Raw genomic sequence first — 288,358 nt, 5'->3', positions numbered from 1 at the left:
GTCGCAGGTTTGACTCCTGCCTCGGGCATGGATGTCTGTGATGTCTTTAGGTTAGGTTTAAGTAGTTCTAAGTTCTAGGGGACTGATGACCTCAGAAGTCAAGTCACATAGTGCTCAGAGCCATTTGAACCATTTGAACCTCCGCCAGTAGGAGACGAGGTACTGGCGGACGTAAAACACTGAGGACAGGTCGTGATTGGTGCTTGGATAGCTCAGTTGGTAGAGCACTTGCCCGCGAAAGGCAAAGGTCCCGAGTTCGAGTCTCGGTCCGGCACACAGTTTTAAGGGGGGTAGGACGTCAAACGGGCCGACTTGCAGCAGGAGAGGCATCACAGGACATTTTAATTTCCACTGTCTATACTTTTACAAATAAATTTATAAAACTTTGTCAGCGTCACCAGGAAGGATTCAGGATTCACACTGATTGCAGTGGAAGATCGAAAACATAACAAAATAAATTTTTTTACGTGTGAAATTTCATCATTCTTTCACTTACTAATGGCTGCATTTGTTGCTATAGGTACACTTTTCTTCATAAGTTAGAGGGATTCTTCGATGAATTTTGCACAGCATACAACCCATACTTAAGGTGTATGAAACTCTAGAATTTATTTAATTTATGAAAAAACGAATGAGCTGTTATATTTTAGACTTCATGTTTAGAAAAAGCACAAATTTTCTAATTAATTACCACAGTTTTTACCACAGATTTTAATAGATTTGTAAAATTCTAGAGTTTCATACACCTTTGAGTATGGTTTGTATGCTGTGCAAAATTCATCGAAGAATCTCTCTTACTTATGAAGAAAAGTGTACCTATAGCAACAAATGCTGCCATTAGTAAGTGAAAAACATGATGAAATTTCACATGTAAAAAAATTATTTTGTTATGTTTTCGAACGTCCACTGCTGTGAGTGTAAATTCTGAATCCTTCCTGGTCATGCTGACAAAGTTTTATGAATTTATTTGTAAAAGTATAGACAGTGGAAATTAAAATGTCCTGTGATGCCTCTCCTGCTGCAAGTCGGTCCGTTTGACGTCCTACCCGCCTTGATCTGCCGGGAAGTTTCAACGACTGCACTGTTTTCCGCGTCCCCCATAACACTTCTTATAGCCGCCACTGATAGTGCTGCCACCTGCTGTCTGTGATTAGTTATTGCACGCTGACGTCGGATATAAGCAGTAGTCACATTAATGTGCCTGGACTGTGTACAAGGTCAGACGCACACGGAACATCGAGTGTTTGCAAAGATCATTTCGTAGGTGCAAAGGCTAGTGTGACGGGTAAGCGTGTGAAACAAAAATGTCTGAATAATTCTAATTCGTAGGCACTTAACAAAGGAACCGTATACGTCTTGCGAGAACCTTCTTGAAAAACTATAAGAACCATCTTCCAGGGAAGGAATTACGCCGGCCGCTGTGACTGAGCGGTTCTAGGCGCTTCAGTCCGGAACCACGCTGCTGCTACGGTCGCAGGTTCGAATCCAGCCTCGGGCATGGATGTGTGTGAGGTCCTTAGGTTAGTTAGGTTTAACTAGTTCTAAGTCTAGGGGACTGATGACCACAGATGTTAAGTCCCATAGTGCTTAGAGCCATTTGAACCATTTGAAGGAACTACGACTATCCTTCAGCTTCCATGTAACAATCCTGTAGAGATTGTACAAATTGTAACATATCATTCCTGGCCGCTTGTGAGGGCTTGGCCTCTTGCGTGTTGTGGATGCTTGAGTCCGTTTCTAGTATATGGGGGACGGTGGCGTTGTCCAGCCTGAAGTTACTGGTTTGGCTATTTTATGAGTTATGGTTGAAGGCCACTCTGATGACTTAAAGGTTAAAGAATTCCCCATGATAGAGGTGTATTCCAGCACCTGTTAGGAAGAAAATTTTGTAAAGTCTGGCTGAACGCATCACTTTGCAAAGCAGTGTTATTAACAGAATATATCCACTGAAAATTGCTGCATTCTGCTTCTGAGACTGACTGGCTGAAACGCCTGAGTGTGAAACAATACCGTGGAGCTGCTTGGGGATCACGAAATGGCAGAATCAGCTGGCACCGATAGGCTGATGGGTATAGGAGGCGAGTCATGGAGCCGTGGGGTGGATATATACCGTCTATCCTAAAACGTTCCGACAGTGATTTTGTTCCTGGCGTATGAGAGACGTCAACGCAATAACTACGGGCTGGCAGCTTGAGCTAACAAATGTAAGCAACAGATGTGCATTCGACCAGTCAGGTGTGTGCAGGTAGTGTTTAGTGGACGTTCGGCCATAGTGTGTCAACGTTCTCGTGTCAGAAATCGCAATAGAGCAACATCTGTAAATCAACTGTTCAAGACATTCTCCACAACGTTTTGAAGAAGAGAAAAGTGCATGCGAAGTTGTTCCCACACATCTTGACTCCCGAACAAAAACAGCGATGCAATGAACCCGACTTGACTGAAATGCAAAATGCGGACAATACTTCTCTGGAAAAAAATAATGAAGGGGGATGAGACTTGGTGAAAGTAATACGCCTACCACAAAACGACCAAGTGCATGAAGGGTCAACGCTTTGACGACATAACTGACATTCGAGACAATGTGACTCGCGGGGTAAGCAACATCCGAAAGAAGGACTTTTCTGGCTGTTTCACACGATTGTATGAACGTTCTGTGCGTTGTAATCAAGTGAGGGAGACTATATAAAACACCTGGAGCATGAAAACCACCAACTTAACTTTTATCTATTTTTAATAGCCAAGTCTAGAAACTCTTTTGACAGATGGGAAATTGTTCTAAAAATGATACCTATATCAAATCAGGAGAGAGGTATCCTTCATGATACGTAACGTTATTTTTTCACCACAAAAGGTTAAAAGCATTCACAAGCGCGTTCTCGTGCTCAGGGTTCCACGTACCTGGGCAAGTGTTGCGCTTTAGTCAGTTCTCCACAGGGAGTGGCCTCGTAGCAGACAGTATTTAGCTGGAGATGGTGATTAACGAAAGAGCTGAACTTTACGAGGTCTATAAATTCCATTTATTCCCGTGGAAACTTTAGGTATGGTGTGTTTGTGGGACCTTTTTCTCTATTCACTTCGAACTGATACCTAGTTTTTCTGTGGTAGAGATTATAGGTGGGAGCTACTAGCAGTCGGCTGGTGGCGGTTTATGAAATCTTAGTGGGGTACATTTTCCAGCCACATGGACGGATCTCGAAGGAGTTATATTGTTACAGGACCTTTTATTAGTGATACAGAAGTACTGACAATTTAACTCTTTCTCGCGGGTCAAAACGAGGGTGGCGACCCTTCTTTAGACTGGTTTTAATAGTGTAACAGTATAGGGAATTATGGGGTCCGCCAATTAATATTTTCGTATAAGACTGCGGAGTAGTACTTTGTCTCGTGCGCTGCACAGCATATATTAAATTTTAGCGATTTTGTCTGTTTTAATAAAAGCTTTGAAAGGCGCACATCACAGATACCGCAAACGTGTTGGGCTTCACGTCAGAGTAAAATGTGATTCGCGAGAGAATGATGCCCTTTGTAAGTGTGATTTAATCTCGTCTCAACACCAATAAACTGCTACGGTTTTTCGTGAAATGGGCCACATTTATGTAAATTGCCCTTTCACTACACATGTAAGGGTTTCTGTTGAAGATTACTTGAGTTATCCTCCAGTAGCCGTGTTCCGTTATTGTTCTCACTTTAACAAGCTTAATGGATTTGCAAATAATATAGAAATAATTAAATTCACACATATAACCGTAACTTCTCAAATATGTTAGTATTTGATTGATGGCTCAGGTCTAGACGATCAGTCCGAGGCGAACGGAAACGTTCTGGAAGGCGACGACTATTATACGCGTGAAATTGAGAGTGAAAAACGTACTGTGCATACAAGAACCACACTCTGTAAAGTGCATTCAAAAACAAAATGATGGCCGCTGAAGACACGAAACTGCCACTTTCTACGGAAGAAGATGTGGTCCCTAAAAGAGCGTTGAGCCTCCAAACCCGCCGGTAGATGGAAGTGGGCGCACACCTACTTAACGACAGAGCGAGCACATGAAATCATCGACCGTCCATCGCACTCTGCGCTGCTGAAAACGGAGAAATGGAGGCTTTCAAGAAGAGGAAAGGGTTGTAATGCGTTTATTTACAGCGGAGCGATTCCAGGGAACGGAAGTTAATCGAATAATGGCGTACAGCACAGCACATCCGTCGCAATTCCGAAGCTAAATTCGGCCTCTGGGATACTGACTGCCACCGTAACACGTCGGTCTTTAATAACGAGAGCATCCACATGCCGGAAAATGGCATAGGTCATGCGCTGTGGCGTTCGAGATAGTGCGTCATCAGCAATTAATGTAGAGTAAAGACACTTTGGGAATACATTTGTTTAGGTAACATATTTAAATGGTCGACATTCCAAGGTCACAGGTTAATGTAAGCGCGAGATAAACCATTGCAAAGGTGAAATTCTGTTACATTAATAACCGATGTAACCGCTAGAATGTTGCATGAAAATATGCAAAGGTGCATGATTTTGTTGCACAGGTGCCCGATGTCAGTTTGCAGATGGAGTTCAATGACTTTTGCACTAGGACGATCAATACAGGGACGGTTAATGCTGTTGCGGAAGACGCTGGATTTGTCGTCCGGTAATGTCCCATACTGCTCGACTGGAGACAGATCTGGTGATCGAACAGGCCAAAGCAACATGTCGCATTCTGTAGAGCACGTTGGGTTACAATAGCGTTATGTGGGCGAGTGTTGTCCTGGAAAAACAATCCCTGGAATGCTGTTCATGAATGACAGGACAACAGGTCCAATCATCTACATCTATATCTACATCTACATCTACATCCATACTCCGCAAGCCACCTGACAGTGTGTGGTGGAGGGTACCTTGAGTACCTCTATCGTTTCTCCTTTCTATTCCAGTCTCGTATTGTTCGTGGAAAGAAGGATTGTCGGTATGCTTCTGTGTGGGCTCTAATCTCTCTGATTTTATCCTCATGGTCTCTTCGCGAGATATACGTAGGAGGGAGCAATATACTGCTTGACTCCTCGGTGAAGGTATCTTCTCGAAACTTCAACAAAAGCCCGTACCGAGCTACTGAGTTTCTCTCCTGCAGAGTCTTCCACTGGAGTTTATCTATCATCTCCGTAATGCTTTCGCGATTACTAACTGCTCTTGTAACGAAGCGCGCTGCTCTCCGTTGGATCTTCTCTCTCTCTTCTATCAACCCTATCTGGTACGGATCCTACACTGCTGAGCAGTATTCGAGCAGTGGGCGAACAAGCGTACTGTAACCTACTTCCTTTGTTTTCGGATTGCATTTCCTTAGGATTCTTCCAATGAATCTCAGTCTGGCATCTGCTTTACCGACGATCAACTTTATATGATCATTCCATTTTAAATCACTCCTAATGCGTACTCCCAGATAATTTATGGAATTAACTGCTTCCAGTTGCTGACCTGCTATACTGTAGCTAAATGATAAGGGATCTTTCTTTCTATGTATTCGCAGCACATTACACTTGTCTACATTGAGATTCAATTGCCATTCCCTGCACCATGCGTCAATTCGCTGCAGATCCTCCTGCATTTCAGTACAATTTTTCATTGTTACAACCTCTCGATATACCACAGCATCATCCGCAAAAAGCCTCAGTGAAATTCCGATGTCATCCACAAGATCATTTATGTATAATGTGAATAGCAACGGTCCTACGACGCTCCCCTGCGGCACACCTGAAATCACTCTTACTTCGGAAGACTTCTCTCCATTGAGAATGACATGCTGCGTTCCGTTATCTAGGAACTGTTCAATCCAATCACATAATTGGTCTGATAGTCCATATGCTCTTACTTTGTTCATTAAACGACTGTGGGGAACTGTATCGAACGCCTTGCGGAAGTCAAGAAACACGGCATCTAGCTGGGAACCCGTGTCTATGACCCTCTGAGTCTCGTGGACGAATAGCGCGAGCTGGGTTTCACACGATCGTCTTTTTCGAAACCCATGCTGAACCCTACAGAGTAGATTTCTAGTCTCCATAAAAGTCATTATACTCGAACATAATACGTGTTCCAGAATTCTACAACTGATAGACGTTAGAGATATAGTTCTGCACATCTGTTCACCAGAATGACTCACAATTTTGCAGTCATGGTGCGTGAGATATTCACGAGAGTGCTCCTGCTTCCATACAAATTCGTATCCCAGATCATAACTCCGGGTGTAGGCCCAGTTTGTCTAGCAAGCAGACAGGTTGGTTGTAGGTCCTCAACTGGCCTCCCTCTAACCAACACCAGCTTTCATCGGACAACACAACAGACCTTCACCCTCCACTCCAATGAGCTCTCGCATGACGCCAGTGATGTCGCAAATGGCAGTGGTTTGGGGTCAGGGGAATGGACGCTACAGGGTGTCTGGCTCGGAGATGTAACGGTTAGTTGTGTAATTGTGGTGCCAACGGCTGCTCAAATTGCCGCTGCAGATGCATTACGATGCGCCAGAGCCATACGCCGAACACTGTGGCACATCCTCTTGGCAGTGCCATGTGGCTGACCGGAGCCTGGTCTTCTTGCGACCGTACATTCTCGTGACCACCGCTGCCAGCAATCATGTAGAGTGCCTACATTCCTTGTTGTTGTTGTTGTCTTCAGTCCTGAGACTGGTTTGGTGCAGCTCTCCATGCTACTCTATCCTGTGCAAGCTTCTTCATCTCCCAGCACCTACTGCAGCCTACATCCTTCTGAATCTGCGTAGTGTATTCATCTCTTGGTCTCCCCCTACGATTTTTACCCTCCATGCTGCCCTCCAGTACTAAATTGGTGATCCCTTGATGCCTCAGAACATGTCCTACCAACCGAGCCCTTCTTCTAGTCTAGTTGGGCCACAAACTCCTCTTCTCCCCAATTCTATTCAATACCTCATCATTAGTTATGTGATCTACCCATTTAATCTTCAGCATTTTTCTGTTAGCACCACATTTCGAAAGCTTCTATTCTCTTCTTGTCTAAGCTATTTATTGTCCATGTTTCACTTCCATACATGGCTACACTCCATACAAATACTTTCAGAAACGACTTCCTGACACTTAAATCAATACTCGATGTTAACAAATTTCTCTTCTTCAGAAACGCTTTCCTTGCCATTGCCAGTCAACATTTTATATCCTCTCTACTTCGACCATCATCAGTTATTTAGCTCCCCAAATAGCAAACCTCCTTTACTACTTTAAGTGTCTCATTTCCTAATCTAACTCCCACAGCATCACCCAACTTAATTCGACGACATTCCATTATCCTCGTTTTGCTTTTGTTGATGTTCATCTTATACCCTCCTTTCAAGACACCGTCCATTCCGTTCAACTGTTCTTCCGAGTCCTTTGCTGTCTCTGACAGAATTACAATGTCATCGGCGAACCTCAAAGTTTTTATTTCTTCTCCATGGATTTTAATACCTACTCCGAATTTTTATTTTGTTTCCTTTACTGCTTGCTCAATATACAGATTGAATAACATCGGGGAGAGGCTACAACCCTGTCTCACTCCCTTCCCAACCACTGCTTCCCTTACGTGCCCCTGGACTTTTATAACTGCCATCTGGTTTCTGTACAATTTGTAAACAGACTTTCGGTCCCTGTATTTTACCCCTGCCACCTTCAGAATTCGAAAGAGAGTATTCCGGTCAACATTGTCAAAAGCTTTTTCTAAGTATACAAATGCTAGAAACGTAGGTTTGCCTTTCCTTCATCTATTTTCGAAGGTAAGTCGTAGGGTCAGTATTGCCTCACGTGTTCCAACATTTCTACGGAATCCAAACTGATCTTCCCCGAGGTCGGCTTCTACCAGTTTTTCCATTCGTCTGTAAAGAATTCGCGTTAGTATTTTGCAGCTGTGACTTATTAAACTGATAGTTCGGTAATTTTCACATCTGTCAACACCTGCTTTCTTTGGGATTGGAATTATTATATTCTTCTTGAAGTCTGAGGGAATTTCGCCTGTCTCATACATCTTGCTCACATTCCTACCATGTCTTTTTGTAATATCGCAGAAGAAACACCCAACTTTTCGTAGGCCTATTACACGACCTCTTTCAAACTCAGTGAGGTGTTGATAATGGCGTCTTTGTCGCCTTGAAGACATTTGTGACTAACATCGACTCACCACGTCCAATCTCAAAGGTAACTGACGCTCACGGCCGTTACGGCATGTATTGAAAGCAAACCTGATTTGCATCCTCATATTGGCGTTACTAGCATCATTCTTATGCGACTGGCGCAAATTCTGAATCCACATCATCTTTCAGATGTAGAAACACGCCATCAAAATGGTTCAAATGGCTCTAAGCACTATGGGACTTAACATCGGACTTAGAACTACTTAAACCTAACTAACCTAAGGACATCACACAGCCGGCCTGAGTGCCCGAGTGCGGCTCTAGGCGCTGCAGTCCGGAACCGCGGGACTGCTGCGGTCGCAGGTTGGAATCCTGCCTCGGGCATGGATGTGTGTGATGTCCTTAGGTTAGTTAGGTTTAAGTAGTTCTAAGTCTAGGAGACTAATGACCTCAGAAGTTAAGTCCCATATTACTCAGAGCCATGTTTGACATCACACACATCCATGCCCGAGGCAGGATTCGAACCTGCGACCGTAGCAGCAGCGCGGTTGCAGACTGAAGCGCCTAGAACTACTCGGCCACAGCGGCCGGTCCACCCCTATCAACTTTCGTTTATGTCACACAAGTGTTTCCTGGTATTGCGATATTTTTTTTCTGTCAGTGTATATGCACGTACTTAAACAAGACATGTGAACGTGGAAGCCGATAAATCCTCAAAAGTCTTACAAGTGTTTTAGATAATTTACAATAAAACTGTACGGTGCAGTCAATTTACTCTTGATCCTGATCAGAAACTGGTCGTCAATAATCATACTTCCTTGAGTTGAATATTCGCGTACGTTGCCAAATAACACCAGTGCTTCGGAAATACATCTACATCTACATCTACATTTATACTCCGTAAGCCACCCAACGATGTGTGGGGGAGGGCACTTTACGTGCTACTGTCATTACTTCCTTTCCTGTTCCAGTCGCGTATGGTTCACGGGAAGAACGACTGCCGGAAAGCCTCCGTGCGCGCTCGAATCTCTCTAATTTTGCATTCGTGATCTCCTCGGGACGTATAAGTAGGGGGAAGCAAGATATTCGATACCTCATCCAGAAACGCACCCTCTCGAAACCTGGACAGCAAGCTACACCGCGATGCAGAGCGCCTCTCTTGCAGAGTCTGCCACTTGGGTTTGCTAAACATCTCCGTAACACTATCACGCTTACCAAATAAGCCTGTGACGAAACGCGCCGCTCTTCTTTGGATCTTCTCTATCTCCTCTGTCAACCCGACCTGGTACGGATCCCACACTGATGAGCAATACTCAAGTATAGGTCGAACGAGTGTTTTGTAAGCCACCTCCTTTGTTGATGGACTACATTTTCTAAGGACTCTCCCAATGAATCTCAACCCGGTACCCGCCTTACCAACAATTAATTTTATATGATCATTCCACTTCAAATCGTTCCGCACGCATACTCCCAGATATTTTACAGAAGTAACTGCTACCAGTGTTTGTTCCGCTATCATATAATCATACAATAAAGGATCCTTCTTTCTATGTATTCGCAATACATTACATTTGTCTATGTTAAGGGTCAGTTGCCACTCCCTGCACCAAGTGCCTATCCGCTGCAGATCTTCCTGCATTTCGCTACAATTTTCTAATGCTGCAACTTCTCTGTATACTATAGCATCATCCGCGAAAAGCCGCATGGAACTTCCGACACTATCTACTAGGTCATTTATATATATTGTGAAAAGCAATGGTCCCATAACACTCCCCTGTGGCACGCCAGAGGTTACTTTAATGTCTGTAGACGTCTCTCCGTTGATAACAACATGCTGTGTTCTGTTTGCTAAAAACTCTTCAATCCAGCCACACAGCTGGTCTGATATTCCGTAGGCTCTTACTTTGTTTATCAGGCGACAGTGCGGAACTGTATCGAACGCCTTCCGGAAGTCAAGAAAAATAGCATCTACCTGGGAGCCTGTATCTAATATTTTCTTGGTCTCATGAACAAATAAAGCGAGTTGGGTTTCACACAATCGCTGTTTCCCGAATCCATGTTGATTCCTACATAGTAGATTCTGAGTTTCCAAAAACGACATGATACTCGAGCAAAACACATGTTCTAAAATTCTACAACAGATCGACGTCAGAGATATAGGTCTATAGTTTTGCGCATCATAACGGAAGGAACCAATTGAGTGATGTGTGGGCTCTGCTCGTTGATTGGTTTTCTGTTGGTAGTTGGTCCCTTGACGACACAGCCATGTCCTATGCACATATTTCTCTACAGTAACCACTGGGAATAGGCTTAACCATAGGTACTGCACAGATCTGAAGTAGAAGTGAGCGTCTAAATTAAAATATTATTGGGGGCAAGAAAATAAGTGTTCGGTATCGGTGACACTTTCATTTGTGTAGGCACCCAGGGCGATACATGTGACTTGCAAAATTACCATGGCTTAGCCTCATTCTTATTAAGCTGGAGTTGCCTCTTCTGTTGCAGTTCGTCTTAGGGAGTCGACGTCTCTTATCTTGAACTACTGCACAGTAGCTGCCCTTTAACTGCCTCAAAAAGATCCAGTTGCCAAAGGAATTTAAAGTGAGATTTGACGATGCTATAAAATTGTGTGAGTTAATTTTCTATTTAAAGAAGCATTCCTCCTAATATTATTTCTTAAGTTCAATACACGTACTAGGTCGTTGTATCCGGCCTTGCAGTGCACTCAGTTATTTTATTTTCTCGTTGCTGTTATACTGAATGCGCTAATGTATTACATTAATCGTACCAATGTCTAAAGTTCTTTGTTGTCGTTAACGTTAATACAGACGTTACACTCAGGAGTTATCAGAATTTTGTTTGGAGCTATGTCCATAGCCTACTTCAGTGCTTCAAGAATAGCGATTGATTCCGCAATAGCCGCGCGGGATTAGCCGAGCGGTCTTAGGCGCTGCAGTCATGGACTGTACGGCTGGTCCCGGCGGAGTTTCGAGTCCTCCCTCGGGCATGGGTGTGTGTGTTTGTCCTTAGGATAATTTAGGTTAAGTAGTGTGTAAGCTTAGGGACTGATGACCTTAGCAGTTAAGTCCCATAAGATTTCACACACATTTTTGAACATTCCGCAATAAAATGTGAGGCCACCTCCGGGAACTGTTATTTTCTGGAACCTTCTGACTTTGGGCAGTACAAGGTGAATCCTAGATGTATATTTACAGTTCGCTTCGATCCATCCACTTAGGCGAAGTAGTAATCTCTTCATTTATTGTGGATGTGCTAGTATCACAAACACAGTGTATAACATGGAGAGGACTGAGAGGTTAAATGGTATCACAAAGACGGGAACGCGAACAGGGTATTTTTGTCCCAAAATAACCAAACCGCTCCTCTTATTTAAAGCGAAGAAATCGATAACGTATATCAATTCTTGATGCACAAAACTCTAACGGCTTTCGTGGTCACTTGTTCACCTATTGCTTGTTGGCTTTCGTTCGAGATATTCTGCCGACTTTTGTTAAATGATTCGGATGTTTCTACAGCACGAGTGTCTCGCGTTGTCAACGGTTCACAATGGAAGTATGAAAAAAAGACTGACCTATCTCTTAAGCCACTACTCGCATACCAATTGGTGATGTTTATATCATTGCTATTTAAACTGTTTTCAGGGAGCATGAGAGATGAGTCCGACAATGCCAGACAGTGGTGCTGGCGAAACGTCAGGTACATAAACTATGTCTCGTAGCACTTACTGGTAGGTTTACGCGCCACGTCTTAAACTCAGCTGCTCTCTTGTTGACAGTTTACTAGTTCGTGCACTTGCATGTTTGCTTGAGAATAGAACTCTTAGAGATAGGTAGCAGCCACGGAAATCGGGATAGTGCGAGCACTTGTGCAGCCTCACCTTCTTAAATTCTAACTCACATAATCCATTCAACCAGCTTTCAACAACTGAAAATCGAGTTCTCTACATCCTATGAATTGCTTTCTAATATTTTAGAGGGCGCGCACACAGTAACAGCATACAAGGACCCACACCTATCGATAAAGTGGATTCGAATCTGTGAGCTTCACTGTAAAAGGCATTGAATAGCAATAGTTAGTTTCCAATAAATGGCAGTTGCATGAAATTTCTCTAACGAATCCAGTCTGTGTGTTGAAAGATCTGGGAACATGGTGTTTCCATAGAGATGACTGTGCAGAATTTGTATACGCGCGTAGCCTGAAGAGTTTGGTGTAACAATGTTCGAATTTTCAGGAAAATGCACAAGTTTAAGATTTGTTAACACATAATCACTTCCAAGGGGAAGTCCTTATCGGCAGAGTCATTTACAACACAGTATAAATGCGCAAAGATAAATAATAATACAAAACAGTTTACCGACAAAGCTAAAAAAGAAAGGAGAGAATACGAAACGACAAGCCCGCCAGGGAATACTGCCATACCCCTCCTCCATTTTTTTATCTCTTCCACCCCTCTTGCACAAACACATACGTCAATTTTTTTCAGTAATTATATTTGTATACATAGCATTCATCAGGTGAATCATTCACAACAAATGCTCAAAGTAGCACCACCCACCAATTTTATTTGTTTATTTTTATTTTATTTTAAACAGCATTGGTAAATTAACTATGCAACCAAATACAGTTTTCAAAAAACGCGAAAATTTTTAAACTTAATATCCGTATACTTTGTTAGCGTGAAGCTAAACACTTCGAAAAATGTGTCGTTCAAAACAAGCTTTTTACTGTAAAATAATCATGTTAAACAAATTAACAGCACTTCGTCATCAGGCCAAAAGTGGCCCATCGGGACCAACCGACCGCCGTGTCATCCTCAGAGCTGAGGATGCGGATAGGAGGGTCGGGTGGTCAGCACACCGCTCTCCCGGTCGTTCGTTTTCTTTGACTGGAGCCGCTACTATTCGGTCGAGTAACTCCTCAATTGCCATCACGAGGCTGAGTGCACCCCGAAAAATTGAAACAGTGCACGGCAGCCCAGATGGTCACCCGTCCAAGTGCCGGCCACGCCCGGCAGCGCTTAACTTCGGTGATCTGACGGGAACCGGTGTATCCACTGTGGCATGGCCGCTGCCAAACAAATAAACAGGCAAAAACCAAAATTTTAAATTAACATTAAAGATTCCTTTTACAAACGCATCTTCTTTTTCTTTTGCCTTTGTCCCCCATCGGCGCAGGATCGGAATGGTAATGAACGGATAACAGGGTTAATTTAAGGGGTTGCCGTATGCTCATCCTGTTGCCGCCCCACAAACCCCTGGAACGGAATGTGTGTACTTCAACTGTCTACGAGTAGTGTTACTCATATGAAAGCGGACCAAAGTTTTCGAAATATTTGCTAATCGTATAACTGAAGCGGGGTATCACGTCAGTGTTCACCTAGTGGGATGTAAAAAACACATCCAGGCTGGACAGCACACAGATCCTCGTCGTTAATCCGCCGGGGGTTTCTATTCGTGGCCGGTCCACCTCCCCAGCCCGGAAACGGCACTTTAATACACACGGATAACCAGCGAGTATCCCTTTTGCAAATGCTAATGCATTTAAAATACTTTTACAGGCTTGAATTTTCAAAGAAATTCGAAATAACTGGAGTGAGAAGTTTCCTTGTCGGAACGTTGTACAGTTTCCAAGGCAGTGAAAAACCAACAAAATAGAAACAATCTTCGGAGTGTTGCAAGTCACTTCTATTTTGCAAGTTAGTGGCGTTCGTCCATGTACAGCAGGCTGTACTTTAGTAAACTACACTACTGGCCACTAAAATTGCTACACCAAGAAGAAATGCAGATGATAAATGGGTATTCATTCGACAAATATATTATACTAGAACTGACACGTGATTACATTTTCACGCAATTTGGGTGCATAGATCCTGAGAAATCAGTACCCAGAACAACCACCTCAGGCCGTAATAACGGCCTCGATACGCCCGTACAGGACCTGCGACATGCGGTCGTGCATTATCCTGCTGAAATGTAGGGTTTCGCAGGGATTGAATGAAGGGTAGAGCCACGGGTCGTAGCACATCTGAAATGTAATGTCCACTGTTCAAAGGGCCGTCATTGCGAACAAGAGGTGACCGAGACGTGTAACCAATGGCACCCCATACCATCACGTGGGGTGATACGCCAGTATGCCGATAACGAATATACGCTACCAATGTGCATTAACCGCGATGTCGCCAAACACGGATGCGGCAATCATGATGCTGTAAACAGAACCTGGATTCATCCGAAAAAATGACGTTTTGCCATTCGTGCACCCAGGATCGTCGTTGAGTACACCATCGCAGGCGCCCCTGTCTGTGATGCAGCGTCAAGGGTAACCGCTGCCATGGTCTCCGAGCTGATAGCCCATGCTGCTGCAAACGTCGTCGAAGTGTTCGTGCAGATGGTTGTTGTCTTTCAAACGTCCCCATGTGTTGACTCAGGGATCGACTGCTAGTGATACGAGGCCGTTGGGATCCAGCACGGCGTTCCGTATTACCCTCCTGAACCCACCGATTCCATATTCTGCTGACAGTCATTGGATCTCGACCAACGCGAGCAGCAGTGTCACGATACGATAAACCGCAATCGCGATAGGTTACAATCCGACCTTTATCAAAGTCGAAAGCGTGATGGTACGCATTTGTCCTCCTTACACGAGGCATCACAACAACGTTTCACCAGGCAACGCCGGTCAACTGCTGTTTGTGTATGAGAAATCGGTTGGAAACTTTCCTCATGTCAGCACGTAAAGGTGTCGCCACGGGCGCCAGCCTTGCATGAATGATCTGAAAAGCTAATCGTTTGTATATCACAGCATCTTCTTCGTGTCGGTTAAATTTTGCGTCTGTAGCACGTCATCTTCGTGGTGTAGCAATTTTAATGGCCAGTAGTGTACATCTCGTGTCCCACAAGTGCAACCGAGCTAGAATTTTTTTACAGAGGTAGTGCCAGACTAGCAATTTCAGTCGAGTGCTCGCTCGCTTCAACGACGACAGCGAATTGCAGAGATCCTTATTCTACTGACGGTCTGGTGCCAAATTTTATCTGTTGAAAAATTGCGAGACTGAAAATCAGACACCAAAAATCTGTTTGGAAGGTCCCTGATCTGGTCTGAACACCAGACGTGATAAGAGTTACATTGCGCCCTACATCCAAAACTGTAGTATTCGTATCAAACAAGGCGACACTGGAACTGTAGTGTTGAGGCACGGAGTTCTATTCGCTGAGATGAGATTCCGTAGCTTACTTGCAACTCTACACTCGAACAATTTTATTCACCTTCGTTGTCCACATGCAGTACTGGACAGTCTCCACTGAAAGCGATGTCTATTAAACCTCAACCATCTTGACTCTTTCGGCTGTGGACATAAGCCAGGCCTCATTGCCCCCTGCGCCGAGAATGAGAGTGCACGAGACGCAGTTCGCTGTGCATTGCACACAAAGAGGACACGTGAAGAGTCATCGCGCGCGATACTAACCAAGGCGGGTCCCAGATGGCCGCTCTGCGGCAGTGAATAAGGACGCTTGTGTTCGCCGACGTTTCCGGGAACAGCGCAGAGACGGAGCGGCCCTCGACTATGTCCAGCATTCAGCTCGCTCAAATGGTCACTCAGCTCTAAAATCCGTGTTCTGAGTATACAAGCCTATAGGAGAAATGGACCTGCGTCGGGCTTTTTCCCTGGTGATGTAAACTTTCAGGAAAGGGTAAATGTACGCTGGTGTGTTGAAAATTCACGCCTCCGAATTTTTTATTCTGTTCTCAAGATCGATTGACGTATTACGTGTCACGCATAATACTCGGTCGACTTTACTGCTTCGCTAATGCAAGTTACAGCCCTCTGTCGCTAGAGGGCTCCAAATTGTAGCGTGTTACAGTGTGGTGTGTGACGTAACTATGTCGGTCTACGGTGAGACCCTCAGAAAACGGAAAGCAGAAATTCGAAGATTTCGTACACACATGGAACACCTTCTCCTTCAGCCTGACGACGGCAGATCACACACAAGAGCTACGACTTCTGCAACAATCCGATGCCTTGCGACCACTGTCATTGATCATCCTCCATACTGTCCCGACTTGACCCCATCCGATTTTCATCTGTTTCCGAAACTTAAAGGACCCCTTCGAGGACCTCACTTCGATAGTGAAGAAGCGGTGCAAGCAGAGGTGAGGTTAATGTTCCGCCAACAATTAATACATTCTACTCTGACGGTATCAACAAACTGGTCACTCGTTGGGAGAAATGTGTTCATCGTCAGGGTGATTATGCTGAGAAATAAATGTGTAGTCATCAGGAATAAAAATGTAGAATGTTAACAAAAAATGGTTCAAATGGCTCTGAGCACTATGAGACTTAACATCTGTGGTCACCAGTCACCTAGAACTTAGAACTACTTAAACCTAACTAACCTAAGGACATCACACACATCCATGCCCGAGGCAGGATTCGAACCTGCGATCGTAGCGGTCGCGCGGTTCCAGACTGAAGCGCCTAGAACCGCACGGCCACGCCGGCCGGCGAATGTTAACAAAGTCTGTTTCAACTAAAAAGGTTTAATAGTTTTCACATAAAAATCGGAGGTACTTCTATTCAGCACGCCCTTGTATTAATTTGATTTAAGGAACAGTGACACTGAAATGAGTGAGTCGAAAATTACGTGGCCCAACGTGTGTGGGTTCACTTTGTCAACGATATTCTAGAAAGTAAGGCTTCCACGATGTAATAATTTGGTTTATTATGTGCATAGTTGCTAATATTGTATGGTTGAAAACCGGATCGTCATCTAGGCTTGGTGATAGAAAACTTCATTAATCCACTGCACATGGCCAGTCTTGATGTAAAGGTCTGTGAGATAGCAGACTACGGAATTGTACAGTCAACTAACACTAGTGAAATGACGCTGTATCCGATTAAGGAATTAGCAGGCACGACTTTCGTGTATGCACGAGGAAATGGAAATTTAGAGAAGTTGAAATGTTGCGTAAAGCCTTGTACCCACGTAGCAGACAATGCACGCACATCACATTTCCGAGACTGTTCCAGCGGTTGAGGGAACCGCAATACAACGGCCGAATCAGAAAACGATCTTGGAAGAAGCAGTGCTTCCTCATGAGGATGAAGCATTCAATCACGCCTCGACCAGTTAGCCGAAAAATTGGAGTCACGCGTTGTACTGTTTAAATATTAATACATGAACTGCAACTAAACCCCTTCCATTCACAGAAAATGCAGGTTCCAACTACTGCTAACTTTAGGCGTCATATGTTGAGCCAATGGGTGCAGAAGGGCTCTATGGTCGACTCTCACTTACTTTCACATTTACTTTCATATGATGAAGCCTGTTTCACCAGCGACAGAGTGCTTAATAATGACTATAGTTTTGTATAAGCGGTTAACTATCACCACGCTGCAGTTGTGAGGATCCATCAATGCGCATTTGCAGTAAACACGAATGATTGGTTAATAGGTCTGTATCTGTTCTCTCCAACATTAACTCCACGTGTGTACACAGTGTTTCCGAGGGACATAAAGTGCACCTTGTTGAAGATATCCCATGTACCCCATTTAGTGTATGTGCAAGTGTATAGTTCTCACACGATGAAGCTCGAGCTCACTTTGCACATCTCGGTCATCAATACGCGCGGCAAACGTTCCTGAATGGTTGACTGGAGGAAGATGCCCTGTTTCATGATCATCTCGTTCAACCCATTTGACTCTGTTGCGGAGATATTGGTTGGTTGGTTTGGGGAAGGAGACCAGACAGCGTGGTCATCGGTCTCATCGGATTAGGGAAGGATTGGGAAGGAAGTCGGCCGTGCCCTTTCAGAGGAACCATCCCGGCATTTGCCTGGAGTGATTTAGGGAAATCACGGAAAACCTAAATCAGGATGGCCGGACGCGGGATTGAACCGTCGTCCTTCCGAATGCGAGTCCAGTGTCTAACCACTGCGCCACCCCGCTCGGTGCGGAGATATGCAAAACATATTTTATAGGAGACAGCTCCCGGGACTGGAGAGAATCTCCATGCGAGAATTCGTGCAGCTTGTGATATTATTCGAAGACAATGGGCTTGTCTGAAGGGTACGAATGAACTTAGTCCGATGACGTCATATCTGGATAGAAGCTGGGGGACAAGTAGGCGCGAGCGGACCTACATGTGTCTTCTAGCTGCTAGCGATCGCAGTACTAATGAAACCTTAGTGTTCCAGAGAATAATATTAGCACCGCCAATTCCAGGATGTGAAGCAATTAAATGAAGGTGATGGAGCCTTCCCCGGTCGATACCGGAGAAGTGGTAGCGGCTTCAATCAGCGCCTGCTATGCCGTCTTCGGAAGGAACACGCTATTAGCCATGGTGCTAAAGGCTTATAACAGGTAGAATACCTGCTGCGGCTGGCTATGTAACAGCATTCAGCGCTGCATCGGATTCAGATGCAACGACAGCAGGCTCAACAACTTCAAAATGTCAACATCTGCACCAGTGTCAGTGGCTGTAGCAAGTCACCTAATGTCAGCTGCAAACACAGAAACAGTCAGGTCCACAGGAGTTGCAAATAGAGACGAGCGAGTGGCTGCCGCAGCACCAATGGCAACGGTACGAGGCAGACAACCATCCAAAAGAACAGCGGTAAAAGTGTATTTAATTGCAGCTACAGAAGACTTGCACTATGAATGAAAATGTATGCGAGAGTTATTCTGTTGAATCAGATGACACCCAATAACGGAAATATTGTACTGTACTTTCAGAAGTTGCTCTTAAGTGCATATAGGCCTACATATGGAGCTAGCAACGCGATTCATTTTCTAGATGTTTGTTTTGGTGGTAAAATGTCGCTTCTTCCGCGAGCTAATGGTGGCAGTGCGAATAATGTGGCCAAAAGTAACCGTTATTCTACTTCTGATGATGTCCCTATACTTTTTATATTGAGGCAAACCCACAGCATTAGCAAATACACAGTCTGGAACCGCGCGACCGCTACGGTCGCTGGTTCGAATCCTGCCTCGGTCATGGATGTGTGTGATATCCTTAGGTTAGTTAGGTTTAAGTAGTTCTAAGTTCTAGGGGACTGATGATCTCAGAAGTTAAGTCCCACAGTGCTCAGAGCCATTTGAACCATTAGCAAATAACATCTGTAACTCTAGGTGTGATTCTGGTACAAAGAGGGCAAAATATGGAAAAATAAAATTTTAGAAATCATGTTAACGGAAAGAAAGAGAATTTCAGTTAAACTTAAATTTCTCAGAGCTGATAATACACAGTACTTACTACATCACCTTTGCTTAAAGCACAGAACTTGGAATGCTGTGTCTCTCTCACATGATACAAAAATGTGGAGTTATACGTAACATTGAAATAGATGCAAAGGATGAAGATATCTTAACATATTTGCAATGAGGACATGTTTTTTTTTTTTTTGTGGTCTTCAGTCGTAAGATTCGTTTGATGCAGCTCTCCATGCTCCTCTATCGCGTTCAAGCCTCTTCATCTCCGAGTAACTATTGCAACCCACATCCTTCTGAAACTCCTTACTCTATTAATTTCTTGGTCTTCCTCTACGAGTTTTATCCCCCACGCTTCCCTCCAATACCAAATTGCTGATCCCTTGATACCTCAGAACGTGTCCTATCAACCGATCCCTTCCTCTAGTAAGGTTGTGCCACAAATTTCTCTTGCCCCAGTTCTATTCGGCACCTCTTCATTAGTTCCATGATCTACCTATCCAATCTGCAGCACTCTTCTGTAGCACTACATTTCAAAAGCTTCTATTCTCTTCTTGTCTAAACTGTTTATTGTCCATGTTTCACTGACACACATGCCTACACTCCATACAAATACTTTCAGAAACGACTTCCTGACACTTAAATCTATACTCGATGTTAGCAAATTCTCTTCTTCAGAAACGCTTTTCTTGCCAGTCTGCATTTTATATCCTCCCTATTTCGACCATCATCAGTTATTTTGCTTCCCAAACAGTAAAACTCATTTCCTAATCTAATTCCTTCAGCATCACTTGATTTAATTCGACTACATTCCATTATCCTTGTTTTGCTTTCGTTGATGTTCATCTTACATCCCCCTTTCAAGACACTGTGTATTCCGTTCAGCTGCTCTTCCAAGTCCTTTGCTGTCTCTGATAGAATTACGTCATCGGCAAAATTTAAAGATTTATTTCTTCTCCCTCGACTGTAATTCCTACTCCAAATTTTTCTGGTTTTCTCTTTACTGTTTGCTCAATATACAGATTGAATAACATCTCCGATAGGCTACAACCCTGTCTCACTTCGTTCTCAACCACTGATTTTCAGATCCCAACGTCTCCCAGATTATGCCTCTGTTTACAGTCTAAGATAAGCGGTTATGCCTTACGTGCCAACCATAAGACAATGTTGTAATTCTCTTTGTTTCTGTCAGAGTGGAACCCGATGAGCCAAATGTGCGAATGAGCATTATTTGAAACAATGCACATCTCCAGACACACCTACTTATTTTCATTGCTCTGAAAGGGACTGTTTTGCAGTCCCCACGTGTTCACTGTATCCCGAATTAAGACAAGACTCATTTCAGTGAATGGCTGTTGAGTCATGAATTTCTTCACTTTCTACACTATTGTATTCCGAAGTGGCAGTTGCTGTACCTAAGACGATTAACTCATTGCCGCCTACAGGTCAATACGCAGCAATTAATGCAGCTGTCTCGAACGGTGTAACCCTTTCAACGAAGTCGTTCATGCCTAAACACGTAATCCAGAGAGTTTCAAGACCCGGAAGCTTTCAGAACAGACAGGCACCGGTATTATACAATCCCAAATGTGTCTGACAAGCTCTATGTGTATAAAGGACCTGTAGTCTCGATTGATACTGTCGCAGGTTCGAATCCTGCCTCGGGCATGGATGTGTGTGATGTCCTTAGGTTAGTTAGGTTTAAGTAGTTCTAAGTTCTAGGGGACTGGAGACCTCAGAAGTTACGTCCCATAGTGCTCAGAGCCATTAGAACCATTTTGTAGTCTCGATTAGACGGAATACCTACCCTGCAGGATCAACAGTCAGTGAATAAACTATAAATGTCACCGACATGTCAGATTATAATACAAGTAATTCAACGCATCGACTAAAACCTAGCTGGTTGAATTTCTCAGTTGGGTAGAACAGCGTTAATAGAGGGCGCAGATGAGACAGATTATGTTCTACGAAAGTTCAACTGTGGGAAGCACCTAAAGATGAGGAGCAAAAAATGCTTCAAATGGCTCTGAGCACTATGCGACTTAACTTCTGAGGTCATCAGTCGCCTAGAACCTATAACTAATTAAACCCAACTAACCTAAGGACATCACACACATCCATGTCCGAGGCACGATTCGAACCTGTGACCGTAGCGGTCACTCGGCTCCAGACTGTAGCGCCTAGAACCGCACGGCCACTCCGGCCGGCGATGAGGAGCAACTGTTTCTTTCAAATATTATGCTGTTTTCACGTCACCTTCCCACGCGACATCAAAAAACCTTTCAACCCATTAAAATCATTGCTTTTTGTTTCACAACTATCTCTTATACACAGGGTGATTTATATTAACGTTTAAAGCCTCGAAGCGTCGTAGATGACGCTGAGACAAATAATTTAATATAAGACACATGGGACCGGAAATGTCAGGAAGTACCCCAAAAGTGGATGACAGATGTTGAACATATGACGTTACCAGATGATGTACGTCGCCGCACCTGCAGCGTTTAGGCCTGTCGATTCTACCCTCGCCGGTGTTTATAGACGTTACTCAGTAAAGAAAACATACGTCGTTTACTGGTAGTGACGTAGTTCGCAAGCTTACTCATTTACTTGTGTCACAACACGATAGGTTTTTGTTGTACTGTACTTTTCAATAAACCAGCGGAGACCGCAACATTAGTGAATAAAATAATAAATCTTACCTCAATGTCAACACAACATCGTCTAACAAAATGGAAAGAAAATACTGCTTGCCAGACGCAAGACTCGAATCTTGCGTCTAGCGCTGAAGTCGCGCACGTACCGGTAGGCCCGGAGCCACACCGACGTTAATACTTTTACTTGGGTTGGGATGATCAGGTGTCATAGACAGGTAGGCTGAACCGCTGCATGTGCGGCAAAGTACGTCACCTGGTGACGTCACATGTTCAACATCTGTCATCCACTTTTGGGGTGTTTCCCTACATTTACAGCCTCGTGTGTCTTAAAAATATTGCCTCAACGTCATCTACATCGTATCGGTTTTTTTTTTAAATCGATAGTACGAACCAACCTGTGCATTACTTTTGCTTGGACTGGAAATATATGTAATATTCTTTATACTAACATGTCTCTTGATATTAACAGTACAGGGACTGAGATCGATAACTGTTGTTTCAGGCGTCTCGTTTTCCTTAGGAACGCTTTCAACGTGGAATTACGGTGTATATGGCCAAAGAAAACGCGGATTAGGTTTTCCATAAGAATGAAAAGTACTTCCCATACACGGGAAAGCGGGTGAAAGAATACAACACTGGAATGCAGTCATTGTAAGAACGATTCATGTAAGTTTGTAAGGAACATTCTTGTCCTCACAAGTCGCAAGGAGCGAAGGGGATTTGCTAACAGAAAAACAAATAACACATGATTAGGCATTAAATGCAGAAAAATCTGAAGGAAGACTGGCGTGCGACTACTGTAATTACGGTCAATAAACAGTTGCAAGCAACACATTTCCATCATAATAGTTATCATCACATAACGTAAGAAGCGAACAAAACGTGCTATCTTTGGGAGATATTGTGATAACTTGCATAGGAATTTGCTAGTAGATTTCCACATTGGCTTCTGAGAGAAGTATTCCGTACCTGAATTGGTAGAAACGGAAATCTTATAGAATCACTTTGTTGTCTGTCTGTCTCTCTGTTCGACAGTTGAAACGAACGGGTAAAAGTATCAAGTTAGAATTTATGTCATGAACTAAGGTCTATGGTCGCCCTGCGGTGTAAAAGTTTTGAACTTCTAAGTCAATGAAATCAGAAGGTACGAGTATCTACGTCACTTATTTTGATACTCGCAAACTCGCTCATGAAAGTTTACAGTGCACTTCCCATTGACCTTGGATCAGTAAATTTGGGAAGGAGCAAGTTTTCACAGTACAAGTAAAGAAAAAATCCAAAAAATATGTAATGCGTAGTTATATAACATAAAAATATTTTTTAGCCATTACAAGGTTACATTTCATTCGTAATCTATCAAGAACTATTGAATGGATTTTGATCTGGTTTTCAATAACAGGTACAGTGGTTCACGAGGAAGCTAACTGTTTGTAATTTACATGTATTTCGTGCTAATTCTTTGAGCTATGACGAAATGAAGTCACCTGGCATTGTGAAAACGATACCCTTTCCATCTAGCTGCGATAGACCTAAGGCTCCCGAATACCGCGCTGACAGTTTATGCCTACTACACGACAGCATCTGTAATGTTTAAAAACAAAGTAATGCTGGTAACTGATGCAGGGTTGCACTTACACCTTTCAGGATGAAGTTCCAAATATAAAATATCCACTGAGGTGTTCCACAGAACAATTCGACGCTTTCGTAACGACAATAGCCCTATGGCCGGCAGTGCCGTTTTTTCCTCTGGATACTTCCGTCAAATCTGACAAATAATCGCAACAGGGACAAAAGCAAACGAATTCAACGGATCAGCAATTAGCATAACACGTTAATAGAACACCGAAATTAATAAAATAAATGAACAATTGCAATAGCGAATGCGAATTCACACAAAAAATTTAAACTTAAGGTTAAAATATTCTCGAAGCTCTTCGTATTCCTGGGACCAATATCATTCCAGTATCGATATGGATAACAGGCAAAAATTGTCCAAATTCTTAATTCCTGGGATGAAAGAACTATTTACACTACTGGCCATTAAAATTGCTACACCACGAAGATGACGTGCGACCGACGCGAAATTTAACCGACACGAAGAAGATGCTGTGATATGCAAATGATTAGCTTTTCAGAGCATTCACACAAGGTTGGCGCCCGTGGCGACACCTACAACGTGCTGACACCGATTTCTCATACACATACAGCAGTTGACCGGCGTTGCCTGGTGAAACGTTCTTGTGATGTCTCGTGTAAGGAGGAGAAATGCGTACCATAATGTTTCCGACTTTGATAAAGGTCGGATTGTAGCCTATCGCGATTGCGGTTTATCGTATCGCGACATTGCTGATCGCGTTGGTCGAGATCCATTGACTGTTAGCAGAATATGGAATCGGTGGGTTCAGGAAGGTAATACGGAACGCCGTGCTGGATCCCAACGGCTTCTTATCACTAGCAGTCGAGATGGAAGGCATCTTATCCGCATGGCTGTAACGGATCATGCAGCCACGTCTCGATCCCTGAGTCAACAGATAGAGACGTTTGCAAGACAACAACCATCTGCACGAACAGTCCGACGACGATTTGCAGCAGCATGGACTATCAGCTCGGAGACCATACTTGAGGTTACCCTTGACGCTGCGTCACAGACAGGAGCGCCTGCGATGGTGTACTCAACGACGAACCTGGGTGTACGAATGGCAAAACGTCATTTTTTCGGATGAATCCAGGTTCCGTTTACAGCATCATGATGGTCGCATCCGTGTTTGATTACATCGCGGTTAACGCACATTGGAAGCGTATATTCGTTATCGGCATACTGGCGTATCACCCGGCGTGATGGTATGGGGTGCCATTGGTTACACGTCTCGGTCACCTCTTGTTCGCATTGACGGCACTTTGAACAGTGGACGTTACATTTCAGTGGCGTTACGACCTGTGGCTCTACCCTTCATTCGATCCCTGCGAAACCCTACATTTCAGAAGGATAATGCACGGCCGCATGTTGTAGGTCCTGTACGGGCCTTTCTGGATACACAAAATGTTCGACTGCTGCCCTGGCCAGCACATTCTCCAGATCTCTCACCAATTGAAAACATCTGGTCAATGGTGGCCGAGCAACTGGCTCGTCACAATACGCCAGTCACTACTCTTGATGAACAGTGGTATCGTGTTGAAGCTGCATGGGCAGCTGTACCTGTACATGGCATCCAAGCTCTGTTCGACTCAATGCCCAGGCGTATCAAGGCCGTTATTACGGCCAGAGGTGGTTGTTCTGGGTACTGATTTCTCAGGATCTATGCACCCAAATTGCGTGAAAATGTAATCACGAGTCAGTTCTAGTATAATAGATTTGTCGAATGAATACCCGTTTATCATCTGCATTTCTTCTTGGTGTAGCAATTTTAATGGCCAGTAGTGTAATTAATCAGTTGTTTTCTCAAATTAAATTTTAGACAATGTTTTACCGCTTGTTCCTATAACATGCTCAGCTGTTTTTTGTGCATCAGAGACGTATCCGGAGATTAGATCTATGTCCTCCATAGACAATATAATTACAGAGCTTCGAGTTTAGGTCCTAGGCGGTGTGTTGGTGTGCCGGCCGCGGTGGTCTCGCGGTTCTATGCGCTCAGTCCGGAACTGCGCGACTGCTACGGTCGCAGGTTCGAATCCTGCCCCGGGCATGGATGTGTGTGGTGTCCCAAGGTTAGTGAGGTTTAAGTAGTTCTAAGTTCTAGGGGACTGATGACCATAGATGTTAAGTCCCATAGTGCACAGAGCCATTTGAACCATTTTTTTGTGTTGGTGCACTTGTTTTTTTCCATTCTCTTGCAATTTTTTTACCTGTTTTTACCCGTTTAACCTGTTTTAATTTATTTATTCAGTTCTCATAAATATAACTTTTTAATTTGTCTCTGCTTGTCTTTCCTTTATTATATTTGTTGCCTTTTGCTGGTATTCCGAATGAATTTTTCATATTAGCGGACTTTGAATATTTCGAAGTCGACAAAAGAGTATACCCGTCGGCGAGAAATGTGTATAGCCAATCCTGTGCCGCTACTACTAGGTGTGTATCGAGAGAGAATAAATTAAACCTCTGCCAGCAGCTGGGCGAGTGCGGCTGGCGCGCTGCTGCGACGCGGGGAGCGCCGTGGGTGTGCGAGCAATCTAGCGCGTCCGGCTGCCCCGGGCCCTCAAAGCGAGTTCTTTATGAGCAAAGGGAGCGGGCAGCCCTAGCCCGCCTGCGGTTTCACGCGCCAGATAAGCCCCTATCGCTCTGTAATAACGTGTCTGACCTATGTCAGCCCTTTCGTAGCTTTGGGACGACGTGAAATGTCCAACACAGAACGAAAGAAACTCATATCTTGGCAGCAGTGCCTCTTCAGGCGCAAATTGCAATTACGAACAAAGTTTGATGACTTTCTGCTTGTTAATACGAGGCACATCCCGACAGTACAGAGCGAAGAAGGAAACAACGAAGGATGAAAGACCACGATTTGACGTCCGTCGACTACGAGGATGAGCTCATATTGAGAGATGAGATCTCGTCAAAGAACCCATCCCGTAACTTGCCGCGAAAGCACGGAAAACCGAATGCGAGTCCAGTGTCACAACCCTGTGCGACCTCAGTCCGTGCCCAACACAATGTACATCCAGTTAACGCCGAGGAAACAAGTATGTTTCTCCATTAAAGATAAAAACCGCTAACCGAACTAAGCATGACTCCTGGGAATAAATCCGTATTGAAGTTCGTACCAACCGCCCTAGTTAGATATACAATTTTGTCGAGAAGTGCAGCGTTATCAGAGCGAATTTTCACTCTGCAGGGGACTCTGCAGTCGAAGTTAGCTGATGGAGGAACTGGAGTAAGTAAAGCTGTGAGGACCGTTCGCGAATTGTGCTTAGGGAGGGCTGTTGCCATGTAAAGTTCCCGAGTTCGAGTCTCCGTCCGGCACACAGTTTTACTCTGCCAGGAAGTTTCATACTCTTCGAGGCATGCTGCCACGGGATGGTAGGTCCGCAACTTTACAGCACTGAGAAAATTGTATAATTTTTTGTTTCGTTCCTTTCAATTGCATTGATATAAAATTCAGCTATAGTGGTTACTTTGCTATAAACAGTAATTATTCATACAATATGGTGACAAAAGGTGCTATCAGCTTCTTTACAGCAAAGTATACAGTGGGGAAAAGTACCCGAATTGTTCTTAGAGAGCCGGCCGCGGTGGAAGAGCGGTTCTAGGCGCTTCGGTCTGGAACCGTGTGACTGTTACGGTCGCAGGTTCGAATCCTGCCTCGGGAATAGATGTGTGTGATGTCCTTACGTTAGTTAGGTTTAAGTAGTTCTAAGTTCTAGGGGACTAACGACCTCCGATGTTAAGTCCCATACTGCTCGGAGCCATTTGAACCATTTTTTGTTCTTAGGGTAAGGTCAATGAGGGTACTGTTTGCCCACTGTTTTTTTTTTTTTTTTGCTGTGAAGAAGCTGCTAGCACCATTTGTCACCATATTGTATGAATAATTACGGTCAACAGCAAGGTGTGTGGTTTGAGAATGTGCGTATCGGCCCAAAAACGAAATCAGTACAGCAGAATTTTATGTTAATTCAACTGAGACGGCCGCGCGGAGTGGCCGCACGATTTGAGGAGCCATGTCACGGACTGCGCGGCCCCTCCCGCCGGAGGTTCGAGTCCTCCCTCGGGCATGGGTGTGTGTGTTGTTATTAGCATACGTTAGTTTAAGTAGTGTATCAGTCTAGGGACCGATGACCTCAGCAGTTTGGTCCCTTAGGAATTCGCACGCATTTGAACATTTTCAACTGAGACGGACGAAATAATAATTTAAAAAATTATCCAATTTCCTCAGGAAGTTTCATGCCGAGTTATTGTTTTGTACATTTTGAAAACAGCACGATGGCCATCTGTAGTCGCAAAGAAACCACCGAACTGCAGTACTGCGCTAGACCAACGAGCAAATTAATTGCACGGGAAACGAGGAGAACAATCCCACGATAATACGAGTAATAATTGCGAATGTGGTTCGGGATGTCGTCGTTATGGTCATCACGCTAATACCACGTAACACTGTCTCGAGGCTTGATTATGGCATCAGTCCTGCGACGAAGGGATGTGACGGTCCAATCCAGATCACTTCTTTAGCCTTCTAGACTGGCCTGACGGCGATGCAACATTTCTGCTGCTGACGAAAACAAATTTCCGCACGATACTCCATTGTATCAACGTGCTACGTCTTTCTGTTTAGACTCCTCTAGCGGCATGCTATGGCGTGGGTATATCAATGTGCGCCAGAAGTGCAGACACGTACCTGCAAAAAAACATAAAAAAAAGTAACTTTACTTTTTCGAGATAATAGTTAAATCCACCTCTCGTTTTTTGTCGCACCCGTTTCTTCCTTCAAAGAAGACAGATTTCTCAGTAAGTTCACTATTCTAGGTACAAATGTTGGAACTGGTTGCACCTCTGACGTTTGAACACAATAATCCTTCCGCTGAAATGTAGATTGCCCGACCGACATTAACAATGAGACGAATGTGGGTGGCTTCTGAAATATGTACAGTTCATTCGCATCCAGTTATGATATTTCTCTTGTAATCGTGACCATCTGTATTTTCTTTTACTCTAAGAAGGTTACGCATCCACAACTGCTTATTGTGCACGCAAATGGCCGCTGAGCATCTCTTTCTATGTTTCAGTTGATCGGATATCCCGCGTGTTGTCCATTGCGTTGACACGTGGGCCAACGCATCGGGTAGGTGGTGAATAGGCAAAGCCGAATATGTTTCACAGTTCCAGTAATGCACTGCAGGGATTGACACCTTCTCTAATCATCCTTTCTGGCGTGTTTTATTTTTATTTTTATTTATTATTTATTTTGTAATGAGGAAGACATTCTGAGAAAGACTCCTGTTGCTATTTGGCAATCTCCCTTGAGCTGATCCTCTTGGTAAGCTACAACTTCTACGTTGAGCAGAAGGCACATCCATACGTTTTGGAGTGGAGAGGATTTGTGAATTAAGCCTCATTTTGCTCCCACAAACAGCTAGGTAAATAAACGTCGGTGCAGACACGGTCTTTCTTGTTTGAAAAATCGGATTACAACTGAAATGTGTCAGGTACCTCAGAGGCTGGTCACTAACGACATGTCGTTGGTCGGTAGCACACCCTGATGAAGACTGTTATTCATAGAGGTTCTTGCAGGGGAGTCAATTTTTCCGTTCTCAGTTTACTGTGACGTACAACAGTACACCTTCTCGACGCACTGTGGTTGCTAAAGTATGGCATGAATTTACGGTAGTAAATTACCAGTCCCCTGTCTAACTTGCTTTTACCCAGACAGAATTGCCAGACTTCCCACACGTGGTCGAATGCTACAGACACGGTGAGCAGCACCTCCACCCGTATATGTACAGAGGAAAAAAATATGACGTATAATACAAATTCGCTTAGAAGCTGCAATGTAATCCAAAGCTGTGGAAATCCTATGTCAGACGCGTGGAGGGAGTTCAAAAAGTCGAACAAGTGCAGTAAGTCTTATCACTGACTAGTAAAGCCAACAGCAAAAGTACTTTGTGCCTCAAGGAGTGAACGTTGGAAAACAGTTGGCATTTCTCTCTCGTAATGATCATGGTCAGGTTCCAGGGGCCGTTATTGCAGTTTCACTTTGACGGAGGTTTTATTTGTTCCGCTAATAAAAGCGCTCTTAAAACGTGCAAGCTATAAATCATTGCAGCTATACTCCTCTTACGCACACTTCACGGAAAGTGGGTTAGCACGTTCTGGGCCTGTTTGCGAGATACAGAATGAGTCATTTTCGATCCTCTCAATTAAAGACTGGGCAAGGCGTGATATTAAGTGCTTTCCGCCACTTACTAAACTGTGTCAGTAGAGTTCGTGCGAAGTTTTAAGACGTCTCTGGGAAGTGGTGAATGCACAGCTCTATCTCTCGCTTCTCAAACTGTTCTCCGCACCATACGAGTTATGTATTAGCTGGTCTTCAGTTTAACGTCGGCCCACTGAAACATTAATTTTGATAATACGATCAACATTACAACAAAGTACACAAGCGATATCGCAAAAGCGATTGTCATTCTCAAAAAAAAAGTTAATGTTAGTTTTATTCGACCCCTAAAGACTGTAATATTGATTTGACTTCTAATTCAGCGGGAAAATTTCGCCGATGTACTTAATAAAGTAAATATACAATATTTTTACTTACGTCTTGTAACAAAAAAAAAATGGTTCAAATGGCTCTGAGCACTATGGGACTTAACATCTGTGGTCATCAGTCCCCTCGAACTTAGAACTACTTAAACCTAACTAACTTAAGGACATCACACACATCCATGCCCGAGGCAGGATTCGAACCTTTGACCGTAGCGGTCGCGCGGTTCCAGACTGCAGTGCCTAGAACCGCTCGGCCACGCTGGCCGGCCGTCTTGTAACAGATTACGAAATCAAAGAAATACATTTTGTATGCTACAAGGGAAAATTTAAATGAGAAGAAGACGCAATTGCCGGCCGGAGTGGCCGAGTGGTTCTAGGCGCTTCAGCCTGGAACCGCGCGACCGCTACGGTCGCAGGATCGAATCCTGTGATGTGTATGATGTTCTTAGACTAGTTAGGTTTAAGTAGTTTTAAGTTCTAGGGGACTGATAACCTCAGATGTTAAGTCCCATAGTGCTCAGAGTCATTTGAACCTTTGAAGACGCAATTCAGTTTGATGGCGGACATACTCTGAGCTGAAATTGTTTGATGTATGCGGCTATCTACTGTAATCAGGAAACTGAATGTAGTCTGTTCGCGTCAGACACTATATATGCCTCTGACATCGCTTCTACTGCACCACGGTGTCTCGTACATGTCACTGCCACCGCACTATGAACACACGCGAGAATACACACGCTCTATAACTTTGGATGATGAAATGTAGAATTTCTGGTGCTGTTGCAACAACGACACAGAGAATTTCATCATAAAAGGGCAGCCAAAACGGGGAAAGGGTCACTAATTCATGCTTTAGTCTAGTGTAATATTTTTCTTAAGAGGTTTAGAAAAGAATTGCAAAATTATTTAAATGGATAGGAAGGCCTTATTCATAAGTCCATCGTCAAGTGTAAGAGACTGACAGTTTTAAGGTAGACCACTAGATGTCCTTTAATTCGAAAATAATAATTGTGTTGAAGACAATGAAGGATTGAAGGAATAGTTTTAAAGAAAGGAAAAAAAGAAACTGACTACAATTAGCGGTCCGTTCGCGTTAAGATAATAAGAGACGATACTCAAGATACAGTGGCCGAAAGTGGCCACCCTTCGGCATTCGCTTAAAAGTAACAACTATATGTCCTGCCATTCCAGGACACTGGTAATTTCCCAGCTACAAAATATTCCACTGGAACACGTTTTGTCAACACTGCATTACCTACAATCGCAAATCTTCGTGATTTGATTGTTGGTAGTTTATGCCTTACGAAACATGTGACTGCATGACAGCGGCAATTAACAGAAAAGCTCAACTAACAATAAAGAGTAAACTAAAGTTAACACTTAAGACATAAACCTTGTCAAGCAAAATATTAAGAAGAACTAACTGCCTGGAAAAACTGAGGCTACACATTTATTAGAAAATAGTTCAGTGCTATGAACCAGTTTGTTTTAAGGAATACCAACTGAGGTGGTAGGTGGTAATGCAATACACTCGCATTCGGGAAAATGGTGGTTCAAATCGCCGTCCGCCTATCCAGGATTTTATGTTCCGTGGTTTCTCTAAATAGCTTAACGCAAATGCAGGGATGTTTCCTTTGAATAACGAAACCAACTACTTCCTTCCCCAGCTACTCCCAACCAAGCCAACACTCAGTCAATATTCCTTTGTGTTAATGAATTCAGTGGAGGCAGAGACAGTTCTGTACGAGGAGGAAGTCTTTTTTCGCCATAAATCACCGCTGAAGCCAGTGCGAAACAGGTAAGACTATTCATAAACAAATGAATCAACCGTCTTTTGAGCGGAATATGTGAATAAAGCCCAGTTTAATATTACATTCTCGTGGCTAATATGGGATCTGAGGCAAAGTATGTGGTTATTTTATCGCAAAATGTCAACTTTATTCAGTTAATACGCCAATCGGCTCCAACATAATCATTCAGTACACGAGATAAATTTCTTGTAAACACAATTAAAGGAGAACTAGACTAATGACGTATCTGCCTCAGGTTAAAATGTACCTAACAGGCAACCATTGACATGTAGCGAAAACCGAAGTAGTAGAGTTATTTTCATTATGTGAGCAGCGCTGATAACGATAGCATCAGACACATAGTCGAACTAAGAAACGACAATGGCGGAAAAGAAGCCATGAAGGAAGCATCAGTGTTCTGCTGGCATGGTGTGAGTAACGACAGTGATAAAAGTAGAGTGACCGGATTCTTAAAGATGAAACTAAACTACATGCATTGGGAGGTTATGTCATGCCACTTCAGTAAATACATAATTGATTTAAATTTGCAAGTAAGTTGACAGCATGAGCCCACTTATCAGTAAGACCTTGCACCCACTCTGCCCAGAAAGCTTACACTGTTTGGATTGAGAAGGGTGACATAAAGCCGTTGTATCATTTCCTGAGGCAAGCGAGCCCATAGCTGTTGTAAGCGGTCCTCGATTTCCTCGACACCAGGACTGAGATTACGTCCGAGCTGGTTCCACACATGATCTATAGGAAACAGAATTGGAGGCATTGCTGGCCACGGGAGAACATCAACATCAAGCACACAGTTCGTAGAGACACGTGCCATGTGTGGATGAGCATTTCCCTGTTGAAAAACCACACAACAATACAGTCGCACACGAGGACACAGGATGTCTGCGACTTACTATTGTGCCATCAAAGTTCCCTTATCACTACCAGCAATGACATGAAGTCGTGCCTGATGGCTCTCCACGCTATAAAGCCAGGAGTATCATAGCCTTTCCAAAGTATTAGAAGAATGGGAGGTCTCCCCAAGTTGCCTGATCGTCTGGGACATGCAAAATAATAATACGACGCCATTCATCAGCATGCTATGCTTCCCTGTCATGGCATCATTCCGAAGGCGCCGCTTGCGTTTGCTTGTTGATGGCAGCCTAAGCATGGGACGGTAATTCCCTATTCAAGCAACACTGGTCTCCGACTAATGGTGCTAGATGACACAGAATATTGCATGTAGTCCATTACTTCTTCTTGGATAGCATGAGCAGATGTGAAGGGATAGCAATGTGCTTGGTGCACAATACAGTTGTCGTCCATTTTAGTGGTCATGTATGGTCAGTCAGAATCTTGACAACGACTAAGCCTGCCCTCACGTTCCCATGCAGTCCCAAATTGGGCCCATCATCATATCCGAATGCTTCACAATCTGGATATTCCACGATTCGACCAGCCGGTCAAATGGAGGCCCACAATGGGGCCGCTTCCAAACTCTGTAAGCTGCTGATACGTTGTCTGACAGGAGTGCACCTTCGTGTCCTTAACATCTGACGCTGTTCACGTTCCTTATATATCCTACAAGGCCTGGTAACAACACCAAACACGAACAACACTAATGCACTCTGGCGGCTGTTCTGCCTGTCAAAGAGAACTGCAACCGTACTTTGTTTCACACCCGTCGGCGGTGTGTGCGTGTACTAAGTTACATTGACATCTGACCGCTTCTTTCTGGTGCATTTATTTTTTCAGGCAGTGTAAGTGTATACAGGGTGCGGCGCTTAAATCAGGACAAACATTTTTAAAGCAAAATTATTTAAAAAAATAATTTTTTTTTACATATAAGTAGTGGTATTGTTCAAGAGTAACATTGCTCGATGTAACCCCTTCAGCCGCAATGACCGCCTCCGATCTTGTCCTGAATCGATGGCACGCACTCTTCAGAATAGCGCTGTCCATATTCGCGAATGCTGCTTCGATAGCGGTGAGTGGAGATGCAACATTAGGGAGCTCCGTCCTACTGGTAACTCTTTCGACTACGCTTCAAACATAATAGTCGAGGGGGTTCAAATCCGGGCTATTCGGGGGGCCAGAACTCCTTTGACCAGAACATGTCAACGTTATCCGAGAACCAGTTTTGGACTAAATGGCTCGTATGATGTCCTACTCTGCCATTCGACGCATTGTTGTTCGCTGACATTCAATACGGACGCCAATTTTCCTCAGTGACTGGCCTGGTCCCTCCGAAATCAGCGCCTAAACCTTTTCGATGACTGCTCCAGTTTGTGACACGCGTTTCATCGAATGAGGTTTCCTCGCCAGGTTAGCCGAAGCTTCCCCAGACTTCTCTCTCAGAATCATTATACTTGACCACAATATCGTAAACAATTGAACTCGGGTACCAGAAAAATCGAACTATTTCACTGGGCGAAGTTTTTCGATAATCGCGGCTCTTCGGTTGTACTCCGCACCTGTCCGTAACATCTCGGCCATTTTGAGGTTCTGACTGTTTAATAGATACCTATGGCTTTCAAGAACGCCAATCGCGACCCGCGGAAGAACTAATATATGGCGGGAAATTCAAATTGAAATTTTTCCGGATTTAAGCGCCGCACCCTACAGTAGTCAGTGACCAAGGGCTGCTGATGAGTAAATGGTGGAAAGTCACGGTCTGTGTAGTAAAGTGATGACATACTGTACAAACAACGCCCTTCCGTAGCCGAGGTCCCTGACTGACGCATGTGCGGTGCCGTCCTCATTCTAAGGTGGCCGGTTCGAATCCTGGTGGAGGAAGAAGTTTTCACAGCCAGCATTTGGCCGCCAAGGGAAGAAGAGGTGGGAGCATGAAGCTTCTCACCCCCAGACTGTGTGCCAACGTCCTGAATTACGATCCAAACCTCTCAGTAACGCTGTTGACGGTTATCTGTCGGCCTGATGGAGCGTTAAGTTCGTCGGTCCTCTTGTTGGTATTCGACAGGAGTGGACTACTTGCCGGCTCCCTGTTTCATCCTCTCCCTTCTCTCATCACCGCAAAACACAAACACACAAACATGAGATACACAGATACATTCCAGTCACCTACACAGATATGCCACACAAACGCATGCCCGCGCGCGCGCACACACACGCACATCTTGAGGAAAGGGATCGCTGTGCCTGCTGGAAGAAAACCCTTTTTTGTTAACAGTCTCAACAAGCCGTGTAGGCCAGCATTGCCATAAGATCCTTTCTTTCGTTTTACTGTATGAAGAGACGTTGGACGTACAACTTCTATCCCCCGTACGTAAGTGTACGTAAAAAAAAATTCTGCTTGTTATTTCGCAAAGGAATGACTGACGAAACTTTTTGCCATCTCGATCAGAGTTCATTGTGTAGGCTACCACTTAGAGAGAAAAAATCTACAACCAGATTTTTTGAAACAATTAGCGACTATAAGAAAGAAACAGTATTCCTCGAGCATCCGGGATTTGCATTGCAGCAGTTCCTTGAAACTGAGCTCCACAGAAAAGTGTGACTGCCCCTTACAGGGAAGATCTCGACAAAAATCCTCGACGCTGACACGGCTCTCAAGAATCCAGCAGCAACAGCATTAACTCGCGCTCCCGGCTCGCGGCTCGCGGCGCAAGATACCATATGAGCAGAAACCGGTTCCCCCCACACCAAAAATGGATTGTAGCTTCCCGAAAGACGCGTTCGCTTCGGGCAAACGAATTGCTGGCGAACTCAGATAGCTGATCTCTCCGTAGAACAAGGTGCAAACGGCGTCGGATGAGGGATCACACAAACGTCTCTCTCGTCACGTCATTCTGACCCGCAACGGGCGTTTTCTGGCCTGGCCTCCAAATACGATGTAACGTTGCTTTCATAATCAAATAAAAAATTGCTAATGATTCGAAGAACATGTAATCTCGCAAGATAAAACACAAGTTTCAGCGTCACTTGGCCTTTAATCTCGCTTCAAACACGGTATATTCCTTGAAGTGGAAAAAAGTCGTCGATATGTATTTGTGTTCTTTCAAATTGTCATTCGTTGCGCGTTACAAAAATGGCTCTGAGCACTATGGGACTTAACTTCCGAGGTCATCAGTCCCCTAGAACATAGAACTACTTAAACCTAACTAACCTAAGGACATCACACACATCCATGCTCGAGGCAGGATTCGAACCTGCGACCGTAGCAGCAGCGCGGTTCCGGACTGAAGCGCCTAGAACCGCTCGGCCACAACGGCCGGCTTTACGGCATTCGGCGCCCCATATATTGTATACTATGTAATCTTTATAATGGCTAGTAATGGTACCCAATGGTGATCAAAGCATGAGGCTACGGAGCGTTGTTGAACTGCTTACTCGACGAGTCTCATAACAGTGCTACAGCGCTCGGGTGTTTATACGAAGCAGAGCAATGGCAATGATAAAAAACGCAAACGTTGCATTATATCTAAAACAACAATTGCCAAAGTTGACATTTCGTCACAAAGAAACCCAAGGAATTTCGCAGCGTGTGAAAGGAGTGGCAGATGAAATATTAGCGTTTCTGCAAGATGAGTCAGCGGAATGTGCGGTCTCGTTTAAGCTCGACTGTGCGGACAAAGTAGTTTAGGAGTACAATGACGACAATACGTATGCGCTTCACAAGTGAAAGTGATATTAAAACAGATGTCGAACCATGGAATTCATCATCCTTGTCGGACAGGGAGTCACAAATTCCGCCTCCAGTGAAACAAAGAAATGGACAAAAATGGTTCAAATGGCTCTGAGTACTATGGGACTTAACATCTGAGGTCATCAGTCCCCTATAACTTAGAACTACTTAAACCTAACTAACCTAAGGACATCACACACATCCATGCCCGAGGCAGGATTCAAACTTGCTACCGTAGCAGTCGCGCGGTTCCGGACTGAAGCGCCTAGAACCGCACTTCCACCGCGGCCGGCAATAAATGGACGAGGAGCGGGTACTAAACATAATAATTTCGTACATGGAAGATCACCCGCAGTATAGCAAAAAACAATTATGGATAGATTTCGAATAAGTCCGCATCAATATGATCGTGTGGTGCATAAGCGTCAATTTGACGATGCACAGCAAACTGCGGAATTGGTCCGAAAATTTGTAGATGAGATGAATAAACTTATCCTATCTTTCAGTAAAGAATTTGTTTTCAACTCTCACCATCGCGATTTGAAGACGAAATGCGTATGAAAGGAACCCTGGAACTTAGAGGTGCCAAGAGAGTTGTATCAAAATCAACTAACATCAATGCCTTAACGCATGCGTATACAATTACGCCGACTGTTAATCTGAATGGTAAATTGGCTGGAAAGTTCTTTACTATGCTGCGAGAAGTTAGAGGTGCTCTGCCTGCGACGATTCTTTCTCGCGTGCGTGATCTTTCAAGGGCAGCAGGGAATATATACATTATAGCAAGCAAGAAAGGGAAACGGGCGTACGATAACTACAACTATGGTATGAGCGTGTTTTTGGGCAATAACTGGTCAAAATAACTTGCTTTTGCTTGATTTATGGTCTGCGTGTAAAAATAATACTCCTTTAGAGCAAAGTGTCCCGCCTGAAAAGTTTGCTCCAGCCTCAGTGACCGAGCGGTTCTAGGCGCTTCAGTCTGGAACCGCGTGACCGCTACGGTCGCAGGTTCGAATCCTGCCTCGGGCATTGATGTGTGTGATGTCTTTAGGTTAGTTAGGTTTAAGTAGTTCTAAGTTCTAGGGGACTGATGACCACAGATGTTAAGTCCCATAGTGCTCAGAGCCATTTGAACCATTTTTTTGAAAAGTTTGCTCCGGTCGCAGTGGCCGAGAGGTTCTAGGCGCTACAGTCTGGAACCGCACGACCGCTACGGTCGCAGGTTCGAATCCTGCCTCGGGCATGGATGTGTGTGATGTCCTTAGGTTAGTTAGGTTTAAGTAGTTCTAGGTTCTAGGGGACTGATGACCTCAGATGTTAAGTCCCATAGTGCTCAGAGCCATTTGAACCATTTTTTTCTGTTACTTTAAAATAAACAAATAGAATGACACGTTTTTGTACCCTCTCCACTCGTCTAATGCAGGGTGCCTAGGAAGCTGTTTTCTCGGAACGCTAGACAACAATTCAAGCAAATCGTATTAATGGAAAATGGCTCAAATGGCTCTGAGCACTATGGGACTTAACATCTATGGTCATCAGTCCCCTAGAACTTAGAACTACTTAAACCGAACTAACCTAAGGACAGCACACAACACCCAGCCATCACGAGGCAGAGAAAATCCCTGACCCAGCCGTATTAATGGAGTTTATTACAGTAAGTTAAATTGCCAATACATAACTTTGCGTATTCACAAAGGTGTGTCGCAAGCAAATGGCGACATGCAAATAATAAATGTCCTTTGGTATATACAATTTCAATGCAAGCAAAACAACACAGTTCATAAGTCACTGCTGTAGCGTTTGTATGACGGCTAGTCTTCCACGCTGGCCGCGGCAAGGCGGCGTGGCGCTAATATTCTCTTCGTGTAGATGCCTCTCCTGGCTTGGTGTCTTAGTCAGCGTACTATTGGCTATCGTCTCACAGCCCTCCCTGCTCTTCCGTTCTGCATCGTCGAGTCGGCGATTGTCGTTACGCCGGAATAGACACAATTTCAGAGACTTTGCTAGTCTCATACAGACATGATTTTATGTATATAAACTGAGTGAAAGTTTGTGCCAATTTTAATGCTGAGGTGCTATTACACAACACAACATCAATCGGCAATTCTGTTGATGTGTAAGGGCGAACCTAAAGTAGACTCGGGTGACAGTGAGAATTTGGATCGAGGAGGAAGACGTGCAAGGGTGTTCCTGCGTGACAGCTGTGTCAAGGTGGTTTAGTACCTAACACACTTGCATAGTAAACAGGAGATCTGGGTTCGATTTCCAACAAATTTTCACTCGCTGTTTCAATTTAAATACATAAGCTCATATCTGTATGAGACCAGAAAAGTCTCTGAAATTGTGTTACTTCGTTTTTATAAATACGTGCACCTGGGTTTCAGACTGGACCCCCCATTCACGTTCGATGCTGAGGTGCTATTGCACAACATGGACAGCCTCGGCAATTCTGTTTATGTGTAAGGGGGAAATTAAAGTAGACTGCGGTGGCAGTGAGAGTTTGGATTGAGGAGGAAGGCGTAACAGGGTTATCGGTAAATGGAAATGAGCATTTGGCGTCATTGGCCGGGAGGCCCCTTGCGGGGCAGGTCCGGCCGCCTTGGTGCAGGTCTTGTTACATTCGACGCCACATTGGTCGACGTGCGCGCCGGATGGGGATGAAATGAGGATGAAGACAGCACAAGACCCAGTCCCTGAGCGGAGAAAATCCCCGACCTAGCCGGGAATCGAACCCGAGCCCGTAGGACGGCAATCCGTCACGCTGACCACTCAGTTATCCGGGCGGACAGGGTTATCGGCGCAGTTGTATGAACTGCTGTGCCACTGTCGCTTACTGGCTAATGCAACTGCCTAGTAAACAGGAGACATGGGTTCGATTCCCGGGATTGTTACAAATTTTCACTCGCTGCTTCAGTCTATATACACAAAAAAATAAAAAAAAGTAATATTTATAGCAGAATGAAGCTGTCAACATTCAATTCAGGTTTTATTCGAATATTGTTTATTTGTAACGTGAAACACAGGGATGTTGTAATACAAATAAAAAAGTAATACATATTTATCATACTGCGCTAGAAAACGCAATTTTTAAGACAAAAAGTAAAAACAAAAAACTCAAAAACGTATCTAACAGATCATCATACGCCGTCGAGCTTACATAAAACATATTTCTGATATTCATAAACAACTTTCACACTTTCGATAATAATAGGAAACTCTTTCCTTTGATGGTTATGAAGAAGATTCAACTGAGTAGAAAAACGAACAAAAATAATATAGATTTTTTGTTTGTGCGTGTATACCGTACTTGCATCAAAAGCAACTGCTTTGGTGACATAAAAGCGCAAAAGTTACGCGATCAACTTATTTCTATTATTTATAAAATATAATCTATGTTTTGTAGGTATGTAGAATACACACTGGACTAACACTAATCGATGTGCGGTTCTAATCATGTGCAAAGCAAACAAACAAACAAACAAAAAAAAAGAGAAGTCGTCGGCTACCAGTTTCTCTCCCACAGTTTCCCTACCAGTGCTTCCACTACCGGCAATCCTACCATTTACTACGTCATTTATGTATTGTATCAGACCGACAGCGACCAAACCGTAGTTTTGGTAGAGAGCAACTCTGATGGACATACGATGTTACACGCCACATCATCATTACCTAACGAGTCAAAGCTGACGTCCGGCATGGGTAAGTTATAATGTCACTACTGTCGAAGCTACACGGTACTTCTCTGGGTTTATGAGCAGTAACGCGGCAGTGCAACGATACGACCTTTTTACGTCAGAGGAATGAGAATCAAACGGCAGCAACAAGAGAGCTGCAGCTGGCTGGCTTTTCGCAGCACCCCGCGCTGCAACCCGACGCTGCCGCCCGCTCAAACAAGGATCACATTTCTTCGGATGGCGTGTGTGTACACGCCCCACACCGCCTGCTACAAACGGACGCTGCAGCCGCCGCGCCCAAGGCACAAAACCACAAAATATGAGCCCTCAAATTCTGAAATTCTGGAGATGACACGTAGGAAGCCACCGGTTATCTGCAGTGTGTACAAAAATCACTCAGCAGTTATACATTAAGGTAAATAAAGTCGTGGGATACCACTTAATATCGTGTCGGACTTCCTTTTGCCCGGCGTAATGCACCAGCTCGACGTGACATGGACACAATAAATCGCTGGAAGTCCTCTTCATAAATATTAATCCACGCTGCCTCTTTAGCCGTCCAAAATTGCGAAAGTGTTGCTGGTGCAAGATTTTGCGCAAGAACTGATCTCTCGGTTATTACCCAGAAATGTTCCTTGGGTTTCATTCCTGGCGATCTGAGAAGCCAAATTATTCGTTCGAATTTTCCGAAATGTGCATGATATACAACGGGCTCTAGACACCGGCTCCCAGGTTGATGCCATATTTCTCGATTTTCGAAAGGCGTTCGATTCAGTTCCGCACTGTCGCTTGCTCCAAAAAGTGCGCGCTTACGGTCTATCCGATTACATATGCGGTTGGATAGAAAGTTTTCTAACAGACAAGTAGCAGTATGTCGTCCTGAACGGGGTGACTTCAACAGACAAGCGTAACTTCGGGTGTGCCCCAGGGCAGCGTAATAAGTCCGCTGCTTTTTACGATTTACATAAACGATCTGGTTGATGATATTGACAGCGGCATTAGACTGTTTGCCGATGATGCTGTAGTCTACAGGAAAGTAGCAGCACACGAAAGTTGGGAACAAATCAATGAGCATTTGCAGAAAATAAATGCGTGGTGTAATGACTGGCAGTTATCTCTCAATATTAGTAAGTGTAACCTACTGCGAATAACAAGGCGAAAATCTCCATTAATGTACGAGCACAAAATAAATGCCCAGTCTTTGGAAGCGGTAACATCTGTCATGTATCTGGGTGTGACTATTCAAAATGATCTAAAAGTAAATGGAATGATCATATTACACAAGTAACTGGCAAGGCGAACCCCAGATTGCGGTTTAGTGGTAGAATCCTGAAGCGATGCAGTCCTTCATCAAAGGAAATAGCTTACTATGCGTTAGCTCGTCCAGTCTTAGAGTATTGTTCGTCTGTATGGGACCCTTACCAGTTGGGAAGGTGCTGTGATATGCAAATGATTAGCTTTTCAGAGCATTCACACAAGGTTGGCGCCGGTTACGACACCTAAAACGTGCTGACATGAGGAAAGTTTCCAACCGATTTCTCATACACAAACAGCAGTTGAACGGCGTTGCCTGGTGATACGTTGTTGTGATGCCTCGTGTAAGGAGGAGAAATGCTTACCAGAAATGGCTCTGAGCACTATGGCACTTAACTTCTGAGATCATCAGTCCCCTAGAACTTAGAACTACTAGAACCTAACTAACCTAAGGACATCACACACATCCATGCCCGAGGCAGGATTCGAACCTGCTATCGTAGCGGTCCTGCGGTTCCAGACTGTAGCGCCTAGGACCGCACGGCCACCCCGTCCGGCTGAGAAATGCTTACCATCACGTTCCCGACTTTGATAAAGGTCGGATTGTAGCCTATCGCGACTGTGGTTTATCGTAGCGCAACATTGCTGCTCGCGTTGGTCGAGATACAATGACTGTTAGCAGAATATGGAATCGGTGGGTTCAGGAGGGTAATACAGAACGCCGTGCTGGATCCCAACGGCCTCGTATCACTAACAGTCGAGATGACAGGCATCTTATCTGCATGGCTGTAACGGATCATGCAGCCACGTCTCGATCCCTGAGTCAACAGATGGGGACGTTTGCAAGACAACAACCATCTGCACGAACAGTTCGACGACGTTTGCAGCAGCATGGACTATCAGCTCGGAGACCCATGCCTGCGGTTACCCTTGACACTGCATCACAGACAGGAGCGCCTGCGATGGAGTACTCAACGACGAACCTGGGTGCACGAATGGCAAAACGTCATTTTTTGGATGAATCCAGGTTCTGTTTACAGCATCATGATAGTCGCATCCGTGTTTGGCGAGATCGCGGTGAACGCACATTGGAAGCGTGTATTCGTCATCGCCGTATTGGCGTATCACCCGGCGTGATGGTATGGAGTGCCATTGTTTACACGTCTCGGTCACCTCTTGTTCGCATTGTCGGCACTTTGAACAGTGGACGTTACATTTCAGATGTGTTATGACCCGTGGCTCTGCCCTTCATTCGATCCCTGCGAAACCCTACATTTCGGCAGCATAATGCACGGCCGCACGTTGCAGGTCCTGTACGGGCCTTTCTGGATACACAAAATGTTCGCCTGCTGCCCTGGTCAGCACATTCTCCAGATCTCTCACCAACTGAAAACGTCTGGTCAATGGTGGCCGAGCAACTGGCTCGTCACAATACGCCAGTCACTACTCTTGATGAACTGTAGTATCGTGTTAAAGCTGCATGGGCAGCTATACTTGTACACGGCATCCAAGCTCTGTTTGACTCAATGCCCAGGCGTATCAAGGCCGTTATTACGGCCAGTGGTGGTTGTTGTGGGTACTGATTTCTCAGGATCTATGCACCCAAATTGCTTGAAAATGTAATCACATGTCAGTTCTAGTATAGTATATTTGTCCAATGAATACCCGTTTATCATCTGCATTTCTTCTTGGTGTAGCAATTTTAATGGCCAGTAGTGTAACATTCTTTATGAGTTGTACCTCGCGTTAGTTATTTGGACCCTAGGAAACAAAATGGCGGCCATTTGAAAGAAATAGGTTTTTTTCATCGATTTTTCGATTTCGTCGCCCAAGTAAAAATATTTATAGTTGATGGATCGGAATAAAAGTGGTACAACTCCTAGACAATTTAGTTAGCTTCGTCGGAAACAAAGAATCATGCCAATCGGTTCAGTAGATTTGAAGTTACCATACCGCGCGTTAAAAAAAAAGTCATTTCGAGAAAAACGCGTTTGAAGCTTTGACTGCATATAAATGCAATATTATGCAACTTACGTTCAATCTGCTATTCCGGGTCCATAAACTAGTCCTTCCTCTTCCTCACAGAGGGCGTTCTGCTGGAGGTGGTCCCTCCCGCGCTGCTCCAGAGCCGTTCGTAGAGCCAGTGTCAAGCGGATTTCGGCCGCTTGAATCCGGTGGTCAACCGAATGCTTGGCGAACGGCGTCGAATAAAGTCCCAGGGTGACGTCCATCGTTGTCATGGTCTTCAGAATTGCTGAATACCCTTCGTAGAAGCTGCTCACTGCCAAGAAAGTCGCAGTTCCACAGTCTTCGCACCAGAATGCAAATTCTTGGGGGCTAACTTCCGAACACACGTGTTGAAAGTTTCATTTGAATTTTGCTTGTCCTCCCAAGCACCGGTACAATAACTCGTCCTCTGAAAGGGCCTCGTAGATCGGATGAATCACTTTTTGAACTTCTTTGGAGAGCGGCTGGTCGTGTTGATATTAGTCCAGATGTTCGGTTGCCTCTGCAATGCGCCACTTGCACCAGCTAGTTTCCCCAACCGGACAATTTTGGTGTTGTGGGTGGTCATCCGTCGAACACTTGTGGAAATACGTTGCCCAAATTGCCTTCTTCATCTGCTCCACCGAATTGGAATGCCGTCGGATTGCCTAGCCGTAGTACGTCGTAAGCTCCTTGATCACTTTATCAGTTTTAGTCATGGGCAAGGACAGAGAATAATTTTTCGCGGCTACAAAGTCGAAATTCCTGAAAAAAAACTGGTGCGTGAAAAAGACGATTTCAGGCAGGTGCATCTTTTTTTGTTCAACCGCGAATAACAAATATTTCCGTTCCGTTTTCGGAAAAACAGTTTCAGGGGTGGATTCTAAACACTTTTATCGATCCAAAATTGCAATTTAAAAAAATTGATTTTTGAACCAAAAGATAGTAAACCTCTCCTTAAAGCTATTCACAAAAATAGTGACTGATTGCTGTATTTCTTTGAGTAATTCAATTCACATCCATGAAGCTCAACCACCATTAACATGGATAAGTTAAAGCTACAAGACTTTGAGATTTGCCGGTCACATTGTAATTCTTTCAGAGACGGAAAAGTACTTTGAAGATTAGTTGATCGAAACGGACAGTATCTGAAATGAGGCGATGAGATGCTCAAACAAGGATAATGGCAAGTAGTCGAACAAAACTAGGTAATGTTGAGGAATTAAGTTAGGAAATGGGACGCTGAAAGTAGTGGACGATTTTTGCTATTTTGAAAGCAAATTAATCGAAGATGGTAGAAGTAAAGCGGATATAAAATGCAGACTAGACATAGACAATGTAACCGTTTTCAAAAGGAGAAATATGTTACGATCTAATATAAATTTGAATTTGAGTAGACAAAATTGCGGAAGCTGTGGAAAGACATGCACAGGTTACGCTAGCAAGGAGAGTTACTACAAAACGAGCTTTAGACTGAAGACCTCAAAACGACATATGGTGCCTTATTCCATTTATATATCAATAATTCTGTCCGCAGCTAACATTAAACCAATTACTGTGGTCATTTCGAAAAAGAATAAAAATTCGAGGAGCGTTATAGTTTAGTATATCCAGAACTGAATGTATAAACTAAAACGTGTTAAGAAATTAAGATTTTGCTTAAATGATAACTTCCCCAGGCTGCTGTGACTTCGCTACATACTTTTATTTCTGACCGTGAAGATGTTTCAGCCCAAAGTGCATTTCAAGCTATCGTCCGATACGACAGCAACGAAAACAATGCGGGTATAACCATAATAAAGCATCTATATTCGTATTATAGAAGGAAAGGCAATGGCAGAAACTTACGTGATAATGAGGTGTGTGATTTTAAATTACCGTGGTGATCACATATCGCAAATAGTGAAATCTAGAAACAATTGCACGACTTACATAACATATTTCATTAGGAAATACTGGGAGGCTGTAATTAAAGATCATAGAGATCCAGTGTGGCCTGTAATTATCGTATCGAAGCGAAACTTAGTAGGTATTCTAACGCGTTAATGAGAACCGATTTACACTTGAAAAAATTAATTGCAATTTTGGCCACCAGGTGCAAATTTGGAGCTTTATGGGATGTCGTCAACGTCTCCGGTACTCATATTGAACAAACTGTGTAAGCTGCAGTCAATAATAACATCAACATTATGACTTTCCTAGTTGTTTGACGTTTTCTGTCCACGTCCCGCTCCTAATCCATTGCATATAAAATCATTTCTATACGTCTTTCTTGCATTCATGGCACCATCTTTGCACCTGGTGACCAAAAATTGGAACTAATTTTTTTCATGCGTATATCGGTTTAGCATTAACGCGTTAGAATATCTACCAAGTTTCACTGCCATCTGATAATTACAGCTCACACTGGACCTCTGTGAGTAGCTGCACTTTAATTATAACCATCCGGAACTAAGCTACCGACTTAAACTTCAGTGTGTACGTCGTATAAGAAATTATTCAACCCGTGAATTACGTAAGGAAAGGCTTCATATTTGTCACTATAGATGGTTCAAATGGCTCTGAGCAGTACGGGACTTAACATCTCAGGTCATCAGTCCCCTAGAACTTAGAACTACTTAAACCTAACCAACCTAAGGACATCACACACATCCATGCCCGAGGCAGGATTCGAACCTGCGACCGTAGCGGTCGCGAGGTTCCAGACTGAAGCGCCTAGAACTGCTCGGCCACATTGCCGGCATTTGTCACTATAGAGTTCAAATGGACCAAGGAGCAGTAGTCGAGGTAATAATCCAACGAAGCATGAACGAAAACAAAAATACCTCACCTCATGTGAACAGCTCACAAAAAATTTAATAGACTACAGTTTGCGTCTACAGATGAAACAGTTGTTTCGAAGATCGTCATGCAGTGCAAAGACCTTAAACCAGTCGATATCGAAAAATTAAGATACTTTCTTTTCACACAGATAATTTTACTGGCCAAGAGCCTCGTTCGAGCTTAATTTCGTGACATGCCATCTAAAAACCTTACAACGGTATATGTTAACAGTTCTCAAAAAACGTATTACAGATTTCCAGAAGTAAAATAAAAAATGAGGGTGATTATTAGTTTCACATCATGGACACATTAGAAGGAAAAGATTCCATTTTCATGTAATCAGGAAAGTTCGCAAAGGAACACCCAAAAGTGAAAGCATGTAAAAGTGACACTATTTTTAGGTATGGAATGCCTTAAACATTGGACGACTGAACAGTGGAAAAACTTTGTGTGGAGTGACGAATCACGGTACACTATGTGGCAATCCGATTGCCGGGTACGGGTATGGCGAAAGTGCCAGCGTGTGTAGTGCCAACAGTAAAATTCGGAGCCGATGGTGTTATGGCGTGGTCGTGTTTTTCATGGAGGGGGCCTGCGCCCCTTGTTGTTTTGCGTGGCACTATCACAGCACAGACCTACATTGATGTTTTAAACACAGTCTTGCTTCCCACTGTTGAAGAGCAATTCGGGGAATGCGAGTGCATCTTTCAACACGATCGAGCACTGTTCATATGCAGGGCCTGTGGCGGAGTGGTTACATGACAATAACATCCCCGTGATGGACTGGGCTGCACAGAGTCCTGACCTAAATCCTATAGAATACCTTTGGGACGTTTTGGAACGCCGACTTCGTGCCAGGCCTCACCGACCGATATCGATACCTCTCCTCACTGCACCACTCCGTGAAGAATGGGCTGCCATTCGCCAAGAAAACTTCCAGAACCTGATTTAACGTATGCCTGCGAGAGTGGAAGCTGTCATCAAGGCTAAGGGTGGGACAACACCATACTGAATTCCAGTATTACCGATGGAGGGCGCCACGAACTTGTAAGTCATTTTCAGACAGGTGTCCGGAGACTTTTGATCACACAGCGTATGTAGATGCAGGCAGGTTGAATTTTGACGTTTTTTCGTTGCGCTACTATGGCTGCTTGCATAGTACATAAACATAAACACACACACACACACACACACACACACACACACACAATTGAACAGGTCCAGGGAGTGGGGGAGGACATGGGCAGGACATGCAGGAATGTAGTCATCTGAAGAGAACCTTTTTTATAAACGAGTTAAGAGTTAACTCCGTTTATTCCTTAGGCGGAATACATTTGGGCGTACTCAAGTAGACCCGTGAGGCCATTAGTCAGTAAAGGTTGTCACGAAAAGATGTTACTTCTAGTGTCGGAACAAAGTCCGAGAAATAAGGAGAGTAGGAAATGGATCACGTTATTGGTAGCTGAAAGCCGGTGCCACAGAGAGCGTCCAGTATGGATTCGACACTCCAGGTGACAGAAGTCAACCAGCACGTGATTTCTCTCCCACATTTCCTACCGCCTATCCACAGCGATTTACAGTCTCTTGTTTCTCAGCACGTTACACAGGAACAAACAGCCTTCGATGAGGCGATGACCCTTCTCGACACGTAGGCCACAACGAACTGTACTGGAACATTGTATGAGGATATTTAAGTGAAAATTTAGGAAGAAAATAAAAATTTGAAATACCAATTTGACTGGTTAGGTGACCTGCACACGCTAATGCCCTCTGTCTCGCGAGTCCACAACTGAGCGATACTAGTTCTTAACAGCAGAATTATTTCGAAATGCGTAAAATTCTGTCACCATTTCATTATCAGTGTCACTCGGAAAAGGAATACGCGTCGTACAACGTCTGTTAGCCCTATCATTGTCATGATGAACACAGCAAACATAATATATAACACTGTGTTGTCAGCATATAGCCTAAGCATCCGTCACTCTGCAGATGTGGACGTAGCTAATATTTCCAGTCAAGCACCTGCAGAAGGTCTACAAAAACAGGCTGAATAAATTCGTCTTTTCTACAATGTCTGTATGAATTTACAAACCGAAAGGGTAACGAGACAGATAGAAGCAGGCAGAAAGAAAGAAAGAGAGAGAGAGAGAGAGAGAGAGAGAGAGAGAGAACTAAAGTGGGCGCTATTGCAGTTTGTTCCATAGGCAGCCATCTTGAGTCTCGGCGGTGGAAAACATTTCATCATCAGTATTTGGTCGGAAATGGGAGGGAGGTGGTAGAATACAGTTCCAGATTGCTTCCCAGAGCTTAATGGATAGCGAAAATGTAAACGGTGCTGTGTCCTTGCGATGTGGACAATAAGCTCTCTACCCCGTTTTTTCTATTCGCGTACACGAAGAAGAAAGGTAGATTGTAGTTTAATACTCCGTCGACGATGTCGTAATCAAAGGCGGGGCACAAGCTGGAATTTCGAAGGTACTGCCCCGGCATTCGCCTTAAGCGGTTTGGAGAAATCACGGAATATCTAAATCTCTATGCCCGGACCTGGATTTGAACCAGCGACCTCCAGAATACGAATCCACTAACTTACTACTGTTCTTGCAGCCATTAAGGGGACAGGGTGCAACTAGCGACAGATTGTGGTGCATTCTGAAAGTCTCGATCTGACAGCGCAGGCTATATGCCAGCACCGTTCATGATCCTCTGCCTTAGACTTCAATAATCAGAAAAAAAACATAAACCGTTAAACAGCTCAGGCATTCATCGTAGTCATCGGCACGACACGTTTTGTACTCTGCGTTGAGTAATGCACCGAGAACACCCATAAGAGCTAGTCAAAGCTTTCGGGTTCGTACTAATAATCGTGCATATGCAACATCACAGTTGCTGGGTTTTTATTGACATATAAACACCCAATGATTGACCTGGATTAGAATTTTTTACTTATGTTTTGAGAAAAACGCTCCCCCAGTTTAGCCACCGGAGCAGAAAACATCAACTGGCTACCATATTTCTTCTTCTGTATTAACTATCACGCTTGCTACCACACGGTAACAATAATAATAGTAATAATAAAAGTAATAATAACCGCATTTGCTCCCCTACTACTTCTGAGAGACTAACACACCTGAATGAAAGATGTTGTTGAATGAATGTCTTAACCACAACGTAGATGGAGAAACAGAAATGATTACCAATCTACAGGGCTTGAAATCAGTGGCAAATAAAAATACTGCAAAGACTCGGACATGTAAATTTCGACCTGATGTTTCGATTCAGTCCGTCCAGTGCGATGGGGTGGTTCCATAAGGACAACAGTCAATATCCGAAAACGCGTACTCCCCGAGTATAATTTTGATTGGCACGAAAACAACTGGTATACTACTTGCTGCAAACTCTATATTAATTAGAAGACAATTTGAAAAGATTCAAATGGCTCTGAGCACTATGGGACTTAACATCTTAGGTCAACAGTCCCCTAGAACTTAGAACAGAACTACTTAAACCTAACTAACTTAAGGACATCACACACATCCATGCCCGAGGCAGGATTCGAACCTGCGACCGTAGCAGTCCCGCGGTTCCGGACTGCAGCGCCTAGAACCACACGGCCACCGCGGCCGGCCCTTTGAAAAGATATGTAGGTCACTATATGCGGCATTTAAGTGCAAATATTAACACGGTATCACCTTGAAAAGATGTTCGACCGCATATGTTCTGGCATGACATTTCCTTCGTGCACCAAAGAATCGAACTCATGCCATTTATGAGAATATTACGAGGGGCATTCAATAAGTAATGCTACACATTTTTTTTCTCAAAGCTGGTTGATTTTATTCAGTGTTCTAATATATCATATTATTCCCTCTCTTATGGTTACAAAATCTTATTTTTCGATATAATCTCCGTCCAATGCGACAGCCTTACCACCACCTTAGTGGGAGGGCTGTATGCCCGCAAGGTACCACTATTCTGGTCGCGTCTTGCTGCATCAATAACATCCCCATCATCGTCGTACTGCTTTCCACGGAATGCATCCTTCACTGGGACAAACAGATGGAAGGCGGAAGGTGTGAGATCCGGGCTGTAGGGTGGATGAGGAAGAACATTCCAATGGAGACTTGGGAGCTCCTCTCGTGCGCAAAGACTTGTGTGAGGCCTTATTGCTGGAAATGTATGCGGAATACTACGGTTAAAAGAGGGGCTAATTCAGTTAAAATTCTCTATAGAACCTAATAGGAATTCTACCAGGCCATGAGGTTTTGTTCAATTTTCGCTATTTCAGCGGCTGCTCAACGCTACTGATACTAATCTCTACATTGATCGTCTTTACGGTGGCGCGACAATTAAACTAGGAAGTGTTCCTGGATCTTACTTTGTAAAGGAATGTTTGGAAGCGGAATTAAGCATTTTTGCTTTTACTTTTCTAACGTTAATTTCAGTGCCCGTGTCATAAAAATGGTTCAAATGGCCCTGAGCACTATGGGACTTAAAATCTGAGGTCATCAGTCCCCTAGAACTTAGAACTACTTAAACCCAACTAACGTAAGGACATCACACACACCCACGCCCGAGGCAGGAGTCGAACCTGCGACCGTAGCGGCCGCGCGGTTCCAGACTGTAGCGCCTAGAACCGCTCGGCCATCCCGGCCGGCGACCGTGTCATCCAATAGTTTTCCGACACTTGGGTCCCAGTAACAGCCTTTACATGTGACCAGACATTTTGGCGGTTTGTAACAGGCATTCCGATAAGATACTATAAAAGTAGTCTTTGAAGGCTTCAAACTTGTCCCTTTTGATACGCAAAGGCCTTCCATTTAGAATTTCCCTTTCTACAGCCCTTCGCTTAGCGTTAAACATGATGTGCAGTCGCTCTTTTCCCTGAGTTTCCTTACAAAGATTGTATATCATGCAGTGTCTGGCCAATTGTTCTTCGCAACTTGAGTCACAATTATTCTACATGCTCCTGCTCAGAGCAAAGAGCTTTGTTTTCCTCCTTGACACATAACACTACTGTGTCTTTATCTAATTCACGGAACATACAAATTTAGGTATTTTTTTTAGCTGCCCTTTCTTCTTTGGTGATCATCGTTGCTACAGCTAGCCCCAGGGTCACTGATATCAGTTTCTGTGACGATATGCTCAAAGATGTCGGATCAATTTGTTCCCATTAAATAAAAAACATTTCCATCATGAGTCGACTTCCTTCTTATCTTATTGAGTAAATCTCAGAGAAATAATTTAGCACAGTTTCACAGGATATCTTATTACGCCTATCACTTACAAAACTGTAACTCTCTCGATCGATTTTTGAGTTATCAACGTCTCCTCCAATGATAATTGTATGATTGGGAAATATATACCGTATAATAGAGAGTTGAGGTTTTCTTTACAGTTTTCGGATACATTGAGGGTTGAGTCTGGTGGTTGCTGGAAGGACTCAATTATACGTCTATACCTGTCTTTGAGACTCAGACTTGCTCAAACGATCTTGCACGTAGCTTCAGTTTGTATCTTGGTTGATTTGAGTTTCTTGTCAACTGCTGCAAATACAAGTCTTTGATTTCCCATTAGCCTCGCCTTGTGATAAACACGTTTAACGCAAAAATCTCACTGCTGCCAGGCTCAGGTTTGAGCACGACTTCTGTACCTAATATTTGGTGAACTTTCCACATTCTTAAAAGTGCATGAAGCTCTGCCACTTTGTTGTGAATTCTTCGGTAGATCATCATTACCTATACTGGATGAGCAGTCACCCCTCTTGTGTGCGCTCCACACACAGTCAGCTAACTGGGTAGCAACATATGGTGGTTAGCACGCCCTTGAGCCATTTTCGGGCACCTACACTTCTAAAGAACGTTGCAGCCTAACTTGATGCAGAACCATTTATGTATCTGGTTCAAACCTTGCACTCAGCTCAGAGCCAGGGACGAAAAGTTTTGGGGATAGTGCAGCAGAACGCAAGCATCGTTGAAATTCCGTGAGCAAGGAATTATGTTCTCAAATTTGTCTGCCAGTCGTTGGAATCATCAAAGTATGACCTCGTAACCCATACGACAGGCCTCATTCGTTCCAACGTGAGCCACACTCTGTCGCTGGTTGCACCCTGTCCGTCAATGGTAGCAATGCTGAATGAGGCCCCCAGGCATATAATCCAAGTGTACAAGACGGTCTTTCTTACCCCTTGCCGCCATTTTGGAAAAGGGACCATTATTAACTGTACATTCTAACTGCCGACGATGGCTTCCTATGGATACTTTATTGAAGTTTCACTTATGTTTGAGTGGGAGACAGCACATTAGGCTTGTTGGTTAGAGGGGATGAGCGGGGCACCCTGAGTTATCTCTCGTTCCTACCTTCCCTTTACAGGGCCACTATACCTATCACTGACACGCCACTCACAACTAATTAAAAAAGTATTAAAAATGATTAATGGAGTCAAACTGATTTAGTCAATAAACAAAACTGATGTGACAATTGACACATAAACATTCGTCGTCGTCGCCATCATCATCATCATTTTCCTTTGAAGGACCGTCTTTTTCGAGGCCAACATCTCTTTTGCCATCCGGCTTCCAGTTCAGGAATTTCTGGGGAATTCTGCGAATTGGCATTCTTATGAGATGATATCTCCAGTCCTCACGATATTCTTCGATATTTTCATACTGAAAACATTTAATTCTCTTCTAATAGCTTCATTTCTTATCATGTCTCTTCTTGTTCAATCCTTCGTCTCCCTTAGATTCCTTGTCTCTGATGTAAGTAATCTAGCTTTCGCTTCCACAGGAGAACAAAGGAATCACCATCACTTTATAAAATTTAATGATGGTCTCTCTTAGTACTTTATGGCCCAATATTCTGCTAATGGTATCACAGAGAGCTTGGACTTTGTGTATTTTATTTTAAGTTACATAATCAAATTCAAGACTTATAGCACAGCCTTGATAAGAGGTTTGAGAGACTTTTCTAAAACTGAACTATCCAAAACAATGTTTGATATGACTGGATATTTTCCTCGGAACGTCATCATTTTCGTTTTATTCCTAGAAATTTTAAAGTTTTATTTATTGCATATTTTATTCGGCTGATATACTGATGTATGGGGTCATCTTTATTCTTTTGAATAATAACGATATCATCTGCGAACAGTAGCACATTCAGGTATTCTTCATTCGTTATCTTCATTCCTTCATTTACTTTACATTTCCATATACGAAGAATGAAGTCATTGTGATATTAAAAAGGGTAGGTGATAGTCCACACCCTTGTCTTACACCTTGGTTAATAATTATTTCTTCTAATCGATTCCCACCTGTTTTTATTACAATGTGTGTACTTTTGTTAAGAATTTCCACTACTTATTGGTGATAGCGATATCAACATTCAGACACAATCTTCGACAGACTATCGCGGCTCACACGGCCAAAAGCCTTCTCAAGGTCGATAAGGGCAATATAGTTTTCATATAAACATTTACAGTCAAACTTTGTTAGCTCACGGACACTCTACGCCAACAACATAGCAAATATGAAAGAACCACAATTAAGTCGATTAATGGTGATAGTTGAGGAGGAGACAGTATGCAAGGGGGCGATAGTACTTGAGGTAGCTTTGATATCTGTGTTATGTTTCTCTCAGTAAAATGTTGAACACATGTGCAGTCGCAGCAGCTTCCAATCTCTCGCCAGCAGTCAGAGCAGTTTCCAACTACTTACGAAAAGCAACTAACTCAAAGCACGTCCGGCCAGTCGCTATGGCCAAACGGTTCTAGGCGCTTCAGTCCGGAACTACGCGGCTGCTACGGTTGCAGGTTCGAATCCTGCCTCGGGCATGGATGTGTGTGATGTCCTTAGGTTCGTTAGGTTTACGTAGTTCTAAGTCTAGGGGACTGGTGACCTCAGATAATAAGTCACATAGTGCTTAGAGTCATTTGAACCATCTGAAAGCATGTCCGAAAGCCGAAACAACCACTGTGGGACTCCACTGTGACTAGTGCAAAGTTTCATTTGTGATCAGTAAACAAATAATTTTAAACAAAGCTTGCTGATTCTTTTTTAATTTCTGCATCTGTTAAGCTAAAAGTTCACTTTTAAGAGCTAAAGCGATTACAACTGAAGAAAAAGATTTTCAGGTAGAATAAGTGAAAAACCGGGCTAATATTCATTGGTCATCTGAGAGCGCTGTCCTCGCACTGGGAGTACACGAAAAAACCAATGTGTGTAGCACTGGGACTCGAATCTTACATTTCCCGGGCAATGTTGTTAACGACTGAGCTATCCAAGCAGGACTCACCACCCGCTCTCAAAGCAGTACTTCGGCCACTAAGTCAATCCTACCTCTCAAACTACACAGAAGTTATCTAACATATAATCCACCAGTAGCACTCCTGGAACAACGAATATATTGGAGAAAATAGCTTAGCCACAGCCTAGAGGATTGCTTCTAGAAGCAATATTTCACTCTGTTATGGAGTGTACGCTGTTTTGAAACTTCCTGGCAGATTAGAAGTGTGTGCCAAATCGAACTCTTTCCTGGAACATTACCTTGTTAGCTCAGACGGTAAGAGAATTGCTCTCGTAAGGCAAGGTTTCGGCGTCGAGTCCCGATATGACACACAGCTTTAACCAATTAGCAAGTATCAAAAGAGCGTACATCCTTCTGCAGAGTGAAAGATTCATTTTTGTAACCAAATACATGTTTACATTTACTGCCCACAATAAAAATGTTCAGGTTAACTTACATCTGAATTATTAGCATTTTAAAGTCTTATCTCGTCCGATATTGTCTAATCAAATATACTGCTGAGCAAGAATTGCGGTTCCACATCGATGCAGAATATTGGCGTCTTATATTCACAAAGTGCTGAGAATGGTATTAATGTGATTGTTACGGATACGTAAGAGCGGTGAACGACTGTCAAGTGTAATTGTATTAATAATTAAAACTGAACAAGGGAGATAACTAACGTGGTGCATTCCCGAGAAGCATCAAGTATACTAACAGGCTTACGAGTTCCCATCTAGGGGACACCTCACTTCGTAAGGCTTTAACCAACGATATGGGAATTTAACTAGGAAAATGGTGCATAATCTGGTGTTCAATGATTCATATCTAAACTCTAGCCAGCCAAAAAGGGACTTCACGCAATGAACTGCCATTATGGATTTTTTTTTTTTTTAGTTATCCGAATTTTTCGTAAATAACTTCGATACGTAGCAAGTTGGAGCCGACAGACTTATCTTAAAACTCCTACCTTACTATAAACAATATTACAATATACAAAAAATTACTTGTTCGCTGTAAACTCCACTTGCGAAGTCCGTTCTTTCAATCCCACTACTCTCCAAATTAGTATAACAGTCTTCGGTAGTTCGTTAGGGTTTTTCAGTACAAACTTTACCAATTTATTCACTAATTTCGTAAGCTATCATCAGATGAAAAATAAAGGTACATCTTTAACATATGTGCTGTAATTTTTAGTTTCACGCGACTTTTAAAATTTAATCAATCGTAATGTAAATAAAATATAAATATGCTCTTACAAATGTTAATCCATTCTGATACATTAACTGTGCAAAAGAAGTAATTACACTCGAGCAATATTTCGTTGAACTTGTTAGCAATAACAACTATATAATAACAGTGGAATTACCTAAGAGTAGCCGGCCGGAGTGGCCGTGCGGTTCTAGGCTCTACAGTCTGGAACCGGGCGACCGCTACGGTCGCAGCTTCGAATCCTGCCTCGGGCATAGATGTGTGTGATGTCCTTAGGTTAGTTAGGTTTAATTAGTTCTAAGTTCTAGGGGACTGATGACCTCAGAAGTTAAGTCCCATCACGCTCAGTGTCATTGGAACAATTTGAACCACGTTACTGCAAGCAAACTTAAAAGAAAAGAAAATACACTCGTGATGCCATGCACAGCAAACAGCATTTCTGGGATTGAAACTAACACATGAATAAAAATCAAAATGCTGATTTCTTCACGTTAAATGTAAAGCGGACTCCATCAATAGAAACTACTAACAAAAGTTACAGCAGGTAAAAACCAGTGATTATTTAGTGGAACTGTGCTGAGAACAGGTTCAGCAACCACCCAGTCGAAAAACTGTGAAATATTGAGACACATTTTTTAAAAAGAACTATGTCATATTGCCAAAAATAGTACTGTGCAACTGCGTCATAGTCTACTCTATCACCTTAATCAATGAACGAACCCTGCTGGGAATAATAAACTATAACTTACTTTTAGAATCCACCTCCTATTGATTTTGGTCTTCTGAAAATGTGACGTACCTGTAACAAAAATTAAGACACAATGTGTAGTGAAACTGGTAAGAATTTTTGAAGTCAGTAATTATCTGTCAGATCAAGATAAAAAAAATTCTACTAGAGCATCAGAAATGTTTATACTGTCATGCTTGCATGATAAGGACTCCAAACACAGGGGCAGTACGCCGGAACTGATCGCACACTGATCTTGAATACAATTTCTTTTAGAGATGCACTTGCAAATTTCCCAACTTTATTCCAACAAATATATGTCTTACATTCGCATTACCAATTACATATTGTAAGTGTTCATCCATTTCATGTCGCTTCTCAGTACTATCCTAAATAATTAAACGATGTAACGCGTTCCATACGTTCGCCATTAACCTTGTAATCGTGTAGTAACCGGCTTCTTTATATTCGCTGTGAGAACTATCTTCCATTTGTCCACATTTATATAAAGCTGTCACACATTACACCAAATGGAAATGTTGTCCAATTCTTCCTGAATTTGCGAACAATCGTACAGCGATGATACTTAACTGTGGCCAATAACATATTGAACGAACTATCTGTTACTGCCGCTAAACTTATAGGGGAAATCGCTTCTAAAGAATGTCTTGGAACTCTAGTGTGTAAAAGTAGGATGAAGCAAACAGCTTGGTGGAATGACACAGTCAAGGCAGCCTGTAAAAGGAAAAAGAAGGCTTATCAAAAATGGCTACATACTAGAACTCAGGTAGACAGAGAAAGTTATGTTGAAGAAAGAAACAAAGCCAAACAGATAATTGCAGCATCCAAGAAGAAATCTTGGGAAGACTTTGGAAACAGGTTGGAGACTATGGGTCAAGCTGCTGGAAAACCATTCTGGAGTGTAATTAGCAGTCTTTGAAAGGGAGGTAAGAAGGAAATGACAAGTATTTTGGACAGGTCAGGAAAACTGCTGGTGAATCCTGTGGATGCCTTGGGCAGATAGAGGGAATATTTTGAAGAGTAGCTCAATGTAGGTGAAAATACGATCAGTAATGTTTCAGATTTCGAGGTAGAATGGGATAGGAATGATGATGGAAATAGGATCACATTTGAGGAAGTGGAGAAAATGGTCAATAGATTGCAGTGCAATAAAGCAGCTGGGGTGGATGAAATTAAGTCGGAACTCATCAAATACAGTGGAATGTCAGGTCTTAAATGGCTACACAGGATAATTGAAATGGCCTGGGAGTCGGGACAGGTTCCATCAGACTGGACAAAAGCAGTAATCACAGCAATCTTTAAACATGGAAACAGAAAAGATTGTAACAACTACAGAGGTATCTCTTTAATCAGCGTTGTGGGTAAAATCTTCTCAGGTATTGTTGAAAGGAAAGTGCGAGTATTAGTTGAGGACCAATTGGATGAAAATCAGTGTGGGTTTAGGCCTCTTAGAGGTTGTCAGGACCAGATCTTTAGCTTACGGCAAATAATGGAGAAGTTTTATGAGTGGAACAGGGAATTGTATCTATGCTTTATAGACCTAGAAAAGGCATATGACCGGGTTCCTAGGAGGAAGTTACTGTCTGTTCTACGAGATTATGGAATAGGAGGCAAACTTTTGCAAGCAATTAAATGTCTTTACATGGATAGTCAGGCAGCAGTTAGAGTTGACGGTAAGCTGAGTTCATGGTTCAGAGTAGTTTCAGGGGTAAGACAAGGCTGCAACCTGTCTCCACTGTTGTTCATATTATTTATGGATCATATGTTGCAAATAGTAGACTGGCTGGGTGAGATTAAGATATGTGAACACAAAATTCCTCAGTCTCCGATGGATGCCTACCGGTGTTTCTCCTTCCGCAACCAAGAAACGAATAAACAGCATGTTGTTGTTTGTATGAATTTGGTAATAGGCGCTACAGTTCACCTTTACGCATTTACCCCACGCACGTCGGGAAGACAGGAATTACACACTAATCCCGTGCCTACATTTTGGCGGTTATACATTCGCATAGGAATCGCGCTACGTTGTATATACACTGCAGCAACCCGCCCAAACGGGAACTTTTTGGTCGCCCCCTTATTCCTGTTCACCTGTATCTACTGTTTGCAACGTGTCATTCAGGAACAAAGAAAGCTGTGTTTCTCACGTCTGGTTTTTCTTGAATCTGTGCTAATATTCTAGAGAAACTTCGTTCAGAACCTCATAATGCTCGTGTTAAAATATACTCTAAGATTCTGTAACAGACAATCATCAGCGATATTGGTCTGTAATTCTGTGCCTCCATCTCTTATCCTTTCTGTAAACAAAGATAAATTGCGTTATTTCCCAGTCACATGGTTCAAATGGCTCTGAGCACTATGGGACTTAACCTCTGTGCTCATCAGTCCCCTAGAACTTAGAACTACTTAAACCTAACTAACCTAAGGACATCATACACATCCATGCCCGAGGCAGGATTCGAACCTGCGACGGTAGCGGTCACGCGGTTCCAGACTGAAGCGCCTAGAACCGCACGGCCACACCGGCCGGCTCCCCAGTCACATGTAACTATTTGCTACGCAAGAAAGTGTTGATAAATATGATCGAAGAAAGACCCTCGGCATATTCAGAGTGAAGTCTGTTTGGAATACCGCAGGCCCCAGTGCTTTTTAAGTTTCGATTAGTCTCAGTTTTGTTTTTTTTTTCTTTTTGTTTTATACAGCGGTGCTTATATCACTATTTCTTTTTTTTAAGTCTATATTCGGTCAGTTACTGCGGAGAAAGGGGCTAGTCAGTGCAACATTAGAACAGCAAGGAATTATCAGTATTTCTACTCTGCTATCATCTCCATAACAGCTATGATCATCACAGTGAGAGCTCTCTATAAATTGATTGCGTCCACTTCGTTCAGAGCTGAAATGCTGGGAAGTTTTGTGTGTGGCCGGCATGCCAGCAGCCGAAAAGTTGGAGCGCCGGGGAGGTCGGCCATGGCCTTCCGCTTCCCCGTCTCGCTGCAGCTGAGACAGCGACATTCACATCTGTTTCCCATCGCGCGGCCTCCCCACGAGGTCGGAGTCGTCCTTCCAACGCCGAGGTCTGTAAGAGCTTCCTAACAAATCTCACGAATACTTCGGACGCTCAGAGGCGAGTCCCGTGAAACACTAATAGGTCTCAGTCGGAAAGGACTTCACTTCACAGAATTGCTGACAGGCATATTCGTCGCTGTTGTCGCAGAGGTAAGGACGTTGCACTCACATTCAAGAGGACTTGAAATCAAATCCCTGCCTGGCCACCCAGCTTTAGGTTTTCCGCAAACGAATGTCGAACGCCAGAATGGTTCCTTCAAGAAAGCTACAACCAGATGCTTCTCCCATCGTTATGGAAGACGGGAAGCAATCCGTCTTGTGTGATCTAGATAAGGAGGAGTCAAGTCTAATTTTAATTCGTCGTCTATTCACTGAAGTTTTGCAGGTGTGAAGGTGCAGTGTGGGTAAATTATCCACAAAGAATAGAACTAACATCCATATGAAACGCAATATCTGTCAAGTTATAATTACATAACGTTTGATGACTGGGTGTTGTGTGATGTCCTTAGGTTAGTTAGGTTTAAGTAGTTCTAAGTTCTAGGGGACTGATGACCGTAGATGTTAAGTCCCACAGTGCTCAGAGTCATTTGAACCATTTTTGAACTTAACGTTTGCCGTTGTGGCGCACAGCGCTATTCCATGGGTAGCGCCTATGCTGAGGGAATTTTGCGCAGTATAGCATCACATATCTGTACAATTGGTAACGTAACGTGTAAAAAGTAATTTATTAGCAATAGAATGATTGCTATTAAATAGAATGTATTGACTATGAAGACTTGTATTATGAAGAGATTTGCGTCTCATCAAGGGAAGATCAGCGCTAGTTGAGATAGCGGCGGCATTGTCACAGGCAGTTGTACATAAGCAGAGAGGCTCAAAAATGGTTCAAATGGCTCTGAGCACTATGGGACTTAACTTCTGAGATCAGCAGTCCCCTAGAACTTAGAACTACTTAAACCTAACTAACATAAGGACATCACAAACATCCATGCCCGAGGCAGGATTCGAACCTGCACCGTAGCGGTCGCGCGGTTCCAGACTGTAGTGCCTAGAACCGACGGCCACCACGGCCGGCATAAGCAGAGAGGTCCATGGAGAATGCCGCCTACGGCGGAAAGCGGTCTCAGTAGGTGGAGCTCGCCGTGACTATCGTTTCTGCTTGCGTGTACACGTAGCTCTCACTGGTTACGACTGTGATGACAATTCATTAATTTTGGCGAACATGATTTAGAATTTCACCAGCTCGGTAGGCTACTGAAATTACCCACAGTCAGAGTTGCTTTTGTGTTCGTAAATTTCGAATAGGGTATTTGACTGATTTCCACGTGTAACGTGCAACCGACGCCACTTAGGAAAGAGAGTTTCTTGAAAATGAGCTAAGTAATGACAAATATTTATTTCTGAGTAGTAACTAGAAATGCTATCTGTGGCCAAAAACAGACCTGATAATGCGTTGACGAGTATGAGCCGGCCGCTGTGGCCGAGCGGTTCTAGGCGCTTCCGTTCGGAACCGCTGCTGCTGCTACAGTCGCAGGTTCGAATCCTGCCTCGGGCATGGATGTGTGTGATGTCCTTAGCTTAGTTAGGTTTAAGTAGTTTTAAGTCCAGGGGACTGATGACCTCAAATGTTATGTTCCATAGTGCTTAGAGCCATTTGAACCACTTTGAACGAGTATGAGTCGATCATCAAAAACTGAATACTGTGATAAAAAGAAAACTACGCTGGGAAACGATGATTCATTGTTTTTCCGTATCACCTCAGACGAAAGGAGAAGAATCGTTCTTACAGAAGGGCCACGAACAGAACAAATGTTCTCTCAGTTCTCATGATGTTGCGGATACGTTATATTATGAACGAAAAGAAAAAATGAAGGCAAGCGTTTAGTGACTCTTCCTCGACGAGGTCCCGAGAGACGGAGCACTATTTCGGATTGGACGGGAATGAAACAGAAAAGTCAGCGATGGATCTTTCGGAGGAATCCCATTCGTATTTATCTTCAGCGATTTAGTGAAATCACGCAAAAGCTGGATGGGGAGGAGTCAGGAAGGGGGAGGAGGTGTACTTCAACTACAACCGTATAACTTTCTACTCCTTATGTACTTAAGTTAGCTGCTCTCGTCAGTGTATTATCAAATCCCCTGTTGACCACTCGTGTTCTACTGAAACATACACCGATCAGCCAGAACGTCATGGCCACCTCCTAACAGCCGGATATCCACCTCTGTCACGGATAACAGGGGCGACGCGTCGTGGCATGGAAGCAATGAGGCCAGGGTAAGTCGCTGGAGAGAGTTGGCACCACATCTGCACACACAAGTCACCTATTTCTCCTAAATTCCGGGAAGGGGGACGATGAGCTCTGACGCCACGTTCAGTGACATCCCAGATGTTTTCGATAGGATTCAGATATGACGAGTTGGGGGACCAATACTTCGCTTGGAACTTGGCACTGTGTTCCTCAAACCACTCCATTACAAACCTAGCTTGTGACATAGCGCATTACCTTGTTGAAAAATGCCACTGCCGTCGGGAAACATGTACGTCACGAAGGGGTGTACGTGGTGTACAACCAGTGCACGATACTCATTGCCCGTCATGGTGGCTTGCACGAGCTCCATTGGACCCATGGATGCCCATGTGAATGTCCGCCAGAGCATACTGACGTCAAGGAGCTGTTCCGCTGGAAGACGACGGATTCGAGCCCTCCCATCGGCATGATGAAGGAGGTATCAGAATTCATCTGACCACGCAACGCTCTGCCACTGCGCCAAGGTCCAATGCCGATGGTAATATGCCAATTTAAGTCGTAGTTTTCTATGTCGTGGCAGTAACATCGGCAAATGCGTGGGTCGTCGGATGCAGCGCCCATCGTTAGGAGTGCTCAGTGCACTGTGTATTCAGACACACTTGTACTCTGCTCACAAGGGAACCTCCCCATCGCACCCCCCTCAGATTTAGTTATAAGTTGGCACAGTAGATAGGCCTTGAAAAACTGAACACAGATCAATCGAGAAAACAGGAAGAAGTTGTGTGGAACTATGAAAAAATAAGCAAAATATACAAATTGAGTAGTCCATGCGCAACATAAGCAACATCAAAGATACTACGAGCTCATGAGCGCCGTGGTCTCGTAGTTAGCGGGAGCAGTTGAGAAACGAGAGGTCATTGGTTCAAGTCTTCCCTCGAGTAAAAATTTTACTTTCTTTATTTTCGCAAAGTTATGATATGTCCGTTCGTTCATTGACGTCTCTGTTCACTGTAATAAGTTTAGTGTCTGTGTTTTGCGACCGCACCGCAAAACCGTGCGATTAGTAGACGAAAGGACGTGCCTCTCCAATGGGAACCGAAAACATTTGATCGCAAGGTCATAGGTCAACCGATTCCTCCACAGGAAAACACGTCTGATATATTCTATACGACACTGGTGACGGCATGTGCGTCACATGACAGGAATATGTTGTCGACCCACCTAACTTGTACACTTGGCGAATGGGTAAAAAGATTCTTCTACCTTGCCCGATTTAGGTTTTCTTGTGGATGTGATAATCACACCCAAAAAAGTGATGAAAACATAAGAGTTTGTCACATAAACTGCAACAAATGAATGCAACAGTTTCCCAGTCGCACAGTTTTCCCTGTGCTCTGTCAAAACATATGTTTTTAACGTTTTCAAATTTTTACGTTTGTAGACCGTCAAATCCTGTATATGCCCAAGCAAATCTGAACATGTCCTGGAATTTTGGAGAGCGAAGATGATTGTGTGAGTGTCTGAACTTTGATAATTGTCTGAAAAAAAAAATTAAACTTTTCGTTCGAGGGAAGAGTAGAACCAAGGACCTCTCGTTCCGCAGCTGCTCACGCTAACCACGAGACCACGGCACTCTTTAGCTCACAATTTCCTTGATGTTGCTTATTTTGCGGATGGACTACTCAGTTTGTATATTTTTTCTTATTTTTTTTCATAGTTCCACACAACTTCTTCCTGTTTTCTCGATTGATCTGTGTTCAGTTTTTCAAGGCCTATCCACTGTGCCAACTTATAACTAAATCTGAGGGGGGTGTGATGGGGAGGTTCCCCTGTCAGTATTAATGTCTGTTGTAAGTTCCGCCACAGATCACCACCTGTCCTATTTTACCAGTCTGCCCAACATGCGACGTCCGACATCTGTAATAAGGAGTGGTCGCTCAAACTCACGACGTCCGGAAGTGGTTTGACCACGTGGTGAAGGCACTCACCACACCGCTCCGCTAACATCCGACAAGTCGTGCAGTTTCCGAAGTGCTCGTGCTGAGCTTCCGGGCCATCACAATCTGCCATCGGTCAAACTCAAACAGATTGCGCGCCTTCCCCAACCTACTCACCGATATCACTCTCACTGATACTGCATGCACCGTGCGTGTCTCTGACTAGCAGTCATTCCTCATCAGCCCTGGACGGAGTTATATCGATACTAGGTCAATGGTCATAATGTTCTGGCTGATCAGTGTATAATACTATTAAAAGTTTGAGTTAACTTCCATCGTCAAAAGGGTTCCTCAACTCTCGTTCTCCCTACCTTGATAGACAACCTAGCCAAGTCTCTTTCCTGTAATAAACTCTATCATTTAAATGTTGTTCTGTAAATAGATGTGAAGATGACTATTGGTTTGATAAAGCTTTCCACCCTAGCCTAATCTGTGCAAATTTTTCCGTCTCTTCATGACTACTGCAACATACATCCATTTGAAACTGCTTATTGTATTCAAGCCTTGGTCTCCCTCTAAAATTGTTACCTTGCGCAGTTTCGTCAGTTACCAAATCAAATTTTCTTTGATGAATTAGGATATTTCTTATCTATCTATCCCTTCTTTTAGTAATGTTGTGCCATAAATTTCTTTTTAACTATGATATGTTTCAGTAACCATTCATTAGTTACTCCATCTACTCATCTAAGCTTCAACACTCTTCTGCAGAATCACATTACAAAAGCTTCTATTCTCGTCTTGTCTGTACTGTTTATCATCCACATCTCACATTTATATGATTCTACACTTCAAAAAACGCTTTAAGAAAAGTCTTACTAACATTTAAATTTACATTCGACATTATCCTCTTCATGCAAAATTTCCTTATTGGGGGAAGCATCCACATTATTTACACCGTCATCAGTTTTTTTCTGCCCAAATGGCAAAACTCGTCTACTGTTTTCAGCAACTCATTTCCTAACGTAATTTTGTCAGAATCACCTGATTTATTTCGACTACCTTCGATTGTTCATTTTTTTTAAAAATTAAATGGTTCAAATGGCTCTGAGCACTATGGGACTCAACTGCTGAGGTCATTAGTCCCCTAGAACTTAGAACTAGTTAAACCTAACTAACCTAAGGACATCACAAATATCCATGCCCGAAGCAGGATTCGAACCTGCGACCGTAGCGGTCTTGCGGTTCCAGACTGCAGCGCCTTTAACCGCACGGCCACTTCGGCCGGCTTTTAAAAATTACGTTCAACTTACAATCTTTTTCGAAGACTCTATTCATTCCGGTGAACTGAACTTCCAAGACCTTCGCCATCGCTTACAAAATCGCAGTGTCATAGGCAATCTATTTTTTTTCTCTACAACTTTAAGAAATAGCTCTAATGTTTTTCGATGACATTGTAAAGCTATCAGAGACGGTATGGGACTCGAAAGATCAGTTGAGCGGAATTCATAGAGTCTTAAAAGGAAGCTATAAGGCGAAACAAGGAGTGTATTCGAATGAAGTCAGGTGGTGCTAAGGGATTTAGATAAAAGTATTTCTGGTGTTTGATTTTCTCTGAAAATTCGAAGAACAGGGTGAAATATGATGACGATTGCGCGTAACCTATAGTATAGAAAACATGTGCCAGAATTTCGCAACGTGCAGTTCACTGGCGCTGACGGAACCTGTTTAGTTGTTCTCGGAAGAATCAGGCATACGTGCCGCCCTGGCAGGGTCTTTTGGGAAACGTGACGTAGAAAATGACGTAAATTCCTATTCATGCCGATGACTGAAGGATTTAGGGCGCTCCAGATCTCTGTCATCAGCGTCCATACAGGACAAACGCAGGCAACGAGGAATTTAAAAACGATAACGCCTTAAAATTTCCCCCTCTTATTTAGTATACAGTACAGTATGGTGAAAGATGAACAAAAGGAGCACATGGGAGGAAGACTGGTTTAAACCATGGGATCATAGTATTTGTATTGCTGAGCAACTCCTCAAACCGACAAGCGCAATCACTCCGATACAAAAGACAACTTATTAAACACACGAAACCCCAAAAATTCGTAGTGTGGCACTGGGGCACGCTTAAAAACTTATCCTCCCATTACTATATCGCCTTCTGCTGCGACAACGAAACTGCATTCCGTAGATACACAGTATAATACTCAGCTGTGTTAGCCCCTACAGGCGTTTTCCGGCGGGAAGCCAACTTGCACAGCTCTCTTTATTGCCATGTTCCTAATGCACACCAGAAATCAGCCTTTTCTTTCATGTTAATTTAACTCAACAAGATGGTTCTGTAAGTTCTAAAACATTTTTTCAGCTGACTGAATGAATGAGTACGAACATATTAGAAGATTCTTCCCACTGTCCTAATAAGCGGCTTCCATGCTTTCAAGATCGCGTAGCATTGTAGACTATGAAGGCATCTGGTACGCAGGTCTTGAAGATATTCTCAAGCAAAACAATGAGCAATCAACAGAGTTTCCCAGTGATGAGCAGTTAAATTGTGGCACTCATCTGCTATGTTATAAAACAAAAAATCTAAAAACAAATCGCATCTGAAGCTTTTTCTTTCCTGACTTTCACTAGATCTGAAATAATTCTGGGGCTCTTGAGAAGCGAAGGTGGCGATTTACTACATCCCTGGCTTACGACACTATTATCCTTTTTCTCAGCTATGAAAGATACCTTTTTGCAATCCTGAAGGTCGCACTAAACGCGGACTATTAAAAAAGCATTCCATGCACTGATGAACAGCGTGTGATGTACAACCGCTTGGAATGCGGAATACTTTTTGCATGTTTGTCTCACCTTGAGGAGATGCCGCCTAATATGAAGTCGTAGCGCTCCGACCTCGGCGCAGTGGCAGGAAATGGAACTGGTCCAAAAATGTGTGAAATCTTATGGGACTTAACTGCTAAGGTCATCAGTCACTAAGCTTACACACAACTTAACCCAAATTATCCTAAGGACAAACACACACACCCATACCCGACGGAGGACTCGAACCTCCGCCGGGACCAGCCGCACAGTCCATGACTGCAGCGCGCTAGACTGCTCGGCTAATCACGCGCGGCGGAACTGGTGCCAAATACCAAGTGATCACGTGGAGGGCGGCATCCACTGCCTTTAGATATGATAATCTGACGAATCCCTACGGCGGGTCCGTACAGATCTGTATAGATCACTGATCGGAGTTCTTTCCCGTACGCGCAATACTATCTATAGCCATAGTAACATCGTCACACTTGAAACTGCTGCAGACGAGACTGGCGAACACCTTGAGCACCACGCCACATCGTACGTATATAGGGGTAATACTAAAAAGCCATAAAAATGGACGATCATATAAAATGGATATATGCGATGTAACGGGTATAAGCGCAGATATTTCTATTGGTGACTGAGGACGGTGTACTGAAAAACATTGCATCAGTATTTATGTCATCTGCAGACTAATAATTATAGCTATTACAAGTCATATTGTTTTAGGTTGGGTAGTACCTCCAGGTACATGTGGCAAGAGCAAGGTATTAACGCTCATTTTCCCTTGGGCAGTGAGTCAGGTGCTGAAGTGTGAGCAAGTGCGCGTAAAACGGTTAGTGAGCGAGGTGGCGCAGTGGTTAGACACTGCACTCGCATTCGGGAGGACGACGGTTCAATCCCGCGTCCGGCCATCCTGATTTGGGTTTTCCGTGATTTCCCTAAATCGCTCCAGGCAAATGCCGGGATGGTTCCTTTCAAAGGGCACGGCCGATTTCCTTCCCCGTCCTTCCCTAATCCGATGAGACCGATGACCTCGCTGTCTGGTCTCCTTCCCCAAAACAACCAACCAACCAAAACGGTTAGTCTATACTGGCAGACGTTGTCTACTTAGTGATGCAGTTACGACCGTGCTGAAAATATCAGGTCGTAGAGTTTGTGACTTTTTGTGGGAAGACAGTTCGACGCAAAGAAAAAACACCCGACTCACTCATGTGTGTACATATTAAGGTACCACATAGAAAAGTATCTGCACTTATACCCGTTACACCACGTATATGAGAGAAGATAAATGAGAACTTTGGATTTGTCGGAAGGGTTCTGGGAAGTCAGGGCATCTGTAATGGAAAATGAGCTCATGGCGCTTGAGCACTGTTAAAATGTTTCGATTTCTTATCAAGTAGGCATCACAACAGACATCGAATGAATTCAGAGACGCACTGGCAGCATCGTTAACGAAACGATGTACTCCATACGAAAGTGTAACAGAGGTACTCGGGAAATTTAAATGAGAACCCCTAGAAGAAAGACGACGTAGTCCTCGCAAACCCCTCTCCATAAATTTAGAGAACCTGTGATCGAAGAAGACTGATCGACCATTCTCCTGCCACCATACTACATCTCGTGTAAGAATCATGAGAATAAGCTAAGAGCGATTAGTGGAAGCACAGAGGCATGTATACAGTCATTTTTCCTTCGCTCAGTACATGACTGGAACAAGATAAAAAAATCGTTATACTGTTACGACGTACTCTCCGCCATGTAGTATGCAGTGGCTTGCGGAGTGTATATGCAGATGTAGATGGCATGGTCCCCGTGTCCTATTTGGGTCTGCAATAAAGCATTAAGCGCTTTTGAGGACCAAGTTTTCAGCTCCTTCAGATGTGGTAGCCAAGTTAAATCCTGGACACGAAAAAATTACAAGAACAGTTAAAAAGATGCAAAGATATTTCTAACTCGATTTTGTTTCTGTTCTCTTCTTGAATTTCGTAAGTGTCATCTCTAGCTGATTTTTTTTTTTTTATGACACACTGTAAATCAAAGTCCCATCGTCTATACGACGATCCAGACCTTATGGTGGAAAGTAAGTAGACGCTTGGGATCACTTTATTATGAATAGACTTCTGGGTTCAACTTCTTAGAGCCTGTATATCGGTCCGTAAGATACCGCCAATTGGTGGAATGGGTTAGGATGTCATAGTACCGAGGAACATGGTACCTTATACCGATGCCATGGGAGGGGTATTGCCCTGCCCAGAGTTCTTATGTCGTACACCGAATGACGACAATTGACGGGTGTCCGGACGTTAACGGCGAAGTGGGCTGGAGCACCATCATGTAGCACCCACATAACCTTTCGAATCATCAATGGCACTTCTTCCAGCAGGGGAGGCAAAATCACCAGCAAGAAACGCTGATGGTTCCGGCCTGTTAGGTGACGTGGAAGGAAGACTGGTCCCAAAACACGGTCGCCAGTTGTCCCGGCCCACACAACCCGGCTACACCGACGCTGATGATTCGCTGTCACCATACCATAGAGGTTCTGCATACTATCCCACAGATGACTGTTATGAAAGCTGAAGATACCACTCCGCGTAAAGGTGGTCCCATCTTTTAATAGGATGGATGACACAAATCCCGTAATCGTGGTTGCCTGGTGAAGAAATTAGTGACAAAACTGCCCCCGATGTGGAAAGTCTGTCGCTAGTGAGCCCTGTACACGCTGTAAGTGATAAAGCTAGTAACAATTGTCATGGAGAATGTTCCACACGGTCGTCTGGCTTACCTGGTACTGACACGGCGCTCGCCTTCCACAGTGTTAATCACATTTTCCTCCAAATCTGGTGTCCGAACATTTCGGTAAGTCCTTCATGATTTGCTGCTTCCTGAAACGACCCTGTCTCAGACAAACGGCGAAACACTTTTGAAAACGTTGAATGCTGTGGTTTGTGTCGGCGGGGTTAGGTCTCCTGATACAACCTTGCTGCACGCCGCCAGTTGCGGCGTTAAGTAAACAACATGTCGGCAAGCTCTCGATTAGAATACGGAATCGTTGTGTAGAACGTTCTATCACATCCCCTACAAGGTGAGTCATTAAGAAAAGTGAATCGGAGACAACTTTACAAGTTACTATGGCAGGAGAAGGCGCTAAGGCATGACGTATGGATGACAGTACCCCCCTCTAGGAGGAATACAGTAACTGTGGCTGCATGGTACAGCGCGTATTCGACCGCAGTCTCTGTAACAAAGTATGATTGAATAAATGTTCTCTAGCATGGAAACCATGCGTTTCCGGACCTAAGTTCATTGAACCTTGTTTGTTCCGTATCCTCTCATCGATCAGTTCCTAGAGTTTGTACACGGTGTAAAAATCACCCTACAGATAACTGATCGGAGTTCTTTACTGTGGGCCGGCCGCTGTGGCTTTTAGAACTACTTAAACCTAACTAACCTAAGGGCAGCACACAGCACCCAGTCATCACGAGGCAGAGAAAATCCCTGACCCCTCCAGGAATCGAACCCGGGATCCCGGACGCAGGAAGCGAGAACGCTACCGCACGACCACAAGCTGCGGACCGGCCGCTGTGGCCGAGCGGTTCTAGGCGCTTCAGTTCGGAACCGCGCTGCTGCTACGGTAGCAGGTTCGAATCCTGCCTCGGCCATGGATTTGTGTGATGTCCTTAGGTTAGTTACGTTTAAGTAGTTCTAAGTTTAGGGAACTGATGACCTCAGATGTTAAGTCCCATAGTGCTTAGAGCCATTTGAACCGTTTGAACTTTACTGTGGGCGCAGTACTATCTATAACCACAGCAACATCGTCACACTTGAAATACTACCTTGGATGAAGCCGTTCTTTTGTATAACAAGATATAATAGGACAGCGTACATACCCGGCGAAGTATCGCTGTCTAGACCAGAAGTGTAATGTGCGCACATTTTTCACACGCAACGACGTCCTTTGGCGCTTGATGACTGTAAAGAACAGTTTTCCTAAGACACCCACCTTTTCATCGTAACGAATACATTATTTACCACTCATAACACTTTCTGCAGTTTAGAATACTTCTCAGGAGGAACAGTAGCTCGAAGTCTCTTGACTGTCTGAATGTGAATGATGTTCAACTGACTACCTAAATCGATGACAGACCTTTGTTCTTATTTCATACTCGACCTGAAAGTGTTTTTAAAGTATGTGTCGAGAATAGTGTTCTGTTCGTCTTGTTGATAAGAAAAGTAAGAGTACGTAAATCTGTCCTGGTAAAAAGCCAAAACCTTTAGGAAGCACCAGGTGTACCACCGAGCTTAGCATCCTCAACCAACGGACGGGTTATCAGTAATGTGAGATGGCCTGTGTAGATGTTTACATTTTACTGAAGGACACTGTAATGGTTCCACCCCGGCTGATGTTTATACGTATTTACTTTATTTAACTTCGCACAGTTCGCACCAGTTTCGGCCTTACAAGTCATTCTCGAATGCTGTAGGTGCCAAAACGTCATAATATTTCCGATTACGTAGCAGCGGACATGGCAATTCATAAAGCGGGCACATGTACGTTCAACTTTAAAATTTAAAACAGAATGTTTCCTGAATACATTAATAGTCATCGTTGTGCACTGTAGCATTCTTGGACACTATATGTGCTCACTTTCGTCGTTAGAAGCCAACCGTCAATTCTGTCCGCGTGGGGCACAAACCTTCAGTCTTGAACAGAGCGACTGCTACGGTCGCACGTTCGAATCCTTCCTCGGGCATGGATGTGTGTGATGTCCTTAGGTTAGTTAGGTTTAAGTAGTTCTAAGTTCTAGGGGACTGATGACCTCAGATGTTAAGTCCCATAGTGCTCAGAGCAATTTGATTTTTTTTTAGGACACAAACCAAGCAAGGATGCAGTATTTTACAGCGCTATGTTCATCTATTACGAAATGTTGGGATCTATAGCACCTGAGAATGGCCTTCAAGGCCGAAAGTGGCCAAGCGTGCGAAATGAAATAAGTTTAAAACGTGTTAAAAAGAGCCGAGGTGGAACCATTGAAATACACGGCTATGATATCCTACACGAAGAAAACGGTATACAGTTGTGCCTTCTTCCTCCGTCACTACCAAAACTGTCTTCGTATTTAAATACAAATTGTGGTAATTTCGCCCACCATTGGAATTCTCACAAGCTCCCTGGGAGCACAGCACCTATTGTTGACCTCGGTTGAAGAGGCTTGTGAAGTCATGGAGAAACTACGAAAAGCACGAATTTGGGTGAATGACCGACATTTATAATTCGCGTTCAGACGCAAACGTGATGGGTAGTAACGTGAACTAAAACAATGCAAGGAACGTACTTCGAATCTATGTCCGGCAAACAATCTTTCCATTTTGATAAGCCATTCTCATGTGCACTAGATGAATAGCTCAGTGGATCGTTAGGAAAAGTCATTATTGTTCTTATTCTGAAATTTTGACAAAACTTAGTACATGCTCTGACTCAAGTCCCGTTAACAGAACACGGCAAATTGATGAAAATTTCGGTAGTAAGGGATATGGGAACACATAGGTACTGAGACCGGACTTAGTGACGCTTTTGAGTGTTTGTGCGAGAAGCAGGCGTTTCCGTCTATGAGAGGTTCGTGGAGCAGCCACAGGATGGAGCCACGCGTGGCTGCTCGCCGTGACGGCTTTTCCTCCATCTGCGCCAGTAATTTTCTTTGCCAGCTCAGCACGCCGCAACACAATAGGCCAACACCGACCTTTCCTAATTCATTCTTCGAGTACAAGAGCTTGCTAACAAAACTTCAACATTTTATTAGGTCTAAAACTTCAAGGTTTTTATTGTGCAAAACTTACAAACAGCTTACGATTCAAGGTATTGGTCATCGCTGGCACTTATTTCTCCCATCTTTCGGGCAGCAGAGAAATCCCGCAGCGGAAGAACTGGGCGTCTTTTGAGTAGATACATGAAACGATCCAATTTTGCACATGTTCATATGACCGGGTGTGCTATCCAGTCAGGTCGCGTACCACTGATCGAAAAAGGCAATAGTCAAGGGGGCAGCGGCGGGCGAGGTAGGACTTCCAGTTTCAACGTTTCCAAGTATGCTGTGACGGGTTCTGCGACATGAAGTCGGGTATTCTCTTGCTACAAAATCACCTATTCATGTCTATCGCTGTATTGTAGCCATTTGTCTTTCAGGGTTCGGCTCTAACGCATCAATTGCTTTCGATAACGATCTCCTGTGATTGTTTCCGTCGGTTTCAGTAGCTTCGAAAACTGTATCTTTTCCACCGCCATGCCAGAGTTCGACTACAAAATCACCATTCTTGAAGCGATGAACCGTTGGTTACATGTTCTTTCATTAGTAGGTGCCTCGCCATGTGTCTTGAAGTCCCAGCTGCAGATGTTAAAGCATGTTCATTTAAAGCAGAAAATTAAAGCCTTCCACAAATGACGACAGCTGGGCTCTTAAGATGACATCTTCAATTGAGAATAACTTTATAATGTAATCACAAATCGATTAACATTTTTATGGCGTTATGTTTACAAATGCTTAAGTTTATTGCATGACCTTTAGGACCTACCATCTGCACCACCGCTTGCCGCTACTGCCATCTATTGCAAAACGACGGAAGGAAAGTTGTCGACGTAATACTTCCTCGCAATATGTCTGAAAAATTAAATACGTCATTCGAATGCCTCACAGACAGAAGTGGCGGCAAGAACTAATGGAGAAAGGTCTTTAGAATATACCGTCACAAATGAAATGTTTTCCCAGGTCAGAACTCGAACCATTGTCTTATGCTTATCATGAGCAATTGATATGACCGTTAACCTATCAGAACATGCTACCAAATGCGAGGTAAACGTTTATTGTGACTGATGTTCCTCCAGTTATTATCAGAGGTTTATCACAGGACATGTAAGAACAGAACAATGCGGAGAACGGATTTCGTGGTGAACCAGGGTTTACCCTATTATAGGGACATAGACCAGTGGCATTAAATTAACTCCACCAACTCCGTTCCCTCGGTGATGCTGTTCGAATACAGCCGGCTGCGGTGGTCTAGCGGTTCTAGGCGCCCAGTCCGGAACCGCGCGGCTGCTACGGTCGCAGGTTCGAATCCTCCCTCGGGCATGGATGTGTGTTATGTCCTTAGGTTAGTTAGGTTTAAGTAGTTCTAAGTCTAGAGGACTGATGAGCTCAGATGTTAAGTCCCATAGTGCTTAGAGCCATTACCAGCATAACGTTCCATAACATTAGACGTGGTTGCATGCACTGATTCGCTTGGGAAGGATGTCATCAAGCTGTTTAACCCTCTCCTGAGGCAAGCTGGCCCATAAATGTTGTAACTAGTCATTGACATCCAATACATTGGCACAGGGAGGAATTGACGTCCGAGTTACTAAGACACATGCTCCGTCGGGGACAGCTTTGTTAGTCGCGGGAGTACCTCAACATCACGTTTATAGAGACACATGCCATGAGTGAACGAACATTTTCCTCTTGAAAAATGGTCCCATGATATTGTCGTGTGAGAGGTAACACATGTGGACATAGAGGTTCCATGACGTACCGTGACGCCAAAGCCCCATTAGTCACTACCAGCCGTGTCGAGAAGTACTCAGATCATTGTGACTCAGTGTAGAACAGGGAATCAGTTGCAGCATCATTGAATGCTGTTGTAAACACATGGTCCAGTCACATTAATGTGGCGACTGCCTTCGTGTGATGTTCACGTGCGTTAACGAGTCACAGACGCCTAGTGACACCACCAGCAGTGGAGGGTATACGAAGCGGGTCGGGGAAGGGGGGGGGGGTGGACATGGCACAGTGCAGTCATTGTCGTAAAGTGAGAACGGAGCGATTTATCTGACGTCCAAAAGGGCATTTCGCATATCTCCGTGGTTAAAGTATACCGTGCATGACAAAATGACGCTTTCCAAATCCAGCCCCGAGGCAACTGTGGTGCATCACGGGCCATACATGGCAGGGATGAACGACGGCTGCGGAGATGTGTACGGGTGAACAGAAGTGCAGCTGTTGAGCAACTGACCGCTTAGCGTCTACCAACAGTGTCTGCTCAACGATCGTTCAGCGAACGTTGCTGCGTATGGGCCTCCGCAGCAGGCGCCAGGTATATGCACCCATGCTGACCGTTGATCATCGGCGACGAAGCCTGGACTTTGCACTTCAGTACCTCAGCTGGACGTCCACTGATTTGCGGTAAGTGCTCTTTCCAGATGAATCACGTTTTGTGGTCCATCGGAGAGGTGGGAGACACACTGCAAGAATGGTTGGAAGGGTCGAGACCGGAGGAGGAAGCGTTATGGTGTGGACAACGTTTTCGTGAAATTTCCTGAGTATTCCTGTTATTCTGTAAGGTGCAAACGATAAACAAAAGTATCTATCTATCCTTGGAAACCATGTCCACCCTTACATACAGTGTGTCTTCCCTCAGCACTACGGCTTCTACTAGCAGGGCAATGCAACGTGTCACACAGCCCGCAGTGTATATGCGTTGTTGTAAGAGCACCAGTATGAGTTTACCGTACTCCACTAGCCACCAAACTCCCCGAATTTAAACCCAATCGAGAATCTGTGGGATCAACTCGATCGGGCTGTTCAGGCCATGGATCCTCAGCCAAGAAACCTTGCGCAGCTGACCACGGTGCTGGAGTCAGCATGGCTCCACATCCCTATGGACATTTCAGAACCTTACTGACTCTCTTCCTGCACGTCCCGCAGCGGTCTGCGCTGCAAAAGGTGTTTGTTCAGTCTTTTGACAGGTGGTCACGTGAAGCGTTCAACGAATTCGAAAGTAAAATTGTATCTACCAACTTGATAGAGGTGTGACACCTGGGGGAATCCGCAGCAGTTACGCCGGGCTGAGAGTTCCAAAGAGTAATTCTATATGCTAGGAAAAATGAATCTGGTTACCACTATGAAAGAACTTTATATGCATATCCGTTAAGGTCTAGCATCATTGGAAAGGGAAAAAGAGCTGTTCCTTTATTGTTTAATGAAACTGGAAGTTGCCTTTTATCTGTCGTTCAGAACTGACGCATGTTCAGAAAGAAACCGCCTTTTATTGGTACTGCAATAAAGTACAGCCAGCAACACGGCCCTTTCTCACCTAAGTTGATAGCTTCTGATTTGTTAATTTGCGAAGGAATGTCATGTAGCTTTGGGATGGGAACAGAGTAGCTAGATCGCGGCTAAAACGGGTAAAATGAAATGTTTTCTTGGCACCTTCGAATAGAAAATATTTTTTTATTCCTTTATAGGGAATACTCGCAGTCAAGAATGTAGATGAAGTGAAAATAAATTTTACTTCAACTTAAGAATTCTGGACTCAGTACGAGTGATGTAAGCGATATTTGCAATCAATTATACATTTATTTGAAAGAAAATTTTGTGTTATTGGTCTCTATAAAAATGTTTACGTGTTATATTGAGATAAAAATTTCAGTCTGAGCTTGAATATGCGAGAACTGTAATAGTTAAACTTTCAGTTTGTAGGTGGAGGAGGCTATTAACCAGTTTAACCGATAGTAAAGCTGTCTCCCAACATCAGATTCAATTGTACTACGAATAATAGACATTTTTCATAATATTCTACGTTCAAAATTCTGCTAAAAGTGCTATTTTGCTATCAGACTCTGGAGTGATACGTACTTGATGCGCAACACCAACCCAACAACATTCCGGAGGATCAGTGGTTTATATGAGTATTTCTCCTACTGGAAGCAGCCAGCCATCTGCCCTACGTTTCATTTCACAACATACACACAAAACAAAAACTGTTCTGAGATAGTACCAGGTACAGAAATACAGTGCCTTGTAGGCCAAAAAGCATTACCAGCCTACATAGCGCTATATGGTACAAATGTGTGTAACGCCTTACAGTTTGCTTTTTGCTACAACTTCACGTATGCAGCTTTGTTATTGTTTGTAGTATGTGTCTTCAGTGTCACATTACGATATCAGGTGAAACATAATAACTTGTCTGTAGTGAAATGAAACGTAAGTCAGGTAACTCATCACACGAAAGGTCCACGTACTCCACCAGCAAACAAGGTGGCCATGACTGCAACTGCGAGATGAGGGGCTATAACTGGGGCCTTGTTATACTTGGCTTAAGAGCGCCGCTTAACAGCATCGTGACGAGCCTTCCGGACCGAATAACAAATCCGTGTAGGAACAGCTGTGGCACGTCAGGCCTCACCAATCGATAACACTAACAGGTACGGGCACGGGCCAGTGGGCCAGTATCGAATTCTATGGCACTGATCAAATTTCACTAGTTGCACACCGCTCCACTTCCTTTCTTTTCGTCTGAAATCGATTTATGCATACAAAATTAGGTCGTACGAATCCTAGTCGTAGCACGTGATGGAAACGTAAATAGCTGGTAAGGAACGAAAAATGGTTCGTCGACGACGAGTTCATTAACCTGGTAGTACAACTTCGGATTGAGCGTGAGTGGGAAAGGAAATCGGCGGTGTTCTTTCCAAGGAACCATCCTGGCATTCATTTTCAGTAAATTAAAGGACACTAAAACAGACATCCAGTTTCTTGGCGAAAATAGCTCAGTGTGTCGATCTAATGGAAAGGAATAATCAGAAATAAAGACGGTCTGATGTGCCTCAAGGTAGAGCGATAGGGCCTCTACTGTTCACGATGAATATCAATAACCTGGCGGATAGAGTTTGTAGCCCTATTAGGCTGGTTGTAGGCGACGCAGGTGTTTACATGGAAGTGATATCGTTAAAGACTTGTTGTGAAATGCAGACAGACGAGTGGATTTATCTAGGCCTGATGCAAAGTTTGAAAGGTGGTCCTCAACATAAGTGAATGTAAAGTAATGTTCATAAATAGACAAAAGGTTCCGACATTTTCTGATTACTCGATCGGCCATTGGTCACTGGAATCAACCACAACACTGAAATATCTAAGATATTCTATTCGTATTGGTTTAAGGTGGAGTGACTACATAAATCTAGCCCGTTTGAACGCTAATGGCAGATTAACGATTTATTGTAAAAGTCCTGAGGAAGCGTAATTTTACACACGATAAAGTCTCTTAAAAATCCTAATTCGACCAGTTCTTCAGTTTTTTCAGTCGGTCATGGACCCTTATAATGTTGGACTAACTGATAAAACAAAAAATATTAAAACAAAATTCTAAGAACCCATGTTCCAGAAAGAACCAAGAAACAAATTATTTTCCCAATGTATATCTCGTATAGCCACTACGACGCTAAAACTGTTGAAGTTCTGGCTCATTGAAAAGACTACCGACTATTTGGTCTTCGAGCATCATCGGAAGGTCAAAAACGCTCAAGGGCAGAGACGATAGTTGTACCTGAAGTATCTTTACACCGCACCACAAGGTAGCTTATGGAACTGAGATATACATGCAAACACAGGTTGATTCAGAGCCCAGAAGAATAACTTGACCGTGTATCGTATAGCTTAAGGCTTTAGAGGGACAACACAAAGCGAATGAACTCCTACCCAGTCAAGACTAGTCCCTGTAACCTTACATGCTCGCCAACTCGCCCGACCAGGCGAATTACAGTCGCGAACGGTGTACAGGAAGACCGGCTGTTACTAAGGATGTGTGAGAGCGGATGTCTCTATTTTTTGAGTCTCTAATTTTACCTTAATGTCCTTTCGCGGAAATAACACGTTGCTTTACTGATCTGGAAGCGTACGCAATCGAAACTTTAACAGTTAACAACATCGCGATACACGGTGTTTCTTTTGCCTACCACTGAATTTCGATGAGTATCTCGGTGACGCTTATGCGCATACTAAACGAACCAGTGGCGAAACGCGCTCCTCTTCTTTGTATATTTTCCATTTCCTCTACGATCCCTCTCGGTAAGGATCCCACCCTGAGGAGCAATAGTCAATTATCGGTCGAACAGTTCCTCAAGACTCTGCCTATGAACCTCAGACCGTTACCTGCATTTCCTATGATTAGTTTTAAGTTATCGTTCCACTGTAAATCCGCACCCATACTCTCAAGATATTTTGTAGGTGTGACTATTTCCAGGGGTTTTAGGGAAATCGTCAGATCAAAAACTTACGGGTATTACTGCCCGTTTACGCACAATTCGCTACATTTGACTACATTGAAGGTCACAGTCAATCCCTGCTCGAAGAGTTGATCACCTGCGTTTCGGTACAACTTCCTAGTGTTAAGACTTCTCTCAGAGTGTCATTTGTAATTGTGGAATTACAAGCACTTTTAAGTTCGCAAGGTTTGCTCATTAACCTAGCAAAAGATGAATAACACGGGGAAAGTTCAAAAGCAGAAGTTATCGAATGACTAACGGAATTGCCGGCCGCGGTGGTCTCGCGGTTCTAGGCGGAACCGCGCGACTGCTACGGTCACAGGTTCGAATCCTGCCTCGGGCATGGATGTGTGTGATGTCCTTAGGTTAGTTAGGTTTAAGTAGTTCTAAGTTGTAGGGGACTGATGACCACAGCTGTTAAGTCCCATAGTGCTCAGAGCCATTTTTGACTAACGGAATTGAAATTGCTATACTTCAGCACATTTGCCCACACTGCCCTCTGTGTTTATGCAGCAACAACACAAAAAATTGTTTCAAGATCGAAATCATCTAAATGGAAAGATGCAACAGTGTTTGGCGACACCTACCTATTTCGCGTCCAGTTGTGTAGAACAACAAACGCCCGTGAAGGTGTGACAGACAGTAATCGTCAGATTCGAAGTAGCCTATTTTCCAGTTTTTGATAAATTTCCACAAAATGTACGTTTTAGAGCTTAAAAACGAACAGAGAACACTTGAGTGGATTTCTCGGCCTCAGATACGCGTTTCGGGTATGCACACTGCTGTGAGTCAGACGCGCAACTTGCTCGCACTTCAGAAGTTGCGACACTGGTGCGAGAGGCTATGAACACGAACACAGACATCAGATTTCCATGTGCTACCGCTACCGCTACCACTACCACCCACCGAGAGAAGCGGAGGCGAGCAAAAAGATTGCGGCACTCGGCACTCGCCGCTCGTGGCTAAAGACAATGATCAAAGGCCGCCGTCTGATGCCGCCGCTGGTGATAAGGCGTCCAGCAGTCTGACGTCTTCCGCATCCTCTCCGAGACTCTCGGCTTTGAGGGCACGCCGCCGTGCAAGGATGCATTTCTAGTCTTTCGGTTTTGCGTATCCACACTTCCCTGCAGAGAGCTGGTTCTCATACACGCAACAGTTCTACGATTAGTCATAGCATAGGCCAAAGTTCTCTTCACACAGCTCCATCTTCCGATTTCAGATTGGAAATAAACTTGCGAAACGTCCTGGTAGGAAGTAGTACGTTATACAAGAGTTCTATTAGCGGCAGAACGTAATGATCTCCGAGAATGTCTGTGTTCTATTCCTGAGATATTATTGACTGAAAAACCTGAATGTTAAAAAATTCGGGAATTGCTCGTAGATTGCAAAGTCGAGGAGCCGACCTGTAGCCCTCTTTGGTGTAAGAAGCAGGTCGTATGGTTCAAATGGTTCAAATTGCTCTGAGCACTATGGGACTTAACTTCTGAGGTTATCAGTCCCCTAGAACTTAGAACTACTTAAACCTAACTAACTTAAGGACATCACACACATCCATGCCTGAGGCAGGATTCGAACCTGGGACCGTAGCGGTCGCGCGGTTCCAGACTGAAGCGCCTAGAACCGCTCGGCCACCTCGGCCGGCGCAGGTTGTATGACTTATGAACTGGGCAGTTAGTGATCCGCAGCGCTCGTTAAAGTTATTCTCTCACTTCATGAAGCTTAGAACAGTTCGCAGCTACGTCCCTGTGTGAGGACGCGAAATTCTAATCAGTCACTTTTCATTTTCCTTTGGCGTGTCCTGCGGTTTACTGAGTATGCAAGGGATCCACAGAATGACGCCTCGTACCGGTTTGCTAAAGGTTGTGTCTGATAAAGGGACACACTTTGCGAGATATAGTTGATGCCTATAACTGCATTTTTTCCAAGAAAACTTGAAGTGTTGTTTTTTGTATGACTTTTGAAATACTGAAATTGAACTGTTACCATGTTTTGTCTTTTTTGGAGCTTATGAATAGAAGCCACAAAGAACCAGTTCGTCGTGATGTGTTGACTGTTAGTGGAGTGCATTTGCCGGGCCAGTGGTCGGATCTCTCGATCTTTCTGATTTTAGTTACAGAGCTACACGGCATTTAATTGGTTATGATCTAGTGCCAGTTTTACAGTGTCTAATGAATAGTAGCGAGGATGACGACCCTTACTGTAACTATTTCGTAAGTATAATAGCAGTGGAGGAAGCTGATCCCCGTCCGTCGATTAAGGTTCCCTAGAAAAACAATGGAGCGATACGTTGCGTAATTTGTCTCATGCACCGCACAATGCTAAAGCGATCCTCATACAAAACGTGAAAGTGAACATGGATGTAGAGCTAAACGAGTTTTATGACGTCACAATGTGGGATTTCACGTCTGGGGAGCATTCCCAAATGTTAAAGGCGGAATCAAACACGTCAGATGTATGCAGCGTGGAGAGTATGGTCGCTAGAGAGACGCAAGCGTACAGAATCACGCTATATGTAGCTGAAACCTGTATTTAATAGGTTTTATTCTGGGTGAGCGAAATAAAACTAGTCCGGAACACATTTCATGACCTTTCAGATAGGCAGTCCAACTTCCGAGTACATAATCCATAGCTGGGTGCAGATAATGTAAGCTCGGATGCCTCTGTTAAGGTGTGTGAAATATTTTTCCCATCCTTTATTACAACTCACACTTACGAAAATATACCGTTTCAGTTTCCTGGTGCATTAAAGATTTACCAATACCTGCTACGATTTGACATAATTAAATTCCAGATAATGGTTTAAAACGGTTAAAGCCTTTACAAAATCACAAGCAAAGAAATAGATTGCAATAACATCTGTCAGTTGTAGTCTTAGGGGATAGAATCACTAACAATGAGTAAAAGGGTTGCTGCAAATATTTTTTATTCACGTTCATGGTTTCTGAAAGTTTTTGGGTCTTTCGTATTAACTGAATAGAACTATGATTCGAAATATTCTATGTTATACTTAAATAAGAGCGCTCTCCGTTCAGGTGCGAGTTTCTTCGCATTTGTGAACATGAAACAATGAATTGCAAGATTTCTGTCAATGCCACTGGTTGACTATTTTCGAATTCAGTACAGTGTATATAAAAGACAGAGCAACGTGGCTAAAATGCTGCCAAATGAGCGTGTTCACAAAAATGTAACAATTACTAGAATAATTACTGCTGTGCCGACACGCTTTCACGGATATTTAAAAAAGTAAAATGCGTTAGGCGGGAGTTAATGACTCCAGGGTACAAATTTTTAAAAATACGTAACACGTTTACCGTTGAAAGCCATAGCCGACAAATGCCGCTGGAGATGGATGCGGTCATAACTCACGACGAGGAGCATGTTCTGTGTGATGTACCAGTTCCTTTCTGAGCAGGCATCACGCACGGTAGAAATCACGTTTGGCATGTTTCACGACGAGAAACACGTCCCGTGTGAGGACGGCGGAGGACTGCGCGGATTCCGGTCTCGGCAGCAGTGCCCATGCTCCTCTGAGGACGAGACGAAGGAATGTTTCAGGGCCTCTTGCCAGATTTAAGACAAGCGATCACCAATAATGCTCACATGGAGGAATCAGCAGTCATCTCTTTTGTGGTTAGTGTATGGAGAAGCTTCAACCTAAAGGAAGGCAGCAATTCTTCCATTAGTCATAGTTGGCCAAAATTCAGAAGACTGGTACGGCATCTCCGGTACTACCAGTGACAGTGGTAAGGACCACTTTAACGGCTGTGGTGCTATGATGTGTAAAGAAACCGGAAACCGCTGTATTATGTTGTCCTGGTATATGTACTTCTCTCCTAAAATTATCACAATGGCTTCCTGTTGGCTAAAATATCCGGAGGTAAAATAATCCACCATTCAGATGCCAGGGCGAAGACTACTCGGGAGCAGCAATCAGAAAAAAGAAGAATGCTAGTTAAGGTGGGTAGGAGGAATGGTAAAAGTCTAAGGGGGTGAGAATATAAGGCAGATGGGCGATGATGTGTGATGCAGTAATGTTGAATACTCGCAAAGTAATGGGAATTGAGACTTGTTTCACACCAAAAGAAGGTTGACGACCGAGAAAATAACAACTTCTGGGTTCAACTACCTATCTGCTCACCCACACTTACTTTTGCTGTCGATTCCATAAGTCACAACATACAGATGCCGTGAGCGTCCGTGCAATAAGTTCATGACCGATTTTCGTCACCTCATTTATCAAATTGTGGTGATGATATCTCTGAAGATGTGACGATACAGTCAAACCCTTATTTATTACGACCTAGATGATGACAAAGTGTTTTTGTGGGCTCAAATATTTGTTTCTGGATCGATTAAAATCAAGAGAAAATTATTGCAACTTTGCAAATCAACGAGAATAACTCAGGAAGAGCAAATTAATTAGAATGTGCAGTATGTGGTCTCTCTCTCTCTCTCTCTCTCTCTCTCTCTCTCTGTGTGTGTGTGTGTGTGTGTGTGTGTGTGTGTGTGTGTGTGTGTGCGTGTGTGTGTGTGTGTGTGTGTGTGAAGGTAGGAAAACACTGAGAGGAAGAATGAACCAACAGATCTGTTGAAACAACAGTGTTCATCGAGAAGCATGGAACATCATTTTCGTTGTCATGCTACTGTCAGTCTGTCACTGTCTGCAAGCGCCGGTTGGACAAATTATGCGGTAACTGAAACGTCAAGGAGCGAAGGAAATCGTAAAGGATCATAATGATTTCAGTAGTGAACTCTACGAAGGGCAATTCAGCAGAAATGTAATATCAGTGAAGAGACCTAGGAGTTTCATGTTCGTAGTGAATTCAGTAAGAGCGACGCTGATAGACATGGAGGTCATTTTTAATTACTGAATTAATTAAAATGTGCCAACGAGCGTGCCAAGATAACCCAAATGGGTAAATGTTATTCTTTTGCGCTCATCGTAAGGGATACACATGTATCAAACCATTTTTCACTGTCAAGCTGATCCCGCCCAACTGAAAAATGAACTTTATATTCTTGTATCGGATTCCACGTTTATCAGTACAGGAAATTTAAGAATGAATAATCCATGAAAAATTAAATCGCAATTCGAATATGAGAACTGGCTCTGGAAATAGCGGCGAGCCTGCGCCTGGATCCGGTCTTATTGTGGTGGCTTCAAAAGACCAATCCGTATCAAATGTCTTCATCAGAGCGACCAGAAGGGAAGCGCGGAACAGCGTCTCAGTATCACATCTAAGCCAGGAGCCTTGGAGTCTTCAGCAAGGTGATGTTTCCATGTGATGTTTCGTTTCCTCCAAAATACAACGAACCTCTCCACGGGTGTATCTCGTTCTAATAGACGAATGCGTCTAGTGGTTCCACCAGCTCGCACCTTCCATACACAATAAGTGATATCTTTAATTCGTCACTTTTGGTGATATCTGCATAATATACGTAAGTTTTTTTGTGCATTTCAGATCCGTGTTACCTCTGATAATCTGTGCGTACGTCCGTTAGTGAAAAGTGAAATGTTTCAACGTAAATACGATTAGGAGAAGGAGACCGTAATCAGTGAAAGGCACTTACACAAGGTGTCCCAGAAATACTGCGACAAGCTTCATTGGGTTGTAGAGGGTGTCTTGAAGAACGAATCGAAGATAGGAACCTGTGTCCGAAAACGTCATTCAACGACAAACCGTAGTCAGTGATAGGTATTTATACAGGGTGTCTCAGAAATGTTGCGATAATCTTCGAGGGATCGTAGAGGGTGTCTTGAGGAACAGATCAAGAATAAAAACCCCTGTCCCGAAACGTCATCCAATGACGCTACAGAATGTCGAAGTTACAAGCGCCAGCGCCTGTCACTAGGCCACCCCTTCGACAGTAAAAGTGATTCTGTATGCTGACGGACTGTAGACGGAACGTCTCGAAATGATGTTTGTTATTCAGTTATCGCGACTGATTGCCAAGATCGCCAGTGGAGAGGACGGAGATAAATGCTACGCAGAAAGGTCTTGTCTCTTATCAATGTGCTTGTTTGTTACTTCAGTGGATGACGGCTTCGAATATGAATTTCCATACTCAGTTCATTTTTTCTCCTGGAACCCTCTATGACCTTCATTGTTATTCGGTGCACAACAGATATATAAACTGCAGATGTAAACCCATGTATGCAACCGTCATCCACTAAGGCAACAGAGAATTGCATTCATAGGAGACAAGGCCTGTCTACGTAGTAACTAGCTCTATCTTTTCCATTGGCGATCGTGGCAATCAGTAGCGATCACTGACCAACAAACAACGTTGCGAGAAGTTTCGCCTACGTATCGCAGAGCAGAAAGTCACGTTTGCTACCGAAGAGGTGGCCTAACGGCAGGCGCCGGCGCCTATAGCTTCGATGCTGGATAGCGTCGTTGGATGACGTGTACGGACACAGTTGCCTATTATCGATTTGTTCCTTAAGACATCCTCTACAACACCTCGAAGTTTGTTGCAACATTTTTGGGGCACCCAACATTGCTAGTTAGCGATGCAATGAAACGACCCACATAGCTAGCTATGAATTTTCGGATTCGAGGGCTAATAGGACTTCGTCTTACTGTTTTAGTATATATACGTGGTTTCTGTTCTTTTGGTCATGTCTGAAAGAACATACAGAATTTGGATCCAGCAGCCTTTATGAATTAAGACACAAAGGAGTTACGAGCATTGGCTGTAAGTGTGAATTGAGTTAAATTAATGAGGAAAGTTGAAAATTTGTGCCAGACAGGAATTCGAACGCAGGTCTCCTGCTTACTAGACAGATGCGCTAACCACTACTCCTTCCAGAAACACTGGTCATCGCAGCTGTACGGACTACCCTAGCACGCTTCTCGTCCCAGCCAAAGTTTCAGCTTATACACACACTACTAATAGTGTCCAGTGCCCCTTGCCCATTATCCTCATTACTCGCGGTATTTCGACGGTTCCCGTAAGAATTTGAGCTCGGTGTGCATATGTACTGAAGATATCATTGGTCACCTCACCATATATATATATATATATATATATATATATATATATATATATATTCTTTCGGACATGTCTGGCACAAATTTTCATCTTTCCCCTTGATTAAAATCAACGTCCGCTCGCAACCAATGTCTGTAATTCCTTTCTGTCTTAAACTGTTTTAGGTTAATGTTAAATAAACTTTTGTTATGATTCAGAAGTAATCCACTGAAATGTGTACTGAAAACACAAACAAAATGGTTGATGCAGTTATTTGTGTATTTCAGTGCATAGTTCTTTCTCCAGGACCAGTCTGCGAAATCAGTAATTTGGATGATAACCAGTCATTACCATCGAGGTGCAGGAAAATCTGATTTAATTCCGCCCTGTACCTTTATGTTAATAAACATGATCTGTGTATGAAGTCGTGTTTCATTACTATCATTAATTGCAAAGAACACATAGTATCAATACGAGGCTAGATGGGCGGATCTCTTGACCTTGTGGGTGTGCCACTCATTAATGCCTCCACGAATATATGGCACTTATAATCTTTTACGCTTGAGTACTATGTCTGAAATAACTGAAAAGTAAAATTATTAGAAAACTGAGCACAATCGAAGAGCAGTATTAACGGCTTTAGATTGCTGACAATACTATTCAATTAACTGACTGCGAAAATGAATTAAAAACTCTTGCAACAATATTAAGAAAGTCTACCAAAGAGACGGATCTTCAGATGAAAAGAGACAAACGAATATACTCAACCTTAACTCGCCATTCAACAAGTAATAACGCACTGCAAATTAATAACACAACTTTTACAAAAATCAGTGAATTTTATTATCTATGAGCCCTACTAATCTCTGACAATTCCACAGAGGCCGAAATTAAATCACGAATTCATAAAATTAGCAGGCGTTAATATGGCCTTGTGACAGTTTTCGAAAGCAAGATACGTTTTAGAAAAGCCAGATTGCGCATTTACAAATAATTAATTTTAACAAGATACGTAGTACGTATCGCAAACCGTAACTTGCACAAAAAATAAGAAAGCAATACGAGAATATTTGAATGCAAATTCGTGAGAACAAGAATTGTACCCATACGAGACACTGATATTAATGATTGGTTATTACATAATGATGAAGTTTATAATTTATCCAAAAACAGATGAGATTTTAAAACAAAAGCCAAAAGATTGCAATGGATAGGGAAACCCATTAGAGGGTCAACAAACACGACCATCAAGAGAGTTCTAGAACAGCTTTCTAATGGACGACAACCTCTTGAGCGTCCACGTAAAAGACACCTCGACAATATTCAAAATAATTAGAGAGAATCAAAACAGAAGACTTATTCGTGAAGACAGAGTAAAGTAACTCAGTGTTGTTCTTTCTGCAGCGAAGAGCTTTCATAGCTTCTAAAGCTTAATAATAACTTGCTAACAGACGTTAATTAAGACATGAAACAAATAGGCATTCGTGAAGAAATCATGCGACATTGAACAAAAATTTTGGATTATAATTCACAAAGATAAATGTTCTGTGAAACCTACTCGTCAAAGTTCAGGCTGACAGAAGAATGTAAAAAGAACACAGTGAACGAATGAAGAGACACTGGGAGAAAAAGAAGAAAAGTGTGTAAAATTCAAATGCGCTTCTCAGTCGTGTACAACGAATAAAAAGAAATAGTCAATGCCTCGAGTAGCTAGGGAATTGACAGAGAAGTCCCGTACATCTGGACAGGTATTACACAGCTGGAAAAAAAACCGTGCCCCCTTTGATACCATCGTGACGCATTGAAGAATGCCTAGAGCTTACGGCTATTTATTTATTTGTTTATTCATAAACCCAATAAAATACATTATGGACAGAAGAACGTAAAAGAAACACATTTGACGAATGGTGCAATACAGGAAGAAAAGAAGAAATAAAATTGCTAAATAAGTTCAAACGCACTTCTGATTAAACGAAAGAAATAAAAACTTAATTTATCCCATGATCGTCTAGGGAATAGCTTGATGAAATTTCACGTATCTGAGCAGGCATTACACGGCAGGAAGAAAATTCCTGGTCCCTGTGATACCATCGCGGCCAAGTGAAGAGTGCCCACAGCTTATGATTGTAGATGAATGCCAGACTCACCAGCGTCCAGCTCTTGAACCTGAAGTGCTCCAACCGAGACTACGCGAGTTCCGTGAGGTAGAACTACCCACGGAAGTGGCGAGTATTTCCCCCCGGCCACAATGGCTCGGGAAGAACTGCATACCCGCAGATAATGAATCTTGTTGAGTGCATTCTATTTCGCTTGCGGTCACGGTCTCGCTATAGGTTATTACCATAAAAACTCGACCGTGCGTGCTGCACAACCACCAGAAGAAGATGACTAGTTGTAAAACTCTCCGGTAGGCAACTTCCAGTACCCCAGTGTCAGACGGGAACACCACAGCTCAAGAGGGCTGACAAGACACAAGCACGAGAATCCTAGCTGCATATCAACAGTGCACGTACAATAAAACAATCAAAATGTTGTATCCACCTTACTGATAGGTGATGTTCCCCCTTTTAAGACTATTAGTACATCAGACTACAAGCCAATGTATCAAGCGACGATGTCGGTAATGAAATTGGTCAGGATTTTCCGGCTAATAAGAATCGGTGACTTGGTGTCTATATGCGAAGTGTCAGTCAAAAATTCCACAGGTTCCGAACTGTCTTGGGACTTTCCTGGCAACACTTTTTTGGCGTGAACATTTGTGTGTACCGTGGTTTCGATTGCACTTAGAACACTAGGCTACATTAAAAGTGAGTCATTTAACAGGTCGTATGAGGGAAAGAGCATTCCAGAATATTACCGCTGTGTCATAAAAGCATTCGTATTGATGACGGAAGGAAGGGCTTATCAGAGTTTAACGTCTCGTCGACAGCGCGGTCATAAGGGACGGAGCACAAGCTCGAATTACGAAGGGATGGGGGAGGAAACCGGCCGTGCACTTTTCAAAGGAACCATCCCGACATTTGCTTGGAGTGGTCACAGAAGATCTAAGTCTGGATGGCCGAAAGGAGATTTGAACCATCGTCTTCCGAATGAGAGTCCAGAGTGCTAACCACTGCCCCATCTCGCTCGGTATTCGTATTTTTTAGTGTTTTATTTTTAACAATTGAAGTGATTTTGGCTTTAAGGCAGCTTCATAGATGAAAAACAAAGGGTAGAGAAGTATATCAATCCCGGACTGTCCGCGATGAATAACAGTTTTGGTATGAATTCAGGCAATATGCTGTTTTCTACGGCCATGGTCATTACAAGGGCAAGTAGGAAGGGTAAATATGTTTCTTGACTTGTCTTTCATTTAACGGCGCTCAGCAGAAATACGTGACTGTTTCTACGAAACTCTCACCTCTGCTCACTAAATTAATGGCGAATCGCACAGCTCTTGGAATTTCCTTTATCTCTTTAGTTGGAGAAGATCTCAGTCTTTCGAATGAGACTTGAGAATTCGACGGACGAAAGTTTTTTAACAATCTTTCGTGGACTGACACCTCCTTACCATTGCTTCAACAAATCTCACCCTGATATCCGTCTTCCTATAACTAGTTTTGTGTTCATTCCATCTTAAGTCGCTCCTGAGGAACAACCCTTGATATTATGCGACCGATTCCTTCCTTCATTCAGCGGTATATAATCAAACACCATTGGTTCTTTTCCACAAATTACGCGTGTTACATTATTTGTAACGGTTCTTAGGAGCACTACGCTAGTTGCTTCCGATTATTTATATCAGGAACGTTTATTTCAAGTAAAGGACCGTCAGTCATGTTTCACAACACTATTTTACATTGTGAACTGCATTACTGTATGACATGTTTAAATGAAAATGAAGTCGTATCCACATAGCAGTTACTTTTCTGCCTGTGTTTGAAACACTCCTTCCGTCATTTACTTTGAGGGGTCATAGAGTCGTGCAAGGCTCACTGGCGGCCGTGGTGCTCTTGGTGAGTGAGACTAGTTAGCTACGTACTTCCCCACAGATTTACTCGTAAATGTTTATTATTTGAGCTGGATTAATTCTGTACTCTGTTATGCTAGTAAATCAGTCCAAATAAAGTTTGCAAGTCTCGCTTTGTTCCACGAGACAGCGTTAAAATTATCACACATCCAAAACCACTAATAGATGCCACGTGGCAATATACTTCCAGAAAAGTTCCGAGATCGGACGAAGTACACCGTCTATAGCTGGCGCCTAGTAATTTCTGTCGATAATCTCTACAAAATAAAACAAGAATACAGTTTAAATTCAGCTAATTCCAAGGCACACAAGAATGCGACACTTCAAGTTTGCGCGGAAACAAATGGGAGTAATGGCATCAATTGGACCTTGCGAAGTCCACCTCGTTCATTAAGCACTGCCTCAGGCTACCTGATAGCTTCACGATCTAATATGAGGCTTCTGCCTGCCAAACCCGTCCAAGCACACTAAACCGCAATACTCGCCTACATAACCAGAAAACGAGAACTCACTGTCCACACACGGAACAAACGCTTGCAAAATCTCTTAAGCTCTCTGTATGTAAAAAAAAACCACCCACTTTCGACCTGGTAAGTGCAACACTCTTAAAACGACACCTCGCCGGCCGGGGTGGCCGAGCGGTTCTAGGCGCTACAGTCTGGAACCGCGCGACTGCTACGGTCGCAGGTTCGAATCCTGCTTCGGGTATGGATGTGCGTGATGTCCTTAGGTTAGTTAGGTTTAAATAGTTCTAAGTTCTAGGGAACTGATGACCTTAGAAGTTAAGTCCAATAGTGCTCAGAGCCATTTGAACCATTTGAAAACGACACCTCCACTCACAGAGGCCATCAACTCGCCTCCTACATCTGCGGAGGTTGTCGGACGACACTCTGATTTCGCGGGCTCCCAGCCGCTCCACGAAATTGTTTCAACATCCAGCCCTTTCGGCTAATCAGCCTCCAGAGCAAAATGTAGGCGCATTCGCTGGATACTTTTTGCTCCCTCCAACAGCACTTCCCTGAAAAGTGCTGCCTGCTACGAGGACATTTCAACAGTTTATTTCCAACAGGTGCTGGAAAAACGCGTACTGTACTGCAGAAGTCAGTAGCCCTTAAACCACCATCATAGGCTCCAACCGGAACACATTTAGAAGTATTACAGGAGAATTCACCCATCATCTCTAGACTGGACAAAGGCCCCTTCCCTCAGATTACGTAATCTTGCTCTGACGTTTACAATAGCCTAGATACCACGCGCGAGCAGAAATGTTATGTCCCATACTGGCTAATTTTTCGTGGTATTAAGGTTTGTAATGATGTAGCCCATCGACTGTATCGTAAGATATAGAGGAACGATGTACTGTTTTTGAAGACGGCACAGAGGGGAGTTCTGCGTCGTTGTGGGTGATTATGCTAACACCAATTTAGAAATATGAGATAGCAGCATGAAGCCTGAGATAGCAGAGATACTAGAAAACGCCTTTATGAAATATTTCATATCGTTGAGGAAAGATTGCTGATCCATCTCGGGGATTGGTCCACCTTATATCCAGTCATGTCCCGTACCCAACGTACTTGAACGTCATGTATGATTTGACAGCACAGATACTTAACGGGGGAAGAAAGGCGCATGTTGAGGGAGAAACTCATACGTGACATAGTCAAGCGTAGAATATTGTGTGAGGAATTGATCAAGTCAGAAAGTACCATCACACAAGCAAGAATTCTGTATGTCAGGTAGACGTGAAAATTTACGAGATGGAACCCAGAGGACGTTGCAGAGAGAGCGACGAGAGGAAAAAATAAGGCACACACCAGAGGGGGTAGAAATAGAGATGAATATCAAAGAAACGAGGAGGGACCACAAAAGAGTATAGAAAACTAGCATTAGAACAACAATAGCCTCTGAAGGATTCTGTGGGCGTATGTAGGAAGTACCATGAAAAGAGGACAAAAGGACTATAGTGATGTTCCGTAAAAGAGTAAAAGTAACTATCCATAAGGAAACATCTTAGAATAAACAACCAAAAAGTACATTAATGTACTAAACGATTTTAATCAGTAACGAAATCTGTTAAGGCATCTCTGAGATGTGGATAAACACTGTGTTTCTCTAGTCTGACATTCTACACATTCCCTAAAAAACTAACTCATGTCTTAATCTTCTGTTCTGCAAAGTCGACTGAAAAATAATTCCACATAGCATCACACCGATGAAATACCACGTAGAGAATGGAGTGGCCTTACAAGGTCCTCTAGGTAAACACGTTTCTTGCCCAGATGCGGTGCCGAACTGCTCAGACAAATAATAAACTGGATAAGAACTTTTTCTGCCTTAACGATCAGGATACATAAGTGATGTATCGTTGGAGAATAACATTTATAAAAGGACTGACAGATCAGAATATGAGATAAAATGTATGATCATTATTTGTTTTGGAATTTTTGCACGCGAAGGAAACAATGGCAGACGATTAACTGGAGTAATACAGCTGTGATTGCTCTGGACGTACGCATCTGGGTCTGCTGATACCAACAGGCATTATAGATAAGAATTGCAAAAAAAAAAAAAATAAAATAAAAATAAAAATAAAAATAAAAGTGGGACTTAACTGCTAAGGTCATCAGTTTACACACTACTTAACGTAAATTATCCTAAGGACAAACACACACACCCATGCCCGAGGGGGGACTCGAACCTCCGCCGGGAACAACCGCACAGTCCATGACATAAGAATTGCAATAAGTAATTAAAATTAGATGCAGTTTAAATCAAATTCATTATGAACAATTTATAATGCGTATCCTGAAGTAGATATTATAATGCAATTTATGCTACAATAGAGACTGTATTCTGGAATTAAAGTAAACCTGCCTTTTTTCTGTACTAGCTAGCATGGTTTGGCATAACCACTAGGCGGAAAACTTAACATATGATGCCAAATAAATAAATTTATATGTCCATTTCTTAGCCAAATTGACAGATTTTACCAGTACACACAAATATAAGAAAAGAGACAAACAATAAATATGTGAATGCGTGGCGTCTATTCTTTCGGACAGGCAGTCCCGATGCAGCTGACATCATGAGTAGCTTCCACTTCCTTCCTCTCTTCCCCCACCGGCCTTCAATTAACATAATATGTATCATAGCTGCGGATTCCACGTGGTGTCTGTTCTTTCAGACACATTCGAGAGAACAGATACCACGTACTCATATAATCGATTCGCCTCGATGAGCAGTGAATCCACAACCTTCTGTGCAAATGCGCAATCATGTTTGACCTTCCGCAGGAATCTAAAAGTTGCGAGCATGGAAAACACGGACAGGGACTGACGACAGGTAGCGCTAGATGGGAATGTGGGTCGACTGAGGGACGTACCGAAATAGTTTGCACCATTGCAATCAACACTGTGTTCTGGGGTGCAGTGGTTAATCCAAGTGTCTACTAAGCAGGAGATCCCGGTTTCGAATCCCAGTTCAGCACACAATTTCAGCTGCGCGGAGTGGCCGCGCGGTTTGAGGCGCCATGTCATAGATTGCGCGGCAGTTCCCACCGGAGGTTCGAGGCCTTCCTCGGGCATGTGTGTGTGTTGTTCTTAGCATACGTTCACGTTAATTTAAGTAGTGTGTAAGTCTAGGGATCGATGACCTAAGCAGTTTGGTCCTTGAGGAATTCACATACATTTGAATATTTTTTCAAATGGCTCTGAGCACTATGGAACTCAACTGCTGTGGTCATAAGTCCCCTAGAACTTAGAACTACTTAAACCTAACTAACCTAAGGACATCACACACATCCTTGCCCGAGGCAGGATTCGAACCTGCGATCGTAGCGGTCGTGCGGTTTCAGACTGTAGCGCCTTTAACCGCTCGGCCACTCCGGCCGGCGAATGTTTTTTCACTCGGCGCCGCTGACTCCACATAAAAATCCTGATGAAGGTGACATCATGAATTTCTTGCCTTTCCTTTCCTTTCTCTCTCCTTCAGTCTTCAATTTAAACAATAAATACATAAGCAATCACAGCAAACTAATTACAAAGGAGATTAAAAATACAAGCAAAATACCACGGATCAGTAGTGGGGTGTTTTGACGACATAAAGTGTTAACGCAAATAAACAGAAACAACCATCAGTCACCTGATAACTTTGCTGCTTCTGCAGTGGTGAAGGAATTGGGGACGCCAGCTGCTAAATTTCTAATTATGGAAAATAAAGACTATTGATTCTCTCATTATTTTATCTTAAATTAGCTGTGTAGATAGGCTTTTTTCCACTTTGTGACAGATTTCTACGCACTAAAGCAATCATCTTCAGGCAGGTTAGTTTGTTAATCGATGTCCTACATCTCGGAAATGTATCGAGTTATTGCGAGCCACCAGTTACCAGAGGACGATTTCTCATACAACTTCTTTCTAGTAAATATAACTGTAAAAGATACCTGTGAAACCGAATATAAGATTTAGCTCGTACAAGTAATAGAAATCCCCGTCGTTATGGAGCAGGGAATTGTCCCGCACATAAACAAACCAGCCACAGCCGAAGCCTGTGGGAACGGAGCCGGCCGCGAGCGCACATTTGCGCTGACCCTGCCGCTCTCGTCATCCGGGCCAGCAATTACAGCTGTCCCGCTGCTCAGGGTCAGCTATTTACCGGCCGTAAAAATGTAGAAAGCTGGAGACTGATCTCGAAAATAGTTGCTTGTACCGCACAATATTAGCTCCTGCAAAGGAGTTGAAGAAACCTGTGGCCTCTTAACTGCTTTTCACCTCCATCGGTGAGTCGACACAATAGTCTAATTTCTTATTAATTTACAGTAACTAATCACGTAACTGTATAATGTTATTTTAGCTGTATCTAGGGTACACATTAGGAGTGTGATCTTGTATATTGGTGCATGGTTAAGCTGAGTATTACTTAACCCAGGTCATTTCTTGTTCCTCTCGTAACTTGTAAATCTAGATGGACACGAAATGAAATGATCGTATTACATTACTGTTCAGGAAACTCCGTGTGGGGCTGTTCCGCCGCCTGATGCATGTCACTGTGCTTATCGCCACTCCGGCGACTTGCGCATCTTTGTGCTGAAGATGAGATGAAATGATAAGGAAACACAGACACCTAGTTCCCGAGAGAAGAAAATCTCATCCCGTCCGAGAATCTAACTCAGGATGTTGCGATCTATAGGCAGCGACGCTAAAGACTAGACCACGAGCTGCGGACTGGATATGAATGATAATGATAATCATCATGAGCGGCATCATGTAGCTCTGTCAAGCGTCAAATGTAGAAAGTATTTCACCAATCAAATGAAAAAGCTAAATGTCTAATGAAATTAAGATGACATAAACCATACGGCGTTAATACTAGGAAGAATGGCTTGAATGTCATGTAAGTGACATCAGAAAGTAGATGTGAAAACTGATCCAATCTAACAACAAAATGATGCTCTTTTGTTGTGAAACTGCTTTTTACTGTAACTTACTGAAGTTAATAAATTGTTTAAAAAATTTCCATAATTTGTCAAAGTATCAAGGGTGTGAAATATATAGGGGGGCCACAAATAATGTAACTCAACGACGAACGGTGTTCGCGTATGTCAGATATTTTAGACTGAGATGGCAGGAAACAACTCAGTTGTTAAAGTATATTGATGGGAAATCTCTCAGTGCCAATGAATGAAAATGAAACCATTTTAATCACACGTCATAGTTAAGCACACTAGATGATGCACAAAATGCTCCATTATCCATAAGGTCAACAAGATGGAAACTAAGTCTAGTGTTATCCTTTGGCACGGCCTTATAGTTTCTTTGAAAGCCTCATTACGGAATATAAAACACTGGTCCATTTCCATCCACTGTAAACAAACATAATGAACAAACAGTAAAACAAAAACTTGCGAAGTGTCGTAATGTAATTAGTATGAAAACTTATGCAGCCATATTTCCAAAAAATGTGAGTGCTAAGGCTAGAAACGTGAAGGAAATACTTGAACCTAAAATTTCATCTTAGACCAACAATCGCCGGCCGCTGTGGCCAAGCGGTTCTAGGCGCTTCAGTCCGGAACCGTGCGACTACTACGGTCGCAGGTTCGAATCCTGCTTCGGGCATGGATGTGTGTGATGTCCTTAGGTTGGTTAGGTTTAAGTAGTTCTAAGTTCTGGGGGACTGATGACCTCGGATGTTAAGTCCCATAGTGCTCAGAGCCATTTGAACCATTTTTGCGACCAAGAATCAAATGAAACAGACCTGGACAGCTGTCTAAAGATGTCATTGAGAGATTCAAGATATTTGATGTAGATGACCTGCAGTTGATATTCTTCATTATAATCGCTACATCTTGCACCCGGTGAGTTTCTACGATTATCTCTCTAACAGAAGCACTATTAAAGGAAAAGATCCACTCCGATAACGTATCCGTGGGCTACAGACGTACTTAGTAATGTTGCCAGACTACATTAGCAAATTTATCTCCTCTTGTGGTTTGTACCGAATAAGTTACGCAAATGTAATTCAAGCCTAACGGCCTACTACACTGGTTGACCAAATCTATCTGAATGCCTGTTGGTGTTCATTAATATGGGATGGGTCCGCCCTTCACCTTTAGGACGGCGTCAGCCCTGTTAGGACTATTTCAATGGTGCCTGAATGTCCTTGGAGAAACGACAGTCTATTCTTGCTCAAAAGCGGAAACCAGAGAAGGTAGTGACGCTGGACGCTTGAATCTGGAAGAAAGTCGATGTTCTAACTCATCCCGCATGTGTTCCATTTGGTTGGGGTAGGCACTCTGGGCTGACCACTGCATTTTCGCTGTTTTATGACTGTGTACATTTTCATACTGATAACCAGCTCCGAAATGCTCCTCTGCTGCACGCAGTACGTAATAATGTACAGTTTGTTCATATCCTTCCGCGTTTATCGTTGACTCAAGTGCAATTATGATGATGATGATTGGTTTGTGGGGCGCTCAACTACACGGTCATCAGCGCCCGTAAAAAGTCCCAATGTTTCAAATGGCTCTAAGCACTATGGGACTTAACATCTGAGGTCATCAGTCCCCTAGACTTAGAACTACTTAAACATAACTAACCTAAGGACATCACATACATCCATGCCCCAAGCAGGATTCGAACCTGCGACCGGAACAGGCGCGCGGCTCCGGACTGAAGGGCCTAGAACCGCTCGACCACAGCGATCGGCCCCAATTTTTCCACAGTCTACATCTACATTTATACTCCGCAAGCCACCCAACGGTGTGTGGCGGAGGGCACTTTACGTGCCACTGTCATTACCTCCCTTTTCTGTTCCAGTCGCGTATGGTTCGCGGGAAGAACGACTGTCTGAAAGCCTCCGTGCGCGCTCGAATCTCTCTAATTTTACATTCGTGATCTCCTCGGGAGGTATAAGTAGGGGGAAGCAATATATTCGATACCTCATCCAGAAACGCACCCTCTCGAAACCTGGCGAGCAAGCTACACCGCGATGCAGAGCGCCTCTCTTGCAGAGTCTGCCACTTGAGTTTGCTAAACATCTCCGTAACGCTATCACGGTTACCAAATAACCCTGTGACGAAACGCGCCGCTCTTCTTTGGATCTTCTCTATCTCCTCCGTCAACCCGATCTGGTACGGATCCCACACTGATGAGCAATACTCAAGTATAGGTCGAACGAGTGTTTTGTAAGCCAATTTTTTTCACAGTCCAATCTAGCCGCTGTGACGAATGATGATTATGATGATGATGAAATGATGACGACAACACGAACACCTAGTCCCTGGGTAGAGAAAATCCCCAACCCGGCCGGGAATAGAAGCCGGGACCCTGTGATCCAGAGGCAGCAACGCTAGCCACTAGTCCACGAGCTGCGGACTAAGTGCAATGAAGGGACCACACCATAACCATGAGAAACACCATCGTACCGCAACGCCGCCTCCTCTGTAAACTACTGGCACTGTACATGATGGCAGGTATTGTTCTCCAGGTATTCAACAAACCCAAACTTTTCTATCGAATTATCACAAGGTATAGCGTGAGTCATCAGTTCAAATCACTCGTTTCCTGTCATCCACTATCCTGTGACGCCGTTGTTTACAGCACCTCAATCGCCGCTTAGCACTGACTTCAGAAATGTGTAGTTCATGCGCAGCTGCTCTATCAACGTACACTATTCTTTTTAATTACCTAGGCACATTTATTTTACTAGCTAGATTTTGGTAGCACTTTGGGAACTCACGAGTGATTCCTTTCGTTGCTTTCATGCGATATTTTGCAAGTACTCTTCGCACTACTCGACGGTCCATGTCCATCAGCATATGAGGTCAATGGTTGTTCTTTCGCGTAACCACATCACCAAGAGTCGATTTGGGCAGCTTTAGACGGGTTGAAGCGTCCCTGTTGGATGTGTTACTCACATGACATCCATTGACTAGGGCACATGCAAAGTTACTGACCTCTCCTGACCGATCCGTTCTGCTGTTACTGGTTCTCTACTGAAAACACAATACACCTCGCCTCCTTTTACATTGCCGGGTCCTCCTCTAATGACATCTTGTGGTCAATTCCGCGTTACACGGGGGTGTCCGGATACTTCTGATCAGATGGTGCACATATCCACATTCATCCTTTAAGTATTCTACGAGTTTATGTCCTAAACAAGAAATAAAAACTTTGGCAAAGTTCTTCGCAGTCCGTGGATGATTCAAAAGACATTCCCAAATCTTTCATTCAATAAAAGTCGGCTTTCACTTAACATAAATAAATTGTAATCAAGGACTATGTCTCTGACATATAAATATATCAACAATATGACAACTGCACAGTAACTATGTAAATATGGCAAAGCTGAACAGTCGTAATTCATAAATAACGCTAAAGTCTCCTTAAATACTCGTACAAGTAAATACGACAAAAGAATGTATATTTGTAGAGGAGAGTACCCAAAACCAGGCCCCCATTTTGTTTCCGATTTTGAAAAGATAGAAAACAGTAAAAACTGTGTTTTAAAAGCAAGTAATGTTTATTTTATAATTTTTTGTACCACTTACATTTCGCTCATATAAAATATAAAGAAAAATCAGTGGAAAAGCCATTATTTTCAAAAACTTTACACTTAACAAGTCTGATAAGTGGCTGTCAAAATCAGACCCCCTGTAAAAACAATCAAAATGACACTCAACAAAATTAGAAAAAGGTATTAAATAAGATAAAACATATTCTAGTTTCAAACCAGGTATAAAATAACGTGTTCCAGAGGGTTACAGAATTTATCTGCCCTTTTCCTCAGAACCCAAAAGCCCTGCTATACTATATTCCTGTACGCTTTCTTTCTAACAGTTTGGTTTTGTAGTGCTTAAGAAAAAGACTAACCCACTTTTTCCCAGCAGTTTCTTCTTTGAATGTGTTCTTAATGTTATTTCTCACTGCCAACTGTATGGTCATTTTTCACAGGTCACTACAAGTAAGCCGAAAGAACAAAGCTTCCGCACGAAGATAATGGTAAAACCGGTCATCTTCAAGATCTTTACCCTAAATTGAAGTTCAGCCCATTTTTCTTTTTGCTGCTTCCTCAGGCGCATTGTACTTCATGCTGGACAACCTCAGAAGTAATGGTTTTGGAACATTAAACTGCTTACTGGACCTCTTCCAACTCAACTTCTTCTTTTTCTGAAATTCATCAATTGCTTTAATCATCTTAGGGGGACTTTCATCAACCTTCCTCATTGTCCTCTACAGCCTACGTTTCGTTAACCCATTAAACTCCATACCAAACATGTAAGTGAAAGGGTTTAATCAGAAACATTAACCTTAAATCTTACTGCTAAGAAAACATATCCGGTCACGAAAACTGACGACGGCTGGGAGAGCGGTGTGCTGACCACATGCCCCTCCATATCCTCATCCTGTCGGTTGAGGATGACAAGGCGGTCGGTCGATACCGATGGATCTTCCAAGGTCTGTTCGGACGGATAAGAGAGGAAGAGCACATATAAGCTGAAAGGCGCACCTGTCAATATCTAGAAGAAATAACGAAAACTGCAGCAAAATATAAAAACTATTTCAGTGTCAAAACATGTAATGGCGCACTGATGAGTTACAAGTGAAGCGATCGGCAGGTGTGCTCCGCTACAGAGCAATAGAAGCCTTAACTAATATTTACACTTGGTCCCACTAGACTTCAGGAGAATGCAGAGCCAAGAAACAAGAGTAGGCGAAGCGGAGTCCAGTTCAGGGCACTTTCCTCTACGCACGTGTGTTTACGACTTGATTTTATGCAGCTGTCGCCTGTGAATGAGCCAGGCTAGGAAGTAGGCATAGAATAGTAAGTTAACGCGACAAAGAATAACTTGCAGCTCTAGCGGAATACACATCTACAGGGTTATTACAAATGATTGAAGCGATTTCACAGCTCTACAGTAACTTTATTATTTGAGATATTTTCAAAATGCTTTGCACACACATACAAAAACTCAAAAAGTTTTTTTAGGCATTCACAAATGTTCGATATGTGCCCCTTTAGTGATACGGCAGACATCAAGCCGATAATCAAGTTCCTCCCACACTCGGCGCATCATGTCCCCATCAATGAGTTCGAAAGCATCGTTGATGCGAGCTCGCAGTTCTGGCACGTTTCTTGGTAGAGGAGGTTTAAACACTGAATCTTTCACATAACCCCACAGAAAGAAATAGCATGGGGTTAAGTCGAGAGAGCGTGGAGGCCATGACATGAATTGCTGATCATGATCTCCACCACGACCGATCCATCGGTTTTCCAATCTCCTGTTTAAGAAATGCCGAACATCATGATGGAAGTGCGGTGGAGCGCCATCCTGTTGAAAGATGAAGTCGGCGCTGTCGGTCTCCAGTTGTGGCATGAGCCAATTTTCCACGGGCTACGCGTGAAACTTGCCCGCACGCGTTCAACCGTTTCTTCGCTCACTGCAGGCCGACCCGTTGATTTCACCTTACAGAGGCATCCAGAAGCTTTAAACTGCACCACCATCGCCGAATGGAGTTAGCAGTTGGTGGATCTTTGTTGAACTTCGTCCTGTAGTGTCGTTGCACTGTTATGACTGACTGATGTGAGTGCATTTCAAGCACGACATACGCTTTCTCGGCTCCTGTCGCCATTTTGTCTCACTGCGCTCTCGAGCGCTCTGACGGCAGAAACCTGAAGTGCGGCTTCAGCCGAACAAAACTTTATGAGTTTTTCTACGTATCTGTAGTGTGTCGTGACCATATGTCAATGAATGGAGCTACAGTGAATTTATGAAATCGCTTCAATCATTTGTAATAGCCCTGTATATACAACGCCTACTGAGCGCCGTATACAAACCACCACCATAAAAAAATGTAGCACATACAATCTAATTAAAACTGTATGGAATTTCTTGAGGTCAGCGACTTTCTTATAATTATATGAAATAATTTTTCTGCTTTAGTCATTTTTTACTAATATTTTTCAACATGACTTGTTTCGGCAGCTGCTATCATCAGGTGCATTAATCCGCTATGTAAAGAACAGCCGTGGGTGAGGTCATCAAAGATGTACAGTTACTTTCATTTTCACAGTGTCTGGAGGAAACAACTACAGATTTTTGGTCAAAGGGACTGTCTCAGCTCTCTCTTAGTGTAAATAAGACAACGATGAACCCGCGCTGTTATGAATGCAGTAGTTTCAGATGCCATTAGTATGCTTAAGATATTAAAGAAGAGATAAGATTGGTAAGTTGCTGCTTTCTGTACCCTTCACGCGCTAGCTGCTTTATTTTTCTGCTACTCTTTCAGAGCTTTTTCTCTTTTTACAGAGTAAGGTGACGCCGTAGTTAAGGTTCCGGAATCGCATTCGTGAGGATGGGATTAGATTCCTGTTCGACTCTTCATTTCTAGTTTCTGTGATTCCACTAAGTCGCTAAAAGTAAGGACGGGGTGGTTTATGTGAAAAGGACACGACCGATTTACTTTCCAATCAGTCTCGAAATGAGGCTTGTGCTGTCTGTACACATACAAAACTGCATAGAAATCGAAGTTTTTTTCTATGCAGTATTTTACGATTTCACTACTATTATGCGAAATTAGTTGGTCTCTTCATTGCGCATTTGGGGTATGTCAGGAGAAAACTGGTATCTTCTCTTTTTTCAGTTCTAATTGCTTTCCTGGTGGTTAGTGGATTTAAACAAAACCTGTCTTCTCTTCATAAGAGCAGTATACGATCGCTAAGAAAATTGCCCATATCTTTTTTCATGGCGCTGGCCTTTTTTCACAATTAGATCAAATCTGTTTATTTCTCTATGTACGCTGTTTATATTATAGCTAAAACCATGTATTTTCCAGCGAGAATACACATTAACATTTCACCGTCTGTGACATCTCGACTCCCCGGCGTGTGGGGGTTGTGTGGTTTCTGATTGCGGTTCTCCTTCATTAAATTTATTGTCTCTCACGAGAACGGAAACCAATCTAGTCCCGCATTGTCGCCTTTCTACACATTCTAGCGTAGATACATGAATTTGTTTTGGTTTCCTCTCGGTGTATTTCCCTATGTCACGATATTTTGTGCGTTCGGTGGCTTATAAGTTTTTCATATCCTGACCAGGAAGAAGGAAGGAGGATTAGGTTTTAACAAAATGGTTCAAATGGTTCTGAGCACTATGCGACTAAACTGCTGAGGTCATCAGTCGCCTAGAACTTAGAACTAATTAAACCTAACTAACCTAAGGACATCACACACAACCATGCCCGAGGCAGGATTCGAACCTGCGACCGTAGCGGTCACGCGGTTCCAGACTGAAGCGTCTAATAGGTTTTAACATCTCGTCGATATCGAGGTCATTAGAGACGGAGTACAACCTCGGAATGTTTGAAAGATGGGAAAGGAAATCGACCGTGTTCTTTCGAAGGAGCCATCCCGGCATAGCCTGGAGCGATTCAGAGAAATCACGAAGACTTACACCTCGATGGCCGCACGCGGATTTGAACCATCGCCCTCCCGAAGGAGAATATAGAGTGGTAACAACTGCGCCGATCCGTGCTGTTTGAACTAAGTTGTTTCTCTTTCATTGCCTGTTTCGACGCCCGAGCTTCGAGATGAGACTGGTCGATTGCCAAATAAAAGAATAGCAGCAGCACGTGGTGGGTTGCTTAATACTGGGTAACAAACCTGTCTTATACGATGGGAGAAACGCAGAGAACCCAAATCGCTTAAGTCTTTGAAAGGTATGTTTACCTTTAACAGCCGTACTTCAATAGCATTGTCTTCTATTTTAGTTTTCATTTCACTAATCATTCTTCGACGTGTAACAGTATAATAAAGCTTCTCAAACATTAGTAAGGATCACCTGAGATACTCTCAAGTAGACTGCCAAGAACTATCTGGTAGTTCCGTTGATTGGTCGGGGGCTGGGGGTGGAGGGGGGGATAAAATACTGATTCCAGAAACGATGGCTAGCACTTTCGGTAAATGATCAACGTTTAAAATGAATAATATCAACTTCTTCCTTCCTTGTTTTTCCTCTTCATTTTTACTAGTAAGTCCGAAGGGCAGCACGATAGCCTTTCAGATGCTTTATCTACAATGCCACTTTCTCGATTTCAAACTATGCTCGTTCTTCTTTTATGACATTCATAAACTAATGTCGGGGTTTTTCTCTTGTTCTACTTCCTTTAATTTTCGTCTAAATAATGTTAGTGTACCAGCTAGAGTAGTGCAAAAAATGATCAACAAATATATGTTTTCTTTTTTCTTTATCCTTTCCTCGGGGCTTCTTTCTTTCACTCTTTACAAAATCTCTTTATTTGTCACCACGTCCCTCCATTGTATTCGTAGTACTCGCCGCCTTAATTTCATTTCTTAAGCTTCCAATTTAGTTGATTGATTTTTCCTTAAGGTCTATGCTTCTGAGCATTTGGCTGAATTTTGACGGTTATTGGGAGGGGGAAGATTCCATTATAACTATTTACATCTGATTTGTGAAGAGGATGGATTACTACGGATGTATCTTCTTCTGCTTCCCAAATATGCACTCTGATAGTCATAAAAAGAGCTGCACACAGAAGGACCCGACAAATCCACTGTAAACTTGGTTGCACGCTATCAGCTATGCCTTTTGTACGGTCGGCCGCGTACACAGGGAGCGTGGGTGGGGGCTTGACGCCTATCGGTTGATATGAGAGGGCCCCAACGGTCGTTCCGTGAAGTGCGTCAACTGGTAGCATTATTAGAGCATCACCTGGACATGCACTATGGCCAAGCCGGCCGCGGTGGTCTAGCGGTTCTGGCGCTGCAGTCCGGAACCGCGGGACTGCTACGGTCGCAGGTTCGAATCCTGCCTCGGGCAAGGGTGTGTGTGATGTCCTTAGGTTAGTTAGGTTTAAGTAGTTCTAAGTTCTAGGGGACTTATGACCTAAGATGTTGAGTCCCATAGTGCTCAGAGCCATTTGAGCCACTATGGCCAGGCGACACGTTCGATAGCACGTTGCGCACCTATACGAACTCGAGAGACGCCACATCATCGGGCTGGGGGAGGATAGGTGGTCGTCAAACTGCGCACCACTCTGGTCGTATGACCATTGCCCGTTGCTGGCTACAATGGCCACAGGAGAGAACGCATGCACGACTAGAATCTGGACGTCCGACACGCACCACAAGCAGGGAGGGCAGACGGATTGTCTGCCACGAGCGAACATATCCAACGGGAACGGTAGGCTGCATTCATTGGTAGGTGGTTGCATGACGTGCGGCTCGCCGCGCGCCAACCACTACGCCGCCTTCCGTTCCACTCCCTGCAGCGTCGCCCGTGAGTCGCTTTTTGTGAGGAACGATGGGCAAAGGGCCCTGCAGACTGCCAGCCGGTCATCTTTAGTGATGACTCCTACTTCTGCCTTGCAGGCGACGAACACCAGATCCGTGTCTAGAGGCGTAGTGGAGAGCGTCGTCTCCCGCCAGCCTGATGTGATGGTGAGGGAAGCGAAATCCTATGCTTCCCGTTCACCGGTAGTGTTGTAATGGGCTCCGTGACAGCCGCACGCTATGCAGAGAGGGCCGGCAGCCTATAGCTCTGCCATTCGTATGTGACTCCACCCATACCCAATTTCAACAGGACAACCGTCGTCCTCATATCACTGCCATCTCCCGAGCAAGCCTTGCAGCTGTGGATAATCTGCTGCGGCCAGCCGCACCGTGCGATCTGTCCCTGATCGGGAATAGTTCAGGTGCCATTAAGCGTATCATCAAGAATCCACCTCCACTTACTAATCTGCGGAAACTGTGGGCTCAGGACCACATCCTAGACCTGAACAACTCCATACCGCGACGTCTGGACGCTTGTATTCGCAAACATGGGCGCCTGAATCCATACTAACGTATATGATTTGTGTCTGTGTAGCTCAGTAATTGTTGATTCTTCAAAGTTGAAAGTGCAATAATTTTTTATGTGTGGTACCATGTAGCTGCATGCCCACCTTAGCCTTCCGGTCGCAGCTCTTTTTATGACGATAAGTGTAGAATTAGGTTACGTAGCGCCTTCTTTTAAAAACTTTGTACCAGCTAGTTTCCACACTTCTCGTTGTATTCCACCTAAATTTCTCCTAGTATTCCATCTTCTCCAAATGCCTTGTGATTTTTTAAGTTTCAGATTATAGTTTGGTTTTCTTCAAAATGAGTGGGTGAGGAGGATTTGTTTCCAGATTGTTGCAAGACTGATGTTTCTCTTGCCTCATCACAGTAAGATGAAACTCTTTAAACAATTAGTAGTCACTTTTGTAGGGGTAGTGGAAAAAATGTTAAATAAATCTAAAATCGATAGTAGAAACCGCCGGCCAATGTGGCCGAGCGGTTCTCGGCGCTTCAGTCTGGAATCGCGCGACCGCTACGATCGCAGGTTCGAATCCTGCCTCGGGCATGGACGTGTATGATGTCCTTAGGTTAGTTAGGTTTAAGTACTTCTAAGTTCTAGGGGACTGGTGACCTCTGAAGTTAAGTCAGATAGTGCTCAGAGCCATTCGAACCATTAGTAGAAGCCGACAGAGAAGACGCGTTATCGCACAAACGGTTTGCGGCGTTGTCACGGAGTGTCCTAGACCGCGATACTTCAAAGAAAAATTTTCGCAGTCTCCGCCACGCATGCAGACCATCAACCGCTGCCGATATCTCGCCTGCGTCTGACTCATCGCGTCAGCAAAAGTAGATGAGAACCCCAAAAAAATGAGTTCCTTTTGTAAGCCAGTGTCTCCACACACTATTCGCTGAACTTTGTAATAAGTTAAGATATCTAATATCCTGCTAATTGTTTAACTTGCAGAGATTAATGACCTATTATATGCTGAAAACTAAGTTGAACAACTGCTAACTGTTGAGTTAAAGAGATTAATGAACCATTGTATACTGAAGACTGCATTGAACACATTTCCGAGTCAGTTTTGAAGTAATTCTTGCGTGTGTTCAGTCTGTGTTTTAATATAAATTCCTGTTAAAGAACAGGTAAATTTGCAACATAAAAGTGCGGAAGTGTGAAGTTAAACGAACTACGGTAGTTATTTTCTATAATACAGTAAAGCTTAAGATTCGTGTATATGCAAAGATAATTTGTGAATTCTGATTTCATTTATCAGAAGAACTTCAAAATTCCATACGAAAACAGTCTTCAACTACAGGAAACGTATTGGCCACTGCGAATGTGGACCACCATCGGCTGTATATTGGAATGATGACAATCGAAATTTCTGCCAGATGGGCTCGAACCCGGATTTCCCGCTTACCTGAGCGGTCGTCTTAACCGCTTCGGCTATCCGTGCACGAATCACGGTCAACCCCAAATTTTCATATGTCAGTCAAATGGTTCAAATGGCTCTGAGTACTACGAGACTTTACTGCTGTGGTCATCAGTCCCCTAACTAACCGAAGGACATCACACACATCCATGCCTGAGACAGGATTCGAACCTGCGACCGTAGCGGTCACGCGGTTCCAGACTGTAGCGCCTAGAACCGCTCGATCACACCGGCCGGCATATGTGAGTCCATGTGTCAGAACATGGACTTGTATGCTATGTATTTTCCGTCCAAGAAGGTCATATTTATTGAAATTGGATGTTGTGGTATTGTCGAATTAATACGAAATAGCAGTGTCTGTGTTATTAAGAAGTAAGAGGATACGGTCCTGCGGGCATGCATAACTGTCCGAGGGAAAAGTGCATCGCACTTCTTAATAACACAGGCACTACTATTTCTTAGTGTCCAACTACATCAGTTCCAACTACATCCGTTCCAGCAGTAAATCAGTGTCCAAATGAAAAATGGCAGACGGCACACAACGACAACGGTGTGCAAAATTTAATGACGAAAGTGACTTTCGCATATGACACTGCCAAGTAACATAGCCCGATGAAACCTGGACCATACATCGAAAAAACTGCTGCGGTATAAGGCAAGTGAAAGCAATACGCTATTGAGGAATAGAAATGACAGGCCGGCCGCTGTGGCCGAGCGGTTCTAGGCGCTTCAGTCTGGAACCACGCGACCGCTACGGTCGCAGGTTCGAATTCTGCCTCGGGCATGGATGTGTGTGATGTCCTTAGGTTAGTTAGGTTTAAGTAGTTCTAAGTTCTAGGGAACTGATGACCTCAGATGTTAGGTCCCGCTGGCCGCGGTGGTCTAGCGGTTCTAGGCGCTCAGTCCGGAACCGCGCGACTGCTACGGTCGCAGGTTCGAATCCTCCCTCGGGCATGGATGTGTGTGATGTCCTTAGGTTAGTTAGGTTTAAGTAGTTCTAAGTTCTAGGGGACTGATGACCACAGATGTTAAGTCCCATAGTGCTCAGAGCCATTTGAATAGAAATGACACATTTATTCGAATACCATAATTAGGCCGAAGTCACTGCGTTTAATGATGGTCACCAGGATATTATAAAAGGCTAGACATGGTTCTTAATAGGGTATGTGATCACTACAGACACTAGTGCAAGCTCTGCGATGTGCTCCCATGCTGGCCACAAGGTCGGTAAGGAGTTCTTGTGGTAGAGCGATACATTCCTCCACCAGCGTAGTTCACAACTAGTGGATGGCCGTTGGGGCATGTGGAAATGCTGCAATAAGTCTCCCCAACGGATCACAGTCGTACTCAATGGGACTTAAATCGAAGTAACGGGCAGGACTGTCCATATGCCGAATACCCTCTCGTTCCTTGAGCTCCTGCACTTCCGCTGTTCGATGCGGTCGCACACTGCCATCCATAAAAATGAAGTCAGGTTCGAATCTACATCTACATCTACATCTACATGGTTACTCTGAAATTCACACTTAAGTGCCTGGCAGAGGATTCATCGAACCATTTTCATACATTCTCTAGCATTCCACTCTCGAATGGCGCGTGGGAAAAAGGAACACCTAAATCTTTCCGTTCGAACTCTGATTTCTCTTATTTTATTATGATAATCATTTCTCCCTACGTAGGTGGGTGTCAACCAAAATTTTATGCATTCGGAAGAGAAAGTTGGTGATTGAAATTTAGTAAATAGATCTCGCCACAAAGAAAACCGCCTTTGTTTCAGTGACTGCCACCCCAACTCAGGTATCATATCAGTGACACTCTCGCCCATATTGCGCTACAACACGAAACGAGCTGCCCTTCTTCGCACTTTTTCGATGTCCTCCATCAATTCTACCTCGTAAGGGTCCCGTACTGCGCAGCAATATTCCAGAAGAGGACGGATAAGTGTGATGTAGGCTGTCTCTTTAGTGGGTTTGTCGCATCTTCTAAGTGTTCTGCCAACAAAGCGCAGTCTTTGTTTCGCCTTCCCCACAGTATTATCTATGTGGTCTTTCCAATTTAAGATGCTCGTAATTGTAATTCCTAGGTATTTAGTCGAATTGACAGCCCTTAGATTTGTGCGATTTATAGTGGACCCAAAATTTATCGGATTTCTGTTAGTACCCATGTGGGTGACCTCGCAATTTTCTTTGTTTAGTGCAAATTGCCACTTTTCGCACAATACAGAAATTCTCTCTAGATCATTTTGTAATTGGAATTGATCGTCTGATGATTTTACTAGACGGTAAATTACAGCGTCATCTGCAAACACTACAAAGGGGCTGCTCAAATCATCACCTAGATCATTTATGTAAATCAGGAACAGCAGATGGCCTATGACACTACCTTGCGGAACGCCAGATATCACTTCTGTTCTACTCGATGAATTACCGTCTATCACTACGAACAGTGACCTCTCTGAGAGTAAATCACGAATGCAGTCATACGACTGAGACGATACTCCATATGCACGCAATTTGATTAAGAGTCGCTTGTAAGGAACGGTATCAAAAGCCTTCCGGAAATCTAAAAATATGGAATCGATCTGAAATCCCTTGTCGACAGCACTCATCACTTCATGGGAATAAAGAGGAGCTGTGTTGCAGAAGAACGATGTTTTCTGAATCCGTGTTGGTTATGTATCAATAAGTCATTTTCTTCAAGGTGATTCATAATTTTCGAGTACAGTATATGCTCCAAAATCATACTGCAAGTTGAGGTCAGTGATGCGGGTCTGTAATTCAATGGGTTACTCCTATTTCCTTTCTTGAATATTGGTGTGACCTGTGCTATTTTCCAGTCTTTAGGAATAGACCATTCGTCAAGTGAGCGGTTGTATGTGAATGCTAAGAAAGGCGCACCATTGAAAACATGCTTATGGAGTTGTTCAGTGTTACAATAATGTCGACCTGTAAGCTTATTCTGTTCGAAGACTTGGAGGTCGCCGCGCGGGATAACCCGCGGTCTGGGCACCTTGTCACGGTTCACGCGGCTCCGGCTTCCCCCGTCGGAGGTTCGAGTCCTCCCTCGGGCATGCGCGCGCGAGCGTGTGTGTGTGTGTGTGTGTGTGTGTGTGTGTGTGTGTGTGCGTGTATTTTTTTTCCTTAGCGTAAGTTAGTTTTCGTTAGCTTAAGTAGTTTGTATGTCTAAGGACCGATGGCTTCAGCAGTTTGGTCCCATAAGAACTTACAACAAATTTCCAAAAAAAAAGTTGGAGGTCAGTACGCACATGCAACATTATGCCTCCCAACACTATACCACCTGCATCAAAAATGCGATCATGTTCGACGATGGTGGACGTACCCTCATATGATGAGAGATGTGAACAAGTAACGCACCTAGGAACGTAGCAGAACATGATCGTTTTGGTGGTCTAGATGTAACGGTGTGGGGAGGAATAACGTTTCATAGGAGTACTGGCCTCCAAATTTTTGGACACGGTACACTCACGGATCAACGTTATTATGACACTGTATTCCTTCGCCATGTATTTTCGTAGACAGATTGGGCCCTGACTTCATTTTTATGGATGACGACGCGCGACCGCATTGAACTGTGGAGGTGGAGGAGCTTTTGGAACGAGAGAATGCTCGCCGAATGGTCTGGCCCGCCCGTTCCCCCAACTTACATCCCATCGATCACGTGTGGAATGCGTTGGGGAGACGTACTGCAGCCCGCCCTCATGCACCAATGACCAACCATCTGTTGTCAACCGCGTTAGTGGAGGAATAGAATAGTCTACCACAAGAACTCGTTACCATCCTTGTGAACAGAATGGAAGCACGTTGAATAGCATGCACTAGCGTCCGTGGAAATCAGGCATTTTATTACAAACCATGTCCCGCCTTTTGTAATGTACAAGAGACTATCATCTACATCTACATCTACGTGATTAGTCTGCTATTCACGGTAAAGTGCCTGGCAGAGGGTTCAATGAACGACCTTCATACTTTCTCTCTACCGTTCCACTCTCGAACGGCACGCGGGAAAAACGAGCACTTAAATTTTTCTGTGCGAGCCCTGATTTCTTTTATTTTATCGTGATGATCATTTCTCCCTATGTAGATGGGTGCCAACAGAATGTTTTCGCAATCGGAGAAAACTGGTAATTGAAATTTCATGAGAAGATCCTGTCGCAACGAAAAACGCCTTTGTTTTAATGATCGTCACTCCAATTCACGTATCATGTCTTTGACACTATCTCCGCTATTTCGCGATGATACAAAACGAGCTGCCCTTCTTTGTACTTTTTCGATGTCATCCGTCAGTCCCACCTGAATCGGATCCCACACCGCACAGCAGTACTCCAGAATATGGCGGACAAGCGTAGTGTAAGCAGCCTCTTTGGTAGACCTGTTGCACCTTCTAAGTGTCCTGCCAATGAATCGCAGTCTTTGGTTTGCTCTACCCACAACATTATATATGTGATCGTTCCAATTTAGGTTATTTGTAATTGTAACCCCTAAGTATTTAGTTGAATTTACAGCCCTCAGATTTGTGTGGCATATCGCGTAATCGAAATTTAGCGGATTTCTTTTAGTACTCATGTGAATAACTAACCACTTTTCTTTATTCAGGGTCAATTGGCACTTTTCGCACCATACACATATCGCCGCGCCGGCCGCGGTAGTCTAGCGGTTCTAGGCGCGCAGTCTGCCTCGGGCATGGATGTGTGTGATGTCCTTAGGTTAGTTAGGTTTAAGTAGTTCTAAGTTCTAGGGGACTGATGACCACAGATGTTAAGTCCCATAGTGCTCAGAGCCATTTGAACCACATATCGCCGCGAGTTCAATGTAATTATTTTCTTTGAATAACTGTGTCGTTTCTGGTTGTCTCATCACGTATTTCTTTCAGTTACCTTCTTTACTATACTGTAGCGATTCTTTATAAATATAGTCCAAGCTCCACCCATCTTTGTTGTTTGGCAGTGACACATTATGCTAAAGTTACTATCATCCACAAGTTTAGCATACCCGTGTAGTACTCACATTATTAATCTCTTGATTCTATGATTATTATTTTATTCCATGTAATGTACTGTGTATTTTATTGTCATGTTAACTGTTTCGTTGTGTACAATCTGTAGTGCCTGCTAGTGCCTTGTCGTATACATCAGCTGAAGGAGTAGTATTTTGTCTGCGTCTTTCGTAATCATTTGATCGTGTTTGAACTACTATAAAACGAATTTTTTGCTGTTTTGGGTTTATCTTACATTGCAATTATTATTACGTGCCAGTTAAATAACAGCTTTACGTTGTTACTCTGCTACCATCTACTCATTGCTTAATTAGGCTCGCGCCCGTTTTCCGTTCTGAATTTCTGTTTTCCAAGTGTTGAAGTTTGCCCTTCGCTTTTTTATATTCAATTTTTTATTAGACTTCTAATTTAGATGGGTCCCGTCGGTTTTGCACAACTGATATGGGAGGGTGGGAGGAAGATGGGAGGTTTGCGTCCCGTAGACAACTACGTCTTTAGGGACAGAACAAAAGTTCGGATCCGTGAAGGGAGGGGTAAGGAAATAGCTAGTGAGCTTTCAGAACTATTATCCTGGAACTCAGAGTTCCAGTACAGCACTCGTAGATGCCGCATCGCGGTCGCGAAGTGGGGCCGAGGCAGTTCCAGATAAGTTTTACGGTCTGACGATAATTTATGGATTTGTAGTTTTAGCTTGACGATGTCCACTGTGGAAAGACGGTAGTTACTGTTATTCTGAAGAAGGTTGGGTTATCCCGACTGAAACCTAGGTAAATTCTAGGCAAACAGTGCAAATGAGGCTGTTAATTATCAAAATGAAAATTGATACCAGAACATTTGGAGGGACTGTAGAGACAGTATTGAGGTACAAACTGAAAATGGAAAAACATTTGCGAGTAATTCATTCAATATCGCTACAGAGCGTCGACTTTATAGGGGCAACGCCAGCTACCAGACCGCCCATTCATCAACCATCCTGAGTTTGTTCACTGGCAAGACTGCAAGCAATGTTGTGTCACGAAATGATGAGTTTGACGCGACTTTAAATCCTGAATGCTGCCAGGCCCACTGCAAGAAGTTACGCTTACTGTTCCTCAGAGTATAAAACGGACGTTTGCTTCCGAAACGGTAGCTTAGCGGCAAGCGTTGGTCCCTATAACTTCGACGCTGTGTAATATCGTTGGATGACGTTTCCGTACGTAGGTTCATGTTTCCAATTTGTTCCACAAGACACACGCTACCATCCGTCGAAGTTTGCCAGTATCCTTTTGTTGCACCATGTACACAGGGTGTATAGTACAATCGGAAAAAAATCGCAACACCAAGAAGGAGTTGTGCGAAGTAAACGAAAGTTGGTAGGCGTGTTTTTACATCTGAAAGATGACGTCTTTTTAAATTTCGTGCCATAGTAGTGCCACTGTGACGATTCAAATCAGGTTTGTTATAAATGCACGCTGTAACGGTCGTTAGTGCTGGTAACGTTCGAGACTGGACGTGGTGAGTTGATGTTAGTCAAGACTGCCTTTAAAGCGACAAAGACGCCATTATCAAAACCTCTCTGAGTTTAAACAAGGTCACGTAATAGGGCTACGAGAAGCTGGATATTCCTTTTGCGATATCACAGAAGGACTTGGCAGGTCTGCAGACAATGTATGTGGTTGCTGGGAGCTGTGGTCACGAGTCGCAGGAAGACCGGGCTCCTGGCGGCCATGTGGCGCTATCAAGAGGGAAGAAGAGGAGGAGGAGGAGATTAGTGTTTAACGTCCCGTCGACAACGAGATCATTAGAGACGGAGCGCAAGCTCGGGTGAGGGAAGGATGGGGAAGGAAATCGGCCGTGCCCTTTCAAAGGAACCATCCTGGCATTTGCCTGAAGCGATTTAGGGAAATCACGGAAAACCTAAATCAGGATGGCCGGAGACGGGATTGAACCGTCGTCCTCCCGAATGCGAGTCCAGTGTGCTAACCACTGCGCCACCTCGCTCGGTCTCGAGAGGGAAGACCATCGTGTTCGGCATATGGCTCTGGCGCATCGTATTGCATCTGCAGCAGCATTTTCGACAGCAGTTGGCTCTACAGTGACATAACAAACTGTTACAGATCGGTTACTTCAAGAACAGCTCCGAGCCAGACGCCCTGTAGCGTGCAATACTCTGACAACAGACCACTTCCATTTGTGATTTCAGTGATATCAAGCCAGATCTCATTTTAGGGCAGGGTAGAGACCTGTTGTGTTTTCTGAGGAAAGCTGGTAGTGCCTCGGTGCGAGTCATGGCCGTGTGTTGATTAGAAGGAGGCCAGATGAGGACCTGCAACCATCCTGTCTGCGTGCTAGACACATCGAGTTATGGTCTGGGCTGCGATTCCGTATGACAGCAGGAGCACTCTAGTGGTTGTCCCACGAACCCCGACTGCAAAACTGTAAGTCAGTCTGGTGATTCGATCTGTTATGCTGCCGTTCATAAAGAGCATTCCGACGGGTGCTTTCCAACAGGATAACGCTCCCCCACATACTGCTGTTGCAACCTAAGATGCTCTACAGAGTGTCGACGTGTTACCTTGGCCTACTGGATCACCAGACCTGTCTCCAATCGAGCACTTGTGGAACATCATCGGACGCCAACTCCAGCGTCATCCACAAACAGCATTAACCGTCTCTGTATTGAGTGCAACAGGCACGGAACTCCATTCCATAAACTGACATCCGGCACCTGTACAACACGATCGCATGCTTGCATTCAACCTTCTGGCGACTACACAGCTTATTAATGTACCAGCATTTCACATTTGCAATGGCTTATCTCGCGCTTACACTAACCTGTGACTCTGCAATGTTAATCAGTTAAATGTGTTACGTACACAAATGTAGTCCAGAAATTTCATTACACTATATTAATTATTTGTGGTGTTGCGATTTTTTCCGTCAGTGTATTTAACACTGAAAACTAACACGGATGAAAGTAGACATAGCAGCAAAAACTTTCCTGCAAACAGGTCTTCGCAAGGGACCCGTTTGTGAAATAATTATGTATAGCACTTTTATTTTCACAAATCCATCTTCATCACATAGCTTTCTTTACACTTTATGACCGGTTTCGGCTTATCGCCATCTTCAGATCAGTTGTAAATATAAATATTGCTTACACAATATTTATATTTACAACAGATCTGAAGATGGCGTAACCCGAAACCGGTCATAAAGTATAAAGAAATCTATGTAATCAAGACGGACTTGTGAAAATAAAAGTGCTAAAAATAAAATGATCGCGGACTCATATACGGTCTTCATGTCTTCAATTGATAAATAATGATGTATGGTTACAAGCCGCCACTGACTTACGTATGAAATAATGTACTTGTTGGTACTTGTGTGTCTGAGATGTAAAATTTTCGACTGTTTGCATCTAATTGGGCCCAAATTTAACCCATGGCATACTTTAGCAAGAAATCCACAAACAGCATTAACCGTCTCTGTATTGAGTGCAATTTAGCACATTTGTCGTTTACTGCACTCTCGTATCAGGTAAAATGAGTTATTCCACGTTTAGTTAATGCCTTTGGTGCAATGCTGCACTCGTCTCTACAATGAGTTACGAATCCTTTCAAATACGTCGGGTCATATCATTAATCTTTAAAAGAGTTTGCAGTTATCAACGGGATAGTCCCAGACAGACTGGTCCAGATGACAGACGTCAGGCGATGTTGGAGGTCAACGTCAGCAACAAAATGATCGGTGCCCCATGATGCATGTGCCTAATTCCCTTAACATAGGCCATGAGTGAAATCTAAGCAGCCGAATGAGTGGGGACGTAATCGAAAGGTTTACATTTCGAATATAAGGAACAATAAAAAATTTTCCGTTTGAGGGCGTTGCTGCAGCATATATGCAAGCCAGTGCGTCTCCGATGAGGGTATATAAGAACCAATGTGTAGGCAGCGGGTTAGTGAGGGATTTTAACGGAAACTTTTTGATCGACACTCATATATTTGAACTAACTGGAACAATGTTTCATACTGAAGGTGGTCGCGGTTCGCAATTCGCAATTATCGCGAAAGCGGTTCGCTCACGGACGCCATGTTTTCCTGGAACATTTTCGCTTCTTTTATCTTATACTTTCACCCGTGTTAGTTTTCACTGTTAATTATGCACAACTTATATAGCTGGCTTCACCAGTCACTAAGTAATTACGTATGTTGTAAGTAACATAGGAAAATTATTGTGAATACGTGCACTGCACTGAAGCAGAGGCGATTTAGCATGTTGGTGCTAATGGAAATAACAAGCCATACATTTAATGAGTCAGCTACTGTTTTATTGAACCAAACGCTCCTTTCGGTCCTTTAATTACGAGTAGAAGTAATGTCGGTGTGGTATTTTCAGCCGAATACATCGATATGTTGCAGTTCGTTGCCAACTGAGGGGAAAGCAGTGGCAGTGAGCTAGAATTGGCATGTAGTGTCCAAAATATTTTTCATGGGACCCTGCCATCTTCATCTGCAGTTCCCTGAAACGATTTTCAAGAATTGCTGCTCCTCTTTTGCGCAAGAGTAATCCCACATTTCAGTTCCGCGCTTATTGCAGCACATGGGTTGTATATATCCTCTTGTTGCGAACACGTGATAGGTTCTTCGAAAAGAATCTGTTGTGTTTTTATCCATTTGAATGGCTGAAGGCTAATATTTATCACATGCCAGTTATTTTGGAATAAGTCCAACGGAGTGTGCCATTACGCATGCCATTTGCGTTACTGCTAAACACTTATTGTGAAATTTGTGTCAAGTTATTGTACACTACCCTCACATTAATGTTTTGTAGGTCGTGGCTCGTAAAACGTTCGTGTTCTGTTAACGTGTCCGTGCAGCTTAAACCTGCCAATTATAGAGAGTATAAAGCATTCCCACAGTGAAGAGGCAAGATGGGTTGATTATCTCTTTGATGTCGAAGTATTTATCACACACCAAAAGATTTTTTTGTAAAAGCAAGTTGAAACCTCCCGTTTAAAAACTATTCCGCTATTCGCATCAAACACTGTAGTAAATACCTACATCAAGACACAGGGAAACTAAATTATCCACAGAGTTTCTTAGCGCTGAACATCCACACTCTCGCATTTCACAGCGAGATTCCTTGCAAATTAGCAATCCAAAAATGTCTGTAACGTAATTTCGTCCTGTGCGCCGTTTACAGAGTGGGCTGGCGCATTCGAGAGGACGGTACTTCACTTCATTGCCCTGTCTTCCAGATTTCGGTTTTCCGTGGCTTTCCTAAATCGTTTAAGGCGAAAGCTGGGATAGTTCCTTTTAAAAGGATACGGATGATTTCCTGATTCATATTTCCCTACTCGACCTTGTCCTCCGTCTCTAATTTTCCCGACCCGACGGCACGTTAAAAGCTAATATTTCAGGTAGAAAAAATACTCGAGTTGGAGGATGCGATTGTGGGTATATATGTATTTGTTTTCATTTGCTAAATTTAGCCTGTATGGTACAGTATCTTAATCATTACACAGTAGTTACAACAGATTTGTAACTTTTCGTAAAAAAACATCTTCCTCCCTATCAAAATGTGAGCAAGTTGATACATAGATTTGAATGAATTCGATGCTATATATTTTGTTGATTTTTAATGCAGCTATTACTGTTCTTAATTTCTCCATGGGCTCCTCAACTGTTTGTTTAATTGATTGGAGCGACCTTTTTATTAATTAAATATTACTATTGTGTCTGAAAATACTTCTATATACGTGATATTACTTTACTGTACTTGTATAGAATGAAGCAAACTCATGAATTCTTCCTTGGTTTGTTAGTTTGTAATAATAACTATAACCTTATTTTTATTCCATTTCGTCTTCGTTTTTTTACCACATGTCACATAACCTTACTATATGTCATTCATCTTATTTAACACCTCTTGTCACAACTTTACATTATCACAGATTTGTCAAGTTCTAAAATTGTTCTGTCCCAAAATAAAAATTAGTAGGAGCAGTTGGTTTCCTATTCAATCAAACTTCGTGCATAAGGTGGGGGTCCAGAAGTAATTGAGAGTGAATTATAGATGGAAGACTCCAAAATCGATCTACACTAGCGTGGCATTTCCTGTAGAGACTGCCGAGATATGCGAATAGTTCTAACGCTCAGAAGACTATGCTACTAGTCGCCTCAACCTAGATCTGAGTATTGCGTGCCCTATGGCCGAAGGCCGTTGTTTCACTACAAGTAATGTATTCGCATTTACGAGTATGGACCAACTTCGGATGTATACTGGAATGACGACAGTGAAAAATCGTGCCGAACCGGGGCTGGATTCCGGATTTCCCTCTTCACGCGAGCGGTCGCCGTAACAGCTTCTGTCAACAGAGCACGAATCACTGCCAGACCCAAGCTTCCGTATGTTGTCGTCCACGTGTCACAGATTGCACTCCTACGTTGCGTATATTCACGTCCAAGGAGGACATATTTATTGAGAGTCGAGGTCTCGGTATTGGTACATAAATAGAATGGTGCATGCGTGCACGTTCGAAGGAAAATTGCATCGTCCTTCTTAATAACAGCCGGCCGGTGTGGCCGAGTAGTTCTAAGCGCTTCAGTCTGGAACCGCCGCGACCATCTCTTGATAATACAGGCACTGCTGTTGCTCATTGTTTGACGGCCTTCATGTCACTATTTCCAACAGTCTTTTACCCGGGTCCTAATACTGACTTCCCAAGAAATTTCACGTGACGGTGGGATGTTGCATGTAACGGTCCTAACCGAGAGCACTTTGAGTATTTCATGTAAAAAGAGTTTCATATGGTATGTCACTATATTCTATTTCTGTGATTAATTTACTGCGGAGATATGTAGAAAATGAATTCTAACTAGGAAATATATCGTTACTAGTCCAATACCAAATAATATATTTACTTCTGCTACTAGTGAGGAATACTCCCCTAAAATCTCGCCTATCTCTTTGTTACACCCTGTATAGTAGGACCGTTTGTGGATCGCACACTCGAACCAGACTTGTAGGCTGGCCCACACACGCAGAGCCATCAAGCCACGTTAATGATCTGCCGTAAGGGCTACTTTGTAAGAAGCGGCTGAGGCCAGCTGCGTTCGATACGCCTACCTGTGGTTCTGTTTCCCTCATTATCGCGGAACAGTCACGCCGAACATGCCACGCGCACTGAGGGAGGTGACAGGCGAGCGCTTACGTAAGGCGGCGTCATTAAGTCGCCACATTTCGAGTTTCTGCGCCTCGGCGCGCAGCTGGCAGCGGGACCACGTCGCCGAGCGCCGGCACGTGAACGACGCCGTCTGTGGCTCCTTGAGAGCTAAACCAACAAAAGGGGCCAGCGCCGGCGAAAGCAGGTGCGATTCCGCGCCGCGCCGCGCCGTTCAAAACAGCGACGGCGGTTGCGTAAGGCAAAGGCCGAGTCCTCCAGAGCGAAAGCGAAAGCACGCACGGAGTGGGGAAGGGCGCCGAAGCGGCGTGGCGGCGTGACGTGTGACGTCACCGTCGAGGGCCATCTGACGTCATTGTCGGCGCGCCTCCGCACCTAGCCAGCGACTGGTCGCGCAGTCTCGCATGTTACTATTGTACGCGTCGTCCGGTCCCTGCCTTCGTAGATCTGGAGAACGCTTTTGATAGTGTGGAACGAAGTAAAATGTTTTCTTCGGCGTGATATCAACGACAGGAACCCACGTTCTTTATATGGAGCAGAGAGCTTGATTCACGAAGAAGGTATATGTATATAATTTCTTATAGCTCCGTCAGAGAAGACGTCCGTCCACAGATACTTAGTGCTTGCTACTCACTCGAAACCGGAAGGGTCGCTAGTTGATACTTAATTTCTGTATTTGAGAGACAATTAGGGAAGTACAAGACTACCTCGACGTGGGAGTTATTTGACACGGTCAGAAAATCGACATTATATGGTTTGTTAATGATATAACAGTAGTCAAAAAAGTGAACATGGGCTGAGTCACGCTCTCTATGAAATGAAATGTGTACTAGCTGAAGGGTGTAATATGCGCGTAAACAAAAAGGAAATGTGCAACAGGTGGGCTGCAGCATGGATAAAATTTGAATTTGACCAAGGAAGTCTTGGAGAGATGAACGAAGTTTACTATCTCGAACGTAAAGTAGATAAAGAAAGTAGTCGCGAAAAAGACATAGCAGGAGGGATTTCTGGAGGTAAACAGCTACTAGCATTCAAAAATATAAACTTTGGGACTATGGAAAAGGTAAATGATACGCTGTTTTTGGAGCACAGCTCTGAAAAGTTGCCAAATGGTTCAAATGGCTCTGAGCACTATGGGACTCAACAGCTATGGTCATCAGTCCCGTAGAACTTAGAACTACTTAAACCTAACTAACCTAAGGACATCACACAACACCCATTCATCACGAGGCAGAGAAAATCCCTACCCCCGCCGGGAATCGAACCCGGGAACCCGGGCGTGGGAAGCGAGAACGCTACCGCACGACCACGAGCTGCGGACGAAAAGTTGCCAGATATAGCAATGAGGAAGACAGAAATGAAATGATTATCAGCTTTTGAAATGTGACGTAACAGGGGACTGCTCAAGGTGATATGGATGGGTCGGGAAACCGAGCGGGTTAGTGCAGTGGATAGCACACTGGACTCGCATTAGGGAAGACGACGGTTCAAACCCACGTCCAGTCATTCTGAGTTCGGTTTTCCGTTATTTCCCTAAATAGCTTAAGGCAAATGCCGGGATGGTTCCTTCGAAACGACACGGCGGATTTCCTTCTCCATCCTTCCCTAATCCGCGGCCGCTACGGCCGCAGGTTCGAATCCTGCCTCGGGCATGGATGTGTGTGATGTCCTTAGGTTAGTTATGTTTAAGTAGTTCTGAGTTCTAGGGGACTGATGACCACAGCAGTTGAGTCCCATAGTGCTCAGAGCCGTTTGAACCATTTGAACCTTCCCTAATCCGAGCATGTGCTCCGTCTCTAATGACACCGTTGTCGACGGGACGTTAAACAGCACTCTCCTCTTCCTGGATGGAGAAAAATGAAAGGTCTTACAACGAGTCAACAACGAAAAACTTCCAATACAGATCATAATGAAACGAAGCGATAGAATGGCTGGGTATATATGACAACATTATTTGTTCCTGAAAACAGAATTTGAAGGGATAGTAGAGGGGGAGAACTGCAGCGGCAGGAGAGATATAAGTATTAGTCAGATCGTAGGTGGTGCGGGATGATGCATTTATGCTGAATGGAGTAAATAGCTGGCTGCATCAAACCAGCCTTTTGGTTGATGACTGGAGCACTATCTTCTTCAATGCTCTCCACTCCAGAGAAAAGTTGCTCGGAGCATGTTTTTGTGCTGAGCGTATGTAAAGGATATTTTTTACAATAAATAAAACCACAGAGAAAAATCCTATGACGTTTTGCGCAGATGTGTAGCGCAGTGTCTGTTCGATGCCCATCGACCGCGTCACCGCCCCAGTTTTCAGTTGTGGCGCACAGTGAGCACGTGAAGATGTCTCAAACAACAGCGTCTGCTGTCATTAGATTTCCTCATGCTGAGGGCTTCCGCCTGATTTCTATGCGGCCCACATAACGTAACTGTCATGATTGACAGAAAAGTGCGGCAATGGTGCAGGAACTTTGAAGCAGGACGAGCCGGCCGTAGTGGCCGAGCGGTTTTAGGCGCTACAGGCTGGAGCCGCGCGACCGCTACGGTCGCAGGTTCGAATCCTGCCTCGGGCATGGATGTGTGTGATGTCCTTAGGTTAGTTATGTTTAAGTAGTTCTAAGTTCTAGGGGACTGATGACCTCAGCAGTTGAGTCCCATAGTGCTCAGAGCCATTTGAACCATGTGAAGCAGGACGTAGTGCTGCTCATGATGCAGACGCTCAGGAGAGGAAGCGAGTGGAAACCGATAGTCTTTTTCAGTGAGTGGATCATGCGATTCAAGAAAATCGTCTACGAAGGGCAATTCAGAACAAGCGAGAAAGGATGTAGTCATTAGGCATTGTCCTCCTCCATGACAATGCTCGGCCGTACGCTGTAGCTACTACAAATGCCATTCTGCCGGTAATCGTTCGCGGGATGTAACGTCTGCTGGTAGGTATCCGTATGAGCTCGAATCTCTCTAATTTTTACCTTCACTGTCTTTTCGCGAGATATACATAAGAGAAATAAATATACTGAGTGACTCGGGTAAAGAGAAGCTGAAAAAACCTGAATCTTACTACATGTCTCTGTTGTAATCTCATCAAAATGTTTGCAGTCTATTGAAAAATTTCGCACACATAAGACTAAAAGACAGAAAATAATTATTTCAATAAAAATCAGTTTTTAATATCGCACGTTTTTAAATAGAACTAAAAAGTACAATCATTATTTAAATAAAAATCAATTTTTAATATACCACGCTTTTCAAACGTACTAAAATGTTTAAAATTATTTCTCCTAGCTCTATACAGATTCCGAACACCATGTACACAGCGTTGAAGATTAGTTATTAAAATACTTGTACGATAAAATCGAAAACCTTGGAGCGCACGCAACACATAATAAAAATAACTCTAAGCACTATGGGACTTAATGAGGTCATCAGTCACCTAGACTTAGAACCACTTAAAACTAACTAACCTAAGGACATCACACACATCCATGCCCGAAGCAGGATTCGAACCTGCGACCGTAGCAGCCGCGTGGTTCCGGACTGAAGCGCATAGAACCGCTCGGCCACCGCGGCCGGCAACAGATAATAGTAAGGAGCTTGTAACGCCGGAAATGCATCTCCTCCTATTTCCATCTGTTGTACTATAATTTTTTTCCATGTTTTGTTACCTCAAGATATGACATTTCTGTGTCTTTATATATTGTAATTGTTTTACTATTTGTATACATGTATTTATGCATTTATGTCGATGTATAATTGGTTGTTTTGTGAATATTATTTGTATTTATACGCTGGGTCTGGCCTAGGGAAAACTATGCTATCGAACGAATACATCGATAGGTCGTGTGGAGAACCAAAGTGTTTAGGACCTTTGGTAGTGTTAACTCTGTCGCGTGGAGCGCGGGCAGAGGTGGAGTCTGGCTGGGGTGGTGCAGTGGAGGGGGTGTGTTGCGAAGCTCCCGCGAGTTGCCGCGCTTTTGGGGTTTGGCAGCATGTAATTGCGCTCGACTTGCGATGATAGTTTCTGACATGGTGTCGCGGACGGGAAGCATTAGCTGGCGCACATCAAGAACCCGTTTCGTCTGGTGACCGTGTCGAGAAGAAGGCGCGCCAACATCCAGCTTCTGCAGCAGCGACGGACGACAATGAGTGACTGTCGCCACCTCCTCGATCGACGGCTTCAAACCTTCAATCAACCAACAAGGAAGACTGGAAGAACGTAAAGTTTTAGAACTGTATGGCAGACCTGAGCTTTTCAAACTTTTAAAATTGTTGCATCACAAAATTACAGCAACTTAGCATGAACGTTTGTTGCTCATTGTCCCAATTGCATTACCAAGCAGGGTCCCTTCCTTTTCCGGAATGAACCCGAGTGTCGTTGAAATTCGAACGCCAGCATTAAAATAATAATATAGCATCATTCGATTTCACTGCTTTATTTTCAAAGTTCAGTTAAGGTATTCATAGCTGGCTACAATATTTAGATTACACAAGCACAAATTAAGAGTGCGAGTTTTGTTACCGTATTTTAGCTTACCTGTGACTTCAGCTCAGCTTTGTACGTACTAAATTTAACTATTGTTAATTGTTCAGAATCATTTACTTCAAGTTCAAAGTTAAATCTCTTATTTCTAAATTGCGTAGATTCAAGTAGCTTTTGAAATGATTGTTGAGGTAGCTCAAGACTAACCGTATTTTACTGAATTTCGATGTGCTTCAGAAAGAAAGCTCACTATTAACTTCAGTCACTAAATTAACTTCCGATTTTCCGGTTTTATTAATTCTTTTGCTAAATTAAGTCAGAGTGTGGCGAAATTTATTACTTCTGACAAACTTTCAGTTTTCACACTACATGTGTCAACCTTCAGTTGCCACGCTTCTAGTGCTAATTATATGTGTAATATCCTTTCTTTTTCAGTTACTATAGTAATTGTCCTTAGGACTGGCGACCGTAATTTCCCCCAAATCTCAAATATCTAATTACCGCTAGTTAATTGTTAACGTAACGGCCGCACATTTACTTTCTTTATTAACTTTACCCGTTTTCAAAATTAATTTCCACCAGTTTCACTAGCATTTTTCCTTTCATTTAGATGTAACCCTTTCCTCCCTCTTTACAGACAAATTGACTTCGGTGACGATTGCTTTTCCCAAATTTCCATTAGGTACACGCGGTTTAATTTTTCACTGTCATTAAGGTCGATAAGTGAGGTGGAGGTTACAAGCTGAACTACTTATGTATCACTTATGTATTGTATCCACCCCACGATTTTCGTTTCAAATCTTATAAATAATTTATAGATATTAAAATGAAATGAAATTATTGTATGGCATTATTGGCTAGGAGCACACATCTGGGACTGTTCGGCCGCCTGTTGCAAGTCCTTTATTTAACGCCACTTCGGCGTCTTGCTCGTCTTTGTGATGAAAATGAGATGAAATGATGAGAACAACACAAACACCTGGTCCCCGGTCGAAGAAAATACCTGCTCTGGTGGGGAATCGAACACGAGATTCCTAGATATAGAGACAGCGACACTAACCGCTATCAGAAATTCAGAAACACAAATTCTAAAGACTATCTGTATGGGCTTAGGAGTCTGTCTGGGGCTAGAGTGAATCATATTACACTTTTTCGTCGGATTAACAATAGTGGTGTGTCACCAGGGTGTGCTGAAAGCTAATTCCTCTGAATTTTTATGGGAAAACTCTTAAAACTTTTTAAATGAAACAGAAGTTGTTAAGATTCTACATCTTTACTCGACAGGTCTACATTTTTTGTTCTCAACATAGTCATCCTGGTCACGAACACAATTCTCCGAAAGAAAGACCAGTTTGTTGATGCCGCCACTTTAGAATGTTTGACTTTGTTGGTGGAGCCACAACCTGAACTCTGCTTGCACCGCTTCCTCACAATCAAAATGAACTCTTCAAAGACGCGTTAAGTTTTGGAAACAAATAAAATCGGATGGGGATAAGTCGGGACTGTATGGAAGATGGTCGATGACAGGGAACCAAAGACGTCCAATTGATGCCGATGTGCGGTCCGGCATTGTCATGTTAAAGGAGAGGGTGCTCCATGGGTTTCGAACTCCTCGTATTCTAAACTATGTTACTGCCTGCTGTTTGTCGCGCACCGAAATAGTTACGTTCCACACCACCGTGTTACACACTAAAACTTGGAGCCCTAAATGCTAAAAGTACGCATACATGAAGAATAAAGATGTAGAATGTCAATAACGTTTGTTGCATTTAAAAAGTTTTAAGAGTTTTCACATAAGAAATTGGAAGCATTACTTACTAGCAAGCCCTCGTATAGTAGGGATTTTTATTTAAATAATTTTTATTTGTGTATGCTACTGTCTACGTCTGGATACCATTCTTTAACTATTGATTGTTTCTTCTACCTACATAGTTTGCAATCACCATCGCACCAAAATTGTAAGTCAACCTATGTCTCGCATGTGCTAACTTTCCAATCGGCGTCTTCTCCGAATTCCGCGCACATAATGTAATAGACGGAGTTGCTGAGGAATCATGATCGCGAGATTACTATTCAGAAGCAGAAAATTTAAATGTAATACAGCCATTGAGGAAATTTGGTGAAGGAAATTGGAACTTTGTGGTAAGATCTTAATGGGACCAAACTGCTCAGGTCATCAGTCCCTAAGCTTACACTTAAATTAACTTACGCTAAGGACAACACACACACCCATGCCCGTGAGAGGACTCGAAACTCCGAAGGGGGGAGGGGCGTGGACCGTGACAAGGCGCTCCAGACCGCGCGACTAACCCGCGCGGTTTTGCTAAAGGGAGTATGCAGAGACGGGACTGACGCGGATTAATGATTAATGATGGTAAATGGAAAACCCGTTTATGAAATACACATACACTAACAATGTGTCACTCATCCAAAAAATGTAATCATCGCGCGTCGCGCCTTGAAGCAGGGACAGCAGCACCTATCACCACCTGATGATGTCGAACAGTCCCATCGATTAAATATTGTGCGAGTTACACAATACGAACCGGCGGCAAACCCGAAAAGGGTATTTGCATCCTAAAAATGGTTTGCAAGACTTCTTCTTCACATTAAGACTTAATCTATTTAGCACACTCTTCGGCATCTCGATTACGGCAGCAGCGCAGATCTATTGCAAATAGTATATTTAACACCCCTATCTCAAAACAGTCTGGTCGACTGGACAAACATACGATGTCAATTCTTTTTTATCGACAAACTCAAAGCAAATGCTGATTTTAATGGTCAGGAAGATGTAAGAAAGCCATAGGAAATATGGTCCGAAGATTAGAAAATTGGTTCAAATGGCTCTGAGCACTATGGGACTTAACATCTGTTGTCATCAGTCCCCTAGAACTTAGAACTACTGAAACCTAACTAACCTAAGGACAACACACACATCCATGCCCGAAGCAGGATTCGAACCTGCGACCGTAGCAGTCGCGCGGTTCCGGACTGAAGCGCCTAGAACCGCTAGGCCACCGCGGCCGGCGAAGATTAGAAGAAAAGGACATTACGCTGGAAGAAAAGAGTAGCGAAATGAAGAAATATTGATACATTTCAATGCCTTACATACCTCGGAAGAGGAATATATACATTTTCAGGCACATTTAAGAAAACCAAAACAATAATTTTTTTTTCTGACAAAAGCCGGCCGGTGTGGCCTTGCGGTTCTAGCGTTTCAGTTTGGAACCGCGTGACCGCTACGGTCGCAGGTTCGAATCCTGCCTCGGGCATGGATGTGTGTGATGTCCTTAGGTTAGTTAGGTTTAATTAGTTCTAAGTTCTAGGCGACTGATGACCTCAGCAGTTAAGTCGCATAGTGCTCAGAGCCATTTGAACCATTTTTTTCTGACAAAAAGTGATATGAAAGATTGCCTTCGCCATACTACAAATTAAAATGAGCGGTCATTTAAATCTGGCGTGTGTAGGATTAGGGTCTAATTGTAATGTACGAAAGAAATGTTATATTAGACAAACAGACGCACATTTAGGATCAAATTTAAAAAACACGTATACTAATCAGCTAAATATTCTGAACACTGCCCATCGTGTGACTGAATGCCGCCTACTAGCATTGCGGGCACGTGACACGGTGTGGAAAGTATGGCTTGCAAGAGTGTTGCAGAGTAGATTCTGCTAAGTAATAACTGTTAAGAAAAGAACGCGATACGTTGCGCTGTCTCCAAATTAATTAGCACTGAAGTTAACCAATGAGGCCGTTGCTCGCACAAATTCAAGAGGCCCGCCAGAGACGGTGTCACTAAACGCGTATTTCGTTTGGTTTCCTAACAGGAGGGCGATTGAAAACTTGGACATGGAACGGTAGAAAAGATCGAACCCGGGTCAAGGGCTGACAGTCTCGTGAGCTGTCATCAACGCTATGAGAACAACTGTCACTAATTGTTTTTGCAGGCCACTTGAATTTACGTGTGCAACGCCCTGACTGGCTAACTTAAATGCTAATTGACTCGGAACAGCGCAACGATTCGAATTTTTTTCTTAACAGTTATTACTTGCATCACCATTACATGCCATTCAGACTGTTTCTCACCACCCAGTATAAACGGCGCAGAGACAAATGGGAAAACACACAAGCGACGATACGGACGCAAACAGATAATTCCACTGACACAAGTGGCTTTGACAGTTGACAGATTATTATGGCCCGACGTCTGGGAACGAGCATCGCTGAAACGACAAAGCTGGTTGGTTGATAGTATACTACTATCGTGAGCATCAGCGTAAAGTGCTTCTAGGACGGTGAAACCACGAGTAGCCACCAAGGTGTTGGACATCCACTCCTCATCACAGAGCGTGGGGGTCAGAGGCTTACCCGCTCTGTGAAGTACGGTAGCTGACGCTCTGTGACATACGCGACGACAAAGTACGCTACTGGCCATTAAAATTGCTACACCACGAAGATGACGTGCTACAGATGCGAAATTTAACCAACAGGAAGAAGATGCTGTAATATGCAAATGATTAGCTTTTCAGAGCATTCAGACAAGGCTGGCGTCGGTGGCGACACTTACAACGTGCTGACATGAGGAAAGTTTCCAACCGATTTCTCATACACAGACAGCAGTTGACCGGCGTTGCCTGGTGAAACGTTGTGATGCCTCGTGTAACGAGGAGAAATGCGTACCATCACGTTTCCGACTTTGATAAAGGTCGGATTGTAGACTATCGCGATTGCGGTTTATCGTATCGCGACATTGCTGCTCGCGTTGGTCGATATCCAATGACTGTTAGCAGAATATGGAATCGGTGGGTTCAGGAGGGTAATACGGAACGCCGTGCTGGATCCCAACGGCCTCGTATCACTAGCAGTCGAAATGACAGGCATCTTATCCACATGGCTGTAACGGATCGTACAGCCACGTCTCGATCCCTGAGACAACAGATGGGGACGTTTGCAAGACAACAATCATCTGCACGAAAACTTCGACGACGTTTGCGGCAGCATGGACTATCAGCTCGGAACCGTGGCTCCGGTTACCCTTGACGCTGCATCATAGACAGGAGCGCCTGCGATGGTGTACTCAACGACGAACCTGGGTGCACGAATGGCAAAACATCATTTTTTTTCGGATGAATCCAGGTTCTGTTTACAGCATCATGATGGTCGCATCCGTGTTTGGATACATCGCGGTGAACGGACACTCGAAGCGTGTATTCGTCATCGCCATACGGGCGTATCGCCCGGCGTGATGGTATGGGGTGCCATTGGTTACACGTCTCGGTCACCTCTTGCTCGCATTAACGTCACTTTGAACAGTGGACGTTACATTTCAGATGTGTTACGACCCGTGGCTCTACCCTTCATTCGATTCCTGCGAAACCCTACATTTCAGCAGTATAATGCACGACCGCATGTTGCAGGTCCTGTATGGGCCTCTCTGGATACAGAAAATGTTCGACTGCTGCCCTGGCCAGCACATTCTCCAGATCTCTCACCAATTGAAAACATCTGGTCAATGGTGGCCGAGCAACTGGCTCGTCACAATACGCCAGTCACTAGTCTTGATGAACTGTGGTATCGTGTTGAAGCTGCATGAGCAGCTGTACCTGTACACGCCATCCAAGCTCTGTCTGACTCAATGCCCAGGCGTATCAAGGCCGTTATTACGGCCGGAGGTGGTTGTTCTGGGTACTGATTTCTCAGGATCTATGCACCCAAATTGCGTGAAAATGTAATCACGTGTCAGTTCTAGTATAATATATTTGTCCAATAAATACCCGTTTATCATCTGCATTTCCTCTTGGTGTAGCAATTTTAATGGCCAGTAGTGTACAAAGCTGGTGGATGCGCAAGTGTTTTGTAGCACACCGTTCTGTTCAGTGGTTTAACACGTGGCTGCGCAATAGAAGGTCTCTGCGTGTTCCTAAGTTGACACAACGACATCGTTCGTTATGACTGCATTGGGCACAATATCATCGAGATTAAAACGTGGATCAAACGGAAGCGTGTCGTCTGGTCGTATGAATCATACTTCTTGTTACAGCAAGTAGTGTGTCGTTTCCGGTTATACAGGCCGTTGGGGTAGTACTATGGTATGGGGGGTGGGGTCAATCACCTAGACATCCTTGGGACCTATGGTAGTAATAGAAGGTACAATGACATTTGTGGATTACGCGAACACTACTGGGGATCACCTGCTTCCCTTCATGATGGATGTCTCTCCGACGGCGATAACATCTTCCAACAGGATGAGTGCCAGTGTCACAGTGGGATTACAGTGGTTTGAGAAACATGATAGGAAGCTCAAGTTGATGTGTTAGTCACCAAATTCGTCTTATCTGAAACCGATAGAATCTATCTGGGAAGCTATCCGATACGACATCGGCGCCTGAAAACCACCGAACGAAATTACGGTCATAATGTTTTGACATATCAGTGTAACAACGACCATAAATAACAACTCATCCTTTGGATAACACCTTCTAGAAGAGAGTCATGCTGTAGTTAAGATTGAAACGTCACTAAAAGTACTACATGAAGCAACGAAAGGCGAGGGTCTAGATATTACTGAAGATCAACCTAGAAGACGCGCCAAGATACTGTCGAACGAACAAACTGATTTCCATTACAAGAATTTATAGACTGAGTGCTGCTGTTGAAGGCATAGGTGACAGGTACTTTCAAAAGAAACACTTTTTTCTCGTCTTCCTACTTCTCGTATATGTTCAAAGATTACTGATTTTCTTTTCTTTGTAGCTTATATTGATTTGTATTTGTGTAGTGCATATGCTTCCCTGTACATTGACCCTACGTTAGCAAGGGATTTCCCCAGTTTTGATGTGCTTGCTCCCGAAATAATTTTACGCTATTGTATGTTACTCATTACCGTCTTTATTATTCGCATATTTTCGTTGTCTAATCGGTTCAGAATAAAGAATCCTGGGCAACGCTTAGCTCATTGTGAAGGTTGCGTATACTTACTCACAGATGTAGACTGATCGATGTGGTAGAGTGGTAAGACAGTGAATGAGTATTCGGAAGGACAGCGGGTCACGTCCTTGTAAAGCCATCCAGTTTGAGGTTTTCCAGGGCGTAAGCAAATTTCAGAATTATTTACTTACCGAAAAAGACACAGATAGTTTCCTTTCAGACAAGGATGGTTTACTTTCCTATTCTCCCCCAATCCAAGCTTATGCTCTGTCTCTAACGAACTCGTCGTCGATGGGACATTAGACACCAATCTTCCTTTCCTTCCTTCACAGACAGATGTACCATATGTGTTAACATGAACATGTTCACTCTTATTGATCACTATACGTATTTCCATCTCCTATACATTGTTTTTCTTGCCTCTATTACGCCTGTTTGTAGAACGTTCGCGGTTTTTATGATAAATATTAATGTTTTAATACAAAATGATGTTGCAGAAACATTCGAGAATGGCATAAATGTCGAAATCAATCGTGAAATAAACTTGATACTACATCCCTTACAGTAGTCTGTCGACTACTGCACAGAAAAAAGATTTACTAGATGCTTGGTACTGTTATTAAAATTCTATAATTAAATCGTCTAATAGATATCACGTGACACAAAAGTTAATATAAATTTGTTAGAAAAAATGAAATATGGTATTACGGTAACATAAAACCAATACACTTCTGTAGTGAGCCGAGACGATTACACGAACACACTGTCAGTTAAGGACAAATGAACAAGTGCAGGTAGGGACAAGATTTTTGATGCGTATCTGGCGAAGAATCAACATAAAAAATCCATTGATGGAATCCTTTATCCTCATAGTATACAGGACGAACTAACAAAGAAATATAATAGACGGATAAACGGTAAATAATGAGGTAATCAAAGGCCTGCGAGAAGAATAGTGCATTTCATTAAGTTCGTCGCACCACCAGCACAAACAACGTTGAGAGGTAGCTAAAAAAAAAAAAAAAAGAGATGGTTCAAATGGCTCTGAGCACTATGAGTCTTAACATCTGACTTCATCAGTCCACTACAACTTATTAGAACTACTTAAACCTAACTAAGGACATCACACACATCGATGCCCGAGGCAGGATTCGAACCTGCGACCGCAGCGGTCGCGCGGTTCCAGACTGAAGCGCCTAGAACCGCTCGGCCGGCCGGCAGAGGTAGCTCACAGTAAACGGTATTTGCTTCGGACTTGTATAATAATTAAAGTTTCATATTGTGTTCCTCCTAACGGTCAGTTTTTTATTAAACTAGCAGTGTTTAAGTGCTGCTTTTAGCGGATCTATAATCGTACCACTATTTTACTACTGATTCAGTTGTAACCACTGGAAAATTTATTTCTTAGATAGTTGGTAACATCAATAACGTTGGCGATGTGGTGTACAATTGCATTTCGTTAAAATCCTTTTGATAGGCTTTTCTTCAAAACTTTACTATCTAATAAGGAAATTTTCAGATGGAAGTGATCCTTTATTAACATAATAATGTTATTAAAAGTGACAGCAATTTGAGGCTATCTTTGAAGAGTTCATTATTTACATTTAAAGAGTTCTTTTCACATCCAGATCTTTCGTATCACGTTTTTAACAATGTTCCAAATTATTCTTCTCTGGTTGTTAAAGAAGATTATTTTTTTCTTAAAATTAAATACATTTCCATGTTGAAAATACATATATTTTGAGGTTACGTGTGGTAACTATTTTCCTACTCTCCAGCGTTAGTCTCTACAGTTCCCATTGTGAAAAAGTAGCCACTCCTGCGTGCGTCTCTAAATATCCTATTAATGTTATCTCTTCTGAACAGTATTTCCCGTGAACATCTTTCCTCATCTACTACGTCTAATACATGACATATGTGAAGCCTAGGACACGACGTTGTTCTGTCGGTTAGTAAATATCAGAGACAGGCTGCCTGAAGATGTTAACGTGATGGCAATTGCCGAGAAGATAACTCAGAAGAAAATCAACAGTTAAAAAAATACAACTCCTGTGGAAGCAGAGGAAGCTGTGGCATATTTAAAAAATGCTAAACGTCATATTATGCTATTGGGTTTATGTTGCTGCTATTGTGCCATTCTTATTTTTAAGGGGCACGTATTATCCACACTGGAAATGAAAGACATTCACTGGTGGAGACTATGACAGTTCCATGCAAATTGACGCCGCTGAAGAAACGAATAGTGATATAAGAACTCGTACAGTATGTTATAGATCCAATGTCTTTTAGTAAGGGAAACGCTGACAATCTCTTTTACTTGTCAAGTTTTGTGGAGCGTCATCATGAAGTAACTGGTGACCTGAAAGCAAGGAAAATATTCCTCGCATCAAGTGAACTGGAGAAAGTGGCGATGCATACCGGAAGCTGAAAGCTGTAAGCTATGCAGAGTGGAAGACTTCTACAGTTTCGTTGGCTTCAAGGAACTTCCCTGTATGACTGCGAGGGCTATCTCGTATTTGCGTAAATATAAGATACTCTATCTTTTACGGAAGTGAGTGACGTTTCTCTGAAAATAGCTCAAAATTTCTTTGCAGTTCTACTATCAAAACAATCTTCTATAAGGGAGAAGACATTGCGCGAACAATCTAGAGCTGTCTGTCACTCAGATTTCTGGTGATGAGGCTCAGTTGGGTGGGCATAAAATTCAAGTAGCTCTGAGCACTATGGGACTTAACATTTGAGGTCATCAGTCCCCTAGGACTTAGAACTATTTAAACCTAGCTAATATAAGGACATCACACACACCCATGCCCGAGGCAGGATTCGAACCTGCGATATAGCGGTCGCGCGGTTCCAGACTGAAGCGCCTTGAACCGCTCGGCCACGGCGCTCGGCAGGTGGGCATAAAAACGCAGTTCATGCAGTCCTATCATCATTCCTCAAAATTCTCTCGTTCAGTCAAGTGTACAGAAAGTTATTATATACGTTACGAACCGACAGAGTGGATCAACTTATAAAAATCTTGAAACACGACGGCTGTCTAAGCCTCTGCCATTAAAGTTTGCGGGATGTTGCGCGTGGAAAAAGTACATCCGAACACAGAATGTTTTCTGTATGAAGGATAACGAAAAATTATAGTTTATAGTAAAATATCTTCCACTCCATTAGGCCGTCTGGTACAGCAACCAGTTGTAGAATATTTGGATTAAAAAAATCTTGACTGCTATTTATTCTTCTATTAACAGCGCTTTACGCCTTCGTGGGGCATCTTCAGATAATCTATAGGAAAAACAAATTATGCAAAAATTAGGATACGGTCCTAGCTTTCACGATTCTAAACGTGAATAAGTAATTGTTACTGACCTTAAAATTTTTCTATTACAACATACAAAAAACAATACAGCGGCTCTATGCTAGAAAGCACGCATCTAATCACATGGAACCGCAGAGAAGTTCCAGCGGCATCTCTATATATAATGTTAAAATGTGTACAGTTCTTTGTGAGTGTGTTTCTATAATTGCACCATTCTGGCCTGCTAGTACGACTTAATTAAGGTATGTCTCGTTCAATTTCATTATTTATTTAGCAGTCTATACCGCGATTACACGACATTATAATAGATGTTTTTGAGTAGGGCTCTGCTGGTTCATCTGATTCGACGCATGCTTCAGTCTAGCACAGAGCCATTTTATGGTTTTTAATATGTCGTGAAGGAAAAATTTTAAGGTCAGCATCATCTCTTATTCCTATTTAGAATTGTGCGAGCTAGGACACTTCCCTAGTTTTGGTTTATTTTATTTTTTCCTATAGATAATCTGAAGGTGCCCCCAAAGGCGAAACGTGTTGTTAATAAAAGAATAAATTGCAACCAAGACTGTTTTAATTAAAAAAATATAGTTCAACATCCAAATAGATTATATAACTTGTGTAGTCGATGCAGATCTGTAACATTCCGCATCTGTTCTACGTTTATTATGGTTGAAAGGACCTGTTATCTTTTCTAGTCGTTTGTGACTTGTTGCTATCCGAGAAATTGAAAAGAAGCAGTGGTTAGGAAAGGGACCAAATCCGTTCTAGATGAATACAACAGTCCGTTGGATTACGGTGCCTGTCTCCTATCTAACAACATCAGTTTCTTGTCAGCAGTAGGATCTTTTATTTCTATGTTTTGATTTCAAATATATATAGCCGCCTGACGAAGATAGTATAATTTGATATTCAGTAAAATAATTTTTGGCACAGATTTCCGGCCCCTTCTGATTGAATATCAGCGAAAACATGAGCTAAATATAAGTTCCACTCCTTTATGTTCTTCTCCGGCCTGAATACGAACAAGAACCTCATATTTAATTATGTAATAATCTAATAAGTGTCTTCGGTAAAAGGATTTTCATTTCAGGAGACGGAACGAAGGTAAAGATTTAATGTTTTGTCGGGGACTAGGTCGTTATGTCAGTTTAGGGAAATATGAGAAGTATTTTCAAAGGAATCATCTCAATTCCTGCCCTAACTGAGTTAAGGAAACTACAGAAAAGAGAATTTGGATGGATGGACGGGGTTTTGAACCACTATCCAACTGAACGCGTGTTCAGTGGCTTACCGCTGTGGTCGTTTCAGAATATTTGCGGTTTATAATCCGTGTGGCGCCGACGATTTACTAGCGTCTGAATGCCTTGTAGTACGAGACGCATGTTTACACTCCAGTTAAGAACAAAAAGAAGGTGAACGTCTGTTCCACACTACCATAAGGTGGTCCATTATAATTTCGTTTAGGTCATGAAACGAGTCGTACAAAGCTGTCTGAATGTGGCCTTAAACTGTATCAGACTAAATTGTTGAAGCTAAGAAATTATATTTTATGTATTTAGTAGTAATCCCATAGTTGAAACGTTTGTGGACTTCTACAACCATCATAAATAATACGTTGTTTCTATCTGTCACACCTGCTTTCAATTCCAAGGAGGACGCTGAACGAAATACTTCCCCAGTGCTTCCTCTAGCGATTCTCTGAGATCAACTGTTACATCCTCTAACCTTGGTGCTCTCTCAACCACGTCCATTGTGATAACCTTATACTCACTGATAAATTTACGATAAGCTCGTATGGCCAACAAGACTTCTTTGATGCCGTGATCTTTCCTCTCTTGTTGTGAGTGGTTCACCTCATTGGACATAAGTCGTCGTTTTCAGAAGCAACATTAGCTTTTCATAAATGTAACTGTAAATCAAACCCAGATCTAAAAACTTATGCGAAATTATCGTTATTCATATGGGCTCCAAATTACACCAGCTAAATAGTGAAGAAATTGTGTCTTAAAGTTTCCAATGCAAAAAAAGTGTATCTTCACGCACATGTGTCCGTATTGTTACGCATGTCTACAACGAAGTTATCAGTGAGAGCTATACATAAAGGTAGCTACAATCATGATGTTTCCTCTAATGTTGATATTCGATTGACAGCAATGTTGTTTGATAGGAAAAGGCCCTGACTTGTTAGGAAAATAATTTACAACCCGTTTCATTTCCTAGGATTCAGAGTTTTTATTTCGGTGGTGATGTGTTGGAGGTGATTGAACAAGGGAGATTAAAAAATAGTGACGCATGAGGAGCCGCGCCATAATTTAACGGAAATAGATGAAATACTGGGGGTAGGAGTTAAGGCGGACAAAGTATAGTAACAAAAAGAAATGAAAGGAGATCAGTCAACACTGACGTCTTTACAGACGGAAACTTTCGTAAGAACAGCTGCAACGGTTTATTAATGAAAGTCACTGAAAAACATCGGCAGATTTTGAAATATACAGAAGGGAAGATTGAGGATATAAATACCGGGCATGGAAGCGTTGAAAAGAGCGTCATATATTCGTATATTTTGTGTAGTAGGTAAAAAGGTACGAGTTTAGAGCACTAAGCTAACTCCTGAGAAGTACCGAGGAGCTACAAAAGAATAAAAACTAAGCACGGAATAGATAAAAATCAATCTCAAACATTGCCATGGAATAAGTAAATCTGTTGACGATAATTCAAAATACAGATAAGTCATACTCATCAATCTATGACTTACACAGGGTGGTCAGAAACATTCTGAAAAACTTATAAGGCTGTAGCAGGGGAGGTTGCGCTCGGAAATCACTGTTAAAAAAAAATTAGATAGTTTGCGCCGTTTCCGAGTTATTTAGCATTGATGTTAGCCAATCAGGTCGTTGCACATGCAAACTGAAGCGATAAAATGCGATAATGCACAGACATCTGTGGGTCCGTGAGCTATCAATTGTTAGAACGCTCATTGCCAGTTAAAAAGTGCCGTTCTCGGAAGTGATAAATTTAAGCTGGGTGAGTAAAACCTGTAATTGCTCTATTTGAGGAAAACAAGCGAAGCATACGTTTAGCGATACCATCTCTGGTAGACTGCTTGAATTTGCGAGCGCGACTACCTGACTGGCTAATTTTAATGTTAAAGAACTCGGAAACGGTGCAACATGTCGAATTTTTTTCTTAACAATTATTTCTCAGCGCAGCCTCCCCTGCAGCACCCTTACAAGGTTCTCAGACTGCTTCTGACAATTCTATATAGTCTTGAAAAAGCTGAAGGAAGAAGAAAGTGCTTTCGACAGACAAATGCAGATGTAAAGAGACATTACCACAGCCTCAGACTATCTAACTCAAGGGGAAAATGTAATATTTTCCTTTTTTAACTGAGCCACATATAGCTTAAATAGTTTTAGCGTCGAATGCCTATCTGTTTATGTGAGGCACAAGAAAAATAATAACTTGAAGCAGAAGGGAATATTTCTCTGCGTGAGGATGGATTTAATCGAGAAAAAATTAGTTTTTCGATCACAGTGGGAAATTGTTGTAGTTTCTAATAGCTCAGTGTAATGGAATGAATACAGTACGGTACTGTGTATGAAAATGATGAATGAATCAGGTGAATATGCTGAACTATGTAAAAGACATTACAACAAAGGGATGCTTGTGTATAGTATAACATGAAAGTCCCTATGATGATTTATATGTGCTGATGAAGTTACTTCTTACCACTAGTGCAAAGAAGAGACTTCAAGTGCACACTGGGAGATTTAATGCACACGAAGCAAAGAAAGGACAATTAACAAACTTATTTGTGTATACAATAGATAATAATATAGATCCAACTGCTTCTACTACATTTTATTTAGAATTGGCTCAAATGGCTCTGAGCACTATGGGACTCAACATCTTAGGTCATAAGTCCCATAGAACTTAGAACTACTTAAACCTAACTAACCTAAGGACACCACACACACCCATGCCCGAGGCAGGATTCGAACCTGCGACCGTAGCAGTCCCGCGGTTCCGGACTGCAGCGCCAGAACCGCTAGACCACCGCGGCCGGCTATTTAGAATTAACAAAGTAGAAGAACTCTAGGCTTAGGAGATGATTAATAGAGCTGAAGAACGAGATGAATAACATCAACTGATGTATAATAGGATTATCAGATTTGTGGCGAAAAAAACGAAGGCCAAACTGATATAAAATAAGGTCATTTATTTTTACTTCCTTTATTTATTTAGTTAGTTATAGGGAACAGAGAAGGGAGAAAATGGAAGTTTAGGTTTTATGTGAGGAACGGTATTATAATAATATTATGACTATAGAAGGCATTTCAGAGAGAATAGAAAGACCGGTTTTAAAAACCCAACAGAATTTCCATGGAAATGAATCACATTTGAGCACCACGTGCTCATATGCTGGTAAGGGGGCAGAACAAGGCTAGGCTGAGAAGTAGAAACTGCAAGTACAGTACGGTACTGCGTATGAAAATGAAGGCTCTCTGCAAGGTTGTAACGGGAAATTTTAATGCGAGAGTAAAACAAAAAATAAGTAGCGATTCGTCAGAAGATAACTTTGGATGTGATACCTCAAATGACAGAGGTCATACTTTTACACACTGATAGAAACTCCTGAAAAGGACAAAATGTTTATCCTTAACGTATTTTTTTCACAAGGAAGGTATTAGAAAATAAAGCTGGCAGGGAATAAATGGAAGTAAAAATGAATTTGATCACATTTTATCAAATAAAAAAGAAATGTCGTAGGATGCAACGGCCCTAAATCACTATCGAATTACAACTGATCACAGAATTGTAATATGCAGAGAAAAAAAAGATAGGCTGGCCGTTGTGGCCGAGCGGTTCTAGGCGCTTCAGTCCGGAACCATGGGGCTGCTACGGTCGCACGTTCGAATTCTACCTCGGGCATAGATGTGTGTGATGTCCTTAGGTTAGTTATGTTTAAGTGGTTCTAAGTCTAGGGGACAACTAACAAAGATATCTACGTAAACATCAAAAGATAATCCAGGTACAAAGAAAGCAGAAGGAAATGAAATCTAAAAGGGAACGAACAGGTACTGAAGAGAGGGCAAGAGATTCAAACAGACCATAATAGGAATTCGATAGAACATACTCAGTTAAAGAAAAATATTCTGAAATGTAGTCGTACTGATGTGAGGCGATATAATAGTAATTTATTAGGCAAGAAAATTGAAAACAAGAAGACCTTGAAGAAGATTAAAACCAAAGTGATGTTGGGTACACACCATCCTTTATCAGTTAAGAAGTGCGAAAATGGTACAAGCATCCCTAGATTTATTAAAATATTTTTGTAGTTCAAGAAATTAAGAACAAATACATAGTTTATAATGAACATTTAAAGATTCTGGAAGTAATGCCGCGAGATGTGTACAGATCCATTCCAGGTATTAAGAAAGAGAAAGAACTGGGAAATAACGTTGCAATAAAAATTATTTATGTAAGAGGAAATGTAATGCTAAAGGAAGTTTCAGAACTGTTTATAGAAAACTTGGGAAAAAAGATAATTTCTCAAAATTCCTACAATGGTTGTTATTGAAATACTTCACAAGAATGTAGATAGACGAGATATAAGGACGGCTATACAGCGACCTCCCTCATACACTATCCACTCACATTAATGTGACCATCTGTCTTAAGTCTAAATAAGCACTAATTCCAGCGCGAGACGTGCAGGAAGAAAGTCAGTAACGTTCTGGAAGGTACCGACAGGGACATGAAGCCATGCCGACTCCATTGCCGTGACCAGCTGCGTTATGTTTCTCGTCTGAGGATCCACTGCCCGAATAGCCAGACTAGCGGTCCACAGATTTTCGACTGGGCTAAAATCTGGGGACTCTGGTGGCCAAGGGAGTGCGATAAACTCATCCCGGTAGTCTTCGAACCACACACATACACTGCGAGCTGTTTGGTACCTTGCATTGTGCTGTTGGTAGATGCCATCCTGCCGAAGATAAACAAACTGCATGCAAGGGTAGACATAGGCCCCAAAGATAGATTCATTCTTGTGTTGATCCACTGTGTCTTCGAGAATGACGAGATTACCCAGGTGTGCCACGAAAACATTCCTCAGGCCATAACACTCCCTCCTGGTTACAGGGTGTTTGCTGTCAGACGTTTCACACCGTACACGCCAACGGCCATTGACCGATGGAGCATAAAACGTGATTCATCCGAAAATGTCACCTATCCTCATTCGGAGGACGTCCAGTTGCGGTAGTGGAATGCAAATTCGAGCATTCATAGCCGATGAACAGCAGCCAGTATTGGTGAATGAACCAGGCGCCTCCTGCGGAAGCCTATACGTTGCTACACTGTTACTGCACTGTTTTTCGCGTCCCGACCCCCTCCCACCACCCACCACCACCCACCCCACCACCTAGGGCTCCGATACGCTTTATATAGCGCTCACTGATAGTGCTACCACTTACCAATTTTGCATCTACATCTACATCTACATGGTTAATCTGCAATTCACACTTAAGTGCCTGGCAGAGAGTCCATCGAACCATTTTCATACTACTTCTCTACCATTAAACTCTCGAATGGCGCGTGGGAAAAACGAACACCTAAATCTTTCCGATCGAGCTCTGATTTCTCTTATTTTATTATGACGATCATTTCTCCCTACATAGGTGGGTGTCAACAAAATATTTTCGCATTCAGAAGAGGAAGTTGGTGATTGAAATTTAGTACATAGATCTCGCCACAAAGAAAACCACCTTTGTTTCAGTGACTGCCACCCCAACTCGTGTATCATATCAGTGACACTCTCACCCATATTGCGCGATAACATGAAACGAGCTGCCCTTCTTTGCACTTTTTCGATGTTCGTCAATCCTACGTGGTAAGGATCCCACACCGCGCAGCAATATTCCAGAAGAGGACGGACAAGTGTAATGTACGCTGTCTCTTTAGTGGGTTTGTCGCATCTTCTAAGTGTTATACCAACAAAGCGCAGTCTTGTTTCACCTTCCCCACAATATTATCTACGTGGTCTTTCCAATTTAAGTTGCTCGTAATTGTAATTCCTAGGTATTTAGTCGAATTGACAGTCCTTAGATTTGTGCGATTTATCGTATACCCAAAATTTATCGGATTTCTTTTAGTACCCATGTGGATGACCTCGCACTTTTCTTTGTTTAGTGCCAATTGCCACTTTTCGCACAATACAGAAATTCTCTCTAGATCATTTTGTAGTTGGAATTGATCGTTTGATGATTTTACTAGACGGTAAATTACAGCGTCATCTGCAAACAATCTAATGGGGCTGCTCAGATTATCACCTAGATCATTTATGTAAATCAGGAACAGCAGAGGGCCTATGACACTACTTTGCGGAACGCCAGATATCACTTCTGTTCTGATTTACCGTCTATCACTACGAACTGTGACCTCTCTGAGAGGAAATCACGAATCCAGTCACGCAACTGAGACGATATTCCATATGCACGCAATTTGATTAATAGTCGCTTGTGAAGAACGGTATTAAAAGCCTTCTGGAAATCTAAGAATATGGAATCGATCTGAGGTCCCTTGTCGACAGCACTCATTACTTCATGGGAACAAAGAGCTGTGAGTGGTTATAGCACGTTAACTTGGAAATAGGTGGTGGTCACATTAGTGTGAATATATCATGTATATGTTACATACATTAAAATTATCACCAACCTACTTGAAAAAAATTAGAGTTTCGTCAGGCAAAGGAAAAAGCCTGCTTTAGAAATGAACATAGCATAGCGAAACATTTTCAACTCACGAACAAAATTTTTAGACCGGAACAAATAATGTGAACTACCACTTTGAGATTCACATATTTTCCAATTTTTTTTATCCGTTTTCAACACAGTCTTTACTCACAGACCGTGAGAAATAAGGAACTGAATCAACACATGCCAGTAAACTTGAATATATACAATATGTCAATACAACAGCTTCTATTAGAGGCCAACAGGATAGTGCGAAATTCAAAAGTGAAAGACGATTTAGACAAAGAGATTCCATAGCTGCGAAACTTCACTCAGCAGTGCTTAAGAGACTTATCCGATCATTGAGTGGAGAAACGAAGAAAGAATACATGTAAATGGAACGTATGTTAATCGTTTTCGTTTATCTGACGAAATTGCATCACATGCCTCAAGTGCAGATAAACACTGCTTGGATAAATTTTATGCATCAAGCACGAAAGTAGGTCTGGTAATCGATTACAAAAAGATTAAAATAACATATAAGCAAACATATCGAGGAGAAAATACCACTAATTCGAAATGAGGTGAGCGAAGCAGGCAAAGAGTTTGCATATTTAGGTATAAAAATGTTGCTCCACGATAATTCCCAGAGGACCACACGATGCCAACCGATCGCCTTATCATCGGTTGCCCCATGCCGTCATTTGGATGCGGCATGGAAGGACGTGGGGACGGCACAACCCTCTCCATGCTTCTGTCCGCTTTCAGACCTTGGAGCCGCTACTTCTCTTTCAAGTATCTGCTCAGGTGACCTCATGGGACTGAGAGCACCTCGTTCCAGGAATATCAGCACTCGAAAATTCCCTGGCGCTACCGGGAATTCAGCCAGGGACCTCTGCGTGGCAGGCAGACTCTAATCACTCAACTTATAAGCCGACTTGCATACGTAGCGGAGTTGAAAACAATGATACAAACAGAAGAATAAAAATGACCTGTAATGCTTTGGGTACCCGAATGGCGCTTTCAAAACTAAGCTTAAAGTATCTGAAAATAAAAGTTTACAATTTATATGTATTGTCCATTTTGATACAGGGTAGTGGAGCATTAACTCCAAATACGAAAAGCATTCATTTACTGTCCAGCGAGCAATGGATACAGAAACGGAGATTAGGGTTTTACGTCCCGTCGACGACGAGGTTATTAGAGACGGAGCACGAGCTCCGCTTGGGAAGGAAATCGGCCGTATCCTTTTGGAGGAACTACCCGTCATTTTCCTTTAGTAATTTAGGGAAACAACGGAACGCCCTACATTTCTGTTTCCTTTTGGTTCATAACTGATTTATTGTTTTAAGAAATACAGCAAGCAGTCACTTTTTTACGTATTTTTGTTTATGCCAAAACGTAGCTCGGGCTTTGGACCATCTTCAGTTGGGGAAATACTTATTTAAATCTTCAATTAGCACATCGTTAAAAGCGTCGACTGCAATTTCGACGCTCAGCTGCCTTTTTAGTTGCTTGTTGACTCTCCAATTTCCGCATTTATCAGGGTGGCACAAACAATTTTTTCTTTGTATGTTGTATAAAAACACAGTAGTAACTGCCATATTCCCATTCGGTGTTGTTTTCCACATTTGTTATAAACTGTGGAAATGACACCTTAAGCATCTACTTCACCACAACCAAACATTATTTATAAATATTATATTTTTACTGTGTTTTTATGTATAGGTGTAACTACAGCTGTTGCCGGCCGGTGTGGCCGTGCGGTTCTAGGTGCTTCAGTCTGGAACCGCGTGAATCCTGCCTCGGGCATGGATGTGTGTGATGTCCTTAGGTTAGTTAGGTTTAAGTAGTTCTAAGCTTTAGGGGACTGATGACCACCGATTTTAAGTCCCATAGTGCTCAGATCCATTTGAACCATTTTTGAACTACAGCTGTTAACAAAAAACTGAGTTGGATAATGATACTGACTGTCTTCTGAGTAATTATTTGGTCATAGGTAACGAGCAAAGTATATGTATGTGCCCTGGTACTGACACATTACTTAATTTGCCGTTTCTACTGTCAAACAACGTCCTCTATCTACACAGAGTATCCCTCTAAGCCGGCCGTAGAGTCCGAGCGGTTCTAGGCGCTTCACTCTGGAACCGCGCGACCGCTACGGTCGCAGGTTCGAATCCTGCCTCGGGCATGGAAGTCTGTGATTTCCTTAGGTTAGTTAGGTTTAAGTAGTTCTAAGTTCTAAGGGACTGATGGCCTCTGGTGTTGAGTCCCATAGTGCTCAGAGCCGTTGGAACCATTTGTCCCTCTTAAGGGCCGTCAGGTTCTTTTTCTGCGATGTTTCAACAGATATTTTCAATTCGAGTTTTACGATATCTAGCTGTGGTCAGGCCAAGGAAATACTGCTCCTCATGTCTTCCATGCGATGTCCAGTGCCGACAAATAGCGTCCGTATATGTCCCGTTTAACAATATGAGTTTTAAAGAGCGATTTAATACGTCCACTCGATAGAGCAGTTCCAATTATTCTAGTGTGACATTTGGTTTATCGATATATTAACAGGAACAGTGCAACACGAAAAATAACCAGTAATACAATAGCGACGCCACCGATCTGGCCCGTCCTGACTGCTACGGCCACGTAGTGCAGCTGCTCATTCGCCGCTGCAGTTCTGGTTTTTCTTCGTGTTTTACTATCCCTGTTGATACACATCGATGAAACAATTATCGCAATAGGTCAATTTGGAACCTATATGTCGGATGGCCACATAAAATTCCTCTTCAAAAATCATTCTGTTTGGAACGGGAAACATTCCAACATTTTTCGTCGACACTAGACTTCGCATAAAAGACGTCATGAGCAATATTTGTTTGGGCTGACTCCAGCTACACATTGCAAAAAACAAATTGTAAATGTCTGCTGAAACAACAGAAAAAATGAGACACACGGTATAGTGAATATAGCAGGTGAAACTCTACACCCTTGTCGCACTCCGCTCTTGATCTTTATTGGTTCTGCCTCCTCTTTCTCTGTATTTATTATAATTACTGTGTGATGATAGAATGCCTAATTTCATGAGATAAGACACATTAAAGTCTCATAGATCGGTTAAGGCAAATGTCGTGCTAGTTTCTTTGAAAAAGTCACTGCCGATTTCCTGCACTATCCTCCCCTAATTGGAACTTGTGTTTCGTCTCTAATGACCTCGTTGTAGCCGTTAAGTTGAATAATAATCTTCCCTCCTTCCTTCCTTCGTTCCATCTATCCAAGAGATAAGAAAATACCGATGCGTAGACCTAGTGGGAGATGGGTATAAGACGTCAGGAAATATGCAGCAATGACATGAGTGTATGCGTGGAAAAGCAGTGGAAGTCTAATGGCTGATGATGACTGGTGTATCTACTCGAATATAAATATATATTTTCTAGGTGCTTAGTGTGTACAGCGAAAACGAATTGATATGATTACTTCACACGTTTATTGCAAATCGATTTTGGGGCCCGGAAATTTTATCCAGTATTTGTTTCTATATTTACCGTGGACGTATATATATGTTTTTTTGAAACAGTATACCATTATTATGCTTTGTGACTAGGCATAGAAACTTTATTTCACGTTTAAAAAATACGCTCTAGACAAATCTTATTTAATAAAATTTGCAGAAAATTCACCGGCCGCAGTGGCCGAGCGGTTCTTGGCGCTTCAGTCAGGAACCGCGCGACCGGTACGGTCGCAGGTTCGAATCCTGCCTCTGGCATGGATGTGTGTGATGTCCTTAGGTTAGTCAAGTTTAAGTTGTTCTAAGTTCTAGGGGACTGATGACCTCTGATGTTAAGTTGGTTGGTTGGTTGGTTGGGGAAGGAGACCAGACAGCGTGGTCATCGGTCTCATCGGATTAGGGAAGAAAGTCGGCCGTGCCCTTTCAGAGGAACCATCCCGGCATTTGCCTGGAATGATTTAGGGAAATCACGGAAAACCTAAATCAGGATGGCCGGACGCGGGATTGAACCGTCGTCCTCCCGAATGCGAGTCCAGTGTCTAACCACTGCGCCACCTCGCTCGGTGATGTTAAGTCCCATAGTGCTCAGAGCCATTTGAACCATTTTGTAGAGAATTCGCAACACATTGCGGAACATCCTTAGTACCGACGAGACAGAAGTGGCGAAATCTTGAAGCAAGGAAACTTTGTGTTTAACGTCCCGTCGACATCAAGGTGATAAGAGACGGAGCACAATCTCGGGTTACACAAGGATAGGGAAATAAATCGGCCATGCCCTTTCAAAGTAACCATCCTGGCATTTGCCTTAACTGATTTAAGGAATTCACGGGAAACCTAAATAAGGACGGTCGGACGCGGATTTCAACCGTCAGCCTCCAGAATGCGAGTCCAGTGTGCTAACCACTGCGCTGCTTCGCTCGGTGAAAGGTCAGCCTGTGCGAGACAGTAGAAGATGTATGAAATCGAAACTTAAAACTAAAGCCCTATGGTGTCTTAGAAAAAGGATGGGTGAAGCGGCTTAATCGCAGACAATGCCAATCAACGTTTCGTAAGAACACCTGTTCAGCTGAGGAAGGAGGTGAACAAGAGAATTCAGATTGACGTTTATTCTTCTTCGCGAAGCAAACAGACCTCCAACGAATACATTCTTCAGTGAAACAATGACATCAAATAAATTTTAGTCGATTGGCATTTTATCTGCTACTCACCCTTTTCCGAAAGAAATTGAATAAATATTTTCGTCTCTTTTTCTCCCTAAAAGGATCCTCAGTATCACCACGATGCTAAACGTACTTAAATAATTATAAAATGATACATTATATTCGTTTCCAATTCTTTCCGAGAACACAGTTCTGTCTACATTCTGTCTGCATTAAAATGTTATACCTAGACCCTTACGCTGAACTTAGTCATATTTAAGTTAGTATATAAATGTTTTTGTATTTTCTTCCGCAGCTTTGGATACACTTGATGTATTAGTATCACTAATACGTTTATATTTGTTCTTACATTTTCAGAAAATACGAATTGTCAATTTTTTTGGAATAGCTTAACGGCATCAGCACAAAAAATTGTGGTATACAAGACGAAGTAAGTACTACTAAACTGCGTCTCGTTTTCAGCATAGCATTAAAGAGCGGACGCGGTATGAGAAGCCGTAATTCACTTTTAACCGTCACGGACGCACTGCAGAGATCACTTCACTTCATTAACACCCCATTAAACGCGAAGAGCGGTGGCTGAAGCGAAAATCGATCTTGCGCGCCCAATATCTGGTGAGAGCATTGCTGACATGACATTTCCGTGGGATGAATTTTGCAGGAGGAAATTTTAGTGCAGCAGAGAGCTAAATCACACGATTCTCTCTATCAACAGGAACTGTTGGTGGATAGTGCCAATTCACTATGCGAATCTGTTGAATTAGTATTTAATGACAAGCACTAAACCGCGTCTACCGTACAGCTACACTCCGCAAGCCATGTTACATTGTGGCGTGGAGGGTATCTTCGGTATAACTATAATTTCCCCCTTTCCAGACCCAATGGAGAATGGCACGCAAGAAAATTAACGGTCGGTAAGCTTCCGCGAGAGCTGTAATTTATCTGATTTTTACAAATGGTTCAAATGGCTCTGAGCACTATGGGACTCAACATCTTAGGTCATAAGTCCCCTAGAACTTAGAACTACTTAAACCTAACTAACCTAAGGACATCTCGCACACCCATGCCCGAGGCAGGATTCGAACCTGCGACCGTAGCAGTCCCGCGGTTCCGGACTGCAGCGCCAGAACCGCACGGCCACCGCGGCCGGCTGATTTTTACATCGCGATCGTTTCACAAGTTGTATGTGGGAGAAAATAATATGTTGCCTAACTTTTCTTAAAACGTTTGTTCTCATATTTTTAACATAAAACATTTACGTGGTTCACAACGTCTCTCATGCTGTGCCTGCCGCCGCAGTTGGATACGCTTTTCCGCAAAGTTATCGCGCTTCCTAAACTGACCCGTGGCGAAACGCGCCACTCTTCTTTCGATATTTTATATCTTCCGCATTTATCCTCTCTGGGAACGGTCTCAGGCTGACGAGCACTACCCAAGAATCGGTCAAACTACAGTTTTGCGACCTAATTCCTACTTGAGATTCTTCAAATGAATCTGCCTGGTATCTGTTTGCCCTAAAACTAGGGCCATCTGGTCGTTTCACTTCAGATCGTTCCGGAGGGATACTCGCATATATATTACGTTTGTTAACAATAAGGAGTCTGTCAGAACATGTATGCACAAAACTCGACGTCTGTTTAAGGCGAAATGTCACTCCCTGCACAAAGCGACGATCCTGTACTAGTCTTCCTTCATTTCGCTACAGTTTTATGGTGTCACGACTTACCTGTATACAACAGCATCAAACTGCTGGCGGTTTCCATCATGTTATGCATATATTAGGTGTAGGGAAGAGTCGTGCAATATCGGACGGCTTACAGTACCGGCCACTATTGTGATTTCCCTTTCCGCCTCTAAATGGCAGAAGTGTACAGGAAGCACAAGGAAGCTAACCGTGTGCACTAGAGTCCGATATCTTCTTCCTCAGTTTGGTGCTTTGTATGCTTTGAGTGGTTGATGGTGTTGCTGTAGCTCTTAAGCACGGTAGATATTTTGAAGCGTGTTGTGCTCGTTTTTAGGGTAAATGATACATTTCATGGCTGTATCTCGGTGATCTATGTTATGGAAAGAATGACACCTAACAAATATTTCATGATAATTTCTATAAAAGTACGTACGATATGACTAGATCCTACTGCGTGTTTGTAATGCAGTACCGGTCTCCCGGTTGCCTTTCGATACTTCCCGCAAGTAATTTCAATTTTTAAATCATATTTTCTTCTTCTTACTTTTTTTTAGACAGAAATGGCGGAAAATGTGAAAAAGTAAGTGGAAAATGGAACGCAGAGTGCATGAAAATGTCTAACAAATATGACCGCGAGGGAGGCAGCTGATGCGTTTTCAATAGTTATAAAAGAAAAGGATCGCCACCGAAGAGAATAGATTAAAAGAAAAAAATTAAAGTTTGAAAGAGAGCTAAAAACAGCTGAAATTAAAACGTGTGTTCCGAAATAAAATAAACACGCAAAGGGTAGTTACGGAAATACAATTACAAAGTGGCGAAGAAAACTGGATATTACTGGAAATAAAGGGTCAATAGAAGAGAGTGAAAAGTACATTATCTGTCTGGAGTCTTTTGAAGATGTGTATCCACAGGCTGACAATTGTCACCGTACGGCTCAGTGTGAAGGGGTACTTCGACTTTGGTTCACGGAACCCACATCATCTCAGATTCTGAAAGTGTGTCAACAGGACTGGCCATATTCTGCGGGACTATGATTCGACGTATTTTTCGACTACAATCTAAGATCATTCGTGAAGGATGATCTTGGTTTGCGTAAGAAGGGTGTCTATGGTATTCCTTACAGTCGAGGCATGTCATATATTGATCAGATCATCAGGACCATGAAGGACCAGTATATTGAGCATAAGCGTCAAATACGCTTACAACAGCTGAATAGATACGCTATTGCAGAGAACAACGCCTTGGCACCGGTAATGCTAGGAACATAACAACAGGGAGATTCTGGCGCCCACTTCCAGCTATTGGGATAGAATTATTAAGAAAGCAGTTCAGATTAAATTAGTAAATTGCTTCTACGTGGAATCTTGCTCTCTCCCTTGTCAAAAAACAGAGACACAGAATTAATGCTACCTCACTCGTTGGTTAGTGATTTTCCCTATCGATAACTTCTGATATCGGTCTGTTCGGTTGTGTAGCGCCGCTAGTGTTTACAGTGCGCGCGCGCGCGCGCGTGTGTGTGTGTGTGTGTGTGTGTGTGTGTGTTTGTGTGTGGGTGTGTGTGTGTGTGGGTGTTATCTTTCCGAAATTGCTCTGCAAGTATATGTTATAAATTGCCTTGCCCAGCGCATCCTTACCGCATTTGTGCCTTGAAAACGACAGGGTGTTCACCTGTCGAAATATCGGCGGTTCTCGAAGACGACACCCACTTGCGTTCCTGTAAGTTACCTGAACATTTTTATAGGCCAGGAGAGACACCAGTTTCACAGCAGTGTATTTCTTGTTAAGGTAAGTGACTGGTGTCATTTGAGACCAGTTATGCAACTACTTAATCGAAAACTTTGAAGCTTAAATAAATTTGTAGTCACTGGGACAACACTTCACACTGAAATCAGTGGTGGGTCGTACCCACTCATTCGCAGTTATCTCACAAACGGCTCATTTGAGGACCGATGTTTACTGGAACTTTATCACTACTACTATCGTATACTTTCACTTGCCTCAGTTTTCGGTGTTAGTTATTGCAAATCTGTATATATTGAGCAGTAAGAACTCTAAATCATTCCCTTAGAGATCTTCCGAAGCTGCTTTTACAGCTGAAGACTTCATCACGTTAAGATCGATGTGCGATCCATGTGTTAGTAACTCCCGAATCCAGTCGAAACATGGTAGAATACTGTGTAAGGTCATACTTTGCTCAACAGGTAACATTTCACAACTGTGCAGAATTCCGTTCGGAAGTGAATGAAGACAGCATCGAAGTGGATGCCGTTACCTACTGACCTCGGGACATCACGGGCGAACAGAGCGAGCTCAATTTCAGAGGATCTCAGGCTGCTGAATCCATAATGACGCCCATGGGGGAAATTTTCGGTCTCGTGTCCCATAATTCTGCAATGAGGGGCAGTTCTAGAAATGATCAGGTGAGCTGCGAGGCTTCTGAGACTGGAGGTAAGAACGTGATGGGGCGCTGCCTTGTAGGGCTACGGCAAGCGGCGGGTTTTTGCGTCCGCCTCGTCGAGCGCTCATTGTCTGGCTCCGAGCTGTCGTCCTGCTGCGCCACACATTACTCGTGTCACAGCAAACAGCCACAAACTTTCGCCTTTTCTTTTTACAACTGCGGTTACCCGAGGCAGAAAATGAGGCATTGCGTGCATCCCGTTAGATTAAGTCGCTTCTAATATGCTTCTCCTCATCAATTTTTTATCAGCAGCTTTTTTCGTATCATTGTTTATTGCTTACGATGTGGCAATAGTTTGTTTTCCTCATAAATAACTGCAAAGCCTCTGCAAATTCTAAGATCGCAATTAGTAAGTACACTGGAAAAACAAGTAGACATTATGCTAGTGCCATTATCGTCACTTCCAGCGCTGATAATGGCCTCAATTCAGTGACGAAGAGAGTCCAAAAGTTTCCTCTGGTATGCCATATTCAGCTGAAGCCCGTAGAGCTACTAAATAGCGGCGGTGTTGAATGCTACATTTCTCCTACTGTTCCAAACTGCCCAAGACATTTTCTGTAGGATTAAGGTCGAGTGACTTAGCGAGACAGTGAACGTGTTCAGGGTAACTGAGTGTTAATAAAATCAAGAATGTCTGCATACAGACCTGTCAATATGGCTCTTGTGATCTTGGAAGAGGTCTGAGGCGCTGCAGTCAGGGACTGTGCGGCTGGTCCCGGCGGAGGTTCGAGTCCTCCCTCGGACATGGGTGTGTGTGTTTGTCCTTAGGACAATTTAGGTTAAGTAGTGTGTAAGCTTAGGGACTAATGACCTTATCAGTTAAGTCCCATAAGATTTCACACACATTTGAACATTTGATCTTGGAAGAAGGGATTCTCAACAATATACTCGTCGTGGTGATTTAGAAGAAAGGGCACATACTTGATCACAGTTTATGCCAAAGTAAACATCCTCGTTTAAGTTCACGATAACCCGAATTAGTGGTCCTTGTCGTAATATGAAAAACACTCTCAATACATCACAGAACTGCTTCCCGTCTGATATATCGGGTGAACCAAAAGTCAGTATAAATTTGAAAACTGAATAAATCACGGAATAATGTAGATAGAGAGGTACAAATTGACACACATGCTTTGAATGACATGGGGTTTTATTAGAACCAAAAAAATACAAAAGTTCAAAAAATGTCCGACAGATGGCGCTTCATCTGATCAGAATAGCAATAATTAGCATAACAAAGTAAGACAAAGCAAAGACTATGTTCTTTACAGGAAACACTCAATATGTCCACCATCATTCCTCAACAATAGCTGTAGTCTAGGAATAATATTGTGAACAGCACTGTAAAGCAGTCCGGACTTATGGTGATCCCGCGTCCGGCCATCCTGATTTAGGTTTTCCGTGATTTCCCTAAATCGCTCCAGGCAAATGCCGCGATGGTTCCTTTCAAAGGACACGGCCGACTTCCTTCCCCGTCCTTCCCTAATCCGATGAGACCGATGACCTCGCTGTCTGGTCTCCTTCTCCGAAACAACCAACCAACCAACTTATGGTGAGGCACTGGCGTCGGATGTTGTCTTTCAGCATCGCTAGAGATGTCGGTCAATAACGATACACTTGCGACTCCAGGTAACCCTAAAGACAATAATCGCACGGGACTGAGGTCTTGGGACGTGGGAGGCCAAGCATGACGAACGTGGCTGCTGAGCACACGATCATCACCAAACGACGCGCATCTGTCAGACATTCTGTGAACTTTGTTTTTTTTTTTTTGGTTCTAATAAAACCCCATGTCATTCCAAGCATGTGTGTCAATTTTTACCTCTCTAACTACATTATTCCGTGGTTTATTGAGTTTTCAAATTTATACTGACTTTTTGATCACCCGGTACACCTCCCACACCTTAATTTCCTCATCGGCTCGTCGGTGCACTCGATCCCTTGCACCATTTGAAAAGAGGCGAAATCGCGACTGGTCGGACCACAATAACTGTCTCCAGTCAGCTTCTGTCCTGCTCCTGTGGTATTTGGCCCACTTAAGACGCGCAGCATTGCAGAAGTTGGACAAAAATGTGGAAACACGACGAGAAATGTGTGCTTGAACATAAATGCAGAAGCTAGCACATCTTGCGGGTTGTACGTCCACAACGAATGACACCTATGCGATGTCCTCAGTACTTTGCAAGTGTCAGTCGTGGCCAGAACAATGTTCTGTGTAGTTCTGAGTGCGTTATGTCGAAGCTACGTGAATTCGAACTTGGGAAAATTGTTGGTGCCCGTATAATGGGTGCTTCCGTAACCAAGTTGTTAGAAGTGTTTGCCGATTCAAGAGGCGCCGTGTCGAAGTTTTACACTGCTTTCAGGAAATCAGGGAAACATCATCCCCTGAGTTACAAGCTGGACGAAAGTGTATATTAAGTTATCGTAAAAGACAGTCTCTGAAGAGGACTATGACCAAAAAGAGTAGGATGATAGCTGCAAAAGTCACTGCACAACTGAATGTCGATCTCGTGATCCCTGTCACCACCAAAACAACACGAAGGGAGCTCTATAAGTCGATAGTTGCAGGGCGAGCTGAAGGTTCCGTACTCACTCATCAATAGTGCAAATTCCCGTATCAGGAAAGCATGGTGCCGAAGCCATAATACGTGGAGTATGGAGAATCTTTTAATATTTTATTTGCTACCATTTACAAATGACCTGCGACCTAGTTACTAACACAATATTAAATTGTACGTATATAGAATATTAAGCTTATTTGATTTCATCTTATTTTAACAAAAACTTAAATACTTAAAATTAATAAATTATGTATTAAGAAAATAAAAAATTAGGAAGATAGAAAGGAATGGACCTATGGAAGAAAGTCGTTTGGTCGGATGAGTCTTGTTGCACGTAGTTTATAACTTATTAGCGAATTTACGTCCCAAGAGTGAAACTAGACTGGAGTTCGTTGATGATTTGGGAAGCCATATAGTGGTACTCCATGGGCCCCACAGATACTCTTCAAGGTCGCGTTACTGCCAAGAAGTATGTGACCGTTTTGGGTAATCAAGTCCATATCGTGATACAACGTTTGTTCAGCATTCGTGACACTGTGTTCCAAGACGACAGGCCCCTGTTCACACAGCTCGGATAGTCCAGGACTGGTTTTGTGAGTACGAGGATGAGCTGTCAAATCTCCCATCTCCACTACAGTCATCAAGTCTCAGTATTATTGGACCTTTGTAGTCTATTTTGGAGAGAGGGGTGCATGACTACGCTACACCTCCATCATAGTTACCTGAACTTGCGAATATTTTGCAGGAAGATTCCCTTGGAAACCATACAAGACTTGCATTTATCCACGACTGGAAACTATTTTGAATTCCAACGGGTTTCCTGCACCGTATTAAGCATGGTAACGTGTAGCGTTTGTAGCGTTTCCATACTTTCGTCCACCCCCTGTATGTGTCGCTGGGTACCCGATTCCAAATGTCCATTACACGCTATTCCCTTAGCAACGTTCTTTCGGAAAGTGGTTGAGATGGATTTGAATCACTGACAGCAGGAACACATGTTCGGTTTGAAAGCGACTGTCATTCCATGGCTGTGAGCGCTACACCATTGATTGTCGACACGCTGGACACTCCATGCTGATACGCCAACAAATAACGCCACTTCATTCACAGTGTGATCATGGGTACGTCCAAACAAGATACTTCCCTGCTGTCATTCTGTCACGCCTCACACCGGTCCATTTTGATGAGATGATTCCATGCAAACGACTGACGTACACAAAACGACACTGCCATGTCTGACGTCATCGGTGGAAGGTAAAAGTGGGTGGCTAATATTTTGTCCAATGAGCTTAATATCCGTTTACTCAGTACCGTATGAGAATCAGTAGCCCTATTACACTCCCCTGCGGCACACAAGCCACTACTTAACTGTCTGTAGATGTTTCTTCATCCAGGATAAAGGCACCTGTCCTGTCTTTTAGGTCGATCTTTAAATGAAACACAGAGTAGAGGTGTTTAAGGTTATTTTTTTGTGACTAAATACTATGTCACGAGTATCATAAAACGAAATAAACCCGTAGTTAATTTGAAGAAGATGTGATATTCTTAGAATATATGAAGGTTCCACTAGCAATGGAGTAAAATGCAGGTTGTTGGTGATGGAAGCAGGTCACAGCAGTCTGATGTCACAAACAAAATCCTATCTTCCGGAAGTTCGATGCCAATTAGAATTAGAACGGCCAGTAATTCAGTATGACACTGAATAATCTTTTTACGTCAGGGAAAGCTGACGCGACGCGAAGTACAGTGAATTAGCCTCCTGAATCATATTAGCAACTGCACAGGTGAGCGAAAGACTGATTTAATGAACGTATAAAGTGCGGGAGGACTGACGTGGTCTGTGTGGACGCGTGCACCTCATGCGTCGGTCTACGTTGACCACGTGAACGAACCAGGAGCGGACTCTACCGAAGAAGACTACGGTCAGAAGCTGGGAACTATTTAATTAAGTAGTATTCAGTAATCCACATCCTAAACATCTAGATGGGAGTCTTTATCCTGCATCAGGAATTTTTAAATAAAAAAAGCCGCTTTATTTCATTGGCGAATGTTTGATTTTGCCTGCGTGGACATTATGAAGCAATATTAGACCATCGTTATATTATGTGCTTCCATTTGTCAGAAAACCGTGATCTACACAGCAGCGCCGAATACGTCAACGTGTAGTAACTCCCATATATCAATGGAAGGTGTATTCTGTCGTACCAGACAGAACAACAGAAGCCACGCGTACCACAAATTAAAATGAATGGATCGTCACATAGGTAAATATATATTATGTTTCACTATTATAGGTACAGACTAAGGGTTTGATGATAATGAAACAAGCAAATACTAATCCTAAAGAACGTAGGTCAGGAAACCAATTGTGTTCTCGACACGACGTATGGACATATGCAGTCGTGCCAATGTTACAACACCGTTGATCTCTAAGACTATGTTTCTTTGAAAGCACAGCAAGTGAGGTGCAAATTAGAAAGTGATGAACTAACATCATTTGAATTTATCATCATTCCGAATATTTAAGTACTGGCAAAAATACTTTTCGACAGCAAAGTTATCGGTCGTGGCTTGTTAGTACCATGGCGTTCCATGTCCCCCGACAAGAACCCTTCGACCCTTTTTTTTTTTTGTATGATGATTTTTGAAAGGTTTAGTGTATTTCAGCCCTGTTTATAGTGCCGATGAACTCCGGAGCGCATTGTGGATGGTTATCAATACAATCGGAATACGCCTCAGATTTTAGAACGTTACGGGGATCGATGAGGAGATGTGTTGAAACCTTCCTTCATATAAAATATGGCCATGCGGAACACTTGTTGTTATGTGTTTCTCCTCAAGTGCGTATCTTCAGTTTGTATCCTCAGGGACTCTGTTATAAGGCGTTCGTATCCTCAGTCGTAAAACGCCGTATCAGGGAAACCATTGGTTTCCGGACATTACATATTATGCTCATTACAACGATACTCTTGTATAACATAGTAAAATGCCCTGTATAGCCTGTTAGACACGGGTCTCCTCAAAATATTACAAAACCATTCAACAAACTAAAGTGATCCATTCATTTAATCAGAAGAATTCATTTAAGAGCACTCAACAAAAAATAAAACTGGCTCAGTTTGAACGCACAGCAATCAGCGAGCACAGGAAACGGAGACATTCCCTCTTCTGACACTTCACATCACGTGATGTGATCCTTTGGTCTCCACAGTGAGATAAAGCTGCCCTCACCACGACATCGAACCAGTGTTGTATCGGTCTACAACCATGTAACATACGCTGCGATCTTGGACTATTTTGGTGTTTGATTCTGTCTGTTTTTTTTATTGCAGTACCACGGCTTGGGCTTTATTTACGGAATCGCAGTTTTCGCGGATTTTATTCTTTGCGTAACCGCAACCAGCCACAAGTTTGTTGTGCACCAAACTCTCAACCTGTATCGAACCTTAACTAGTGTTTTTGTTCAAATAAAGGGAATGGAAGCACGTTTCCAATACCGCTGATTTCACATTTTATAACTGTGAGTAGAGCTCGATCGCGAGTATCTTGTTAATTCATTCACTTCCTTAGAACAAATCTGAAAGGCAGCTCAGATCCATAGAGCTGACGCCAATTCTCCGCGGTATTGGATAACAGCCTAGAATATACCTCCGCTATCACATGACCACTCCACTTCCGAGTAAAGTTTGCCTAATTTCAGGGTTTCAACCTACACGGTGCCTCATTTCCGACGATGACGCACAGGTACATACGTAGGAGGCAGAAAGCTGCAGAAAAGAAGGAGAGGAGAGTCCGTGAAAACTAGCCGATCTCCTGGGACAATGTTCTCCTGGCACTATCCCGTCCAAGAAAAAATTCATATCTCGCCGATAATCTCGACAAATTACTTTATAAGAGACATTCATCGCTCAAAGCAGTCAAACAGCTCTTGTCGAAGAAAATGGGAAACGTTTTCGAAAGCTCGGGTTTCAATTCAAAGGTGACGTGGCTCAGACAGAGAGAAAATATTAGACACAGGTTCACCTTATACACAAAGCCCGAAAAAAACAGAGGAGATGTTTTATGTTCCTTATTGTAGTACCGTGAAAATGAAAACTATGAAATGTTGCAGAATTCCGTGGACAATTTCAAACCTCAAAGGGGCAAAATACGTAGGCGATGTTAATGGACTCACAGAAACGTGCTGAATTTTATGTAAAGACGGAAGAATAAGCTCCTTTCCGCGAATTACTGAACATTTGTGCAGTTTAGTTGATATGGCTCCTGTGGAAGCACTTTGTTGTTACAGCAGACCGGGAAGCGGCGCCCGCCGGTGCAACACCGCTCCGATTTCTCCGTATTTGGTGATGAATGTGGGAAGGCGGCGCCAGCGGCTGCATCATGTCGCAACCTCTGCACCTCGCACAACAAGTCTTACGCACTCTTTGCACCACGTCTGCAGCGCACTTTCAATGCTCTCTACGGTCCATTTCTCCTTTGCGTTGTGTGTTTACCTTTCATCCTCCATAGGTGGGTTTGAGGATGATAAACAAATTTGAAATTTTGCATAATCTCCAGTTTTGTTTGATGCAACATTATTACAAAATGGACCACAACAGAAGCGTAAGATTAATATCCTCGCATTTGCTAAGGGCATTTTCAAAACCAAGTCATTTGTTGGAAATCTGTACTGAACGTATAAAAATAATTAATTGCATCAGTTTTAACCTAAGGATCTAATCTTGAACTTTCCAAAAAAAGAATAAAGCAAATTAAGGCTATTTGAAAGTGAAATCTCAAGGAGAATATCTAGACCCGTAACAGCGTTAATGATGTTTGGGGAATGCAACATTATAATGAAATTTGTAATTTATGTAAAGTACCAGACACATAAGTAAAAAATTGATCGCAATGGGCTGGGGACGTCATTAGAAGACCACCAAAGAGGACCATCAAGAGAATGACGGAACAGCTTCCCCTGAATACATCTTGTTGGGATTTGAAAAATTTAAGACATTGTAGAAACTAGTAGTATAATGCTTAATAATAATAATAATATTGTGTTATTTTACGATTCAAGTCAATGTTGAATATGATGAGTAGTTCATCTAAATTACTAACTAGAACCCACGCTGTTTCAGTCTTGAAGCGAAAGGGGGTTTGAGTAAGAAATGGAAAGGCTTTTGTATATATCAGCTGTTAATATTTGAAAGTCATGATACAGAGGTACGATTGATATATCGGATACTGGGGCTTGGTGGAGGGGGGGGGAGGGATGATGGAATTGCGATGGGCTCTGTATCGAGATTTAGCAGTGGTAAGGAGAGCAGAGAAAACCCTAATGGGGAGAGAGAAATCAAGTGTTTGTTTTATCCGACAGTATGGACAGCTGCCACCACAGATTTGGTGGTCTCGTGTTGGTGTAGGATGAAGGTTCTTCAGGGGGGTTGCAGAAACTGTGTAGGCGAAGAGTTGGGCTGAAGGGATCTGCATTTCTAAATGCGACTGTGTTCCAGAAATAGGAGAATCATGCAACGGTTGGTATCGAGTTTATAGGTATTGTAGTATGTGGGGAATTGTCTAAATTCGGTGATAAGAGGGAGAAGTTAGCTTCATTGATTAAAGGTTCGCGCTTTTCTTGGTAGGCGGAAGTGGAAAACGAAACAGTTTGCATCTGTGATCATTAGCTTCTGTAAAACGGATGTAAAATATCCTGCTTAGCAATAGAGAATGTACTCACATTTAAAGTGTGTGATTAATTCCGTACGGACGCTTACATATTCAGGGCGCTGCAGAAACACCCCAGAGGTGTTATGGACTCCAGTGGCCAATTAACAAATCAGCATTTGCTCACCTTCAGGTGTTGAAATAAACTAACTGGCTCAGTCCTCTATTCTGGGTTGTTTATAGGACTCATATTAGCGCTATACTAACTCACTAGAGTATTAAGATGCAATCATAGGGGCCTCAGCAAGAAAGTGACTCTTTATGACAGCGGTTCCGTTATTTAATCTCCGATTTTAATGAAGTTAATACTGACATATAGTGATAAGGAGAAAGTTAAGCAGTTATAAGGTTTGCTTTCATTTCGAGAATTAGGCATTATGCCCAGTTCGATTTTTTGACTCCATCCTAAAGGTGTGACTATCGAATCACATCACTATGAACAATAACGATTAATGAATCAGAGTTCATCCGGTTCCAGATTTCCCATCGCAGAGAACTAATATCGCCGAAGCACTGCATATAGTATTCAGTATATTCTTACAATGCATTATCTATTGTGATGGAAATTCTGTTGCTTTGTTGTAGACTAATTTTAAATTCTGGGTTACAGAGCAGGTATAAATAAGCTGAAGCAAGCGTTTACATTCCTCTATTATAAAATGGCTTCAAAAATTATCGTAACTTGTAAAGCTTTTACGGTTACAATCTCTATTGTCATCGTGTCCTATGGGTAGTGGATTTAACGAGGTTAGCGCCCTGACTCAGGTAAGTACAGATATAGACATTACGAAAAAGCGGAATCGAGCTTCGATGGAATCGGGAAGATTCTTGGGCTATTACTAAAGGACATCCACAGATACAATTTGAATAAGCTAAAAAGACGTCGCAAATCGTGGTCTAGATTAATAAGTACTGAATAATTTAATAAAATATGTCGTAGACCCACTTTGTTTTAACGGTACCATTCGCAGAACGTTGCGTATAGAGATACTCCAGTCAGACTGAAAGTGAAAAATTAATGGTAGTTCGGGCAACCATAAGTCGCGCTGCGTGTGAAGGTTAAAATAATTTCCACAATCTTACCCTGGCGAAATATCTAGCAGATAATCTTATGAAGTTCTGATCAGGACTAAAGACAGTCAACACATAAACCTATCGTAGATCAGTCTGGTATTCAAACTAATGACAGCAGACAGAAAAAGATATGTTAAATAGCGCAGTTAAAAGATGCAATTCACGCATAAGGATACTACCACACCCAAGCCTGATCACGACACAGATTCACATATGGGAACTTCTGATATGACTTTTAGCAGTAATAAAAGTGCAGCAGAGACTGCTCAATGAGAACAAGGCACCAGGTGCTGATAGAACTCCTATTGAATACCCCGGGAGTTAGATCCTTTCTTTGCTCGTACAGTACCTCATAAAAATAACCTGACACCTATTAGTAGATATTAATATGGTGTGTTTCCACCATTCGCCTTTGTGACAGCTTCAACTCTGTTGTGGATACTTTCAATGAGGTGTCTGAATATCTGTGGAGGATCGGCAGTCTATTCTTTCTCAAGAGCCGAAACCAGAGAGGGTAGTGATGTTGGAGGCTCTGCAGCGGAGTCGATGTTCTAATTCATCCCAACGGTGCTTCATTGTGTTTAATTTCGGACTCGACAAGATAGTCAATTTCGGGAATGTTATTATCTATAAACAACTGCCTCGCAGATGCTGCTTTATGACAGGGTGCATGGTCATGTTGATACAAATAACAATCGTCTCCGAACTGTTCCTCTGCTGTACGCTGCACACAATGCTTAAAATGGGTTCATATCCTTCCGCATCCAGCGTTTTCTTAACTGTAATAAGGTGACCACATCCTAACCATGAAAACCATCCCCATACCGGACAACAATCTCCTGTATACTTCATTGTTGGCACCAGACACGGTGCATTCACCAAACCGAAAGATTCCACCCGATTTGCATAGGGTGCAGAGTGATTCATCACTACAAACCATACATTCCCAGTCAGCAACTGTCCAGTGGAGTCTCTCTTTACGCCACCTCACGCGTCGCTCAGTACCGACTACAGAAATGTGCAGCCTCGACCATAGTACCCCATTCTTTTTAACTCCCTATTGTGCTAGCTGGACTTCTGGTAGCACTTTGGAACTCACAAGTGATTCTTCCCACTCATTTCATGCTCGGCGGTCCCTGTGCGTTAGTGCATGAGGCCTGTCCGGTGTTGGTCCAACTGTCGTTACTTCACTCACAATCACATTACAGACAGTTGACTTGGGCAGCTACACGTGGATGTAAACGTCAGTGATGAATTTGTTACCCGGGTGACATCTAATGATTGGTCCACGATTAAAGTCACTGAGCTCTTCTGAACGACCCCTTATGTGCTAAAAACACAATATTCTCCGCTTCATTTTATATTGTCGGATCCACCTCTCATGACATCTAGTGGTCAATTCTGCATTACAAAGGGTTGTACGGATACTTTTGATCAGATAGTGTATTAGGAGGAAAAGAAACTAATCTCGAAGAATTAGCACATATTCACTAGAGACCACTTTTGAAAAGCGCAGATGTTTTACTCATACGCAATGTGTTGTAGATGCAAAGTAGCAGCTAGATTACGTTTTCCTACATTTACGAAAACTGTTAGTCACTGTACTAAATCGTCGATTAATGACCACGGTAATATTATACGGAGTATCTTAACAAATAAGTTATTGGCTAGAAGACTATTTGAGTAACTGAACCCAGTACGCTATACTGGATGGTGAATGTTCCACAGAAACCTAAGAAACATCTCGAACGCCCTAAGGAAACGCAAAAGGACCTCTAATGTTATCAGTATACATAAACGATTCGTCAGATAGGAACAGTAGCACTATAAGCTGCCTCGCTGACGATGATTTTGTCTAGAGGAAAGTATCGTTGTGGAATGATCGTTGGTAAATGGAGAGAGGCTTGGAGAAAATTTCCACTTTCTGAAATAAACTGGCAGGTTTCTTTAAATGTGGGTAAATGCGAGATGATGCCTGTAAGAAAGAGTAATAACCTAACTGTTCTCTCCGTAGTTGCGCGAGAGGGCGAAGAACACTACAAACATTTAGAATCGAATAAAATGTCACATTTATTCACACTATTTACAGGATAAAGAATCTAACACATATCTTTTGATGAAGTGGTTCTCTGTTGCACCAATGTCTCTGTTTCAAGCTCTTTCTGGAAGTTAAAACATACACTCAATTGCTAGCTGATACAGTATTAGTAGCGTCGTGCAGTATCTTCCTATTCTCACTGCGAGTCTTCCGAGATCTGGGGCTGAGCTCGGTGTACGGCGTCTGCATTTACATGCAGTGTGTCGAAGCTGTGACGGCGTTGTATGATAGCGCACGTAGCACCACTCGTAGGAAGACTGTGAGCCCTGGAGGAGGGGTCGCGACTTGCGGTGGCGCGCTGGCGATCAGTTTAAACGAATCTTCTTCCGCGGAGGTGTGAGCGACGCGCGGCGCGTCGTATGGGGTAGACAAAGACTCTAACAGTATCCGACTACAAGATTTGTGTAGAACGTCTGGAGCACGGAATACGTGTAGTAGGTAAGGCGAGTAGAAGACTTTGATTTTTTGGAAAGGTTCTCGATTACTGCAAAGCATCTGCTGTGGAAATTTTGGTAGAGATCAGGAAAAAGACGGCGTTGTTCTAAAAATTTCACGTTGGGTTCAAATGGCTCTGAGCACTATGGGACTCAACATCTGAGGTCATCAGTCCCCTAGAACTTAGAACTACTTAAACCTAACTAACCTAAGGACATCACACACATCCATGCCCGAAGCAGGATTCGAACCTGCGACCGTAGCAGTCACGCGGTTCCGGACTGAAGTGTTCACATTGGGTAAAATTAGAAAATGAGTTTACGTTGACGTTTGTGCAACAGTTCTGCTGCCATCATCGACTATCTCGCGTAGGGATCATAAAACTAAAATAAGAGAGACGGGGGCACATAGAGAAGTACATAAACTTTCATTTTCCTCTCGCTCTGAAAGCGGACGAGATAGGACAGAAATCGCAGGCACGAACGCCGTGTAGCTTCCAGCATGCACTGTACAGTGTAAATGTAGATCTACAGACGAGCAGTTTGCAGAATATCGTGTGCATGCGTATGGTTTGCTTTCGTCGTATTGAACATATACACTGCCCAGTCGCAATAATTTGACCACTTGTCAAAAGCCTGAATGTCAACCTTCTCTGTCGCAGACAGCTGAGAGACGTACAGCTAGAGAGTCAGTTGAGATATGGTAGGTACCGACAGGAATGCGGAGCCATGTCGACTCCAGTGTCTTGACCCCTGCGCTAGGTTTCTTGGTTGAGAAATCACGGCGCTTACAACCCGATCGAAGATATTCCACAGATTCTCGAGTGGGTTTAAATCCGGGGTGTTTGATGGCCAGGGAAATACGGTAAACTCATACCGGTGCTCTTTGAACCAGTCGCGTACACTGCGAACTGTAGGCACCAAACGCACCCTCCTCCGCCCTGGACCCTTCCGACGATTGTTGCAGGTGTTTGCTTTCAGTCCGATGGAGCAAAATACCGTGATTTACGTGAAAAGTCTACCTATCACCACTCAATGAACGTCCAGCTGCGATACTGGCGCGCAAATTCCAGCCTTCATCGCCGATGAACAGTAGCCAGCAAAGGTGCATAAACCAGGCTCTTGCTGCGGAGTCCCATACTCAGCTACATTCGCTGAACAGTCATTGAGGGGACATACCCCATGTGATCAAAAGTATCTGGACACGCCCAAAAACATACGTTTTCCATATTAGGTGCATTGTGCTGCCACCTACTGCCAGTTTCTCCATATCAGCGATCTAAGTAGTCATTAGACATCGTGAGAGAGCAGAATGGGGCGCTCCGCGGATCTTACTGACTTCGAATGTGGTCAAGTGATTGGGTGTCACTTGCGTCATACATCTGTACGCGAGATTTCCACCCTCCTAAACATTCCTAGGTCCACTGTTTCCTATGTGCTAGTGAAGTGGAAACGTGGATGGACACATACAGCATAAAAGCGTAAAGGCCGACCTCGTCTCTTGACTGACAGAGACCGCCGACAATTCAAGAGGACATGGTCGAACGGCTGCTCATAAGCCACACATCACGCCGGTAAATGCCAAACGACACCTCGCTTGGTGTAAGGAGCGTAAACATTGGACGATTGAACAGTGGAAAAACGTTGTGTGGAGTGACGAATCACGGTACACAATGTGGTGATCCGATGGGAGGGTGTGGGTATGGCGAATGCCCGGTGAACGTCATCTGCCAGCGTGTGTAGTGCCGACAGTAAAATTCGGAGGCGGTCGTGTTATGATGTGGTCGTGTTTTTCATGGAATGGGCTTGCACCCCTTGTTTTGCGTGGCACTATCACAGCACACGCCTCATTGCTATTTTAAGCACCTTCTTGCTTCCCACTGCTAAAGAACAATTCGGGAATGTTGATTGCATCTTTCAACACAATCGAGCACCTGTTCATAATGCACGGCCTGTGGAGGAGTGGTTACACGACAGTAACATCCCTGTAATGGACTGGCCTGCACAGAGTCATGGCCTGAATCCTACAGAGCACCTTTGGGATGCTTTGGAACGCCGACTTCGTGCCAGGCCTCACCGACCTATATCGATACCTCTCCTCAGTGCAGCACTCCGTGAAGAATGGGTTGCCATTCCCCAAGAAATCTTTCAGGACCTGATTGAACGTATGCCTGCGAGAGTGGAAGCTGTCATCAAGGCTAAGGGTGAGCTAACACCATATTGAATTCCAGCCTTACCGATGGAGGGTGCCATGAACTTTTAAGTCATTTGCAGCCAGATGTCCGGATACTTTTGATCTCATAGTGTAGTTGATAGCCCCTTGGTTCGTCTGGGCGGTCAGGTGCTCAACAGTTGCACGTTTATTCGCCCGTACACATCTACTCAGCCGTTGTCCATTCCTGTTATTCACGGCCGGTGGTGCATCATTACAAACTTTACACGAAAAATACTTGTGAGATATGGAGCGTTAATTATCTTCAATGAACAGGATGAAGAAAATGTTTTCGACTGACTTGCATCTGCATGTGGAGATTCCGGAAGATTATGAGCCAGAGGAGGAAAAGGTAAAACCGTACAACCAAAAGGATGAAATTGGAAACACACGTTAGGAGTGGTGGAATAGTTGTTGACAAATACACGGTTATCGATTCGTGGACTTACGATCGCTCTGGGAAAGCTCGACAGACCTACCAAGTTACGACCCGGAACTTGCACTATGAGCTTTGTTTGTTGTAAGCCAATCTGAGAATTTTTGCTTTAAAGCTTTCATTAGGCAGGTTCAGAAATTCAGACAGAGGTACAAAAATCACCAAAGGAAAATAACAAAATTTGTAACGGGAAGACAAACCACAACAGTATGCGATATCCTATATGCTGCAGTAGATTTTTGAATCTATATTCGTGATTCCATACTGAACTTTGATTCCGACCTCGTCAGTAATACTGACTAAACAGATACTGATAATAGTCTTTCTGTTGCTTATAATTAATTAAGGTAGAGATCTTCGTGTGTAGTTTTTTTGTTTATTCATTTATTTTTTATTTGTTTTTTAGGATGCCAAAACTCTGACGACTAAATCATTGAAGGTGATGTTATTGCACAGTGCTCTATCCCCCTATCAGGAAAACTGTTGCCTCTGGTCTTCGTATGTCTACAAGAGTCAACAGGTTCGTCTGGACCTATGGCTGAAAATCGGTCGACAAGTACCTCAAAAAATACTGAACCATCACAGTAACTTCGTAGAAGTCAGTAAAGTTGACTACAACGTTGTACAAAACCTTTTTAATCACAGTTTTGAAACGATATGTAAAAAAGGAAAGATTTCTCTTATTTGCTTCTTGAGGTGAGAAAACCGATCCCGTTTTGTAGAAATACGGTTTTCGAAACTACAGGCGTCCGCCCACTTGCACTGTGCAAATAATACCACCAAAACGCACCCGTTAATACAGTCTTGTGATGCGCTTTTTTATGATGTGCTCGATGCCTTGTAAATTATTTTTTTCCGTGTTTTTACGTCGATTATTAGTGTGGCTGTTGTGAAGCCATATCTTTGGTATGATACGATGAACCTTGTCCAAATAAATAATTTTTTAATATTTGACATGAAAATTTAACTTATAATGCATTTTTAGCCAATCAGTTTTTATTAACAATCCTCAATAAAGGATCAGTTACTAAGTATTTTCGTTTGCAATGAAACGTGGAAGTTTGTCTGCGACATGTAATTAAAAATAATAAGATATGCATTTTGCATAAAAATTAGTAACAAATATGTGTTAACTGGCATATATTTGATGTATTTTATATTTAAATAACATAAGTATTCGAGCTTAAAGAAAAAAAGTTCTGACCGAAGTGAGACTTGGAGTAGCGATTAGTGATCTCAAGCGCTACCAATTGAGCCACGTGACATGTTGAAAATTGTCTTACATTTAGTAAATTAAAGTCGCTCGGACAACTTCAAAGTCGATTTTCTCGAGAGAGTTTTTGAGTACCATCGAACTGCTTTGGCCATTCATACATGAGCTCTGAACTTCACGTACCATAAATAAAAAATTAATAAAACTCGATTGTCGTGTGGTCCACTTGTTAGATCTCTGAGTTCCTTAAATTGTTTGTGGGAGAAGAAACGCAGTGATTGAAATACGTAAACCGAAGGGGCTGCTGATTCGCATTGAATAGGAAACATGGGCTCCTTAAACAATCACTTCGTTGTCGACATCCAAGCAACAGTTTCAGTGACAGAAAGACTGTACACGGAGCTTACGTAGGCCTATTAATCGAGTGTTCAGGAAACTGGAACCCAGGGAACTTGTTACCTCAGTCACGTAAATTATTGCATCAATCCTCACAAAGGAGAGAAGAAGTGCGTATGTGGGAGAGAGAAGCAAGCTTTCTGCGAAACGTGCTCTGCTCCTGCCAAGAGCCTTTGGTTCCATTAAGTTTATTGCTTCCTGCCATTCAGTTTCTTTGCAACGCTCACAGCAAATTCATCTATTTTATCGCTCCTTTATCTTTACATTCGCTCTGTAGTGCTGCATATTCGAGGATACCGCTACTGACATCTGTCCCATTCCACGAAATTTCATTTTGGCTGTCCCGAAGAACGGTTTTCACGGTAAAGGTTGTAAACGTGGTTCCTGGCGTCGTGTTTTGAGTAGTTTATTTCTCTGGTTGACTTGAAAGGAATAATGCTTTTGTCTGGTGGCGGTCTGTGCTGATATAGCGATTGTAGAATGATGAAAGAACCGGGTGAGATAATTTTAAGTATTTTGCGTGGTAAAGCTTAGGCGAAGTGGTTGGTTTATCTCGGGAGTGCTTAACAAATTTCTGCGCAGTTTACTCGCTATTACTAAGGGCTAACACGTGCAGTAGTATTCTTCCGTGTGGCGAAATGAAAACTCCTAGGTTTCTCGGATTTGATTTAATGGAAAACGATTATAGTGACGAACCTTATATTTTCAGTCCCCAATGTTGTACACTCGAAGTTATTATCGTCTCCTGGATTATGAAAGAATTATTGCTCTGTTTGAAGTCGTGTACTGAGAACATAATATTCCTATCGTTGGTTGTAAAATTGAATTTATATCTGCTGCTTGTAAACCAATTCATTTCTTTTGGTAACAATACACGGGGTGATCAGAAATAGTCTGAAAATTTTGCAAGTGTGTTGAAGGGTACGTTGTGCTAAGAAATAATTGTTAAGAAAAAAAAGTTGAATACGTTGCGCCGTTCCCAAGTTAATTAGCATCGAAGTTAACCTATCAGGCCGCTGGGCGCGCAAATTCAAGCGGCCCGCCACAGACGGTTTCACCAAACATGTTCTTCGTTTGATTTCCTAAAACCGAATAAGAGAGCGACACAAAAAGTGGACATGGGACAGTAGGAAGGATCGAACCCGAGCCAAAGATTGAGCAGTCTCTAGTAGTACCATCTACGCTATGAGAACAACTGACTCAATGTTATCTGGAGGGCCCTTGAATTTGCGTGCGCGACGGCCTCATCGGTTACCTTAGTTGCTAATTAACCCGGAAACGGCGCAACGTATCGAATTTTTTTCTCAACAGTTATTTCTCAGCACAACCTACCCTGCAACAGCCTTACACGCTTTTAATACTGTTTCTGACCTGCATGATACAGAGCTACGTTGCATCGCCGCCATATTGTTGTAACGTGTTGACTCTAATCACATACAGTGAATATTTCGATGTATCGGAGGCCATGTACTGAGCTGCAGTCGCAAACCATTAGTAATAAGCAATTTCTCTTTGCATGCTATTGGATCACAGATGCAGAAAGCAAGGTCGACGAATGCTGATGAAACGATAGCTGCTTGCTAAAAAAGCTGCCCAGTGGTCTCGCACGCTACTGTGATATTACATGGAAACGATATTCCCAATACATGTGCTGATTTTGATGCTTCTATTACTCTTTCGTTCTTAAAGTTAATTACTGCGAAGGTAGGGAAACATCCTCATGAGCATTGCAGGACACTATAAGCAGAAAGTAAACACTTAGTCAGTTTTTAATCACGTTCTTGTGTCATTAATCACTGTTCAGCGTTCAAATGGTAGGCATATGAGCGCACGCGCGTGCGCGCGTATGTGTGTATGTGTATGTGTGTGTGTGTGTGTGTGTGTGCTCCTATCGCAGCAGTCATGGACCGTAGCGGTCGCGCGGTCCCAGACTGTAGCGAATAGAACCGCTCGGCCACACCGGCCGGCGTGTGTATCTGTCCTTAGGATAATTTAGATTAAGTAGTGTGTAAGCGTAGGGACTGATGACCTTAGCAGTTAAGTCCCATAAGATTTAACACACATTTGTGTGTGTGTGTGTGTGTGTGTGTGTGTATGTTTGAGTATTTCTGTTAAATGTTATGGGTCGGATTGCGTTTCCATATTATTTTCTGGGGCATAAAAATTCATGTTTGCTGCAAAGCATAGAAGTTCGCAGTTCATTTACCGCTACTTACGAGAGTAGTCCACTTATTTTTACACACAACTTGCAAATGGTTTGGTTATAATATTTAAAACAACATATTTTCAAATATCCAAATGAAGAGTGACCCACTTTGTCCTGTTCGCACTATTTACATCCGCTCACAGATACGGACAAAAGCACAAAAATTCAGTTAAAGTCATTTAATAAAACTCATTATTCTAATACACGTAAAAATAACTGTAGGGGAGAATGGTGTCCTTTGGAATACTTTGCAGACTTTCGCCTATAAGCCTATAATCGATGTGTAATACTATGGTCTGCACCGATCGGGGTAGCGCAGTTGTTAGCACACTGGACTCGCATTTGGGAGGACGACGGTTTTAAGCCCGCGTCCGGTCATCTTGATGTAGGTTTTCTATGATTTTCCTAAATCGCTTAACGTAAATTCCGGGATGGTTCCTTCGAAAGGGTACGGCCGCTTTCCTTCTCCATCCTTCCCTAATCTGAGCGTGTGCTCCGTCTCTAATGATCTGGTTGTCAACGATAAGTTAAACACTAATCTCCTCCTCCTCAATACAGTCGTGTGGAAAACGTAAGGACGAAAGTAACTTTGCGTGATATTGTTGTTGTTGTTGTGGTCTTCAGTCCAGAGACTGGTTTGCTGCAGCTCTCTATGCCACTCTATCCTGTGCAAGGTTCTTCAGTACCTACTGCAAGCTACATCCTTCTGAATCTGTTTAGTGTATTCGTCTCTTGGTCTTCATCTACGATTTTTACCCTCCACGCTGCTCTCCAATACTAAATTGGTGATCCCTTGATGCCTCAGAATGTGCCCTACCAACCGATTCCTTCTTCTAGTCAAGTTGTGCCACAAATTTTTCTTCTCTCCAATGCTATTCAATACCTCCTCATTAGTTATGTCGTCTAGCCATCTAATCTTCAGCATTCTTCTTTAGCGCCACATTTCGAAAGCTTCTATTCTCTTCTTGTCTAAACTATTTATCGTCGACATTTCACTTCCATACATGGCTACACTCCATACAGATACTTTCAGAAACGACTTCCTGACACTTAAATCTATAGTCGATGTTAACAAATTTCTCTTCTTCAGAAACGCTTGCCTTGCCATTGCCAGTCTACATTTTATATCCTCTCTACTTCGACCATCATGAGTTATTTTGCTCCCCAAATAGCAAAACTCATTTACTACTTTAAGCGTCTCATTTCTTAATCTAATTCCTGCAGCATCACCCGATTTAATTGGCTACATTCCATTATCCTCGTTTTGCTTTTCTTGATGTTCATCTTATATCCTCCTTTCAAGACACTGTCCATTCCGTTCAACTGCTCTTCCAAGTCCTTTGCTGTCTCTGACAGAATTACAATGTCATTGGCGAACCTCAAAGTTTTTATTTCTTCTCCATGGATTTTAATTCCTACTCCGAATTTTTCTCTTGTTTCCTTTACTACTTGCTCAAAATACAGAGTGAAAACATCGGGGATAGGCTACAAGCCTGTCTCACTCCCTTCCCAACCTTGCGTGATATATCACCAGCAAATATCGTACCTTGATGAAACTTGGACCATACATAGTAAGAAGTGCTATAGTACAGTACAATAAAAAGAAATACGCAATGAGACCAACAGAAATCACAGTTCTATTCAAAGACAAGAATAACACTGAATACACAGCGATTCATGATGGTCCACCGGACGATACAAAAGGCGGAATATGGTTCGTAATAGTGTGTGTGATCACCACCGACGGCAATGCATGCTATGCAAAGCTCTCCCGTACTGGCCACCATGTTTGAGTAGTTACTGTGGTAGGGCATTCAATTCCCCCACCAGCGCGGTCGGCAGCTGCTGTTGGTGAACGTGTGGCTGCTGTAACACGTCTTTCCAACGCATTCCACACGTTCGATGGGATTAAATTGTGGGAAAGAGTAGGCTTGTCCATTCGCCGAATTAACTCTCTTTTCAAGCACCTCTACCAGCTCAGTTCGCTGCGGCAGCGAACTGTTTTCCATAAAGATGAAGCCAGAGCCGAATGCCCCCTCAAAAGGCACACATGGAGAAGGAGTACAGTGTCACAATGACGTGTACCGTATTCAAAGATTCGGTGGCCAGTGCGCCCAGACAACATTATGCCTCCCCACACCGGAGCACCTGGACCACAAAAATCATGTTCGACAACGCTGGACGCACCCTCATATCGTGAGAAGTGGGAACAGTCAATGCATCGAGGGCATTGTCGAACGTGACCGTTTTGGTAACCCAGGTGTTATGGTGTGGCGAGGCATAATGTTGTCTGGGCGTACTGATTTCCAAATCTTTGAACATGGTACACTCACCGGTCATTGTTACTACAACACTGTACTGCTTCCTCATTTGCGTCTTTTCAGTGGCGCATTCGGCCCTGGCTTTTATGGATGACAACGCGCGACCGCATCGAACCGTGCAGATGGAGGAGAGACGAGAGAACTTTCGGCGAAAGGACTGGCCTGCACATTCCTCTCTCCCACTCCTCTGACTTTAATCGCAACGAGCACGAGTGGAACGCATTGGGGAGATGTATTTCAGCACGTACACACGCACCAACGGCCATCCAGCACTTCTCAGCTTCGCCCGTGGAGGAATGAGACGTCTTACCACAAACACTCCTTACCAAATGGTCCAAATGGCTCTGAGCACTATGGGACTTAACATCTGAGGTCATCAGTCCCATAGAACTTAGATCTAGTTAAACCTAACTTACCTAAGGACATCACACACATCCATTCCCGAGGCAGGGTTCGAACCTGCGACCGTTGCGGTCGCGCGGTTCCAGACTGAAGCGCCTAGAAACGCTCGGTCACACCGGCCGGCTCCTTACCAACACCGTGGCAAGTATGGGAACATTTTGCAGAGCATGCACTGTAGTCTGTGGTGATCACACACTCGTTACGAACCACGTCCCGCCGTCTGTAATGTACGACTACAGGGACCCATCGAGAACGACGGTGACTTGAGCGTAATTATTGTCTCTGAATAAAAGTACCATTTCAGTTCGTTTCACTGCGTATTTATTTCAGTTACCTACTGTGCTATACTGTAGCAGTTCTTTCTGTACATGGTACACGTTTCATCGTGTTGCTTGTCAAGGACCCACCATGCGAAAACTACTTTCGTCCTTAAGATTTGAAAAAAAAAATGGTTCAAATGGCTCTAAGCACTACGGGACTTAACATCTGAGGTCATCAGTCTCCTAGACGTAGAACTACTTATACCTAACTAACCTATGGACATCACACACATCCATGCCCGAGGCAGGATTCGAACCTGCGACCGCAGCAGCAGTGCGGTTCCGGACTGAAGCGCCTAGAACCGCTAGGCCACTGCGGCCGGCTAAGTTTCGCACACCAGTGTAAATTTTCTTATTATGTTTCTAAATGATAGCATTCATTTTTTGAGTGCTGCTGTCTTTCCTGAAATTACAAAATATCTACATAATTACTGAGCAAACCACTGTGAAATGCATGGAAGAGGGTACTCAGCATGGTACGACATTTAAGGTTTCTTCCCTATCCAGTCGTGTAAGTGGCATCGAAAGAATGACTACTGAAATACCCCTGTGGGTGCTGTGCTTGGTCTAATTTTGTCTTCACGGTCCCTGCGGGAGCGGTACGTGGGGGATGAAGACTATCTCGAGATTGTACGTTAACGTGTTTCATTTCGTAAGACAAAAAATGAAATTTATAATTTGTGCAGACTTTGCATACGCTCTGCGTCCCGGTGATGTAAAAGGTACACAAGGTGTTTACAAAAATGTGCCGAATACTTTCACAGGTGGTGGTACTCACCGAAACAAGAAAAATAAGTCCAATAAACATGGGTCCGGAAACCCAAACTTTCCGAGTTAAACATGTTTATAAGAAGGGCTGCGCGACGCTTGGTTGCAGACATTAGTCGTTGCGTCGCCGCTCCATAAAATGTGTCGGCAGGGTATTATGATGTCTTATTCACTGTACTCCACCTGCCATTAGGAGGTCTGCAGTCAGTTGTGTGGTTCGAGTCGTGTTGTAAGCTACGTTAGTTTTCGTCGTGTTTGTGTGCTTATTGTACAGAACTGTCGCCGGCCATCGTGACCGAGCGGTTCTAGGCGCTTCAGTCCGGAACCGCGCTGCTGCTACGGTCGCAGGTTCGAATCCTGCCTCGGGCATGGGTGTGTGTGACGTCCTTAGGTTAGTTAGGTTTATGTAGTTCTACGTTCTAGGGGACTGATGACCATAGCTGTTAAGTCCCATAGCGCTCAGAGCCATTTGAGCCAGTTAAGTCCCATAGTGCTCAGAGCCATTTGAACCATTTGAACATAGCCTACGAGGCCGTGCCCTCTACGCTGAAAAATATCCACAGCGCAGAGCGCCTTCTGATAAGCTGTGTATGGCAGGCGTTTCCAGCGTCTGAGGGACACAGGCAGCCTCGCACCTCGGAACACTGACATTGGAAGGCCGCGCACAGTCCGCACGTCTGACACGGAGAAACGTGTGCTACGTTCGGTGGAAGAGATCTCTGGGACCAGTGTGCGACGGTTAGCAGCAGCAGAAGGCGTGCCTCACCATCTTATTTGGGGTGTAGTTCGTAAACGACTGCTGTATCAGTATCATATACAGCGCGTTCATGCCCTAACGACACAGGATCATCATGGAAGACTGCGGTTCTGTCAATTGCTGTTGCAGAAGTGTGCCGTAGATCCACTGTTCACACCAATGATTTTGTTTGCCGATGAGGCAGAGTTGCCGGCCGCGGTGGCCGTGCGGTTCTAGGCGCTGCAGTCCGGAACCGCGGGACTTCTACGGTCGCAGGTTCGAATCCTGCCTCGGGCATGGATGTGTGTGATGTCCTTAGGTTAGTTGGGTTTAAGTAGTTCTAAGTTCTAGGGGACTGATGACCTAAGATGTTAAGTCCCATAGTGCCCAGAGCCACTTGAACTATTTTTTTTTTTTTTTAGGCAGAGTTCACAACAGTTGGTGTTGTGAATTTCCATGACCAGAAAGTATGGGCAGATCTAAATCCCCAAGAAATTCAGGAAAGAGAGCATCAGCACCGATTGTCAATCAACGTATGGGCATGTGTACTTGGCGATAGATTAATAGGCCCATACATGCTACTACAAAGGTTAACTGGGACCCATTATCTGGACTTGCTCATTAATGTATTGCCTACCTATCAGGAGGCTGTGCCATTGTAGCAACCAATACAAATGTGGTTCATGCATCATGGCGCTCCATAAAACTTTCGTCACAATGTGCGTGAACATCTGACGCAGACGTTTCACGACCGCTGGATCGCTTGGGGGCCTCACACCTTGGCTTACTCGTTCCTCAGATCTCAATTCCCTAGACTTTTTGCTATCGGGACACTTGAAAGAATTGGTCTACGCCACGCCAATCAACGATGTGCGAACACTTAAGGGTTGCGTCTTCAGTGCGTTCCAGCAGGTACATCAACAACTGGGTACACAAATAAGGGAGCGTCATTCCTTACGCTGGAGGGCAGAGGGGTGCATTGTCATGGATGGACACCACGTTGAACACCTACTGTAACACGTGTTTATCGCCGAAAGTATGCGTTTCCGGACCCATGTTTGTTGGACTTATATCAAGTAGTATGTATTTCAGGACCCACATTTATTGGACTTATTTTTCTTGTTTCAATGAGCACTACCACCTGTCAAAGTATTCGACACTTTTTTGGACACCCACAAAAATGGCTCTGAGCACTATGGGACTTAACATCTGAGGTCATCAGTCCCCTAGAACTTAGACCTACTTCAACCTAACTAACCTGAGGACATTACACACATACATGCCCGACGCAGGATTCGAATCTGCAACAGTAGCGGTCGCGCGGTTCCAGACTGAAGCGCCTAGAACCGCTCGACCACAACGGCCGGCTGACACCCACCATGTGTCAAATTTCAAGAAGATTGGGTAATATCTAGAGGTCGCAAGCTTTGATCAGTTTTGTAAAAGTGCGCAAAAAACATTTTAATGTTAACTACTTTTACTGGGAAAACTATAAACTAAAAACTTAAAATAATATTAAAATTAGACACTAAGATTAATAGGCAGTATGATAGGCAAAACATGTGTTATGTTAATCAACTCTGAACGATACAATTCGTTCTTTTTTTTCGCTTGGCGACGACTTTGCTGTGATGCTCGACTACCATCAACAGGAATTATTTTTGTTGTTCGATCTTGACATATTCGTTAAACATTTTTATCAGAGCAATTCCTCTTTCTGCCGTATCACCTTCTTAGAAAACCACTGCAGTATTCTGTCGCATCGTGGATCCGAAACAATTCAAAGAAAGTCTTCGTTTTGTTAGTAACGAAATAGCCCATGTCTTTTCCTTAAAAAACTAGGTTCTTACCCTCCAAACGTTTCGTTTCCTTTTTCTTTGCAGGCTTGGTTTCTAAATTTTAGCCAGATTTTCCTTAACAGCCTGAGTAATACGTTCGTCCAAAAAGGCCAGTCCTACGTTCATTTCTGACAGATACCAAAGGTGACCCTCAGCAACTGTAAAGCACTTTTTATGACCGCTACATCTGCGTAAGGGCCCAGAAGCTGTAGCATAACATAAATCATTCTTTGGAGGCCATCGACTTAAAACCGCCTGGTGCCAAAGCGAATATATGTGAAACTGAAAAAATGTGCAACCCGTTTCATTCCTTTCAAATTTCGTTGAGTAATATTCAACTGCTTAGAGAAGAGGACAATTTAAATAGATATATTGCCTTTGTCATCCACCTTGCATAATGCAGAGACCCTGGGACTCTGAAACTGAAATCGTTTTTAAAACGACCTCCTGGGCACAGGAATGAGAGTTGTAAGAACTCTTTGCAATCTTCTTTTGGATGGTTCCCGTCTTTTAGGATGGTTTGCATGTAGTTAACCGTTTTCAGTCCTTGTGCTTCTAGAGCTTTGAACCAGAGTTTCTTCATTCGATTTTGTCGTATATGACTTCTTATCAAGTGAAGCCCACAGAGTTTCGAACTTCCAGAAAAATCTGTGTGTCAGGACCACTTGATGGTATGCTACAACACTCCTCAAATACTCATTTCATTATTAGTTCATGGTAGTGACGCTGGTAAGCCAACCACAACAAATATCCGTACGAATACTCTTTCAACTCTGGCACAATCCCCTTGGGTCAGTTTTACATAAGATGCTGCAGTATCAAAATATATACTGATGATACTGCCACGTAGCCCAAATCGGTCCACTTCCCGAACAACTACCTCAGCCATCTGCCCACCAGTATCTTTCATGACAACAGGTACGCCAAGAAAATGCTTAAAATCTTTGCCAGTCACTCGAACTGCAACTCTGTCTTCCAAAGTTTTGACATTCCTATGGGCAACTGAGGGCATGAGTGGACAATCCCAATGCAAGACCACATGAGGAGGATATTCAAAGAGTGACTCTTAGATTTTCTTTGATATTTTACTACAATTGATCACTATAGCTCGGTGAACGGCAGCTGCAGATACAGAAATTTTAGAAGCATCGTGGGTAAAGCTCTTCGTGCTCCTAGAAATGAAGTACTTGCCTGTTGAATAGAGATCACACGGCGCCGGGAAATGTCAAATGATTTTACGAGATCACCTTTCCAAATCTGCTGTTTCACATTTGCTTTAGCCTTGTTTCGCGGTTTCTCTTTACCAAGATTTTGGTATTCTTTGTGCAGCTTCTGCATGACCAGCACGGATATTCTCTGTGGTGTCGCCGCCAGACACCACACATGCTAGGTGATAGCCTTTAAATCGGCCGCGGTCCGTTAGTATACGTCGGACCCGCGTGTCGCCACTATCAGTGATTGCAGACCGAGCGCCGCCACACGGCAGGTCTAGAGAGACTTCCTAGCACTCGGCCCAGTTGTACAACCGACTTTGCTAGCGATAGTTCACTGACAAAATACGCTCTCATTTGCCGAGACGATAGTTCAAAATGGTTCAAATGGCTCCGAGCACTATGCGACTTAACTTCTGAGGTCATCAGTCGCCTAGAACTTAGAACTAATTAAACCTAACTAACCTAAGGACATCACATACATCCATGCCCGAGGCAGGATTCGAACCTGCGACCGTAGCGGTCACGCGGTTCCAGACTGAAGCGCCTTTAACCGCACGGCCACACCGGCTGGCAGACGATAGTTAGCATAGCCTTCAGCTACGTCATTTGCTACGACCTAGCAAGGCGCCATTACCAGAAACTATTGATATTGTAATTATGTACCGTCAAGAGCGACGTTCACCATTAACGGATTAAAGTTAAGTATTCCACCAGCTACGTCCGTTTTTTCTAAATTCTAATTTCCTTGTCCTGTTCCAGACCTCATGCCAGCCTGCGTGAGCTTCCTCTAGTATCACGGTGTTGGCTCTCCTGCCAACCCACAACATTCTCCTCCCTCCTAACAGGGGTATTTGCGTTCCTCCACACTTCCTATAGTTTAGCACTGGTAGATTTTGCAGCGTCCGAAATTATTTCTTTCAATTCCTTGATATTGTAAATAAATAAAAGTAGCTATTCCTATGAAAGGAACCGAGCTCCTAAAAACTCACCTCTAAGCACCCTTTCCAGCAGCCAAATTCCTCTTTTGCTCCTCACTTTAAAGTTAAATTACCTGCAAGACAGAAAAAAATATATGAGAAGCTCATTAGTGCAAAGCACATCGATATTATAAATTCAACTAGTTTTAGATAAAAGTGATCAATGTGTCCAACGCCACATATTATCCAGTCTTCTTGAAATTTGACGTATATATCTCTTACACCACTGAGACACAGGGCGTAAGCAAAGTCATATGAAAATCATATCTTTGGAAAAATTGGAAAAATGATACATGCTATTATACGTGTTACCTACAGATTCTTCACTTAACATATATACTTCAAATAATGTAAGTAGAGTTTCGCGGGCTAATTTGTATCTATCTTCAAGAGTCTGCTAATCAGTTCTTTAAACATTTGCATCATGCGCTCCCATGACTTAAGTGAACCTATGACCATTCATTGTACTGACTGTCAGGCCTACTTGGTGTGACTCCCACACATGTAACAATATTGAGGATGGATCGCAGGGGTGTTTTGGAAGTAAGTTCCTTTGTAGGCTGACTGAGTTTTGTCAGTATCCTAGTACCGAACCGAAGTCTGCCGCCTGCTTTACCTACGACCGAGCCTATGCAATCAGTCCATTTCATATTACTACCAATTATTATAGCCAGGTTTTCTATGAACTGACTAATTCCAATAGTCAATCGTTGGTACTGTAGTCATAGGGGACTATGATTTTTCGTTTTGTGAGGTGCATAATTTTGCATTCCTGTAAATCTAAAGTAAGTTACCAACCTTTAAGTAACTAGGGGACTGATGACCTTAGGTGTTAAGTCCCATAGTGCTCAGAGCCATTTGAACCATTTGATAAAAGTGAGAGGTTGCTATTAATATTGTTCAAAATGGTTCAAATGGCTCTGAGCACTATGGGACTTACCACCTATGGTCATCAGTCCCCTAGAACTTAGAACTACTGAAACCTAACTAACCTAAGGACATCACACAACACCCAGTCATCACGTATTAATATTGTCCGGAAGGTCATTAATATACAGCGCTTTCCAGAAGTAATGATCAATGTTCTGGGATATGAAAGGAATGCTCATTCGGACCAAAAATGTATATCTTAAGAGCTGTGACCACTTCAACTTCGATGCTGTGAAGCAAGTACCTTCTACTGCAAGCTCTTTTGCTTTCCATATTTGCCGGCCGGTGTGGCCGTGCGGTTAAAGGCGCTTCAGTCTGGAACCGCGTGACCGCTCCGGTCGCAGGTTCGAATCCTGCCTCGGGCATGGATGTGTGTGATCTCCTTAGGTTAGTTAGGTTTAAGTAGTTCTAAGTTCTAGGGGACTGATGACCACAGATGTTAAGTCCCATAGTGCTCGGAGCCATTTGAACTTTCCATATTTTGAGAGGTTATAGTATAGACCAAAACATGTAAAAAAGCCTAGAGTGCATACCTTAAGAGCCATGAGCACTTATTCATCTTCTCTGTGTAAAGTGCATCTGCTCTACAAGTGCTCATGGCTCTTAAGGCAGGCACGTAGGAGTCCAATTTTAACAGATAAGTTTTTCTTGTGTGGTCCACACTATCTCTTCTCAAAGTATGGGTGGCAACGAGCTTGCTGAAGTTGAGATCTCTTGTACAGTACCGAAGATGAAGAAGTGCTAATAGCTTTTGAGGTATGCATTTTAGAGCCCATGTTTACTAGACTTTCCTACTTCGAATGGTCGTCCCTGTCCTATTACTGAATATTGGAAACGCCTCCTGGAACACCATGGTGTATAACATGAACAAAACTCTTCGCTGAGACAAGCCTGAAGTTACTTCCGCTTCCAAGATAACATGCCGTGTTGTGACTACCAAGAAATCCAAAAATTTTGTTCGAGACCCTGTATAATAGTGCTTTGGTTAAAAAATGGCTGATGTGGTACCAGATGAAATGGTTTTCGGAAGTCAAGAAGTATTGCACCTATTTGATTTCGTTCATCCATGTCATATGAGAAGAGCGCTGGTCGGGCTTCACATGTTCTATGTTTCCGAAATCTACGTTGGTTAGCATGGAGGAAGTCATTCTGTTTGAAAGATCTCATTATGTTTGAGCTCAGAATATGTTCTATTATTCTAAGGAAAATACTGTGCAAAAGTAAAGCTTCTCGAAACGTAAAAAAAGTTCGAAGGTACTATAACGTCATGTACCTAGGAACATACACTCCTGGAAATTGAAATAAGAACACCGTGAATTCATTGTCCCAGGAAGGGGAAACTTTATTGACACATTCCTGGGGTCAGATACATCACATGATCACACTGACAGAACCATAGGCACATAGACACAGGCAACAGAGCATGCACAATTTCGGCACTAGTACAGTGTATATCCACCTTTCGCAGCAATGCAGGCTGCTATTCTCCCATGGAGACGATCGTAGAGATGCTGGATGTAGTCCTGTGGAACGGCTTGCCATGCCATTTCCACCTGGCGCCTCAGTTGGACCAGCGTTCGTGCTGGACGTGCAGACCGCGTGAGACGACGCTTCATCCAGTCCCAAACATGCTCAATGGGGGACAGATCCGGAGATCTTGCTGGCCAGGGTAGTAGACTTACACCTTCTAGAGCACGTTGGGTGGCACGGGATACATGCGGACGTGCATTGTCCTGTTGGAATAGCAAGTTCCCTTGCCGGTCTAGGAATGGTAGAACGATGGGTTCGATGACGGTTTGGATGTACCGTACACTATTCAGTGTCCCCTCGACGATCACCAGTGGTGTACGGCCAGTGTAGGAGATCGCTCCCCACACCATGATGCCGGGTGTTGGCCCTGTGTGCCTCGGTCGTATGCAGTCCTGATTGTGGCGCTCACCTGCACGGCGCCAAACACGCATACGACCATCATTGGCACCAAGGCAGAAGCGACTCTCACCGCTGAAGACGACACGTCTCCATTCGTCCCTCCATTCACGCCTGTCGCGACACCACTGGAGGCGGGCTGCACGATGTTGGGGCGTGAGCGGAAGACGGCCTAACGGTGTGCGGGACCGTAGCCCAGCTTCATGGAGACGGTTGCGAATGGTCCTCGCCGATACCCCAGGAGCAACAGTGTCCCTAATTTGCTGGGAAGTGGCGGTGCGGTCCCCTACGGCACTGCGTAGGATCCTACGGTCTTGGTGTGCATCCGTGCGTCGCTGCGGTCCGGTCCCAGGTCGACGGGCACGTGCACCTTCCGCCGACCACTGGCGACAACATCGATGTACTGTGGAGACCTCACGCCCCACGTGTTGAGCAATTCGGCGGTACGTCCACCCGGCCTCCCGCATGCCCACTATACGCCCTCGCTCAAAGTCCGTCAACTGCACATACGGTTCACGTCCACGCTGTCGCGGCATGCTACCAGCGTTAAAGACTGCGATGGAGCTCCGTATGCCACGGCAAACTGGCTGACACTGACGGCGGCGGTGCACAAATGCTGCGCAGCTAGCGCCATTCGACGGCCAACACCGCGGTTCTTGGTGTGTCCGCTGTGCCGTGCGTGTGATCATTGCTTGTACAGCCCTCTCGCAGTGTCCGGAGCAAGTATGGTGGGTCTGACACACCGGTGTCAATGTGTTCTTTTTTCCATTTCCAGGAGTGTATATTTTGTTGAAACTGAAAAATGTTGCAAACGAAAAAATCTTGTCAGTACTTTATTTAATAGCGTATCTGTTACATTACTACTTTACCACACATCCGTAATCAGTAAGTAAAACGAAAGTAAGTAGAACTATTATAAAAAAAACCAGTTGTAAGTTTAATTTATGTCTGATTAGGAGCTGTTGGGGCATAAAAAATTTCCGTTTCAGTACGGAACTGTTGAGATATTAGAGAAACTACGTTCATTTGTAAACATCACTTAGTCCATAGTAAAAGACGTTTTTCCGTTTCAGGGTACAACATGGCGCACAACTGACAAAACGTAGCATATCTGTCCACAGGTTTCAGAATTAATTTTTAAAATGTCAAGAATTCTTATCAGAAAATTCTGCAACTGAAGAATTAACTATATCTTCCAAATAGCTCTACTACATTATTCTGCACTTAAATGTGTATAAGTCGTAATATTTACAAACGCTGCACAAGACACAACCTCATGTCTCACAACAGACACAGTAGAAAACGCCGAAAATTCTTACGGCGGACACTAATGCGTATTCCTTTATGTGAGTATAAAGTAGATCACTAAACTGAAATACCGACCAGCGGAGAGCATTTATTCCTCAGTATACCATCCTCTCCCACACAGCAACTGTAATACATCGACAGGTACTGTGGCAGACTGATGACTGAAAAAAAGGGAAACAAATGAGCAGCCACCCTGCACACACACACAAACACAAGCTTCGAAATAACAACATACGTACAAGTTCAGACGCAACAAAACATTTTGAAGCACTTACTGCACTCGTCTCATTGTCTGTTAAGATGGAGGGCAAATGAGCTGTCTTGTCACGATATAAAACACATTCCGTTAAATGTTGTATGCACGAACCCCTACCGAGCGAGATGGCGCAGTGGTTACACACTGGACTCGCATTCGGGAGGACGACGGTTCAATCCCGCGTCCGGCCATCCTGATTTAGGTTTTCCGTGATTTCCCTAAATCGCTCCAGGTAAATGCCGGGATGGTTCCTTTGAAAGGGCACGGCCGACTTCCTTCCCCGTCCTTCCCTAATCCGATGAGACCGATGACCTCGCTGTCTGGTCTCCTTCCTCAAACAACCCAACCCAACCCCACGCAGGCCGCGGTGGTCTAGCGGTTCTAGGCGCTCAGTCCGGAACCGCGCGACTGCTACGGTCGCAGGTTCGAATCCTGCCTCGGGCATGGATGTGTGTGATGTCCTTAGGTCAGTTAGGTTTAAGTAGTTCTAAGTTCTAGGGGACTAATGACCACAGATGTTAAGTCCCATAGTGCTCAGAACCATTTGAACCCAACCCCACGAACCCCTACATTTGGCGTCTAATAGTGCTGTCGACGCGGAACCTCCAGAGATATCCGTGCAGTTGTGGACATCGCAACGCTGCGCAGCGCGGCCACATGTCCACTTCTACAGCGGGCATGTTCGGTACGTGGGCGTGTCCGGTAGCGACGCACTGCTAATAAAGGCCGCTGCAGCCGAGCCCACCGTCACTTGTGGTCGCAAGCTGCTCACCTCCAGTGCTCGCCGAACGTCGCCATCTACGACAACTGCTCCGCAACAAGGACTTATCCCCCGTACACTACTGGGATTCGCAGTGATTGTGCTACTTAGGAAACCTGACGATGGACATGTTTCCTAGTAGGAAGTGAGTGGTTCAAATGGCTCTGAGCCCTATGGGACTTAACATCTGTGGTCATCAGTCGAAGTGAGTGGTGCCAAGTGTTATTTGGCTACTGATCTACAGACTGTGTTTTGTGATGTGGGTGTTTTTAATTGTGTGTGCACAGAATGCACCAGTGCGTGGTGCCGAATTAAAAACAATGGTCCCCTCGCTGGAGGAGGAACGCATGCGTCGTAGGATGGAGGTGCGTTAAAACCACCTCGTCTCGTTTAAGCTGCTGTTTGGGGGAAGTCTATGTGCGAATTGTTGACTCCTGTGAATATAGTTTGTTGAATGACTGCGGGAGTCGCGTCCTCTCGACGCACCGTCAGTTTCCGTCAAAGAGCAACCGCCGGTCAACCATCTGGGTTCACTGACGATGTCTGCATGAAAGTAGCATCGAGACATAAAACTAGGGAAACAGGAGGACGTGAACAGTATTTGCACTTGACGCACTGAATGTTCCACTGCAAATGAACGCAAAGAGGAAGAAACCATTCTGTCTGGTTACATTATAGTGGGCGTTCATTTTTCTTTGGTATTCCTTTTGTCTTTTCATGTTTAGCTACCGAGCATGTGTTAACTGAGTCCGGTTTTTTTGTTTATATTTGCTAGGTTAAGCAAACAGCAGCAGCTAGCACACTTTTTAACAAAATCTATAAACTGCCGTAGCAACTAAGGCATTACACAAAATTCATTGGACATGCGGTCAAGTGTATGTAAGAACTACTGAAAGGTGCATCAACAGCCGGCTCTAAGGACACGAATGCAATTGGCGTCTGGGATCTACATCTACATGACTACTCTGCAAATTCATACTTAAGTACTTGACGGAGGGCTCATAGAGGCACTTTCAGACTGTTTCTCTACCATTCTACTCTCGAATAGCACGTGGGAAAAACGAATACTTAAATCTTCCCGAGCGTGCTCCGATGTCTTGCACTTGATTACGATGATCATTTTTCCCTTTGCAGGTCGGAGTCACAAAATATTTTCACTTTCAGGGGAGAAAGCTTGTAACTAAAATTTCATGTAAAGACCTCGCCGCAACGAGAAACGCTTTTGTTCTAATGATACCAACCCAAATTCGCGGAATATATTCGTGATACTTTGTCCGGGTTCCCGGGTTCGATTCCCGGCGGGGTCAGAGATTTTCTCTGCCTCGTGATGACTGGGTGTTGTGTGATGTCCTTAGGTTAGTTAGGTTTAAGTAGTTCTATGTTCTAGGGGGCTGATGACCATAGATGTTAAGTCCCATAGTGCTCAGAGCCATTTGAACCATTTTGATACGTCTTCTACTTTTCGTGATAACACAAAACAAACTGCCCTTCTTTGAACTTTGTGGATATCCTCCGTCAGTCTTATCTGTTAAGGACTCTTTAACAAATCTGTTGCGTCTTCTAAGTGTTCTGACAGTGAAACACAGTCTTTAGTTTGTCTTCCCCGAAGTAATTTCTGTGCAATGATCTCAGTTGAAGGTGCTCGTAATTGTAATCCCTAGGTACTTAGTTGAAATGACAGCCTTCAAATTTGTGTAATTTGTCGCGTAACCAAATTTTACTCGGATTACCTCACACTCTTTATTGTTTAGGATAATAATAGAGACCCCTACGTATTATCACTTAGGAACCGCAAAAACAAGATTACCGTAATTACAGTGCCCAGAAGCATTTAACGTCGCCTGTGTGTCTGCGTCTTGTCCTGTCCCTTGGAAGCACCACAGGGCTGTCCCCGTTTGTTTCCCAGTATGGCTTTTTAATTAAAGAAAAATGGCGGTGTTCATGTATCTCGGTGTTTGTGTGCATGCATGGTTTTTGTCTGTAATGTGTTATAGCCTAAAGTAGTTATTTTTCCTGCACTCGAAACTTGAACGGAACGGAAACAACTCCTCTATGTAGTAGAGTGGGAAATACTATCTGCTAAGCACTTAACAGTGATTTCTTTGTTTGTTTTGTTTGTGGTAAGGTCTTATGGGACCAAACTGCTAATGTCATCGGTCCCTAAACTTACACACTATTTAATCGAACTTAAACTATCTTAAGCTAAGAACGACACACACACCCATGCCCGATGGAGGACTCGAACCTCCGACGGGGGGAGCCACGCGGACCGTGGTGATCTCTTTGAAGCTTATTCAACGTACTAACTGACTGAAAAGGTTCTCGAGCGAAGCGTCGGATAGTGGCGTGGAAACTGCACAAGTATTTCAGCGAAGTAGTTGTTCTTTATTTTCCGGTGCGAATGCGGAGACTTTTTCTTTTTCCTCTGTTGACGACGGTCTGCGCTTCTAGTATGAAAGTCTGTGGGGAACTTTCACTTTATTTTTCATTTGCTCCTGTGTTGATTTGGAGGTCTTTCCTTATTGGTTGTATTTTTGTACTTTACTTAATTCTTTTTCGGTAGAATAAATTACGTATCTACATTGTTGGTGATTAGGTATCTGGGTACTCTATAACGATTCCACTATCTTTGGTTGACTGTCCGTACAGTTTGTAGCTGCCAGACTGCAACGCGAATGTTGCCTGTTTTGGTGAACAGTTTTTGCTCTTTATATCGGCAGCCGAAGTGTGGGAAGTAGGTCTGCAGCTCGTGGTATGCTTCATGCTGTGCCCTCTATCCAGACATTGGTCAGGAACAGCACATTTCTTCCAGCGTGGCCTAGCTAGTCTCGTGTGTGTGTGTGTGTGTGTGTGTGTGTGTGTGTGTGTGTGTGTGTGTGTGTGGTTTTTTTTTTTTCTTTTTGTATTAGTCTTAAACTGTGCGAAACTTCTGGCCAATTTCTCACAGTGACACAGGATCTTGCATACTCCAGGTCTTCTTAGACCGAGACCATCTCTTACAGCATCCTTTGCACTCGCACCGGGGGATCAACGGTACATTTTAATCGGTATCTGTTGAAGAGCATACAGATTTTCAGTGGTTTTTCATAAAAAGTGGTACAGACTGCCTTTGCATCGTGTGTGGAGCGTGGTTTTTGCGGACAGAATTGCGTGTGAAAAATAAAGGGACGCGTGGCTGCAGAGGCCGGCGCGAGCAGAGAAGGCAGGCGCGTCACGTGTGCCAGCGGATCTGGCAGCCCGCGCTGCGCCTTCCGCCGCGCTACGTGCAGACGCGCCGCGCCGCGCCGCGACACAACGGGACACAGCCGGCCTGCTGCGCCAGCCGCTGCCGTCAGCGACGGCAGACCACTCCAAACACACTACACACCAGCCTGTTTCAGCAATACACTACTGGCCATTAAAATTGCTACACCAAGAAGAAATGCAGATGGTAAACGGGTATTCATTTGACAAATATATTATACTAGAACTGACATGTGATTACATTTTCTCGCAATTTGGGTGCATAGATCCTGAGAAATCAGTACCCAGAACAACCACCTCTGGCCGAAATAGCGGCCTTGATACGCCTGGGCATTGAGTCAAACAGAGTTTGCATGGCGTGTCCAGGTACAGCTGCCCATGCAGCTTCAACACGATACCACAGTTCATCAAGAGTAGTGACTGGCGTATCGTGACGAGCCAGTTGCTCGGCCACCATTGACCAGACGTTTTCAATTGGTGAGACATCTGGAGAATGTGCTGGCCAGAACATTTTCTGTATCCAGAAAGGCCCGTACAGGACCTGCAACATGCGGTCGTGCATTATCATGCTGAAATGTAGTGTTTCGCAGGGATCGAATGAAGGGTAGAGCCACGGGTCGTAACACATCTGAAATGTGACGTCCACTGTTCAAAGTGCCGTCAGTGCGAACAAGAGGTGACCGAGACGTGTAACCAATGGAACCCCATACCATCACGCCGGGTGATACGTCAGTACGGCGATGACGAATACACGCTTCCAATGTGCGTTCACCGCGATGTAACCAAACACGGATGCGACCATCATGATGCTGTAAACAGAAACTGGATTCACCCGAAAAAATGATATTTTGCCATTCGTGCACCCTGGTTCGTCGTTGAGTACACCATCGCAGGCGCTCCTGTCTGTGATGCAGCGTCAAGAGTAACCGCAGCCATGGTCTCCGAGCTGATAGTCCATGCTGTTGCAAACGTCGTCGAACTGTTGGTGCAGATGGTTGTCGTCTTGCAAACGTGCCCATCTGCTGACTCAGGGATCTAGACGTGGCTGCACGATCCGTTACAGCCATGCGGATAAGATGCCTGTCATCTCGACTTATAGTGATGCGAGGCCGTTGGGATATAGCACTGTGTTCCGTATTACCCTCCTGAACCCACCGATTCCATATTCTGCTAACAGTCATTGGATCTCGACCAACGCGAGCAGCAATGTCGCTATACGACAAACCGCAATCGCGATAGGCTACAGTCGGACATTTATCAAAGTCGGAAACGTGATGGTACGCGTTTCTCCTCCTTGCACGATGCATCACAACAACGTTTCACCAGGCAACGTCGGTCAACTGCTGTTTGTGTATGAGAAATCGGTTGGAAACTTTCCTCATGTCAGCAGGTTGTAGGTGTCGCCACCGGCGCCAACCTTGTGTGAATGCTCTGAAAAGCTAATCATTTGCATATCACAGCATCTTCTTCCTGACTGTTAAAATTCGCATCTGCAGCACGTCATCTTCGGGATGTAGCAATTTTAATGGCCAGTAGTGTATTTTAGGAGGTCGCAGTATACGAGTACAATACGCTCTATACCTGTACAGGGTGTAAACGATAGCCTTTTTACAACGTGCCACAGCCGTCTAGAAGTAGCAGAGAAGAACAATTTAATGTAGGACACTTGCGGTCTATCACATCGGGAAAGTACCTTAAATTGGCCTGCAAAAGTAACGTAAGTTACAGCGTGAACGCGTCGCGCATGACTTTTATATTCTCTCGCCCTCTACGTGCAAACTACACTGAAGTGTAAAAGGTGTGGGAAACTTCCTAATATCTTGTCGAATATCCATTTGCCCGGCGTAGAACAGCAGTTCGATATGGCTCGGAGTGAACAAGTCGTTGGAAGTACCCTGCAGAAATACGGAGTCATGCTACCTCTACAGGATTTTGTACAGGAACTGACCCTCGATTATCTCCCATAACTATTCTATGGGATCCAAGTCAGCGATCTGGATGGCCAAACCGTTCGCTCGGACTGTTCAGACCAATCTTCAAACCAATCGCGTACAACTGTAGCCCGATGACATGGCGCATTGTCATCTACAAAAATTCCATCGTTGATTGGGGACATGAAGTCCACGAATGGCTTGCAGACGGTCTCCTAGTAGCCGAACATAACCATCTCCAGTCAATGATCAGTTCAGTTGCACCAGAGGGTCCAGTCCATCCAATGTAAACACAGCCTACCCCATTATGGAGACACCAGCAGCTAGGACAGTGCGTTGTTGACAACATGGATCCAAGGCTTCGTCGGGTCTGCGCCACAATCGAACCCTACCATCAGCTCTTACCAACTGAAATCGTGACTCATCTAGATCAACCCATGGTTTTCGAGTCGCTTAGGGTCCAACTGAAATGGGCACGAGCCCAGGAGAGGCGCTGCTGCCATAGCCCATTATCGCCAAATTTCGCCGCACTGTCCTAACGGGTACGACAGTCATACGTCCCACATTGATTTCTGCGTATATTTCACGCAGTGGTGCTTGTGTGTTACCACTCATAACTCTACGCAAACGCTGCTGGTTCCGGTCGTTAAGTGAAAGCCGTCGGCCCCTGCGTTGTCCGTGATGAGAGCCAAAGCCTGAAATTTGGTAATCTCGGCATACTATGGACACTGTGGGTCTAGTTATAATGAATTTCCTAACGATTTCCGAAATGGAATGTTCCATGCGTCCAGCTCCAACTACCATTCCGTGTTCAAAGTCTGTTAATTCCCGCCAGACCCCCTAATCAGGTCGGAAACATTATCACCTGAAGACAAATGACAGCGCCGCCAATGAACTGTCCTTTTATACCTAGTGTACGCGATACTACCGCCATCTGTATATGTGCGTATCCCTAGCCCATGACTTTTGTCACCTCGGTGTATTAGTCCTAGCGAAAAAATATAGGACCTATTTTTATAGGAAATTCGATGTAGTTTGTCTGCTTTTGCACTGGGATACGTTTTTGTTAGATTGCAGTTTTCTAGTTATTCAAGAAAAACCTAAAAAACAACCATCAAACACCGCACGGCTACCCACTTAACCTCCTCTTTCTCTTCCTCGCCCCCTGGGGTTGGATTTTTATTACGTTGTTCATGGCACTCTCTCCGACAACTGTACAAAAACTTGCAATGGCACGAATATTTCTCATATTCGATCTCTTTTATCTTCATTAACAGGGCAATTAACGCCACCGGCTGAGTCTGATATTTGGCGCTGGCTGGAGTGGCCGAGCGGTTCTAGGCGCTACAGTCTGGAACCGAGCTACCGCTACGGTCGCAGGTTCGAATCCTGCCTCGGGCATGGATGTGTGTGATGTCCTTAGGTTAGATAGGTTTAATTAGTTTTAAGTTCTAGGCGACTGATGACCTCAGAAGTTAAGTCGTATAGTGCTCAGAGCCATTTGAACCATTTCGCTATTTCGTCAACACTACTAATTTAAACGCACACGTGAGAGTAGTGAAAGAAAATATTTCTTTTTATGTCTTTTTATAATTAGAACCGTGCATCATTCAGTGTTAGTCCATTGCGAATTTTATATCCTTACAGAATATAAATTGCATTTCATAAGTATTCGAAATTAGTTGATCGCGTAACTTCTACTGCTTTATGTAACCAAAGCAATTCCTTTTGATGCAAGCACAGTTTACATGCACAAACATAAAATATATGTATATAATTATTGTTGTCATTATTGCTGTAATTTTGCATTCTGCAGAACCGAAACATGATTTGTATTAGACAAAATACTGAGTCGAAGTTCGATATATTTTTGTTTTGTTTTTTCTTTTATTTTACTTTTTTGTTGAGTGAATTGCGTTTTCTTGCGCTATATGACTGTATTATCTTACTTATTTTTACTACATCATCTTCCTGTTTCACGTTACAAGTCAACAATTTTCGAATATGACCTGAATTAAACATCGACAGTTTCACTGTTTTTATAAATACAGTTTGTTTTTAAGAAGAGACAGGTGGATAACTATGTAGAACAAAAATGTTCTGTAGGTTACCTGGCCATTTATATATCCCCACTTATAGACGGTTCACCGTTTCCGGGTTTCAGGGAATCTAGTAGTATAGTGATTGCACACGTAAAGAAAGCTATCGTTGTGAGGTAACGCCCGACAGCTATGCAAACCAAACGTACACGTAATGCAAGTACGACGTTAACTGACCAAAGCTACTAGGAACATTAACGTAATCTACGCTTATTATAGACACTGGACTCGCATTCGGGAGGACGACGGTTCAATCCCGCGTCCGGCCATCCTGATTTAGGTTTTCCGTGATTTCCCTAAATCACTCCAGGCAAATGCCGGGATGGTTCCTTTCAAAGGGCACGGCCGACTTCCTTCCCCGTCCTTCCCTAATCCGATGAGACCGATGACCTCGCTGTCTGGTCTCCTTCCCCGAAAACAACCAACTAATCTACGCTTATTTATGATAGTCTGCAGTAGCTTTCTTACAAGTCTACCTGTTACGCTGTATGCATTGCAACGCAAACCATTGACGGAACCGAAAAGTGGGTTCAAAACCATTTGTACCCATTGCTTGCAGACGTAGAGATATAACTCAGTTCAAAAATGGTTCAAATGGCTCTGAGCACTATGGGACTCAACTGCTGTGGTCATAAGTCCCCTAGAACTTAGAACTACTTAAACCTAACTAACCGAAGGACAGCACACAACACCCAGCCATCACGAGGCAGAGAAAATCCCTGACCCCGCCGGGAATCGAACCAGGGAACCAGGGCGTGGGAAGCGAGAACGCTACCGCACGACCACGAGATGCGGGCTATAACACAGTTGTCTGCGTTTTGTACAAATACTATTGGTGTTCATAAATCAATTTATACTGTCTATATATTGATAATGTTGATGTACTTCCTCGATACATTGGGTTTTCATACTATTGTTTTCCGCAAACTTCTTCTGTGCATTGGATGTCCGTCATGATAGACTTTCATACTACTTGTCAAACTAATGTAACGAAAACAGAACAATTTTGGATTTCTAGTATCATATCGATATATGGCATCTTAGCTCATATACAAAACGCAATTCAATATATATATATATATATATATATATATATATATATATATATATATATATATATATATATATATAGGGTGTTTCAAAAATGACCGGTATATTTGAAACGGCAATAAAAACTAAACGAGCAGCGATAGAAATACACCGTTTGTTGCAATATGCTTGGGACAACAGTACATTTTCAGGCAGACAAACTTTCGAAATTACAGTAGTTACAATTTTCAACAACAGATGGCGCTGCGGTCTGGGAAACTCTATAGTACGATATTTTCCACATATCCACCATGCGTAGCAATAATATGGCGTAGTCTCTGAATGAAATTACCCGAAACCTTTGACAACGTGTCTGGCGGAATGGCTTCACATGCGGATGAGATGTACTGCTTCAGCTGTTCAATTGTTTCTGGATTCTGGCGGTACACCTGGTCTTTCAAGTGTCCCCACAGAAAGAAGTCACAGGGGTTCATGTCTGGCGAATAGGGAGGCCAATCCACGCCGCCTCCTGTATATTTCTGATAGCCCAAAGTAATCACACGATCATCGAAATATTCATTCAGGAAATTAAAAACGTCGGCCGTGCGATGTGGCCGGGCACCATCTTGCATAAACCACGAGGTGTTCGCAGTGTCGTCTAAGGCAGTTTGTACCGCCACAAATTCACGAAGAATGTCCAGATAGCGTGATGCAGTAATCGTTTCGGATCTGAAAAATGGGCCAATGATTCCTTTGGAAGAAATGGCGGCCCAGACCAGTACTTTTTGAGGATGCAGGGACGATGGGACTGCAACATGGTGCTTTTCGGTTCCCCATATGCGCCAGTTCTGTATATTGACGAAGCCGTCCAGGTAAAAATAAGCTTCGTCAGTAAACCAAATGCTGCCCACATGCATATCGCCGTCATCAATCCTGTGCACTATATCGTTAGCGAATGTCTCTCGTGCAGCAATGGTAGCGGCGCTGAGGGGTTGCCGCGTTTGAATTTTGTATGGATAGAGGTGTAAACTCTGGCGCATGAGACGATACGTGGACGTTGGCGTCATTTGGACCGCAGCTGCAACACGGCGAACGGAAACCCAGGGTCGCTGTTGGATCACCTGCTGCACTAGCTGCGCGTTGCCCTCTGTGGTTGCCGTACGCGGTCGCCCTACCTTTCCAGCACGTTCATCCGTCACGTTCCCAGTCCGTTGAAATTTTTCAAACAGATCCTTTATTGTATCGCTTTTCGGTCCTTTGGTTACATTAAACCTCCGTTGAAAACTTCGTCTTGTTGCAACAACACTGTGTTCTAGGCGGTGGAATTCCAACACCAGAAAAATCCTCTGTTCTAAGGAATAAACCATGTTGTCTACAGCACACTTGCACGTTGTGAACAGCACACGCTTACAGCAGAAAGACGACGTACAGAATGGCGCACCCACAGACTGCGTTGTCTTCTATATCTTTCACATCACTTGCAGCGCCATCTGTTGTTGAAAATTGTAACTACTGTAATTTCGAATGTTTGTCCGCCTGAAAATGTACTGTTGTCCCAAGCATATTGCAACAAACGGTGTATTTCTATCGCTGCTCGTTTAGTTTTTATTGCCGTTTCAAATATACCGGTCATTTTTGAAACACCCTGTATATATATATATATATATATATATATATATATATATATATATATATATATATGACCGGTATATTTGAAACGGCACACTCCTGGAAATTGAAATAAGAACACCGTGAATTCATTGTCCCAGGAAGGGGAAACTTCATTGACACATTCCTGGGGTCAGATACATCACATGATCACACTGACAGAACCACAGGCACATAGACACAGGCAACAGAGCATGCACAATGTCGGCACTAGTACAGTGTATATCCACCTTTCGCAGCAATGCAGGCTGCTATTCTCCCATGGAGACGATCGTAGAGATGCTGGATGTAGTCCTGTGGAACGGCTTGCCATGCCATTTCCACCTGGCGCCTCAGTTGGACCAGCGTTCGTGCTGGACGTGCAGACCGCGTGAGACGACGCTTCATCCAGTCCCAAACATGCTCAATGGGGGACAGATCCGGAGATCTTGCTGGCCAGGGTAGTTGACTTACACCTTCTAGAGCACGTTGGGTGGCACGGGATACATGCGGACGTGCATTGTCCTGTTGGAACAGCAAGTTCCCTTGCCGGTCTAGGAATGGTAGAACGATGGGTTCGATGACGGTTTGGATGTACCGTGCACTATTCAGTGTCCCCTCGACGATCACCAGTGGTGTACGGCCAGTGTAGGAGATCGCTCCCCACACCATGATGCCGGGTGTTGGCCCTGTGTGCCTCGGTCGTATGCAGTCCTGATTGTGCGCTCACCTGCACGGCGCCAAACACGCATACGACCATCATTGGCACCAAGGCAGAAGCGACTCTCATCGCTGAAGACGACACGTCTCCATTCGTCCCTCCATTCACGCCTGTCGCGACACCACTGGAGGCGGGCTGCACGATGTTGGGGCGTGAGCGGAAGACGGCCTAACGGTGTGCGGGACCGTAGCCCAGCTTCATGGAGACGGTTGCGAATGGTCCTCGCCGATACCCCAGGAGCAACAGTGTCCCTAATTTGCTGGGAAGTGGCGGTGCGGTCCCCTACGGCACTGCGTAGGATCCTACGGTCTTGGCGTGCATCCGTGCGTCGCTGCGGTCCGGTCCCAGGTCGACGGGCACGTGCACCTTCCGCCGACCACTGGCGACAACATCGATGTACTGTGGAGACCTCACGCCCCACGTGTTGAGCAATTCGGCGGTACGTCCACCCGGCCTCCCGCATGCCCACTATACGCCCTCACTCAAAGTCCGTCAACTGCACATACGGTTCACGTCCACGCTGTCACGGCATGCTACCAGTGTTAAAGACTGCGATGGAGCTCCGTATGCCACGGCAAACTGGCTTACACTGACGGCGGCGGTGCACAAATGCTGCGCAGCTAGCGCCATTCGACGGCCAACACCGCGGTTCCTGGTATGTCCGCTGTGCCGTGCGTGTGATCATTGCTTGTACAGCCCTCTCGCAGTGTCCGGAGCAAGTATAGTGGGTCTGACACACCGGTGTCAATGTGTTCTTTTTTCCATTTCCATGAGTATATATATATATATATATATATATATATATATATATATATATATATATTTGTATTTGATTGCGTTTAGTGAATATACGAGTATATAATTGCGTTTTGTGAATACGTCAGCTGACTATTGAGTTGACTGTTCGTAAAGTGATGCACGGAAAACACATCAAACTTTCATTTTCACGTTCTAGTGGCCTTTTTATCTCACCCTCTACAAAACGTTGAACAACTCGGTTTGTTACGGATGTATCTGAAGCTACCAGTTAAGCTATTGTCTTTGTGAACTCATCACCCAGCGAGGTGGGGCAGTAGTTACAGGACTCGCATTCGGGAGGAGAATGGTTCAGATCCGCATCCAGCCATCCAGATTTAGGTTTTTCGTGATTTTCCTAAATCGCTCCAGGAAAATGCCGGGTTTGTTCCTTTAAAAGAGCGCGGCCGATTTCCTTCCTCATCATTTACCAATCCAGGCTTGAACTCAGTCCTTATTGACCAAGCTGTCGACGGGACGTTGAACACTAATCTATCTTCGTTCAAAATGGTTCAAATGGCTCTGAGCACTATGGGACTTCACATCTGAGGTCATCAGTCCCCCAGACTTCGAACTACTTAAACCTAACTAACCTAAGGACATCACACACATCCATGCCCGAGGCAGGATTCGAACCTGTGACCGTAGCAGCCGCGTGGTTCCAGACTGAAGCGCCTAGAACCGCTCGGCCACAGTGTCCGGCTCTTACTTCATTTCTTAAACCCATCGATTCAGTAACTACTATGCTTTGTGGCGCCAAACACGCGTCTACATCTGTTATTTCGCTTCTTCTGTCAAGGTAGTATGACGTGATACGTATTAAATTTTGAGTATCTATTATGCAAGGAATCTAAGCAGTAGCAATTCCTGTTTCAATACTAACAACTATTTTTCAAGTAATTACTCCTCTTATAGAAAAAAATCTAAAATATGGAAATTATCGATATTTTTCACACCAAATGTCGTATACGTACATACAACTCAGATGATTTATTGAATAGTCCATGTCTCGATACTTACAATATTGTTTCTATCCTAGTGCGTATTTTCTCTAGTGGACGCATTGCCCGCAGGCGACGCGATCCACCACTTGGAATGTTTATAGAGGTTTCCGGAAATAAACCCGATAAAATACACTATCTGATCAGAAGTATCCAGACACCTATTAGCGGACATTGATATGGGACATTTCCATCCTTCGCCTTCATCATGGTTTGAACTCTGCTGGGGACACTTTCATTGAGATGCCGGAATGTCTGCGGGTGAGCCGGCCGGTGTGGCCGTGCGGTTAAAGGCGCTTCAGTCTGGAACCGCGTGACCGCTACGGTCGCAGGTTCGAATCCTGCCTCGGGCATGGATGTGTGTGATGTCCTTAAGTTAGTTAGGTTTAATTAATTCTAAGTTCTAGGCGACTGATGACCTCAGAAGTTAAGTCGCATAGTGCTCAGAGCCATTTGAGCCATTTTGTCTGTGGGTGGATGGCATACTGTTCTTCTACAAGAGCCAAAACCATAGAAGTGCCTATTACAAAAATGTTCAAATGTGTGTGAAATCTTATGGGACTTAACTGCTAAGTTCATTAGTCCCTAAGTTTACACACTACTTAACCTAAATTATCCTAAGGACGAACACACACACCCATGCCCGAGGGAGGACTCGAACCTCATCCGGGACCAGCCGCACAGTCCGTGCCTATTACACATTACAACCCTCTTCAACTGTCGGCGGTCTCTGTCAGTCAACAGACGGGGTCGGCCTGTACGCTTTTGTGCTGTACGTGTCCTTTCACGTTTCCACTTCACTGTGGACCTAGGGATGCTTAGGAGTGTGGAAATCTCGCGTACAGACGTATGACACAAGTGATACACAATCAACTGACCATGTTCGAAGTCCGTGAGTTCTGCGGAGAGCCCCATTCTGCTCTCTCTCAATTTCTAATGACTACTGAGGTCGCTGAAAGGGTACCTGGTAGCAGATGGCAGCAAAATGCACCTGATATGAATAACGTATGTTTTTGCGGGTGTACCTCCTTCTCCGTACTTCAGTCTTGGCAGTACACATGATGAGAGGTAACTTTCTCAAGACATTCGCCAAACCTAAAACCTTCCATTGGATTATAACAGACTATTGCCTGATCAATTGCTTCGAATGGCTCGTTTCCAGTTATGCACTGCTTTTTAAATCCCTACGTTCATTAATAGGCTAGCTGGACCGCTAATAGCGCTTTGGAATTCACGAGTGACTTCTTCAGCTGATCTGATGCGATTTTTTTATAGTCAGGCTCCTCAGTACTCGATGGTTCTTGTCTGTCAGTATATGAGATCTGTCTGGTCTTGCGTTAGCTGTGATTGCTCTTTCGCGGTTCCACTTCAGAATCACATCGCCAACAGTTGACGTGGGCAGCTTTAGAAGGGTTGAAATGTCCATTATGGATCTGTGACTGAGGTGAAATCTAATGAAATCTCCACGTTCGAAGCCAATGAGTTTTCACCGACCTAGCGTGATGTTACTACTTCTCTACTGACAACACAATACACCACGTCTACTTTTATACTAGCACGTTCACCTATCGTGACGTCTAGTGGTCAATTCTGATTTACATAGGAGTGTCCGGATGCTTTTGATCAGATAGTGTGTAGTGGGAATACACTGTGGAAACGAATTGTGTAAATGAGGTTCAAATGGTTCAAATGGCTCTGAGCACTATGGGACTTAACATCGGAGGTCATCAGTCACCTAGAACGTAGAACTACTTAAACCTAACTACCCTAAGGACATCAGATACATCCATGCCCGAGGCAGGATTCGAACCTGCGACCGTAGCGGTCGCGCGGTTCCAGACTGAAGCGCCTAGAACCGCTCGGCCACACCGGCCGGCTGTGTCATTGGGGACTCTTCAGGATTTCCGCGCAGCTGTTTTTTAGGAAACAGACCAAACGTCAATAGAGTTCTTGAACCTCGAATGCAGAAAAAAAAAGTGTCTAGTCGGAAAGGGTGGCAGCTGAACGTAACATACGCCCTGCTAGCTGTTTCTTGTGGTGCCAGATAATTTATTGGTTTTTCAAGTAAAAAATTTTTGTCTTCGGTTTAAAAAGTCTCTCTGGTTAAGTGGCGGCACACTGTTGTACACCAGTCTCGCGATTCAGCGTTTACTTGTTCTGTGATCCTGCTCGGGGAATATACTGTGTTGTCACTTCCTAACTGCACTGGCGGGTGAAAACGGGGTTTTGATTAATATTAATTAGGTAACAGACTAATCTTGCGGTTTTTTTAGGCACTGTATCCATATCTGATCTGTTTTTTTTTTTTTTCTGTCTCGTACAGTTTTGTCACTACGACTTCGTTGTAAACCAGAAAATTATCAAAACAAACGTAACTGGAATGAAAAATAATTTAATGCCTTGGTATTTGTTGGTGTCTATCCTGACTCACCACTTATGTTGTGGATTGATTATAGCTTGTTTCCAGTCATCTGGTATTCTCTCTTTCACCCAGGTATTTACAAGAACTGACTACACCAACTGTAACTCGATGTGAACAATTTTACAATTCTGAGAATTGTTGTAAATCTTTGCACCATTTTGAAAGCTCATGAATAATGATGGTAACTGCAACAGTGGTGGCAGTGGTGACGGTAACGGCAATGGCGGTGATGGTGCTGGTAGTGGTATTGATAATAATAACACTGACGCCACTAGAACTCGAATAATGATGATAATATTTTTTTAACTTATCAGATTGAGTAATTAATCTGGCGTTACCCATATAAGTCATCTAGAATGTCCAGGTGTAGTTAAAAACTTGTAACATTCTGATAAACAGCGTGTCAGGGGTATAAATGTAGATATTTTCATTGGTGTCTGAGGACTGTGTACTGAACAACGTTACATCAGTATTTACTTCATTTACAGGCTAATAATTGTAGTTATTAGGAGAAATGTGTTTTTAAGTTGGTTAGTACCTCCAGTTAGATGAGGCAAGAGCATGTCATTCATGCTTCTTTTCCACTGGGCAGCAGGTTACGTGTTGAAGTGTGAACACGTGGACGCAAAACGCTTGTTCTATACTGACAGGTATAATCCAGTTAGTGGTGCAGTTACGACCGTGCAGAAAATATCAGGTAGTAAATTATGCCACGTGTTTGCGGAAAGACTGTCAGACGCAAAGAAAAAACAACTAAGATCACAATATCTGCACTTAACCCCTAATACCCTATATTTTTGGTTTTTTGAATTGTAAACAGAACTTCGAAAAAACAAGGAGAGTAAAGGAATTAAAATTGTTATTATTATTATTATTATTATTTTGTGCTTTGCCAGTTCTTGTGCTTATCTACGGCAATTGGACGTGGATCCTTACATACAACAGAGAAATAAGATTCAAGCCTCTGAAATCAGACTCCCTAATAACTGTGAAAGGATATACAAAAATAGATGAAATAAAAAATGACGGTATTAGAACAGAGTTCTAAGTTGAACCAGTAAACGATATAATAGACTAGTATGGGAATAAATTCGAGAACCATGTGGAGAGAATTTCAGAATGACGACGACCACTACAGGGCATGAAATATGAATCACATGGAAAAAGAAGACTTGGAAGACCCAAGACTGAACCACGAAGACGGGACAGACGTCACATCTAATCCTTGAATGTGATGATGAAACAATAAAAATAAACAAACTCATGCATCATCTGTTCGATACTTTAGCCAAACAGCCATTTTAGTTATAATATGCCCCACAGTACGTTAACTCGTGCTTCACCAAAGGTGTAACAGGAATCTTGCGTTTCCTTTAGCGTTGTTGGTTACAACTCGGCGCATGGCTCTGATACATGTACAACAGTTCTTCCCCACACGGGCAGGACATATCACCTTGTCGTATCACATTCGACTTCAAACATATTGCTTGCAGCTAGGCGCTCAGCTGTATACACAGCTCGGGCTCAACTCACGTGCGCGACCACAGTTCCTAAAGAGCACCCACGTGATGACATTTTCTTGTTGACACACCACTCGTCCCCTATGCGACGTGTTTGCACTCGTCTAACTCAAAGCGTCGTCACCATATTCCACGTACAAGAGAAACTTACTGTCGCTAACTAGAAGACCAGTGTTTCCAAGCTTCTCAGATACCATCACCCTTGCTCGAGATCAGGTATCAGCCAATACCCTCAACTACATAATATAAATTACAACTTAAAATTAAGTAAAGTTCCTGTTTGTAATGTGACGAAAGATAAATACCTATTAGTTAACAGTCAAACTAATAAAACTCGAATATTTTGTAGTCTTTTTTAAAAAAATCGAGAGACACTAAGCCAGTTGGTACTATTAATTTCTAATTATCTTTCTTTTCGACTGGATGAGGGAAAATGCAATCGGGAGTCGTATCCTAATTCATTATGTATTTCGCTTCTGTTTTCATTTGTAATTCATACCAAATAAAATTTTACGCTTGCAAGTCTGGCGAATGGGTCAAATATTCTAAAAACTTTTTGCAATAGTAAACACAAAATACAGTAGAATTAAAATGCAGCCGAATCATGTAAATAATTATAGCCTTTTGCCCAGTGCCTCTAAAACTAAAATGTAAGTGACTGTAGCGACCTTCTATCTTTGGTATTTGTGATTCTGTTAGAATTACCAAGCATAAAATAGAAACATCAAACGAATCATATTCCACAACGTACAGGAATCGCAACAGAGCTACAGGAAACGCAATATACATCCATCTAAATAATTGACGAATAGCAACGAAAAATGTGAAAAACTACTTTGGTAAGTGCTGAAGATTCTTAACAGCTGTGTGGCATATCGGATTACATAAAAAAAATCGAGCGAGGTTCTATTCTAGAATCTAAATACCAAATAATGTGATGACACTGACAGTTGAATGCTCACCTGTTCACCTACGTAACCGCCATTCCCCCCCCCCCCCCCCTCCTGTGTGTTGTATGTTGTACACAAGAAGATGGACAGATCGGTAATACGTCTATTACGGATTGTCAGATATGAAATAAACGCTTTGTTCCCACTCCTGAAGTCCAGATCAACAACGGATAAATCAAAACATTGTAAGAACGAGTCCCAAGCAGAGACGTCAGTGGAATAAACAAAGTATAGTACCGTGCAGAATGCGTTGCAGTGCTACCACAGCTATGGGGCGAGTTTAGAGAAACCCACGTACCACAGCGAATGGATGAGAGTCGGTATGAAGCCGGCGAATGCTTTCGTAGTCCTTGCTTCCGACCATAACGCACTACAGAAACTGGCGTGAAGAGAAGAGCCAAGGCCGCGCGCGGGACACTGATATTTATCTTCGTTTCCGGTTCCCGCAACCGTGATAACGGCCCCTCGCCGTCGCCTCCACAGGGAGCTCCATTTATGGCCGCGAATTCACAGCGGCGGTCCCTCAATGGGCATTAAACTGCTTCCAGCCGCCTTTTACGGCCTATTTCCCGCTCCGGAAAGGTTACAACTTACTCCCCGTCCTTTCCGACCACCGACAGATGAAGTGAAATGGAGAAACTACACATTGTGTGCCAAGTAATTACTTAATTCGCTGTGTATACTTATCATACTGCACTTAATAGATTGTTTACCATATTGCAGGTACCGGTAGTATATTCAATTAGGAAAGGTAATTTCGAAAGCGAAATGAATTCTCATCCACATTTGCATAGATATAGACTCAACAAGTCACTTTACTATGAGTGGCGGAGGGTACTTCGAAAAAATGTTAGCGAGTTTCTGTCCTGTTACATTCGCGTACTGAGTGAAATGATTTTCGAAAGCCAAGAAATACTGCATATGCTTGTGTGCCTTTATCCATAATTTTTACGATGTCATGTGAGCAAAGGCTAAATTTATCCAAAGGGATTTCGCGACAACAAGATTTCCACTGCAGTCTAAGCATCGCTGTTACGCACTCGCAAGGACTGTACTGACCTGTAATGATGCTACCAGCCCGTCTCTGAAATCGTTCGATACCTGCTGTCAGGCCTACTTGATAAGAGTTCCAAATGTGCAGAATCGGTCGCATTAGCATCTCGAATGCGTTTTCCTTTGTACTGCACATCTGCAGCAAATTTAAGTCTCCTATTCAGCTTACATACTACTGATATTACACCTTCGACCCAGTTATTGTCGCTTCTTAGTATTACAGGTACAAACACTTTAAGGCAAAAAAAAAAAGCAAAGGAAAAAGGACGTACCACGATGGAATTAACCAAATGGGACGGAAATCAGTACAGACAAACACATGATTACAATTTTAGAAGAACTGTATGATTTACTCAAGAGGAAGAGCTTGATACATTGAGCAAGTCAATAACGTACGTGTCCACCTCTGGCCCTTATGCAAGCAGTTATTCGGCTTATATTGATTGACAGTTTATTTTTTGGATGTCCTCCTTTGGTATATCGTGCCCAGTGCTGTGCCAACTGGCGCGTTACATTGTTAACATCCCGAGATGGTTGGAGTGCCCTGCCCAATTTGCTCCAAACTTTCTCAGCTGGGGAGAGGTCTGGCGACTTTGCTGGCCAAGGTAGAGTTTGGCAAGCACGAAGATAAGCAGTCGGAACTCTCGCCGTGTGCAGGTGGGCATTATCTTGCTGAAAAGTAAGCCCAGGACGGCAAGGGGGCGTAGAGTACCGTCGACGTATCGCACAGCTGTAAGGTCCTGCTATGAAAAGAAAAGCCACCTCAGATCACCACTCATGGTCGTCGGACCGTATGGTGGCTGACGGTCAGGTTGGTGTCCCACCTCTGTCCAGGGTGTCTCCAGACACGTCTTCGGCTTCGAAGCTCATTGACTGAAGTGCAGTTGTTTTCAGTCACGAGCCCCGATTCGAACTGAGCCCCTATGACTAGTGATGACGCGTCTGGAGGACACTCCAGGCAGCTAAGAGCGACAGTCTGGGGTGCCATTTCTTTTCATAGCAGGACCGCTTTTGTTATTATCAGCCGCATCCATCCAGCACAGCGGTACGTCGACAGTATTCTACGCCCAGTTTTATTGCCCTTCATAACAACCCATCCTAGGCTTACATTTCAGCAAGATAATGCCCACCCGCACACGGTGAGAATTTCTACAGCATGCTTCATGCTTGCCAAACCGTTCCTCGGCCAGCAAGGTGTCCGGATCTCTTCCCAGTTGAGAACATTTGAGGCCTTATGGGCAGGGCTCTCCAATCAGCTCGGGAGTTTGGCGGCCTAACGCGCCAATTGGACAGAATTCAGCACGATAGCCTCAGGAGGACATCGAACCACTCTGTCTATCAATTCCAAGCCGAGTAACTGCTTGCATAAAGGCTAGAGCTGCACCAAAGTGTTACTGACTTGTTCAATTTGTGACGCTCTTTCTCTTGAATAAAGCATTCATTTTTTCTGAAATTGTAACGATTTGTTTGTCTTTACATGTACATCACATCTACCGATTTCCATCCCATTATTATAATTCCTTTGTGGTGCGTCATTTTCTTTCTTTTTGTTGTTGTTGTTGTTGTTGTTGTTGTTGTTGTAGGCAATCTCTTGCATTTACCTACATTTAAAAAGGCGCTGCTACTGAAAGACCAAGTAAAAATTTTGCCCACGTCTTTCCCCATTTCTTCACTATCGCTCAACGACGAGACTTTGTTATAGGCAACCGAGCCGTAAGTGAACAAACTGCTACTGCCACTGCTCCTGTTTTATTAACCGTTGATGTATAGTGACAACATTATAAGGCCTATTACACTTTCTTGATATAATCGAGAATTTACTTTCGTTTATACTGAACATTCGCTCACCACTGTAGCATGCTGTGCTCTATTAGACAAAAAGTCATAGAACCAATCATATATACAGGGCTATTACAAATGATTGAAGCGATTTCATAAATTCACTGTAGCTTCATTCATTGACATATGGTCACGACACACTACAGATACGTAGAAAAACTCATAAAGTTTTGTTCGGCTGAAGCCGCACTTCAGGTTTCTGCCGTCAGAGCGCTCGAGAGCGCAGTGAGACAAAATGGCGACAGGAGCCGAGAAAGCGTATGTCGTGCTTGAAATGCACTCACATCAGTCAGTCATAACAGTGCAACGACACTTCAGGACGAAGTTCAACAAAGATCCACCAACTGCTAACTCCATTCGGCGATGGTATTCGCAGTTTACAGCTTCTGGATGCCTCTGTAAGGGGAAATCAATGGGTCGGCCTGCAGTGAGCGAAGAAACGGTTGAACGCGTGCGGGCAAGTTTCACGCGTAGCCCGCGGAAAATTGGCTCATGCCACAACTGGAGACCGACAGCGCCGACTTCATCTTTCAACAGGATGGTGCTCCACCGCACTTCCATCATGCTGTTCGGCATTTCTTAAACAGGAGATTTGAAAACCGATGAATCGGTCGTGGTGGAGATCATGATCAGCAATTCATGTCATGGCCTCCACGCTCTCCCGACTTAACCCCATGCGATTTCTCTCTGTGGGGTTATGTGAAAGATTCAGTGTTTAAACCTCCTCTACCAAGAAACGTGCCAGAACTGCGAGCTCGCATCAACGATGCTTTCGAACTCATTGATGGGGACATGCTGCGCCGAGTGTGGGAGGAACTTGATTATCGGCTTGATGTCTGCCGAATCACTAAAGGGGCACATATCGAACATTTGCGAATGCATAAAAAAACTTTTTGAGTTTTTGTATGTGTGTGCAAAGCATTTTGAAAATATCTCAAATAATAAAGTTATTGTAGAGCTGTGAAATCGCTTCAATCATTTGTAATAACCCTGTATATTATGAGGTGATCCTACATTGCGTATCAACCGACGATACGGTACAGTGTTGAATGCCTTTCGTAAATCCAGGAATTCGGCAACGGCCTTGCCGCAGTGGATACACCGGATCCCGCCAGATCACCGAAGTTAAGCGCTGTCGGGCGTTGCCGGCACTTGGATGGGTGACCATCCGGGTCATCATGCACTGTTGCCATTTTTCGGCGTGCACTCAGCCTCGTGATGCCAATTGAGGAGCTACTCGACCGAATAGTAGCGGCTCCGGTCATCGAAAACAATCATAATGGCCGGGAGAGCGGTGTGCTGACCACACGCCCTCCTATCCGCATCCTCAGCTGAGGATGACACGGCGGTCGGATGGTCCCGATGGGCCACTTGTAGTCTGAAAACGGAGTGCTTTTTTTTTAAATAAAAATCTACTTGTACTATTTGCAAGATACTGCGTGTAGGATGTGTTTTAGACTAAACTCATTTATACGGTTTTAAAATCAACGTAAGGCTTGTGGCAGAGGGTTTCTTTCAGATCGAGCTTGGAGGGAACAGCTACTTGAATGTCTCAATGAGAGTTGTTATTACATCTCCAAATGCACTACGGAAGCAAAAATTTGCAAATAGTAGAAAGTATATATATGCATGATTTGAGATATATGAATTTAGTAAATAACGAAAATACTCGTAGTCTTGCAAGTGCCGGAAGAACCGCCTGGTAAACTGTACCAGTAATCCTGAAAGAAGCTGATGGCCCGCCTTTAACTGCATTTGTTAGCCAGTTCACAGGTGAGAGTAACGCAAGGGTATACATGGTGTAATGGGTATAAGTGCAGATGTTTTTATATTTGGTACTTTAATATGTGCGTCGAACAATCTTTCTGCAAAACACGTCACAAATTGTACGACCTAATGTTTTCTGCACGGTCATATTGCTCCACTAAATGGACTACGTCTGTCTAGCACCAGGCCTGCAGCCCAGGGGAAAATAAGCGTTGATGGCTTGCTCTTGCTTAGAGTTGTAAAACTACCGCAGGCTACATAGGTAAGCGTAGACTACAAAGGTTTTCTAAGTAGTTTTGGACAGTTAAGGTCATACCCGCATTACCTGTACGTTGGGTAAACTATAGAACATTTTTGTTCTACATAGTTATCCTTCTGTCTGTTACTTAAGAATGAACAGTATTTATAGCACAACCGAAATTGTCAGTGTTTGATTTAGGTTCATTTTTGGAACACAACCTACGACCAGCTTAGGGACAGAAGCGATGACACTTTCTGCAGGACCTAACCATCATTTTGCAGGACAATGCTCAACCTCGTACAGTGCAAGCTGTTACTGATTTGTTTGACTGATAGGGCTGCTAAGTGCTATACCACCTACTGCACTCCCCTGACTTGAGCCCTCGTGAGTTCAACTCGATTTCTAAAGTGAAAGAAACACTTCACGGTATCGCTTCAGAACTATTACAAATTCGTCGGGCAATAGACCGCGCCGCTCGAACTGTCAACACAACTGGCACTGCTAAGAGTATCCTACGACTTCCTCATCGCTGGCAAGGGGTTATACACAATGCTGGTGACTACTTTGTAGGTCAGTAAAACTGTGAAACATGTATCTATTTCGTACGAGCTGTAAATAAATAGTTGCCACTATTTAAGTTACAACACTCTTACATAAAGGAATATTCAGAGACCAAAACTTGAGACTATCTCTCTCTCTCTCTCTCTCTCTCTCTCACACACACACACACACACACACACACACACACACACACACACACACACACTCACAAAGAGGCAACAGAAGCAGCGGATGACATTTTATATTCACGGAAGACGAAGATAACGAGCGGGTGGACTGGAAAAAAAGGAACGAAAGAGTAAGGACCTCTTGGACTGCTTTTACGAAATTAAACAGGCTTTCAAAAACTAAGTTTCCACTATTGCTGAAAGGGAAAGAAAAACCATCACTGTGTATAACCAGTTTTGATGTATGGCAGTGATACATGGGCTTCTCAGGTGAAAACCATCGAAAACCTAAAGGTTTCTCAGTGAACTACGGGCCGAAAAATGATGAGAATTACAAGAGAGAGAGGAAAAATGAGAAATGAGCCAGGAAACAGGCTGGAGGATATGACATACATGAGCGCAGCGAAATTAAAATACAGGTGGTCGGCACGTGTACCCACGAGAATGAATGGTTGTTGGACCAAGAAAATTCTTGTGTGGATTTTGAGAAGGAAAATAAGACCGAGACGAAGACTCAACGTCAGTTCACTATCACGCTTTTAGAATCGCTGTAGCACGATTCTGGCCTTCTCATACGGATAATTATCGTGCTGGAAGATGTCGGCGACGACATCAAACACAAAGGGATGCCGGCGGTCTGCAATAAGACTGATTCAGCCCACACCAGTCATGGTACCTTCCATTACTACCACAGGTCCCATGGAAGCCCATGCAATCTTCCATAGTATAAACTGCCCCGTTGGCCTGCATCCGGTGTGTGGTGTAAGTACGCACCGAGCGGTCGGTCGCCAGGATGATAGCGTATCGCCTTATGCGGACACAACCGTTGACATGGTGTAACAAGGAACATGATTGATCCAACCAGCCGACCCGTTTCCATAGATCCACCGTCCCATGTCGATAAATCCGTCCACATTACAGTGGTAATTGACAACATCGTTGGGTCAATATGAGAACAAGTAGGAGTTGCTGCTGTGGAGCCCCATGTTTAATAATTGTGCCTGCACCGACATCGTATTCTGTCGTCATATCTGCCATAGAGAGGGCAAGCCTCCTGCCTCGTTGTTCTTCCGTGATGGGCTGTGGACGTCCAAAACTTGGTCCCTTAACTCACGGTTTCACGGTACCCCAACCACCATCCATACACGCTCACGAGAATATCACGTGAACTGATGATCAGCTTCGGAGCTTCCGAGATTCTTGTTCCCCGGTGCCGGTCCATAACAATCTGCCCTTTGTTAAAGTCTGTTTTGTCGGTGGATTTCCACATTTGTGGCCCGTATCGTCGCTTGAATGATACTCTGCTCGTCACTTCTTTGCTTGTGTATTTTCTTTGACGCGTCAAGTGACCACGACGTCACCAGCCTGCATTGAATCTCCCAATGGGCAGTGGTGAAAATTTGTGGCTCATCAGCGTGTGATTCTCCCGATGAAAATAATAACTGATTATCAACAAGTACAAAGTGATCCTAAATAACAAACAGTACTAACTTCAAAATAAAATTCAGTCATCAGTTGGACAGATATTTTTATTTCACTCTACCAGTCTCGACAAATTAATCTTTTTTTGTACTGCTTTTCTCATGGACGTCTGGAGACCAAAGTCATCGTGTAAAGCTCATTGTTTACTGTCTGTGTCGACACAGCCATCCTTGTCTGCTTAATAAAAAAAAATTCTTGCAGCTCTGACGCTTTCAACTCAGGGTATCTACGAGCCATAATTCGTAGGTGATAGTCATCTACTGGTCTTGTTGGCCGTGGATGACCACCACCAGGCAGATTTCAAATTTTTTGTGTTGTCCGAATGCTCAAATTTTCAGACGACATCTATGTGATTTACGCCAATCCGGTGGGCAGCTTCCCGCACTGTCCATCCTTCTTGCCGTAAAGTGGCTATGCGTTCACGGTCTCAGCATGAAATAAGCCGTCGAGGCATGCTGACAGATTCAACAGCGTACAGAAGCCACATTGTTCCGTTTATGAGTGAAGACACGACTCACCCTGCTGAGCTGCGCTACGAACGCAGGTTCACTTTTTACCTGGCCATCATTATGCTGGTGGCTATACATAGCGCTTTCCTGTAGTCAAAGAGTACTGAGAAAGTAGTTTTCTAGGAAATAAGAAACAAATTGTGCAAGTCATTAGGACGGTGTAAAATGTTTTTTGTGATAGAATGTAAGCAACACGAAATCAAATATTGACGGGGACATAATCAATCATAAGGAGAACCTAGATTTCCTGCTTTTCTTGACCGTTACCCTATCTTGGTTTCTTACCTCCCCACCACCCTAGGGCGCTAACGAGTCACGAAGGACTGGCAACAGGTACACCCGGCCACTCCCTATCACTGACACTGCTGTTGCATCTTAGTACTATTTAAAGGAATTGAACACAGTAACTGCGAGACACACATTTATTCACAACAAATGGCTGAAATGGCTCTGAGCACTATGGGATTTACATTTGAGGTCATTAGTCCCCTAGAACGTAGAACTACTTAAACATCGTTAACCTAAGGACATCACATACATCCATGCCCGAGGCAGGACTCGAACCTGCGACCGTAGCGGTCACGGTTCCAGACTGAAGCGCCTAGAACCGGTCGGCCACCAAGGCCGGCTATTCACAACATCCTTTATAGTTATAGTTACATCATACAAACGCGCTGTAGGGTGCAACACACACTACAGTTTTCTATACGATGCCACCAAATTCCGTGAGAGTCTCTTACCCCCCAACATCCTCCGCAACCTGGTCTATCTCAAGGGGGATGCACAGCTCCAACTCACCACGTATCTTAGTTCAGTTGCCGAAGAATGATGAATCTTATTTCCTTGTCTCTGTCATGTCACACCTTTTCCACCACTGCCCTCTTCCACCGCTACTCTGTTCCACTAGTCTCGTGGTTTTATATATTCCTGAAGTACAACATCTTCTCCAATTCTTAGCTCTCTTCCTGAGGGATATTCCTTCACCCTGTGATATCTTCTTAGCAGCAGGAGGTATTCATTGTCCATCTATACCAAATGCCCTCATTTACCTTTTGTCTCATTAGGAAGTCCTCGGAAAAGTCTTGCTAGTTGCTGGTGCTGCCCCACATGGAGTATTTACTAATTTGCCACCACTTAGTAAATGTGTTGGCGTCAACTACGCGCCTCTCTCTCTCCTTGAGTGATGGGCCTTGAGTCTCTTGTGGCTTCTATTCCCATCAAAATGGTGTTTAGGCTTCTTTCGTACACCTGAAAGTGAACAAGCACCTTCCTCAAGCAACCGTTGAGGGAGCCTATCACGTGTTCCCACTAGCCTCCCCACCATGCCATCCCTGCTGGTGTGTACTTTCAGCTAATTCTATGGTCGGCACATTTGTACTGTATTTCACCGTGATGGGTTGTTTTGAAGAGCTCTGTCAGTTCTGTGTTTGCTACGTGGACTGTTGTAGCATTTTCTGAGTAAACATTGAATGGTAGGCTTCCGTATCCTGTAAAGCCTCGCATGATCATTAGAAACCCTTCGGTGGGCATATAAGTAACAAGCTAAATATAAACTACAGATGTTGTGGAGCATGTAGCTAACTCTGTAGGAGTTCATACTGATGAGCCTCTAAGCCTTCCAGAGTAGGAAAAAGTGAAAAACTCTCCAAGAGCTTGTCGTCCTCGCAAAATTCAAGGACCTTCAATCAGTTTTCCTAACACAATACATACGCAGAGATGATGCTGTCTTACATTCGCAATAAGAGACTAATTCACAATATGCTTAAGTCTTACAGAAAACTGTAGACTGTGCTGCCCACTGCAGCCAGTGTGTGTCATGTAAATCTAACTGTAATTGATTTTGTGAACAAATGAGTGTGCTGAAGTTAGTATGTTCAATTACTTTAAACAGTGATAAGCAGTAACATTTTTGCGTCGATACCTGACAGTGTATCAGGAGGTATTAACTTCAACACGTACCACAAAATGTTGCTACTTATTACTATCTAAAGAAATTCAACACAGTAATTTCAGCACTCGCATTTATTCACAACACCCATTAAGTTAAAGTTACATCACACACATGTGCTACAGACGACAGTGCAATCTATAGTTTTCTGTAGATACCGTGAGAGTCTCTTCTCATCCAACACTTGACAAATCAAATAATTATCATGCCGATCCCGTGACGATACGGTAAAAAGGTCGGTAAAAAGAAGACGAAGACTCTATTGAAGATAGAGTTACCTAGGTTCTCAATTATACACGACTTTGGAAGTATCTTACATCCGTGAACAGGAAATTTCATTGACTAAACACATTAAACAGTGCGCGCAATGTAGGACAACGGATGCATTCGCCAAAGCCATTGTCTAATCTTGAGTCGTTCAAGATGTGTGAAACAAGTCCTTTGTCCTGCCAGTAGACGAATTTTAGATTTTCTGAAAGCTTTCGACACCGTTCCTCACAAGCGTCTTTTAACCAAACTGCGTGCCTACGGATTATCGCCTCAGTTGTGCGACTGGATTCGTGATTTCCTGTCAGAAAGGTCACAGTTCGTAGTAATAGACGGAAAATCATCGAGTAAAACAGAAGTAATATCCGGCGTTCCCCAAGGAAGTGTTATAGGCCTTCTATTGTTCCTTATCTATATTAACGATATAGGAGACAATCTGAGTACCCGTCTTAGATTGATTGCAGATGGTGCTGCCATTTACTGTGTTGTAAAACCATCAGATGACCAAAACGAATTGCAAAACGGTTTAGGTAAGATATCTGTATGGTGCGAAAAGTGGCAATTGACCCTGAATAAGGAAAAGTGTGAAGATATTCACATGAGTACTAAAAGAAATCAGCTAAATTTCGATTACGCGATAAGTCACACAAATCTGAAGGCTGTAAATTCACCTAAATACTTAGGGATTACAATTACAAATACCCTAAATTGGAACGATCACATAGATAATATTGTGGGTAGAGCAAACCAAAGACTGCGATTCATTGGCAGCACACTTAGAAGGAGCAACAGGTCTACCAAAGGGACTGCTTACACTACGCAAGTCCGCCCTATTGTGGAGTATTGCTGTACGGTGGGGGATCCGCATCAGGTGGAACTGACGGATGACATCCAAAAAGTACAAAGAAGGGCAGCTCGTTTTGTATTATCACGAAATAGGGGAGACAGTGTCACAGACGTGATATGTGAATTGGAGTGGCAGTCATTAAAACGAAGGCGATTTTCGTTGCGGCGGGATCTTCTCATGAAATTTCAATCACCAATTCTCTCCTCCGATTGCGAAAACATTCTGTTGGCACCCACCTACATAGGGAGAAATGATCATCACGATAAAAAATAAGAGAAATTAGGGCTCGCACAGAAAAATTTAAGTGCTCGTTTTTCCCGCGTCGAGAGTGGAACTGTAGAGAGACAGCATGAAGGTAGTTCATTGAACCCTCTGCCAGGCACTTTATTGTGAATAGCAGAGTAATCGTGTAGATGTAGATGAACCTTGGCCAAATGCGTATACTATGTGGTCAGAAACGGTCTCTAAAGTTTGTAAGGTTGTTCCAGGATAGCTTGTGCTGAGAAATAAAGTGTTAATAAATTCGGTACGCTGCACCGTTTCCGATTTCATTAGCATTGATGTTAGCCAATCAGGCGGTTGTGCGTGTGAATTCAAGCGGACCGTCGGAGACGGTGTCGCCGAAGATGTTCGTCGCCTGGTTTGCTGAAACCGAACAAGAGAGTGATATAAAAATTCGACATGGGACGGTAGTAAGCGTCGAAGCCAAGCGAAAGGCTGAGGAGTATCGTGGCTATCGTCTACACTATGAGAACAACTGACACTAATTGCATCTGGCGGGCCGCTGAATTTACACGCGCAACAGCCTGACTGGCTAACTTCAATGCTAATTAACTCTGAAATGACGCTACGTATCGAATTTTTTTCTCAACGGTTATTTCTCAGCATAATCTACCCTGCAACACCCTTACAAGCTTTTCAGACGTGGAGCTGAACCTTCGTCCTCACGAATGCGAGTCCAAGGTACTAACAAGGGAACCTCCCCATCGCACCCCCCTCAGATTTAGTTATAAGTTGGCACAGTGGACAGGCCTTGAAAAACTGAACACAGATCAATCGAGAAAACAGGAAGAAGTTGTGTGGAACTATGAAAAAAAAACAAGAAAAATATACAAACTGAGTAGTCCATGCACAAGATACGCAGAATCGAGGATAATGTGACTACTCGAGCGCCGTGGTCACGTGGTTAGCGTGAGCAACTGAACTGCGTAATGTGGAGTCCTTGGTTCAAGTCTTCCCTTGAGTGGAAATTTTACTTTCTTTTTTTTTCGCAAAGTTATGATCTGTCCGTTCGTTCATTGACGTCTCTGTTCACTGTAATAAGTTTAGTGTCTGTGGTTTGCGACCGCACCGCAAAACCGTGCGATTAGTAGACGGAAGGACGTGCCTCTCCAATGGGAACCGAAAACATTTGATCGCAAGGTCATAGGTCAACCGATTCCTCCACAGGAAAACATGTCTGATATATTCTATACGACACTGGTGACGGAATGTGCGTCACATGACAGGAATATGTTGTCGACCCACCTAACTTGTACACTTGGCGAATGGGTAAAAAGATTCTTCTACCTTGCCAGATTTAGGTTTTCTTGTGGATGTGATAATCACTCCCAAAAAAAGTGATGAAAACATAAGACTTTGTCACATAAACTGAAAATAAAAAATTAAACTTTTCACTCGAGGGAAGACTTGAACCAAGGACCTCTCGTTTCGCAGCTGCTCACGCTAACCCCGAGACCACGGTGCTCCTTCGTTCCCATTGTACTTGATTTAGCCTATCTTACGCATGGACTATTCAGTTTTTATATTTTGCTTATTTTTTTCATAGTTCCATACAACTTCTTCCTGTTTTCTAGATTGATCTGTGTTCAGTGTTTCAAGGCCTATCCACTGTGCCAACTTAAAACTAAATCTGAGGGGGGTGCGATGGGGAGGTTACCTTGTAAGTAAAATGCTACCTCCCTTGGTGATGACTCTCAGTTGAAGATAACACGCTGCGTCCTCCATACCAAGAAATTGACAGTCCAGTCTCAAATTCTGTTTCACACCCCATGTCATCGTACTTCCGTCAAAAAGCGTTGGTGTACTACTTAGACATAAGCTTTTCGGAAGTCAAAAATACTGCATCCTCCTAAGGCTAATATGCAGAGCTCTCTTTTCTGCCCGGTTGTTGGTTGTTAGCAGCACTTTATACGATATGCAGAGAGTTTTTCTGCCCTGATGAGAAAGAGCCATTAACAACAGCTGCGAAGTAAAAGAGTGCGGTGCGCGAGAGTTTGGCTGCATCTGCGGTCAGCCCGCCATCCGGCTCCGAGAGCAACGCGTCACACCTCCGGCCCCGCCGAACCCTTACGTCATCCCGGCTGCGAGTCACATTTATATCTTAACCAGCCCTGTAACGTTTTCAGGGAGTGCTCGTCATTCGGCAACACACAAAAGCAAGAGTGTGGTTTAAGAACTACTACATACGCAAAGGGTGCTTACGATATTCTGTATATTGACAGAGACGACTTTGATTTATTTGCAGTGTCCCTAAAGAGATTGAAAAATATATGGCGAGATAAAAGAAATAATTCAGATTCTTAATGGAAATGAAAATTTAATTGTGATGGTGTACTGGAAGTAGAAAAGGGCAGAGAAGGAAAAATAACTGGTGAATATGGATTGGGGGAAAAGAATGAAAGAGGAAGCCGCCTGGTAGAGCTTTGCACAGAATATAATTTGACCTTCGCTAACGCTTGTTTCAAGAATCATGAAAAAAAGCTGTAAACTTGGAAGAGACCTGGAGACACCCGAAGATTTCAGATTGATTATATAATTGGTTAGACAGAGATTTAGGAACCAGATTTTAAATTGTAAGATATTTCTAAGGGCGGATGTGGATTCTGACTGCAATTTATTAGTCATGAATTGTAGATTAAAACTGAAGAAATTGGAAAACGGTAGGAAATTAAGGTGATGGGGTCTGGATAAGTTAAAAGAAGCGAGTTTCAGGGGCAGCATTAGGCAACGGTTGTTTGGAATAGGGGAGAGGAATACAGTAGAAGACGAATGGGAACTTTAAGCGATGAAATAGTGAAGGCAGCAGAGGATCAAATAGGCCTAGTAGATGATGATGATGATGATGATGATGTTGGTTTGTGGGGCGCTCAACATCGAGGTCATCATCGCCCGTACAAGTTCCCAATTTTCCCAGTTCTAGTCTCGCCACTTCCCGAATGATGATGAGATGGTGAGAACAACACAGACACCCTGTCCCCGGGCGGAGAAAATCTACGATCCGCCCAGGAATCAAATCCGGGACCCCGTGATCCAGACGCAGAAGGCCTAGTAGAAATCTTTGGATAACACAACAAACATTGAATTTAAGCGACAAAAGGACAAAATAATAAAATGCACCAGTTGAAGCAAGTGAAAGGGGATACAAACGTTTAAAAACTGAGATTGACAGGAAATGCAAAATTGGTAAGGATGAATGGCTGGAGAACAAATGTAAGGATTTAGAAGCATACTTCATTCGGGGAAAGATAGATACTGCCTACAGGAAAATTAAAGAGGCTGGTGAGTGCCGACGTGCCAGTCTCTCGGATACCCATGACTGGATATTTCCAGTGAGCGAGAGATCTAGAGGATGCGCTGGCCAGGGACACAGTCAGACACTTTCTGTATCGATGTAGGTAAGGACAGCCTGTGCAACTTGTGGCCTTGCGTTATCTTGTTGAACGGGACCTTGAAGATAGGACACAGCCGTTGGCCTTAACACGTCAGGAGCGCAACACCTTCTGTAAAGTTTACCGGCTATGCGAACGGAAGGTAATCGTGTTGTGTACCCAATAACAACCGATAGCAGTATACGAAAAGCTGGCCCGCATGACGGTGAAAAATGCAATATGATTACATTCGCTTTCATCGGAGCCTCCAGGCAGGATACGTCCGTCGTAATACTGCACGTAGAACCGGAACACGTATGAAGAGAATGAATGGTGCGACTCCTACGTCCAGTATTGTCTTGGACGCACCACTGTAAGCTCATCTCTCTTTGTTGCCACGTCATAGAATGTCGTTACGACGGTCACTGTGCTGACGTCCTCGTACTGTTCGTGCTGATACATGTCTCGCTACAGACAAGCTCATTTCTTGATTCATGGTACGTGATGTCGCCGTACGATACTGCACGACTGAGCGAACAGTATGTCTGTCCTCTGAAGCGCTAGTCGCAGGCCTGTATTCTCATGACAGTAGTGGGGTACAGAGGTGAGGTTTTGGCACTGTCAACATGTCGAAAATTCTATAGTGACGGTCTCAACAAACTGCTCTCTCCTTGGGAGAGGAAGAATAAGGATGTAGAATGTTAACACCGATTCTTTTCTTTAAAAAAAAACTGTAAGAGTTTTCACACAAAAAATTCGGAGGCATTACTTTCCAGCACGCCCTCATGAATTTAAGTTTTAGGAGGTCTTCAATGAAAGCATTTGTCTGGAGTTTTGTCTCAGATGGAAAAAAAATACGGTTGAAAATAGTAGAGACGAGAAGAGATTTAAACAGCGCAGAGCTGCAGAAGAATACTTATGATTAAATGTTTAGTTAAGTCTCGTCGTCTGTTTCGTAAAGGCCTCGTCGCTACTGCTGTGGAGGCCGAGTTACAACTGCAGTTATCGTAGGCCGAGTTTATGAGTTCGTGAAACGGCTTCTGGTGCAGTAGACTGCTAAGACAATTTCTTCCTGCCATTATTACACAGCTATGCCCCAGGGTCAAGTACCAGGATAGGAGAACGAAGGTTCTACAACACTCCAACAAATTAGTAATAAAGTCACACAAATGATATATAAAGGTTTACTTATCCTTGCGAATAGTTGAATAATAAAGTCTGCAACACTGCTTGTAATATAACACAAAAGGCCCTCAATGGCTACGTGTAAATAATCATAGGTAAACTTCACAGCACATAGCAAATGCAATTACAAAAACTGTCTGTGGCTACGAAGGCTTTCCCGGCGTAATAATAGATAATATTCTTCTCGGGTATGCATCCGGATAATAACGTCTTCATGACACAATATTTCCGCGGTCCAACTGGCCGCCATCTTCAGGTGAGAGTGCTGGTGCACGATCTCGCCGGAACTGACTTCCTAGCGCAAGCGGCGGCCCCTATATAGGCCGCAGAAGACCCACAACGCGTGCGCGAGAAGGTGCCGTAACTGCCCTCTAGCGCAGTAAACATACCGCGCCGCCAGTGGTGGAAATAGGCGAAATCGAGATATCGCTATCAAAAATTTAAAAAAAATTTTTTTATTCCGACGATCGAAACACAGACCGTTGTTTTTTAATGTCAGATAACACCGGGTCCCAAGTCTTACTTAAAAGATAACCCTTGTCTCTATTAATAAGATTGTCAGATAAACGAATCTCTATGGATTCTTTTAAAACACAGTCTCAATAGCGAGATGCAGGGGCAACCAGTTATACAGATAAACAGATCCGTCGTGCTTTCCAGTTTGGACCTTCGCCGGAACCATCAGAAGATACCTGCAAATCGGTGGCTTTTCTGCCTTTTGCTGGGAGCATTTCCTCGAAGATAGGAAGAATTCTGAAAAGATACCATATCAAAAGTATTTTTCGTCCGCCAGCCAAGATTAGAGCGCTCCTTGGCTCTGTAAAGGATGACTTGGGTTTGAGGAAGCTCGGTGTGTACAAGATCCCTTGCCACTGTGGGAAGGCCTATATTGGTCAGACAATCCGGACCATTCAGGACCGATGTGTTGAGCATCAGCGGCACACACGGCTGCTTCAACCTGAGAAATCTGCAGTGGCGGAGCACTGCCTCACCGAGGGACACAGAATGCTCTATGACGAGACACAAATGGTTGCCCCTGCATCTCGCTATTGGGACTGTGTTTTAAAAGAATCCATAGAGATTCGTTTATCTGACAATCTTATTAATAGAGACAAGGGTTATCTTTTAAGTAAGACTTGGGACCCGGTGTTATCTGACATTAAAAAACAACGGTCTGTGTTTCGATCGTCGGAATAATTTTTTTTTTAATTTTTGACAGCGATATCTCGATTTCGCCCATTTCCACCACTGGCGGCGCGGTATGTTTACTGCGCTAGAGGGCAGTTACGGCACCTTCTCGCGCACGCGTTGTGGGTCTTCTGCGGCCTATATAGGGGCCGCCGCTTGCGCTAGGAAGTCAGTTCCGGCGAGATCGTGCACCAGCACTCTCACCTGAAGATGGCGGCCAGTTGGACCGCGGAAATATTGTGTCATGAAGACGTTATGATCCGGCTGCATACCCGAGAAGAATATTATCAAAAACTGTCTGTTCAATTCTAGGACTTCACGAAATGACGTTCCCTGTCTAAGTCAGTCCTGGACGGTGATCTATAACCAAGTGGGCGAGAGCTGCTCTTCTGTCTTCCGAGTAGGCTGCTGTACGTTGTCGTACGGTCATTGGCGGACTGTACTCGACCGGAAATTGGCCCAGGCTAAGTCGATATCTTCATCCTCAGCGCCGCCCGTGGCGCTGGTGGAACTCGCGCAAGCGGTGAGTCTCTATGGCACTGGCACCAGCTCGCATCTTTGCGCCTGTGGCGCTTTTGCCCTGGCTGTGTCTTGTTCGGACGACACAGCAAAATGAGTAAATGGAGTGGAATAACTAATGAAGAGGAACTAAATCCAGTTGGGAAGAACAGAGCTTTATGATAGACTGTCCTGTCACATTTATGTGCCCACCTGGCTAAAGCCCGAGTAATCATCTCGTGCAGCGTGGACCGCTGCGAGACGTGCAGAAGAGAGTTAGTGAGGAATGTTCCGAGAGGGCGCCATGGCGACTCCAGTTCGTGGCCACCTGCGCTAGGTTTCTTGTTTGAGGATCATGGCGGGAACAGGCCGGTCGAGGTGGTCCCATATACTCTCGACTGGGTTTAAATCCAGGGCGTTTGGTGGCCAAAGGAGGACAGTAAACTCATCCTGGTGCTCTGCGAACTACGCACGTACATCGCGAGCTGTGTGACATGTTGCATTGTCCTGCTGGTAGGTGCCATCGTGCCGAGGAAAAACAAACAGTATGTAGGGGTGGACATGGTCCCCGACGATAGATGCATACCTGTGCTGATCCATTGTGTGTTCCAGAATGATGAGAGCATCCAGAGACTGCACACTGGCCTTGACCCTTTCGACAATTGTTACAGGTGTTTGCTTTCAGACGTTTAAAGCCATACGAGCCAACGGCCATGTGTTCGATGGAGCATAAAACGTGATTTATCTGAAAAGGCCACCGGTCACCATTCCAGTTGCGGTATTGTCGTGCAAATTCGAGCCTTCGTCGCTGATGAACAGCAGACGTTATAGGTGTATGAAGCACCCACCAGCTGCAGAGACCCATGAACAGCAACGTTGGCTGAACTGTCATTGAGGAGATATTGTTGTTAGCTCCTTGGAGCATCCGGGCGGTCAGTTGCTCGACAATTGCATTTCTATTCCCCAAAGTTGTCGTTCGCTCCTGTCATCTAAGACCCGTGATTCACCACAGTTGCTTCGGCGCCGATATTGGACAGCCTTCGTTTTGCCGTGCATGAAATACTTTCACCACGGTGAGACGCACACAGTTTACAGACGTAGCCATTTCGGAAATGCTTCCGCCTTCGGCCCCTAAACACGAGGGCCTTTTGTACGCCAGATGAATCGCTCAGATTCCGCATTGCGACGATGACTGCACTGTTTCTGCATCTCCCCGACAAGCTTCATATACCCTCCACTGTTAGTGCTGTCCCCTGCCATCTGTGAGTGGCTATTGCACTTTGACGTCGAACATAGGCGGTGGTCATATTAATGTAACTGGACTATGTATAATTTGATTAAAAGAAGGGTTTAGTTGCGAGGAAAAGCGGTGTTGCATCATTGAACAGTTAATCTGGCAATGGAGGGAAGTATGGCGGATAGAAACCGTAGAAGGAGACCTAGTGTTGGCTGCAGTAAGATGGTCAGATGGGTGTAGACTACCGTATTTATGAAGGTATGAAAAGAGTTGTACAGATGCCCCAAGGCTCCGCCCTCTGTCCTGTCCTTTACCTCCTCTACCTCTACACTGCTGATTTGCCCAGAGCACCCCCGCCGGCCGGGGTGGCCGAGCGGTTCTAGGCGCTACAGTCTGGAACCGCGCGACCGCTACGGTCGCAGGTTCGAATCCTGCCTCGGGCATGGTTGTGTGTGATGTCCTTAGGTTAGTTAGGTTTAAGTAATTCTAAGTTCTAGGGGACTGATGACCTCAGAAGTTAAGTCCCATACTGCTCAGAGCCGTTTGTATCATTTGAACCCAAACCACCCCCACCAGTACACCTCCTTCAATATGCTGATGATACCACTTTCCTCCCTCTCTGGCCTACTCTCCAGAAATCCCAACGGTCCCTTCAAATGCACCTCAATCTGCTTACCTCCTGATGTGACCAAAGGATCTGCAAGATCATTCCCTAGAAAATCAGGGCGTTAATTATAGGACAAGCGATCCTCACCTTCCGCCTCTGTGACCTCTAGCTTACGATTTACGACCGTCCTATGCAGTTAACTAACATATTAAAATATTTTTGAATGATTTCTTGAAGCCTTCAGCTACCATACTCTTTATTTCCTGTACTATTGTGCAATTTCGATATTTTAGGAGCACGTTACTTTCGATCTGTTGTTGCAAAGATCTTGTATATAACGTACTTAACATTAGGAACACTATAACTATTTTACAGAAATTTGCTACTAAACTTCATATGCTTTCGTTCTCAGTTCTATTTGATTATAGTTCCTTATTGGTGTAAATATGGCTGTATGTTATTTCTTTAAAATAACTTGCAAATATTTGTTCTGTTATTGTAGGAGCACGTCATTTTTGAACAGTTGGTACGTGAACACCTAGAATTATTTTATGAGCATAACATGATGTCACAGGAGCAACAACGTATATGACAATCTGCTACTAAAAAAGCATCCATAAAGTAAGTTATAATACGCCTAATATATCTACAGATATGACTAGTTCCTACATCAAAATCACAAGTGTCACTAATGTATCCAAAACTTCCGTTTAAGATACTTGAAAATGGCCTAAGGCTGAAATTGTACAATCGTACAGGAAATAAAGAGAATAGCAGCTGAAGGCTTGAAGAAATCATTCAAAAGATTCATCGCAGCTGCGGACCCTATAACATTGAGAATTATATTTATATATATTGGACTAACTCTCGACTGGCAACTACCGTGGGAACCTCGCCTACTAACTGTCCAACAGAAAGCCCACAAGAGACTAAAACTACTAACAGGCTAAACTTGGGGATTGCACTTCAGCATTATTCTCCACACCAACAAACTCCTGATCCAATCCATCCTCTGCTATGCTAATGTTGTATGGATATCTGTCCCATCAAAGTTCTGTAACTCCTCCAGATACTCGAACGTCATGCACTCCATCTCGCTTTCCACATCCTTTTACCTTGCCCCCACGTGGATCCTCAACCATCTCATCCCACCCCTGCTCACCCACATAGAACACCTCCCCATCCCCTATACTATCTGCAAACTAGATTCCGATAACCCCATTGCATTTCCTCTCATCGCCAAACCTGGTGTGCTGCTGCGTCTTCACACACATATCCCTCCATGCCTACACCTACACACATTTCAAATCCTATCTCAACGCAACTTCAACCAACTCCCTCTCCCAGACAATGAGGTCAGCCTCTATATTTATAGTTCCCACCGACTTTAATCTATCCCTACCTGTTCCACTCCACACCAGGACTCTTCTCTCCTTACTCCTCTTCACCTGCCTCTATCTCTTTCTTCTTGTGCCACTACCATCCACACACCTGACAGACCCCTATCTCTTTATCCATATCCCCCAATTTCTATGGAACATATTCTCCCCTTCCACAATACTTTTCATCCAGTGCAGGTCCTTCAGATGTTAAGTGAAAGTGCAGTGCTCCAATGTTTCTTTCGTAGAAGAATATCACCTTAACGCAATAGTGTTTTTTAAACTGTGTATACTTTTCGTCCTCTTATCTGTCCGTCATTAATATTTTTAATTTAAAACGTAAACAGTCCTCTTTTTTGTATCGTCTTTGTTATATCTTTATGTATGCTCTTGGTTGAAGAGCGGAGTACTGTACCGCTGACAGCCCACCCGTCGCCCATATGGGGCGGGGAGGAGAGGGAGGATGAAATAACAATAAAGAAAAAAAAATACTTGTACAGCATAAACTAGCGAGGAAACCTGTACCAGACTAGTAACCGAATAGAAGACCACAGCAACGCTTCATTCCATCGTTCTGGTCCTTCAGAACTCTGACAAGAACATCTGTCAACCTTCATGTCAGGAGCAATAAGAAGAAATGAACAGTAGTAGTGACAGGCTTTCACAACGCACCAGTTGATTGCTGCGATTGCTTAGTATTCGTCTGGCAAACAAGTTAAACCTGGCAAGAACATTCAGCATGCCATGCACTTGTAGCACAACTTAAATAAAATGCCTTAAAACATACGATTTTCGAATGATGACGGCGATTGTCTCTGTTCTACATCTACATCTGCATTTGTACTCCGCAAGCCACCCAACGGTGTGTGGCGGAGGGCACTTTACGTGCCACTGTCATTACCTCCCTTTTCTGTTCCAGTCGCGTATGGTTGCTCTTGGTTGAAGAGCGGAGTACTGTACCGCTGACAGCCCACCCGTCGCCCATATGGGGCGGGGAGGAGGGCGTAACGACAAGCGCTGGCACGAAGATCAAGAACGATACAGCAGGGAGGGCTGTGAGACGACGTCAGGCAATAGCTGACTAGGACGCCACCACGACCGGAGCATCTACACGAAGAGAATAAAAGCGACGCGCCGCCTAGCCCCACCACACTAGTAGACCGACACTAGCAGACCCGGACAGTATAAGAGGCGTACTAGAAGGGCCGCAGTGATATTAACGATAGCAGTGACTTACGAACTTGTGTGATTATCATGCAAGGGAATTGTATCTATCAAAGGACATTGATTATTTGCATGTCACCAATTACTTGCGACCCATCATGTAGAAACGAAATTAAGTATTGTCAATTCCATTACTATAATAAATTCCATTAATATGATTTGCTTGTATGCTGTCTAGTTATTCGAGAAAACAGCTTCCTAGGCACCCTGTAAGAGATGAGTGGGCAGGATCCCAGCGTCTCAGTGAGGAAGAAAATGTGCTGAAGCGATTTTCGTGCTAGTGAAATCTAATACGTTGCGATCACGTCAGAAAACGCAGTGCAGAGTTAGCAACTCATTATTTGCCACGAAATTTGAAAAAAAATAGAGACAGGGAAGGCAGTTAGTATCAGCAAAACTATCTACAGGGCTTTGAATGTACCAGTCTTTTATCCGTATCCACAGCTGCGGATATTAAAATATAAAAGGAGAGAGATGAAAAAAGCAAGTGAACTGTTTGTTATTTCAACAGAAATAGCCATAATATAATTGTCCCACTTGTGAGACAAGCAGTTCAGCGCCTTCATCGAAAAATGTTTGCTAATGCATACGGAAGCTAGATTGCACCCAGGCGTGCACCTATTCATCCGTAGCAGATTGACGGCCACGAATGTCTTCCTGTAGGGCTCTAAAAATCTGTAAATCGCACGTGGAGAGATTGGGGCTTCATGGAGCATGGGTAAGGGCTTCCCAGCGACACTACTGGAGCGTTGTCAAAACAACATTGGAAACATGTGGGCGGGCAGTATCTTGCCGTATGTCAACATTCCTGGGCGTTTGGACTTAATGCAGCGCTCCATTTATTGCAAAGTGTCCACGTATACCCGTGCATTAATTGTCAATGAGCAGCGGGCCCTTGCATCAAACAAAAAGGTTATTAAGACATTCTCGGAGCTGGTGGATTTCTTCGGAGACCGTGAATCCATGTGCTTCCATTGTCGCCCCTGAGGCTTGCACCCGGCTCAAAATGATACCACCGTGTTTCATATCCCGCTATAGTACGGGACAGGAAACGATATTATTCACCGTGATACCTTTCGAGGGGCTGCATGGATGTCGACTTTCTATTCAACTTCTAGTCCTCTGTCAGGCTGTGGGGGACCCACTGCTCACAGATTTTCCGGAACTTCGGATGGTATGTCGTGACAGCGTGAGCGGTTCTGTGACCGATGCCAAACATGAGCCGAATGTCTTCCACCATCTGCCATCGGTTATTTCTGTCGGCAGCATCAACCGCAGCAATGACGGAAGGGATAATGACACGATAGCCTGTTCTGTCCAACTGCTGTCTTTCAATGATACCCTACCTTACCAGCAGAGGGCACTTCTATACGGACACCTATCTGTGTTACCACCGCCCGCGCGATGCTCGTCAGATAGTCTGTCTTGTTTTCATGTGATTGTCCCTTACATTATAAACGACTTTAACGCCTTCGAAGGCTCTGTTGCTGTAGGCTTGCACCTGTTTTGAATAGTAGTCTGCTGAAATCGGGCCTCGTAATTTTCATTCCATGGACTAAGAACGAAGTGCCAATCACTATCACATTTTAATACAACATTTTCTCTCATATTTATGATTCGTTTCTTAAGTTACACATTTCTATCGAAATCACTGAAACAAAGAACGTGAACTTCTCTGTAGCACATTTTCTAAATGTTCGGAAGTTAAATGAAGTTGTGATACAAGTTGCCACATTTTGAATACTGTTAAATGTTAATCATGCAGTTCGTTTATCAAATGCATGTTAATGACAATAACGTTGAGTCATGTTAACATGCTACATTTGTCAATGTAATAATCATTAAAGTGTGTACTTTCAAATGTATTTAAGAGAAGCGTTGACAGCTTCGCTGTTTTTATGCGGAACATTGTTTGTGCCGTAAATGATATTCAAATATGATTCAGACCACGAACCGAAGCTCTGAATTTCTGGAGTGTTTTATACCGGCCTTCGCCTCGATTTGTAGCAGCGTTCTGCAAATAAGCAACTGATCCCTGTGAGTGCAAACGAGACATGAATTACTCAGACGTAATACGGCTGCCCGTAAGAATGGAAGAAGAATGTATGTGTAATTGTGCGGGAAACCTGCCAACTATGCATCTGTCCTCTCCGGGACACTATATAAGGAAGCCAATATAATGATATTCAGTCACGAATCAGTAATAATAATTATTTCAACAATAATAATCTCTATAATTATTCGCTTGTATTGCAAATGCGTGAATTCCTAAGGGACCAAACTGCTGAGGTCATCGGTCCCTAGACGTACACACTACTTGAACTAGCTTAAACTAACTTATGCTAAGAACAACACACACACTTATGCCCGAGGAAGGTCTCGAACCTCCGGCGGGAGCGGCCGCACAATCCGTGACATGGCGCCCCAAACCGCGCGGCCAATCCGCGCGGCGCTTGTATTGCAAAAATAGTCGAGAATCGTAATAATGACAGTGTCCTTTAAACGTCAACCACAGTGTATTTATTATTGTTGCGAGTATTATCAGATGCACACTTCGATATCTGCATTGGTGCAGGCTTTTTTATCCGCAAAGTCAAAAGTGATGCGAATATATCCGCGCAGTCTTTAGCTGTAGATGCTGTAGCTACGAAGAAACAGCGTGCACACTGTTGTTAGAAGAGAATTTTTTCCGCTGTGAAACGGGGGTCGTAAAATGAGAGTAGCCTGCAGCACAGACCTAGCTTAAGACAGCACACGGCCAGAGCAGAGACGAAAACAAGCCCTGGAGCTTGGCGCTGTGTCTGTGTTTACATGCGCTCCCTTGCATTCGGACCGTAAACTCGAGCGCGCGTTCTAACCATTGGTCCGCGCGGCAGTAGCAGCCACGCCGGATTGGAGAGCGTTTCCCCCGATCGAAAACAAATATAGAGGCGGCGGCAGATCCGGGAGCAGAGCGGGCCGTGACGTCACGCGACGCCGCGATGCACTCGGCGTCCAAAAAACGCGCGTCGCTCGCCAGATGCGCACATGTGAGCCCGCGCAGCCTCTGACCGACTTCGCGCCGCTCCCACCCGGCTTTCCAGCGTGGTTTCTCTTCGGCGACGTGCCGGAGCTCTTTGCCTACTCGTCCCAGTAAACACCAGTAACACACTCTGTACACAAAAAGCGCTATTGAGGCCATTATGGAACCGCCTGGGAGCATTCAGTCCGGACCACGAATTAAGCTACGCATTCTGGTGTGTCGAGCAATTGGGCGTTACGTGGCACTCTAGTAGTGAAGAGTAAACATGACGCTACCCCTAAAAGTTCTTTAGCTCTTCCGTAGACCACTCAAGGTTAATGGTAGAAGGGCACCGATTCTTCTGAAAGTTTTCCACCGTTCACTCTGTCACATACCCTTTATTAACGGAACGCAAAAATCTCACAAAAAGTACAAGACGTACGGAAGAAAGGTTAAGATTTAACGTCGCGTCGACGATGATGGCATTAGAGATGGACAATACCCACGAGTTGGGGAAGGAAATCGGGCGTGTCCTTTCGAAGTTGCCTCCAGCGATTTAGGGAAACCACAGGAAACGTAAATATGAATGATCAAAGGGGGTTTGAACCACAGTTCTCCCGAACGATAATCTAGTGTCACGATATCCAGGGACAGTGAGTAATCTATTGAAGATTCAAAGAACAAAATAAAATAATACAGTTACCTGCGCTAAATGCATTTTTTGCTAACATCCGTGAAGTGGTTCGAGAGAGCTGATACAAAGAGTGCCTACACTTCCATTCTGTTTCATTTCAGAAGAAATATTGCAATCTGAAGAAGAATGTGCGCTGTTTGGCTTGGCTCTGAGCACTATGGGTCTTAACTTCTGAGGTCATCAGTCCCCTAGAACTTAGAACTACTTAAACCTAACTAACCTAAGGACATCACGCACATCCATGCCCGAGGCAGGATTCGAACCTGCGGCCGTAGCGGTCGCGCCGTTCCAGACTGTAGCGCCTAGAACCGCTCGGCCACTCCGGCCGGCTGCGCTGTTTGAAACTCCCTGTCCGAGTAAACTATGTTCCAGACAGGGACTCGAACCTAGAAGTTTGCCTTTTGCAGCCACTGCTGTTACAGACTGAGCTATCCAGATACGCCTAGAAGCTGCAGTTATTGAAAAGTGGGAAGCAGTTACTGCCAGTATTGAAGCTGTGACGGCGGTTGACGAATCGGATTCCGAGTTTTATCCTGTCAAGTAGATTCGCAAATATTTGATTTCGTTTTATTTCACAAATTGTCGTGGCATTCCAAATAGTAGTCCAATACAGACGGAATGGCCAGCGGCCTTATGGCAGTGGTAACACCGCTTCCCGTCAGATCACCGAATTTTTAAGTGCTGTCATGCTTGGCTAGTACTTGGTGTGACGTCTCGTTTTGTCTCGGCTCGATGGTGATGGTTGTCCCAGTCGAGATGACGTGGAACGGCGTCCGTCGATCACGACAACGCCAATCTGTAACTATAATAAAAACAAACTCCTCGCGCGGTTTGGTTACTTTTCAGATACTGGCTCTGAAAACTGATATCAAAGTCTCGATGGAGCAGCAAGCCGGAGTGTTTGCGCCGCCCTTGCTTGTAATTAAAGCAATGGTCTTCGATGTCTATCGATCTTCTCTACTTATAAATACGGCGACTGCACCACTCGATAACGCGATGACACCCTTGATCTGAAATGATAACCAAAAGTCCTTTAGGTGTTCGCGACAGACTTTCCAGTTTACGCGAACTTGCTGACTATAGTTCTTATGCCCGGTTGGAGAAAGGGTATTCAAACGTTGAAAATATAACGTCTTGAATCATCAATCCATCACCCAAGCCGATGTCAAATCATGATTTTTGCGGGGATATTGAGTTGTTAATTATTATTCCGTCGTCAAGGCGTCGCTACGTCGCGTATTCAACAACTACACGACGTAATTCCAGAGATAAAATAACCCTGAGCAATGTTCAGAATGCGTCGTATTTCGGTGTAAACTTATTGCTGTTTACAGTTACATTGTCACTAAATCACTTTTCACTTTTATGTTATCCGAAGAATCAGTTAATTCCACAAATACACTTTAAACGTCTATTAAATGATGTATGCGACACGAAGAATTAAAGTAGAATTAAAGTTTATTGTTCTTCGTAATTATTTGTCCCTACACTGAGCACACACACCGATTTTTCATTCAGGGAATTGCTTTTGTTAGCATCAACAATTCTGACTCTGACGATAGCTTCTGACAACACGGCGCATTTGTAAGTTCTTCGTGATTGCGTTTATCTGTTTCCTACTCAAGTCTAATAATTATGTTTATATCAGCGACAGTCTCTTTTCAGTGTCCTTTGATGTTCGTGACTGTTAAGTATCACGAAGGCTAAGTCCTATCACAAATCAGCAACCACACGAGCCACTTTTCTGTCACGTATATCAACTATCCCGTTATCTGTCTGAACGGTAAAGATGATTTTACTTCAGTCCGACTTCTGACCAATACTTCCAACCGTAAAACTTTAAACTTGAGATCGGTTTTAAAACAATCCAGTAGCGCTTAACATGCGTACTGCTATTGCAAGAGTACAAGAGAGAAGTGACGTTAACATCTCCATTGCCGAGTTACATTGTAGTCACAGTGAACTTACAGCTCTATGCGGCTACAGCTCTCTTCTCGGATAAATGTTATCTTTGGTCAATTAATGGTCTAGGCTTAAACCTTCGTAAATAATAATTTTTTGAAATCTTTCTTTAAATTTTCCGTTTCGTATCATATGGTATTCTTTCATTCAGTCCTTTCTTTATGATAAGCATTAGTATTTACATAACATCCTTGTTAATCAAACTATCTAGAGTGTAAATTTTGTTGTCAGTAGCTGTCATCACTGTCACGATGACTGACTTTTTTATTTCTTTTTGCAACAAAAGGGTGTTCATTATGGATTCTATAATTGGGGTGATACATTGGACTGGTGACCATCCGGGTCTGCCGAGCGTTGTTGGCAAGCGGGGTGCACTTAGCCCTTGTGAGGCAAACTGAGGAGCTACTTGTTTGATAAGTAGCGGCTCCACTGACGAAAACTGAGAACGACCGGGAGAGTTGTGTGTACCTTACTATATCCCCCTCCACATTGACATCCAGTGACGCCTATCGTTGAGGATGACACGACGGTCGGTCGGTACCATTGGGCCTTCCGGGGCCTTTCGGAGGGAGAGTGAATGGAACGAAGTTATCTTCCATGACTGCAACGTTCTTCCTGAAATGTATAATACCTAAACAAATATTCCATGACGAAGGGGCGTTGGAGAGGATGTCTTAAAATTTGTTCCTATTTCAGCATCAGCGTAAGCTCATAGGATACAATAATTTCACAAGAAGCAGAGGGAACTGTGGAAGAACTTAGTAGCTGGTCTGAAATAAAGTACCAAATGGGCGGGACTGTGAAATTTTATTTTGTACAGTGAACTAATCAGAGAAAGAGCATACACTGAAGACTATAGTGAAGTAGCATACACTAAGACTATAGTGAATGATGATATCCAACACTTTTATGTATAGATTGATGTGAAGGAATGTTAAAGCTGTATGTCTCGCTGATAAGGCCATCACTAGAGGGCGAGATTATTACAGGAAATGAGATTCTATACTCAACATGCGGCTGAGTTAGGCCCTATGTTAACTATAATCTGTAGATCCCTCGAACAAAAACCTTGCCCAGCTGTTGAAAGGAGGCACAGGTCACACTTTTCTACAAGAAGGATAGCAGAAGTGATCCACGAAACTAGCATCCAATATCCTTGACATCCATTTGTTGTAGAATCTTATAACACATTCTGAGCTTAAACATAATGATGTATCTCAGACAGTACGGTCTCCTCCATACCAACCATCATGGAGTTCGAAAATATAAGTCATGTAAAACCCAAATCACGCGTTTTTCATATGACATCCTGAAAGCCAGGGATCAAGGCAGTCAGGCAGATGCAGTATTTCTCGACTTCAGAAAAGCATTTGCATCTGTGCCACACCTACACTTATGATAAAAAGTACGATCGTTCGGGGTATCTGGCGAAATTTGAATCTCGACTGAAGATTTCCCATTATGGAGGACACAGCATGTTTTCTTGGATTGAGAGTCATCGACAGATGTAGAAGTACTGTGGATGTAGCCGAGGGAAGCGTGTTGGGTCTTTTGCTGTTCATTTTGTACATTAATGACCTTGTGGACAATATTAATAGTAACATCAGACTTTTCGTAGATGATGCAATTATCTACGATGAAGTACAGTCCAAACTAAGCTGCAAAAATATTCAGTCAGACCTTGTAAAGATTTCAAAGTGGTGTAAAAACTGACATCTTGCTTTAAATGTTCAGAAATGTAAGGTTGTGCACTTCACAAAACGAAATAACACAGTACACTATCAGTACAATATCAATCAGTTACAAATGTAATCAGTAAACTCATACAAATACCTTGGTGTAACACAGAGCAGGATATTGAATGGAACAATCACACAGGCTCAGTCGTGGGTAAATAGGGTAACAGACTTCGGTTTGCTAGTAGAATATCGGGAAAATGGAATCAGTCTACAGCCGGCCGGTGTGGCCGTGCGGTTAAAGGCGCTGCAGTCTGGAACCGCGTGACCGCTACGGTCGCAGGTTCGAATCCTGCCTCGGGCATGGATGTGTGTGATGTCCTTAGGTTAGTTAGGTTTAATTAGTTCTAAGTTCTAGGCGACTGATGACCTCAGAAGTTAAGTCGCATAGTGCTCAGAGCCATTTGAACCATTTTTTGAATCAGTCTACAAAGGGGACTGCTTACAAATCATTCGTACCACTCATTATGTAACATTGCTCAAGGGTGTACGAGCCATGCCAACGGCCTAGACGCATTGGCAGCATCAGTGCCAGTCAAATCAATGAAGTTAAGTGCTGTCGGACTTGGCTAGCACTTGGATAGGTGACCGTCCAGGTCCGCGGAACGGTGTTTGCATGAGGGGTGCACTTAGCCCTTGTGAGGCCAAGTGAGGAACTACTTGCTTGAGAAGTAGAGCTCAGGTCACGAAAACTGACAGCGATCAGGACAGCTGTGTGCTGAACGCCTGCTCTCCACAACGGCATCATCGGCTGACGATGACGTGGCGGTCAGCCGGTAACGCCTGTTCGGACGGAGTTTAGTGTTTTAGCGTGGGAGCCGTATCAAAAAGGAGATGTTGAACGTGAACAGGGGAGAGCAGCACGAATAGTCACGGGTTTGTTTGACCCACAGGAGAGTTCACATAGATGTTGAAAGAACAGATCTGCCAGACTCTTGAAGATAGACGGAAACTCATCATCATCATCATCATCATCATCATCATCATTTAAAACTGATTATGCCTTTCAGCGTTCAGTCTGGAGCTTAGTCCCCTTATATCCCCCTTATAAAATTTCTCCATGATTCCCTATTCAGTGGTAACATTGGTGCCTCTTCTGATGTTAAGCCTATTACCTAAAAATCATTCTTAACCGAATCCAGGTACCTATGCTGAGAAAATCTGCTGACAAAGTTTGAAGAACCGGCTTTAAATGATGACTCTAGGATTAAACTACAACCCCCTACATATCGTCCTCATAGGGATCATGAGGAGTAGATTAGATTTATTACAGCACGCACTGAGGCATTTAAACAATCAACGGGAAAATTCCGCAATAACTGGTACAATAGGACGTATCCTCTGCCACGCTTTTCACAGTGGTTCGCAGAGTATAGATGTAGATGTAGATGAAGTCCGGATGAAGGAAACATCCCGTAACTCGATGGAATTAATTTAGGAACCTTAAGACAAATCTTCATTAGGATCATCGGACAAAGATGTAAACTACATATAGGTACATCGAGAGGTGCCACAAAGTATTTATTTGTTCATGTAACTCAGGGCTGTCGTGTCTAAATACAATCAAACTTATTATCGTTCAATAACACGAGGAGGCATTTCTGAATCACAGTATGCTGACGAAGATAGTATTGGGTTTTGGAAGAGTGGAAACTCTCAAGATAGCGTTAGTGTGCTACTTATAACTGTGAGATGTATTTTCCTGAGGAAAACAGCGAAACAGCAGAGTTTGGCTCGAAGAACACTGAGTACAGAAAAAAGCAGCTCGGGATGTTCGGCGAGCCGTAACTGAATTCAGTTCGGTCTCGCGCTGCTGCAGGAGGCCGCCGCAACTGCGCAAGCTGTCCGCGGACAAAGACCCCTGACAGTCACACAGTCGTACAGACTGTCCACAACCGACAAACTGATACGGCGAGATTGAAGAAGGATTACCTGTTACCAGTATCTAAATGCGTGTGCAATACGCAAATTATGTGGCCGAACGACGCATGAAGTCACTCTTTTAGTCTCAGTAAGAGGAGATGCGTGAGGATAAAGTGAAAAGTGGACAATGCTACCATTTTACCAACTTGTTCCTGTGCATAAATACCTTTCCTGTAGTTCGACTCTGGAAAGTTTGCAAAATACCTATTTTACGGATGACGTAACCTCTTCATCGTATTCAAAACATGTTCCGGCTACGAATTTCTTCAGATATGCGAACAGATGCAAGTCAGAGGGCACTAATCCGATAACTAGAGTGGATATGAGAACCTCATCTGCGCAGTAAATGCTGTCACCATGTGCAGGAAAACGTCCGCTTGCCTATTTGCCCTCCACAAGGCTCGAAACATATTCCTCTTCATTTTCTCATGCCTTGTCCGGTATCAGCGCAGGGTCTGAATGGTTATTAACGAATTTGACACGTTTCGTTTAAGGGGTGGTTGGATGCCCTTGCTTTCTCCATCCCGTTATCCCACCGGACGTAACACTTCTACGTAAAAGTCTGCGTGTAGCGTTATTCACGTGAATGTGAGCGAATATTACAGTTTTGGTATTTACACTAAAATCGAATATTGTAGGATATTGCTGGAGGTCAGGTTGAACGGGCAACCTGTAGCTACGCCTTAGTGTAAGCATCACAGCTCACGGCAATATTTCCACAGGATGAGAAACGTTAACTTGCACAGTCACTCATTCTGCCGAACCTCCACTATCACTACGTAATCCAGCACTGTACACATAATGAAAACTCTACACGGTTATAACTAGCTAAGAACGCTTTGCTCTGAGGGAAGGGAGCCAGACGGGAAATGGTGATGTAAATGCAAGTACCGACTACTTCTTGCAGAGCACTGTCTCTAAGGGCAGGAACGAAGAATATGAGATCAGCGGTGGGGACCGCCCACGTTGCAGTGCTAAGGTGTGTGTTTCACACCAGTATTTACAACACATGGCTATTCTGATATACACATAATGATTCCAGCCCCTTGGTTTTACGTCGGAGTCGGTGTCCGAGCGGTTCTAGGCGCTTCAGTCTGGAACCGCACGACTGCTACGGTCGCAGGTTTGAATCTTGCCTCGGGCATGAATGTGTATGATGTCCTTAGGTTACTTAGGTTTAAGTAGTTCTAAGTTCTAGGGGACTGATGACCTCAGCTGTTAAGTCCCGTAGTGCTCAGAGCCACTTGAACCATTTTGAACGTTGGTTTTACGGAGATCCCAATAGCACTTTAAATGTACCAAAATCTCCTACAAGCAGGAATGTTTCATCGTAATTGTGAAACAAGGTAGCAAAAAGCCTCTCCCTCCGGATCCTCTCTGGATGACAAATTAGTGATTGAGTTTTATATCCGCATCTTACCTTCTACGAGATGGGGAAACAGAATTATAAGGAGAGGCATGTTAACTTACGCAGTCGTCAATGTCCGTCATCTTAAGTCATACATGTCTTATAGGCTGCACGTTCTGTGTCGTGATTTCCCGATGTTTCGTCGGATTCGTTAAATTTCCTCATTTCCGTTATACGGTGCAATTGTAGACTCAGGAAAACTATTTTTGCTTGTTTCCCTTCAAACTAAGTTGCTGCTTCAGATTCAGGAACTTTACTGACAGCTGAAATTGATTTGTAATCAGGAATAAACTTTTCTTCTGCAGGTGCGCTGGTGTGAGCATTATGCTTGTGTTAGCGTCCATTTCCTTTGACTACATTAATACACTCGTTTTCCGAGTATTGTTCTAGATATAGATCGCGAACTGTGTTGCAAATATAGGAGGATGTAGAGACTTGCAAGTCTTGCTCTTCTCGGCATGTGATACTCTTTTGATGACGTTCAGATTTCGTTTTTTTTTTCTTCCAGTAATATAGATTACTCACTTCCCCACATTCGATGTTTATGCGAAAAATTTACACACGAGTAGGTGTCGATGCATTTCGTTCCTTCAGAATGAGCAGCCATTCCAATCTTTCCGTATATTACTGTAGAGTCCACGGAAGTGTTTTCTAAATGTATGACAATTTAAGTATCTCATGGTATTTGACTTTTATGATGTTACTTTCATCCGAATAAATCGAACTCCAGTATAACTGCGCAAATTGGCGGCTCGAATGTGTATGTAAATTCCACCATTTATATCATTTGAGTGTTGCATTATATCACTCACATTTGGGACCGCTAGGCGTGCCCTCTTCTGAAGGTCTACGGTTTCCGTATCCAAAATGTCAGACGTTGAAACAACCTTACGATAGTTGAGGGCTGATGCAGTTACGCTGTTGCAGAGTACTTCTATAAGTCGAAAGACCGCCTCTACACGGTCGTCGTCGTTACATTAAGCCCTAAACTTTTCATATCTTTTGCTTTCATATCAGGGTATTGATGGTCTGCTGTGATATCCCCTTTCCTACCAGCAATGTCCAATCGCTACATCTCTTAACCGATTTTAGACGTCACGCTAAATCTAAAAGACCCTTTAGTTTACAGAAGTGTAAGAATTTCTAGAATGTGGCTTCTTCTCTTCCAAGACAAAAAATAAATACAAGATTAGCAATGTTCCAATGTGTGTGAATTTCTAAGGGAGACAAACTGCTGAGGTCATATGTCTCTAGACTCACACACTACTTAAAGTAACTTATTCTAAGAACAATCCCCACATCCATGCCCGAGAAAGGACCCGAACCTCCGGCGGGAACGACCGCGCAATTCGTGACGTGACGCCTCAAACCACGCGGCTAAGATTTGCATTTCTGATTGAGCACAAGCTCTCACTGACCAAAAAATGGGGAAGTAAATCAACAGTGCCCTTTTCAAAACAACCATCCCAAAATCCGCATAACGAGATTTTAACGAAACCACGGAAAAACTTACATTTGGATGGCCAGACAGATGTTTAAGCGCCGGCCGGAGTGGCCATGCGGTTCTAGGCGCTACAGTCTGGAGCCGCGAGACCGCTACGGTCGCAGGTTCGAATCCTGCCTCGGGCATGGATATGTGTGATGTCCTTAGGTTAGTTAGGTTTAAGTAGTTATAAGTTCTAGGGGACTGATGATGTCAGAAGCTGTGTCCCATAGTGCTCAGAGCCATTTGAACCATTTTTTTTTTATATTTAAGCCCGAGCACTCTCTTAACCACATCGGTCTGTGGCAATAAATACCTTTTTTAAGAAATGGGCATACTCTGTTACTGTATGTTGTCTCTTTATGGACGATGCCTGCTCACAACAAATAGCTGGGGAAAGAATGTCGATTCAGCGACAGACCGTCATACCTGAATAACCCCCTTGGCACGTACAACACTTTCAGGTTGATTTGTACCGTTCTCACAACGTAAAACTACTGTCCATGGGGTATCTGAACTACGCAAAATATTTTAAAATTTATTATCCTGTAGACGTTTTCTCACATGAATGAAACCATGTTTCTACCGAAATTTATAATTAGCTACTCTTTCCATAGCCCATGTTCACCAGCGTTTCTAAGAAGAACCAAAATCTAAAACAGGTAACACATAGGCTGAATAAAGAAACGAGGTTCACATAAAGCAATGCAAAGTCTTGGAAAGGCATGATTAAAGCAATGTGGTCCACAACTGACCTAAACGTAAGAAGAATAAATATGGCTACATGTTGGCCATTTAAGGGTCTGTAACTGACTTTTTAATTCTATTCATGAATTTTTCCTTGGTATATATGGAATTTCTTAGGGGAAAAGACTTTCTGTTTCTGTATTGTAAGACACTACGTCTGTCAGTCAGATACTTTATTCCAGCGCATAGACTGAAGGAGTCTTCTAGTGTTGTATTCCATTCATTGAGATACATTCCATTGAGATTCAATTCACTTGAGGTAGTACAGACCTAGCTTTCTTCATTCTAACATTATTTTTTTAATATTACCTTTATTTTCTAATATTGTTGGTCTGCTGACAACAAATTTCATTAAAGAACAAATGTTTGACTAGACAACTCTCCAGCGATTGAACTTGAGCGTGTTTTTTGTATCTAAATTCTACCTACTCATGTGTTTACTAAAGCTAATTCTAGAGGCACAGAGTTACATAATCATAAGTAACCAGGTGACGCGCAAGTCACGTGTAAAGCTGCCTACCGACTATTAAATGAACAAGCAATAAACCTCGCTTAAAGAGAGATCATTTCCGTTCCACGAACATTGGCATTGTTTGAAAAGCGTCAGTTGTTTACTGTACCTTAAATATATTTTAATTTGCTGTTTCTAATTTGAGGAATTCATCCGCCTAGTATAATTTACAAAGTTACATTTGCATAAGGGACTCCACGTAGCTAACGGTATGGTAGAATAATAAGACGAAGTTGACCATGTGTAAGTAATTTGCCAGTAGCTAGCAGCACATAATTAATTGTATTATTCATCGTTCTCTAATGGATGGCAGCCATCTGTTTAAGTCCGATGATACGAAAGTTAATTTGAACGAACTAACTGATTGTGGTGGATCGCATTAAATGCGCGGTCCACAAACGTACCAGGTATTCCGAGTCCCCGTTTGCTCTTATAATGTCATACCAAGACCCCACAACACCCGTTTACGCACAGCCACTTATAATAGCCAAAAATAACTGGCATCTTCCAGAAGTATTTGCTGCATACTTTCATTTTCGATTGCAGATGTAAGATAAAGGGAATGTAACGATCCCATTTACTCCAGCTACAGAAAAAGTAGTTTCCAGCAGCACAGGTTACTCTAACGACACATAATTATGTATTCTCTTGTCTAGCGGCTGTTTGTAAACCGTATAGCATTGTCATCGCATAGATGTAACGTAACATACGTTACATGCCACTACGTCCGAGTTTCCTTTAGTAGCGGGCACCAAAAGAGAATGGCCAACGTGCATACGATGTGTGATGGAAAAAAAAGATGAAAAACGAAAATTAATGCCATTAGTGCGATACGGTTATCTGCATTATACATAGAGACATAGAATTTACATAACAAATATTGAGAGAATAATTATATATTTAACCTGTTGGTTGCGCTGTAGCAAAAGACACAAAATTATCATTGCTAAATAAATTCTCATGTACATCTACCAATAGCATATTTAATAGCGATAATATTAATAACATTGTACGGAAATCGACATAGAAGCAGAACCTCCATGATCCTTCATACGTGAAGCATTTAGCACATGCTTTGTATTTTGGTCTTGTATGTGCTGACACACGACTTTACCAGAACTGTGATGAAGCCAGCAGTAAGTTAAACGGAGCATAAGTGTCTCTGAAATTTGTACTTTTATTTTTCTTAATACACACAAACGCACGCATCAATTCAGCGATTTAATGTCAACATTAATGAAGCTAGAGTGGCCATATGTAACGTTTGCAACACGTGATGCTTAAAAATGCAAAAAGTACACAGATTTTGCGGCAGATAACTACAATGGTTGCTTCACATTTTATGCGACGTCTGCATCGCATCCAGCACACACCGTCTTGACAAAACGTGAAAAAGTATTGTGTACAACAGTCCGTCTCTCTTTTTTATTCAGTCTTTAGCACAGTGAGTGGCATTAAGTTTATTATTAAATATTGTTTGCAGACAGCAGTAAAATAGCCGCCTGTAAACGCGTCTCGTCTCAGTGGCTCTTCATAGAAGGCGAGGGGAGAACTGTGTCCGACCCTTCGTGGGCCTCAGCATCAGAACTGACGTAATATATCGTTGACAAAGAAGATGGGTAGACACGGGCTTCCTTTTGCTGAAGCGGAGTTTGGTGACCGACTCTCAGTACCAATACGTCCCGAGCGATAAGACAAGTGTCAAACACTTTTCCAGTGGTTTCTGTTACAAGAAACACAAGGTCTCCCACAACACGTGTACGGCACTGTGCAAGCGAGTAGTTGTCCTAGTGTCTAGTTAGACTGCTTACGGCTTACCCTCCACAGAACTGGTACGTACCGCTTCTATGTCTAATTTGTTTGGGTACTATTAACTTTATTTTTAATTTAACATTTTAATTTAATAGCAACATGTAGCCAAGCTCGAACGAAAACAGACAAATAAATACAAATTATTTTAAAATACAAATATGTGTCTGTCACTCAGCAAGAACATTTATTAGTGAAACTCTTCATTTGCCTACAATCGATGTTTAACGGTTAACGAAACTAAAACTACAGATGTACAAGTCGATAAAGAATCTACTGTGTAGCCAACAGTTATCACCAGTATAGACGTAATGAGGTGATACCCGGCAAAAAGCTAAGCATTTACTTGAGCCAGTGTATGTTAACACAGCTGTACTTACAGAAACATATTTCCAAAAATATAAATTGTTGTGTTACCTTAGATTCTTCCTCTAATCGTCAACGAAATGCAAATGAGCACTTCTGTTTGTGAAAATATATAGAAAAACAGAAGTCCGATGTCTTGACAATATTATAAAAATGTAGATATATCATATATCGTTGCCAATGCTACTGGAAAAAAAGAGTTGAGTAAGACGACTCTTTTGAAAGCTTGCAGTCTAACTGTTCGCCGCAAAAAGTTAGGAAATGAAGTAAATGTAAAGGTCAAGACTGCCAGCGCGGTACATGTTTTAAACATGGGGGTGGCTCTGAGCACTATGGGTCTTAACATCTGTCGTCATCAGTCCCCTAGAGCTTAGAACAACTTAAACCTAACTAACCTAAGGACATCACACACATCCATGCCCGAGGCAGGATTCGAACCTGCGACCGTAGCAGTCGCGCGGTTCCGGACTGAGCGCCTAGAACCGCTAGATCACCGCGGCCGGCATGTTTTAACCATGTTGAGCAATATTGAAGCTTACGGGGCTTTTCTTTATATTACGACACGACTATAGTTTCCTACATCATTCTGAGAGGTAGTAGCGGTCCGAAGATCATCAGTTACAAAGACATTAGTTCCTCATGCTACGAGGGCTAGCTGAAAACTCAGAATTTTTTATGTGAAAACTCTTAAATCTCTCTGATTAAAACAAACGTTATTAACATCCTATATCTTTATTCTTCATATCTACATATTTATTCCTCAACATAGTCACACTAGCGACGAGCACATTTCTCCCAACGAGAGACCAGTTTGTTGATACCGTCACTGTAGAATGTTTGACTTTGTTGACGGAGCCACAAGGTCACCTCTGCTTCCACGCTCCGTCACTATCAAAGTGAAGTACACGAAGGTGTTCATTAAGTTTTGGAAACAGATGAAAATCGTATAGGGCCAAGTCGGGAGTGTATGGAAGATATTCGATGACTTTGAACTCAAGCGCCAGATTGTTACAGATGTCGCAGCGCTCGTGTGTGGTCTGGCATTGTCATACTGAAGAAGAGGGTGGTCCAGATTTGGATGAACTCCTCTGCGGTAACCCACTCGATTACAGGGCGCAGTTTCTCAATCACCGAAATAGTTACGTTACACGCCTCCATGTTACGCGCTACAATTCAGAGCCCTCTAGCGGCAAAGGGCTGCAAATAGTTAGATATGGGGAATAAATATGTAGAATGTTAACAACGTTTGTTTTATTTAAAAAGGTTTAAGAGTTTTCACATAAAAATTCGGAAACAGTATTTTTCAACACGTCCTCGTAATAACACATAAAAAGTGTGATATTCTTAATGAGACATACGTATGCAAGGTTTTAAACCTTTTCGGTTTCAGCCATTTACCTTACATTTTCGAGGTAATGCACCGACGACAGTATACCTCCCTCTAATATCCAGAGCGTTTTTTCCAAAAAATTAAACTAAGAACAATAACAATCGATCTATTAACATACTCCTGTTTTAAAGGGCTCTTCAAAGCTGTTAAAAAGTAAAACTATCTGTATCGTTTAAAAACAGTAATAGCTTCCAAATACTCGTCCATTCTTTTAAGTATCCCTGGAAAATATTGTTTCAAAATGGAATCTTATAAAAATAATCACCGTAAGTACAAACCAACCTATTCTTAACGAACTGTTTTTCGAGCTAAAAAGCAAATCAAAATGTAAATAAACTTAATTTCAGACCACTGATGATGCTTTACGTCAATAAAGCGAAACGCGTCTGGTGGAAAAATCTCGCATTTTTGTAGTTGCAACGACGGATCAAAAATACTCCCATGAATTAAGGGACTGTGCCTGATAAAAAAACGTGAAGCGCTTAACACATAATAAGATAGTAATGTAACTTCGTACACATGCCCACTATCGACGAGTATGTAAGTGATTAGAGTTACAATGTTCTGTGAGAGGTAGATGAGGCACCAGTGTGCATTGTTGTTGTTCCTGTTAAGTATTGGTACCGAACCTGGTCGGGTGTATAAAAAGTGTGAATAGCGTCAGATGTTGAGTGTCACTGTAGACGACACGGAAACAGCGCACACTTTTGTGATACAGCGTTATCAGTTCATGACGCAATTTGAGAGGGGCCTTATTGTAGCTCTCTATTTGGCCAGCTGGTCGCGTAGTACAGAATTCAGATTTGTGGGCATTCGGATGTGGCAGTAGCCAGGTGTTAGGCAGGTATATTCATATTCAAGGTTCCTATTGACCATGTGTGACCACCACGAGGGAGGATCGCCGTATTGTGTATCAAGCACATCGTAGCCCCTTCACATACATGCCTGGCATCCGAGAACAGTGGACTCTCCGCAACACTCAGAACCGTCACGCATTACTGATCGGAGACCCTCACCAGCTGGACGAGGGAACTGCCATCCCATGGTTCAAATGGTTCAAATGGCTCTGAGCACTATGGGACTCAACATCTGTGGTCATCAGTCCCCTAGAACTTAGAACGACTTAAACCTAACTAACCTAAGGACATCACACACATCCATGCCCGAGGCAAGATTCGAACCTGCAACCGCAGCAGTCGCGCGGTTCCGGACTGACGCGCCTAGAACCGCTCAGCCACACCGGCCGGCGCCATCCCATGGGTAGGCTGTCATTAGCACCACAACACAAACGCCTGTGTTTGGAATGGTGCCGTGTCCTGGAACCATGGACTGCTGCTGAGTGTCGTCGTACTGTGTTCAGCGATGAATCTCTGTTCTACGCTACCCCAGATGATCATCGTTGGCGAGTACGGTGGCTACCTGGGTAGATGTCCAATTCTTTCAATGTTTTGAACAGGAATGGTGGTGATACTCCTAGCCTCATGGTGTGGGGAGGCATCGGTTATTACTCCAGGACTCGGTTGGTAGTGATTGAGGGATTCCTGTTGAGACAACAGTACGTCACGAACATCTCGCGTCCTAGTGTGTTACCTTTCATATGACAGTATTATGATGCCATTTTTCAACAGCATAATGCTCATCCACACATGGCACGTATCTCTGTTAACTGCCTGCGCGATACTGAGGTACTCCTGTGGCTAGTAATATCCCAAGGTAGGTCCTCAATGGAACGAGTGTGGGACCAGTTCGGATGTCAACTCCGTCCATTTGCCAGCATCCAAGATATCGAGGACCAGTTACAACAGTTTGGGCTCTTTGTCTCAGGTGAGGAAATCCCAGGTTTATGACACCGTTCACAAGTGAATCAGAGCATGCATCCAGGTCAGATGTGGTGCAACATCGTACTGCTGAGTGGGTTAATATTGTCAAGTTATTCGTAAATTTGACTCGACATCATAACCACTGAAACAGCACCACATATCCCCTCGACCCGTGAAATACCATTTCGTTGCTTCCTCTCTTCGTGGGTGTCTCACTTTTTTGTCAGGCAGTGTACGTTATAATAAAAATTATTCTCTGATACACACTAAACAGTAATTCGGAGAGACGGCCGGAGTGGCCAAGCGGTTAAAGGCGCTACAGTCTGGAACCGCACGACCGCTACGGTCGCAGGTTCGAATCCTGCCTCGGGCATGGATGTGTGTGATGTCCTTAGGTTAGTTAGGTTTAAGTAGTTCTAAGTTCTAGGGCACTTATGACCACAGCAGTTGAGTCCCATAGTGCTCAGAGCCATTAGAACCATTTTTGAGTGATTCGAAAAAAATAGATTTTGTTTTAAATACTGTTTTACCTTGTTGTATACATGTCGTACACCGTTCAATTATTTTTATAAGATTCCATTTTGAAACAATAATCCAAGAGCTTAGGGCTCGACAGAAAAGGAGTGGGGTCTCGTGCTCTTCTCAGAAGAGAAAAGTCTCAGTCTGGGAATAATTCCGGACGTAACCCCATACGGCGAGTGGTTAGTAACGCGTAATAAACCCAGGAACATTGTCGAACATGAGAGTTTGGACGGTCCAGATTGAGAGGGTACATGTCTGTAATTGAGCCCAGAAACTTTAAAAACAGACACGGCCGTGCGCGCGCGTGATTCTGTTGCGACGAGAGACAGTCGCGGCCAGGGCGGCGCGAATATTTTGACAGCTGACGAGGTGTGACGGTCGAGCCGGGAGATCTCAGAAGCCGCACTAGTAGCTCGGTGTCATCAATAGATGGCAGCAGCCTTTGGACCACATTGGTAACACCATAATCGATAGTGAGTAGTTTATACATTCTAATTTCTTATGTGAAGTAAAAAGTGTTTACCCTTTAGTGCTTAATGTCCTTGCATTACTGTAAGGAAGAGAAGTTTAGCGAAATATGTTATGTAGAACTATGACTGTGTGCTTAAATAATGGAATTTTATTAAATATGTTTGTTTATGTATGAGAAACTGCGATGTAAAAATTGGTTCATACTTAGGGATTTTGCATTGTATAATACACTCCTGGAAATTGAAATAAGAACACCGTGAATTCATTGTCCCAGGAAGGGGAAACTTTATTGACACATTCCTGGGGTCAGATACATCACATGATCACACTGACAGAACCACAGGCACATAGACACAGGCAACAGAGCATGCACAATGTCGGCACTAGTACAGTGTATATCCACCTTTCGCAGCAATGCAGGCTGCTATTCTCCCATGGAGACGATCGTAGAGATGCTGGATGTAGTCCTGTGGAACGGCTTGCCATGCCATTTCCACCTGGCGCCTCAGTTGGACCAGCGTTCGTGCTGGACGTGCAGACCGCGTGAGACGACGCTTCATCCAGTCCCAAACATGCTCAATGGGGGACAGATCCGGAGATCTTGCTGGCCAGGGTAGTTGACTTACACCTTCTAGAGCACGTTAGGTGGCACGGGATACATGCGGACGTGCATTGTCCTGTTGGAACAGCAAGTTCCCTTGCCGATCTAGGAATGGTAGAACGATGGGTTCGATGACGGTTTGGATGTACCGTGCACTATTCAGTGTCCCCTCGACGATCACCAGTGGTGTACGGCCAGTGTAGGAGATCGCTCCCCACACCATGATGCCGGGTGTTGGCCCTGTGTGCCTCGGTCGTATGCAGTCCTGATTGTGGCGCTCACCTGTACGGCGCCAAACACGCATACGACCATCATTGGCACCAAGGCAGAAGCGACTCTCATCGCTGAAGACGACACGTCTCCATTCGTCCCTCCATTCACGCCTGTCGCGACACCACTGAAGGCGGGCTGCACGATGTTGGGGCGTGAGCGGAAGACGGCCTAACGGTGTGCGGGACCGTAGCCCAGCTTCATGGAGACGGTTGCGAATGGTCCTCGCCGATACCCCAGGAGCAACAGTGTCCCTAATTTGCTGGGAAGTGGCGGTGCGGTCCCCTACGGCACTGCGTAGGATCCTACGGTCTTGGCGTGCATCCGTGCGTCGCTGCGGTCCGGTCCCAGGTCGACGGGCACGTGCACCTTCCGCCGACCACTGGCGACAACATCGATGTACTGTGGAGACCTCACGCCCCACGTGTTGAGCAATTCGGCGGTACGTCCACCCGGCCTCCCGCATGCCCACTATACGCCCTCGCTCAAAGTCCGTCAACTGCACATACGGTTCACGTCCACGCTGTCGCGGCATGCTACCAGTGTTAAAGACTGCGATGGAGCTCCGTATGCCACGGCAAACTGGCTGACACTGACGGCGGCGGTGCACAAATGCTGCGCAGCTAGCGCCATTCGACGGCCAACACAGCGGTTCCTGGTGTGTCCGCTGTGCCGTGCGTGTGATCATTGCTTGTACAGCCCTCTGGCAGTGTCCGGAGCAAGTATGGTGGGTCTGACACACCGGTGTCAATGTGTTCTTTTTTCCATTTCCAGGAGTGTATAAAAGACATACTGATTCCCCTCCGCTACGGAAGTGGTTTGGGGCGCAAAGAAATGGTGGAAGTGGCGGTCAGGCTGAGCGGGAAGCGAGAGAGCACAGTAGGCAGTCAGTAGCCAGCAGCTGACCAGTCAACAGCGCAGGTGCCGAGCGAGGCATCCAGTATCTAATTTGAGATGGAATGGTCTCGGGTGTAATTGTGGCTGTAAAATGGTGCTCTCGCATTGGAAATGGCTCTAAAAATGATATTCACGCCGCCAAGAAGAACAAAATAGAGCATATTACTCCAAAAGGAGAGACCAGGTAGTCGCCACTTGCTCGCCACCACTATTGCGCCACTACTTCACCATATCCATGAGGTCAGAACTGTATAACAGTATGAACAAGGGTGTTTCTGTGATTTAATTTGCTATAATAATTCTAATATTGCTGAACTTTGTGTTCGGACCATGAATTTACTCCTTTCATGGTACCTAACAGGATCCTCTCCTCAAAATTATTAAACACCGAGTATCCTGTGTGTGAAAACTGATAATAATCTGTGTCATTTGATTAAGCCTAATTTCTGAATACAAAAGTATATAAATATGGATAGTCAAATTAATGGTTTCATTGAAATCAAGGGAGACACTTACCGATGAATTTATAAAAAAATCTACAATGCGTTTTGGTTTCCTTCTATTTTACAAATATCAGTGTTTTAATGTTCAACAGTATAAAAGTTGTCAGTGGTGTTATAAAGCATTTAGTTTTGATCCTATTTGAAGTTAACTTTTAATTGAAATCTTTTCCAAAGTTTGTAGAGGGTAGTGTCAGTGCAAATGGTATAAAAAATATTGCAAGATAAATGATCTTAAGTGGGAAAGTAACACAGCTGTCATCATAATTCAAAATATTTATGAAAAGTGTGTATAGTTTGCATATGCAAAGAAGGGATAGTTTGTGGCCCCCCATTTCCAATCTGTTATATCAGGAAAAAACCAAACTGAATAGTTATTTTCGAGCTAAAGAAACCGGAGGTGATTATTTAAAAGAGTATATATAAAAGGTATGTGTACAGTGTTATCTTATTCCATTTGTGATGTGTATATGTGTGTTAGTCAAACTTTAATTCTTACCAGATGCCACTTAGTCTTGTGTATGCTCTAGGGAACAATTAGTGTGCTAAATTAGTGAAAGGTAGAAGTGAAGATTGTGATTAACAGGGATAAAGTCTCCTTTTCCATTTCTGTGATTGCTTAATTATGCTGTTGATAACTACTGCTACCCACTGCGTAGTTGGTCTGGTTATTGAAGGTGTTCATTGCACTTTTCTGAGAAAGACTCTATGAAAGTCACTTTTGCAAGAGTATATGCAAATCCATATTATTATGCCTAATTAGGCTGGCGACCGTTTTGTTATTTCATTTATATTAAATCTGTTACTGTAATTTCTTACCAAAATTTTAGTCTTTCTGTTGTCTACCAACTGCTACCCTTACAAATTTCATGTTCGATACCGTCTTTCTGTTAGGTAACACACGGTCAAATTAAAAAATCCTCCCAGAGGGTAACACATACTGTGCGTTTAAGTCATATTTAATCAAATTGCAGCGGTAGTATTATATTTGGCTTCCTTGTGACAGCTTTGTAAGTTCCGTTATAAGGAAACAGTGTAGCATACACGATCGGGAACGCCGGTAAAGGTGTTATACAGCGATTGGCAGACACACTCACTTGGGGACCGTACGAACTTCCCCCACCAATTTGAGTCATATTGTGAGGGTGTTCAGGGCATGACTAGGACTTCGACATTTGTGACGGAGCTTTCAACCGTTGCCGAGGAAATCAAATTTGATAATTTCAGGGGTGCTCTTATACTTTGTGTGGGCGATAACATTCAAGGAGTCCGTAGCCGAAAAGTGCTGGCACTGTAGCTCAGCGTGTTCAGTCAGAGGGTTAGCTGCCCTCTGTAATGAAAAACTGAGTTAATGGATCAACGCTGAACTGGGACGGGTGCCATATGTACGTCCGCCCCGAACAAATGCAACGAACATTAACAAACAAAATGAAATACAAAATAAAGAAGTAAGCTCTTAATTTCGTAATAGTGAGGTCTTAGAATCGAATCTCGCTCCATACACTTTCCTTTTTTCGTTCCCCGTAATTCTAACAACAGATATGCGTGGTACGCGGCGAAATTTTTTGAAGACGGAGAACCGTTCATGAATGTAAATCAAGTTTGTTTTGAGAAAAAAAAAAAGACGACGCACATGAAAAAATCCGTCTTTCATTATATGTGCTGTATGTCGCAGTAAATATTGTTTTCTATATTCCTATGATCAGTATCAATCTGATTCGTGCAGTGCACCATAGCTTGCACGTTGTGCTTTTCACAAATGCAGTTACTACACTGAAGAGTCAAAGGAACTGGTACACCTACCTAATATCGTGTAGGGCCCACGCGAGCACGCAAAGCAAAAATCTCCACTTCATCGCTACCTCGGAGATGCTTTGTCCCATCGCCCATGCGCCGACTATAACACCACGTTCAAACTCGCTTAATCTTGATAACCTGCCATTGTAGCAGCAGTAACTAATCTAGCAACTGCACCAGACACTTGTTGTCTTATATAAGTGTTGCTGATCACAGCGCCGTATTCTGCCTGTTGGCAGTCCAGTGCATAATATGAATTAAATGACTATACTGATAGGACTGAAAGTTGTTGTGTATTCTTTTTTATATCCAATCTCCTTACGAAAAAATTTTTTATCCTTTATCCAAGATAAATATTGTGAGAATAGTAAATGAACAATTGAATACTGATACGTTTCAGAGTCATAACAAATCGTCAGAATTACGTGGAAATGAGAAAAAGATGATTTGCCAGAAGTAAGATTCTATTCAGAGTTCTCGCGCTTAAGAAACTTAGCGCTTACTCTCTTGGCTACGGCGTCCTTGGTTAATAGCGATTTTACGAAGACTATAACAACGCCTAGGATTGTGCGAAAAATGCGTTGCTTCGCCCTTAGACTGTAACGTAGCCGACACTTAAGGATCCAACCATGCGTTCGGAGGCCCTATAAACAGTGATTTTCGAAACAACAATTTATTATTCAAATGTGGGTGAATTCCTAAGGGACCAAACTGCTGATGTCATCGGTCCCTAGCCTTACACACTATTTAAACGAACTTAAACTAAGTTCTGCTAAGAACAACACACACACACACACACACACACACACACACATACACACACGCACACGCACACGCACACATGCCCTAGGGAGGACTCGAACCTTCAGCGGGAGGGGCTGCGCAATTCGTGACATGGCGCCCAAGACCGTGCGGCCACTCCGCGCGGCAACAATTTATTATTCAAGTAGATACGCCCGGGGGCTCAAGAGCTAGACTTTTGTGGAGTTAACAAGCTAGTCACACGTGTCAGCTTCTACATTTCCATTCATAAATTTACAAGGTGATATGGCGTGAGGAGGCATAATGTTGCATGGGTCTACTGACCTCCATATCTCTGAACGTGGAACGCCCACAGATAAACGATATCGTACCTCTGTATCCTTCCCCATGTGCGTCATTTCACGGGTGCATTCAGCCCTGACTTAATTTTTCTGAATGATAATAAGCGACCGAAGCAAAATGCACAGGTGGAGCACCTCTTGGAACGAGAGGATTTTCGACGAAAGGACTGACGTGCACATTTCCCCGACTTAAATCCCATCGAGCACATGTGTGATGCGTTGGGGAGACCTACTGCAGAACATCGACATGAACCAACGACCATGCACCAGTGTCAACCGCGCTTGTTGAGGAATGGAAAGCTCTATCACAAGAAAATCTTACCAACGTTGTGGCCAGCACAGGAGTACGTTGCAGAGCATTCTTGCCGTACGTGATGATCGCACACCCTATTTAGAACCATGCACCGCCTTTTGTTATGCCCAGGGGTCCACCATAAAACGCAATGACTTCAGCGTAATTATTTTCTAGGAATAAAAGTCTAATTACTGTTCGTCTCACTGCGTATTTCTTTCAGTTACTTTGTGTATTATACTGTATCAGGTCAGGTCCAAGTTTCATTGAACTATGGTACTTGGCAGTGTTATTCAAAGGATACCACACTTTAACGTCTCGTTAAATACATAAAGAGTGGCCGAGCGGTTCTAGGCGCTACAGTCTGGAACCGCGCGACCGCTACGGTCCAGGTTCGAATCCTGCCTCGGGCATGGATGTGTGTGATGTCCTTAGGTTAGTTAGGTTTAAGTAGTTCTAAGTTCTAGGGGACTGATGATCTTAGAAGTTAAGTCCCATAGTGCTCAGAGCCATTTTTAGATACATAAATTTGGGAGTTCTGTACTTTAAAAGGAAGTTGTCAATTTTGTTAACCATTTTGATACTTTTCCGAGATCTAAGTGGACATTACCGAAGCTTTTATGGAATAGAATTTTTCCCTGGGTAGCTGCATCATCTGTCAAAAGCCTGTGATAGCAACTAATACAAGCTGCTAAGGCATTAATGTATACGATGAAACGTTAAGGACTTATTACATTTTTCTGGGACTCACAGGGTTACCTCCACCCAAGATAACGTCTTGCATCGGGCCAGTAAAAAAATTTTCGATTCAGGCGCTAATCTGATTCTATATCCCATATAAACTTATTTTCTTTAGATTGCATCGATGTCGGACTGAATCAAAATATTTTCGAAAATGTGTAAACACCGAATCAATCATATTTACTCTGTCCACAGCACTAGCATTTTCATGTATGAAGAGCGCGAGCTGAATTTCGCTTGTCGATGACATCGAAACCTATGTTGATATGCATGCAGATTATTATTTTGTTTCTAGTAGGTTCTAATGTTTAACTCAGAATGTGTTCCAGTAATCTGTTAGAAATGCGAGTGCTATAACCGACTGAAAACAGTAAACTAAGTGTGTTGACAGTATTGTGATACGGTGTCCGGTAGACTGAGAGCGTGCCGACAGAGCGCCAGCGAACTGTTAATCCCCACGGAGCAGCTGCGTCCTTTCCGGAGAGTGCGTACACATCGATCGACAACTCATCACTGTTCCTGCTACCGCTTCCGTCCACGCAATGTGGGACGCGTGTTCAGTGGTACGCAGTGTCTGCTGCTACTTTTCTCTGGCTCTTCTGTGGCCACAGCTTCTGTTCCGACATCTGTACACGCTGAATTCCTCTAGCGCTCTGTAATAATCCGAGATAAAAAGAAAAGAAGGAAGGATGATTAGGGTTTAAGCTACAGTCGACGATGAGGTTATCAGAGACGGAGCACGAGCTCGTATCGGGGAAGGTTTGTAGAGGGACATCGATTTCAAAGGAACCATCCGATAGTTGCCGTAAGCTATTTGGGGAAATCACTTAAAACCTACGTTTTGATGGCTGGACGGCGATCTGAACAAGTCTAGTGCCTTAGGAATTCGCTCGGTTCCGATGCGAGGGGGCACAATCACTGAAGACACTAGAGCGGGCTTCAAATCGCTATCGGGCCCTCCATATATACACTGGTGTCCAAAATTAAAACAACTAATAGGTGCTTCCCCGTCCTGTGTCTAATTCACTATATAATCATACAAACTGTCAACAGATGTCCGTACGATCGTGTTCGGCACGGAAGATGGCATTTCGGCCAACGGAACACCACGCCAACAATGACGTCAGGGCACTTATCGAACGTAGCAGTGTTCGCCGGGTAGTTCCACATCCACAGTTGCTGTGTGCACAGTCACAGTCGGTGCCGTATGGCACTGTGAAGACACCTACCAGACTTTCTGCGGTGGACGGCCATAAAATGAATGGAAGCAGGAGAGTCGTGGCCCGATGGCATAACCTGAATCGTTCTGCTGTTTCTCGGATGTGGCGACAGTTTATAGAGACCGAAGCTGCATCCCGAACACCAGAGCAGGGTCGACCACGTGAGACATCAGAAAGAGTGAGGCGTAGCACCGTATAACGATCCTACCTTGGAGGCGGTTCAGTGGGAGATGTGTCTCAGAGCTGGAGAGTGACAGATGGTGAAGCGAGACTGGACGCGCACGTAGTTTATGTATCAGCCGATAGAGGACAATATTGGATAGGGGGACTGTGATTTTAGTTTCGATTGTGCCCACTAGAGTGCACTAAAGTAATAGAATGTTTTTCATAAACTGGTCTAGTATTTTCATAAAGTGTTATTATGTCTTTTTGTGTATGTAAAATGTTATAAATGTGTTTTAGCACCATGAATGATGTGTGAGTGTGGTTTAAGGTTAATATTAAGATAATTGTTTAACGAGTTGTGTAGTAGGATTTAGTATGGGAACATTTCGAAGAAGTATGGATTTGGACAAAGGGGATTTTTGTAGAATAGATTTGTAAAGTACGTTTATGGTAAAGGGAAAGTTAATTCAGCTATAAATAACAATAGTAAATAACTTATGCATAAACAGAACTTTAGCATATTAGATAATTACGTCGGTAAAAAGTGCAGTCGTTAGGTTTACTATTTTGCGATTGATTACTGATGAAAAGCGAGGACTGACGCGGGAGAATGTTGTTTTGCTGTTGGCTGTTGAGTAAACTGGCCAATGGTAAAGCAGTATTCTTCGCGCGCCTTTCTCTGCTGGTAGAGAAGACTTAGAGTATTCTAGAGGAGAGTCGAAGCCTAGCCATGAAACAGATCGGACGGGTGTAGTAATAGTTCCGATGGAAATGATAAGTTGCCGGATCTAGCAATGTTTCATACATCAAAAGTGTTGGAATGTGACGGCATAATTATTCCCATGTGTGTGTAGAAATTTCGAAATTTTAAGTGAATTTTGTGACGAAAAAAGACATATATTCCGCGTGGCGTATTGATCAGGTCGGTGGCTAAAAACTGTGACTGCATTTGGTACCGACAGACTTAATATTTGGCGAGCATTATCAATCAAAAACAATCAGTATTTTTGTAGCTATCACGTTTTCGGGAAATGCAACGCCATAAACTTGCTAACGTGAGTGAAAGGGATTATGAGTGTTAAGACTAGCACGGGCTTGGCAGTGATACTTGTTCACCTAAGTTCCAGAATATATTAATTGAGGACAAAATTTCCAACCTTTCATTTGTGTGAAAAATTTCTCCCGAAACGTAGATTAGTGACTTAAATTGTAGCCTGGTTCACGTAGAAGTACAGTAGGTTTCACTCGGCTTTCCTACCGATGATCTGCTGAGACAATGTTCAAAGGTAGGTGCACGTCCGTCGTAAAGGGACGGAAAGAACCGCGCCGCCGCAAGAGTACCATTATTTGGCTATAAGGGTACAATGGTGCCGCCTTAGTACTGCGAGGCAACTGGCATCTGATCTCGCAGAATCTACTGGACGTGTTGTATCGAGGCAAACGTCGTAGAGGAGGCTTCGATTGAGTGACCTTTATTGTCGGAGACCTGCTGTATCTGTGCCTCAGACGCGTCTTCACAGAAGGGAACCTCTAGATTGGAGTCGTCAACAAGCCACATGGACAGTCCAGCAGTGGGCCAATGTTCTTTTCACAAATGAGTCCCGATTTGGTCTGAAGACTCGCATCTGAAGGGAATGTGGAATAGGATTTCGAGACCCGAACACTGTGGAAATAGACCGATATGGAGGAGGATCGCTAATGGTGTGGGCAGGGATTATGTCAATCACTCGAACATCTCTTCATGAAATTGTACGGGTGTATTGGAAAGGTTTAACTGTTGTAAGGTATCGTGACGAGGTCTTGGGACCTCATGTACAGTTGTTGCGAGTTGCTGTGTGCCCAGACTTCGTCCTAATTGAAGATAATGCTCGCTCTCATAGAGCATGAGAGGTTGATGTTTTCTTGGAAACTGCACGCATAGCGAGGCCTTCTTGCTCTCCCGATTTGAATACCATAGAGGATGCACTAGCGAGACGGGTTGCATCACGTCAGCATCCACTACCCACTCTCCAAGATTTGCGAGTTGCTCCGCAAGGAGAATGGGCGTTATTGAATCAACATCATATCGATGCGGTTATTCACAGCATGGTACGTCGTTGTCAGGACTGTACTGTTACCAGAGGTAGTCACACCCCATAGTGAACACATTAACCAGTTGTCGGAATATGTGTGCAAATCTGTTAAGTTGGAAAAAACTAAGAATATTTTTGTCTTCTGTTGTGCATATTGCAATTTTTACGTTCTGTATTCCTTACATTGTTTCTACTTTTCTCTCACTTGTTTATACTGTTTTGTGGCAAAATAAACGCAACGTTACAAAATTTCCGTTTGTTGCTTTAATTTTGGACACCAGTGTAGGGTTCCTGTATTTCACCGACATCGTATAAGGCAATTGCGGAACTGGTATCGTTGAATAAAGCAAGCCCGATTTCCTCTGATACAGTTCCATAGCCGCGCGGGATTAGCCGAGCGGTCTTGGGCGCTGCAGGCATGGACTGTGCGGCTGGTCCCGGCGGAGGTTCGAGTCCTCCCTCGGGCATGGGTGTGGGCGTTTGTCTTAGGATAATTTAGGTTAAGTAGTGTGTAAGCTTAGGGACTGATGACCTTAGCAGCTAAGTCCCATAAGATTTCACACACATTTGAATTTTTTTTTTTTAGAAACAAACTACATGTACGGGAGGACATGGCGCCCAAGGATAGAAGCTTATTTGTATTGATCCATTGTGCCTTTTAGAACGACGAGATCACCCAGTGAGTGGTGATGTCAGTAAGTGCGTCCGTTCACCCGCACAGTACCAAATGCGAACATAACGTGTCGATCCCGTAGAGATAAAAAATTGTGATACACGAAGTGAGAATGGCGATAAATAGTTTGAACAGTTTATTTATTGCTATGTAAATGTCGCGTGACTAGGGCCTCGCCCTCGCTGTTTGGTCTCTTCCCCCAAACAACCCAAGCCAATCCAACTAGGGCCTAGCCGGCCGGAGTGGCCGAGCGGTTTACAGTCTGGAACCGCGCGACCGCTACGGTCGCAGGTTCGAATCCTGCCTCGGGCATGGATGTGTGTGATGTCCTTAGGTTAGTTAGATTCAAGTAGTTCTAAGTTGTAGGGGACTGATGACCCCAGAAGTCAAGTCCCATAGTCCTCAGAGCCATTTGAGCCACTATGGCCTCCCGTCGTGTAGACCGTCCGCCGGGTGCAATTCTTTCGATTTGACGCCACTTTCCGGCGACTTGGGCGTCGATGGGGATGAAATAATGATGATTAGGACAACACAACACCCAGTCCCTGAGCGGAGGAAATCTCCGACCCAGCCGGGAATCGAAGCCGGGCCCTTAGGATTGACATTCTGTCGCGCTGACCACTCAGCTACCGGGGGCGGACATTTATTGCTATAACTCATGCATAACAAGATGAACATTCATTTGTGACCGTTAGTTGCTCATAGCAAATGACTGATTTCAGGATCATGCTGCCCTTAGAGTATGCTCATGAGTGGGTAACTGGCAGGGCCTTTTACCTTCATACTGTTTGTACGTGTACTCAGTTCTTAGCTATGGAATTCGCGTTTGAGGAATAAATGCGTAAAATGTGAATACAGGTTTCAAACTACAAAAACTAAAATAAACTCCGTCCGAACACGCCTTGGAAGGCCCAACGGTACCGACCGGCCGCCGTGTCATCCTTAGACCACAGGCGTCACTGGATGCGGATATGCCGGCCGCTGTGGCCGAGCGGTTACAGGCGCTTCAGTCCGGAACCGCGCTGCTGCTACAGTCGCAGGTCGAATCCTGCCTCGGGCATGGATGTGTGTGATGTCAAAAATGGTTCAAATGGCTCTGAGCACTATGGGACTTAACATCTATGGTCATCAGTCCCCTAGAACTTAGAACTACTTAAACCCAACTAACCTAAGGACATCACACAACACCCAGTCATCACGAGGCAGAGAAAATCCCTGACCCCGCCGGGAATCGAACCCGCGAACCCGGGCGCGGGAAGCGAGAACGCTACCACACGACCACGAGCTGCAGACTGTGTGATGTCCTTAGGTTAGTTAGGTTTAAGTAGTTATAAGTCTAGGGGACTGATGACCTCATATGTTAAGTCCCATAGTGCTTAGAGCCATTTTTTGATGCGGATATGGAGGGGCATGTGGTCAGCACACCGCTCTCCCGACCATATGCCAGTTTACGAGACCGTTTCAAACTAGAGGAAAGAGAAATAAGTTCAATAACAAAAAATAGTCATCGAACTCATTGTAATATAATTGTTTAAAACATTGGGGATTTCAGTTACACCGTATAGTATATTTATCATTCAGATATGAACATAAAAATAACCTTTACGATTACTGAACAGTCAGCTCTGTCCATGACCATGAAACAAGATCTAAACTGAATTTATTTTTACCAAGTAAAATAGACAGAAAAATCAAAACAGCATTTTCTACTAGGGGATAGAGTTGTACAACATTTTGCCTAAAATCTGAAAAAGATACTACAAAAAACTTATTTAAAAAAGTTTTTAGAAAGCACATGTTAACTAATACATTATACACAATGCAGGATTACTTAGCTTCCTGTAAATCCTTACATTAAAACTCTGGCATGGATAATAGTAACATCTTATCCTGCTTCTGAACTCAACATCTCACTCATTGTGAATGGATGCTGAGTCAGTTTTTCAGGTACGCAAATGGGAAGTTGCAGTTCACAAAATAGAAACCAAACGTCATCTTCACCGTTTAGTGTGTTCATTGACTGATGTTCAGTAATGAGTGAACAGTATAGCACTATCTTTTTACGCTATGGAACAACTTATTTGCAAGCATATGTAAATAAGACAGTATTGTATACTAGAGACAAATAGAATAGAGTAGCGATATTTCAAACAGATTGTCCTCTTATTCGAAGAATGGAAACTTTAATCTCGATCTGGCAGTCCCGATTTAGATTTTCCGTGGTTTTCCTAAGTTACTTAGACAAATGCCGGTATAGCTCCTATTATGAGACCACGGTCGATTACCTGTCCCATCCTTGTCAAACTAGACGTGTAAATATGTAAATCCCTTTCCAGTCCTTAACACAAAGTTCGCATCCTTTTTACTCGTTTCCACGCTTTGTTTTACAATTACTTGCTAGAGACTTAGTCCCGACGGTAAACTTTCATTTACATCGCAAAATGTAAACTTCTATGTTCCTTTCTTTTGTTTCAAAATAAAATTCAGTCTTCTGCTGTTCAATTGGAATCTTTTATTGCACTTAACCGATAATTAAGATCACAACCACAGATTGAGTGAACTGTTCCCGCAAAATTAACAGCTATGAATAAAATAATACTTCTATGTATATTTGATATATACTCGTAGATAGCTCAAAACTTGCATTTTTTCTCTCCTTATCGACATAAAATGTAGTTGGTAAGGTGCTAATAAATAAATAAATGCTCAGGCACGTGTCTTGGGAACTCATCTGACTTAGCAAAGCGATCAATTAAAATCGGGGAGAAGTATGCAGTCTCCATGAATGCGACTGAAAATGTTTGGGACACAGTGTTAAGGACGTTTCTGCGTGGCGCTGTCTAGAAGGATGAACAATAACATGTAATATACACAGCCACAAGCACTTTTGAGGACTTTATCATTTATCATATAAATTGTGAGGCGTTTCGAGATGTCAGCCGTACTCACAGGTTTTTTAATAGATACAAACTGACATTACGAATATCGTATATTACATAAGCGGATACTGAATATGGATGTGGCAGTATGGATCGATGAAACGTCGTGTCCGACTATTGAGAGAAATAATCAACGTAAGAAGTTTCTGTGAATCTCAAGGCCGACAAGGTTATATGTTAAAGGTTCATGTAATATATTTAATAATTTCATCCATTATTATTCTGCGTCACTCACAAGGTTTTTATTTATCCACTATGTGTTTCGCCAGTTGAACGTCATCATGAGATGGAAAGCAGGTATTACGTTAGTGTTTTTAGTCGTAAGCACTGGCGATTCCTGGAAGCAGCGGACGAGGTAGGCACTAGGTTACGTTGTGTCTTGCAAATGCAAGGATAGCAGTATGTATGTTGCATTTAGACGTGGAAATCATACACGTCTTTCACTGTCCTTCAAATGGCATAACTTTGTGTGAGTTTCCTTTCACTTGAGTATGGTTTAACCGTCGAATCACGTAGCGGATGAAATAAAAAATCTTATGACTAACATAAAAATGTAATTATTTTCATTATGGAGTGTAGATCAGCTATGTGCCTGGCGATGAGAGCAGTATTGTGTCCCATTGTCTTTCGAATGGATGCGTACAAAACTGTTCGAGTAGTCAGTTCAAAGGAAAGACGTGGGGACAAACAAAAGTAAAGTCACGAAATCATAAATTTGAATGGTCGAACTGAGATTTAAACCCCTGCTCCTGTCATTGCGACACCTCGCTCAGTATGTGGCGTAGACCACTTATTTCCCAAAATTACTTCTACAACGAAGCCTACGCGCGAGTTCAAGCTTGGAATAGGATGTTGAAATTTATGTCGAAGGCGAGCTGTTCATAGGAATAAGACGCTGATTTTGATCTTGTGAAGTGTATTGTCTGCGTTCTTCGTAAATCTGTCTCCAGCTTATGTCGTTCTCCGTTTCTCCCTACGTTTCACAAGCCTGTGCAGTTGATACACGCTATATCATGTGAAAAAAATTCAGTGAAACGCGACCAGTGCTTCAGGGTGTCCTTTTTCAAATCTTCAGATTAAAATTTTGTATGAAACCTATGCATACGCATTGGATAAACATTTCTCGATATTTAAAAGGGTGTATTTTCTTTTAAGGCTGGAATGGTATGATAATTAACGGATATTCGCTGTAATGGGTGCAACAGTTGCTGCTGCGAGTGGAAAGGGGAATAGTACTTCCAGTCACAGCAGCCACCAGTAAAGCTTACTCTGAGAAGCCTCTTCCAAACCAAGAGAAGTGACGCAGTAGATACACGCAGCCCTCACACTCGGGTGGAGTGAGGGTCCGGCCAACCAGATTCCCGTTTTCCGGGCCTTACCTAAATCAGTTACAGAGTATTTCGGGAGAGTTCCGCAGAAAAGGTCACGGCCGAGTTCCTAACCAATCCAATCAGAGCTTGTGATCCGTCACTAACGACCTTATCGCCGAAGGGGCGCGAAAACCGATTCTGCCTTGCTTCCTTCCGCCAAATGTTCCCATTGTGAACTTCCACTGCAAAGAATTTCGCTACACATTATGCTTCACATGTCCCATAGGAAAAAAAAGGGAAAGGTCATAAAAGACCTACATTAACGAGGAACTAAAATAAACTTCACTGTTATTGATTATGCCGATTGTCAATGGCGAACTGCAGCTGTGAACGTGTGTGCACCTAAGTACTGGTGTGTGTGTGTGTGTGTGTGTGTGTGTGTGTGTGAGAGAGAGAGAGAGAGAGAGTGAGAGAGAGTGTGTGTGTGTGTGTGAGAGAGAGAGAGAGAGAGAGAGAGAGAGAGAGAGTGAGAGAGTGTGTGTGTGTGTGTGAGAGAGAGAGAGAGAGAGTGTGAGAGAGAGAGAGAGTGTGTGTGTGTGTGAGAGAGAGAGAGAGAGAGAGAGAGAGAGAGAGAGAGAGAGAGAGAGAGAGAGAGTGAGAGAGAGAGAGAGTGTGTGTGAGAGAGAGAGAGAGTGTGTGTGTGTGAGAGAGAGAGTGTGAGAGAGAGAGAGAGACTGTGTGAGTGCGTGACCTGCAAAATGTACATAATGAGAATGAATTTGTCATGGATACCACGACGCAATGCAATTACCACGACCATAGCATCTAGCTGCACGTAGTCTGGATAATGTTCCTGTAATACCTTCATCTGATGATAGGCCTGCAGTGGCTTGAACAGTAGTTCAAAGTACATAAAATAAATCGTATCAAAATTGAAAATGTCGGCTGGTAGCATTTATGCCCACATACACTGCCAATGTCACTATCGGTCTGGAATCTGGAATGGAAAGCAAATGGCACGAGAACATGACGGTACAATATGGTAAGTAAACGAACCAGCCTAATCTACAGCTCATTGTAACTCTGTTAAGAATAAATGACGCTTGTTAAACGTATGAGTATCCACTATTTCAACCTACGGCAGTTCTATCTATTAAAGCTATCAGAATCACTTAGGAAATTTTTGGGCGCACTTCAGTGGTCTTTCCATGGTTGACTCATCTGAATGCGAAAGACAGTTTGAAAACTGCCACGGGGTTACCTGTTAAGAACTCGGTGTGCTCTCCAAGATAGATCGTGCACGATCGCCTTCTCGAAACTTACTGACCATGTGAAGCTGCAAGCTAAACTTATTATTGGTTCATAATCGAGAAATTTGAGGATCGCACGTATGTTAGTCATTATGATCCTGTTGTCCGTGATTTCAAATCGTATATCTATTCACGAGGGAGGTAGGTGGCTCTCTTAGGTGTAATGTTTTGCTGATATTTCTTATACTTCTATGTGCGCTCCAATTCAGTTGATCTTTCTGTCGGGGCCGATCACGGTGGCCACGCGGTTTAGGCGCTGCAGTCCGGTACCGCGCGACTGCTACGGTCACAGGTTCGAATCCTGCCTCGGGCATGGGTGTGTGTGATGTCCTTAGGTCAGTTAGGTTTAAGTAGTTCTAAGTTCTAGGGGACTGATGACCTCAGATGTTAAGTCCCATAGTGCTCAGAGCCATTTGAACCATTTTCTGTCGGCGACACATCAGATAACAACAGAAACGATCCTAGCGTATTGCTGTTACACTATTTGTTGTCAGCATTATATATTTCACGCAGCATCATTTTTTTTGTTTCGTTTCGTGTTAATCGTCACATGTGCTACTGTTTTCTACAGTGTGCGCTTGGTTTCTGGGATCTGCTCGTGATAAAAGAGAACGAAGATTAATTCTGGTTTCAGAGAGTATTTTCTTTCAGAATTACCACTCTTTTAAAAAAATTAAAACCATTGTTCTTCTTTCTCGTTTAATTACGTAATGTAACGTAATTCTTGGAAATTACTTAATAAGCTCGGTCGATGCGTTATAGCTAACGTCCGAAAAAATAATTCTTTGCGGTAGCTGCTTCCTGTTTTCTGCTTTCCGTCAGTGGGCGAAGTACTTCTTCCTTCATTTGTTTTAGCGTGACAGAAAGAACGTCCCTCAACGATAACGCCTTGACGTTCTCATTCATAGTAATGTGGACATCAAGCAAAACACACGCTGACGCAGCTATTTATCTTAGCGAAGAAAATCCGACAGGCCATGAGATAAGACTCGCTCGATCGATGGTCTCAGCTTGTGCATTTACAGACACTATCAACTGCAGAAACAGAGCGTCACGACGCTCGATCTCATTAAGAATAAATCTTACCCGACTTACTGCAGCTGTCGTTATTTACGGTTAGCACTGCTGGATGAGAATTTATCTTCGCATATCCGTCGTTGGTAGCTCATGCCAATTAATGCATAAATTCTTCTTCTCCAACGATTAGATTGACGGAAGGATGTTAAAGACACAAATGCGCTCTATCTCTCTCTCTCTCTCTCTCTCTCTCTCTCTCTTTGTGTGTGTGTGTATGTGTGTCACACACACACACACACACACACACACACACACACACACAGAATCACACGCAGATGCGCTCTAACCTCTTTGGCAATCAATATTCAGCGAAAAAAATGACGCAGTGGTCAAGAGATTACATTGGAATTCGAACACAGCAGAGTTAAAATGGCTACTTTATCACCAAGATAAATGGCTACTACATGACCACGATTTTTTTTGTATGGTTCCTAAACCACCTGAGGTGAATGTCTCGATGGTTCCTTCAACAAGGTCACATCTTTCTTCAGATGATCAAGTGTTTACAGCTTGACGTACACCGAACATTGAACGCCTGTGCTCCGTGATTGGCAAATATGCACAGGAACCGTTTTATTCAGATCATCTCCTACGTTCGGCGTCGGTAGCTCATAACGTAGGAAGGACTGTACGTGTCGCGATGTGGAAGTGTTTGTAATTTACGCACACACGTTACTACTGACGATCGAGGGCAATGGGGAGGATTCATGCAATCATGGTGAGGGAATGATTGTTACTGTTTATACCATTGGTGAAAAAATTTTTGAAACACGCAGTTTATGAAGCAATTACTCGCAGTTATGCCGAAAGAAAAGCCTAGTTAGTCAAATAACCGATGTGCTAACTGTTCACACTACATTTTGAGGTGACTGACAAACGTTCATTACGCATATCATTTAGATTCAACTCTGAATCAAAACCTGGACAAAAATAGTAATGAACTTACACGTAAAATTAGTAATCTGGATCTGAAATTGGACTAAACTACTAGGAACATTGGTGACTTAAAATCAGACTTGAGGAAAGATACCATAGACTTAGATGATAAAATGGAATCTTTCAATGTTTGTTTAGAAAATAAGTTAGAAAGATCGACCAAATTTTTTTAGTTTAACTGTACACTGCTAGAAATAATCACGGTTTACCGCTGTCTAAAACTACACTTTGAAGGCCGCTATTGCGTTTTGAACTGCACCTATACTGAAGAACGTGCATGTATGAAAACGCTGAAAGTTCCATGGAAATATCAGTTTTCCACCAGTTAACAAAGGCTTACCGTTTCCAAACAATTCCGTTTCCTCTTGGTATTACGGAAACAGCAAAGGAATGAACAGTAATGACTATTCATTGCAGATAACTACTACTACCGACAAACTGCACGTTGCAGCACTAGATCTGAATATGCTCTGCTAGTCATATGGATCAAGACGGCGCTTATTATTCATTCCAGATGGTCCGTGGCCTTGCTAAATCTTGAAATTCTCCTGAAATGGTACAGGAAAATCACCGAAGTCGTACATTTGAATGACTTCATTGTGACAAAAGGCGAGATACATACAATCTGGAAACGAACGATAGCTTACCGTCGATGATGCACGCTTTTCACAGTCTGTCATTTCACTTTCGAAGAACTGTTGAACTAAAGCAAAAAAGGGGTGAAACTGAATGACTGTGTTGTCTGGAAGTCAGACTGAGCTCCCACACGCTGTAAACAGCCATCATGTTTTCTACTAACAAGGAGAGGCCAGATCCTGCCACCTACCGATTTCGAAAACAGAAGCGTGGTGACCTAAGCCCTTTCACAGGAGTTACTTTCAAGTGTCCCCAAAGTAGTGTACCAAAGCTCGTAGAAATCGCTCCCATGTAAGGCGAGTGTATGGACATCATTGTATCTAGAATAGCTGGACTATATGAATGCTTCTCACGTTCTATCGTTCACACATACTTACCAATAACTGAAATACTTTCTTTTAAATTAAAAACTGCGCTTTTCTGCTTTTATTGCTGTCTGATTAACGCGAATAAATAGGTTAGACCAGAGACAAAAGAGGATAACACGCTAAGCCAGCAAACCATGGATTTAACCTTAAATTGATGTCCTGGAAAGATGTACAACTTCCAACTATACCACCGTAATTTGAAAAAAAAAATTAAACTCCGTCCGAACAGGCCTCGGAAGGCCCAACGGCACCGACCGGCAGCCGTGTCATCCTCAAACCACAAGCGTAACTGGATGCGGATATGGAGGGGCGTGCGGTCATCACACCGCTCTCCCCCCCCCCCCCCCCCCCCGTGGGCGCTAATGACCATAGAAGTTTTGCGCCCTAAAACCAAAAACAAAAAAAACACCGCTCTCCCGGCCGTATGTCAGTTTACGAGACCGGAGCCGCTACTTCTCAATCAAGTAGCTCCTCAGTTTGCCTCACAAGGGCTTGATGCACCCCACTTGCCAACAGTGCTCGGCAAAGACGACGGTCACCCATCCAAGTGCTAGCCCAACCCGGCAGCGCTTAACTTCAGTGATCTGACGGAACCGCTGTTACCATTATGGCAAGACCGTTCGCTACCGCAATTTGAAAGGTACAACAAAATCCTTTTATAACGACATTAAGTCAGCTAAGTAATTCATTAGTTCTTCTGAATAATTCAGACTTTCAATTAGTCATCGAATCCTACAAATGACATCACATCCTTCGTTTAGTCTTAGGGTGAGATGAACTGATGAAGTCCGCTCGGATATTCTGCCACGTAACATGCTCGAGAAAGTTAGAGGAAAGCTGTATATGGGTGAGGTTTGGAATACATCAAACAACACACAAATACAAATGTTACTGCCAGATGGAAGTGAACTACTTTTACACAAAAATTACAGTACCGGTTTGTGATTCTCGCTCCTGCGGATGAGGCTCTCAATACACTGTGAAGTGTGTAAATGTTTACAATACCTGCTAGGGAAGAAGTTTTCATCATCGGCATTTGCCATCATGCAGAAGTGGACCTGGTGCCCTGTATTTCGTGGCCACGCCAGTGTGTGCCAGTGTCTTGAATTTAACTCTAGCTCTCTCTGCAGGGAGCTATGGACCTAAGGAAGGAATGGAGGAAGATTAGGTTTTAACTTACTGTCGACGACGAAGGCATCAGAGACGGAGCACAACTCGGACTAAGGAAGGATGGGGAAGGAAATCGGCCGTTACCGCCAGAAAGAAACCATCCAAGCCTTTCCCTTCATACATTCACAAGAACTACCGAAAACTTAAATCTGGTGGGTCGAGGATACGAACTGCCATCTTCCCGGATGTACGAGAGGCGTTCAGTAAGTAATGTTACACTTTTTTTCTCGACCACTGTCGGTTGAAAAATGCGGAATTTGTTGTGGGACATCGTGGCACGTTTCCTCTTCAGCCCCGCTAGTTCCATGAAGTTCCGATAGGTGGCAGCGCTATACGTAGCCTTCAAAATACCGTCTGTAACGGAGGTGCGTTCCAAGCAGAAAGTTATCGCTGAGTTTCTTTTGGCGGAAAACTACAGCTTCACACATAGTCACAGGCGCTTGCAGAATGTCTACGGGGACCTGGCAGTGAAAAAAACACCGTAAGTCGTTGGGCAAGGTGTCTGTCATCATCGCAACAAGGTCGTGCAAACCTATCCGATATCCCGCGTGACGGCCGGCCGCACACAGCTGTGACTCCTGCATTGCTCGAACGTGCGGACACTCTCATTCGAGGTGATCGACGGATAAACAACTCGCTGCACAACCGGACGTCTTTGTTGGTAGCGCTGTCACACTCGTCCAAAGGTGTGTGCCAGCTTTGTTCCTGGCCTCCTAACAGAAGGCCATAAAGAGCCCATCTGTGCGGAATTACACTCCGCGGGAAGGAGCACACGGATGATAGGGAGGCTATTAATGCAGTAAGACGTTGACCCCGACGTCGACAAGTAGAGTGGTACCATGCGGGCATACAGGCCTCCCCAGTAAGGAGGCGTAAGGCCATCGCATGGAATGGAGATTATGTTGGAAAGTAGGGCTTTATAGCTAAATGGATAGGGAATAATATGGTGTATAAGAATCCTGAATAAAACCAACCTGCTCTCAGAAAAACATCGTTGCATTACTTATTGAATGAACCTCGTATTACCACTGTGCCAGCTCGCTCAACGCGAAACTGCCCTCTGTCGGATCTGGGATGCTAATTAGCCGATCCTCCAAAATTTTTTTCACCAAGAAGAGTGCGCTGTATATTCCACATAATCTAATTCGTTTATGCACATAATACTTTGCGAACGTTCATAAATCAAATACTATCATAAAACTGGGATCTAGTTTTCATTTTTAATCAGTAATTTGAGTATCAGAGAGCCAGTTATAAGTGAAGCATATCGACATTCGGACAAAGAGGGACAGAGTGGCATGTGCAGTGTGACCAGCGTAGTTTTATGGAAACTGGACGGGCAGCATTCAGATTTTGAACCAAACTTTCCGTGGTCTCTCTAAAGCACAATAGATAAATTCCGAACTAGTTCCTTCAGGAACAGCATGAACATTTTTGCGCGACATTCTTGTACAACTGAGCTAACACTCCTTCCCAGTGACCTCAATGTGTACAAGATTTCTTTCAGCTCTTCAAATGGAAGCAGGATCAACTACAAGTCTAGCTTACATCTGACAAGCAAGAAAGAAGAGTTACACTCACTGTTTCAGCATTTTCAAGGCCTTTGGAAAGGGACGTTCCAGTTTCAGAGGGATACAAGGAAAAATCTGCTGCGATTTTTTCAAGACCCCATCCGGGCATTCACCTGATGAAGACTGTGTCAACTACAGGTAATCCTATTCATTATTTTGAACTTATGTAACTATAATGATCATTTATTGGAAGAAAACTAGAAACCAGTAGTCATAGTTTTGTAAAGGTTTACTTATTTATTCTAGCCATAATAAGTTGCAGACATACCTTCTCAACATTATTAAGAGTTTCCCTTTACAAAGAACGTGATAAAGCTTGAAATGAAAAACTGTATCACCAAAATTAAACCAACCAGTGCCACACAAGAAAGAAAATTTGTCAGTACGGCATTTTTAGGAAACACATCTAATAAAATAGTTAATCTGTTCCAGAAATCTGATGTCACCATAAGATTTATCACAAATAATATCACACTCATTGATAACATAAAATACGACCCTCCATCATAAATCATGAATGAGCAGGGTATAAAATACTGCGTATAAAAAGTTTTAGAGCGTTTACCTGAGATAAAAAGAAACCGTTTTTGTATGTTACACGAATTTCAAAGGTGCAGCGTTTCCCCGTTGGGGGACCATGGAGATTTAGACGCTAGGAAAGTAAGATCAGTGTTTGACATCTCGTCGACATCGAGGTCAACAGGAGCAAAAACTCGGATAAGGGAAGGAAACAGACTGTGCATTTCAAAAGATCTGTCCCGGCATTTGCCTGAAGCGGTTTACGGAGATCACAGAAAACATGCATCCTGACGGCCGGATGGGGATTTGAGCCGTCGTCCTTGCTGATAATGGCGTCCATTTACTTTAACGCATAGCTGAAGCTGCGTCCTAATGATTAGCATGCTCAAAACAATCACGTGTTTCACAAATAATGGCTGCACCTTCAGCCATCGGACAACCGGCTCCTCTGCATTGCTTATCGGTGTCTCGTACACCAAACACTTCCTCTCCTCCATAACAAAAAGAAATCCGCAGGAAAGAGGTCGCCAGAACGTGTTGGATACGGTACCAGACCATCCCTCCAATCGATAAATTGGAGGGAACGTTGTCTAAATGTTCTCTCACATCAACGGCAAAGTGTGGTGGACGCCCGTCGTGCTCGAACCATAATCGTTGCCTGACTGCTATTTGGACAGTCTCCAACATTGTAGATAGTACTTCACAGAGAAGGATACAGTAATATCCTCCACATAGTGTTTTAAGCAGTACATAGCATCCAATTAAATAGGCCTGAACAATATCAACCCACACATTTATGGTAAATCTCTGTTGATGGTGGTACACAGCAGTTGCTTTAAGATTTTCCAACTCACAGACATGGCTTTTGTGGATGTTGAATATTCCTTCACTTGTGACAGGTGCCTCTTCAGTAAATAAAACACTCGGTTGGAAGTCAGGAATGTTTAAAATTTTGCGTAGGTACCAGGAGTAGCATTCCACGCGCTGCGGAAATTCATCAACTTACAGGTCTTGTACGTTGTGGTACTTAAATAGATGCATGCCCGTTCTTTGCAGGAAATTCCACACATTGGCGTTAGAGGTATATAGTTGCTTGGCTGTGAACTGGGCACTGATGCTGACATTGTTCTCAGTTCTCTGTAACACAGCTATCTTAAACTGAACACTTCGTAAACTGTGAGTTTTAGTTTCCCTTAGGTCTGGTCTAAGAGATCCTGTTTGCCGAAGTCGGCTATCGAGTCTCTGCAGTGTGACATGATTTGGTAACCTTCTCCCAGAAAATCGTTCTACATGCAGGTGCCCTGTTGCTCGACTATTGCATTGTGCTCTCCCATAAATAACGTGCATGTCAGCCAACTCAGAGTGTAGTCAGCCATCAATGACCTGTAAACGTCAATAGAAACTTTTGTGTAAACATACGGTAGTATAACATAAACAATAATAACGTAATTGTTGATCCCAGGCGTAAACACTGTTAGCAATAACGAAAACATACCCTTCCTAGCAGTAAGTTGTAAGTGTGTTGCATGTTACAGTCTGTGTCAACGTGTCACATACGAAGCTATGACCACACAGCTGTGAATGCTGGCCTAAAGGAGGCCCTACGACAAACACTTCATGGACCCCTAGCGAGGTAACAATGCACCTGTGAAATCACGTAAGGGTTTCCTTTTATCTACCTTCGATAGTTCTAAAGCTTTGTCTTCGTAGTTTTTTTTTTTTTTTTTTTTTTTTTTTTTTTTTTTTTTGCACACTCTATAAACACTAATCTAGATCGGACGGACGGGAAGATCCATCACAGCAAGGCGCTAAGAACATATGGATGCATTTAGGCTGGGAAACTACAGTAATATGTCGGATGTCGGTCATGTTCATGATGAAATAGACGACATCTTACAGATTCTTCATGTAACTGAAAAATGTAAATAAGGGAACATGCTAGAAGGTTTATGAGGATACCGAGGGTTCAGAAAACAATTGTCCCACATCCCTACAGGAAGCAGCACTAGTCAAAATTAAAAAAAAAAAAGAACCCTTCAACAACATATGACTGGAAACAAATGCTTGTTGAGGTATGGGCCACTTTACTTTTGTTATGAAGGGTCAGTACTCAGTGATGTAGCCTGTCTCCCTGTTGACACTCCTTACCAATTTCTTACTTGCTACTTTTGTTTCTATACTTGGTCTTATCGTTCAGCTGCTGTTGTCGTAAACAGCACTTACAACTTTCCCCTACATCAGACAATTCGTACGCGTTGCTTCGATCCTGTGCTGGCGTTAAAAGAAATTTAGTGATTGCGTGAAGTGTGAAAACATTAAACAGTGAAATGGAGTCATATTATCCCACATGGAAAGCAGTAGACTTTTTATTCTGCTAAACTTAACCAAGAGTGTTAATGAAGAGGCACATTTCGCGTAGGCCAAACAACAGTCTCAACGTCTCATCCGATCTGAAAAGAGAGTTGTGAAGATTGTACCACCGACTTGCTGACACATAATCATTTTGCCGCGCGGGATTAGCCGAGCGGTCTTAGGCGCTGCAGTCATGGACTGTGCGGCTGGTTCCGGCGGAGGTTCGAGTCCTCTCTCGGGCATGGGTGTGTGTGTTTGTCTTTACGATAATTTAGGTTAAATAGTGTGTAAGCTTGGGGACTGATGACCTTAGCAGTTAAGTCCCATAAGATTTCACACACATTTTTGAATATAATCAAAAATGGCTCTGAGCACTATGGGACTTAACTTCTGAGGTCATCAGTCCCCTAGAACTTAGAACTACTTAAGCCTAACTATCCTAACGACATCACACACAGACATGCCCGAGGCAGGATTCGAACCTGCGACCGTAGCGGTCGCGCGGTTCCAGACTGTAGCGCGTAGAACCGCTCGGCCACTCCGGCCGGCTGAACATAATCATTTGCAGTAACGAAAATCGATGCCGTAGACCACGCACACTTGGCACGTCGGATATGGACCAGTGAGCGTTGTGTTGAGTGAATGATAGTACTGAAACTACTGTGCAAAAAACTTGAACTGCTGAAGGCTTAAACCAAGCTCACGTGTGGCCAACTCTGCACGTGCAGCTACTTCATCCACATCAAGTACAGAGTGTGCAAGCTGTCAGTCCACGAGACCACTAAGTCAGATTACATTTATGCCAGTGGAATCTAAGACGGAGAACTGAAGATCGACGTTTCACAGCTTGCATTGTATTTGAGAATGAGTTGAGACTTAAACAGAGTGCGATTATCAATTACCACAAAAGCCTCGAGCGATCATGGCAGCAAGGTATCAAGTTCGCTTTAGTAGCAAAGTGTGACTTGAATTCGTGGGGCCATGCAGTCGAGAACACAAATTAACAGGTTCTGCGATACAAACTATCTGCGCTACTTGAGAACGTTATGCTTACCGAGTGGCAACAAATGTGGTCTATTTAGGACGGGGCCCCAAGCCCTTTTCTACACCTAGTACGACAACAGCTAATGCAAACGTTCATAAAAGAGCGTTCCCATTCAGTTCACCTTATTCCTTTGGTAGATATCTTGCTGTGGGGACAAATAAGAGCACTAGTATATTGCAAAAAATGGTTCAAATGGCTCTAAGCACTATGGGACTTAACATCTGAGGTCATCAGTCCCCTACACTTAGAACTACTTAAACCTAACTAACCTAAGGACATCACACACACCCATGCCCGAGGCAGGATTCGAACCTGCGACCGAAGCAGCAGCGCGGTTCCGGACTGAAGCGCCTAGAACCGCTCGGTCACAGCGGCCGGCAGTAAATTGCACATCTGTCGAAAACGAAGTACATACATTACAGGAGCGTGTCATAAGCATGTGAACAAATCCAAGGGCAACTAAGTGTGTTTGCGCGAGTTATTGATTCTTTAAGAAGAAGGCTGTAGGACGTGTAAGAATGAGGGGTACATCCCTGCATCCAGTACTACATCCTGTAAAAAAAAAAAAAAAACAACAGCTGTATACACAGCAGCATTTGACACTACCTCCCCTGAATGACAGATAGATCTAGTAAATTAAAATCACCTTAAAAACTTGCGCAGAATCCTTTATAAACAATAAGAACATCAATACATTATCCAAGTTCACTATACAGCCTTACGTAGTAGAAACCTCTACTATATCCACCATTTTGCCTTAGCTATACAATTAAGATCATAGTGAAATAAAGCTGATTAAGTGTAAATGTGTTCTACATACAACGTGGTTTAGTACAATATCCACTTCTAACAAAGAGAGTACATATGTTTTTGCAAGAAGGATTCATATTTTCTCAGTCAAAAAGAATGTATCGATTCAAAATGTCAAACGTGGCCTTAACGACGAAATTATTATTTCTCAGACCATGCAATAGCAGACGACGTGCTTAACATTTGAATGAATTCGTGTAAAGATTGTCACATATCCACGAAACCTGTTACGGCTCGAATAAAGGAGAACATCCTTATAAAATAGTGACTACTGGCTTTTAATTTTCTCCAAGTATACGCTCAGAAAGTGTTCCGAGCGCAGAACATAAATTAGTGGTGTTGTTAAAGATGGAGGCGATCTGTGGTAGATTCATCACTTCGGGAACCGGCGGGATTCTCTCAGCGAAGTTAATGAAGTCCAGAGGCGAGCAAGCGGCCGGCAGCCAGTTAAGTATGTGCCCGGTGCTTTTTCTGGTGGCTGGGGCGACGGTCAAGCACAACTTCTTCACTGCCGTCGCACAGATAAGGAGCCGCCGACGGACCAAAGGACTGCCGCCACAGCTTCTCTTCATTTCATCCGAGACTACGTCGCATCCATATTTCTCCGTACGATGCGGCACGTGTGAGGTGTGAAAAACGTGCGACTAGGAGCATCTATACGAACACAACCGGAATTACTGAGTCTGCTATTGGCCAAAAATATCCAACACCCTTCTTCTGATTCTTATCGGGAGGCAATGTATTTAAAATACAATTCGACACGCTGACTCCGCCATTTTCAAGGGCAGGCCTTAATCTTGCAAACGTGGAAAGTAAATACCGAACACGTTTAATGAATCGCGCTAAGAAAGAAGTAAGAAAGTAAAATCCATGATTCATCGCAAATCCAGTATTCAGAGATAAGCCGGGAAGTACTACACTACGATAAACGTAGCTGAAATTAATGCTTTCTATCAGCACATCAGGTAATATTACCATGAGTTTAGCTATACAGGTTGTCCCTCGTAAGAGAAGTCATGTGTATCTTTTCTGGTGTTTCGGCAGATATTTGCAGTTTCATTTTTGCAATGTGTAGCTGGAGTCAGTCCAAACAAATACTGCTCATCACGTCTATCATGTGACGCCCATTGTAACCGAAAGCATCCGTTTGTTTCTCGTAACAATATATATATATATATATATATATATATATATATATATATATATATATATATATATAGGGTGATCCATTGATCGTGACCGGGCAAAATATCTCACGAAATAAGCGTCAAACGAAAGAATTACAAAGAACGAAACTTGTCTAGCTTGAAGGGGGAAACCAGATGGCGCTATGGTTGGCCCGCTAGATGGCGCTGCAATAGGTCGAAAGGATATCAACTGCCTTTTTTAAAATAGGAACCCCCATTTTTTTATCACATATTCGTGTAGTATGTATAGAAATATGATTGTTTTAGTTGGACAACTTTCGCTTTGTGATAGATGGCGCTGTAACACTCACAAACATATGGCTCACAATTTCAGATGAGCAGTAGATAACAGGTAGGTTTTTTAAATTAAAATACAGAACGTAGGTACGTTTGAACATTTTATTTCGGTTGTTCCAATGTGATACATGTACCTTTGTGAACTTATTTCTGAGAACGCATGCTGTTACAGCGTGATTACCTGTAAATACCACATTAATGCAATGAATGCTCAAAATTATGTCAGTCAACCTCAATGCATTTGGCAAAAAGGGGAACGACATTCCTCTCAACACCGACTAGTTCCCCTTCCGTAATGTTCGCACATGCATTGACAATGGGCTGACGCATGTTGTCAGGCGCCGGCCGGGGTGGCCGAGGGGTTCTAGGTGCTACAGTCCGGATCCTGCCTCGGGCATGGATGTGTGTGATGTCCTTAGGTTAGTTATGTTTAAGTAGTTCTAAGTTCTAAGGGACTGATGACCTTATAAGTTAAGTCCCATAGTGCTCAGAGCCATTTGAACCATTTGTTGTCAGGCGTTGTCAGTGGATCACGATAGCAAATATCCTTCAACTTTCCCCACAGAAAGAAATCCGGGGACGTCAGATCCGGTGAACGTGCGGGCCATGGTATAGTACTTCGACGACCAATCCACCTGTCATGAAATATGCTATTCAACACCGCTTCAACTGTACGCGAGCTATGTACCGGACATTATCATGTTGGAAGTACATCGCCATTCTGTCATGCAGTAAAACATCTTGTACTAACATCGGTAGAACATTATGTAGGAAATCAGCATACATTGCACCATTTAGACTGCCATCGTTAAAATGGGGGCCAATTATCCTTCCTCCCATAATGCCGCACCATACACCAAGCCGCCAAGGTCGCTGATGTTCCACTTGTCGCAGCCATCATGGATTTTCCGTTGCCCAGTAGTGTATATTATGCCCGTTTTCGTTACCGCTGTTGGTGAATGACGCTTCGTCGCTAAATAGAATGCGTGCAAAAAATCAGTCATCGTCCCGTAATTTCTCTTGTGCGCAGTGGCAGAATTGTACTCGACGTTCAAAGTCGTCGCCATGCAATTCCTGGTGAATAGAAATATGGTACGGGTGCAGTCGATGTTGATGTAGCATTCTCAACACCGACGTTTTTTAGACTCCCGATTCCCGCGCAATTTGTCTGCTACTGATGTGTGGATTAGCCGCGACAGCAGCTAAAACACCTACTTGGGCAACATCATTTGTTGCAGGTCGTGGTTGACGTTTCACATGTGGCTGAACACTTCCTGTTTCCTTAAATAACGTAACTATCCGGCGAACGGTCCGGACACTTGGATGATGTCGTCCATGATACCGAGCAGCATACATAGCACACGTCCGTTGAGCATTTTGGTCACAAAAGCCATACATCAACACGATATCGACGTTTTCCGCAATTGGCAAACGATCCATTTTAACACGGGTAATGTATTACGAAGCAAATACCGTCCGCACTGGAGGAATGTTACGTGATACCACGTACTTATACGTTTGTGACTATTACAGCGCCATCTATCACAAAGCGAAAAAAGTGGTCCAACTAAAACATTCGTATTTCTTTACATACTACACGAATATGTAATAAAAATGGGGGTTCCTACTTTAAAAAAAAAACGCAGTTAATATCCGTTTGGCCTATGGCAGCGCCATCTAGCGGGCCAACTATAGCGCCATCTGGTTTCCCCCTTCAAGCTAGACGAGTTTCGTTCTTTGTAGTTTTTTCGTTTGATGCTTATTTCGTCAGATATTTGACTCGGTCACTATCAATGGACCACCCTGCATATTAAAGCGGAATTTTTCGCGCCTTTCGATAGATCGGGCCCATACTATTCTAGTGCGATATTCGTTTTATCGATATATATTAACAGGGACAGTAATTCACGAATAATAACTAGTACTCCAGTACCGAGAGCACCACACTCGACCGTACTGAATACTGTCGCACAAGCAGCAGCTTCGCTCATTTGCTGCTGGAGAAACGGCTGTTATTCCTGTTTAAATGTCCCCTTTAATACATATCAGTTAATGTAATATCGCACTAGACTGATTTGGGACCGCATTTTCCGAACTGACGAGCAACATTCCGCTTTGAAAATCGTTGCGTTTGTGACGGGAAAGAAACCCACGTTTTCCGTCGACACTGGGCATCACATGAAACATGTGGTGACCTGTATTTGTTTGGGCCGACTCCAGCTACACATTGCAAAAACTAAATTGCAAATATTTGTCGAAACATCAAAGAAACTGCGCCAGACCAGTCTTTGAGGAACACCCGGTATCAACAGCAAAGCGTTCTGACCGAAATTACTTACTAACAGAGACATTTACGATATCGTGACATCAACAGCACGCTATAACCGAATCGAAGAAAATCATCGATCGAAATGGAACACCGTATGGTGAAACGTACGTAACTTTCACATCACGTCGGTTGTCAAATCTAAATGGTACATCATTGTCTCAGTGACAAATTTTCAACCAATGAAAAACTCTACAAAATACACTTTAGTCAGACTAACGATGCATTATATTTAGAAATGTTAATCCACATATTTGCCTTTGGACACGTAGGTGATAAGTGGAATTTGCATTTCAGAAACTAGCAGTGATCGACATGACAACCCCTTGAAACGCACGTAGATATAGCTAGACTGATACGACCGGAAAGACGTAAGATACCTGAGAACAAAGAACAACGTTGCAGTGTGAATATTTGCGCATACTGCAACATACGTAACACATCACGGAGCGACAACAACGAAGAGTATTTATCGGATGTCCGCCTCCTTGCATGAGTGGTGAGCGTATGACTGACATGCAGCGGGCGCTGGTTCGATTCCCGGCCGGGTGGAAGATTTTCTCCATTCAGAGAATGGGTGTTGTGTTGTCCTCGTCACCATGTCATTATCATCGACACAAAACTCACCTAATTTGGCGTCAATTGGAAAGACTAGCAATCCGGCGGCCTAATTTCCCCACGTGGGACCTCCCGGCCATCAATGCCATACGATTATTTCATTTATTGTATATTGAAAACGAACACTGGAAAATCACGACATATGTCAAATGAACGGAAAGCTTTGGTAACGTGCTAAAAATAATGACCACACCGTAATTACAAAAAGATGATGATGATGACGATCAATTGCTGGTAGTGCTGTAGCTCAAGCCTATAAACGAAAGAAAAGGTTAATAATGTGAAAAAACCTTAAACTTGTTTAATGTGCAGACTAACAAATACAATTTTTGTGTGCCAGTTGTTGCGAATACGTCTATACTGTGTTGAAAAATTGTACATTTACTATTTATAAGTTATATTTGAAAAAAGGAAGCATGATGTCAACAAAACGGCGCGCATAAATCGCTCATTGATATCTGATACGAATAAAATACATAAAATGATAAGAATGATAGTTATTCTCAGGACGTCACATTCGTTGTCTTCGCCAAACCCCAAGACAAGTGTCACTACAACGTACATTCCAAAAAGTCATACAGAAGCAAAATAAGTAATGTCATTGTTCTGATCTATTCCTGTTTGCGTACTACAACAAACACCTTAATACTGGGTGGTTATAATGAAAGTGCAGCTATTCAAAGGAAAGCAGTGTGCACTGTAACTATAGTGTGGCTGTGAAACTTTGTAGATATCCTAGTGCGTTAACGCGTAATCGACTTACATCGGGGAAAGAAAGTTGTTCCAATTTTAGCCACCAGGTGCAAATCTGGAGCTGCGAATGCAAGAAAGACGTAAGTAAATGTTTCTATATCTAATGTATTAGGAACAGGATGTGGGCACAATAGGTCAAACAAGTGGGAAAGGCCTAATGTTGATTTATCAACCGCTTCTCCCACAATTTGTTCAATATGAGCACCAGTGATGTCGACGAGATGCTGTACAGCGCCAGATTTGCACCTGGTGGCCAAATTCGGAACTAATTTTTTTCTAGTGTAAATGGATTTCGCATTAACATATTAGCCGACGTTCGGTATCGGTAAGTTAAATCCATCCACACAACCTACAGACATCGCATACAAGAAATGTGTTCGAGAATTTGTGTCAGTAATCAGTTGAAAACTACCAGGAAGAAAATGCAGAGTGGAATTTATTGCAACTTACGGCTTATTATTTTGTGAATAGGAAACCACCTGTGGCGAGGTAGGCATCACATAGTTTGAGTAAGAAATGGATTTCGGCCCCAGAGAAAGTTGGCAGTCGTCGCTCTCATCAAAAGCTAATTGGATCCATTACGATCACATTAAAATGATAACTTCGCCCCTTTAAGAACTTTTGAACATATAGTAAAGACGGCATTCAAATGCGTGACAAAACTGGGTCGTATACTGAATGTTCGATGACCTCCCATTTCTTCTTTGTAGCGCTCGGTCAACAGAATAGGTTGCCACTGTCAGCAGCATTTCCGGAATCGTCGGTTACGACAAGCAACTCTGTGTACTGCTCCAGTGAAAATCAACAGAATGTGATAAGATGACGTAATCTCGCCCCTAATGTTTAATACAGTGCTTGAGTAAGTCATCCGAGAAATGGAAAGCAATGAAAAACAAATGGTTCAAATGGCTCTGAGCACTACGGGACTTAACAGCTGTGGTCATCAGTCCCCTAGAACTTAGAACTACTTAAACCTAACTAACCTAAGTACATCACACACATCCATGCCCGAGGCAGGATTCGAACCTGCGACCGTAAATGAAAAACATACCAACCTGTATGTAAGAACACAATTTTTAGCACATACTGATGATTTTGCGGCCCTGATAGATCTGGAAGGCGAGACGGTGAGGGAATGATGAATCACATAGCCCAGAACGCAAGCAAAATCCATTTGAAAATCAACTCTGAGAAGATGGAAATGATTGTTCATTCTAGAGCAGCAGTTCAGATAGCCCCATTAGAAGCTGGAGGTCTGGGTTTGACTAAGGTAGAAATCTTTAAGTACCTGGGCATCAGGTTAAACAGACACAATAATACGAAGCTGTACGGCAGATTATTACTGTATCATATGCAAAAGATAGTTAGATCACTCTAAACGAACTATCAAACAACAAAAAATAAAACACACACACACAAATATATATATATATATATATATATATATATATATATATATATATATATATATATATATATATACACTCAAACAGGAAAAAAACAAACGGAACACTTTGAAAGTTCGCGGCTGTCAAACGAAAACAAAACAGCGAAACAAACGACAGTCAGAAGCACATCAAAAACGTAAACTGTGCAGTGAAACGTGTGTCCAAGTCACAACAACATAACAAGACGCATTATTCACAAATGAGAAGAATAAAAGTGAGTAAACGCTGTTAAAATACGAAACATAATTAATGAGTAACAAACCACACCAAATAAACCTCGATGCCAAAGCTTCACAAAATGTTTACCTATATCCACAGGCCATTCAAACCGTCCAAAGACAACAAAACAACAAAAACACGTTTGGCACATAGACACAAATGAGGCACAGCTCAGGACAAGCCAGATACTGAAATCAATAGTAAAGCCAAAAAAAGGGGCATATGCCATGATTTTTACCGGAATATGTATTCCAAAGGTTGAATTAAAAACAAAAATTCAGTACAGTCGATCTCCTAAAATCCCCTATGCTTGCAGATGTCATGGTGTACTCATTTAAACCTGTTGTTGCTTCGGTTGGCAGACAGAGGACACACAATATAAAGTAGAGAACGTAATATCTAATTTAAATCACAACAATATCCGATGTAATAGCATTTCACATATGCAATGTCTTATCTCGCACTCTTGCAGTGTTACTCACTTAAATACAGTCAGTTCCATAGGAAAGAGTACGCCGTTACCTGTATGAAATACAGGACACTATTACAAATACACTCCTGGAAATGGAAAAAAGAACACATTGACACCGGTGTGTCAGACCCACCATACTTGCTCCGGACACTGCGAGAGGGCTGTACAAGCAATGATCACACGCACGGCACAGCGGACACACCAGGAACAGCGGTGTTGGCCGTCGAATGGCGCTAGCTGCGCACCATTTGTGCACCGCCGCCGTCAGTGTCAGCCAGTTTGCCGTGGCATACGGAGCTCCATCGCAGTCTTTAACACTGGTAGCATGCCGCGACAGCGTGGACGTGAACCATATGTGCAGTTGACGGACTTTGAGCGAGGGCGTATAGTGGGCATGCGGGAGGTCGGGTGGACGTACCGCCGAATTGCTCAACACGTGGGGCGTGAGGTCTCCACGGTACATCGATGTTGTCGCCAGTGGTCGGCAGAAGGTGCACGTGCCCGTCGACCTGGGACCGGACCGCAGCGACGCACGGATGCACGCCAAGACCGTAGGATCCTACGCAGTGCCGTAGGGGACCGCACCGCCACTTCCCAGCAAATTAGGGACACTGTTGCTACTGGGGTATCGGCGAGGACCATTCGCAACCGTCTCCATGAAGCTGGGCTACGGTCCCGCACACCGTTAGGCCATCTTCCGCTCACGCCCCAACATCGTGCAGCCCGCCTCCAGTGGTGTCGCGACAGGCGTGAATGGAGGGACGAATGGAGACGTGTCGTCTTCAGCGATGAGAGTCGCTTCTGCCTTGGTGCCAATGATGGTCGTATGCGTGTTTGGCGCCGTGCAGGTGAGCGCCACAATCAGGACTGCATACGACCGAGGCACACAGGGCCAACACCCGGCATCATGGTGTGGGGAGCGATCTCCTACACTGGCCGTACACCACTGGTGATCGTCGAGGGGACACTGAATAGTGCACGGTACATCCAAACCGTCATCGAACCCATCGTTCTACCATTCCTAGACCGGCAAGGGAACTTGCTGTTCCAACAGGACAATGCACGTCCGCCTGTATCCCGTGCCACCCAACGTGCTCTAGAAGGTGTAAGTCAATTACCCTGGCCAGCAAGATCTCCGGATCTGTCCCCCATTGAGCATGTCTGGGACTGGATGAAGCGTCGTCTCACGCGGTCTGCACGTCCAGCACGAACGCTGCTCCAACTGAGGCGCCAGGTGGAAATGGCATGGCAAGCCGTTGCACAGGACTACATCCAGCATCTCTACGATCGTCTCCATGGGAGAATAGCAGCCTGCATTGCTGCGAAAGGTGGATATACACTGTACTAGTGCCGACATTGTGCATGCTCTGTTGCCTGTGTCTATGTGCCTGTGGTTCTGTCAGTGTGATCATGTGATGTATCTGACCCCAGGAATGTGTCAATAAAGTTTCCCCTTCCTGGGACAATGAATTCACGGCGTTCTTATTTCAATTTCCAGGAGTGTATATATTACTGATTGCACAATTACCTAATAGTTAATAAAATCGCCGCCATTTTCGATTATAGTTTAGCACGTTAGCGCTCTCTCCGGTAAATCATACACCTTTCCAACCTCTAAATATCGTTCGACCAACTTCGCGACGAATATCTTTCACTTTTTAAGAATTTTAGCAGCAGCTCCATATGAAAACTAGGGCCTCTTTGGATGATTTACAAGGAACACTGCCTCGTGACGCGTCAGATATTTCGCACTCATTTCAATCTGCAACCGACAAAACAAAACATTCAACTCTCACATTGTTCGTCTATACACTGTGCAAATGTGCAATGATTACAGATTCGAGACCACTACCAGAGATGTCACAGCGGACGTTACATTTAAAAATATGGCGCACAATGTCTTGTGGAACTGACTGTATGTTACCTACAGAAAGCATTCCCCAAATTTCATTACTCTGCATTATTATTTTTGGGGGTTGCGACTTTTTCGTCGGAGTACAAATATAAATCATCATTTAAAATAAATATGCTGGAATGTAATTGCTTACAGGTCGGCTTAATGCAAAAAACTAATATTACGCTTATATGTACGACACATAGCAAGTTACTGCAACTACATACACATTTTTCGGCTGACATCAAGACTATGACGAAAACCCACCTCTGCATCATATTCGTTGTTCGTTACTATTTATATGTCTAAAAAAGTGAGTCAGCGTCTGTACACAACGAAGGGGGCGTTGAACTGAAGATGACATGAGGATAGCATTTTCCATCACAAACCATGGGCATAGGATTTCGCAGTGACATTTAATCTAAAAATTCTTTTAGACATCTATGGATTACTTTTTCAAGGACATTGGATGAATCAATATTACAAAAAATATATTGCAGAATGACAAAGATATTTTATTTTTATTAACCCATAATTTGTGTAATTTTGGTAATTATATTCTGTACATCCGTAGCTTACTTGGAACGGGTGGCGTGATGAATTGGTTCAAATGGCTCTGAGCACTATGGGACTCAACTGCTGAGGTCATTAGTCCCCTAGAACTTAGAACTAGTTAAACCTAACTAACCTAAGGACATCACAAACATCCATGCCCGAGGCAGGATTCGAACCTGCGACCGTAGCGGTCCCGCGGTTCCAGACTGCAGCGCCTTTAACCGCACGGCCACTTCGGCCGGCGCGTGATGAATTCTTAAATTAATTTCCTTTTGAGGTATGTTAGTGTCACTTCCACCATGTCGCGTGGGATTAGCCGAGCGGTCTAGGGCGCTGCAGTCACGGACTGTGCGGCTGGTCCCGGCGGAGGTTCGAGTCCTCCCTCAGGCGTGGGTGTGTGTGTTTGTCCTTAGGATAATTTTGGTTAAGTAGTGTGTAAGCTTAGGGACTGATGACCTTAGCAGTTAAGTCCCATAAGATTTCACACACACACTTCCACTATGTTATCAAAAGTATCTGCACACCCGGCTGAAAACGACTTACAAGTTCGTGGCACCCTTCACCGGTAATGTTGGAATTAAGTATGGTGTTGGTCCACCCATAGCCTTGATGACAGCTTCCAATCTCGCATTCTCTGCCTCGTGATGACTGGGTGTTGTGTGCTGCCCTTAGGTTACTTAGGTTTAAGTAGTTCTAAGTTCTAGGGGACTGATGACCATAGATGTTAAGTCCCATAGTGCTCAGAGCCATTTGAACCAATCTCGCAGGCATACGTTCCGTCAGGTGCTGGAAGGTTTCTTGGGGAATGGCAGCCCATTCTTCACGGACTGCTGCAGTGAGGAGAGGTATCGCTGTCGGTCGGTGAGGCCTGGCACGAAGTCGGCGTTCCAAAACATCCCAAAGGTGTTCTATAGGATTCAGGTCAGGACTCTATGCAGGCCAGTCCATTACAGGGATGTTATTGTCGTGTAACCTCTCCGCCAAAGGCCGTGCATTATAAAGATGTGCTTGATCGTGTTGAAAGATGCAATCGCCATCCCCGAACTGCTCTTGAACAGTGGGAAGCAAGAAGGCGCTTAAAACATCAATGTAGGCCTGAGCTGTGATAGTGCCACGCAAAACAAGGGGTGCAAGCCCCCTCCATGAAAAACACGACCACACCATAACACCACCGACTCCGAATTTTACTGTTGGGACGCCACACTCTGGCAGATGACGTTCACCCGGCATTCGCCACACACTCACCCTACATTCTGTACCGTGATTCGTCACTGCACTCAACGTTTTTCCGCTGTTCAGTCGTCCAGTGTTTCGCTCCTTACAACAAGCGAGGCGTCCTTTGGCATTTACCGGCGTGATGTGTGGCTTATGAGCAGCTGCTCTACCATGAAATCCAAGTTTTCTCACCTCCCGCCTAACTGTCATAGTACTTGCAGTGGATCCTGATGCAGTTTGGAGTTCCTGTGTGATGGTCTGGATAGATGTCTGCCTATTATACATCACGAACCTCATTAACTGTCGGCGACCTCTCTCAGTCAACAGACGTCAGCCTGTACGCTTTTGTGCTTTTCGTGTCCTTTCACGTTTGTACTTCACTATGACATCGGAAACAGTGGACCTAGGGATGTTTAGGAGTGTGGAAATCTCGCGTACAGACTTATGACACAAGTGACACCCAATCACCTGACCCCTTTCGAAGTCCGTCTGTTTTGCGGAGCGCCCCATTCTGCTCCCTCACGATGTCTTACGACTACTAAGGTCGCTGATATGGAGTACCTGGCCGTAGGTGGCAGCACAATGCACCTAATATGAAAAACGATTGTTTTTGGGGGTGTCTGGATACTTTTGATCACATAGTGTATCTCTTTCATTTCCTGGGACAATTTGTTGTACAGTTTGATTTCTAGGTGGAAATTATTGTTTAGAGTTTGCAGTTCAGTTATTCCCGATATGTGTAACTTAAGTCAGGCTCTTCAAGATGGCTCATGGAATAATATCTGAATTCAGTCGTTGCTGTAGGTAGCCGGATACACTATCTGTATCAAGACACCTATTAGTGGATATTAATCTGTGGTGCGCTCAAGCATAGCCCGAATGACGCGCTGAACTCTACTGGAAACATTTTAAGTGAGGTATCTGAATGTTTGTTGAGGAATGACAGCACATTCTTCCTCAAGAGCCGAAACAAGAGAAGGTAGTTATGTCGAGCAGTGGGGTCTGGAGCGTAGTCGATGTGCTAACTAATTCGGGGTATACCGTTAGCTTCAGATAGGGATTCTGGGCAGGCCAGTGAATTTCAAGAACGTTATTGCCCACAGACGATTGCTTCACATACGCCGTATTATGACAGGTCGCATTTTTTACTGATACAGTCATCGTAACTGAACTGATCCTCTAACGTATGCAGTACAAAAAGCTGTGAAATGTGTTCACAACCATCCGCACTTAGCGTTTTATGAGGTGCAGTAAGGGAGCCATACCCTAATCACGCAGCGCGGTGTAGCCGCGTGGTCTGGGGCGTCTTGTCACGGTTCGCGTGGCTCCCCCCGTCGGAGGTTCGAGTCCTCCCTTGGGCATGGGTGTGTGTGCTGTTCTTAGCATAAGTTAGTTTAAGTTAGATTAAGTAGTGTGTAAGCCTAGAGACTGATGACCTCAGCATTTGGTCCTACAGGAACTTACCGCCACCCTAATCACGAAAAACACCACCATACCGCGACAAAACATCCTCCGTGCTTCACTACTGGCGGTGCAGGTGATGACAGGTAATGTTCTTCAGCAACAACCAAGGTGTTGTGGTTGTGTGGTCATTGTGATAGACTGCCTTGCGGGAGGTCCAAGTTGAAACCTCCGTCTGCCCTGTTTTTTCTTTTTTTTTTCACAATTTTATGACCTGTCCGTCCGGCCATTGATGTGTCTGTTCTTCTTCTGTAGTCTTGGTAATTGTCATACCGTACCTTGGCTATAGAACATAGGTCATGTGGTAAGAATATATTACTCTCGTAAGTAAATGTGACGAAGTGAGAGCAGGCGAGATGTAGCACAGATCTCTCACAGAAATGAAAGCAACAAATAAACGTGTGTGAACTGTGTGGGAATTCAAGAGTCAAAACTTCCAAAACGGAACGCAAGAGTCATAATATGTGGTATCCGTGCAGAACAAAAGGGATTCAAATGGTTCAAATGGCTCTAAGCACTATGGGACTTAACATCTGAGGTCATCAGTCCCTTACACTTAGAACTACTTAAACCTAACTAACCCAAGGACATCACACACAACTTTTCCCGAGGCAGGATTCGAACCTGCGACCGTCGCAGCAGCGCGGTTCCGGACTGAAGAACAAATAGAAGGTACGTATGTCTGGAGGCCCCCTTCGTTAGACTTCGCTGTTGTAAACCGACGCTACACCACGATGCAGACACTAATTTGAATAAAGCCAACAGACACGTCAATGACCGACCGGATAGTTCATAATTTTGTGAAAAACACTTGAACTTGGGCCGTTGACTGTTTCTATTTTACTTCTTTTTTCGTAGTTCAGTAGTTCTTCTTCCTGTTTTCATGCTTGATCTGAATTCAGTTTATGACTGGCTATCCACTAGACTATCTTATCACTAAATCTAAGGGAGGTGTGATGGGGAGTTTCCCTTGTTAGTGTCAACTACAGAAATCTGAGGATTATGGGGAGGTGTTAGACTATTGTGGCCAACTCTTTTTAACTCCCTGTGCACAGTTATTGTGCGAGCTTGACTGATGGTAGCAAGCCACGAGTGATTCCTTCCTCTGATTTCATGCGATTGTTTTAAAATCAACGTCCTCAATGTTCGACTGTCCCTGTCCTACCTGGTTTGGGTTTAGCTATGGTTGTTCCTTCGCGTTTCCACGTCAGTCACATCACCAACAGTCAACGTGGGCAGTTATAGAAGGGTTGAAATGTCCCTGATGGATTTGTTTGTTGGGGTACATCCAATGACGAGTTCACGTTCGAAATCACTGAGCTCTTGTGACCTACCCTTTCTTCTGCTACTGCTTGTCTACTGAAACCACAATTCTCTCTGGCTCGTTTTATACTGGCGGATCCGCATCTCGTGACATCTAGTGGGCAGTTCCGCGCTACACAGGGCTGTCTGGATACTTTTTAAATAGACAGTGTGTATTTTGTCTCATATTTTCAAAACGTAAACAAATGGAGGAGAGTAGTCTGGGACGTCTCGACGGTGAGTCAGCGCAGGAGCAGGTCTCGTTTGCCACCGGCGATGCCGTGGACGCTAGCTAACTGTAATTTCACAGGCTCGATAATTCCCAGTCCTAATAGCGCTCTACGCGACCTGGTTTTCAAGTCCGCGAGCCCGCAGCCGGACAAGACACGCACGTTAGCTCGCTCCCACTAATCAGCCGCCGGCTGCAGTTCGCACCTTGCCCGCCGATATGGAATGCGACAATGCGCTCTTGTTTTGCAACACGTGTTGTGGGAGAGCATCGTGTTGTACACTCGTTCAAGGATTCATCGCGCCACTCGTTCGAATGTTCACAGCGCCTCTCACTCCAAATCAGTGACCTAATTGTGGTCAGTACAAGTCCAGTGAGTACTAGGTAGCCTTGCTCAGCACTGTAGTAACTCAACGATGAAACGAACGTTAGTTAACATCATACACTCCTTGTACCCGGGTGCTACTCTGTTCTTTCCTGAGAACGACTCAGAAAGGGAATAAGAAGAAAACGAGAACAGCAAACCGATCGTAAACACCCACTTCAGTAGCCGAGTTAGTTAGTTAATTAGTTAAATATTCCATACATCATTTGAAGGATTCTTTTAACGTGGTGATGTGGAATGAATCATTTTACAGGATATTTATTCATGACTAGTGTTATCAGTAGTTAACATTAATGAACACAATATTATTTTTAGTCCTACTCATGCAACTAGACTTTTTTTTTTTTCTTACTGGCGAACAGTTGTTACGTAGAAATTAGTATATGGAATACAAGGAGTTGTCCAGGAGAAATTATTTTAAATTAGATTTAATACTTGCTTCGTTACCTGTTAAACATTCTATGTTATTGGCCACATGATCAAAAATTTTTATTGCTGCATGTTCAACTCCTCTCTGGGCCACTGTCAGCTTTAACAATGGTCATTTTTCCCACTAGTGTTGTAGGTATGTACATCACTGTTCTTCACAAATTGTGATGCATTACCTATGATGAATTTCATCAGGGAACATATGTACTGCGACGGCGCAGTTAAAATGCCTGGCTCCTTGAAGAAGTACCTACATGACATCCGTGGATAAACATCACATAATATTTTTACTGTTTGCCGGCCGCTGTGGCCGAGCGGTTCTAGGTGCTTCAGTCCGGAACCGCGCTGCTGCTACGGTCGCAGGTTAGAATCTTGTCTCGGGTATGGATGTGTGTGATGTCCTTAGTTTAGTTAGGTTCAAGTAGTTCTAAGTCTGTGGAACTGATGACCTCAGATGTTAAGTCCCATAGTGCATAGAGCCATTTGAACCATTTTTACTGCTCGCTTTTGTGCTATCATTACTTTGTTTCTAAGTGATGAGTTACCCGAGACAATTATTCCGCACGACATTATTGAGTGTATATATGCAAAATACGTCAGGATGTTGATACGTTTCTCTCCAAGATTAGCGATTATACGTAGAGCAAAAGTAGCTGGACTTAACAGTTTGAGAAGCTCAGGAATACGCTTCTTCCATTTGAAGTTTTCATCAATATGTACATCCAAAAATTTGGAGAATTCTACCCTACTTACTGACTCCTGCTCATATGTTACACCAATTTTTTGTATGACTCTGTTTGTTGCACAGAACTGGACAAAGAATGTTTTCCAAAATTTAGGGAGAGACGTTTTCAGAGAACCCGTTAATAATTCTTTGGAAAATATCATTTACCAGCTCTTCTGTTGCTTTCTCTTTGATGGAATTTTTTATAACACTAGTATCGTCTGCATAAAGTACCAATTTTGCTTGTTGAATGTTAGTGGAAGGTCAGTAACAAAGGCCCATATTAGGTAACTCTCGCTCGTACGTTAGTGTTAGACTTGAAGGTATCCGGGAATCAGTCCTGTTGGTGGAAGAAATTTTAATAACAAGCATCTAACCCAAGTATGGGTGCGTTCAACCCACCAACACCAGACGTCGGCTTTATTCTATGACGTCAAACGTGTGCAGAAACAGACAAAACGGAACAATGATATTATTTGTTTTGCTGCACATTATTTTTTACAATGTAGAGGGAACTTCAAAAGGTAACTTACACATTACTGAGGCAGGTCAAGTAACTTTTCTTGAATGCAGCACTGCACTGCTTATTATTGCGTAAGACGTGGAATGTAAAGTAAATGAACTAACAGGGTAGACGCTTCATCGGGACGTGGTTTTCAGAGAATAGATTAACGATGGACTGAAACAGTACGTAATGCATACAGATTCTGACAAGGAAATCTTTTCAAAGCAAAACTTTCGTGTCTCACAGTGATAAGAAAATCAGTGAAGTCGATGATTTTAAATTCTTAGGGCTGAGGTATACGGAAAGCGTTCTTTTAAGTATTTTGTTTAAGTTCTTGCGCAGAAACTAAAGACTGCTACCCTCACCAGGAACTTTCTACAAAGCGTTCAGCTTCTCCGCAATTCAAATCCGCTCCTTGCTCACGGAGCCATCCGAGAACCTATTTTTGTAAACGTCCGCGCCGTCAGAAAATCTGCGATTGCTGCGAATCAGTACCTCGGTTGCCTGGACATTGTCCTCTGTGGTCGAATTCGATCGCGTTCCTAGCACACTGGACTCGCATTCGGGAGGACGACGGTTCAATCATGCGTCCGGCCATCATGATTTAGGTTTTCCGTGATTTCCCTAAATCACTCCAGGCAAATGCCGGGATGATTCCTTTGAAAGGGCAAGGCCGACTTCCTTCCCCTTCCCTAATCCGATGAGACCGATGACCTCGCAGTTTGGTCTCTTGCCTCAAACAACCCAATCCAAACAACGATCGCGTTCCTTCCCGATCAGCATCAGCCACGTCTGAGCGGCCTTTGTTAAATCCTTGGCACCATTTCACTACGGCTGGATGTGACACTGCATTTGGTCTATGTACTGCCAAAATGTCACTGTGAATCTCAGTGCAGTTTAGACGTTTTACCAACAAGAATTTTACTGTGTCGCGCACTTCAGCTTTGGAGGGCGTTTCCATTTACCATGCAATTTTAATCGCATCCTGTAATGCACCTGTTAACCATACCGCAGCAGAATTGTGTCTGCAGGAAACCCAGAACATGTACTGTACTCTCTCCTGACATAGCGCCACTGCTGTTACGCAATGGTGTTAGTTCGGGACGACACGAGGAACTTACTTTTTTAAGTCCCCTTATGGGTGGTAACTGACATCTGTAGCGAAACCTGAGGTCCAGGTTGGGTAGGAAGGAGGTAGTTTGATTCTGAGACGACGAAGCCTAATTTGATTAAGAAATCATTACTGACGTGACATACTGATACGTAGCGTATCACAAGGTCTATGCTGGATGAGAATTTTGTTATCAATTTGTAAAGACAATGAATTCGATGTCTTGAGAATAACTACAATTTTTGTTACGACGGATATTTCCCGCGTATTGGATTTCGCCATTTTGATGAGTCAAAGCATACGGATAGTATCGACAGATTCGATATTACCCTGAAGTAGGAGAGATGGTGATGTACGCTGCCTGATAAACAAAGTGTGTGTCACTGACGCTTTAAATAGGGTCCATCTTCGCGGTGATGGTAGTCAATAAACCTGTGATACTTGCTCGTTATCACAGGAGGAGGAAAAGGAATGAAAAACCATCTCCGTCATAATCTCGCCTGGACCGACAGTGATAGATTACTATATTGCTCCTATTGCTCCGGAGGGTAAATTTCACTTACATTAACTTAACTGAGATTTAAGTTTATATGCTTCCTCCGCCTTCTTCTGTCTCTAAAATAAAAACTGACTTGTCGGTCGACTTGCAGTAGTCCTAGACATAACGGGGAAACTGCGTTCTGAAGGTCGTTTCCCCTACATATTACTCCCATTTCTAGGAAACCACTGAAGTGATCAATGTGAAGAAATGTATGGCAGCGTATTTTTTTCCGTGGAAGCTAACTAATGATGAGCTTCTGCCTGGTGAACACGTGCGGTCCTTTAGACTGGAATCATTGACATTCAGGACGTAGCTGACGGTTTATCTACATCTACATCTACATAGATAATCTGCAAGCCACCGCAAGGTGCGTGGCGGAAGTTACCCTGTACCACTACTAGTCATTTCGTTTCCTGTTCCACTCGCAAACAGAGCAAGGTAAAAACGACTCTCTATGTGCCTCCGTAGGGGCCCTAATTTCTCGTATCTTCTCTTCGTGATCCTTACGCGCAATGTATGTTGGCGGCAGTAGAATCATTTGGCAGTCAGCTTCAAATGCCAGTTCTCTAAATATTCTCAATATTGTTAATGTTAAGGCCTTCAACTAACGCAATAACCTCTCCTATTTATTTTATTTATTTACACAGTTCCGCCGGACCATAGGAGTCGTGGAACGTGTTACTACATAGTTCACTGAATATTGATTAGAAAATTTATGAACTAAAGAATTAATAAAGGATGAAAAAACTGATAATGGGTATACGAATAAACAACCTATTACAGATAAAATTTCCGAACTACTAGGAAGAATTCCTGTACAGAATACAAGGAGAGGGCTATAAGGAGACCTTTCAACTTAAGATTCGAAGCCTTGTGGTTCATCGCTCAGTTTTTTCGGTTCTGGTGGAAGCTTATTGAAAATGAAACCTACTGAATTGTATCACCTTTCTTTGCTCACTTATTCCTATTTTGCCAGCATTCTCAAAAATTTTATAAAACTTACTGTACAGTCGGCTTCTTAACCATTGACAATAAATAATATTTTGTGCAAGTTTCAATTCGGATTTCTAAAGGGATCTTGTTAAATCCGGCCTAGTAGTCAAAGATGGGGTGTATAGGAAACCTGCTTTCACGGACTGCTAGACAACATTCAAGCAAATCGTATTAATGAGTTTTATTACAGACTGAGCAATTACACTACTGGCCATTAAAATTGCTACACCACGAAGATGACGAGCTACAGACGCGAAATTTAACCGGCAGGAAGAAGATGCTGTGATATGCAAATGATTAGCTTTTCAGAGCATTCACACAAGGTTGGCACCGGTGGCGACACCTACAACGTGCCGACATGAGGAAAGTTTCCAACCGATTTCGCATACACAAACAGCAGTTGACCGGCGTTGCCTGGTGAAACGTTGTTATGATGCCTCGTTTAAGGAGGAGAAATGCGTACCATCACGTTTCCGACATCGATAGAGGTCGGATTGTAGCCTATCGCGATTGCGGTTTATCGTATCGTGACATTGCTGCTCACGTTGGTCGAGATCCAATCACTGTTAGCAGAATATGGAATCGGTGGGTTCAGGAGGGTAATACGGAACGCCGTGCTGGATCCCAAGAGCCTCGTATCACTAGCAGTCGAGATGACAGGCATCTTATCCGCATGGCTGTAACTGATCGTGCAGCCACGTCTCGATCCCTGAGTCAACAGATGGGGCGTTTGCAAGACTACAACCATCTGCACGAACAGTTCGACGACGTTTGCAGCAGCATGGACTATCAGCTCGGAGACCATGACTGCGGTTACCTTGAAGCTGCTTCACAGACAGGAGCGCCTGCGATCGTGTACTCAACGACGAACCTGAGTGCACGAATGGCAAAACGTCATTTTTTCGTATGAATCCAGGTTCTGTTTACAGCATCATGATGGTTGCATCAGTGTTTGGCGACATCGCGGTGAACGCACATTGGAACCGTGTATTCGTCATCGCCATACTGGCGTATCACCCGGCGTGATGGTATGGGGTGCCATTGGTTACACGTCTCTGTCACCTCTTGTTCGCATTGACGGCACTTTGAACAGTGAACGTTACATTTCAGATTTGTTACGACCCGTGGCTCTACCCTTCATTCGATCCCTGCGAAACCCTGCATTTCAGCAGGATAATGCACGACCGCATGTTGCAGGTCCTGTACGGGCCTTTCTGGATACAGAAAATGTTCGACTGGTGCCATCGCCAGCACATTCTCCAGATCTCTCACCAATTGAAAATGTCTGGTCAATGGTGGCCGAGCAACTGTCTCGTCACTATACGCCAGTCACTACTCTTGATAAACTGTGGTATCGTGTTGAAGCTGCATGGGCAGCTGTACCTGTACACGCCCAGGCGTATCAGGATCTATGCACCCAAATTGCGTGAAAATGTAATCACATGTCAGTTCTAGTATAATATATTTGTTCAATGAATACCCGTTTATCATCTGAATTTCTTCTTTGTGTAGCAATTTTAACTTTGTGTTACACAGATGTGTCGCAAGCAAAGGGCGACATACGAAATAAACAAGCTTCTTCAGTATAACAATTCCCAAGTCCGTATTACATAGACAGTAAAAGGAAATGATTAGGTCGACGCTTCTGTCCAACTGGCTGGTCTTGAAACTGCAGTAGAACTGAGCCGCGACCAGTCGGATGCGGCGTTTGTGTCCTCTGCACATAGGGGCTGGTGCTGTCGCGTTGTCGTCACGGAGAGGGGTTGGTTAGCGTGCTATTGTCTGACCTCTTCTGACAGCCCCCTCTGCTCTGTCGTTCCCGACTGGCGTGCCGGCGCTTGACTTTACAACGTAACAGTTCTGATTTAGAGAAGGCTATTAACACATACAGTGAAAATGTTCTTAATTCATTAGACAATAAATTGCAGGTTAATAATAAATTCAACTGAGAGGAGCACACCACAGAAGCGCTGAACCGTCTAAACAAATCTCTATTTGCAATGCGAATGTTGTCAGACAAATGGGATATAAAACTGAAAAAGCTGACATACTATGCTTACTTTCATTCCATAATGTCATATGGGATTATTTTTTGGGGCAACTCATCAAGCCAAGCTAAAGTTTTCCGCGTACAAAGATGTGTAGTAAGAATTGTTTGTGGTGTGAACTCAAAAACATCCTGCTGAGGCATGTTTAGGGAACTAGGGTTATTAACTACTGATTCCCAATATATTCGCTCCTTAATGAAATTTTTGAATAAAAATACATATCTTTTTCAAACGAACAGCTTAGTTCATGGAATCAATGCTAGAAATAAGAAAAATCCTCATAAAGATTTAAAGTCACTTACTTTGGTCCAAAAAGGTGTCCATTATTCAGAAAATACTTTTTCAATAACTTTCCAGCAGCCATTAAAAAGTTGAACTACCAATAAAGTTTACTTTAAGAAGAGCCTAAAGGATTTTTTGTTGGCCAA

General features: G+C 43.5%; 1 non-coding gene and 1 pseudogene across 1 annotated transcript; one reads left to right on the top strand and one right to left on the bottom strand.

Annotated features, from left to right (window-relative positions):
• The first annotated feature begins 200 nt into the window (after positions 1 to 200).
• Positions 201 to 275, top strand: Trnas-cga (transfer RNA serine (anticodon CGA)). The gene has a single exon. It is a non-coding gene; the product is annotated as a tRNA-Ser (tRNA).
• Positions 276 to 13,092: 12,817 nt separating this feature from the next.
• LOC126186025 (5S ribosomal RNA) lies at positions 13,093 to 13,210 on the bottom strand (annotated as a pseudogene).
• Positions 13,211 to 288,358: the final 275,148 nt, after the last annotated feature.

Source organism: Schistocerca cancellata, chromosome 4 (assembly GCF_023864275.1).
Source record: "Schistocerca cancellata isolate TAMUIC-IGC-003103 chromosome 4, iqSchCanc2.1, whole genome shotgun sequence".
Taxonomy (NCBI): domain Eukaryota; kingdom Metazoa; phylum Arthropoda; class Insecta; order Orthoptera; family Acrididae; genus Schistocerca; species Schistocerca cancellata.
Note: the sequence above shows the minus strand (reverse complement) of the source record. Positions and strands in the feature narration are given on the sequence as shown.